Source organism: Muscardinus avellanarius (assembly GCF_963383645.1).
Source record: "Muscardinus avellanarius genome assembly, chromosome: X".
NCBI lineage: Eukaryota > Metazoa > Chordata > Mammalia > Rodentia > Gliridae > Muscardinus > Muscardinus avellanarius.
This window is the reverse complement of record NC_137792.1, coordinates 106521541-106809898: the sequence shown is the minus strand read 5'-3', so window position 1 is coordinate 106809898 and position 288358 is coordinate 106521541. Positions and strand designations below refer to the sequence as shown.

The 288358-nt window shown below is 37.4% G+C and overlaps 1 protein-coding gene across 1 annotated transcript; it reads right to left on the bottom strand.

The window, feature by feature from the left end:
• Positions 1-58919: 58919 nt before the first annotated feature.
• AR (androgen receptor) lies at positions 58920-250457 on the bottom strand (the record flags this gene model as incomplete). The annotated part of the gene is made up of 8 exons (XM_080719506.1): positions 58920-59075; positions 59838-59995; positions 60847-60977; positions 65727-65871; positions 73436-73723; positions 95360-95476; positions 139058-139209; positions 248944-250457. The coding sequence occupies 8 exons, from the start codon at positions 250455-250457 to the stop codon at positions 58920-58922; spliced, it is 2661 nt and encodes an 886-aa protein (XP_080575632.1).
• Positions 250458-288358: the final 37901 nt, after the last annotated feature.

The following is a 288358-nucleotide window of genomic DNA, read 5'->3' as shown; positions in this document are numbered from 1 at the left end:
TCTGAAAGTAGAATGGGAAGAGAGTGGAATGAAGGGTGAGAATAGAAGTAGGATAGACAAACCTGATCATTTCACAATACATGCTTGTATGTAAATATTTCAGTGAATCACCTTAATTTGTACAAGTAATATGTGTTAGCAAACAAAAACACAATAGAAAAGACATAAAAATGACTAACAAGTATAACCTATATGTTCATAAATATACATTACAATGAGTATAATTTAAAGAGTGAAATAACAGTTTCAGCTTTTATGTTAGTATGGCCAGAAATTTTATTAATACTTAAAGTTGGAATAAGATATGTACACAAGAGCAAAGTGTAGTTTATTAATAGTTTTCTTCTTTTTCCTTTTAACTTAAAAAGGCAAAATAAATGCCTATCAATAACTATAACTCTATAGCAATTCTGTGTGTGTGTGTGTGTGTGTGTGTGTGTGTGTGTGTGTGTGTGGTACTAGGGCTCAAACCCGGGGCATTCTACCTGCGAGCTACAACCCTAGGTTAATTTTTTATTCTTTATTTGGAAACAGAGTCTCAGTAAGTTGCAGAGGGTCTCACTAAGGAGCTGAGGCTGGCTGTGAAGTTGGATCCTCTTGTTTCAGCCTCCCAAGTACTGGGATTACAAGCTTATGCCACGATGCCCAACCTATAGCAATTCTTAATGAACAGAATTTTCTTGTGCATTTATGTCATTGTCAGCATGATTTAATTCATGATGTGAGACTATAATGTATGTATAAAAGCAGAAAAAGATTTTAGTATGTGACATAGCACAATTTTCTAATTTAGTTACTTCAAAAGCTGTAAACAATGGAGTAAACTTTCTCAGTAATGTGTGAAAGTAGAAATAATTTATTTTGATTTTCTACAAATATTGATTTTAAATAGACCAAACATGTTTAAATTAAATCATGAATAACAATTTTCAACTTTTGTTTCATTTTAGTAAACTTTGTATATGTCTATCATCAATATATGAGTGTTTATTCTACATAAATATTGTTTTAATTTATATGTGGAAATTATAGAAACATTCCTAGTCTATAAAACAAGTAAAATTCTATCACTTTGTTTTTCTTATCTTTATTAAATCATTGAATTTACATTTTTCAAAAGCAGAGTAGGGAACATCCTAGATTTTTTTCAGAGAATGCTTTCAAAAGACAAGGACATGGGAGGGAAGGTACAGCTTGTATCATATGCCCATATTTTATCAAGGGTTTCACTTTCCCTTGAAGGCTCTGGTTCTCACTGCCACCCCTTGTAAGGGAACAACCTTCCTGATTTAATGAGAACACAGAAATTCCCAGGTTTGGACAAAACAGAACTTAGGAAGAAAGGCCTGGCAGTTTACCTTTAAGAATCCTTTATTCTGCCGGGCGTGGTGGCGCACACTTGTAATCCCCGCGCTTGTGAAGCAGAGACAGGAGGATCGTGCAGGTTTGAAGCCAGCCACGCGCGCAGGCTTAGGAGACCCTGTTTCCAAATAAAAATATAAAAATAGGTCTGGGAGTGCAGCCCGGAGGTAGAAGGGCTTCCAGGAACCCCAGTACCACAAAAAAAGAATCCTTTATTCTTTTCCTTCCTTCCTTCCTTCCTTCCTTCCTTCCTTCCCTCCGCCCTTCCCTCTCTCTCTCCTTCCCTCCTTTCTGTTATTGGGTATTGAAACTAGGGGAATTCTAATTCAAAGCTCCATTACCAGCATTTTTAAATTTTTGTTTTAAAACAGTCTTGCTAGGCTGATGAGAGTCCCTGTCTTAGCTCCCAAGTACTGAGATTACAGAAGTGCATCACCACGCCCTTGCTCAGAACACCTTTTTTAAAAGAGACCCCTGGATCCACTCCATTTCAAGAATGTATGCTAACTAAGTTAATTTGGAATTCAGTCTGGCAACAAATAAAAAAGTAAAGAAACATACAAAGAAATCTAGAGGTTTAAGCACTTAACAAGTTTTCTTTTTCTCATAAGAAATCAAGAGTTAGAGTTTTTGGGACCATCGGCATCTAGGTTCTTATGCCTCTGTACTCTACTATTTCTACCTATGATCTTGTCCTATCGTTCAAGTAGTTATCTATGAGAACTCCTGAAGATTTAAGCATCGTTTTTTGTGTTGTAAAAAGAAAAAAAGGGACAGCCGGGTGTGGTGGCACAAGCTTGTAATCTCAGTGCTTGGAAGGCTGAGACAGGAGGATCTCACAGGTTCAAAGCCAGCCTTGGGCACTTAATGAGGCTTTCAGAAACGTAGTGAGACCCTGTTTCCAAATAAAGTATAAAATACATCTGGAAGTATAGTCCAGAGGTAGAAAAGCCCCTGAGCTCCACCCCCAGTACCACAAAAAAGGGGACAAAAAGGCAAAAGTGATTTTCCCACTGTGTCCACTTCTTAAAAAAAAAAAAAAACTTTTCTAGAATCTCCATATTGTGACCATTGTGACTTCTGTCTTTATCTAATTGGTCATAACCAGGTCATCTGGCCACTTCTCATAAGGAAAGTATGCTGAGAAGTGTAATTTTCCAATTGAGTGTATTCTTCCTTTAAAAAAAAAGAAGAATAAGTCGGTTGTGATGGTGCACACTCATAATCCCAGCATTTGGGAGGTTGAGACCTGAGGATCGTGGCTCACTGACGGCCTCAGCTACTTAGTGAGAACTTGTTTAAAAAAAAAAGAATAAAAAATAGGGCTGGGGGTGTAGCTCAGAGGTAGAATGCCCCTGGATTCTATTCCCAGTACCAGGAGAGAGAGAGAGAGAGAGAGAGAGAGAGAGAGAGAGAGAGAGAGAGAGAGAGAGAGGAAGAAGAAGAAGAAGAAGAAGAAGAAGAAGAAGAAGAAGAAGAAGAAGGAGGAGGAGGAGGAGGAGGAGGAGGAGGGTGGAGGAAGGAGGAGGAGGAGGAGGAGGAGGAAGAAGAAGAAGAAGAAGAAGAAGAAGAAGAAGAAGAAGAAGAAGAAGAAGAAGAAGAAGAAGAAGAAAGAAGAAGAAGAAGAAGAAGAAAAAGAAGAAGAAGAAGAAGAAGAAGAAGAAGAAGAAGAAGAAGAAGAAGGAGGAGGAGGAGGAGGAGGAGGAGGGTGGAGGAAGGAGGAGGAGGAGGAGGAGGAGGAGGAAGAAGAAGAAGAAGAAGAAGAAGAAGAAAGAAGAAGAAGAAGAAGAAGAAAAAGAAGAAGAAGAAGAAGAAGAAGAAGAAGGAGGAGGAGGAGGAGGGAGGAGGAGGAGGAAGGAGGAGGAGGAGGAGGAAGAAGAAGAAGAAGAAGAAGAAGAAGAAGAAGAAGAAGAAGAAGAAGAAGAAGAAGAAGAAGGAGAAGAAGAGAAGGGAAGAGAAGAGAAGAGAAGAGAAGGGAAGAGAAGAGAGAGAGAATGAATAGATATTGGGTAAGGACAGTCAGTGTGTTATGAACATTTTCTGCATCTTTTCAGCAGCTCTGAATGTGGCTACCACTTCACAAATAATTGTATTAATAGTAAAAAAGTGATAATGGAAATAATGAAAGGAAAATAAAACCTTAATGTGGTCAAATTTTTAAATACAGGTGTCCCAACTAGTACTATCTCTCAGAAAAACATCTCTGTCCTTCCAGTTTCCTTCCATATTGTAAAAACTCTCTTTGATTTCCTGATCCTTTTGTAAACCAAGGACAAAGTTAGGGCTTGTCTACGGTCCAATTTCCCCAGGTACAGTTTTTAGATTCTTCCATTCATGGCCCATTGTCTAGGATTGGATAGGAAGAATGTCATCATTGACTATGAGAAACTTGGGATTTAGAGGTCCTTCTGTCCTTTCTTTGGACACTTCATGGGCCTGTTGGATTCTGATGCCAACCTGCAAGGTGGCGATGATGGTTTACACAAAAGTTAACGAATAGAATATTCTATGTAGAGTTGCATTCATACCAGACAGTAACACCTAACACAAATGTCCTTCCAAATGCAATGGCTCCTCATTCTTTCTCTAAAGGGCTCTTTGATTGTGATCTCTACAGACTTTTTCTTCCTGTGCTCATCTTCTCCATATCTACTCCTTAAAACCCTACATAGAATTGAAGATGTTTCCCACTGACATTTGAAAAAGACAAGTACTAATACAGAGGCTAAAGTCCAGCTCTGGAGTCCAGTTTCCTAGGGACAAATACCGTCTCCCTTGTTTTCAAGTTAAGGTAGCCTTGGGTAAGTCATTCAACCTCTCTGTTCATCAGTTATCCACCTGCAAATGGGATAATGTTATGTATCTTATAGAGTTATTGTCACATTCACTGAATTAATGAACAAGGTACCTGATAAAAAGTGAGTTCACAAAAAACATTAGCTGTTAAAATTTAGCCATCGGCTTTTTTCTTTTGGTACTGGGGATTGAATCCAGGGGCCTTTCCCAGCCCTTTTTACTTTTATTTTGAAAAAGGTGTTTCTGAGGATCTTGCTAAGTGATGCTGGTCATAGACCTATGATTCTTTTGTCTCAGCCTCCTAAGTACTGGGATTACAGGCATGTGCCATCACACCCAATTTAATCATGGCTTTTGACATTACACTCCTATTTAGAACACCTTTACCCACCTCTTCTGACAAATTATCACTCAAACTCCCCAAATCAATCTAATTATCTCCTTTGCAAAATGCTACTTGAATCTCCTAAGCAAAATTAAGGATTCACTTAATTTTAGTCTAAACTTTGTATATAGTCCTTCTATAACACTGATCACTGTATATTCTAACATTCTATCTGTTGCTTCTACTAACTTGAAAACTCTTGAGGGCAAGGGTATATGCCTTATCTCTGCCCTAGACTTTCCCAGAACAGAGTTTATAAATACTTCCCCATACATATCATTGTTGCAGAATTTAATGTACTCTTCTTTCATGGTGCTATAAAATGTATCATCAGATACCCTGTATCACCTATGTATAATGGACTAAATGAAATAAAGGCTGATAGAGTGTTCGGGAAAACAGGACTTTGGGTGGACAAAGTCTAAGTAACCAAGATCTCCAGGCATGATACATCCTACTCCATTTTTTCCATGAAGCATACCATTAGAGATGTTTCTTTGGAAAGGTAGAAATTTCAGAATGTACAACAATTCTGATTGGAAAGAATGGAGCATCTGTACCTGGTTATAGAGAAAATGTTCAGGAACTCAGCCAGAGACATAATAAAGAGATAGCAGTGGCTAGTAATAGGTTCATGTTTTTAGAGGACCAAGGTACCAAGTAGAATATGTTGTGCTTGTCAAGTTCTTTGAACCAGAATGAAGAAAGGATGAGGACCCTTTCTGATAGTTTCCCTTGTCTCTAAAACTCAGTTCTCACATGAACCAAAATCCCTGACAAGGATGACTTACGCTAGAGAACTGGGTGGCAAAGGGTAATGGGTGAGATATGAAGAATTTTCAAATTCAAACTACAATGTGATTTTTTTCTCTTCCACAATATAGGAAGACTGAATTTGCTACAATCCCACCATATCACCTTTTACTTCTCTAGGCATCAATCTTCTCATCTCTGCAGCAAAGCAGCTAGAACCAATGATCACTGATAATCGCCATAGCTCGGCAAATTTTGGAACAAAAGTGGTATGATATATCCAAGTCTTTTTCAACCAGGAAATAATTCATGTGGCTGGATTGAAATAGGCTGCCCAGTGTGAGGGCAGGATACTATCTAGGATGATTTTCTTGAGAGCTCAATGATCCTTGAATATCTATGTCCCCCAGGAGGGCTGGGGCTAATTGTGAGTTCATTCCAATTCCCCCAGCCTTTGTATTTCTCAGAGTACCACCCTCAGGGAGATGCCCTAGCCTTGAAGAGTCTAGGAGATGCCCTGGTAAATGAAGGCATTTCTTCCCTGGAGAGATTGGAGTGCTTTTCTCAGCCTGAGAGAGTGATAATTTTCTCACTTAAATCACATTTATCATAAATTTAAGTGGGGTTTATTTGGAGAATAATTTATTTGCTCAAGACATCTGGGAAAAAGCTTATAAGCAGCAGGAGACTGCTTCAAGCAGCTGGCGTTTTTATAACTTATTGAAGGTAAAAGTGATGTGAACATGGCTCCCTACCTCTGTAGCAGGGCCTGGGAATCTTCATGTTTCTCTCTGAGAGTTAAGGAGGGGAAGTATATCCTTGAAATATATAGAAAAAATATAGAAGTCTAATAAAGATAAATGATAAAAGAAAAGGCTTAAGATCTAAGGGACAAATGATTGATTAAGATTATCTGGACTGCAGAAGTGTGTGATGATTGGATTTCTGGATTAGAATAATATCTTCACTTTAGAAGTGAGGAAATCAAATCCCTAGGGACAGAGACATGTCCAAGTTCATAGGCATGCATCCAATACTTACATTCCCAAACAAATTACTGTTATTGAATCATAGATATACAGTATCTCAGAAATTATACCTTGTAAGACATCTTATCCACTCCCCGTTAGGCTAGAAAATAAGGACCCGTGGGCCCATAGAGGATAAAAGATAAATACAAGGTCACACAGAGAGTTGTGCTGAGCTAGGGAATTGATATACAGAGCGGAGTGGGAGGTGTTTGAAAACTCCTTGGAACATTAAGTTGGAGGTGGAAGCTAAGGCTGAGGAGATCTGGCACCAGGGGCTTAGCAGGCAAACCACCCACAAAGCATGTGTTTACTCTTTCTAAGGCAACCCTTTCCTGGATCATGCTCTTCATGTCTAAAGATCACTATAGAAGGAAGGCTCTTATACTAGAGGCACATGGAGAAATTGCTCTAGCCTCTATCCTATGGATTTCATATTTTTCTCTTCTAATTCTTCTTCACTTCTCTGCTCTCCTCTCCTGGCGCCCTGAGTAATCTGTAATGCTCTCTCACCTAGTCTCATGCTTTAGAATCACTATCCCTAGGCCCCATGTTGGTTGTATAGCGTGTGAGAATTGCAGTGTTTGTCCTATAAAACTCTGCACAGCAATCTTTCTCTACCTCATCCACAACAAAATGCTTATTACCTTATCTCAGGCAGATACCTGGGAAGGAACACCTAGGATACAAAATAATGATTCTCGTCCCTCCAGTGTGAAGAATAGATAGAGGAGGCAATTTCTGGGGGAGAAGGAGGGAGTATAACTTCCCCTAAAATAACACTTTACACATTTATCATTAATGACCTAGAGAATTCTTTCAATGCAGCACTCATTACTAAGCACCTACTTTGTGCCAAGTTCTATGTTAGGTGTGGAAAGGGCATGGGAGTGAGAAGGGGCCGAGAAAAAATTACACAAGGAAGTTCACAGGGAGTGGGGCAGGTGATTGCTCAAGTAACTAATTATAACTCAATGCTGAAGAAAGTGTGAGCTAACCAGCTCCTCACAGGAGCAAAGAAAAAGGCATGATATCTTCTAGATGGGGAAGAGTGGAGGGAATCAGAGAAGGTTACACAGTACAAAGTAATTGTGTTCTGCCTAGAAAGTTGAAAATTATTTTGACCAAAATGGGAGAGAAAAGATAACAGAAGGCAGAGTAAGGGCCCATGGGCCAAAAAAATACAGAACATGCTTCAACCTTGTCATTAGAGGAACCCTAGGAGGACAGGGTAAATGTGGTTTTAAGGGTTCTAGTGAAACCGAAATGCCCTCACTGCCCAACTAAGGATTTGATCTTATCCTAGGAGCAATGGAGAGCCACCAAATAGCTTTAAGCAGAGGAATTCCCTGATTGGGTTTTGTTGATTATTTTGTTAGGTTTCTTTGGATCATAATCTTGGCAGCAGTATGGAGGACTGGCTGGAGGATTAGAGGCCTGGAAATAGGGAGAGCAGTTATAATATTTTAAAGGTCAGGACTGAGTTAGTGAATCATAAGATAGCTATTCTGCCAGTAGAATGAATAGAAGTAATATTGGATCAAGGGTATATCAATCAGCTATTCACACTAGGGCTAGATATCAATCTCAGAAGCTCAATCCCACATGATCATAAGTGTTAAATGCTCAAAGTTCAGCTGATTGCTCTGGTTTGAATATGGTTTGTTCCTACTGAAACTCATGTTCAGGTTTTGTACCCAACTTAATGGTGTTGAGAGGTGGTGGGAATTTTAAGAAGCAATTGAGAGCTAGATGTGGTGGCATATGCCTAGCCAGTACTTGGGAGGCTGATAGGAGGATTGCTGTTCAAGAACAGCCTCAGCAACTTACTGAGATTCTCAGCAAAATAGTGAAACCCTGTTTCAAAATAAAAAAAAAATAAAAAGGGCTGGGGCTGTAGCTCAGAGATAGAATGCCTCTGAGTTCAAACCCCAGTAGCCCCCAAAAGGAGGCAATTAGGTAATGGGGGTCTCCAGATTCATGAAGGGATTCATGGAATTCTCATGAGAGTGGGCTGGTTATCGAGAGAGTGGGTTGTTTTAAAGTAAGTCTGAAAACTTCCTCTCACTTTCTCATATTGTGCCTCTCTTTGCATACATCTGCTTGCCCTCCCACTTTTCTATATAAGACTCTTACCAGAATCTGAGCAGATGCTGGTGCTATGCTCTTGGACTTCTATAACCATGAATTAAATAAATCTCTTTAAGATAAATTATCTAGTATCAGTTATACTGTTATAGCACCAGCACATGTAGTAAAAAACTGATCTTCTGTTGGCTGAAAAAAATCACATAGCCAAGTCTAGAGCCAGACTAGAAGGACACTACAATTTACACATATCAACTGGTGTGGATAAGGGAAAGGATGAATAATTGAGACCATCAATTCAATCAATCTACCACAAGTTGAATCTGAAGGATGATGCAAAATAGGAGAGGTGGGAAACACTATCTGTTATATTTGAGAAACAAAACAAAAAGCCAATGTGTCTGGAACACAGAGAACAAAGGGGAAGAGTGGTATGATATAAAGCTGCTAGGAGTCAACCATACAGGTTTTTAAAGACCCAATTAAGGGTTTTATTTAGTCTTTATTCTGAGAGTAATAGCAAGACACTAAGAGTTTTGAGTAGAGGACTGACAATCCCCACATTTTAGCCTGAGAAGCTGGAAAGGTTATAATTAATTGACACAGGCAAACTTAGAAGACTTGAGGTCCTCTTTCCAGAGGACCATGGATAGGTATGTGGTAGATCTTGATAAGCCTAAGCCATATTTTCTCAACCTCCAACACTACTGACATATTGGGTAGAATTATTATTTGTTTGTTCTGTGCATTGTAGGATTTTAGTAGCATCCCTGGTATTTATCAGAGGCCAATAGTACTATTATTCCTTCCAAATTGTAATAATGTTTTCAGATGTTGATGCTAAATATCTCAGGGTGCCAAAATCATTTCTGGTAGAAAACCACTGGTGTAAATTAATCTTAGCAATTTAATTTCCCTTGCAAGTGATTGATTAGGAAGTAAAATGTCTTTCAGAACACTGGACATACCCCAAGTATACATTTTCACTTCTTTCATAGCAAGATAATGCCAATTATCTGGTTGGGCCCATTTCTATCATATTATCTTGCAGTGTAGCAATAACGCCAAGTACTGGCCAATCCTAATGAAAAGAGTGTTGTATGAGTTTGCTGGGAAGTTTTCATAAACCTGATAGTGCTTATCTTCTGTTTTGTTTCCTGTCTTTCTTCCTGAAGATGAACGTTATGACTGGAGCCAACATAGCCAACAGGTCACACACAATATGGGCAATTCGCGAAGAACTGTAGAAGGATCTCCTAGGTCTCTGACAACTTCCTGAATCTCCTATGCCTGAACTGCCTTTCTCTGGACTTCTATAAAGAAAAGATTATCATATTTAAGTCACCTGGTTTTTATGGCTGTGTTGCTACTGAATCTAATCCTCTGTACTAAAGCATAAAACATATGGTCAGCCATGTATAGTGGCACACACCTGCAATCCTAGTACTTGGGAGGCTGAGACAGGAGAATTACAGGTTCAAGACCAGCTTCAGTAATTTAGAAATATTCTCATCAACCTAGTGAGATCCTATTTCAAAATACAAAATAAAAAATAAAATAGGTTCGGGGTTGTGACCCAGAGGTAGAATGCCCCTGGATTCAATCCCTAGTACAACACAAACATTAAAAAAAAGCATAGGGTTAAATTCTTACTCGTGTTATATGAGGAGATCTCTTTCTGCTTTTGAATATTATTGTACAAAAATTTGATGCCTTGCACTGCTCTAGCCATCTATTTTTTTCTGCAAGAAGGAGAGAAGTACTGGCAAATGAATCCAGGGGCATTCTATCTCCAAGCTACATCCACAGACCTTTTTCTTTTATTTTGAATCAGGGTTTCAAAAAATTTCTTATGGCCTTGCTAAATTGCTGAGGCTGGCATTTAACCTACAATTCTCCTGTTTTAGCCTCCCCAATACTGAGATTAAAGGCATGTGCCACCATGCTTTCTTGTAGTATTTCTTTATTATAAGAGGAATGGCTAATATGCTGAGAATAATAGAGTAGACAAATTGAAAGAACTTGGATCTTCAAATATTTGGTATCATTGAGCTGCTAAATTGACTAACACTAGAATGATGTTTCCGGGGTGTTTTTAAAGACGACCTATTTTTATCATAATTTCATCCAAATTTTGGTACTAGGGATTAAACCCAGGGGCATTCTACCCCTGATTTACACCCCAAACATTTTTATATTTTATTTTACAATAGAGTCTCACTGTGTTGTTGAGATTGGCCTTGAACCTTCAATTCTCCTGTTGTAGCCTCTCAAGTACTGAAAATACAGGTGCACACCACTTTGCCTGACCATAATTTAATCCATTTTGATTAATTTTCCTATTTCTTGTACCTGAAGATTTCCAAAATCATACTAACAGATTAAGAAGAGAAAGTGATATTAGGATATGTTAAATTTGAAAAACTAAAGTGTGATCTGGGCGTAGTGGCGCAGGCTTGTAATCCCAGTGCTTGAGAGGATTGTGCAGGTTCGTGACCAGCCTCAGCTACTTAGTGAGACTTTCAACAACTTAGACCCTGTTTCCAAATAAAGTGTAAAATAGGTCTGGGAATATAGCCTAGAGGTAGAAAAGCCCCTGGGTTCCACTCCCAGTATCACAAAAACCCTAAAATATGGGACACCTATGTTTTGATGACCAATAGGCATTTGGCTATATAGATTTGTACCCCCCTGAAAAAACAAAGACATGAGATAGAACTCAGTATTAGAGGAAGAGGAGTCCTGATCCTGCTTACATCTAGATACATGTGACCATCCCCTGTTCCTTTGTCATAGCCAGTGCATAAGGAGGGTAAAAATAAGGAAGTTCGCCTTCAGGGATATGGGGAAATAATAATAAGGATTTGCTAAAGAGAGAGTGTGGACCTCACCGGAATCAATGATGATGATATCGAGGTTGAAAGTCAGTAATTTCTCAGGCTGACCTCAGAATGTGCTGGTAATGCATACTACCTCTTTCTCTCCTTCACTCTCCCACTCCACATCTGGAACTTATCTTATAGAAGTAGCTCTGGGGAAAATGCATGCACTTGGTGGGACTTTCTTTGGACGTGTTAAGAGCTGGTCTTTGTCCCTGTACTGCCATTAAAGCTCTGGTCCTCCAGCTAAGTTCCTGTACATGCTCACAGCCACCAGAGGACAGTGCAGTCTGAACAAGCCATACTAGCCAGAAAAACAAGCCAGTTTTCCATAAAGTATTTATTGCATGAACCAGTCGCCCAACTACCAATGTCTTTAATTTTAGGCTGGGAACCAAAAGGCCCTAGGATGGAACCTCAAAAAGGCTCTGGGTTTTGAAGGAAGCGCTAACACCTTGTTTTTATCTTCATTACTCAATGTCAGGTTTTGTGGAAGAGCAAAAACTGCCCATGGTCTCAGAGTTTTATAAATCAAAACCAAAAGCAGTTGGAAGCACAGGCCAAAAGATATATTTGGAAGGTGGATTCCTCCTCCTTTTCCTCCGGAAGGGGCAGGCAGACCTTGGCCTCATGCCCAGACCACAGAACCACAAACTCAGTGCTGAAGGATCCCTTTGATATCAGAAAGAAATTCTTAGCCTAGGAGTCCACTAGTTGCTTGAAATTACATGCAATATCATATTTCATATATTCAACAAAGTCTGAGATGCCACAAAAGGTTAAGGAGAATCAATGATAAATGATTAAGTTACTAGTTTGTTTATTTTCTATACTCTAATTTTATCATTATTTTAGAGTATACTCCTACTTATAAAATTGTTTACTGCAAGCCAGTACTTGGGAGACTGAGACAGGAGGATCACAGGTTCAACGACACTGTGCAGTAACTTAATGAGACCCCATTTCAAAGTAAATAGTAAGATAGGGCTGGGGGTATAGTTCAGTGGTAGAACTTTTCTGGGTTTAATCCTCAATATCAAATTTTAAAAGTTTACTGCAAAACAATATGTGTATTATGCCTGCATGGTAGACTCATACATCTTAGAGTATGCATGCCTCACTTGACAAAATATTAATGAGAGCGATAGTAAGCTTTCCATAGCTGTGGCAAAATATCTGAGTAAACATCTGATAAAAAGGAAAGTATATTTTGGCTTTTGGTTTTAGACCACATTGGATTGGTTCTGTTAGTTTTAGGGCCTGTAGTTAGGCAGTACATAATGATGGAAGCATCTGGCGAGAAAACCACATACATGGCAGCTGGGAAGCAAAGTAAATGAGAGGAAGGGATCAGGGTCTCCTTATTCCTTTCAAGGGCCATAGTACCAGTGATTTTACTCCCTTAAAATAGGCCTCACCTAATAAATGTTCCAGGTACGGTGATATTGGACTTGGTGCTTTATTGCATAATTTTCTCATTTCACATTGGCCATACTTCTGCAGAAAATATTAGCCCTTTTGACAGTTAAGGAAAAAGAACTTTAAGGTAGGAAGTAACCTTGTAGTTTATTAGCAACAGATCCAGGTCCATCTAATTTCTTTTTTTTTTATTGGTGCATTATATTCATACAACTTATTGGGGTAAAAAACTTGTTTGTACAAACAAGTACTCATCGCTGATTTAACCCCTACCCAATTCCCACCCAATTCCCACCCCATTCCCTCCCCGTCCCTCCCTCCCTTGCTTGGCTTAGTGATTGACTTTGATATATTTAAGTACATTATGTGTTTTAGAGATTTTCCTCTTCCCCCCCTCCTTTCTCCTCCTTTAGGTTGTCTTGTTTGCTCCTCTATAGGATTTCCTCTTTTAAGAGTTCCTCCTATGACCCATTTCTCCCTAACTCTCACATATTAGGGAAAGCATCTGATTTATTATTTTTTTGTGCCTGACTAATCTCACTTAGCATAATGAAACCTATATAGTCCTGATTGTCAGAAATTTTCAACTCTGGCTACATATGAGAAATATGATATGCTGCCTGGCGTGGTGGTGCACACTTGTAATCCCCGCACTTGGGAGGCGGATACAGGAGGATCACGCAGGTTCGAAGCCAGCCTCACTGGCTTAAGAGACCCAGTTTCCAAATAAAATATTAAAAATAGGCCTGGGAATATAGCCCGGAGGTAGAAGGGTTCATCCCCAGCATCACCAATAAATAAATAAATAAATAAATAAACCATAGAAATAAGTTTCTTGATTGTTTCAAGAGGCCATATTAAGTGATTGACTTGTACTATCTCGTTTTGTTAAGTACACTCTACAATGTTTGAATAATGACAAAATTGCTTAAGAAATACACTTCTTAGAATGTATTGTTGTCAAGTGAGGCATGCATGTACATGCTGCTTACATATTTCTATTGGCCAGTGACAAAATGTCATCACTTTATTTAAAAGAATGGCACTTATCGTTATCTATTCATTTCAGTGCTCAAACTAATAAGCGTCTACTCAAATTTAGAAGAGTAATAGTGACAGACAAAACATGTGTTTTATAATTACAAGGACCTCTTATGTACCAGTTATGTGGTCTTAAACAAATTACTCAACCTCTCCAAACGTTGGTTTTCTCATAAAAAACAGGTTCAAGGTTTTTAAAGACCGCAGATGTAGTTTATTGTTATATGTTATTGTCATTTTCTGTCACTTATACCAAGATGCCAGAGATAAATTGAGGTTCCAGGCCATGATCAGTTTACTGCATTGCTTTGGGCTTGTGATAAAGCAGTATACCATGGTGAGAACTTGTAGTACAGCAAAACTGCAACCTCATGGTCAGGAAGCAAAGAAGAGCAAGAAAGGGAATGAGGTGCCATAATCTTCTTTGAGGGTATACCCCAAAGACCTTTCACTAGATCCTATCTCCCCAAAGGCTCTATCACTTCCCAATAACAGTAATTTGAGGATGAAGCCTCTAACATATGGGCCTTAAGCTGGGTTTGGTGGTGCACACCTGTAACCTCAATAGTTAGCAGGCAGAAACATGGAGATAAAAAATTTGAGGACAACCTTAGTAAGTTAGAGAGACCCTCAGCAACTTACTGAGAACATGTTTTAAAATAAAAATTTAAATAGGGCTGAGGGTGTAGCTCATACAGCATTTTTGTATTCAATGCCCAGTACAAAACAAAACAAAATAAAACAAAACCAAAATAAAACAGGGTGGAATGTGGTGAGAGATATTTAGAATACAGACCATAGCGCCACATTTCATCAAATCTGATGTCAATTTTTGAATTCATACCATCATCTCATGTAACACTAAGGAAAACATTGTCAACTGAACTATAGCACACTGAGAAGATATCAGTTTTAAGAAGCCTTCCAAATTTAGAACTTTTAGAATGTGAAAAAATTATCATACTCAACTTTTTAATATCAATTTATAGGTAAATATTCGTTAAAAGAGTAAAAACCCATCTTACGTAATTGTGAGATAATCAAGAACAGAATCTAGATCTAAATCCTTTTCTATTCTTCGTACAAAATATGGGAAAATAGGCATTTTGTCTACTTAATTTGAATTAATTTGACTTTCCTTCTTCCATATTTGTTCTGTCCCAGGTGCTGAGGAGACAGAGCTGAATCAGGCACTAAGAACTCCAAGCTATGATTATATTCATATGTATGCATATTAATTTATTTTATTTAATAAATTCCTTTACTTTTAAGCTATTTGAGTATTTATATTTAAGGTAGGTAAGGTTTATTATATACCCAACCCATATAATTGGGTCTTGTCTTTTATCTTTATGCCTGTTTTTGTGTTTTATTTATTATGATTTTAATTTTATGATACTGTAGATTAAGCCCAGATTCATTCTATGGCTGAGCTATACCCTCAGCCCATTTTGTTTTTATTTTGAAATGGTGTCTCATCAAGTTATTGTGTGGTGACCTTGAACCTACAAGTCTCCCATCTTAGCCTCCCAAGTACTGGGATTACAGGTGTATGTCATTTAGAAAAAATTTCCCATTTAGAAAAAATATGCAACTCATTGCCACATTCAATTTTGCACAAACACGGTCTTTGAGGCAGAAGCAATTCTGACTGATTTATTGACTGCAGTGTTTTTTTCAGAACATATATAGTTGAAAACTTATGTACAAAAAGTTAAGCAGAAGTTTGATCCTTTGCAAAGTAGTTTAAATGTTTAATTGAAAAACAAAAATGCAAGAATTGTTGACAAAATATGGGCACCAAAGCAAAAGTAAAATCCTTTCACCAGTCATTATGTGCATGAGGTATAGTATAGCCAAAAGAGGCCTTGTTGGCCAAAACATTTTCAGCTCAGGGCTTCTGCATGTTTCCTTACAGTAACATTACTGCCAAAAAGATTTTCAGATTGTTATTTTGAGTGTCTTTCTGTTTATCCATTCATAAAAATTCTTTAGGACGGTTTTCTGCAAGTTATTTCAGGGCCGAGGGTGAGTTTTCCTGGGGCAAATGGGAAATGGGTTAAAGCGATAATTGGTACAGTTGAATATTTTTTAATTTCATAACTTTTCTATTTATTATGTCTTCTCTTTGTTTTCTTCTTTCCTCTTTATTATGACTCCTCTGGTTTTTTTACTTTAGAAAAAATTATTGGTGCATTGTAGTCATACATCTTAATAGAGCACAAGATGCTAGAGGCATACATGCACATATCACCCAATTAGTCCTTACCTAATTCCCACCCCATTCCCTCCCCCTCCTTCCTTCTCATATCTGGCTTAGCAATTGGCTTTGATATGTTTGTGAATGTACATCATGTACATTAACATTTTTAGAGGCATAAGAAGATATTTAAGAAACTAAGGATTACATAGTTACAGGGGCAAAGAGAGAGCTTGTAGGCTATCTTGGGAGTGAGAAGAACTCTATCTGGGAGGTTAATATCTATACAAGGACAGGAGCTAGGACCTTAGCTAGATATGGAATCATGCAATTTCCTGCCCGTTTTCCTAGCATTTATATATTGTCCTCTCAACTGCTACTTTCTATGTGCAAGGGCACAGGCAGAAGGACAGAGGTTGGCATATGTGCAGTGGATCACATTTGTAAATCCAGCATCTGGGAAGGATGAGGCAGGAGGATTATAAGTTCAAGGCCAGCTTCAGCAATGTAGCAAGAATCTCTCTCTCAGAAAAAGGAGAGATATAGCTCAGTGACAGAGTGCCTCAAAAAAGAGGACATGGATCAAGTTGCTCACAAGTTACTTGTTTTGCATTCCAGGTGTTCATGGGTGCTTCTTTTTTGGAATTCAGCATTCTTTATATCCTCAAGTCCAAGTCCTATCTCATCCACACAGATTTAAATCCCGTATTCTTAAGGTGTGGTAGAAAGAGGAAGGGCCTTCTTTCATATCTGATTTGAGCTAAAATGGGTTATTATTCCTAGCTATTCAGGGATCTAAAGTGTCTACCTTCCTGACCTAATGGAGACAGAATCCTGTCTCAGTTCCTGAAATCAGTTGTAATCCTTGCATTGTCACAATCCTTATATTATCATTATCTTAACCATGGAGCTGTTATAATTTTGAAGATAGACATTTTCCTAGGAGATCAGAATGTATAATAACAAAAGATTCTAGTAGTGTGAACAATCAAATGAGGTTAGACAAGTAAGGTTTAACAGTTTCCCATGTTGATATATCTCAATATTTGAATTTTTTCCAACAGCAGGTCTAACTCAGAATAAATTTATGATTTGTCAGTGTCTCTTGTGATAGTTATTAGTAGGCACTTATGCATAAGAACCCTCTCTCCAAAACCTCTCTGCTTTCCTTAGTTTTGATAAGGCTGACACAATGCACATCTCAGATGTGATGTCATTATGTTAACTGATCTTGAAATAGATTCAGGAAACAAAATATGAGAACCTTGTTCTTTTTACTCCTAAACAACATGTTATTTAGCAAGGGGACAAGGATTATCTTAAAAAATTAGTTATATTTCATCTAAAGGTCAACCTCATTTGGGGTAAAGTTCTGCTTATTGCCTCAATATTAGGATAGCCCCAAAAGTAGGCTAAAATTAAGCCATTTAAAGTCCTATTCAACAGGAAAAATTTTTATTGTATCTCAACACAGACATATAATGTAAAACTAAGTAAGGGGTTGGGTAAATTATAAAAGGTATTTAAAGGTTGTAAAAGGGGTTTAAGAAGAAATAGAACTTGTAAAATATTTTATGCATGATTTAGTTGACAAATCATTTATGGGTTTTTATAGAGTCTAAACAGATGTTTCTTGGTTCAGAATTATTGAACAAACTGGATATGTTTTTGCTCTTGTTAATTTTGTTTTGTATTTTCCTTGTAAAACTTTATAACTGTTGCCTGTTAGTATTTTGCAGAAGTACAACTTCTAACAGAATAACCTGAGTTAATTTGAAATAGTTAGCCAATGACTATAGGCCAGATAGGCTATGACACTGACTCCCAGTGCTAATACTGGCCCCAATTAAATAGAAAGGATAAGTCTAATCTTTTAAAAATTAAAATCCATTACTCTCACTTCGATACTGGTGAAATTGGCCTTCTGAGAGTTTAACCATGGAGACTTTGAGATAAAACCAAGGAATATGAAAGAGCTAAGGGGATAGTTAATGGGTTGGCCCTTGCCCTCCAAGGTCACAAAGGTCTCAGGCCATGATGGAAACTGTCCAAGGGGCCCAGGAATGAGTCACCTTACCTCCTGATCAGGGGGATTCTGAGGGCCATGGAGGGAAGGAAGCTAGCCAGTGTGCATTCCATGACGAGGATGGCCACTGGAGAGAGAAACGTCCCCAGTGCTTTCAAAAAAAGCCACATGTGATCAGCAAGACTCTGACCCATCTTAGCAGATGGCAAAACTGGTAGAAACTAAAGAAGCCACGGAGTTACTCACAAGTTCCTAAAAGTAATCCTCAAGGAATCTCAGCCAACCTTAAAAGCAAAAAGGAAAGAGGTTAATTTTTTAGCAACATAGGGCTCACGTAGTTGGTATTAAACACCCATCAAGAAAATATGATAAAAATGAATGATATTTTATATTGGTTGCTAATATAGGAGTAAAAGTAAAAAAAATGCATACACAAATATTTAAAGAGCAAAGGGAATTGTATTTTTACATGTAATTTAACAGCATTTTTTATGATTCTATTTTCTCTCATTAATTCTAGTGTTGACAATATAATTCTAAATTACTTGAGAGCATTTTTCTATCTTTTTTGGGGGAAGGGGTTACTGGGGATTGAACCCAGGGCCATTCTATCTCTGAGCTATACCCTTGGATTTTTAAAATTTTGAAATGGTGTCCCTAAATTGCTAAATGTCTCACTAAGTTGCTGAGGCTGGCATTGAACCTGTGATCCTTCTGTGTCAGCCTCCCAGGTACTGGAATTTCAGGCATGTGCATGGCACCATGCCCAACTTCTAAGTCCACTTTTAAATAACACTATATCAATTTCATGTATAGGATAAGTACCATAGTGTATTACCAATTTCTCCCTCCAGTCCCTTGTCATTTAACTTGTCAGAGTGTTTTAACACAATACATTGTTACTAATATAAGTTTATAAAAACAGCTTGTAATAAATTAAATATAAGAATAAATAATGCATTTTTTAAGTGCTGGAGATTGAACTCCTAGCCTCACCCATGTTAACTATGTACAATGTCATTGAGCTAAACCCACTGCCTCTCTCCATGAGGCTGTGGCATGCACACATAAGGGTGAATACAGAAAGTGAATCATAACAGGACAGGAAAAGAGTTATGGTGGTATGGAAGAAAATGATATCAATTCAGGAGAAAGAAGGAAATTTTATCAAAAGAGGTGGAAGTTATGTTGGTCTTAAATAATTCAATCATAAAAAAATCAAGACAGAAGGCTCAAACCATGGAATCAGGGGATGAAAATATTAAGACATTTACATTTCATTATATAAATGTCCCATGATTTCTAAGCTGGACATGGTGGTACATGCTTGCAAACCTGGTACTTGGGAAGCTGACATGGGAAGATCTCAGGTTTGAGGCCAGCATCAATAACTTAATGAGAACATACTTCAAATTATGAAGAAAAAACAAGCTAGGATCGTGGCTCAGTGGCAGAACCCCCTGGGTTCAATCCCCAAGTACCACATGCAAATAAAAAAAGAATAAAAGAAAGAACGGTAAGTCATATTTCAAATGTGTCATAGGGAGAGAACTAGAATCTGAGGCTCCTGATTTGAGGTCTGGAATCCTTCCTGCCAAATATTGTGGTAACACAAGGCTTATTCCAGAAGGCACAGTAAGCCTCATAGGTGAGAGCTGGTGTTAAGTACTCACCAGCATTTGGGGCCTATGAATGGGATGATGGACAAGACTTTAATCAGACTCCTGTTGGATTCTGTACAATTAGTCTATTTGACATGACTTGTCATCAGCAACCTATTCTGCTGCTGACAGCTCCTGTTGGCAAAACTAGTGTCCAGTTACATATTCATCTCAGCTAAGTAAGGGCGAGCAAGGAGAATGCAGTCCACATGTGTAGCTGTACCACAAGCCAGCTCTCTAGCTTGGGCAGGGAAAAAGTGGCTCACAGATTGATAGGAGCAGCTATAGAAAAAAGACACTCTGGCCTTACCTTATCAGACCCTCCCTGGATTTCTGCCTCTGCCTCTCTTCTCCAGGAATAACCAGGATGCCTAGACCTGACCAAAAAGCCCAATCTGCCTTGGACTGGGGTTTTAGCACTGGCTCCAAACAGGTATTACTTGGCTTGTTTGTTGTTTTGTTACTGCTCTGGTACCATCCTGGGAACCCAAACCTTTCATTTAGGTTTTGGCCTGCATGACCTATCTTGGTAGCTTCATAATCATTGACTCATCCCTAGGGTGCTGGAAACCCAAGGTAGGTCACCCAGGCCAAAACCCAAAGGACAGGTTTGGGTTCCTAGCAATGATTATGAAGTTTATCATATAGCAAATTTATAAGTTGTGGATACAGGAAATCAGACTTAATCTCTTGGGTTGCTATGAGGTCCTCTTACTCAGCCAAAAAGGTTGGTGGGGACAGAAAATAAACCACTAGGGGGCAGCAGAGCAGTCGCTCAACCAGGACCCATAAGGTGTGTGGTTTACAGGGAAATGGATGGAACTGAAGAACATTATGCTAAGTGAAATTAGTCACAAAAAATAAAAACTCGATGCTCTCCCTAATGTGTGAAGGCTAGGAAGAAAGTGGGCCATAGGAGGAACACTAGACAAAGAAGGGGATACTATAGATGAGCAAATAAGGTGACCTGAATGGATGGGAGGGGGAAAGAGGGAAATTCTCTAATGTTCATGATGTACATTAACAAACATATCAATCACTAAGCCAAACATGAGAAGGAGGGAGGGAGAGGGAATGGGGTGGGAATTGGTTAAGGGCTAATTGGGCAATGCGTGCATGTATGCCTCCACCATTTTGTACTCCAATAAGATGTATGACTACAATGCACCAATAAAAAGTTAAAAAATAAAAAAAGAACCATCTATATAATTTTAACTGTTTCATAGTTACCTCATGAAATCTTCTCCCTCATGAAGTTCCTCAAATATCAAAGTTAGTGGCCTTTGCATAAGAATTATAGAGATTCTAGAGAAATATTCCATATTTTTTAGCATAAGAAGTCTTGAGGCTCTGTTCTTCATATGAGAATCTGATTTCTTTATCTCCAGGAAGGTTAGACTAGCACCTGATGACTATCAGAGCCCAAATTGAAGGGTTGCACTATCTATGCCATATAAAACAAAGGTGCTCAGCTGAGAGAGCATGCAGAGGCTGGAAGGCAGACTCATATTGTTTGTCAACTGGCTATTCATAGTTTTGACCCTACTTGGAAAGGACACCTTTTGTATGTGTGCCTAAAGAGGGCATCTTTTTTTCTGATTCACACTGTATAAGCTGGGGCAGCATTGATGAGATTCTAAGAGGTCTTTTTTTTTATATTGATCTGTCCTTAATCCAGCTTTTCAGTCCTAATTTCACTCTTAAGCGCAGGACAGCCAGTAGTCAACCATCTACCTACCTTCTTCACCTACAGAATCCACAGGCACCTCAAACTCAGGGTACCTTCCAATTCCCCTCCCCTGCCAATATTCATCATCTGTGTTGGGAATTTTATACTTTCTCATCCAGGTCAGCTCTCCGTTTTATTTTGGATTGCTGTGTTCCCTTTTTATTTTACTGCCTTTCCTGATTCTTCTTTCTTTCTTTAATGTAGGTCAGAATGCATATTTTCTCTCTCTGAGCTCTCATTGCACTCAGGATCTGGGATGAGCAGGTTGTGTGTGTAAATATTAGTTCCTATCCCCTTTAACGGATAGAAAGTAATATCATGTTTATCTCTATTGTACCAATGTCTTTCAGAAGGTCGGCTTCATATCAATTAGTCAAATAATACAGAAATGAAACTGATTTTAGTATGGGATTTTTTGTTTGTTTGAATGTGTGCATATATCTATGTGCATGTGTATAATAAAAGTGGATCAGTGGAGAGTCAGTGTATTGGAGATCACAACAAAAGGAAAAGAAGCCCCCAAAGTGTTCTTAGATATCACATAATGTAAGTGAGGCACTTATATTGTTTCCACTGAAAATATTAGTGCTTGAGCTTCCTAGAGGCTAAAGGAAACAAAATCATAGTGGAGGGCTATATAATGTTTGCATTTGATAAAAGGAGTTCTTTAGAAGAAACTAAGATTTTCTTGGATAATACCATTTTATAGATGATGAGAATAATATTTATAGAGGCAAAGAAGCCTACTCAAGGTCAACAACTGGTACATGAGAGAGTCAAGATTTGACCAAGAGATAATCAATTTTATTCTAAAACATTTCAAAATATCATATTGCCTCCAAAAGTAACAGAAAATGATATAATGAAATTTTATTCCACTTATTACATGTATACATATTGAGTTTCTTCCATGTGACAAGTACTATTTTAGACACTGCATAGAACAAGACAGTTTCTTGTATTTATAGAACTTATGGTCTAGAGGCCTAGTAATCAATCGGGACACAGACAGTACTCAAGTTATTACTCAAATATGCTTTGTGAATATATTTTATGAAATATATTTTATGAACTATGAAAGTGTTAATAAAAGAAAATACAGGAGAGTTGACAGGTGTGATGTTGCATGTCTGTAATCTCAGTATTTGGGAGACTGAGAAAGGAGAATTGCAGGTTAGAGGCCAAATGTGGCAATTTAGCAAAACTTCAGAAACATAGCTAGACCCTATTTCAAAATAAAAAATTAAAAGAGCTGGGTGTGTATCTTGGAGGTAGAATGACCCTGAGTTCAATCTTCAGTATGAAGAAAAGAAAAAATACAGTGATATAAGAAGGTATAATTACAGAGGGAATCTGCTGTAGTCTGGGAGGTTTGAATTGAGATTTATATATGAAGGGAGGTGGGAAGAATAAAAAACATTCCAGGCTAGTGTAAAAGCTGTACAAATAGCCTATGGTATAAATACCTGAAAAAAGCCACTGAATCAGAAGCATAGAGAATGAAGAGAAGACTTATTGGTGAAGAGTTCTCTATAGGCCTAACTGAAGAGATTGAGGTTTTATTCTATAAATAAAGGAATCCCCTAGACAATTTTTTGTGGTACTGGGGTTCCTGGAAGCCCTTCTACCTCCGGGCTACACTCCCAGACCTATTTTTATATTTTTATTTGGAAACAGGGTCTCTTACGCCAGCAAGGCTGGCTTCAAACCTGTGCAATCCTCCTGTCTCTGCCTCCCAAGCGTAGGGATTACAAGCGTGCGCCACCACGCCCGGCATCCCCTAGATAATTTTAAGCAAAATAATGAAATGATATAATATGTACCAATATTTTACTCTTTTGAATGAAGTGTGGAAAACTTACTTTTTTTAGGTCCCTTTAACATCTTCATTAAACAATATAATTTTTAAAATTATTTTCTCTATATATTGAGTGTTACATTATATAGCTATATAGTTTTTGCTTTCATTGTCAAATATTAGTTTGAGCCGGGCGTGGTGGCGCACGCTTGTAATCCCCGCGCTTGGGAGGCGGAGACAGGAGGATCGCGCAGGTTCGAAGCCAGCCGCGCTGGCATAAGAGACCCTGTTTCAAAAATATAAAATAGGTCTGGGAGTGTAGCCCGGAGGTAGAAGGGCTTCCAGGAACCCCAGTACCACCAAAAAAAAATATATATTAGTTTGAGATACTCATAAGAAGAATGTTTATTATATTTACCCCTATTATTATGCATTCCAATGTTGTTTTTTCCTTTCCATAGTCCCAAGTCTTCTTCTGATACCATTTACTTTCTGTTTAGAAAATTTCTCTTAGGCATTTAGGATAGTGATACTGGCAAAAACAAACAAACAAACAAACAAAAACTTTAAAATCTTAATTTTGCTTCATTTAAGAATGTCTAATTTTTCTTTCACCCTAAAGCTTATTTTAGCTGAATATAGAATTCTGTGGTAACAGTTCTTCTCCTTTAGTAATTGTTTAGAATTTAAAACGATTACATCCTCCTGGTCTCCATTTCGTGAACTCCAGTGATTCAAATAGTTAATATTTTGTTGTTGTCCTATAGGTCCTCAATATTGGTGTTCTTTTTACAGTTTATCTGTGTTATTCAGATTGTGTGAATTCCATTGTGCTGTTCTGTTTCTTTTTTTATCCTGTCAATTCCACTCTACTATTCAGAGTAACTGGTAAAACCTTTATTTCCTGCTATTGTATTTTTCAATTCTATAATTTCCAATTAGTGGTTTTATGTAACTTCTTTTTCTTGCCAAGGTATTTAAATTTCTTTCATTTGATTAAAGAGAATTTGTAATTGCTTGTTGAAATATTTTCTGAGGGATGCTTTAAAATCTTTGATAATTACAATATCTGAGTTATCACATGTTTTTGTCATTTTTTCCTGTTCATGTTGTGGTTTTACTGGTTGGTATTATGTGTGATTTTACTGATTGGTATTATGTGTGATTTTTCTTGTATTCTAAATTATTTCGTACTTATGTTCTTCTGAGTCCTATTTATCTTTTTAAATTTTTATTTATTTTTAATTTTTTATTTTTATGTGGAACATATTGAAAATGGCATACATTCAGACTGTGCTTGGTGCATTCCCTGGCTTCCCTTCCCTCCCTTCCCAATAATGAGTGGCCAGGTTAAACATGCTACATTCATACTTTTACACATATTCAAATGTAGCTCCTCCATTAATTAACCTTAGTCTTCTTCGTCTCCTACCCTTCCATTTTAGCATTGCTGAGGTTTCCCCTCCATTATCTGGAGTCCCTCTGGTATTCCTAATACTCCTTAGTTTGGACGTATTGGAGAAAACATATGTCCCTTCTCTTTCTGTGCTTGGCTGATCTCACTTAACAATGTTCTCCATGTCTTTCCATCTTCTTGCGAATGACCTGATTTTTCTCTTCTTTATTGCTGAGTAGAATTCCATTGTGTGTATTTCCCATACTTTTGCAGTCCATTCATCTTTTGATGGAGATCTAGGTTGGTTCCATATTTTGACTATTACAAATTGTGCTTCTAAGAACATAGGTATGCATATGTTACCGTAGTTCTCTGATTTCAACTCCTTTGGTAAGATACCCAGGAGTGGTATAAGCTGGATCATATGACAGATCTATTCCCAGTTTTCTAAGGCATCTCCACAATGATCTCCATAGTGACTGAACTAGTTTTCATTCCCACTAAGAGTGTAAAAGAGTCCCTCTTTCTCCTTAAAGCAAGCAGCAAGCTACTGAGGTGTCTAAGAACCAGGTGGAGTTCAACTCCTCTTTAACTACTCTCAGTCATACTTTCACCTCCTCTCAGTCCTGTTGTAGTACTTCTGCAAAAATGGCAAACTAACTTATTACTTCAATATAGTGGGAAAGGAGAGTAAGTTTAGTTACCCCTCTACTCCTCTGACCTCTTCCCAGTGAGATCAAGGCCCTTTCTTGTTGCTTCTTCAACCCCTCACTGCTTCCACTGCCCTCAACTGGAGGGCTAAATAAAATTGCTTCATTGCTGCTGGATTAGAGGGAAATCACACATTGCATTAGAGCCAGCTGATTTAGAAGGCAGTGGGAGAAGAAGGAACGAGTGCCAATTGGCTCATGTGTTGCACTGTGTCTTACAGATTCATTGCTGCCAGCTGTCTCTGGAAGTTCAGCCTCAGCCTCACTGAAGATAGATAGTGTTGGAAGAGCCAGAAGTTTGTCTTTTCAATTAAAAAAAATATGCTTTTATAACTTCATGTACACCCATAAAATATAGTTATACTTTCTTTTTATAAGCTTGATATTAATGAATCATATAATGTACATTCTTTTGTTTCTTTAATATTAGTTATGAGATCAGTGGATATTTATCTCATATATATTGAAAAATAACCATAATTCCCTTTTCTATTATCATATACTATGCTACAATCTATTTATCTATTCCATTCTACCGAAAAATTAATTTGCTTTGAATTGGTGCAATGATGGACAATGCAGGTGGTCCTCATTTTGCTATGTTGTTATATCCAGATAAACTTACTGTAATTTAGAAATATGAAAAATTGAAAGAAAATTTATTTATTAATTATTTTTGAAAAAAGGAGGCTAAACACAGTGACATTCTTCCTTCAAACCATACCTCAGCACTATTTTTTTTATTTTGAAACAGTGTCTCACTAAGTTCTGCAGGTAATTTTGAGTTATTGAGGCTGGCCTTGAATCTATATCCTCATGTTTCAGCTTTCCAAGTATTGGGATTACAGTTGTGCATTACCATGCCCAGCTGAAAATGTACTTAATATACCTGCCCTACCAAACATGGGGTATTAACATAGCATACTGTAGAGTATCAGGTGTTTACTCTCATGATTCCATAGTTGACTGGAAGCTGTTGATTACTGCCCATCTTGGTCAACGCTCTCACTGTTATAAACAACTGACTGCAAACTTAGAGGAAGGGAAATTTGTTTACTTATAGTTTTGGATATTTCAAAGTTTGATCCATGTGAGGCCAGAGTCTGGTAGCTCAGGACATGGTGATAGGAAGCAGAGAGAGGAAGAGAACAAGGCTCTGCTCTGGTCTCACATTATGGAGGCTGGAAGCAAGAGGAAGCAAACAAGAAAGTGGATTCAAAGACAAAAGCACAGTCCCTAAAGCTACACTCCCAGGTATCCACTTTCTCCTGCCCCACTTTACTAGCCTAGGTTACCACCAAGTAAATCCATTATTGGACTTATCCACTGACAAAATTACCACCTTCATGACTTATTTACATGAACTGAGCATGAGTTCTTAAAAAGGAATTCTATATCTAACTATAACCCTACCACTGCCACGTGTCAGGAGAGAGTATTGTGTTGCACATTGTTTGCCAAGGAAAATACCGAAATTAGAAAATATTTCAACTGAATAAATACTACATTTATACCATCACAAAATAAAATCATTGTAAATTGAACCATGGTAAGTTATGAACCATCTATACTATCATGGCCAGTCTGGCATATGCATTATGGTGCACAGGTATGGTAGTTTTCAGATTATACAAATTGTTGTGGAATATCTAAGTTATAAGGTATATATATATATATATATATATATATATATATATAATTTTAATAGATAATGAAAAACATCTTTACAAAGGCTTGTACCAGTCCACATTGCTACTAATAATATACAAGAGCTCTAATTACATTCTCATCAACATTTGGGGTTTTCAGTTGTCTAAATGTTGTCTAATCTGATTGGTGTGTTAGAAGCCCATTTTTGAAAAAGATATCTCTAGCTATAATATAAAGAATGCCTCATAAGGGGAAAAAGTAACACATATTTTTAATAACAATTTCATGGATGATGGAGACATCATCCAGACCTCAGACTGCTATTACAGCAAAGACACATTGGGGAAATAGAATAAGGAAATATTATTTAAGCCAGTGAATGGAGAAGTATGTCAAAGAATGTCCAAGAATCTGCTGATCTAACCCTATGGTTCCCAGATTATGTGTTGAGGTTCACCAAAGCACTGCAGTAAACTTTCAGGGCATTGTGAGATATTTTAAATTTTTGAGGGAAATACAGCTATATTTAACATTGTTTAATATCTCATAAGCTACTAGCTTGAGGTAGTGCAGTTTCAACATTAGATTATACTACATTCCTTTTGATGGCTGCTGTGATAAAAAATCAAGTACTGTGTGAAAATCCACATAGAACAGGAAATGAGGGTGCTGGTGTCCAATCTGATTTCAGAATATAAAAAAGGTATTATGATCTGAAAAATGGCTAAGATAAAATAAAAACATTTTATTTACATTAATATATGTATTAATAACTTCCCCTCAATTTTCAACATTGTTTTCAGTGGCCACTAATTTATTATTTTATAAAAATTTACTTAAGTTTCTGAACTTAACTACATAATAAATGGAACTCTTAGATACTTATTTTTGCCTAGAGGAGCTATAGAAAAATTAATGATATTTTGGGAAGTTTAGATATTACCTAACAAACCAAGAAAAATGGATGGGGAAGAGGACCTAAATTCTTTCCCTCTCACTCATCTTCTTTGAGCTCCCTTCTATTTTTCCCTTCCCTGAACTGCTTGGGAAATGGGCAGTTGAGGGTAAAATTGAACAAGTATTTTCATTATTGCTCTTATTAATGAGGGTTGAATTTATGTCATTCTGCCTTCAAGCTACACTCACAGCACCCTTTTAATTTTTTAAATTTTTATGATTTTACTTTTTTATTGGTGCATTATACTCATACATCTTAATGGAGTACAAGATGGTAGAGGCATACATGTACACAACAATCATTTCGCCCTTTCCCAATTCCTTCCCCCAACCCTCCTTCTCATGTTTGGCTTACATATTAAAGTTAATCACTAAACCCCTTTATAATTTTTTAAAGATTTAATTTATTTTTTTAAATTTTTTATTGGTGAATTATATTCATACGTCTTATTGGGGTAAAAATCCTTGTGCGTACATACATGTACACATCACTGATTTAACCCCTACCCAGTTCCCACCCCACTCCCTTCCCAAGTACTTCCCAAGTACTTCCCTTGTTTCGCTTAGTAGTTGACTTCGATATGTTTAAGTACATTGTGTGTTTTAGAGACTTTTCTTCTTCCCTCCTCCTTTCTCCTCCTTTAGGTTGTCTTGTTTGTTCCTCTATAGGATTTCCTCTTTCATCTAGAGTTCCTCCTATGGTTTCTCTTCAGATCGTATAAATTTTTCGCCTTTTAAAGATTTTAAAGTGTGGGCTCGCTACGTTTCTGAGGCTGGCCTTGAGCCTTGATCCTCTTGTCTCAGGTTCCCAAGTACTGGGATTACATGTATGTGCCACCATGGCTGGCTGAACAAGCATTTTGATACCTGAGGTACCTGCAGAAATAGGAGTCTTTGGCAGTATTCTGCAAGTATCTCTTGTGGTTTCTGATTGTGAGGTGGAATGGATTCTTCATAGACCATAATGAAATAGCCTATTTACTCTGTATTAGTAATTTTTTCTCATTTGAAAGAAAGAGATGTTATTTGTTTGTTCCTGTTACCAAGACATGAAAGGAACTCCTTAATTTGCACTTTTAACTCATCTTAAAATAAAAAGGTCCATAAAAATGAGATTACAAGCCAGGTATGGTGAAACAAATTTGTAATCTCAGATTTAGGAGGCCAAGACAGGAGAATCACAGGTTCAAGGACAGCTTTAGCAACATCCTATCTCAAAAGGAAAAAATATATACAGGCCTGGGAATGTAGCTCAGATGTAGAACACTCCTGAGTTTGATATCCAGTACAAAACACATAAAAATAATGGAGATCATATTCAGGAGAGGAATTGGCACTTAGCTAATTGGTCTTATTTTCCATTGGCAAAGAAACTCTAATGCTCCAAATGTTAGGTAGGTAGGCAGGTAAATAGATAAGTAGACAGATGTGTAAGTAGGTGGATAAATAGAAGTAGAGATATATGTTCTATATAGATATACGTAGTAGATTTATTCACTGAGTAAAAAAGTAAATGTTCTTAGAAAGACAAGCAGGAGAGCCTGGCTTGGTATTGCATGTCTGCAATTCCAGTACTTGGGAGGCTAAGACAGAAGGATCAGAGGGTCAAGGGCAGCCTCAAAATTTTGTGAAAACTTTGGCAACTTAGGGTGACTCCAATTCAATTTAAAAAAATTAAAAATTAAAAAAAGGGTTGAGGTTGTAGTTTGTAGATAGAATGCCCCTGGGTTCAATCCCTAGTACCAAAACTCAAAAGATAGGCAGGAGAGAAAATTTAAGCATAATAATATCCAATAAACTTTCTAGAATATTAGAGTGAGAGGGAATCTATAGACCCACTGATCACACTATAGATGGAGACCCTAGAGACTACACCAGATTCCAATGAATGGAATATGGTTGGAGGGGATGGGGGCCACAGAAGAGCCTGAGTCCTTATTTTCTGATGGAGCCAGCACATAGCAGAACTTCAAGAATCACCTTCCATTCATCACATGGACTTGTTTTTACACTGCTACCACAGAGATCTCTTCATTAATGTATTGGCAAACAAAATATCAACATGTTATGTGTTTTATGCTGAGACAATGTGTTTGGTGGAGTATTTGCTATGTTTCTGGGGGAATACTGAGACCTAGAGAGAAAAAAAGACACTGAGTCAGGACTAAAACTTTTGCCTCCTACTTAGACTGCCAAAACTCTGTTCAGTCAATCCTAGAGTCTTGCTTCTGCCTGCTGGCAGTGTGAGTCAGAAAAGCTATAATCCAAACTGGTTTTCTGACTTTCTCTAGACTGGGAAACTCCTTCAGTTCAGGCAACTTGGTTCCTGAATCTGGTTTCAGGCTCAGTGCCAAGTTTGCAATGCTGGGAAACTTCCCAGACCAGTCTGAGGCTTCTTGGCTTCCCTACCTAAGATCTCAAGGGAAGAGGAGACTTGTAAATCCCTTGGGGTAGCTAGGGTTTGCAGTCCATCTGGGATGCCTATTGGAATGCTTGTTCTTAGCTGTCCCTGGAAGAAAATAAGGAAGAGAAGAAAGAAAAACAGGGAGAAGGGTGGCAGAAAGGCAAAGAAGCAAGGAATTGGTTCTTCTAGCTGTCCCTCCCAGAAGGCACTGGCCAGGACCATGATGCCCAGCTTTTGTGGCCTCAGGGAAGCAGAGATCTGAAGATTGCTTGCTTACTGGGTGTTCTCTCTCCCCATCCCTCCCCCTTTTTTTCCTCCTTCTCTCCTTGGGTTATGGTGACCCAAAACGTCTCTCACAGTGAGCTCTGAGGCAGCCGCGTCTGAGAATAGCTCACAGAGAGGCAGCAACAGTCTTCCCCAAACTCTGAAAAGACTGGCAGGGGGAGATCTTTGGTGTGTTGTTCTGTCTACCCATCACTAAGTGAGTTGGGGGCTGAGTAGGGGGTGGGGCGGGGAAGTCATGACCTTGTGTTCCTTGATGTTATTTGATGTTGGTTTTGGCTGAATTCAGGGACCTAAAAAGCACGTAAAAACGAAACTAATAAAACTGCAGGGCTAGAGAACGTGCCAGGCGAGGCACAGCCTGTGGAGTCCCGGAGCAGATGTGGATGAGCTCTGGAGCCTGGCTGCTTCAACAAGCCTCCAAGGTGCAGATTTGGGCCAGGTTGTGGTCAAGTAAATGAAATTAGCTGACTTTAGTGACCAACCTGATTTGAAACCTTGATTAGTTTTGTGTAGGGAAGACAATAAAGGTCACAGGAGGTGAAAACTTGTGCCATGTTGTGACATAAGTTGGTGCAGGACTAATATTGTTTTACTTCCAGGTAGTATTTACTCCAAACAGGCTATAAAGATCAGAGAGCTTCTGTTAATCTTCCCATCAGGAGACTCTGGCCAAAGAATAAGGGTGAGAGCCGGGCTTCTTGGTAGTTAATGGCATCAGAATGGGGATAAAGAAAATGAAGTCTGTTCCTCACCATCTAGTTCAGGATGTGGAAGACACTTAGTTCACTTAATTCAGGTAGATTCTGGAGGTCCTGAGAGACCTACACAGTGACAATGAGGATCAGAGTCATTAGTATCTGTTTCCTTCTTATCTAGGAGTGGACTTGACAATGAAGAGGATGCCCAACATGGATGTAAGTGAAGGGTCCCCTATAAAAGGCTTCTCATCTTTATCAGGGTTTTCAGTTAGCATTCTCACTGCTGTGACCTAAAATACCTTATGGTTACAACTTAGAGGAAGGATGTTTGATTTGCTTACAGTTATAGAGGTTTCAGATCACATTAGGTCAGGTGAAGTCTGCGGAGATCAGGGCATGGTGGTGGGAAGGAGAGAAGGAGAAAGGGGGGGGAGTCAGGAGTGGGGGTATTCTGATCTTGTGTTATTGAGGCTTGAAGCAGAGAGAGAAAGAGAGAGAGGGAGAGGAGGGAAATATAAATAGCCCCTAAGGCCATACCCTCAAGGACTTCTCCTCAGCAACCAAGCTCCACCTCCAAAATGGCTGCCTTGTCTGTCAGGTGAGTTCTGGGGGATATTCTCAGTCCAATACATATGAACCACACATGGTGGTCCATGTGTATACAAACTAGAAGGGGGGTCTTTTCAGATAGAGGTATAGGGCTAGGTTTTCCTAGATGGGCTACTAATTCCAAGAATATTTGCTCTGGAGACAGAACGCCATGATTCTGACTATGCTGCTTCTTACAGTGTTATTTTGTATAATTTTATTGTCACCTTCCTCTTAGCCTTAGTTTCCTCATATTTAAAATAGTTATAGGGTCTTGCCCTATTTAAATTAGAAAATGTAATGTGTTTGGTAATATGTCCAGCAACATGGTTAGCATATGCTTGATACTCAACAAATTCTAGTCCCCTCCCAGGATTGGATCAATGTGTTCTCTTCACCTTAGACATAAATGTTGATACAGAGAAGGAAATCTAGAGGCCTGACAAAGACCCATACACATTGATTCCCATAGCTTTCTGATGGGTGGGAGACCAAGTATTTTCTCATTTTTCTCCTGCTTTAGTAAATAGAGTCTTTTCTCCTAGGCTCACTCTTGAACTTTGCTGGTTGGTGCACTACTCTGAGCCCCTCCTGGATTTCCTATTTTTCTCCTTTCAACTCCTTTGGTTCCACATTTTGTATACTCCTCTACTTATCAATTTCTCTTCCTTCTTGTGCTTCCAGGTAGCATTTACACCATCTGGACTGGAATGACCAGGATGCTTCTGCTAGTCTGCTGACCTGGGGACTGTGGGCTAGAAATAAATTTCAGTATCACCATCATATTTGTAAGAATGCTTCTGTGTTTATACTGAATATACTAAAATATTAGACTTGCAGCCCCAAAACCACCTCTACCCTAGTTTATGTGATACAGAAAGATGATACTTGGCAAAACATCAAAGGTGAAGAGGAAACCCACTTCTACTTCCCTGGGACCCTCAAAAGAGAATAGCAGGGATATGGCCCTCCTGTGGCTGATTCTCAGATTATGGTGCAGGTGGGTGGGTGGTAATTATTTCAGTGAGAAGTGTGTGGAGAAATAATTATGATTCAAAATGAAATATTTGTATGACATTTTTTCTCCCATTTTCAATAAAATTAAGAGCTTTGAGGTCTAAATGCTATAACCTTCAAAAGATACAGTCTGAGCATGGCAGTGTTTGTCTATGCACCAGAATAAAGCTTATAAATTAGAATCTGTCAGTCAGAGTTCTCCATGGAAAGGTTATGCTGTACCTGAGAAACGTGTACTACCTAATTAATTCTAGTCTAGATTGTAGCTGCAGAAGTAAGATAATGTTATGGGGGAGGAGACAAGGCTCAGCCCTCCTTTTGAGATTAAACTCTGCTTTCTTTGTGACTCAGCTATAGGATTTCCAGGGTTTTCAAGACCTTAGTGGTATGGGTCCCATGGGAGAAAATAGCCCAAAGGAGGACTATTATGACTACAGTGATGAAGTCTGATAGATATAGGCAGCACAGGAAGGGCAGAACAAGGCTGGGGAGAATTGCAGGTCATTTTATCACTGGCATGAGCAGTGATATAACATCTGGAATGATTAACTGATGAAAAGAGAAGGAGAGACTGGACTGGAACCTGCTTTCAGTAGAGGTGGCTGTGAGCAGTGTTCTGAGCCCAGGCCCAGAGCTGTATGATGCAGAATAACCAGTTGACCGTGCTCATGCACTGAAAAAGCAGGATTCAGAATACTGAGTCTTGAGAACTGTACCAATGCTAGTTTCTTCCTCCTTGCCCTCCAGTTATCAAATTAAGTTAGCAGGAAAGAGGACTTGGGGAGTAGAAGGTATAGCAGAGTCACCAAAGTCTGAAGAATGTGACTTCTTTCCAGGCTACACTGAATAGTGAGACTACAAATTCTAAGCAGGGGTTGGCTAAACCTTAAAATCAATATCTGAGAGAGCTCAAAGTTAAGATTAAGAGGAAGGAGAAGCCAGTTGTGGTGGTGTAGGACTATACCCCAGTACTTGAGAGCCTGAGACAGGACAATCACATGTCTGAGGCCAGCCTTGAAAATTTATCAAGACTGTCTAAAAATAAAAAAAATAAAAATAAAAAAGGGCTGAAAGTGTATCTCAGAGGTAGAAGAGATCACAGAGATGAGAGAAAAAGAAAACTGAGATTGGAAAAAAGAGTGAAAAACATAGATGGAAGAAAGGGATAGGGAAGTAGAAATGTAAAAGAACAAGAACCTCAAGAGAAAACAACTGAGAGAGAAAAATATAAATGTAGAAAAATCTGGAAAGGAGAAGGAAGAACTAAGAGGGGAAAACAAAATAAAGAGCAACCAAAATAGAGTGAAATACAGAGATGAAAGTCAGAGACATAAAGAGAGAAAAAAGGGAGATATACATTGAATGAAAGCTTTGAATCAGTTAAATTAAGTTATCAAATGGGCATAGTATATCCTGATACCTGAGGCATAGTAGGTAGTAAAGTAACTCATAAAAGTGATTTTGAAAGAAAGTAGGTTGTAGAGTTTTTGTCTGCCTGATGGAATAAAGGGTTGGCAAGAAATCAACTCCCTTAAACCTTTACCTCTCCTCTAACGCCAGTCTAACTAGGAACCAAGTCTTGTGTGACAGGGCCTCCCATGATATTGGATGTTTCTTATAGTACTCTTTCTAAGGATCTTTTTCCTTCTAAGTTGTACTCTTAACGCTTCTCTCTTCCATATACCTAAAACCTCACTGTCTTCCTCTTTCCTGAATGGAAATCCAAGGCTCAACCTTTCTTCTTCCTGACCTCTCAAAAAAGAATTCCACATCTTCCCATCAGTGCCAATAAATCCCTTTAGAGTTAGGAGGGATGAGTTACAGCAGGCTTGGCACCAGGCCCAAATGCTGATGAGGGAGAAAATAGATGTTGATGTTTGCAGTGTGTCTCTTACTGATATTCAAAAAAAAATATCCCAGAGTCTTATTTTTTTTCTTTTCAGCTATAACCTGATATATTACCAGATCTTGAGCAGGGGAATCAAGGTAAGTAGGCCATGGAGTGAAGAGAACCTTTGGGTGGTTATCAGGGTGAGAGGCTGCTAGATTGCTTTGCAGAAATAGAGATAGTTCCCCTCTGTATTTCCTTGGAAACATGCAGGCTCTGTATCTTTAATTGCTTCTGATCTACTGAGCATTTTATCTTTCGTAGTAAGTACACCATCTACGGACTCCAGGCTGAAGGGCCCAGTGTGATATATCACTAAGATCTTCCTCCTTTTATCTCGGTGATTTTCTGCTTGCAAATTTTCTGGACAGCACTTTGTGTTCTCTCTGTCAGAGCCCTGACTACAATATACTGGTGTTGTACATTTACTATGAACTTCTTTTTTGCATGTAGTACTGAGGATTGAACCCAAGGGTGACCTACCTCTGAGCTACACTACAAGCCCTAATTTATTTCTTATTTTGAAACAGGATCTCTCTAAGTTTCTGCATGCTGGCCTAAAACCTGTGATTGAGCCTCCTGCCTCAGCCTCCCAAGTACTAGAAATACAGGTGTACATCATTGTGCCTGGTTTCTCAGTTGATTTTGATGAGATTTTCCTGACAGTATGAGTGAATAAATGAATGTTCTCATTTTGGCTGTATACTTAGATTAATGAAATAGCATGTAGGTGAACTGGGTAACATTTCAATTTTTGAAATAATAGCTAAGTTGAAGAATTATATAATACATACTTATCTTATTAATTTATCTATCTATTTGTTTATTTTATTTTTTGTGATACTTGGGATGGAACCCAGGGGCATTATACCTCCAAGCTATACTCCCAGACCTATTTTTATTCTTTATTTGGAAACAGGGTTTCACTGAGTTTGCAAAGGGCCTCAGTAAGTAGCTGAGGCTGTCCACGAACCCGGATCCTCTGGTCTCAGCCTCCGAAGTACTGGGATTACAAGTATGCACCAACACATTTGGCAATTTGTTTACTTTAAAATAAAGCATCTAGTACTGATGATAATAGATTCTATATATTACCTTAACCAAAGGATATGAAAAAGTCATACACATTTATTATACATAAAAACATATATATGTGTGTCAGTGTGAGTCTGTGTGTGTGTGTGTGTGTGTGTGTGTGTGTGTGTGTGTGTGTGTAAGCCTTGAGATTGAACCAAGGGGCATTTACTTCTGAGCTAACTCCCAGCACTTTTTTTTTCCCTTGAAACAAGGTCTGACTAGATTACTGAGTCTTGCTAAATTGCTGAGGCTAGACTTAAACCTGCCATCCTCCTGTCTCAGCCTTGCAAATACTGGGATTATAGGCATGTGTAACTATACTTGGTGACTCACTATAGATTAAATTTAATGAAGAAACATATCTGTAGGCACCAAACATAGCAAAAGCATCTAAATGCACCAAAGGAATTGTCTTATAACTTTAGCAATGGCATCTGAAAGCCAGAATCAATTGATATTCTTATTCCTTATCTTCAAGGAGGTGACAAATATCTGTTGAATGAGTACCTAAATTGATGAAGATATATTAACTTACCCTGTTCTTGGTACTAAACTAGATATTCTGAATTGGGTACAGAGCTGAGTGAGTGAGGATGATAAACCCGTGTTTATGAGCATAATGAATTAGATAGTCATAAACTTAGAAGCTGAAAATTTGAGTTTCAGTCTCCATTTGAAGTCTCCATTTGAAGCTAGTTACCAAATAAAATTTTCTTTTGTTGATAATCCAACTGTGCATCCCTCCTGAATGTCCTCCCATTCCTTTATCCCATGGAAAGTAATCATTTTCTTTAATATCCAAATTTTAAAAATAGAATGATTTCCTACATAAAAGGTCCCATTTAGTAATCAAATAGATTAAGAAAATTTCTCTTTATAGACGTATTATAGTTAGGAAATGAAGAATGATAGAATTAGAATATTACTCTCTTTCAACCCCTAATTAATTAGTGAGTCTAGGCAATGATTGTCAGTGGCTGCTGCCCTAGCAGGAAGATAAGCAGATATTTTGTGCCTTAATGTAAGCAAATCTATGAATCAATGTTGCCAAAAAATAAAATCACTAGTTCCAGCTAAAAATTTGCAGAAGATATAAAGGAAAGAGAAACCTGTTAAACTATACCCTGTAGAGGGAAACAACAAAAATCAAAATGATTTTACTTACAATAGTATCAAAAAGATCAATATACTTAGTAATAAATTTAACCAAGGAGTTTCAAGAAGTGTGAAGCAAAACATTGTTGAAAGAAATTAGAGAAGACCTAATAAATAGATATTGCATTGTCATAGATAGGAAAATAATGTTGTTAAGATAACAATACTTTCAAAATTGAGCTACAGATATAGGGAAATCCCTATCAAAATACTGGTTATCACTTGTTTTTGGTAGGTATTGAGGCCAGGGATATTTTATCTCTGGCCTATCATCCCCGGTTCCTTCATATTTTTTATTTATTTTGAAACAGGTTCTTGCTTAGTTGCTGAGGGTCTGAGTTGTTGAAACCCTTGTTGAGGCCGTCTTCAAACCTGAAATTCTCCTGTCTCAGCCTCCCAAGTAGTAAGATTACAGGTGTGTTCCACCATGCAAAGCGAAATAGACAGGCTGGTTCTAAAGTTCATATGAAATTGCAAGGGATCCCACGTAGCAAAAAATTGGAGGATTCACATCTCCTTCCCAATTTCAAAACTTACCTCAAAGCTACAGTAATCAAGAGTATGAAGTACTGGACAGAGAAGTAGAAAAATGGAATAGAACTGAGAATCCAGACATAAGCCCTTATATTTAATGGCAACTGATTTTTTACAAAAAAAAATCTAAGAAAATTCAATGGGAAGAAATAATAATCTTTCCAACACATGTTACTGAGACAAATGGCATCAACACAGAAAGGAATGAAGTTAGACCTCAATCTCACACAATATATAAAAATTAACTAAGCCAGGTGTGGTGATATGGACTTTCAATTCCAGTATCTGGGAAGTAGAAACAGAAGGATTTTGACCAGCCTTAGTAAGACACCATTTCAAAATAAAAACTAAAAAGGACTGGGGAAGTAGTTCAGAGGTAGAATGTCCCTGGGTTCAATTCCCAGTACCCCCCCCCAAAAAAAACCCAAACCAAACAAACATACAACACTAAGGTGAATCAAAAACTACATGTGATAGTTGAAACTGTAAATTTGTATGAAAAATATAGGAATAAATCGTTTTGGCCTTGGGTTAGTCAAGAGTTTATTAGATGTGACTCTAAAGGCAAAAGTGGCAAAATAGGTTAGTGGATATCATCAAAATGAAAAATATTTGCAGTTTGAGAAGACATCATCAAGAAAATGTAAAGACAACCCAGAGAATGAGGAAATTTATTTGCAAATCAACTAAGGGCCTTATTTCTAGAATATGTAAAGACATTAAAACTCAGTAATGAAAATATAAATTACCCAGTTTGGAATTGGGCAAATTATCTGAAAGAACATTTCTCCAAAGACGATATAACAATGACAAAAAAAAAAAAAAACCCATGGGAAAGATATTCAACGTCATCAGTAGCCATCAAGAAAATGCAAATCAAAACCACAATGAGATACCACTTAATACCCACTGAGATAACAACAAGCAAAACAGCAGATGATAAAATATGTTGGTGAGGATGTGGAAAAAATACAACTCTCATACATTGTTGGTGGGAATGTAAACAGTTTCAAGCACTGTGAAAGACAGGCTTGCAGATTATTTTCTTTTGATACTGGGGATTGAACCCAGGGGCATGCTACTTCTGACCTATACCTTATCCCTTTTCCCTTTTTATTTTGAAACAGGTTAGGGCCTCACTAAGTTGCTAATGGATTCACTAAGTTGTTAAGGTTGGCCTCTAATTTGTGATCCTACTGTATCAACTTTCCAAGTACTATGAAACTTGGGAAGGGCAACTCATACAGCTTGCGTTTCTTCTAATAACAGAGTTACTACATAATACAATAATTTTACTCCTACATATATACCCAAGAAAATTGAAAACAAATATTCACACAAAACACTGTACATGAATGTTTATAGTAGAATTATATTAATAATTGCCAAAACGTGGAAATAAATAAACTATAATGCACCAATAAATGTATAAAATTTAATCTAAAACGAATAAATAAAAATATATTAGATTCTAAATAAATATATCAACTGATGAGTAATCACGATGTAATATACTGAAGCTAGGGGAAGCTAGGGGTAGGGTATATAGATGAATTGGAGAGTGATAGCTAAAATGGAGGTGTTTCCTTTTGGGGGTAATAAAAATGTTCTATAATTGATTGTGGAAATGAATGCACAACTCAATGGGTATACTAAAAGTCACTCATTTACATACTCTGAGTGAAATATATAGTATGTGAAGTACATCTCAATAAAACAGTTAAAAGGAAAATGAAAAACAGGCAGCTGGCTGGATTTCTTCTAAGGGCTATAATTTTTCTGACCTCTAGCCTAGCAAATAGACTTTTCATATATGTCCTATGTGTTTTTGAGAATATATTTCTTTAGTGCTGTATCTTTTTTAACTTTTTATTTGTGCATTATAGTCATACTTCTTAATGGAGTACAAGATGGTGGAAGCATACATGCACACATCACCCAATTAGCCCTTACCTAATTCCCGCCCCATTCCCTCTTCCTCCCTCCTTCTCATGTTTGGCTTAGTTATTGACATTGATATGTTAGTTAATGTACATCATGAATACTAGAGAATTTCCCTCTTTCCCCCTCCCATCCCCTCAGGTTACCTTAATTGCTCATCTATAGTATCTCCTTTTTCATCTAGAGTTCTTCCTATGACCCATTTTCTCCCTAGCTTCTGCATATTAGGAAGAGCAACCAATTTCTTATTTTTTGTGACTGACTAATCTCACGTAGCATAATGTTCTCCAGTTCCATCTATTTCCCTGTAAATGATGTAATTTTTTTATGCTGAGTAAAATTCCATTGTGTACATATCCCATAGTTTTATAATCCATTCATCCGTCGATGGGCATCTTGGCTGGTTCCATAGTTTGGCAATTGTGAATCTAAACCTCTACCCACAACCAGAAAAATAAAATTTACCTGATTTTACTGTTTAAATATTTTGTTATATTCTTACTTTACTTATATTCCTACCAATATTTTTCATCTCTTTAATCTATTGGTTCCTGAGCAAATAATGTTAAAATCACTCCAGTATATTGAATTTAACTTTTTAAAATAATACCACAGTTTTCTTTATGTATTTTTGATGTTTTGTTATGAAATGCATATAGATTATCTTACTGATGAACTGATTTTATCATTATTATGAACTTATTCTGTTTATAATAATGTATTTATCATGTTTATTTGTTGTATCTGTCAGCATTTTTGCAGGTATAATTTAAAGATTGACCACATGACTTAGATGATTTATTTTCTTATGATTTCTGGTTCAGCCCACGTAAGGTCAGGGACTGTGGACCTCAGAGCATGGCGACAAGAAGAGGAGAAAGGGAAACCACACGGACTTTACTCACATCATGGAGGCTGGGAGAAAGAAAGTGAGCCAAGGAAAGAGAAACCATAATCTCCAAGGCCACAGCCCCAAGGACCATCTTCTTCAGCCACACCCTACCAGCCTACTGGGTACCATCCAGGTCCACTTCTGAGATTAAAATCCTCATGACTCAATTTTAACAATCCTGAATATAAAATAATCCCTAAAATAATCCCTAATATAAGTGCGCTCTTTAGGAATTATTTTATATCTAACTACAACAGTTATTAATATAAATATATGAACTTTGAAGTGGTTAGTATTTTCCTAGTTTGTTATTTGACCTCCAACCTTTCTGGTTATTTTAGCATTTTTAATGTGAATACTTAATACAGTCTAAAGTTAATGTGTTTTCAAAAATAGCTTTTTTGAGATCTTCACCATTTTTACATTTTTATTTTTATGGTACTGGCTGAGATACACCCCCACCCTATTTTTATTCTTTATTTCAAAACAGGGTCTCACTGCATTGTGGAGGTCCTCACTAAGTAGCTAAGTCTGGCCACAAACCACGATCCTCCTGTCTCAGCCTCTGGAATGCTGGGATTACAAGCATTCCCCACCACACCCAGCTTTTATTTTGATTTTATTTTTAAAACTTACTTTAACTGATACATAAATATATTAAAATGTACATATTAATATAATATTCAATAAATGTATATGGTGCACAGTGTTTGAATCAGAGCAAATATTTATTTTCATTTTTTTGGAACCTCCATACTGTTTTCCTTGATGATTGTACTAATTTATATTCTCACCCAAAGTGTGCAAGTGTTCCCATTTCTCATTATCCTCATTAGCACATTTTATCTTCAGTATTTTCATTAAGAAATATTCTTACTGGTATTTTTGATATAGACATTCTTCTCTCAAGAAATTAAAAATAGATCTACCATTTGATTCAGCAATTTCACTACCAAATATATATCCAAAGAAAATGAAATCAACATGTTGAAGAGATATCTGCAGCATTATCCACAATAATCAATAGAAAGAACCAAAGCGCCCATCATCAACTGATGTATAAAGAAAATGTGGTACATATATACGATGGAATACTATAAGTCCATGAAAAACAATGATGTCCTATTCTTTGTGGCAACATGGATGTTAAATGAGATCACTCTGTCAAGTGAAACAAGCCAGGTGGAGAATGACATGTACCACATAATCAAACTCATATGTGGATTCTAAAAAAGTTGATTTCATAGAAATTGAAAGTAGAATTGTGGCAACCAGAATTCTGGAAAGTAGGCTAGGGAGAAGGATAGGAAAAATACAACCAATGGTGCTATTATAGTTAGATAGAATCAAGAAGCTCTAATGTGCTACTGAAAAATAAGAGGAGTATAGGTAACAATAATGTACTGTACATTTCAAAAAGCTATGAAATTGATTTTGAAAGTTCTCACCATAAACCTTATTTAAACATACAATGTATACATGTATAAAAACATTACATGGTACCATAATAATATGTACAATTTGTTTGTGTTTATGTATCAGTTAAATAATTTAAATTAAAATACTAAGTCATTGAATATCTTTATGTTTGTCCTCAACAACTTAAGGACTTTAGAGCTTCTTAACTTTTACGATCTCAATCAATATCTAACTGAGGGGTATGGGAAGGAGGAAGAGTAAAATTCTCTAATGTATATCATGTATATTTACGAAATATTTCAAAGACAATCACTAAGCCAAACATAAGAAGGAGGGAGAAGAGAGGGAATAAGGTGAGAATTGGAGAAGGGCTGAGTAATGTGTATATATGCCTTTGCCATCTTGTATTCCATTAAGATATATGACTACAATGCAATGCACCAATAAAAAAGAAAACATTTAAAAAATAAGTTGTCACCAGGCGTGGTGGCACACAAAAATTGTAATCCCAGTGCTTGGGAGGCTGAGACAGGAGGATCACACAGGTTCAAACCCAGGCTCAGCTACTGAGTGAGGCTCTCAGCAACTTACTGAGATCCTGTTTCCGAATAAAGTATAAAATAGGTCTGAGAGTATAGCCCAGAGGTAGAAAAGCCCCTGGGTTCCACCCCCAGTACCACACACACAAAAATAAGTTGTCAAATTCTTTAATTTTTTTTCTATAGGTTAGACTTTACTTTTCTTTTTTTATATAGTTAATGAACGTTTGAATTTGCCCACAAGTTTAGCAATATATTTGCTCACTGTTACATCTTATATCTCAAATATTCCACCAAAGATCATTTTCCTTCCATGCACCATTTAAATTTTCCTTTAAATGTGGGATCTGATTTAAAAATGTGCTTATTTTAACTTTCTTAAAAGATAATTCTGTGGAATACATAATTCTTCCAGCACATTAAAGCTATTTTCCTCTTTTTTATGCTATTATCCTTATTAATCAGTTAAGCTTAGGCTAATAGCTATTTTTTGTACATGATCCATTTTGGTCTTTCCCCCTCTCTTTTCAGTAGTTGCTTTTATAACGTTTGTTTTTCTTTAGCATTTGGTAAAAGTACTATGATGTGCCTGGTGTGTATTTCTTTTTACTTGTCTGTGATAAGTCGGGTCTCTCCCCTCCCCCACATGATCTTGCAGTGGGAACAGGAGGCAGAACCTGGGAGGCGGAACCCCAGAAGCCAGAAGCAGAGATATCGTGAGATTTCAGGTGCCTTGAGACATACTTGAGATCGTGAGACTACAGATGTCACGAGAGAATCTGTATGCCTATATAGAGCATCAGTGCCTCTGTTCCTCCACATGACTCAGCCAGCCTATCAGGACTATGGGCAACTCTCCAGATGTGTGGCCTGTTGGACCCCCCCATGGCTGGCTGACTCCCTGGAGGGTGCTGGGTTGGGTCCAAATAAAGCAGCAGTCTCTGATAACCTGGTCAGTGTTTTTATTTCCCTCCTAAATTCTCTAACTCAAGTTTCAACCTTTCAATCTATTTTTCTGGATTCTAGATTTTAAGATGAAAGTCTTGCAACAATATTAAAAAAGTCTCAGCCATTTTGTCTTTAAATATTTCCTCCCTCTTACTCTATAGCTGTTCCATACTGCTAGTTAGGTGTATATTAGTTCTTTAGTCTCTATCATGTCTCTTAAATGCGTATATTTTCCATTTTAATGCCTTTCAATGTCACATTATGAATATTTTCATCTATCTTTAATTTTCCTAATTTTTTCTTCAGTTGTACATATTCTGTTCTTTACTAATATATTTTTGATTCTACAGTTCTTTTTTAGTTCTAGACACTGTATTTTTTCAAATATTATTGTTTGCCTATAATTTCTTGTCCCTTATATTTAAATTATTTATAAAATCTGAAGATTTTATAAATCAGACATGTACAATAAAATTAACTTTATATTCGGTGTATGGTGGTTCTACATTCTGGAGTCTGGAGATCTGATTCTGATGTTTCCAGTTTCTTGAGCTTTTACTCTTGATGTCTTGATTCTTCGTGTTTTATAACTCCTGAAGATGAGCTTCTCATTTTTTAAATTTTTTGGACCATTGGGATTTTTGAGGCTGAAAGATTCATTCTTCCCTAGAGGATTTTTTTTGTCAATTACCCATGGGAATTGCTGATTTGGGATTTCTGTTTTATTTTTCATATCTCATACATGTCTAAAATTAGGGCAACAAACCTGTGTAATACAGATATAATTCATATTTATCCTTGTCTGAGAGTATGACTCTTCTTTATTAAACCATATCCTATTGGACATGGTGGAACATGCTTGTAATCCCAGTTCTTGGGAGGCTAAGACAGGAGGATCACAGGTTTTTGGCCAGCCTCAGCTACTTAGTGAGGCCCTTCACAGCTTAGTGAGACTCTGTTTCAAAAAAAAAGAACGACAGGCTGGTTGTGGTGGTGCATGCTTGTAATTACAGCATTTGGGAGGCTGAGACTGGGGGATTGTGGTTCGCAGACAGCCTCAGCTACTTAGTGAGATCCTTTGCAATCAGTGAGACCCTGTTTCAAAAATTAAAAAGACTTAAAAATAGGGCTGGGGGTGTAGACCAGAGGTACAGTACCCCTGGGTTCAATCCCTAGTACTACAGGAAAAAAAAGTTGATGTATCCTATAAGACTACATTGTGGTCAAGTACTAATCTTTATCACCTATTTCTTTCATTTTTATAGTCATCAAAATAAAAGTCCAGAATTTCTTAGGATGTGGTAAAAATTTTTAGGACAAGATCTGACTTTCACATTGACCTTCAGAGTTCCCACTTTTATTTCACTTTTGGCCTCTCTGGAGTCCTTATTAATTAGTTACTAGTTCAGCAAAGAATTTTAAAATTTAAATTATTATTTTTCTATTTCACTAGACATTTTAATTAGGTTTTTTGAGACAGCCATTCAGCATATCTAGTAAAACATACTGATAGAAATAGAAATTTTCAGCCAACATCTAAAATAACAATGCTTCCTTACTGTTACATTACATATCTAACAGGGATATTAATAATTCCGGTCCTGTTTTCCTTATAGGTTTCTAGTGAGTCTTCAATGACATAGTGGCTACAAGCCACAAAGGGCTACAAGCTATAAATCATTACTTGGATGGGAGTGCTTTGCTATTATAACTAACTCCATATCCAACTAGTAGTTTGGGCATAGAAGAGGGAGATTCAAAGTTTGAAGAAGAGATAGTTCATTTTTAGTTGCAGAAATCAGGGAAAATATCCTGGGGCTGGCTTTTGAGCCATAATGGCCAGGGAGAATTGAACCAGCTTAAATGGAAGAGGACGTTTCATATGAAGAAAACCACATAAGCAAAGACTGGTAAAATGCTTTGCCCTATTCCCAAAAGGAAACCTTTGGTCTTGTCTCTTGACCTTTATGCTTGTCCAATAACACTGTCTATATTCTGATTCCTAAAGAGCCATACCTTCACAAACTCAGATATTCCCCAAGTATCTATAGTTGTCCACATTTATTTTGGAATGGAGATTTTTTTCTGGTAGAGCATTTGGCCCATATCAATACAGTCCAGGCACAGAATAGCCCAAAGAGCATTGGTAGAAATACATTTCTGCCAAGAGTGATACATGTGTGTGATTGACAGATTGACAGGCATAGTGGCATGCTATAGGGCACTAATTGCTATGGAACAATAAGCAATATATTACTGGGTGTGAAGTCAGAAGGCTGGTGCTAGAATCTTTGTAGAAGAGCAGACTCTATCATGGGTCTATTTTAGGACCCATAATTCTAAAATGTATGCATAAGATTATAGTAAGATAAAGTGGGTAATTCCTAGTTTAACAAAATCTTGGTTTTAAACCAGCAATTTAGTAGTTTCTAAGAAATCATGGTAATGATTAAATAAATAAGGTTACTTTTATTTCCTTTGCTCTACAGATGGGAAAATTAAAACCAAAAATAAAAAGAAGTAAATAAATTTCATAGACTCATTTAATATCCAATCAATTGCATTATCTCAGTTATATCTAACCAGATAGAAATGGAGGAGCGAGAACAAGAGCCTCTGTAGGATGCTTGGAAGATGGTAGATCTGGAGAGGATCATTCTTTCTCCTAGCAAGTGTCATCTAAAGTTTGGGAAGGAGGTTAATGTTAATATCACAAACATATATGTATCAGACATAACTTTCTTAGAGTGGGTATTGTGCATCTTTGGTGGTACTGTGGATTGAACCCCGGGGGTGTTCTATTTTTTAGCTATTCCCCAGCCCATTTTTATTTTAATTTGAAAGAGTCTTGCTAAATTACTGTGTGATAGCCTTGAGCCTGAAATCATCCTTCCTCAACCTTCTCAAATGCTGGGATTAGAGGTGGCTTTCACTACACCTGGCTTGTTCTTACTTTTAATGCTGCCTGCTTTTGAGTTTCTTGGGCCTTTGTAAAGACTCTGTGGAAATCACCCAGCCTTTCACAAAATATGTAGCAATCAAGATCATAGTCTTTGGCAATATACTTAAATGAATTTGAATTTAGGCTTTATTACTTAGAGGTAATCTTGGATTTATGCCAGAAATGATATTTGGTCAGAGCCTCAGTTTTCTTATTTATATAAGGAGGGCAGCTGTGCCTAATTCATAGGGATGATGTGAGCATTATATAACATACATGGTGTAAAGAGCTAAGCGTCATTTCCCGAGATAGAGTAAGTTCTTGATACAATTTTATTACTTTTGCTTTCATGGTCATGGTTGTTAATTTTGTCCATGAATATGTCACTGTTTCACCTTCTATTGTATTCTTACACTATATTTTAGTATATCTTCCATCTCCCAAGCTTACAGCTTTATTTAAAAATCCTTAGCTATCTCAACTGGTGGTTGATAATATTTTAAACATTAAAGTCCACGGGTAATTTTCTTAAAACACATAAGAGGTTCAATTTCTTTCTATCAATACTATCTGAACCACTTGTAATCATATTTGCTTTTTCTTTTTTTTGATCCTAGGGATTAAACCCAGGGGTACGCTAACTCTGAGCCACATCCCCAGCCCCCTTTTTTTTTATTTTGAAACAGTGTCTCATTAGGTTTCTAAAGCTGAACTCGAAACTGTAATCCTCCTGCTTCAACCTCCCAAGTACTGAAATAATTGGCATCTCCCACCATTCCCAGGAAGGGAGTTGGATGATACCTGTGTGTAAAAAAATGCCCACAGTCCTGGTGTCTCTCTTGAGATCATGTCACTTGTAAGACTATTCTCTTTCCTACCTGTCGTGACTAAGGATGTCTGGCCTAAAGAAGAAATTCAACTTTTCCACAGGACACGAGAGCCCTGGCCCACACTTATCTCTACTATCTCATCTCTTCCTCTTCACAAAGCTCTTATTTGCTTTGACTTTTTCAAAACAAAAGTCATACTCTTTCCTGCCTCTTGTTCTTCATATTCTCTCTGCTTGGTTGTCTGACCAGTTGCCTTCTTCTGTGACATTTCATCTTGTCATTGATGGACAGAGTCAGATTTCACTTTCTATTGGATGGAAGAATGCTGTTACTCTTCTCTATCATGTTCTCTGGTTTTGTGTGGATGAATAATGAAGCCATACAATCCAGGAAGCACCAATTTAGATGGATGTCCAAAGCTTCTACTGACCATTAGACAATGCTCCTTCACCTTTCTGTTGTTTCCTGCTTGATATTTGGGAGCCACATATCAGTAAGTGTTGCCTCAAGAAAGTAATTGGAAGTGCAGTAGTAGGCACTTCATAATATGGTCACAGAGACACTTGGAAATATTTCAAGAACTGTTATGGCAGGGCATGAGGTCTTTCATAGATTGGTGTAATGTTAAGGCTGAGACTCGAAATCAAGGGACTTGGGGCTTCTGGTATAGACTTAGGGCCATCAATTATTCATGAATAGCCTTTGGACATATCACCTCACCCTGATAATTCTAGGTTTTCCTCTCTGAAAGAGGGTTGATCATTGACCTGCCTTCCTCCACAGGATGTTATGAGACACAAGAAGAGATCTTGTGTCTAACAATATTCTGGGAATCAAAATGAAATACTGGAAATGGCTTATATGGTTCCCTTGACTCTTGGAATAAAGGTAAAACATTTAGCTGGCTCTGTTTGTGCCTCCTTTTCTACTCTCATCTCTCCCAGCCATATTCTTTTTCAAATTATCCTGGGTTTGGTTTCCCTTACAAGGCTTCTCCCTTTCACTTGATAAAGGATGTAGTTTGCTCTATCCCTCACCCCATCTTCATTTAGTGTGGATCACACCCTAGATTTCTCTAACAAGCTTTCCTTTTCTAGGAATGGTGGTGCATGTATGTAATCCCAGTACTTGAAAGGCTGAAGCAGGACCATCACAGGTTTGAGGCCAACCTCAGCAATTTAGGAAGACCTTGTTTCAAAATAATAAATCAAATAGGGCTGGAGGTGTGGCTTGGAGTTAGATTTCCCCTGGGTTGCGTTCAATCTCCAGACTTTCTTCTCTCTCTCTCTCTCTCTCTCTCTCTCTCTCTCTCTCTCTCTCTCTCACACACACACACACACACACACACACACACACACACACACACACAGCTTTCTTGCCCTTCCCACCAGCAGACTGGGCTAGGCATCCTTCCTCTGTGGGAATCATATAACCCTGATATTTCCTTGTCATAGAACCGTCTCTCCCATTCTATGATATTGCAATTGTCTGTCTCCTCCAGTAGATAAGGAACTTCATGAAAGTAAAGACTATGTCTGTCTTATTTCTGTACATTAAAGTGGCACAGAGTGATTGAAGAAATAAACAGTTGAAGTTGTTGAACTAATAAATGAACAAATAGATGGAGGGAATATTGGGTATTTTATCCCTATAAGAGGCCTCTGCAATCTTTCGAAGCAATAGGATTCTCCCACAAATTTAATCCAACCTTGATGTATGTTGCCCTTGGTACCATGTATGCACATCAAAGGATCTTGCTTCCTTTGGGGACAAGTGTTATTGCCCAGGTGATGGACAATAAGCCCATCACATCATCTGCCTCCTCTTAGGCCTTTTTTTTTTTTCTTTTTTGGCACTGGGGTTCCTGGAAGCCCTTCTACCTCCGGGCTACACTCCCAGACCTATTTTATATTTTATTTGGAAACAGGGTCTCTTAAGCCAGCAAGGCTTGCTCCAAACCAGCAAGATCCTCCTGTCTCCGCCTCCCAAGCGAGGGAATTACAAGAGTGCGCCACCACGCCCGGCTCCTTTTTTTCTGATATAAGACTTAAAGTACTTCAATGGAGGTGTGGGGAGAGCTATGTGCAGTGCCTGGATTAAAGCAGCCTCCATGTGGAGCCTTGCTGGATGGCATCTCAACCAAGTTCCCCAAATGGATTTTTCTCACTTAATGCCTCCCAGGAGAAGCAGAGGAAAGTGGAGAAGCTGTAGCCTCAAAGAATGGTGGCGGGATAATCTGAAGTTCTTAATCATCTACAACTTCCTGTTGACTCAGAAAGCCAACTTCTCATGATTCAGCACCTATTTATTTACTTTTGTGGTATTGGGGATTGTACCCACGGGTGCTCTACCATCAAGCTAAATCCTGGGCCATTTTTATTTTATTTTAAATTTTGAACGTTAGTCTTTCTAAGCAACCAGGCACTGGCCTTGAACCTGCAATTCTCCTGTCTCAGCCTTCCAAATACTGAGATGACAGGCATGTGCCACTATACTCAGCTCTCAGTGTTTTTTCAATGTCTGTCATTGCTTTTGCAGCACCTATTCCTGTGCCCCCAACACTTTTCTCCTTCCCTCACTAGTCCACAGTGACATGAATGAAACCTCTAGGGAAGGTGAACAGATACTGCGGGAATTACACAACAAGAGGTGGAGGCCCTCTCATCAAGACATACATTCTCAGGTGCCCACCACCAAGGCACACTTCATGAAGGGGCCATGAACTGGTTGTTCTAGGGCTCGGTCCATGACACAGGTAATTTTTTCAGCCCAGCATTCTCATGTGAAGTGGGTAGTTTTGGCTAGACAAAGTCTAAGGTCCTTTCTGGCTCTAATGGCAGCTATTCTCCATGGGAGGCTAGTCAAATTTCTTTGGAGGGAGGGCTGTGGGTGGTGGAATAGGTTGTAGTCTCAGGGTCTGGCCTAAGGCATTTAATAAACTATAAACTCACTGAAGGCACATCCAGTGCATGGACTGCAGTTAAGTCCTACTTATCTCGGCCATTTATGAGATAATCTCAATGGTAAACAAATTATTCCACATGTAAGCCCTTTCCCTGGTCATCAAGGGTTGATAGCATCTGCTACAAAAGACTCAATTGTTTTGACTCTCTGCCCACCATTTGTTCTATAAACGTTTGTTGAGTGCAAACATGGAAATTCTAGCTCCAAATTGTGTTCTGGAGTTAGTAAAAGTCCACTTCCTTTTAATGTTGTGGTTATAAAGGCATTGTCATTTGCAGTAATCATGGTTTCCACACTGGGAAGGACTTCCAAGTCCAGGTAGCATTTCTAGTATCTCCATATCTTACACCATATGTTTACATTTTGTTAGGAGGATTCCTGGGGATTGAATCCAGGGGCATTTTACCTCCAAACTATATGCCTAACCCTTTTTATTTAACAATTTTTAAATGGTCTCATTAAGTTGCTGAGGCTGGCCTCCAAACTGTGATCCTTTTGTCTCAGTTCTCCAAAGTACTGGTATTATAGGTATGTACCTTCATGCTTGATGTACATTCATTTTACAGGCAAGAAAACAGATGTCCAGAAAAAGGTAGAAGTAGCCTGGAGTTATATAGTAAATCAAAAGGCCAGAACCCTCACTGCACACTAGTTGCATGACCACAAGCAAAGTCATACACTTTTTAACCCACTAGATGTGCTGTGGCTTATACTGCAGTGCTTTTCTGATCCTTGGAAAATTTATGGTGGATATTAACCACCTTTTTAGGAGCTGAGTAGTGAGTGAAGCCAAATAGGGTGACTATTAGGTCAATTCTCTGCAGATGTAAGAGAAGACCACCACACCAGTGATAGTCAGGGAGCTTCTCTGGAGACAAGCTTTGACTTATATAATTCACAGCACATATACATTCTCTTTCTCTTACTTAGACATTCAGATACACAACACAATGCCCTGGGTTTTCTCTCCTCTCCATCACACACTGATGTCAGGAAAAAAAATGAAAATTTTATGCACTTTGAGGTGGTCAATGATAAACATGGTGCAATGTGGGATTTCTCTCAGGAGTTCTGGCATGTTAACAGGGAGCAGAGCCAGAGCAAATAGCCCACCAGCTCTATCTCATATATTCTCAGGAATCCCAAACCAGCCCAGGCCAGACATTGCAAGAACCACTTTCAGAGGTGTAGGCACTGAGGCATAGAACTCTCTTATTATTTCTTAAAACACTTGTCACATTTTATTGATGGCTTATATCTTAAGACAGAGATGTGATCTGGGATCTCATAAAACTTTCACACTGAGAGGTGATGGGAAGGGACCATGCTTGAACTGAAGAAGCGAAAAGGCAGCTGACTAGGATTTTTCCTGGGTGATAGAAGAAGGTATGGCTCCTGAAAAAAGGTGAGGATGTGAATATGCCCACTGTTTATGTGACACCTGGTCCAAACTGGGTAGTTGCACTCCCTCAAGGATTAGGATATGAGGGCAAGCAGCTGAGCTTTGCATGGCTTTTATCTGGCTGATGAGCTTGGGATTTTTCATGAAAGGTTGTAACAGTCTGCTGATATATGTTTGTGCTTTCTAGCCCAGATTCTTTGTTATTTTGGTGGTTTCACATTAACCTGCACTAAGTATGACACAGGGCAAATTTACAACCTCTGTGCAAAGATTTAAAAAATATATATGAAAATCAAAGTAGCATAAAAGGCCACTGGGCATGATACCAACTCTTGACTTCAATAAAGGCAGCCAATAAAAAGAGCTAATTAAAAGAACTCTGATGACATTCATCTGAAATTTTAGATTGTTTTATGTTTTAACAAATTAACAGTGGTGATAAGAGAACATTAGCAGCTTTTCTTGGGTCTCTTTGTTAACAATAACTTAAGCCTGCAGCCACAACAGGGTCTGGGGCCAAGTTTTAGCTGGCAGACCAGCAGGCCAGCATTTTACACAATGGATGACATTTCTGAAAACAGGCGCAGAGACAAACACAGAGTCACACATGTATTCCAACAAACAAGTTTCTGCCATTTTTAATTGTATTTAGAGCAACAAAAGATTTCAAGATTACAAAAAAAGAACAGAACACTAGCGCTTGGGGCTGGTCCTGCTGCCCAGTAGAGACCATGTGTTGCTGTGAGAACTGAAAGCCCACTGAAAGAAGTTTTAAGCAAATCAATTTGTGTCTTTAAAGTTTATTTTTTTAAAATGATGCTGTTTTTCTTCCCTCAACATCGAAAATTAATTCCTATCTCTGGTTACATAGTCTGCTCCCTCCTGCTGCCGAATTAATCTCAAGGACAACACAAGAATGTTATGTCCGAGGCACTCCCTAATCAACTTTTATTCTAGACAAAAGCAGAAAGGTAACACTGAGTTGTGAAAAGGGATGAGTAGTCTCTCTCTCTCTCTCTCTCTCTCTCTCTCTCTCTCTTTCTCTCCGTATGTGTGTATGTGTGTGTGTGTGTGTGTGTGTGTGTGTGTGTGTGTGTATATATATATATATATATATATATATATATATATATATATATATAGTATTGGGGTTTGAATCATGGTCATTCTACCTCCAAGCCACACTCCAGTCTTACTATATTTTTATTTTAATTTTAAAGAACAATCTATAAAAGTTGCTGAGGATGACCTCAAATTTGGATTCTCCTGCCTTAGCCTCTCAAGTACTGGAATTAAAGGTGTGTGTCACCATGCTAGGCTCTTTTTCTCTTTCACACACACACACACACACACACACACACACACACACACACACATATATTTTTTTTGCTTGAGTAGTTCTAATGGTGGCTGATCTCAACATCCAAATGCATTATAAAGAGGGCAACCCTATAGGCACTTTACTGTAAGACAAAACATAGTGCTAAGATTGTGACAGACTTCCCGCTTGGCCTGTCTACTATACTGAATACACTGTTCCAAACTCTGAGGCAGTGGCCAGGAGGGTACCACTGGAAGAGCCGCAGCATTTCAGAATTGTCCTTTTTTGGGCGGTATGTGTATATATATTTTCTCATCATTGATGGCTAGAGGAATCTGTGGCTACCTGATGGTCTTGCTGAGCAGTTTATGTAGGAACTATTTCAGGCCACAAGGGATGCCCACTTCATAGCTTCTCATTTAATGACATAAAGAGCTAAGAGATATGTGGAGGCAAGGAAAGGGACCAGAACCCTTTCTGTGCTTAATTGGGACTGGAAACGAATCAATGCATATTACCTTTCTGGTCAAAGTAAACGGAGTCAAATTAAAGCTGAGTCAATGGTTGTTTCCCACCCTGAAACTTTACCTTAAAAATTCAAATATCTACTATTTTGTGGGTGGGAGGCTCCAAATGGTTGGTTATCTTATGTGAAATGTCTGAAAAGAAATGACCAATGTGAGTTTTTCTGCCTTCACCTAGAAATTGTTGAGGGTTGGGAGGCTCTGGGCAGCAGACCCCAGTGTCAAAGTCTTAAATGAAGAACATCTCTACCATGGGCAGAGATGGACCTGTACCTACAGAGATACAATTTCTAGTACACTGACAAATTTTAACAGAGAAAAACACATTTTCCATTTTAAAAATTTTTACAAAACATATCCAAAACCAGAATCAGAGCACACAGACACCCAGTAGCAAAAGCACCTCAATTGCAGGGGAGCAAATCGATAAGAAAGATGGAGCGCTTGCTCCAGGTTCCTAAGTGCAGGCAGCTGCCCTTCTCTTGCAAGAATGGTGGAGACCAAGGAATCCTTTTCCAAATGGCTCACATCCCATTACAGGGCCACTGGCTAATCATTTGGGTGAGGCCTGAGTGGGATTTTGGCCCCATGTTTGGGTCTTTCATATGGTAAAATCCAGCCAGTTTCAACAAATCTTCACCACCCTTTCCACATTCATCTGTCTTAAGCAAGTAAAGTGCAATACATCATGTACCCTACCCTTTTCTACCCTTCACTCTTTCGTAGGGCCTGTGCACAAGTCCCAATAGAGGGAGAAATGTCTTAGTTATCTGATCACTCCAGGTGTCTTGTCCATTCTGAGAGAGCTTTCAACAATGTAACTGCAGCCCCTCTTACAAGTACATGGTGTCAGATATGACCTGGAACCAAATATAAAGGTGCAGAGAAAGGTAAAGCTATCCGAACACATTATATCTATCTTTATCTATCTATATATAGAGATAGATATAGATAGATATAGATAATTCGCTTTTGAAACATGGATACAAATACTCATTTACAATATATTTCAACCTTCCACCTTCAATTGCAGAGAACTTTTTGTGCCGACCAAGTTGGACAGAAGTGACTTTCTGCCCACTGTCCTTCTAGTGCAAAATCTAGTCCTTTAAATGCTCCCCTTCTCAGCAAGGGCTTCACATCTTCAAATAAGCTATCATGGGTGCCAGCGAACACAGGGGGCAAGACCAGCTCCATGTCCGACCATGCAATGATGGAGCTTCAAGAATTAGCTCAGCAACTATTAGAAAAAAAGAAAAGCTAGTTCTGCTTTGTACAATTACTTAGCAAAGGACCCAGAATCCCAGATATTTTTCAAATTATCCTCAAATATTCTAAATATATAGTTTGTGAGGGGAAAGAAATCCTGCAAAACATTCGTAAATAAGCCGCCAGCAAAATCTTTTGTCTGTCTTTGGATAGCTTACCAAAGAGGCACTAATGCTTGTTCCCACCCCTGCCCTTCAGAATTTTGGTATCTTAGCAGACACAATGTAATCTTTGGTTACATAACTTGACACTTTCATCTCTTTTCCTTTTATATAAAAAACCTGCTTTCAAAGATTCTCAAAGAGACCAGTGGTGAGAAATGATCTGCCCATAAAAACAGTAGGGGTATAAAAACTTCCTCTTCTAAGAAATTTCACATGCTAAACGGCTCCATTTGGACTTTTAAGTTTGGGATTTGATATGGTGCTTTAGCATTCCTGGTGACCCCTGAAAATGGATTAAGTATAAAAACCATGCCCTTCTCCTAGTGCCCTCTCACCTGGGCAACTGACACAAGATAATCAGTAGCCAGCCTCTTATTTTTGCAGGGATATGGAGGGTCATGCAGGAGTAGTCACTGGGCTATCTGGAGAGTTTCTTGAAGTGTGGTGCTGGCATAGCCTCAGAAGGGCTAAAAGGCGTGTGGCTTGGGTCTCTGTGCCCTGCTGGAAATCAAGGGAGAGAAGGGAGCAAGGCCACGTCTGTGCTGTGCCTAATGAAACAAACACTTAGAAGCTACTTGAAGCTCAAAGTCAGTTATTTGTTTAGTGTCAGTATCATGTAGATGGTGGCAAATTTTCTTTTAAAGTACTAGTCAAATACATCTGTTTATATATGCCTACATGTATTTATAAGTAGAATATGGACAGAGAGGGATGTGAGCATCAGCACATTATTTCTCAACTTGGACAACCTTAGCAACTACCCAAAGGACAGAGTGAAGCTCTTTTTTTATCATTTTTTTGTATTTTTCTTTTTTTCTAGTGCCAGTGAACATACATAAAAATATATGTATTACTGATTTTCTTTTTTCAAAGCTATATGACAGAATCCTTCAAAAACTTCCTTTCTCAGAGTAATGTAATTTAAAAAAATAATGAACTTTCCAAGAACAACAATATTGCCTGTGGCATAGAAAATGTATGGAACAAAGGATCCAAACTTCACGTCAGCTCAGAGGCCAGACCCAGTGAATCATCCAATGAATGAGAGCTGAAACTGCCACACGACTCTTCTGATTGCAGAGTTTGTGATCTTGGCAATTTTCTGCTGCCCAGCACAGATGGGGCCTTCTCCAAAATGCTCCCTCTTTTCTTCTTACTCTCTATTCCCAGCAAGCACTGCAAACCTCTTTGGAGATAGTGCCCCCTTTGACTTGTCCATTGAGTGATCTTGGTCTTCCAGCTCACCAGGTGAGTGGGTCTAGGTGGCCAGTCCTTCACGGGTGAGCAGTGTATCAACCACATAGACTCTGTGGAGCAGAGTTGCATGCAAAATGAGACCTCTGCCAGTCACACTGGCTGGAACATCAGTGGCAAAAAGATTAAAAAAAAATAAAACACAACAACCTTCTCCTTTCATCTAAGAAAGAACAGAGCCAAACTCCTCTGCTCACTAAAATCCCAGTGCAGAAACAGTAGGCCTAAAGCTTTGTTTAGGCTCTTTTTCCCTAGTTTTAACATTTGAAATTCAAAGTAATCCAGTTGTTGCTGTTGCTTTTAATTACACTTCAGTTCCACTGATTTTTGGCTTTTGTGAATAAAGAACAAACATATTTGTAAAGACAAGATTCAAGATTAGAAAATCCATAAAGATGAAATATTTGATAGAGAAATGGAAAGAAGATCCTCTAATATTTACAAGGAGAGGAGTTATTAGAATGATATAATCAAATCCATGTGCCACAAAAGATGAGAATCCTTTCAAAACAGATGTAAAGGAACTATTAAAATGTAACCTAGTTTAACTGAAAAGAGTGGTGAAAGTTTTTTTTTCCTATCTAAGACAGCTAAAAGTGATTCTGTACATAAGCCAGATGGAGTCATAACAAAGAAAACCAGAATCTGTCTATCCCACCCCAGAAAAAGAACACATCAGCTTGGGTTTTTGTCCAGCAGCCTGGGACTGGCATATCACCCATCTTAGATTCCCCTCTCCCTTGTTATTTAAAGAAACTGTTTTGCAAGTTCATTTGGCTATTAATATCCACAGAGAAATCAGGGAAGGAGTCCTGTGCGTATCATATCATGTCACTCAGAAACTACTCAACAAGCAGAGAAAATCAACTGAAACAGACAGCTTCTTGGCTGACCCTTAATTTCTCGAGTTTAACAGATAAAATTAAGATATAAGTGAGGACGCAGTGGCCAAGAGAAAATAGGTGGACATTTCCCCCTGCACTCTGGGCTGGGGAACAAAGTCCACAGAACAGAGTTATATTTAATGTCTATATGAAACCAGTGACCCAGGGACAGACCCTGAGTTGATGAGTGGCAGCCTCCTGGAGCCACACCAACCAGACCTTTTTAAAGGAAGCCAGGGTTCTGTGGGAGGTCTCAGTGGTCCAGCACCCCTCTGACTGCGAGGCAGCAACAGTAGTGAGAAATCTGAGTGACTACAGCCAATGTCAGAGCCCATAATCAGCAGAATAGGAGGAAGATGAGTAAACATGGGCCCATCTGGCATTAGGCTTTGCCTGTGTGGGCTTTATTGAATCGTCATCTTCGTTTCATCTCTCTTGGTTTCTGCTCTCTTCTTCATGTGACTTCTGCAGGTAGAAATGCTGGGTGGCAAAGGGCACTTCTGGATTTCTGGTTCTAGTATCTTCATTGTTCCAACCCTGATTACTGAATGTTCTCTTGCAACCCAATCTGGGGAGCCCCTTTAGCCACTTTGAAGAAGGAAGTACTCATTTCTCCCCTGGACCAGAGACAAGGGCAAGACTCCCAGTATGGCTGATCCCTTTGATGCCTTCTTTCCAGTTTTCCTAAGGGCTCCGGTGTGCTGACAGTTATTAAAAGACATTTGGTAGGAAGTCTGAGACAACTGGAGACAGATAACAGGGCTGCTGTCTTGCCAGTCTTCATAGTGTGTGTGTGTGTGTGTGGGAGGGAATCTCCGCAGAGAATCTGTGAACATGCCCAGAGAAGTGAACAAGCTTTACCATCATGGCTGAAGTGCCATGTGTCCCACAAAACACTTTAGAGAGTGTGAAGAGAGCTTGTGTCCATGTAGTCTGTAGGTCTTTAAAAGCTGGAAGAAGAAGTGGTAGTATTGGGGGATTAACTATTCAGTATCCTAAGCTGAATGGCCAAGCCATTACTTCCTTTTCTTGTGACTACAGCTGCAAGCTCCTTCCTGGATCCCACACAGGAAAGCAGAACTTGATCTGAATGGTACCTCCAAAAGAGTCAGATCTCTCTTCATCTTTTCACTGATCTGACTCTTTGGTGGAAGTGGTCAAGTTTTGGCTAAAGAGCATATTCAGTTAAAAGCTCTTAGAAAAGCTATTGAAAGCCAAACTGAGGATGGCAGCAGAGATTGAGAGAAAAAGGGTTTTGCGGGGAGGTGTTCACATGCAGACAAGTTTTCTAACACAAAGCACATTTTCAGTAAAATGAATTGTACCACAGTTGAGCAGCCTGTCTGGCCCTCAGGGACCAAGGCTGCAGCCAGGTAATAGTGATCCATCAGCCCTCCTTGTCTTCTCAATTCTCTGTACCACCTCCTGCCAGCTCAGCTCTAGGGTCACTCTGTTCTTTAATGGCAACAGCCACTGGCAAAAACTGAAGTCTTTCTGGGAGGGAGGGGATGAAGAGAAAGAGTGACTCCTCATGGGCCTTCTCATCACTGCTGGCTTCCTTGGGGATTTCTCTTTGTATGCTTTTGAGAAAAAAGCCCCAGCAAAGTTTTCAGCTGTGTTGTTGTTGTTGTTGTTGTTGTTGTTGTTGTTGTTGTTGTCATTTTCTATGTTTATTTGTTCAAACTTTCTTCTCTGGATACTTTTCGTTCTCTAAACTTCCCATGGCATAAGGTAAGTGAACATTTGTGCGGCTGGTACGCAGCACAGTGCTGTAAACAAGCACAACTTGACACCCGGCCACATGAGGATCATCTCAGATTTAAAGAAACACAACACCATTCAAAACATAGATAGGAGCCACAACGAAGAGCAGTCTGAAGGTGCCATGGAAGGGTGAGAGAGGGAGGGAAGTAGAAAAAAAGGATAAAAAGAGAAAAAAATAAAGCCCAGCAAATAGAACTTGGGAACGTGTTCACAACAGACTGTACATCAATAGAGGAAATTCCCCAAGGCACTGCAGAGAAGTAGTGCAGAGTTATAACAGGCAGAAGACACTTGAAAGGGTAAGTGGGGTGGGAGAGAGAGACAGGGGCTTCCGAAGCTTCACTGTGTGTGGAAATAGATGGGCTTGACTTTCCCAGAAAGGATCTTGGGCACTTGCACAGAGATGATCTCCGCCATCATTTCCGGAAAGTCCACGCTCACCATGTGGGACTTGATTAGCAGATCAAAAGTGAACTGATGCAGCTCTCTGGCAATCTGCAAGGGGCAATAAAAGAGACATTCAGTTGGCAAGGAGGTGGCTTCTGCCAGATGTTTCCCCCACCACCTCTGATTTCCAGGCCTTTTGGTGTTTGGTTCCTTTTTCTATGCTTGGACATACTCTATGATACTGAGGTGTAAGTGTGTGTGTGTGTGTGTGTGTGTGTGTGTGTGTGTGTGTGTGTAAACTGTCTCCAGGGCTCCCATGGGGATTCTTATACCATTGCAAGCACTCTGATTCAAGACTGAGCATTCTTCTTTCCTAGCGCGCGCGCGCGCACACACACACACACACACACATTTTCTTTCTTTCTCACACCTACATACATCCTCTCATATTCACTCTTTCACACACACTCTCTCATATGCATTCTTATACACACATATTCTCTCACACATGCACACTCTCACACACACCCTCACTCTCTCATACATAGAGGCCAACTCACATGTACATGACTGAAAAAAATGGGTAAAAACATCCAGGTCGGCTTTGTTTCTCTAGAGAATTCATGTGTTTTCAGCTCCTTCCCTGAGTTTCCACTGCTCTGTTCTCAAGTCCTCCACCCTTCTCACAGCATTCAGCTGGGACACTCTGACCTGTGTTCCTTTCTTCTCCATTGCATTTTCAACCCAGACCACACATTCAAAGCCAGAGGGGAATAGGAGCACCTCCCAACAGGTGGTGCCAGACTGTAGAGGGACCTATTATCCCTTGGCTCTATCAGGCCGCTCGCTCTCTTTCCCTCATTTGCTTACAGGCTGCACAGAGTCCAGGAGCTTGGTGAGTTGGTAGAAGCGCCTTGAGCAGGATGTGGGATTTTTTCTTTTGCATGCAATGATACGATCCAGTTCCTTGATGTAGTTCATTCGCAGTTCATCAAAGAATTTTTGATTTTTCAGCCCATCCACTGGAACTGATGTGGGATGAAGACAGAATGGGGAGGGAAAGCATGCCCATGAAGGAGGATTAGACAAAGTACCAAGTTTTCTGACCACAAACTTTACTCCCACCACCTAGAGAAGGGAACTATCTATGTGGCTTCCTGTCACTTGAAGTCTTTGTGCCTGGAGTCTTTGGTATGCCAGAGAGCTTTTAGGGAAAAGGATAGCTGGCACCAAGTGGAAGGGAATCAAATGAGTAAAATTTACTGAATCTTTTTCTTTTTTTAGTCTTCTTGTGTACTCATTTCTTAGGACCCAAGGTTCTATGCTGTTCACCATTCAGCTCTGATTTAGAGAATTAAAATATCTAGCTTCTCATTTCAAATTTTGACCCCTTTCTCCTGATGCTCTTTTTAGATGAGACAGTGAAGAAAGGTTACTTAGCTTCCAAACAATCCCTGGCTCAGTGGCTCACATAAACCTCCGACTGTCAGTAGAAGAGGAAATGCCTTTCAAAAGGCAATCCTTCCTGCTCTCCTGTTCTGCACTGTATATGGTGGAGTGTCTCATGCTTGTGCTATAGCTCAAGCTGTGGAAAAATTCCAAGAACTACTAAAACCAGCCAGAAATGCCTATTCCTGCAGAGAGACTGGGAGTAGGTAAGTATCTGATGGAGGCAGGAGCCTACCAAACAACTGGATCTCTAGCCATGAAAACGATTTTTGTTAGGAAAAATGATGCTGAGAGAGTTGAGGGAGGAAGGGTAAAGAAGTAGGGAAATGTCCAGGAACTGGATTCTTCATGATAACCTTTTAGTGGAGAAAGCAGCACCCTCTAGGCCTCTGTGCTCCCAGGGGGAGTTCCTGTACTCCCAGGCACTTACTAATGCTGAAGAGAAGCAGTGCTTTCATGCACAGGAATTCCTGTGGGGTGATTTGAAGCCATCCAAACTCTTGAGAGAGGTGCCTCATCCGGACACACTGGCTGTACATTCGGGACTTGTGCATGCGGTACCTGAGAAGGGGACATGGAAGAAGTAGAGGAATGATGCTAAGGGCAGACCCAGAGAAAATGGCTGAGGGCAGCCTTCCTTCCCATGTTTTCAAAGAAAATCATGATCTTTCTCTTTCTTGTGCTTTGGTGGCAAGGAACAAAAAGAAACAAAGCTGTTCTTCCATCTCCACCCCCAATACCGACATCCTGATAACTACTCATCATTCCTGGCCAGGATGTGGGTTAACACATGGAACTTCCAGGTCTCTGTGCCCTGTCTGTTTCCTGATTTAGGCACAGGAAAGCATAACCAAATGAAAACAATAGGGTAAGCACATGGTCTCCCTGACTACATATAGTTGTAGTATACCAGCTATAACGAGAGCCAAACCCTACCTCTGAACCAGGCCTAACTTGGAACATTTCTAGGAGGAAGAACCCTGCAATCAGCACTTCACATAAGAATATCAAGATTTGTAAGTGGCCACAGGCATTTATCCTGTCAACATGCCTGCCAGCCTGCCTCTTGGATCAAAATCCATTTCCCATAATACAGACTTAATTATTTATTTAAAAGCTCCCTAGCAAGCATGTTGACTCTCAGTACTTAGGAGGCTGGGGCAGGAGGATTGCAGGTTCCAGGCCAACTTCAGCAACTTAGTGAGATCCTCTGTAACTTATCCAGACCCTGTTTCAAAATAAAAACAAATTTTAAAAAAGGGCTGGGAATGTCACTTAGAGGTAAAATTCCCATGGGTTCAATTGCTGGTACCAAAAATAAACAACAACAACAACAACAACAACATCAAACTCCCAGTGATAGTGATTCCACATTGTTCTTTCAAAACGACTTTCAATGCTTCCAAACTACCAGAGTGCTTTTGAATGTCTAAACTAACTGTCCCCTGCTAATGGAGAGCCCACTCCCTCATGGACCAGTTGTTCCTTATCACAGTTTGGGAGTTGTAAACACATGTGAGCTGCTTTTATAATGGTGACCTGTGAACAGTTTGTCACATTATCACCTATAAATTTTATGGAGATATGGCTAAGGCTTGGACAGCTTCCAGGGGGGCATTTCTATTGCATGACTGGTCAGGGCATATCTCTAAGAGAAGATATAATATCTTCTCGCTAACAGGCCTTTCATTTTTTTGCACTTCAGAAATTGTGTGTGTATGTATGTGTGTGTAAGACCGTAATTGTATAATATGTGAAGCAAAGGGGAATTGCCTCCCACTTAAATGATGAGGACAAAGAGCTTTCAAATAGAGCCTCAAAAAGCTGTGGTTTGACATTTTGTTCCCTAAGCCACTAGCTTGGACCAGAGGCTGGGCAAGACTGGCATTACCTGGGTGGAAGCTCAGAGAACTATCTCAGAGAGCTCTTGAATTTCCTGGAGAAGGAAAGAAAAGGGTAAACAGTGTAGACTTTTTCAACTCAGGTTGAATTCTAACTTGAAAAGGCATGTGTTGAGATAGGATCACATGCCAACTGACCAGAGCAGTATTGTTCCAAGCTCTATCATCTGAGATACTTGTGGAATAAGATTCTGGAACATAGCCCTGCTATGATCTACACTGTACTTCCATACCTATGTCTATGGCAACACTGTAGTTCTTTTACCACTGAAATTATAGTTCTGGAATGGAGGAGTCCTAGAATATTTCCACAAGCTCCCAAAGACAGAGAAGGTAGGAAATTAAGGGGCAAGGAAAAAAGGGGAAGGACAGGAGTTAAGAACAGAAGGGAATAATAACAGGCCAAAATAACTGGGGGAAAATTAAAGGAAGGAAAGGAGAAGAGGGGAATACAGAAGAAGAGGGACAGAAATGGAATTCAGGATGACAGCAGAGGTAGGTCGGAGTAAAAAGAGTGGAGAAGAGGGGGAAATGAAGATTGGAAGCTACTGAGCACAGCTCCTGGCACATAGTAAGTATATGTGCTGCTGTGATACTATTCACCATTGTCCAAGTGAGATTTGAGGCTCAGTACTTTTCAGAACACCACATAGCTAAAATTCAAGCCCATTAGCCTTACACTATGTGTTGTATACAGAGAAGGAAGAAAATAAACAAACCGAGGCTATAGTACAAATTAGTATCACAGGAAACAGCACATAGGTTGACCCAGCTTGGATGAGTTCTCCTCTTTCTCTTTGGGCCTTAGTCCCCCCCCACACACACCGTTAGTATGTTGAAGAGTCTGGCAACAAGTAGTGGTCTCAACTGGGGCGTACTGCCTCCCTAGTAGATGTTAGAAATGTGTGCAGCAGTTTGAGCTGTCAGAGTGACTGGAATCCTGTTTAGTATTTAGTGAGCAGGTGCCAGGGATGTTAAACGTATTCTAATGTGCAAGATTATCTCACACAATAAAAATTCATTTTCCCAAAATATCAACAGCATCCATACTGAGAAACACAGCTCTAAATATTTGTAGAGATGATGGAAAGCTCTAGCAGAGTAGTTTTCTACAAGAGAAAAGAGTACTGTTTCAGGAGGCTTAAGACTTGGTGGCCCCTGTTCATATGGAGTGTCCCTGACACCTTTGGATGAGATGGGGTCCAACCAGAAAGATGAAGAGGGATGCAATATACTTACACAGAGATCAAGAGGCACATAAGGATATGGCAAGTAACCTATTATTACCTTTCAAAGCTCTAAAGGTCTCAGGGATCTGTAGAAGGTGGATCAAGTTCTCAGAGACTTAATTTAGATCAGTCAAGGGCAACAGGGGGCTTGGGAGTGGGAGATGGAATGCTAGGGGGCTTTTAAAAATTTTTTATTGGTGCATTGTAGTCGAACATATTACTGGGATTAAAAACTTGTGTAGACATACACGCACACATCACCCAATTAGCCCTTACCCAATCCCCGCCCCATTTAGGGGGCTTTTAAGTATCTTACCCAGAAGATGGCATCATAGGTAACTCTTTGGAGATCTGAAAACCACAGGGCAGGTCATGCCAAAAGCCCAGTGGTTATTCTTAGTTTTTGGCTACCAGGGTTGGCTGGATCAAGAGAGGGCGGCTAAGGACACTAACTCTTCCTCGTATAGCAATATTATGATACAGGGAACTATGAAAGAGAGGAAAGATCAATTCCTGCCCTGACTTGAAAGAATTCTGTTGTGAAATAAGCTCAAGGTCCTTTGGACGATTATTCTGGTCAGCTCCATTCACAATGCCATTGAGAGACCTCAGACAGCAGATGCAGAAAAAATTATCACCATTAGGGAACAGTGCAATCAGAAAGAGATTTTATTCTTTATTTCTTGGCTATCATGAGCCAAATACCTCATATCTATCAGTTCCTATTTAATTATAACCATTTAAGAAGCTTCTGTTATTATTAACAGATTAGGAAATAAAGTCAGGGAAGATAAGGGTCTCGTGCAAAAATGGTGATTTGAAAAATGGTAAAACTGAGAATTTCAAAACATGAGTCTTTGGACAAATTCATGAAGGATGATGGAAACTGATGGCAGGGAAGGTATTAGTTAAATATGTTTAAGAAAATAAAAATGATGTACAAATAAAAATTTTAAAATAAAATAAAAATAAAATAATAAAAAAAATATAAAAACAATGAAAAAAAGGCTGAAAGTGTAACTCTGAGGTGGAATGGCCATGGGTTCAGTTCCAGGTACCTAATATATGTGCACATATATACATATGTATACATATGTATGTATATATGTGCATATATGCATATAATGTATATTGTTATATACAATAATTCCAATGATATTATTAATATATTATCACTATTAATATATTAAATACTATATTATACAATTAATATATATAATCTACATAATTGCAGTAAAAACTTCAGCAATATTTAAAATTCTTTAAGAAAATGAAAAGAAAAATGGTAGGGCCAAAGTCACTTTAGTTTCTTCCATTCATTAAAATTAGGATAATTGAGCTGGGCGTGGTGGTGTATGCTTGTAATCCCCGCGCTTGAGAGGTGGAGACAGGAGGATCGCGCAGGCTTGAAACCAGCCACACTGGTTTAAGAGACCGTTTCCAATGAAAAGTATGAAATAGGTCTGGGAGTGTAGCTCAGAGGTAGAAGGGTTTCCAGGAACTCCAGTGCCACCAAAAAAAAAATAGGATAATTGATAACCTGGATACTCAGTATTGGGAGGAAAAAATGAGGAGGGTGGACAGGGTGTGGACAAGAGCACCAAGTACTATGTGAATATATGCTATTGTCAACATGATCTACATTATGATGTGAGACTATAATGCACCAATAAAATATATAATTTTTTAAAAAATTAGGATAATTGATGAAAAGGAAAGAGCAGGTTACCATGAGGACTCAGTGAGATAGGATTTAGAAAGTTCTAGCATAGTCCTGGCACAAAGGAGTTGCTCAACAAATGATGAGTCATAGTAGCCCTCTGTGGTAGCAAGTGTCAAAGGAAATTTAGCCTTCATAACCAGAGTCTTTTTGCCCCTTCTATAAGACAGGTAGGGCTCTTTATATGGCATTCTGAGATAAGTTACAAAGCAGGTCAAAAGCATGACTAAAATATCAGGATCAGGTCTTGGAAAGGAGATGGTTGTCCAAGTGACCAACCCCTTGGCCTTCCATCAGTTTGATTTCAGGCAAAACCAGCTCAGACTGAGCTGTTCGGCTGGTGCCTCCACTTGCATGTCAAAAAGAACTAACCTCCACTGTCAGTCCCATCATTATTGCCATCAAACAGGTTTAGCTGGGCTGCTGTGTTTAGGTGAGACCGGGTCACAGGAGCACTTACTCATTGAAAACCAGGTCAGGGGCAAAGTATAGCATCCTGGAGTTGACATTGGTAAAAGAGCGCCACCCCATAGCAAACACCATGAGTCCCATCCAGGAGTACTGAATGACTGCCATCTGGTCGTCCACGTGTAAGTTGCGGAAGCCTGGAGAAGAAGGAGCAGAAGTAGTGGTCAGTCAAAGCATTCAAGGTCTGAACAAAGTCTGGGCCTATACTGAGCTGAGAATTTCCAGCATTCAGTCAGGCCATGAGGAATCCAGAGACCATCAGTGCTGGCTGCCAGCAAGTGGGAGTAAAAGATGATGAGAATAATATTTGGGCCCTCCCTACTTCACTTACCTGTTCAAATGAGAACCTGACAGAGGCAAAAGTAGGGCACTGTCAGTTGGATGAGGAAAATAATCTAATACTGATTGCTTACAACAAACTATTTTCTACGTATGTGACATATTATCTCATTTAACCCTCACAGCAACAAATTAAGACAGGTTATCCTGTCTTAAGGTTATTCTGAGTTAGTGGCATGTCACTGGGAGATCAGTGAACATGTATGAGATCATATGGCTAATAATCAGCAGACCAAGTTCCAAAGTCCAGCAGTTAGACTCCAAATCTCATGCTTTTGACTGTTATAATTTTCTGAAGATCCAGTGCAATAGCTCATTCAGCCATGTGGACAACACTTCTCAGTTTACAAAGCTGTCTCCTAGCTCTAATCTAATGCAGCCCTTGTAACAGCCCTGGGAGAGGGTTATCACTCCATGTCAGCTTATGGGTGGGGAATACCTAGACAGTAACTGCCTCCTTCACACCACCTTCACACTCCTTATCTTCTCTCTGACCTTTTTGTCTTTACTTCCCCATTTTTTGCTACTTAACAGTTACCATACTACTTTCCTACCTTTCTACCATCCCTGGCCTATTGCCCCTACACACAAATGGATCATTTGTAATTTGCTTTCCTGACAAATTTATTGCCACTTGTCTGCTAACAACTTAGAGCCCAATCATTCTGAGAAATGTAAGGTTTGCTGAACGTTTTATGCCTTCTCAGGCCTCTCTGCAGCTCTGCTGTCTCTGAGAGGCAGTTGCTTTGTCTAGAATGCATTCCCCTACCCCAGGCCTTCCATCTGACAAATAATTCACTCATTTTTTAAGTCTTGACTTAAAAGGCAACTTCCTCTGTGAAGCTCGTCCCACCTTATCCAAGCAGATGTCTTCATGAGTCATCTCTGACTTTCTCATTGTACTTTGTGTAGCTCTTTCACAGCACTTAAACTGTAAATATGTCTGTCTCTCTCACAAGACTTAGCGCACATTTAAGATAGGGGCTATATCTTCTGAATCATCTTTGCCTTTGAGAAATATTAACTAAAGAAATGGACTAAGTGCCTTCATTTTTTTCATTTCCTAAAATGAGAGTTAAATGATCTCCAAATGACATCTCAAGTTCAGAAGACAGAGCATCCCAGATGCAACTCTCTGCAATAACACATAGGTAGAATTAGATATGGCTACTTTATCATGAAGTTTTATAAACAAATAATTGGATGCTTAAAGTTCACATATATATGGATATATATGAAAAAAAAATATATATATATATGCACATATACACACAAATAACCATGTAGTGAATATTGAGAGGTGTGTGGGATAGAATGCAGAGACTTTCACTGGGCGTGGTGGCACACATTTATAATCCCTGCGCTTGGGAGGAAGAGACAGGAGGATCACGCAGGTTCGAAGGCAGCTGCGCTGGCTTAAGAGACCCTGTTTCCAAATTAAAAAAAAGTATAAAAATAGGTCTGGGAGTGTAGCCCAGAGCTACAAGGGCTTCCAGGAACCCCAGTACCACACCAAAAAAAAAAAAAGAATTCTGAGACTTTCTATCTCTGAGCTATACCACCATCCTCTTATTTATTTATGTATTTATTTATGTATTTATTTATGTATTTATGTATTTATTTATTTATTTATTTATTTATTTATTTATTTATATTTTGTGGTACTAGGAATGAAACCCAAAGCCATTCTGCCTCTGAGCTATACCCTCAGACCTATTTATTTATTCTGTGATACTGGGAATTGAACCAATAGGCAATCTATCTCTAATCTACATCCCAGCCCTATTTATTTTTTAGTTTGAATCAGGGTCTTACTAAGTTACTACATATTGCTGGCCTCAAAACTGTGATCCTTTCTCAGCCTCTCCTGCACTGTGATTACAGGCATGTGCCACTGTGCCCTGCTGCTTAAATTTACAAAGGCATCACCTCACACCTCATTCCTAACAGCACCATCTTTCTCTCTTCCTTGATCAACTCAGAATGAACTGAAATATTGTTATGCTATACTTCCTTAAGAATGCCTTTTTGAATTTATATTGGACTTCTCACTTTCCTGTTGATGACCTCATTTAACCTCCCCATAATCCCAGAGAGTTGGTGATATGACATTAACTTTATCAACACAGAACCTGAGGGTCAGAGAAGTGAATTGACTTGTCCAAGATCATACAGTCTATCTGCAGCTGAACAAATAGGGTACCCAGTTGTTCTGATTTTCTTCTCCAATACATTTTTCACTCCAGTTCTGAAGGTATTAGCTCAGGAGATACCAAGTTCATTCACTTTCTTTCGACACAGTCTTAGGTCTGAAGTGTTTATTATCCAGACACATTGTTCTTCTTGGCTCATACCTTCTCACCTATACACTCCATTGCCCTTTCTTTTAGATCCCAAATCTTCCCGATATCAGGCATTTTAGAGTCTTTCATACCAACAACCTTGGCTGCAATCTCAGCTACCAGGTCCTGTGCCTCCCACTTTCACTATGAGCAAATGGCAATAAACTGGCTGGATGCTCAGACCCTAAACTATTTTCTGTCTGGAGCCTTTCTGCAATACAGAATGCCTGGGAATAATATTTCCTGGTAGGATACAATAATTAGGGTCCAAGCAGGTGGCATCCAAGCATCCACTGGGGAAAGGCTTAAGAGTTTGAACCCTCAACCTCTAGGATTTGTGGCAATAGAAAAAATGCTTTGTCTGATGAGCCCTGATCTTCTGGTAAAGTGTGTAAATGTGGATGTGTGTGGAGAGATGATGATAAAACAGTGCAGAGTGGGTGTGATAGTGCACACAGGTAATCCCAGGACTTGGGAAACTGACACAGGAAGATCACAGGTTCACTGTCAGCCTCAGCTACTTAGAGAGACCTTCAAAACTTAGCCAGACCTTGTTTGGTCTGGAGCATAGCTTGAAGGTAGAATTGCCTAGGTTCATTTCCTAATAACCCAAAAAAAGATTAAACAGTACAGGGATCAAAGAAACTGTCCATACAGATTCTTCTCCCACCCCACTTCAAGAATGCCAGCAAACTAACTAAATAGATGAGAGAAGAGGAAACTTATTTTGACTAATTAACAACCCTTACTGAGAACTGCTTAGCGCTATAACCAAATGACCATGTACACATCAGCAACGAATGCAGAGGCCTAATTTTCCTATAGGTTCCATATGATTGCAACACCTAACTCGGTTCTCTTAATGCCTGAATTTCAAAGTGATCTATTCAGATACTATGGTTAGCAAATGATGACTTGAGGAAATAGTGGCCTAAGCCCTACAGATTTCCTTAGGTCCACATTCACTCAACTCCTATTTGTCACTGTGCTGGGATGTGCTGGAAACATAGAGAGGAGTCATTCTCAAGTTGTAAAACATACTGAACAGATTAGGAAGCCGAAGCAGTTTGCTTTCTCATTAGAGTATTAGGAATATTAGAATCCACTTGATATGATTATTAACAATCAACAGTGGAAACACATAGTCTCATGTCTAGTCTTGGACAACAATCTCTAAGCAAGGCTGGTTTGTAAGTCTTTACTGTTATTGTGCACCTAACAGTCAAGGTCTTCAAAGACAATTCAACTTTGAAGTCTGTGCATGAGCTGCTAGGAAAGCTTGGTGGTAGATTCTATTGAGCTTATTGAAATCAGTGGGTTAGTAATCAAACCACACAATAATGAACAAAAATTTAGAGAACACCTATTATATTTTGTTTAGTGTACTAGATACGCTTGATATATAATCTCTTATGTTGATGACAGTTTTCATGGTAGCAATTGTTCTGCTATCTCTGCAAATGAGAAGCACAAAGAAGACATGTAATCTGCTTGTGGTAATACAACCACATTCCAAACCAGATACATCTGATTCTAAATATACTGTGTACATACAATCTACTTCTCTGACCTTAAATTACAGTTGTAATTTATTACAGTTATAATTTATTAATTTGACAGGTTCCTGAGTAGGCAATTTCTAGATATCACCACCACAGGAAAGTTATAATAAAATTTAAGTTATAAATAAAAGTCATGCCTTTTATAAAACAAGAACTCAATCTGTTAGATGAGCAATTTATTTGAACTTGAAGTAATACTCTTAATAGGAATAGCAGTCCTTATGAATGTGGTAATCAACTTTCTTTTGAAACTCATGTTTCTAAATGACTTAGAGTCAGAGATCACTCTAACAAGATAGATGGAACTGATTTCGTCTTACAGATTCATTAATGTAAGGATAGGGCGTCTTTCCTGGGGATTGTACCAAAAAAAGACAGTAATCTCCTGTCACACAAATTCTACCATAAAGATGTGTACTAGTTTATGATCAAGACCACCAAATTAGAAATCAGAGTGTCTGACCTCAAGTTCTGGTTCTGTTCGTTAAGGGACCAATGGAACAAGTTAACCTTTTTGAGCTGAGTCATATGAAATGGAAATAATAGGCCTTAAGATTCAAATGACTGTTTTGAAGATCATATATGTGAAAAGGCTCTGTACCCTATAAATAGAGATATGTTACTATCTCTATCTCCCCAAGCTGGAAACAGCTTGGGGAGATTAAACTTTGAATCTCTATCAAACACATGACATCAAGAACTCCAGCTAAATAAGTGATAAGAATTAAAGCAACGTTTTCATTCTTTCTGTGTGAACTCTGGTTTTTGGCACAGTGCATATCCACCCAGAGGCCTTGGGCCTCCTTCCCAGTGATCTTATTGGCTAGTCAACCTTCACTTCCCAAGATGAGAAAATGTTAGCCACGGTCTAATGGCTGCGACTGGGCCTTGTGAGATAGAAATACAAAATAGGGGTCTGATGGGCAACATGTAATATTTTCAGTAGTTTCAAGCCCACAATAGGACCCAATTGGTCTTCAATGAGGCTTTGGCCCCTAGCTGTAAAGCGCACAATAACAGAACTGCAGGAGGCTCTTGACTATATATAGAATGGAATGAGGACAGGATTTGGAATCAGAAAAGGACCAAGAATCAAGTTATGGCCCTGCTGCTTATTGGCTGTGTAGGCCAGTAACCTCTCTTCTCAGAACTTTGAGGTTCTTATAAAGTAGGGGAAAGAACCCCTACTTTTGAGGATTCTTATAAGAATTAGGGTCAGGTAATACATAGAAATCACATGAGGCAATACATAGGAAATGCTCTTTTCACCATAAATTTCCATTTCAATAGTAATTATTATTAGAAGGCAGGTTAATCTTTGACTCTACAGGAGGACATTTGGTTGTTGATATTTCAAAAGAATCTTTGAATCATGTAATCTCAGGATTAGAAGAACCTTTAAAGAGCATATGCTTCACTGATTTTCAAACTGTGTTCCCTGAAGCCAACAAGATTCTGCAAGAATGATTTGGGGCCTACCTGGTATGGTGATAAAGAGGCTGAGCTGGTGAGACACAGGTCCCAAACTGACTTTAAATCTACTAGTCTCATTTCTGGGTGAAAAAGGAGATCCTATAAAGGAGCAAATAAGGCAACCTAACTGAAGGGATGTGAAGGGGGAAGAAGGAAACTCTCTAAAGCACATGATGTACTTAAACAAACATATAGATGTCAACCACTAAGCCAAGCAAGGGAAGGAGGAATGGGAAGGGACTGGGGTGGAAATTGGGTAGGGGATAACTGGGTGATGTGTACATGTTTGTCTACACAAGTGTTTTATCCTATTATGATGTATGAATACAATGCACCAGTAAAAAATTAAAAATTAAAATTTAATTTTTAAATTTTCTATTTTTAATTTTTAAATATTAATTCATATTAATTGTACAAAACAAATTAGGCATCTTGGAGCATGCTTTTAATCTCAGCACTTGAGAGGCTGAGGCAGGAAGATCACAGGTTTGAGGCCAGCCTGAACAACTTAGTGAAACCCTGTCTCAAAATTAACAAAAATGGATGGAAGTATAGCTCAGTGATAGAGCAGCCCTGGGTTAAATCTCCAGTCCATGTAAAAGCTGATTGTATAAAACGAATTTTTATGCAGTGCTGGAGATAAAATCCAGGACTCTACATATGCTGATCAAGTGTTATACCACTGAGATACAGTCCAGCCATTTTTGTACAATGTTTTTGAGAAATAAAGCATTGTACAACTAAAGGAAAGTTCGTGAATCTTTGGATAGAGGATCTCTAAAGCTTCGCTAAGCTGTAATCAGACTTGTTTAAAAAACAGATGGCCTAGTAAGGAAGTAAGTTCTTCATCACTGGAGGTACCCAAACAGAAGTTAAATAAACACTTGATAATTCTTTCATTATCACCTATAATTTCCTACCACTATGATTTCTAATGAAGTTTAACTAACACTAAGGGTTCTTTTAAGAAATATTTAGAAACAAACTATCCTTTATAATATATATATATATATATATATATATATATACACATACATACATACATACATACATACATACATACACTGAGAAGAAGGGTTAGGAACTGCTTAATGAGTTATCAGAAGAGCTGAGATCAAAACCTAAGAATTCTGATTTCTAACCCCATGCTCTTTCTCCCCTTCTATAGGATTTCTTATGGTATAACATTTAAAAGTCAGTCAGGATCAAGATTATCTTTTGGGTGAAGACTATATATGCACATGTAGAAAAGCATCCTAAGGCATTTGTAGATATTTATCTATGTGATTCATGATTATAGTAACATTTGCTGACCACAACTGGGGTTAAATGAGAAAACCTGACTACTGTGCATCAACATGAGTCATGTGGGACATTCTATCATGCTGTCTATCTCCTTGCTTTATGACTCAATACCCATATGGTTTACTTAAATTTTTATTTTAGTACTGAGGACTTAAACCAGGGGCTTTATACCACTGACACACACTGACAGCCCTTTTTAATTTTTGAGACAGGATCTTGTTAAGTTGCTAAGGCTGGCCTCAGCCCTGTGATCCCCTGTCTCAGCCTCCCAAGTACTGGGTTTACCAGTGTGCACCACCATGCCCAACTCATTTTCTTCTTTCCTGTAGGTGTTTTTTCACTCATTTAGTACTGGTTGTGACTTGTGTGTAGGGGGGTGGGGATTAAACACAGAGGCATTCTACCTCTACACTCCACCCCCAGCAAGGTATTTTGCTAAGTCTCTCTAAATTGTCGAGGCTGTCCTAGAACCTGTGATCCTCCTCTCCTGTCTCCCAAGTACAGAGATTACAGGAGTGTGTCACTGAACCTAGCTCAATTCCCTTAAGTTGTGAGGATTATCCCAATCCATTGCCCATTATGACAGTGAAGACTTGATGGGTTAGGAAGAACCTGGCTCATAAAAGTACTCACTAAATATGATCATCTGTATTCCATGCCCTCATTGTTCTTTTCCTTACCAGGCAAAGCCTTGGCCCACTTGACGACATGCACAAGTTGTCTCTCTCCCAGTTCATTGAGGCTGGAGAGCAAGGCTGCAAAGGAGTCGGGCTGGTTGTTGTCATGTCCAGCGCATACCACGCCTGGTTCAATGGCTTCCAGGACATTCAGAAAGATGGGCTGACACTCATAGCCTTCGATGTGTGATACTGTCATCTTTGGCGATGGTTCCTCAGTGGGGCTGCTGGCGCCGGAAGGCTCTACTTCCTCCTGCAGTTTTAGATTGCCAAGTTTCTTCAGCTTACGAGCTAATGGTAAAAGAGAGAAATTTGAATTTATCATAGTGACCAAAAACACACAGTGAAACTACCATGTTAAGAAAACTTTCTGAGCTAAAAAAATAAAGATGTTCATTTTTCCTGGTCATGGATTCTAAACTATCTAAGAACAGGTGGCCATTCAATACTGATTTTAATAGATGATTCATCATCTCAGTGACTTCTAAGCCCTGATTTTCATACCTTGCTTTCTCCCCCAATCTTTGTGCCAGTCCAACTGAGAATACCCTTGGATTCGGCTCTGCCTAAATGCAGACTTCAGTAATTCATACCTGGACCTTCAGTTAACTCATTTACAAATATTTATGATTCATTCACCCATTTACTCATTAATTTATTCAATAGATATGTTATTAGACATTTGTTTCTGGGTGAGGAAAAGGACACAGGCCCTGCCCAAGTCTGACAGAAGGGATATAAATCCCCACAAAAGATTTTTAGAAATGTCAGACCAGTAAACACTAAAAGAAAAGCATAAAAGGTTCGAAGCCAGCCTCAGCTAGTTTAAGAGACCCTGTTTCCAAATAAAATATAAAATAGGTCTGGGAGTGTAGCCCAGAGGTAGAAGGGTCCTGGGTTCCATCCCCAGTACTACCAAAAAAAATAAAAATAAAAGTAAACAATAAACTTTTGGCATAGGTGGATTAGGAAATGCTTTACACTGAAAATGACATTTGGTCTAGACCTTGAAGCCTGATGAGGATTTCAGTGGGCAGGGATGGGTAGGAGGGACAAAACCACTGAGGAGTGTTTGGGAGAACAAGTAGGCATCAGTGTTTCTGAAATGTATATTGCATATACAGGGAGACTGCCAACTTATTAGGCTGAAGATAAAGATTGGGCTTGATTTACTTTTTGGATAGGGAATTGAATCCAGGAACATTCTACCTCTGATCTACACCCCAGCCCTTTAAAATTTTTATTTTGAAATAGGATCTTGCTAAGTCGTCAAGGGTTTTGCTAAGTTGCTGAGACTAGCCTCGAACCTGTGATCTTCTTTCCCAGCCTCCCAAGTACTGGGTTTATAGATGTATGCCACTGAGCCTGACTAACAGGGCCTGATTACAAAGAGGTATGAATATTTTGTGGAGATACTTGGGCATTATCTTATTGGCACTAGACAAATACTGAATACTGTAATTTAAGAGACTAATGTAAATGCTTATACATATAGAATATTTAGATGATTGCCAGAGGGAGAAACCAGAAAGGCAAATCTATTAGAAAAATACCTATCAAGTACCTATTTGAAAAGTATCTATTTGAAAGGATTTGTTCTCTGGTTTCCTAGGGGTGTCAGAAAGTATGACTACTAGGAATTTAGCCTTTTCCCATGCTCCACACACACATTTTGGTGGTTACATCTCTCTAAAGATGGAAATGCTGCAAAGCACTCAGGTCACTGTGGATTAGAGACTAGATGATCAGTCGTTAAAAATTTAAACATAAAATGGGAACAAGGTTCAAATATATCCTAGATGTTTCCTTATATTCTTAAATTGCCAAATTCTATCATCTCAATTTGGGTGTAATAAATGGGAATTTCATGGTGTGTTTCCCACTGAACACTATGATGTTAAAATTATGCTTAAACATGCAATGTAACAAATATGTTGATTTTTCTTGTTTAGGGGAAAAGGAGAAGTTGAAAGGTTGAAATATCTAACAGTATTAAAGAAATGACACAATGACTCTTCCTGTACCAATCTGACTACAATGGGAATCATGATAAGTCAGCCATTATAATGAATGATAGAAATAACATTATTTGTCCAAATTTCATAAACATATCAAAGCCAATCAATAACAAGAGAAGAGGGAGAGGGAGGGGATAGGATGGTAATTGGGGAAGGGCTGAATTAGTGATGTGTGCATGTATGCCTCTATCATCTTGTACCCCATTAAGATGTATGATTACAGTGCACAAATAAATTTGTTTGAAAGATTTACATGAAAAAATTCTAAACAAGAAATAAAATTATTTAAAACACAGTAATCCAAAACTCAAACTTCAAGAACCATCTTCTTTGTGAATGCTTGTGAACACACATGTGTTCACAAATATGTAATGCACACAAACACACACACACACACACGAACACACACACACACACACACACACACACACACACACACACACGCATTTAGAGGTTTTGGGGCATGCCAGTGTTTACTTTGTGCTATTTTCCTTAGCATTTTTATTACCAGAAGTATAAATAATTGAAGAGGTTATAACTCTGAGGTCTAGCATTAGCAGATGCATTGGGACTGGATCATAAACCGATGTTTCTATAATCCTTTGAAATAATAATAATAAATAAAAAGGCAGAAAACAAAGAGTAGTTCATTTCTCAGTTTAAATGGATAAATACAGAAAAAGCCTGCTGCTCATCTGTTTCTACCTTCTGTAGAAAAAGGTACATATCCAGAACTGGACTTTCAGCTCTACTTTGAAAAATAAGTTGTGCAGTACAGAGTACAATGATGGTTTTGCTCAGCAAATCTATGCAAGTATTGACCACATATATGCATCAACCACTAGGATAGAGAAGAGGAAAACGATGGAGTTGGTGGTACAAAAGGAGTACCGAGAAGTATTCGAAAAAATAATAAGGAAATCTAGAAAACTGACCCTGAGAGCAATATGGCTTTTTCCAACAATAATTTCTGCAGGAATTGGGCACAGTCAGTAATGAGATAGGCACACTCACTGCCGACTCTCACCTCCCACCAAAGGCACAGGCTATATGTGGTTTGGGCCAAGCTCATCTTCTCCAAGAGCTAGATGTTTAGCCTCCACAGTATATTGTCATCCAGTGAATCCACTGTTAACATGGAATTTTGGAAAAGGCTACACAGATTGGTGATGCCTATATTGTCTGTCTAACTGGTGCAGTTCCTGTAGACAGAGCCCACCCTCACTATCATTGGCACTTTCTGGCTTTGAGCTCAGTTGCCAGACTATGAGGTCCCCTTCTGGCATGGTAGAGGACAGAGGTGTAATTCGCCCTGTAGCTGAGCTAACTAAGCAAATGGAAATAAGCATTATTCTTTGGGGGGGGAGATCAATTTTATTAATTAATTAATTAATTAATTTAGTGAGTACTGTGTATTGAACTCAGGAGTGTTCTATCTCTGAGCTACATCTCTAGCCCTATGTTATTTTTTTATTTTGATACAAGGTCTCACTAAGTTGCTGAGGCTGGTCCAAAATCTTCAATCCTATCTCAGCCTCCCAAGTGCTGGTATTATAAGAATGTGCTACCAGACATGGCAAAAAGTAACTACTATTTTTTCATGTCTTTATATGTGCCTCAATTCATGAATGCCTTTTATCATTTAACTCCACATCATTTTTAGGGGTTAGGGATATTTCTTATCCCTGGTTTGCAGTTGAGTTAACTGAGGTAATCCAGTCATCAAGAAGAGCCAAATAATTAGCAACTGCTGCTGACTACAAAGCCCACATTCTCTCTACTGTGTCTTTCTGCTTCCCACCCCTAGAAGGTATTAAAAATATAAAACTTTTCCTGAAATCCATATGTTTTTGTTGTTTGTTTGGGGTATTGGGGTTTGAACTCTAAGCTGCTACACCCCTTGCTTGGTTGCTTATTTATTTGTTTAATTTGGTACTGGAGATTGAACTCAGGGGCATTCTACCTCTGAGCTGTACCCCCAACCCTTTTTATTTTTTATTTGAAACAGGTTCTCTCTAAGTTGCTGAGCTTGGACTCAAACCTGTGATCCTCCTGTTTCACTTTCTCAAGTACTGGAATTCAATCTGTAGCCACCATTTTGGGACTTCTGGTATTAGTTCAACTTTTCAAGTCCATAATGAAAAGGCTGAAGCCAGGGAAGGTGAGCTGACCTAGTGGCAGACTAGATAGAGTTCCTCCTCCTAATTTGTAATTATCTATGCTACATTGCCTCTGTGGTGTGTGTGTGTGTGTGTGTGTGTGTGTGTGCATGTGTGTGTGTGTTACTGTGGATTGAACCCAGGGACATTCTGAGCCTCAACACCAGCCCTATTTTATTATTTGTTTTGAAAAGGATATTGTTTTCTAAATTTTAATATTTTCAAATTTATTTATTAATTTTAAACAAATTTTATTGAATATAAATGGTATACATTTAAACTATATTTGGTGCCCTCTCCCCCTGCCCCCATTTTCCCCTCCCCCACCCCACCAATGGTTGTCCAGGGTAACCATGTCATATTCATAATTTTACACATATTTGGATGTAGACCCTCATTAATCAAGATCAGTCTTCCTCCTGTCCTATCTTTTGGAAAGGATATTGTAAGTTGCTGAGGGTTTCTCTAAGTTGCTGAGGCTCTGGCCTTGAACTTGTGATGCTCCCATCTAAGGTTCCCGAGTACTGGGATTATAGGCATGTGCTCCTGAATTTGGCTGTATTTTTTCTAACTTATTCCTGCTCTGTTTTAGATTTTACCTCCCTGAGCTCCTTCTAGATGAGCACTATCTACATCATGTGTGCCTATTTAAATGTAAGTTAATTACATTTAAATAAAATTAAAAAATATAATCCCTGAACACCACTGGGTATATTTCCAAGCATTTGAAAATCACCTGTAGCTAGCAGCTGATAAATTGGACCACACAGATATGAAACACTTTCATCATCTTAGAAAATTTTTATTGAATAGGGATGTGAATATAGATTGTCCTCTGGGGCAGCTGTTCCATTTGCCACTCTACTAAAGCTATTGATAAGGAAGAAAAGAATCCAAATGAATTAACAGAGATGAATCTATGGGCTTTTGGAAAAGGTGGAGCGACCCACGGAGCAACTGGTGCTTGTGCCATCAGTGAGATATAATCTGTCATCTTGACTATCCCACTGATGACTCAGATCTCAGTGGGGTAATGGCTTGTGGACCGAAACAAACTCATTACAAGTAAGATCAATATGTGTGAAAACTGTGGAGCATCCCTCAAGATGAAATAATTCCCTTCTCTCTGTAGTGCCAATGAGATCTGGCTGGCATTTTCACGTACTTTCCCCCTAAACCGATAAGACATCTGCTTGGGAAAGAGAAGCTGTATTCTCCCTTGCTTCCAGCACCCAGGTAATGTGCTGTCCCTGTGGCCATAGTGGCCCAAGCCGCACCAGGTGTTCTGGCCTCTCTGCTTGAAGAGGGTGACTGTATTGAACATAATTGAAATCGGATTCCATTCATTCTGCTGGGGGAATCCTCTGTTCTCTCTCCAAAGCCGACCCCAGCATGTCGCTAGATGACTTGGAATGCTGGACAATGGAGCTTGATAGTCTCAGCTGTTACTCAATGCCCAAGGCCTTGTTTTCTTCCATGAAGGCCGCCTGCACGCCCCACCCTTCGCCTGCACCTGAGCCCCAGAGTCAAATCTAATTCTTTCATGAGCAAAGGCTAGACAGACGCTGTGTCAAAGCAGAGACTCATTGGCTTACTTAAAGTAAGTGGTGAAGCAAGGGAAAGGGGGGCAGTAAACATGGAAAATTCTGATTGTGTGTAAGTCGCTTTGCATCTCTTCCCTGCTTTTCATTCTTAGATCAGAGCTGTGACAAGAAAAGATCATAACAAGGTTCTTCCCTGTCTTTAACTGCTCTTATTTTTGGTACTGGAGATTGAACCCAGGCATACTCCCAGCCCTTTCTATTCTTTATTTGAAACTGAGTCTTGCTAAGTTGTTGAACCTGGTCTCAAACCTCTGATCATTCTGTCTCAGCCTCCCAAGTACTCGGATTACAGCCGTGCATCACAGCATCCAACTTGTTTAACTTATTTATGTATTTTGGTACTGGGGATTGAATTCAAGGGCATTCTATCTCTGAGCGATACCAAGTTATTTATTTATTTATTTATTTATTTATTTATTTATTTATTTTTGCAGTACTGGGGATGGAACCCAGGGACATTCTACCTCTGAGCTAACACCCCAACACTATTTTATTCTTCATTTTAAAACAGGGTCTCGCTGAATTGCAAAGGGCCTCAGTAAATAGTTGAGGCTGTCTGTGAAACCAGATTCTCCCATCTCAGCCTCCGGAATGCTGGGATTACAAGCATGAGCCATCACACCTGGCTTCTATTTTATTTTTATGTTGAATTAGAGTCTTGCTAAGTTACTAAAACTGTCCTGGAACCTGCTACCCTCCAGTATCAGTCCCCAGGTTAAAGGCTTCTGCCACCATATCCAGCTTTGAACTTACTTTTCATAGGCCTAGAGTACCTGGCCTAATATAATTTGATCCTATGGAAATTAATTTTCAGCCCCAAGGCACTAGACTCTGGTGGGAGCTATCTCTAAAATACTAGAGAAAGGTTTTACAAATGTGCTTCCATAGTGTGTTTCTGAGGAGCAGAAGTGATTAACCTCTGACTTCTCTAACCTTTGTGACTTTAATGCACTGTATTCCTTCCCTCCTTGAGGTATATGCCTTCTACTTTAAGGGAGAAGTGAATATGTGGTGAAGTTTCCAAAGTCTTAAAAATATGATACCTCTACTCAATGTCAAGTATATTTCTCTTCCCTATATCTCAAAGAATTTAGAACATAACATAATCATCTTCTGTGGCAGGCTAACTTCTAATGAGGCCTTCAAATATACATACCTCCATCAACTTGTATATTCACAAAGTAATCTAGATGCTATTGTGAAAGGACCAGGCAGATGTAATTAAGGCTCTAATTTGGTTGAATTTTAAAGAGAGTTATCTTTGGTGGGCCTGACCTAATGAGGTGAGTCCTTAAAAGGTAGTAGGCATTACCTGGAAAATCATTCACTGAGTAAGAGGGATTCACCACAAGGAAGAGTCTCAATTGCTGAGTTTAAAGGTACTGGGTCCATATGGCAAGGAACAAAGGCAGTATTCAAGAGCTGAGTGTGGCCCTTGGCTGAGAACCAGAAATGAAATAAAATAGATACCTTAGTCCTGCAACCACAGAGAACTGAATCCTTCCGTAATCATGCCAGTTTGGCAGGGTACCCTGCAGCCTCACCACCACCTTGATTTCATCCCTGTGAGACCCTGAACTGAGCATCTAGTCATGCTGTGCTATACTTCTGATTTACAGAACCATAAGCTGCTTAATGGGTATTGTGTGAAGCAGCCAAGTTTGTGGTAGTGTTTGATATGGGGATAGAAATCTAATACACTTTCCTTACAGAAGGTGAAATAGGGAAAAGGAGTAAGTTTTGGTGTTAACCAGACTTGGGTTCAAATAATATTTCTGCCAATAAAGAACTTAACAACTCTAACACCTTTTGTTATCTCTTCTGAGATTGTTTCTTCATCTGTAAAAGATGGGTGCTGCAACCTATTTCTTATGTCACTTACGAGAACAGAATCAAAGAATGCCTGGCATAGACTGAGTCTTTCAAAATGGTTTCTTTACTTTCCATCCATTCCTAAAAAGTAAGGAGTGGAATGGTTTTCAGGTGACCTAACACAGGCTTGGAGAAGGGGAGAGAATAGGAATGACAGGGAATCAGATATAGCAGGGGAAAGAACCATAACACAGTATGAAATGAAAAGCAATAGCTGAGTTTCTTCAGCACATGAACACCTATAAAACTAAAATCAGATAGGAAATGTAATTTGAAATGCTAAGTAAACATAAGGACAGGCTTGGGGCAAGGCTAAAACTTATTTGTGAGAACAGACTAGGCTGTGCTTATGTGAATGCATGTAAATAAATTGTGTGTGCATGTAGTACTTGCAATTAAGCATTGTAATCAATACTTAAAAGCAAAGAAGGGTCATGAACCCAAATACTGTCACAAGTCAGGTGGAGAGATGAATGAGTTAAAATCCTGGCAAATGTAAACAGGAAAAGCTGGGGACAGTGACAGTGATTGATGCCCTGCCTAGGGGAAGTCTATGTCAATTTTCTAAACAAATACTACTCTGGACAAACAAAATTCTGCAGGTGAATTTTGGCTTGGGGAAAGCCAGTTTGTGGCTTCAGGCTTAAATAATGCCAGCTATCTCTCCATCCATGAAGATTAGAGTCAAGGGATCTCATTCTATGACTTGAAAGCTAGAGGTTCAGAGGAATACCAGATTAAGAGCTAAGAGAACTCCCGAGGAACTTTGGTAATGTCCCGTTCTCTCCCTGGTTTTAGTTTTATTATAAATGTAGATAGTAAGCTGGGCATGGTGGTGTATGCGTGTAATCCCTGCACTTGGGAGGCTGAGACTGGAGGGTCGCATAGGTTTGAAACCAGTCTCAGTTACTTAGTGAGGCTCTCAGCAACTTAGGGAGACCCTGTTTCCAAATAAAATATAAAATAGGTCTAGGGGTGTAGCCTGGAAGTACAAAGCCCTGGGTTCATCCTCAGTACTACAAAAAAATAAATGTAGATAGTAGTTAAGAACAAAGGTTCCATGCAGGCACAAAAGAGCACACCTGTAATCCCTGTGTTTAGGAATCCAAGGCAGGAGGATTACAGGTTTCAGGCAAGCCTCAGCAATTTAGTGAGACACTTGGCAACCTAGTGAGACCCTCTTTTGTTATGGGTCTGGGGTTGAAACCCAGGGCCATTGGACCTCGGAGCTATACCCCCTGTCCTACTTTTTATTCTTTATTTTGAAACCCGGTCTCACTGAGTTGCAGAGGGCCTCACTAAGTAGCTGAGGCTGTCCACAAACCGCGATCCTCCTGTCTCAGCCTCCCAAATGCTGGGATTACAAACGTGTGCCACAACACCTGGCTAGACCCTCTTTGAAAATTAAAAACATAAATAAATTAATTAGGGCTGGCAGTGAGTGTAGCTCAGAGATAGAGTGCCTCTTGGACCAATCACCAGGAGCAATAAAAGAAAAATATTTTGCAATCAGACTGTCTCATTTGTAATCCTGACTCTATCACTGAGTAGTTCTGTGGCTTTGGAAAAGACTCATCCTCTCTATATTTCAATTAACATATTTGTAAAATCGGAATATAATCAGTACCTGCGTCATATGTTTGTTTCTAGAAATAAAGGCACTGTGATGGTTTCTGAGAGTAGAAGGCAGATTCTATTCTCTTAAAAGGGATTTCCAAGACTGAACATGGTGAAAAATGCACTGAACTCCAGGAGGCAGAATGCATTAATGACATGGAAGTTCTAAAACTCTAATTCACAATAAAGAGCTAATTATGTTTGGTAATGGTATCAGAGTTATGGGATGTGTGACCTTGCACAACTCACTTTATTTCTCCCACACTTCAGTTTCCTTATCTATATAATGGTGAGGATCTAACTGACATGGCTACTGAATAAGACTATTTTTAGGAGTGAAGGAGATAAGCCCACTGAGCATGCTTTGAATCCTGTGAAATTGTACACCAATGCACAGGCTATGACTTTTTCTGAGAATGGATCTCTAGCTGGAAAATATCCAGAAAATATGCCTACAGTGGAAAACTGTTTGGAGTGAGGCTTTCCATGTTGGGTACCAAGCCTCAAGCCACGGACTGAGGGCCAAAACCAACAGGTTTCAGAATCCTAAGAGAAAAACAGGATCTACTTTACAGGATCACTGTGCTTTCCAAAAGAGAATGTGTGTAAAGTGCATGAGTAAATTCTGCAGGTAAATCAATGGTAGCTGTGACAATTGCTGCTCACTGAGCCCCATGGTGTTCCACCTTCATTGCCCTTTATCTCAAGTAGGTGAACTTCATGTTGCAAAAGCTAACTGAGGAAACAGACTTTCCACCATGACTGAAATCTAGTAGGAGAGAGAACCAGAGTTAGAAGGATCCTTAGGCATCAATTTCTTATAATAATAAAGCCCCAAGGGTTCTGTGAGTTTCTTGAAGGACCTCTGAGAAAAGACAAAGTAGCCTGTGTATGTGGTGCAAAGCACCCCCATTTCCTTTCAAATCAAAGCACCAGGGCTTTTTGTTATATCTACATTTGGGATTTCATGTCAGATTCCATTTGCAAAAAGGAGTTTGAAGGTCCCAGTCCTGTCTATCCTTTCCTGTCTCCTCTAGATCAATCCCTATTTTGTAGATGAGGAGACTGAAGTCCAAAGATATCACACAGTTAGGCGATGGCAGAACACAAGCTAGGACCAGGTATCCTGGATTCTATGGTGGGACTCTGCTTTTCATCTAGTTGAATAGCATGTTATTGGAGAGAGGGTAAGTGGTGGGAGTTAGAGTTGGGTGGGGAAGAACTAGGACAGGGACAAATGGCAGGGGGGCAGAGCCAGTCCTTGGCAGGAATGAAAGGGAAGGAGAGATTAACAGGGGTTGCAAACAGGCAAAAAGGCTCCTTGGTCCTTTCCTCCACGCCCCCAGTCTTTTCCTAGCCCAATTCTGGGACAGAGACATAGCCAGGGAAAATACTATCAAATTTTATCTTTCAAGGTTTATGTTGGACTATTTAGTCTAATGGTTTTTAGTTCATGGAGGAGTAAATGTAATTAATAATAGAATGATATACAATGCCGCATATCCTTGCCAAAGCACACGATCTGGCAGAAACGATTTCCAAGTCTCCTCTCTCTGATTACTGAGCCAGAAGAAAGAGGTTCAGTGTCCACATGCCATCCCGAGTGAGGGGCACAAGGTCATCACCAGAATCCTGCTCATGTGAAATTTCAGAGCCTGGAAATGCTTTTGCATACCAGGCTTTTCCACTGGAAAAAGTAACTACATGAATTTAGAGCATACATGCTTTTACAATTACATTTAAAATGACATTAAAAACAAATGTGAAACAGTCCATGCTGAACAGGTCAGCATGACCTGGAAAGCAAACGAGAGGGGGAAAAAGAAAAAAAAGAAAAGAGAAAAAGAAAGAAGGGTCCAATGTTAACAGCATTAATTCTGTCAGTCTGTTGTAAATAAGAAAATGCCATTGGTGTATTAATGGTTTTATTAAAGGAAAATTTCACTGGCAGAAATATGCAACATTCAAACAAATAGAAAGCAGTTAAAAAATAAACCACATTAGCCCTTTCAATTCACATTAGCAAACCTCTTGTTGGCCTGGAGATTAAAATTCTGCCCTGATGAGGGGGAAACTCCCCTCATGAAGTTCTTCCTTGGCTTTGCTCCAGAATGCTGCTGAGTCAGGAGAAAGAGAAAGATGTGTGTTTGTTTGTGTGTGTGTGTGTGTGTGTGTGTGTGTGTGTGTGTGTGTGTGTGTAGACAGAGACTGGAGAAGGAAGAATGTAGGAAAGGCAAGCCCCTGGAAAAGCAGGGAGCTTACTTATGTCTCTCATAGCTATTTACCCCTAGGAACACAGACCCAATCTCCACAAGAAGGAAGCTGGCTTTAGTACAGAGGTTCTGGGGCAAAGACAGAGTAAGACATTACAAACTCCAAGTAGCTCTTCTACATCACTGGTGCGCGCGCGCGCGCGCGCGCGTGTGTGTGTGTGTGTGTGTGTGTGTGTGTGTGTATGTGTGTGTGTGTTTATGGTGCTAAAGACTGAACCCAGGGGCATTGTCTCTGAGCTATACTCCCAGCCCCCACATATACCCTGTTTATTTTGAAGCAGAGTCTCGCTAAATTGCTGAGGCTGACCTCAAACCTGTAATCCTGTCTCAGCCTCCCTAATACTGGAATTACAGGTGCATGCCACCATCCCAGCCATTAATACATTGTTCAAGGCTGGCTTGGAAAGTGTTGCACCTATGGATAGTGGGGAGTGTGGGGCACAAAGGTTAGAATACAGAGGGAAAGTAAGATTTGCTTTCCTCCACCATGCAAACTTCAATAGGGAACACTAGAAGTAGCCATTGTTTTTCAGTCTTTGCCTTCTTTCTCCTTATGAAAGGTTCTCAAGTGTGTGAGCTCCTGAAAACAAAGTTGCCTTGACTTTGGGAAGAAGAGAACTGTCTGACTTTAGCTTCGTCTTGTTTTTAAGAGAGGAGATGGCTGGCATCTCCTCCAGAGAAACAGAAATCTGGTCCTTGTTTACCAAATGTCTGTGGGTCAGGCACTACTTTCAACTCAATGATGGAGCCTGGGGCTAAGAGCCAGGTCTTTGGCAGGGGTCCTGAAGAAGAGAAGTGAAGAGGAAACCCTACATATTGCCTAATAAACCATCATATTCATGTTTATTGCAGCACGACTCTCAATAGCCAGGTTATGTATCCATCCTATGTGCCTGTTGACAGATAAATAAAGAAAATGGGGTATATACATAAAACAGAGTTTTACCCAGCCATAAAGAACAACATTATGTCATTTTAAGGAAAATGGATGGAACTGGAGAACATCGTGCTATGTGAGATCACCCAGACTCAGAAAGTCAAGGGTCCTATATTTTTTCTCATATGTAGAAGCCAGAGTGAAAATAGAAAACAAAAGAAATTTCAGATAAATAGGAGAGAGGGATCATTAGGATGGTAGAAGGGGATTGAGGGGGAAGGGCAAGAATGAGGAAGAAAACAGTTTAAATAAAGCTAAGTCAATATATGAAAGTATCACTAACAGTCCCCCTACCATGTACAGGAAGGGAGGAGGGGGAAGCAGTGTGGGATCAGCAGGAAAACAAACACACCAAGTGCTGTGTACATGCATCTGTATCACTTTGGACCTCACTATGATGTACAATCGCAGTGCACCAATACAAGCATATTTTAAAGAGATTGTTATGGGATACTCAGACTGGCACAGTAGCTTCTGTTCCAAGGTTGCACCTTGAGTCTCATCAGCAAAGTTTCTTCCCAGCAGAACATGATGAAAAGAAAGTGACCCAGACAGAGCTTCATGGCATCCCAGAGGCAGAGCCTGGCTGCCATCACATTTGATCAAGAACCATCATTCTGCCAATGCCATGCTACTTTACAGAAAGCAACATTCATGATATGCACAGCTACATGAATGGATAACTATGTACAACTGTAGCTTCTAGGGCTAGTCCTCACAACATCCCTGTGAGGTAGGGAAAAACTATCCATCCCATGAAGGTAAGTCCACAACCAAGAGTGTAGCTCCCAGCATCAATGCCAGAGTGTGTATCCAGGACTCCAACTCTTAAGTTCCTATGCTTCAGACTGCAGGTTTTCCCAGGCTATTCACTAGAGCCCCCTAGAGCCCTCATTTTGAATGAGGCAGGCCAGCCTTTCTTCATTGTTTGGTCGCTCTGAGATGCTTGCATTTGCCAACTCGAAATTTTTCTGATATGAAAGAAAGATCTATTGAGTGTAGCAGTTTAATGACGAGCTTGCACCTAGCAGGCCCCATAACCAGTTGTCTGAGTCAGGCCCTCTGATGTTAGAGACAATATGCAAAATTTGGGTGAGAGGGTGGTTGTCATTTTGGAATGTGGGGGTCTCCAATCCTCTTTTCCTGACTATTTGCAAGACAGAGGTAAGATGGGGACATGGGGAATTGTTAATTTGGAAGTTTGTTCTTCTTTTCTACTTTATTGACACATATGATTATATATATACACATATACACACACACATTCACACATATTTAGGGGAGGAAAGGTGAGGGGAAAGATATGAAAGGTGGAATTTAATAATTTCATTAAAGCCGCTCAGAGACCAACAAAGATTCCTTATTAGGGGGTCACATGAGTTTCTTGCAGCAACCAAAATATTCTACAATACTGCCTAATCATTTTTACTTAGCACAGAAATGGAAATACTTTCAAATCAATGTCCATACGTCTAACATCTCATTAATCAAAATTTTCATGCCTTGTTTTCCATCCAAGGAAGAGACCTCAGTCTCTTGGTTTCATCGTGGTTAGCAGGACACCTTACTTCACAGGCTTAATCTGGTGACATTACATCGTGGTCAAATACAGATTTTCTTCTTGGTTCCAAATGCTGACCCAAGTTTTCTGAAGGTGCTGAGTGCTTACATGTTTTAAACTGCTGATGGCTAGAAGGCTGAAATGTTCCTTAATGATTAATTATCACTTCAGCCACAGAAGCATTGATCCAGTGGAGTATTAAGCTGGGGAAAAGCAAACACTTATATGCCTGGTTTAAGAGGTCTAAAAAGTTTAGCAGAGATTAACCAGGATAGGAAGAATGAAATTTGATCTCATGATCCAGGAGAGTGATGCCATTTCCAGTTTACTTTCTAGATACTGGTGGCTTTGTAGATATTGATAACAATAATCTGAGGGCTCAACTGGCTCTGTAATTTTCTCCTTAGTTCTACTTCTAAGTTGCATTATCTCCAAAGATGCCTAAATGTCTCTCAAGAGGCATCTTGTTCAAGTAAACTATCTTTGGATGAGTTCAGTATAATATGAAAATATTTTCAACTTTTGGGATCTAAGGAATAGATACTTCTATTTGTAACAACAGATGGTACTCTTCTTAAATCAAAAGTAAAATATTTTCAAACAAACAATTGTTATCAGCAGAAATAATTTTTGCTGAATTACTTTATTTGGAAAACACTTGCATTTGTGAGTGGGTGTTTATTGTGTGCTGTGCACTCTTAGTTTTCTACCTACTATCTTAAAAAATATTGCCTGTGACATCATTTTACTCTCTCAAGAGCAACTGAAAGATTTTTGAAGCACTCATAGCAAGAGTAAACAGCAATAAAAATTTTCCACTGCTATTACACTTTAAAACTCAAAAATTTTAAGTAGAATTTTATAAGTGATATAAGTATTAGATATGGGGTACCATCAATTTTGATGACTTAGAAAAAATGACTTACCTCTAACCACAGATCTCTAATAGCAAATACTTAGAGACAGAGTACAGCATGTATGTGCTGTCCCAGATAATTTGGTTTGAAATGAATTAGGAGTTAGTCACTGGTCTCCCTATACACAAGTTTTCTTAAGAACCACAGTTAAAAATATGTATACTTTTTTTCTTCCAAAGTGTCACCAAATATTTACATGGGCCAACTGAGTGATGACAACATAAGTCATTGGGAGAGTTCAAGGGGTGATTCAAAGGTGATTCAAAACCCAAAGAAACAAGGAACAAGAACCAAAAGCTTTCTTTAAATGATCTCTCTGTGTGATGCCAGAAATCATTATTTATCATTTTTTAAAATAGTGGTGCCTAGCAAGATGAAGACCAATTTTCATCCAAAAAAGGGAGTAGAGAGTATTTGTGTGTATGTATTATACACCAGTTTATTTACATATTTATAAAGACTTCTATAATAAAAACTTCATTCACATAGTGTAGTTGAGGAAACTGACACTCAGAGAAAAGCAGAACTCATCATTTGCCTAAAGTCATCAATATACTGGCAGATTCTGGACTAGAAACAAGAACTGCCTATATTTGAGTCATCATCTTATTTATGCTACATCATAAGACCTAGTTTTACTTTTATATTTTTGTGTATATGTTTACTTATTTTTATACTTTTATTAGTGTATTGTAATTACATATCATAGTGAGGTTCAAAGTGATAAAAAAAAACATATATGCACACAGCATTTGGTGTGCACAGGACACAGACCTGGTTTTAAAAACAGAATGGGCCCCAGAGGTGTTAAATGCTCAGATGTACATTGCGTATGTTGACACCAAAATTCATAGGGTAATTTTGATTCTCTTAGCGTACCTTAATTATGCAAATCTGTCAGAGCACTCAAGTATCTGAGAATGGTGTGTGGAAAACAATTCCCAGAAGCAGGACCTACAGATTGCATCTCCAGCCTAAACACCTTTAGGTCTTTAGTCTAAAGAGTCAAAGGAGAAGGGAAGGATTCCCATTAACTGAGTCCCACATTATTAATTATTTCTTATACTTTGCTTCTGGTCAAACATGAGGCAGAGTAAGATCCAATCATTGGGTGGTTTCTAGGTCTTCTGTTTTAGCAAAGAGATTATGTGTTAGCACCATGTTGAAGTTCTGGAAAGATGCTGGGATGTTTTCAGAAAGTGTAAAATAGGATTGTAAACTCCAGAGTAGGATAACTAGATACCCAAAATATTCAGTGACCTCTCTGTGTGATACCAGAAATCATTATTTTTTTAAAAAAATAATAACTTATCTAGAATACTGCTTGGGTTAGTTTTCAATACCTGCAGCCATTAGGTGTCTTAGCTAATATCGATATGTTGCCTGTACTACTTTTGCATCCTGTCCTTTGTGTATGACAACAGTGCTACAAACCTAACATGATGTACATTAGTGGATTTAGTAACCATTCATGAATATTCTTTAGATAGGCTGAAGAAGGTCTGTTCTTGATCATTAATGCATTCTTTACTATTTTTCCTAGCAATCAATGATACATATATCTGCAAAATGGATAACTTGAGCTAGGTGTATTGTCTACATACAGGGTATAGTCCTTATCTACTTCTAAGTTTTCTAATGTGTAATCCAGAGAACAGTGTTTGATAGGATGTTAACAGACATTATATGAAAGAAAAGTATCTCTAGTTGAATTAAATTTATGAATCCTGACCTAAAAAGCTCCACAGGTTATTTTACTGCAGTACTCGTTAAGACCTGTGAATGCTAACTTGCACTGTAAGCCTTCCCAAACCCATAACATGCTGATTTCCTGCATGTTTACTTATTAGAGTATGAAAATCACTGGTCATAGAGCATGTTATGAAAAGAGATTTTTTTTAGAAATCATACTAGTAAACAGTGGACTGGACCAGTGGCCTAGATCAACAACTTGCCTTGCCTTGATCTAGGTCAGTGTACACCATCAGTGTTTGCAGGTGTCAATTCAAGCAGAGGTAAGTAAACCTAGAAATGAATCTCTGGTATTTAGCAAAATTTGATACAAGAAATTTTTCTCTACATGGCCTACTGTCTCCTTTCTAAGTTTAAGTCTGCACTACTACAATATTTCTGCTGCCATCAATTCCCTTAAACCAAGCATGATAATGTATGTATGTACATACAGTGATTCAAATAAAGGTAATTAAATAATTAAATAAAATTTATCAATGAGCATTTAAGAATAAAAATATATGTGGTCATGCCTGCCCCATGGTTATAAATCTTAAACTTCTTGAAGTCAAAAATTCTGAACATCATAAATTCATTTCTGGTGCGGTTACAGCTTGTTGTCCCCATTTCCTAATCTCTTGCCAAATTAAACTAATAGTTGTTCCCCAAATCTTCAATGTGTTTTTTTCTTGCCTCTGCACTTTTTTTCCACATAATGCTCTTTGCCTAAATTTTTCTCATAATTTCCTATTTATCCTTTTATGAATAAGGTGTAATCATTATTACTGTCTCACCTTGTCTAACTTTTTATAGCCACGGACCATGTTTTTTATTTTCAGCTGTGGTTTCATCAGATGGTTAGCATAGTATCTCATTTATAGTTAATACACAATAAATACTTGTTAAACTGATACACAGATAAATATATGTGAATTTGAAAGCACTAGTTTCTTGGCTGGCTGGAAAGATGGATTGAGAGTTGGACAAATAAAAGGTATAAAGAGCCATATAATGAATGAGCATGGTAGTGTATGATTGTACACACAGTGATGGGAAGCTGAGGCAGTGATATTTGAAATCCCAATGCAACTTAGTAAGGCTCTGTTTGGCAACTTAGCAAGGCCCTGTCTCAAAATAAATACACACAAAAAGAAGTTGAGTAAGTATCTCAGTCACAGAGCCACCCTGGGTTCAATCCTCAGCATTGGAATCACTGTTTTGCATCCAGGATATGTAATTGAGAAGTAGCAATGCCAGGTTTCTCTTGAGCATGGAGAATCATGAGACAGCTGGTATCAGGACTGCTTTCAACACTGGTAACTGCAATGATGCTCATATCATCTGTGATGACAAAAACCATAGCCAGGGGCTCCCTGAGCCATCCTCCTAACTAGAGAATTCAAAGGGGTTGTTAAAACTGTGGTTATGTTATGTTTTCACTTTCAGATGAAGAATTTAGGTTCCTAGTAGAAAATAGACTTCTCAAATAACCTTTGAAGAAAATTCTGCCAACCTCTGATTCTCACATGCTCTCAAGCTCCATTTCTGGGGTTTGACTGCCACCTGAAATTCCCCCAAATCCTAGAAAATTCCATAATCCAAGAGAAGGAGTAAAAAGAGGCCAGTTATATTTCCTAAAATCAGAATTCAAAAGATTCAAAACACAAAAAGAAATCATTTTGGGGAAGGAATAATAAGGAAAGTGAAAAGGAAATGTCCTGAGAAGAGATAACAGTAATTCTTTCTCATTCCATCTTAGAAACTGGGAGCAGATCCTTGTGGAGTGCAGAGGAAAGTGAGAAATGGCTGGGAAATTATTCTGATTATAAGCTATGCAAAAGCCATATCTAGTTCACTGGAGGGAAGAGCCGTATCTGGACATTTGTATTTATAAGAATTTTCTTAGTAGAAAAGTAGGCAAGGGTTTAACTTCTTGGAGCAATTAACATTTTTTTCAAAAATAGCCAGAAATTAATCATATATAGAGAAAAGGCTGTAATAGATGGGCAGCTAAGAGCCTGCAGGTGGTCTTTAAGGGAAAGATGCTCTGAATCCACTGACTCACAGCATCATTTCAGAAACACCAAGAGCAGCTAAGCAAAAAAGCAAGGAACCAGTAGGTAGGTCTGGAAGTAGGATGGAAAAGGTATCTCTGAGTTGTTGATCTCCCATTACCAGTGAATGGAATGCTATAGATAAATACAGATTCGAGATCTTGAGACCTAGAGACCAAGCAACCATTAGCTCTTCAAATAAAGAAACAGCTCTTCTGCCCTACAGCTTGTTCATCAAGCTTACTTTCAGACACTTAATGTAACTGATGTAGGTGTGAATGGAGGTAGTAAAATTACTGTGCAAGTTAACACATTCAATTGTTTACTTTCTATACTTCTATTTTTTTGTGTGTGGAAATGCGAGTTGAGCCCAGGGACATTCTACCTCCATGCTACACCCCCAGAACTACTTTATTTTGAAACAGGGTCTTGTAAATTGCTGAGTATTCTGCTAATTTGCCGAGGCTGGCCTCAAACGTGGTATTCTACTGTCTCATCCTTCCAAGGACTGGGATTATAGGTATGTGACCCTATACCTGGCTCACTATCTATACTTCTGATAACAGGGGATAAGTAATCCAAGAAAGAGCTTATAAATTTACAGTCCTTTCTGTGTGGTTCTAGCTCTAGAATCACAAAATGTTACCACTACAAAGGTCGTTGGTGAAGCTCACTATCCCAGTTTTATGATGGGAAAATTAAACCTCAGAGGAAAGAAGGGGCTTGACCAAGGCCAAAATATTAGTTTGTATTTTGGAAAATATTATACAAATTCTAGATTAGAGATGAAAATGAAATAAAATTATATGAACTCTCCTTAAAGGTGATGAAAATGTTTATACTAAGCCAAAATCTCATGAAATGTTAGTGTTTTGCTTAAGTATTCACAAGAATTACTTTGTACCAATTCTTTTTATCCTCTTCTCTGTTGCCTAAGTAAAGGTGTAGTGTAGACTTAATTCTCAAGTTAACAATAAACTTAGAAGGAGATTGTGATAGGAAGACAGAGAATGTGGAGATAAGTTCAGTAACACGCAGAAGTTTGTTTTCTGAGGTAGAGAGTAAACATTTGGGTTTTTACTGACATGGTACTTGAACATACCATATAATTAACCTAATTACTAAACTAAGCTTCCAAACAGGATCCTTGTGGTACTTTTCAGTATGAGGTGATAGTGATTTCTTGTGATTCTATGCCTGATGGAGCTCTTATATAATAGGAGGTATGCTGAGTAACTCAGGGGAAAAGCCATTGGCGACCGCTATGAACATCTTCCCAGATAAATAATTACTAATGACCTCCCTGTCATAATCATTCCCACTTATTTCAAGCACTTTGTCATTTATCAAAAAGTTTTACATTTATGCCATCTGATCTTCATTGGAACTCTCTGGGAATGGTGTCTCTAAATTACAGATGAAGTGCCTGAGGCTTGGAGGAGCCACCAAGTAAATAATGAAGTTTGGTTTTTAACCTAGGTCTGTCTACCTCCAGAGGCAATGTAATTTAAATGACATCAAGAATTCATGTATCACATGGACATTGCTTGAAGCTTGTCATAAGACTGCTTTCTATAATAAAAAGATATTGGCTGAATACATAGAACTGTCTTTAGGTTTAGACCCGAATATAATTAAGACTATGGTTCAATCATTAAACTGTACTTGCATGAAAGTGTCTCACAATATTGTGAGAATGGAACTGAAAACCAACCACAGTACTTTTTCAGTTTGTCTTCTTTGTGCTGACCAAGTCTACTCAAATTTGAGCACTCTACCTAGTAAATTAATCTGCACAGGACCATATAGTGAGATTTCTTTGGAGCATACTAAGAAAATAAAAAACAAAGTTTATTTTATTTGAGTTTCATTTGATGTGGCAGCCTGGGAAGCCATTTACAGGGTATTTGCTGTTGAAAGTTGGGAGGATAACATTATTTGAGGTGCTTCTGTTGAAACTGTCTCAGATTGAGCCTGGGACAATTTGTTGAGTTACTCTGGTCTGCTTAAAGAATACTACTGGCCTGTGAGGAGGGATGTATATGCTTCTGCATATGGAGATCCACAAATGGTCCTTCTCCAGAGGTAGAAAACAAATTGGCATCTGTAAATGTTCACATAGGCAGACAAGATATTGAGCATCTCACAGAGAGCCAGAAATGGACAATTGCTCTAAATTAGCCTTAAGAGGAGGAGGAGACAGGGCTGGATTCCAGTCACTTGGGTTTTCCAGGCTGATAATGAATAATCAGATATGAGGCTATAGTTTCAGGCACTCAGAAATAGGCTTGTCTTTTTTCAAGTTCCATATCAAAATCAAAGTAAACTAATGAGCTTGCTTTTCTCATGAAAGGTGCATCTTTTTGGAAGTACTGGGCAGCAGAGAGGATGCTGGCACTGGGCAGATAGAGGCAAATATGTAGAGAGGAGTTTGGAGACAAAACTGTATTTACTGCTGTCAAGCCATTCTGGAATGGTGACAGTTTTCATGGTAAACACAGGTTCAAGGGACAGAAAGCCAAGGGTGATAGACGATCACCCTTGAGAGAGCTGTATCTTCCTTCCATCGAGCTACCATATTACTGAAATATGTTGCTGGAAGTGATCAATAGATTTGTAAAGAAAAGGAAATGATTAAAAGGCCCATTCATCCTGGGAGATATAGGACAGAAAATTGGCTCTTTGGCATCCTAGTCACAGGTTCTAAAGGAATGCAGCTTCTCAATCCAGGTGGCTGGCTCTGCATCATAGGCAGCAGTTAACCGAGGGATATTCCTGCGTGTTCACGGCCAGCCTGTGCCTGGGTCGTCTTGCACCTGTGACTGTTCTGGTTTCTTTATGTCCCTCATCCTATCTGTCATTGTACAATATCAAGCCAGCGCCATTATGTACCCTGGAGAGCCATGCCCAGTCAAGTCCACTCTTGCACACTCTCGATTGGCTCCTGTTAGCTTATTCACACCTCCAGCTTCTCTAAGCTAAACTCCAGAATGGTGAGTGACATGGTTAAGGGTAAAGAAAGTACCAAGTAGCTAGCTGATGGCCACATTGGATATGAGAAGGTCAGCCTGCATCTAGAGCATGTCTGGTTTCCTTGGAAGCATCAAAGAAGAAAATCTGGGTATAAAGAAAACTAGAGAAAAAAAGAGGTAGAGGTAGGAGAAAGAGGAAGAAAAATTCATACCTCCCAGAGTCATCCCTGCTTCATAGCACTTCCGGAGACGACAAGATGGACAATTTTTCCTTCGAAATTTGTCAATGGTACAATCATTTCTGCTGGCACACAGGTACTTCTGCTTTCCTAAGGAAACAAATATAAGAGTAGCAGAGAAGTTAAGGAAGCACATGCAAAGAATAATCATGAAGCTATATACTACCCAATGAGGAAAGCAGACAGACAATTGTAGTGAACAATTTGATAACCTGGAACCTAACTACTAAAGCAGGCTGGTTTAATTTTTTGCTATATTGTTTGGTTTTCACTGGCATTTCTTGCAGGGGTAAATAATTCAGGTCCTGCTGATAACCTCCATTATTAGGGGTGTTCACTGTTTTATTTTTTAATAAGACACTCCATCTTTACTAAAATCCAAGAATGCCCATGAGAAAATGATCTGTGGAAATGTTAACTCTTTTATCAAGGCACAGTAGAGATATTGGCTCAGCCAACGTATTTTTCCACTGACACCAGTAATCATGCATAGAGTCATACTTAAGCTGGTAAGACACTTGTTTTTCATAATATTGGTACAGGTAAAACTTCCATAAAATAGAACTCTAAAGGATTCCTATTTTTATTCCTCTAATCCTGCAGGTTATAAAAAGCAAAGAGAAATAAAGACCACTCTGTGTGGTGAATCACAGCTAGCAAAAAGAAGTTGTCTGAAGTCAGCAGAGAAATAAAGACTACCATTGTATACACCTGGAATCATCACAGGCACACACACACACACACACACACACACACACACACTCACACACCCATCCTCAAGGTAACAGCTACTCAAAAAAAGTGGAGGTTCACTCAAAAATGCCTACTTTAAAGTGGGGTGTGGTAGCACACAGCTGTACTCCTAGTACTCAGGAGGCTAAGAGCAGAGGATCACAGGTTTGAGGCCAGACTCTCACTCAACAACTTACAGCTTAGCGAGACCCTGTTTCAAACACACACACACACACACACACACACACACACACGCGCGCGCACGCACTTATTTGCCTTCATACTTTGTTCCTTTTTTCCCAGTACAATTTTGGCACACAGTGGGCCCTTGATAAGAACGGATGGACTTATTGTATACACATATGAAACACAGAAACATAAAAAAAATAAACCTAATTCAAAGTTCTTGCTTGAGGAGGAAATACCAGTGTTTCAGAGAATAAGGGTAGAGTTAAGGGCTGAAGTGAGAAGTTCTGCATGTTTTAGAGCAACTGAAGTTATATTTTAGCCTACTGGTACCCTTGTTAACTTTGAATCTTTATTTTTGAAGGAGGGGTGTTAAGGATTTAATCCAGGGGTGTGCTCTCTCTAAACTACACCCCCAGAATCTATTTTTATTTTAAACAGAGTCTTGATAAGTTGCCATGGGTCTCACTATGTTGCTGAGGCTGGCCTCAAACTCGCAAACCTCATGCAAACCTCATGCCAACTTGCAAACCTCTCAGCCTCCCAGGTACTGGGATTACAGATGTGTACCATCACATGCAGCTGAAATTACTTTTACTACATAAAAAAGATTCCTTTTCTTTTTCTTTTTTTCTCTTCCTTTCTTCTTTGCCCCCCTTTTTTTCTTTCTCTCTTTCCTCTCTTTGTCAAAAGTTACCATATGATCTATCAATGCCATTTCTGGATATCTATCAAAAAAGAATGAAAACCAAACTGCCAAACTAATGCATGTGTATCTATGTTCATAGCTGCACAATTCACCATAGCCAAACTATGGAACCAGCCAAGATGTCCATCAACAGATGAACGGATTATAAAACTATGGGATATGTGCACAATGGAATTCTACTCAGCCATAAAGAAAAACACAATTACACATTTACCTATTTTAGACCCTATTTTAAAATAAAAACCCCACAATTTACAGGGAAGTGGATGGAATTAGAGAACATTATGCTGTGAGATTAATCAGTCACAAAAAAAAAAAAAGAAATCGGATGCTCTCCCTAATATGTGAAACCTAGGGAGAAAATGGGTCATAGGAGGAACTCTAGATGAAGGAGATCCTATAAATGGGCAAATAAGGCAACTTTAGGGGATGGGAGGGGGAAAGAGAAAAATTCTCTAATGTTCATGATGTACATTAACAAGCATAACACTAAGCCAAACATGAGAAGAAAGAAGGGGTGGGAATGGGGCAGGAATTGGGTAAGGGCTAAATGGGTGATGTGTGCATGTATGCCTCCACCATTTTGTACTCCATTAAGAAGTATGACTACAATGCACCAATAAAAAGTTTTTAAAAGTCTCTAAAAGACAGAACTTGAGGGAACTATGGAAAACCACACCAGTGCAGACTTTCAATTCTGAGGATGAGTTCTGGGGAAAAGACTAGTGTAGAGAATTACACTGATTAATAGAATGCTAAAAGAAGAAAACTGTCAAATATTGGGTACTTATTATGAGCTAGACCCATGTGAAGACTTTTACATATGCTATTTAAATGGATAATTTCAGTAAGGCTTTGAGGTAGGTATTATTATCAACTTCATTTATACAGGTGAGAAAACCAAGGTATCTCTTATGCCAAAGACATTTCATTTGTTTAAGTAGATCACATAATTTTCTAATAGCTTTTTTTCTCCTGAAAACTGAGGTCTGCTGGAATATGTGCACAGACAGGATGGTGCTATGAGCATCATTCAGTCTTTAGAGATCGGCTCCTAGAAAGCAAGCCTTACATATAATTGCAGCACATTTAGTTCCACTGTTGTGGATCTTCTACAATTGAGATATTCCCACAGTACTGGTGTTGCTACATTCCTCCAAACTAGCTCATCACACTAATTACTGAAATAAGCCCATGTTAGAAGCATTGGACTTCTTTGAGAAATTTCATCATTCACAGGAAAATACTAATTCTGGACTCCAGTTTATCAAAAGCATGGAATAAGACTCCAAGAGTTCTAGATTACACTTCTGGAAGATTACCACATAAGTGACTGAGGTTAAAATGGTGGTGGTGCATGAAATTGTTTATTCAATCTGGAATTCATATCATTTCTCTTTTCTTTTCTTTTCTCTTCTTTTCTTTTCTTTCTTTTCTTTATGGAACTAGGCATTGAACTCAGAGTTGTTTTATCTTTGAGCTACACCCTCAGGCCATTTATATCATTTTATTTTGAGATAAATAAAATGCTAAGTTGTTGAGACTAGTCTCAAACCTGTTATCCTCCTGTCTCATCCTCCCAACTACTAGAATTATAGGCATGCAATATATTGTGCATGATTTGGAACTTGGATAATTTCTTTAGCCATAGTTCATAATTTTTTCCAGAGTGTCTCTTGTCTTAATGAGGTCACCTAAAATGCAGATGCCCCATATGATATTTCTAGGAATTGTACAAAGCCTGGTATAATCAATATCATTTCATATTAATTTAATATTTACTGAACATTATTATATACCAGGCATAGTATTAGATACTGAAGTTACAAAATAAAATATCTGTTGGACAATGATATTCAAGTCCTAAATAAAAGTGCTTGGTTGGGAATCGTAAAATCTGGATCTTTGATAAATTGAATAACTAATCATTAAATGATACTGGAAAAGTTCTTTTTTCTCTTTGGAAACCATAGATAATATGAAATGGGTTGGACTAGAAATCATTAAAATATTTTCCAACTCTACAAATCTTGAGGGACATCTGGATTTCATTTGTGATATATTTGAAGATTCTTTCTTCTAAAGGGCTTAAATACTATTTGTATGCAATAATTTATCCAAAATAATGATCTCTTCCCTTTACTATGTCTTTGTAGGCTATTAACTGTCACATTCTATCTCACAACTTAGTCATTTGGTTTCTACTCTGTTTTCTAAAGCCCTTCAAAAAATCCAAGTGTCTTAGAAAAGCACTGACATCTCAAGCCATAAGCAACATAGTTATGGACATCATGCTTATGTACAAATGTGTGTTCACACATGTGTTATGTTTCTTAATTATCTGTACATATATTTATACATGTTTGATCATATAAAGAATATAGCATATTCAATGATGCAAATACACACAACATGTGACATATGTTTATTTTGAAGAAGAATTATCCATTTAATATTTGAAATATTAATAGTGACAAAAGTGGTTGAGGATTCCAAAGATGGATACGAAAGGAATCTCTTATCTGGAAGTCCTAAAATAAGATCATGACTTACCTGCATTATTTGGATAAGGACAGAGACAAGATGTGGAACTCTCTCCCAGGGTTCCTTCCAATCCACTTGTCCTATATGAATTACCACTTTAAGAAATGATGGCAAAACCAATGCAAAATACATGAGTTTATATTTTTCCTTTTTATTCTATTTTTCTATGTATATGGCTGTATTTTCAGGGTTCTTAGTAGTAACAATTCTTCCCCTATGATTTGTTGGCAGAACTTAGTAGTTTTGGTGCAAAATATTACATGATTATCATATATCTCATTATGTAATAAAGAAAATGAAGTTCACTAAGATGAAATTGATTTGGACTTCTGGTATTATGCTGAATACAAATCTTTAATCCTAATACTTGGAAGGGTGAGATAGGAGGATTGCCAGGCTCAGAAACTTAGAGAGATTCTCAGTAACTTAGTGAGACATTGTTTCAAAAAAAAAAAAATGTTGGGCTGGACATGGTGGCACACCCATGTAATCCCAGTACTTGGGAGGTTGAGACTGGAGGATCTTTCCTGTATCTAATTTTTGACAGTTTTATTATGAAAGATGTTACATTTTGTCAAATGTGTTTTGTGTCTCTACTGTGATTATCATATTGTTTTTGTCCTTCATTCTCTTTATTGATTTCCACATGTTGAATCATTCCTGCATCCCAGGAATAAGTCAAATTTGACCAGGGTGAGTAGTACTTTTATTTTTTATTCTTATGCTTTTTATTGGTGCATTAGAATACTACATCATGGAGAGGTTCAACATCATACAAACAAACATGCACACAGGTCTTGATGTGTTTTCCTTTACGTTCTGCTCCTCCCTGTATGTAATAGTGAGACTGGTAGTAACATCTTCTTTTCTCCTCTCCAGTTGCCTATTCCAATCCCCTTCTACTATTCTACTAGTCTGTCTCCTCAATTATCCAGTCTCCTTTATTTCCTATTTTCTTTAGCTTCACTTATAAGAAAAAAACATTCAACTTTTGGCTGAGACTGGCTGGCTAATCTCACTTGGTGTAATATTCTTTACTTCCATCCATTTTCCTGTGAATGACATAATTTTTGTTTTTCATGGCTGAGTAAACTTCCATTGTGTATATATGCCACATTTTTGTTATGTGTTTATCTGTTGGCGGACTCCTAGGTTGGTCTCACAATTTGGCTATCATAAATTTTGCTTCTGTATACATGGATATTCATGTATGATTATAGTGTTATGATTTTAATTCTTTTGGAAAGAATCTGAGGAGTGTTATAGTTAGGTCAAATGATGGTTCCATTCCTAGTCTTTTGAAGAAACTCCATAATGGTCTTCAGAGTAGTTGTACTAATTGCATTCCCAACAGCAGTTCCTATTTCCCTAAATCCTTTCCAAAATTTAATGTTGTTTGTATTTTTTAATTTTTTATTGGTGCATTATATTCATACATCATATTGGGGTAAAAACTTGTGTGTACATACATGTACACATCACTGAATTAGCACCTACCCAATTCCCACCCCATTCCCTCCCCATCTGTCCTTGATATTGTTACTTTAACTGGACTTAGATGGAATGTCAGTGTAGTTTTGATTTGTGCTTCTCTGATTGCTAATAATGTTTAACACTTTTCTGATATATTTATTGGCTATTTGTACTTCTTAAACTTGAAAAATATCTACTCAATTCAATTAGTAGATATTAGTTCTATTAGTAGATATTAGTTCTATTAGCAGATATTAGTTCTCTATCAGAGAAGTAGCTGGCAAAATTTTCTCCCATTTTGTAGTCTCTTTCTTGAGACTCTTGATAATTTCTTTTGCTATACAAAAACTTATTCCATTTGTTGATTTTCTGTTCAATGTATTGAGCTTTCAGGTATCTTATTGAGAAAATCTCTACCAGTATCTCTATGTTAAAGAGTTGTTCCTGTGCCCTCTTCTAGTAATTGCAATATCTTTGGTCTAATTTCTAGATATTTGATACATATTGAGCTTACTCCTGTGCATCGTGAAAGATTATAATCTAATTTAATTCTTCTACATACAGATACCCTGTTTTCACAGCACCATTTGTTCAAAATTCTGTCTTTTCTCCAAAGATGTTTTAACTCCTTTGTCAAAATTCAACTGGCTGAAAATGTGAGGATTTGTTTCTGTGTCTTCTATTTCACCGGTCTATGTGTCTGTTTTTTGCATCAATACCATGCTGTTTTTGTTACTATAGCTCTGTGGCATAACTTGAAATAATGTATGGTGATGCTTCCAGCATGGTTTTGATTGCTGAGAATTGCTTTGGCTATTCTGGTTCTTTTGTTTTTACATATAAATTTTAGGACTGTTCTTTTCTAGTTTTGTGAAGAATTATATTGATATTTTGATAGAGAATACATTGAATCTATAGATATCTTTTGGTAGTATGAATATTTTGATGATATTTTATTCTGCCCATCCAAAAACATAGGTCTTTTAATCTTCCAAGGTATTTTTCAGTTAATTTCTTTAGTATTCTATACTTTTCATGTAGAGGTATTTTAATTTCTTGATCAGATTTATTCCTAAGTATTTTCTATGTTGAATTTGTTTGATAGTATTTTGCTAAGTATTTTTAGTTTTATTATTTATTTTTTATTTTTTTAGTGGTACTGGGGTTCCTGGAAGCCCTTCTACCTCCGGGCTACATTCCCAGACCTATTTTATATTTTTGAAACAGGGTCTCTTACGCCAGCACGGCTGGCTTCAAACCTGCGCGATCCTCCTGTCTCTGCCTCCCAAGCGCGAGGATTACAAACATGCGCCACTATGCCCGGCGTGCTAAGTATTTTTAAATCTCTGTTCATCAAGCATATTGACCAGCCTAAAATCACATCCTTGGTATTCTCCCAATCACAATCCATAAGGCCACTACTGGGGCCTCCGAGGCTGGGATCTGAGCCTGTCGAGGGGTTTGGCCGGTGCAGGGACCAGCAGCCAGCATCGGAGCCTTCCGTGAGGCAAGGCTGCTACTGAGGCCTCTGAGGCTGGACTGGAGCCTGCTGAGGGCTTAGACCGGTGCTGGGGCCAGTGAGGCCATCATCGGAGCCTGCCGTGAGGCAAGGCCGGTGCTGGGGCCTCCGAGGCAGGGATCGGAGCCTGCTGAGGGGTTAGGCCGGTGCTGGGGCCAGCAAGGCCGGGATCGGAGCTCACCATGAGGCAAGGCCGGTGCTGGGGCCTCCGAGGCCGGGATCAGAGCCTGCTGAGGGGTTAGGCCAATGCTGGGGCCAACAGCCTGCATTGGAGCCTGACAGGAGGCAATGCCGGTACTGGGGCCTCCGAGGTTGGGATTGGAGCCTACCGAGGGGTTAGGCCGGTGCTGGGGCCAGCGAGGCCAGGATCGGAGCCTGCCGTGGGATTAGGCCGGTGCTAGGGCCTCCGAGGCCAGGATTGGAGCCAGCTGAGGGGTTAGGCTGGTGGCGGGGCCAGCGAGACCAGAGTCGGGGCCTCCCATGAGGCAAGACAGTTGCTTGAGCCAGCGAGGTCTGAATCAGTCCACCGGGTAGCCAGGCTACTATTGGGGCCATCAAGAGTGGGATCGGTACTTGCAACGCGGCATGCACAGAGAAATATCGCAGAAAATAAAAATCAGATGCTTCCCCTAATCAGCAAAAACTAGGAGGAAAGGGGCAACAGGAAGAGATCGAGCTATAGAAAGGGCCCTATAGTGAAGCAACTAAGGTGACCAATAAGAGGGTATGGAATAGGGGAGGATGGAGCCTCTTTAAAACACAGGAGGTACATAAACAAATGTATCAAAGTTAATCACCAAACAAGCATGGGATCGAGGGAGGGGGAGGGAATGGAATGGGGCCTGGATGAGGGCTAATTGGATGATGTGTGCTTGTATATCCTCTCAAGTCTTGTACTCCAATGTGATATATGATTACAATGCACCAATTAAAAAATTAAAAAATAAAAAAAGTTTGGGAAAAAAAATTTAAAGACTTGTCACCTCACACCCACTCCTCCACACCAGGCTTGAATCCTGTCTGTAGCATCCTTGCAAAGTGGCTGCTTCACACTTTCATGAATTCTGTCTCAGCACATTATATCTCTGGACTCTGTTACAAAAATCTTCCTTCCAGGAAACTCATTATTGTTCTCTTTGTAGCTCTGATCACTGGGCATAGTTAGAAACTCAGAATATATGAGCTATAAAATAAATTTAGAAATTTTCTAATGAAATTCCCAAATGTGATACTTTATTCCTCAATTATGAAATTGAGCATGAATTATTACAATGCAACAAGCCACAGCAAGTTTTTGGTAGTGCCAGCACAAAATCTGCAAATTTTATCCGATGGAGACAGAGTTAGTTGTAGACTGAAGACAAAACATTTTGAGCATATCGTGCATTTTATTCTTTGTCTAATAAGTGTATGGCCCTGTGGGTGCTTTCTCTATAGTCAACAGACAGAGAAGTGTGTAAGTGGGATCTATACCTGCTGTAGTGGTTTTGGAAGATCCTATATTTTCGTGATGCAGTCCATGTGACTGAATAATTAACAGAGAGAATACAAATTCCGATCAAGCTCTTTGTCATCAGATACTAACAGCATTAAACTCGGCCCTTTGGCACTCTTGCTTTCATAGCAAATTTATACCTACAATCCATATTCAAGGTCCCACAAAAAGTCATCGTGAGATGGCAAGCAAAATATAAAAATCTTCTCATGTTGAAGCAGGTAAGAGCTGGAAACAGAAAACTTATTCAAATGCTTTATAACTGCTTTATAATAAAAGCCAAGCCCTAAAATTCTGTGACAGGTCATCAAGAGGAATTCCGCATGTCAGCTGGCTCTAAGATTCTTGATTACCTGATAGTATTCTGCTTCTTCATTCATGATAATATTTTTCCATTATAAACTTTAAGTATGATTCAAAGCTCCAGCAGAAACAAAGGCTGTGAAACAGCCTTCAGACTGTTTGCTCTATATACTTCCTATTTTTGTTGGTATGAGTTAAGTCCTATGCCATATGAGTTAAGTCCAGGGTCTGATTAGGCTTTCTACAATTTGTACATTCTAAGAAAACATCATTTGTAGTAAATTGGTAAATTAGGGAGTTATCCACTTGGAATTGAGCCTAGAGGTATCCTACTACTGAGCTACATTCCAGTCTGTGTGTGTGTGTGTGTGTGTGTGTGTGTGTGTGTGTGTGTTACTGGGGATTAGACCCAGGGTCATTCTAATTCTGAGCTACACTCCTAGCCCTATTTTTATTCTTTATTTCTAGACAGTCTCACTAAGTCTAATTAAGTTGCAAAGGGCCTCACTAAGTAGCTGAGGTTGGCTGCAAACCTGAGATTCTCTGGTCTAACCTCCTATGTACTGAGATGACAGGCATGCACCACCATGCCTGGCTGTTTTTTTTTTTTTTTTCTATTTTGAAACAAGGTTATGCTAAGGTGCTCAGGGTCTTCAAAGTTTCTGAGGCTGTCCTTAAATCTGTGATCCTCTTGTGTCTCAGTCTCCCAAGTAATAGGATTATAGGAATTCACCATTGCAACTGGCTATCTAAACAGTATCTTGAGAAAATAACCCCAATATTACTTTTTTTGGTGATACTGGGGTTCCTGGAAGCCCTTCTACATCCGGGCTATATTCCCAGACCTATTTTATGCTTTTTTTCTTTGGAAACAGGGTCTCTTAAAGCCAGCACTGCTGGCTTCGAACCTGCGTGATCCTCCTGTCTCCGCCTCACAAGCGTGGGGATTACAAGTGTGCACCACCATGCCAAGCCCCAATGTTACTATGAATAATAATATGTGTGATTAATGCAAAAATACTTTGGGAAAAGTAGAGCCAGGCGTGGTAGCACATGCCTGTAATCCCAACATTTGGGATGCTGAGACAGGAGGATCATGGTTCAGACAGCCTCAGTTACCTAGTGAGGTTCTTTGCAACACAAGTGAGACCCTGTTTCAAAATAAAGACTACAAAATAGGGCTGGGGATGTTGCTTGGAGGTAGAATGCCCCTGGGTTCCATCCCTAGTACCGCAAAAAGAAAAGTAGAGTAATATTTTTCCTAGTAGTTATTTAAAGTATTATTAAATGGTAACAATTACAATAGTTTAATATTCGCTCCAATTTAAGTCAGTAGAATCCAGAAACGTCACATACCGACAAAATATATGTAATAATACATCATTGCAGTTCATTGAAGAAAGGATAAATTATTTGCTTAATGGTGCCAAAGCAATTGGCAAATCATTTGGAAAAATGGATAAAATTGATTTACTTAAAATAAAAAAGTTCTGATGGATTAATTATGTCAATGGAGAAAGCAAGAGGAAATCAATGAACTCCTGCAGGAAATATCAGTGAAGCAATATGTGGTGGTACATGCCTGCAATCCCAGTACTTGGGAGGCTGAGACAAAAGGATCAAATATTCAAGGCCAGCCTTAGCAACTTAGTAATATTTAAAGAGAAACCACAAACTAGGAAAAGTTATTGGCATCAAGCATATAAAACCAATAATCATTATCTTTCATACATGAACATAAATATCACATTAAAAATAGGCCATAGATACAAATAGGCTATTAAGTACAAATGATATATGAAAATATGTCAATTTTCACAGAAGTCATAAAAATAAAATTAAATATAATTTTTACAAGTCATATTGTTAGAGATGTAATAGTAAGTGTTTCTGGAGTGGTACTGCTGATAGGAGTATACATTTTCTAGAGAAAAATTTTGTTATGTATTTTTAAATTCTAAAATGTTCATGGCCTTTTACTTTTTATTCTACTTTTAGGAGTATTTTATAAGAAAATAATTAGATAAGTGCAAAATCATTGTAGCATTAAAAAGAGAAAATTTGAGACATTTAAATGTCTACCATTAGCAGAATGATTAAATAAATTATTCCATATTCATGCAAGGGAACACTGCGCTTTTATTAATGATGATTTCAATGTCTTTTGTAACTTGGAAATATATTCACAACATACTGGTTTATTAAAACAAGAAAATTAAGTTATTCAATATATTTAGTGGAATTTCATTTTAATAACTAATGCTTAGAGCTTACCTAGTTAGGTTTTGAAAAATAGTTAAATAATTCTATATTCATGAAGCATGATATGATGTTTTGACATATGTGTTTACATTATAAAACAGTTAAATAAAGTTCATTAACATATCTATCACCTCACCTAACTTTTTTTGGTGGTAAGCTTTCAAAATCAAATTTTAACTATTTCAAAACATACAATGAATGCCTTAATTTTAACTATGGATAACCATGTCATAGGTTATTAAAGCCTATTATTCCTCACTGAAATTTTGTAGTCTTTGACCAATATCATTCCTTTAAACATCAATTGCCCCCCAGCTATGAGTTTGGCTTATTTTCAGCATTATTTGCAATAACTATGATAAGGAAACAATCTAAGTGTCCATTGTTGGATGGATGGATAAAGAAATGTATTATATAGACACAATTGAATACTATATAGCCTTAAAAAAAGAAAGTTTTGTCATTTGTTGTATCACAAATCAACATACAAGATGTTATGCTAAATTGAATAGACCAGGCATTGTAAAATAAATGCTGCATGATCTCACTGGTATAAGGGAATCTACAAATAAGAAGAACTAATCAAAGCTTCTTACTTTTGTGGTAAACTCTATTTTATAAATGAAACATTATGTAGAAGCTCCATATAGAGAAAATATAAAAAATAAAACCTAAATACTTGAAGCAGACACAGGAAACTTAAAATTCTTTGTGCCAAGTCACTCCTTTCACTCTTCATAGATTTGTGACATGGCTTAGAGAAATTCCGTAGGAATTCCCAGGGCTTTATGATACAGCTTAGAGACTTACTAAATTAGTGTAATCTTCATAACCCTTATTTTACAGATGGAAAAACTGAAATTTAGAGAATGGAAGAAACTTGCTTAAGCCCACACAATGATAAAATAGGGCCAAAACTCAGTTGTCCATATTCCCAATCCAGCAGTCTGGTACTAACCTCATGTAAGAAAATAGATGCTAGGGAAACTGAGACAGAAGAATCGTAGGTTCGTGGCTAGCCTCAGCTAATTAGTGTGGCCCTCTGCAAATTAGTGAGACCAGGTTTCAAAATAAAGAATAAAAATAGGGCTGGGGGTGTAGTTCAGAGTTAGAATGTCTCTGGATTCAATCCCCAGTACTGAAAAAAAAGAAAATATATGTAAGTAACTTATACAATATAAACATCATACAGATCTTATTATTTAACCATTAATATCCTTGTCTTTCAGAATACTCAATGACTTCTACAGAAACCATCTAGTCTGACATTCTCATTTAACAGACAGAGAAACCGATATTCAGGGAGCAGTATAGACTCCACAATGAGTCAATCACAGTGATAAAACTAATACCCTCACCTCCTGCACATTGGATTTACTATTCTGAAATAACCTTCATATTCATTGTCTCACTAAGTTTTGTTCAAAGTAGAAAAGATACCTATCACTATCCTCAATTCATATATCAGGAAGCCTGAGATACAGAGTTCTGATACCAAAGAGTAGAGTTCAGTTTCAATCCAGGCTGCCAGATGTTCTCTACTTAACCAGTTTAACTGAGCAAATATTTTACTTGTCTTTCCTGACTTATCTACCCTATTGTGATATAAATATACCTGCTTCTCCTTCAAAGTGACAAAGATCAGAGACTTGACTTGCCTGAGGAGAGGGAATGAAGAGAGAAGAACCTGCTGTGTTTTTATTGCTATTCATTGACAAGACTAAGAAGATGTTACCTTATTTTGTTTCATTACATTTTTAGCTTGTTAATTGATTTTCAAATTCTTGATACTTTTATTGTAATTCTGCATGATAGTGAGGTTCAAAGTGATACAAACACATATGCACATAACACTTGACATTGGTTTCCTCCACATCCAACCCTTCTCCCGTCTCCCTGTACATGTTAGTGAGATTCATAGTGAGACCTTCATATATGGACATAAGATTGTTTGGTCTGTTTCATCAGTTCTCCTTTATCCATTGGAGATTGAACCCAGGGACATTCTACCTCTGAGCTACACCCTAAGCCATCTTTATTTATTTTGTTTTGTTTTGAAACAAGGCCTTGCTAAGTTGCTGAGGCTGGACTAGAATCTGCAATCCTTCTGTCTCAGATTCCCAAGTACTGAGACTACAGGCATCTGCTACCACTTCCAGGTGTCCTCGTTTCTTCTCACCTATGGTTATCTTTAGTGAGAAGGAACATGAATCAAACTCAAACATCTTAGTTTTAGCACCTTCCACAATATGGACCAAAGCCTGTACATTTAAATGTAAAGAGCATTAGAGTGGCAGTAAAACGTGTGGGTGTCTAATCTCAACTCCACTGTTTATATTTAATTAAAATCTGGACCCTGCTTCATCCTCTAAAAAAATGGGGCAAAATAATGGCTCACTTCACAAAATTGTACAACATAAACAATGCAGGATTAATGTGATAGTGATCTGGAAAGGGGAATATATTAGGTATATCAAAATGCTTATATGTGAAGTTATTGTGTCTATTCTGTATTTTATTTCATTCATCTCTATCAGAGACCCTCTTCAAATCATACTACTCTTCATGGTTACAAACATTCTGTTCTTTTCCCCCTGCTATCACCACACACACACACACACACACACACACACACACACACACACACACTTCCATTTACGACTGCAAATAAGAATCATGGACTTGGGAGAGACATTTATAAATACTAATGCCAGGTCTCACTCCAGGTGACTCTCATTTAATTGCTCCTAGTCATCAACTAGAGGAGAGAACTTCTGGTGTTGAATCTTACAGGTAAGTCAACTGTTAATGGGAGTTTTGCACCTGACACTAGATTAGTAACAGGATGGATAACACTGAAACTACACCTGACAGTTCACAAAATTCCATTCTTTTCTTTTGTTCTCCTCTGGAGACCAGTGAGTTCTAGGTCATTTAGGGAAGTAGTATGTGGAACACCCAATTAATTAAGTTCTTCAGCTAGGACCTGGAGTGATGATGCAGATGTGAAAGAAGTAGAGAATCAATGTCACCAAGAAAAATGCTACGAGTGATAGCCCAGGTAACTTTTGCCAAGATAATCTAGCATTAGGCCACACATGAGTTTTGTGTTTTCAAGCCACCTTCCCTGAGGTTCTGTCTGAGCTGGCCTGAAAGCAACTTGGAAAAATAGACTTTAAACATATCTTCTAAAATTCCTATGAAACATCACATTCATAGTTTGAAATTGGCCATAGTATAAATAACTGTATCATGGAAATTAGCAATCATTACAAACCAGTCTACTTCACCCCATCACCCTTGCAGAAAGTCAGTTTATGTTTTCTGCCTTTCTGGTAGTTTTACTTTCTTCTAACTGGGTGTAATCCTCTTATTCTTTTCTCACTACTCTTTCATCCAAACATACCTCTGGGGTTTGGTAATATGTTTGGAATCACAATCTGCAGAGACTCAATTGGATTTTAGAAACATATTTTCATCTTTGCATTTGGTCTCACACAGATGTGTTTCTGAACAGCAGTATATAAATCGCCTTTTTTAAAATTGAATTCTCATTAAAGTACAGTGGGGATTGATCACTTAAAGAACCTCTATGTTCACCACTTCTGCAAGGCCAAGATAGTAATATTTATGCAAAATGAACAGTGACTCTCATTTACCAATTTCTGTCATATCTAAATTTTACATGACAATCTTACAAACATTGTACAGGGTAACTGGGCAAAGCTTTAAAAATCATGTTTTCACACATATAATATGACATATATGCAAGGATATTCACTGTAACACTGATTAAAATAGCAAGAAGACTAGAAATACCCTAAATACCCATTAACAAAAATCTTACTAAATAAATAAAAATGTAGTCATACAATGCAACCATTAAAAACAAGATTTATACTTGTTTTAATTATACTATATATACTTATATGGAACAATCACCATTATTTTTTTTAAAGTACATTTTTTTGTGGTACTGGGGGTGGAACCCAGGGACATTCTACCTCTGAGCTTCACCACCAGCCCTAGTTTTTATTCTTTATTTTGAAACAGTGTCTCACTGAGTTGCAAAGGGCCTCATTATGTAGTTGAGGCTGTCCGTGAATCTTCAATCTTTCTATCTCAGCCTTACAAGTGTGCGCCAACATGCCCGGCAAAAAAAAAAAAAAGTATATATATATATATATATATATATATATATATAAATCTAAGATAGATACAATACAGAATATCAGTTTTGTAAAAAATGATATTTTTATATATGCTTATGTTTGTAAATATATATACAAGGTACATACATTTCTACAAGGATACACAAACCCTAATAAATAATGGTAACCTGTGAGAAAGATATGTGGGATAAGGAAATATTTTTATTACTTAGCTTTTCATAATTTTAAGATTTTTGTACCATCTACATGTATTGCCTACTCTAAAGTAAGTTTAGATAACCTCAGCTATGTTGTAAATGTCCCTGTGATCTTGGGACAATTCTTTCCCCTCTGTGGGCTTTAGTATTTCCATCTACACACAAAAAAAGGTTAGATTTTCTAATATAACAGAAAGCAAACCAAGAAAGGCTGTGACCTGTGTAATTAAGGAAGCTGATCTTTTTAACAGGGCCAGAAAGGTTGTCTGTTATTGCCAAAAATACCAGTCAGTCAAACAAATGCCTAGTAAAAACCCAATTGTCTATTCCTTGTGCCAAAGTATGTGGGGGAGAAAGAGAAATTATAGCTCCTAGCTTTTAGGAGGTTTTACTCTAATGTGAGATAGCATCAACACACATGAAGCTGCCATGATACAAAATATTAGATAGATGAGAATTCCAGAATTAGGCAACTAGGTCTAGGCCATGGTTTATCTCCCCTGGCTCATTGGAAGGCCTTGACAAAGTCACTAATTTCCTTTCAGTTTATATTTATTTCATACAAACTGAGGCGATTGGGTGATGAGACAAATTTAATACTCAGTAGATTAATACCCAGCCCCAAGAGCAAGTTCTTATTCTTATGTTCATATTTTTTATTTTCTCAAATTTATTTTTAAATTGAGATATAAATTTGTATGTACTTGTCATGTACAACATAATGTTTTGAAATATATATTGTGGGATGGTTGATAGGTTTCTATGCCCTTCTCGATTGTCCTTGGATCTGCATGATTGAAAAAAATCATTTAAAACCACTTCAGTGATGGACACGGTCATCACCATTAAGTATATGCGGTAAAATTTATTAGCTGTCTTGACTACTCTTTCACTAGCAAAGTAGTATGGTCTGGTGGCAGAAGCACAGATTTAGGAGTCAGAGGGCTGGTTTATAGATTTCAGTAAATATTGCTTACTGGTACCGAATAGAAAAAACTTACCTGATATTTTTTCCTTTATGAAATGGGGAATCTAGCTGAGCATGGTAACACTTGCCCATAATCCTAGTACTTGGGAGACTAAGTAGTAGGTTTTCAGGTTCAAGGCCAGCCTCAGCAATTTAGTGAGATCCTATTTCCAAATATAAATAAATAAATAAATAAATAAATAAATAAATAAATAAAGAGGGCTGGGAGTGTGTGACTCAGAGGCAGAAAACACTTAGATTTAATCCTCAGTTCCACTAAAAATAAAATAAAGTAGAGAATATAATCTTCACCTTTGCAGAGCTGTGATGATTAAAATAATGTCACATCAAGCATCTGGCAAATTTTAGGTATCTGATGAAGCAGAGCTCTTAGAATGGTGAGCTGAAGTGCCTGATGAAATCGTTATTTTGCAGCACTCAAGGACTGTTCTTAATGTAGTTTACTTATCAAGTGCTTCACAATAAAGAACTTTAATCAAATTATTCAGATTTTCATCCTATACAGTGCTAAAGTATGAAGTTACCCGAGATAAGATTTGAAACCAGACATCTAGTCTGCAGCTCAGACACACACCTGCATTGTGCTCTGCTTCTGGGTTTTGTTCTGATTTGGTTTGCTTAAAATTCAAAAGCTGCTATTAAGGGGATTACAGTGTGCTCTTTACAAAACACTTATATGCTACTTGACAATATTAAAGGATGGAGGAGAGAGGGGGGAAGAGGAGGAGGAAGAGAGGGGGAAGAGGAGTACTAATGAGGAAGAAGAAGGAAAGGAAAGGTTGGGGAGGGGAGAGAAAGGAATAAGGCAGAAAGAGGAAGGAGAAGAGAAATGTTTAGAAAGAAAAAGCCCAAGTCTGGGTCCCATTAAGGAAAAACTGAGCTGTGTGACAGCTTTAAGTAAGGCTACTGCAGCTATTTCCTCCTTCTTAAGCATTTCCTTAATAGGCTCAGCATGGTCTCTAGTGACTGCCACCTCTACTGAAGGTGGAAACACTACTAATTGGGGGAGGGGTTGTGAACTTTCCCCAGTTTTTTCATAGTCATCTTCTTTTTTTCTTTCCAAAGGCCTGTTCCAGTAACTATTCCTTAGGAAATATCACTGTGATAGACCTAGAACACTAAGAAGCTAATAAATCTTACTTTTCTCTCCCTCCCTTCCTTCTCATTTTGAGAGGCTGGGGATTGAACACAGGAACATTCTACATCCGAGCTACATCTCCCAATGTCTTTTTAATTTTTTTATGTGGAAACAAAGTCTTACTAAGTTGTTGAGGCTGGCCTGGAAACTGTCTCATCCTCCCATTCCTTGGGATTACAGGTATGTGCCACCACGTGGGGCTATTTTTTTTTTTCTTTAGAAGCCCTAAATTTCTTTTTTATTCTAGGAAGGACTCATGATGTTATGCAAAGAGGAATTAGTTAAACTACAGAAAACCAAAGGTGCCAGTGTAGAATAGTGGGGGCAAAATGGCAAATAGGAAATATTAGATTACAAATTTGTATTCTTTAGCCTATCTCTTACTAGCTTAATGTACGTTACTTGACTTCTCTGAACTTCAGTTTAGCTTGCAATAAAAATGGAAATTATGATACAGATTTGGTGAAATATTGAAATATAATGGTGAATGTTAAACAATTAATACAATGTCTGGTACATATAGGCATACACTAAATATTGAGGGAGAAATATAAATGTGGATGTGGATAAATGAGTTTTAAAATATAAGATCTAATAGAAGATGTACAATGAACTAGAGAAGAGAGTAGCAGTTGTTGTAAAATGCCATCAGAACACAAACAAGATGATAACGATCAGAACAAAAAATGCTAACAGCTAACAAATACTAAACTCCTGAAATGAAAGATGAGTTCGAAGTGCATTTCACAGAAGGCGTAATCTTGATGGAAACACAGAATTTTGCCAAGTAAACAAAGCACTGTTAAGGCATTCCAGGAAGAGAGGATGATGTATTTGAAAAGGCATGGAGGTTAGAAAGAGCCAAAATTGACACATGAAACACGTTGTAAAATTGGAGATTTGTTAGTCATCAAAATCTCCAAACTATTCAATCAGCATTTATCAAACACATTCTTTCCTTTCTACTAAAAACAAAGATTTACTTTTTACTACTACCTTAAGACAGCCAAACAGGTTTGACTGTTCTTTTCTTTAACTGCACTTCGATGATTATAACCTGTTAGACCAGTTGTAAGAATTGACCAATAGGTGTGACCAAAAGAATGCCATCTGAAAATCAGTGGAGAACTGTTGGTAGTTAAAGAATGCCTAGGCTTTTTTGTCCAATCTTCAGAGTATAAGGAGATAGAGAGACTGCATCCATGAAGTCCACTTAGATCATTCACTTGGCCATAAAGATGATGTATTTTCCTGACACATATTTGAGTTCCTTGAAAAACTTCCATGGGATGAATTAGTTCTGGTTTTAGCTTTCTTATTTTGTATTTTTGTGGAAATGGATATTGAATCCCAGGATATTCTACTTCTGAGATACAACCTCAGCCTTTTTAAAAATATTTTTAAACAGGTTCTTGTCAAGTTACAGTGCACTGGCCTAGAATATGTGTTCCTCCTCTCCCAGTCTCCCATGAACTGGGATTACAGGCATACAACATGTCTGGCTAGTTTTGATTTTATATAGCACAGTAGAGTAATTACTGACTATAGTAACCTATGATATATTTCAAAATAAGCCCTTTTCTCTGTGTTGAGGATTGAACTCAGGACATTCTACCTCTGTATTATACCCACAGCCCTATTTTTATTATTTTGTAACTGGGTCTCACTAAGTTGCAGAGTGACTCACCAAGTAGCTGAAACTAGCTGCAAACCTGTGATCCTCCGGCCTCAGCATCCCAAATACTGGGATTACATGTGTGCACCACCACCCTGAGCTAAAATAAGCCCTTTTCTACTTAGAATATGGATGTCTCCAATTGACAGGATGATGAATATGCAAGGGGTTATTAATGCTTCTTATCCTAATTTGATCATAACACATAGAGTTATCATACCTTTTCCCACAACATGTACAAATATGTTCCCATAAAAATAAAATTAAAACCAGGCATGGTGGTTCACACCTGTAGTCCCTATACTTGAGCAACCAAGATAGGATTGCAGATTTGAGCCCAGCCTCAGCAACTTAATGAGGCCCTCAGAACTTATGAGGCACTTGGAAACTTAGTGAAAGTGTTTCAAATTTTTAGAAAAGGGCTGGAGTATAGATCAGAGATAGAATGCCCTGGGGTTAAATTCTTAGTATCAAATAAAATTTGATAAAAATATTTAAGACAATGTGCAATATGTTATTCATTTCCATTTGTGATTTAGCAGGTCAGGAGACCTCAAAGGTCCATGCTACTAGGCTTTCCTTGATGAAAAGCAAAAGTCAAAAAATAACCCCCAAAATCACACCGGTACCATCTTGGTTAACATCAGCTGACAAGCTGTTCTGACTTCATCTGTTATTTTTTTCACTGTCATAAAAGTCTCTAGGTATCAGAGGGCTTTAGTATTCTGGAGAATATTTTCAGCAACAAAAGCACCAGAGGTTTTCCTGGAAGACAGAAGATTCATCCTTGCCTACAAAACATCAAGGACTTGTGAAGCTCCAATTTAAATAAGACTAACCCTCCAATATGAGGAATGAAAAATTATATTCAGTGTTATTCTAGCTCAGTCACTCTCATGTTGACTGGGCCCCTTCACTATTCCTTCAACACCTACACAAAAGAAACTTTTTCCCCAAATCAAATATATTTATATCATTTTCATTTGTAGAAAACTTTGCAGCTTACAGATAGTGCTCTTATGAATTATCTTCTTTAAAACTCACTTTAATATATGAGCTATTCAGGAGAGTTATAATTATCATTGTACCTATGATTGAAACTAAGGCTCAGGATGGTTAACAGAATTGCCCATCCTCACAGGGTTAAATAAGAGATGAAATCATTACTAGAGCCAAGTATTTTGATTCTTATTCCTATCCCTTTTTCATAACTTTTAAAATATGGATGGAAATGTTAAATTGCAGTCACACTACTGTGCACTGGAAGCCATAGAAAGCAATTTGCCTATTCCATTAAGAGATATGTAAAACTGTTAAATCCTAGACATTTTGGAGAACATTTATCTTGGAAAATTCATTTAGGTGGTACATTTGATCTACCTAACAATAATGAAAACATAAAATATCGAAAATGGGGCAGAGTATTCATTATGCCACTCAATAAAAAGTTACTAAACACCTACCAAATATCAGAACCTATGAAACACTGATTTATATGCCTATACAACAAATAAAACACTTTAAAAAAATTTAAGCCAGGAACAGTGGCACATACCTGTATAAACCTAGTACTTGGGAGGCTAAGACAGGAAGATCATAGGTTCTATGCCAGTCTCAGCCACTTTTGAGACTTCAGCAATGTAGCATGATCCTGTTTTAAAATAAAAAATTAAAGAACTGGGGTGTCTCTAAGTGGCATCCAGAGTAGCTAACATCTGTGCTCATTCTTCAGTACCAAACAAAAAAGAAAAAAATAATTCCAGGAAGAATTAAGAAAGTATTTCACTTATGCAAGTATGCTATGCATGCATTCGTATATATGTTTATTATATAAATGCTTATTAAATACCTACTCTGTTCCAAGCAATGTTCTAGGGGTTTGTGATATATATTATCAGTGGACAAAGGACCAAAGATCTCTATCTTGAGGAAAATCCATCTAATGTCATTAAGGAGGAGGGAGGTTATAGGAGGGAAAAACAGGCAAAAAACAATAAGCAGAATAAATCAGGAAATTCCATAGTATAATATGTGGGAGTGCTCTGTGCATATACGAGTCTCACTATGATACATAATTACACTGCGTCAGTAAAAGTATAAAAAGTTTTAAAGTAGCATGCTGAAAAGCAACAAGTATTATGTACAGAAAAACATGGTAAAGAGGATTTGGCGTACTCCAGAAGAGCAATTCTAAATTGAATGGGGATTGGAGACATTATTGTGCCAATATTTGGGCAAAAACTTGAAGGAAGTAGGAGATTGAGCCACACAAAAACTCAAGGAAGAGCATTTCAGCCACAGGGAAAAACTGGCGCAAGGCCCTGATATACAAGTGGACCTGCAACTTTCAAAGTTAGCAAAGATGCCAGTGCAGAAACAGCAAGGGGAGGAAAGGTCTAAGATATGGTCTGATATGTAAGAGTAGTACAGATCATTCATTAGTTTATAGATAAAAATCTTTGATTCTGAGCGAGACAGGGAGACTACTTGTCTTACCATATTTCTTGGACATTCAGCAGTCCCTTAGAACTGGGCACTGTAGGTTAGCAGATCAGGAAATTAATTTTTAGGTCAGGATTAAGTTTTAAAAAAGGTCAGGTTTTTAAAAGTTGAGGAGTATTAGGGATTGCAATTCCAGAACTTGGGAGGCTGAGACAGGAGAATCAAAGGTTCAAGGCTAGCCTTCACAACATAGGGGAGCTTTCAGCAACTTAGTAACACCATTTCAGTGTAAAAATAAATAAATAAATAAATTAATTAATTAATAAACAAACAAATAAAAGGGCTTGGTGTAGTTCAGAGGTATAATGGCCGCCTGGATACCAAAATATTAATAATTAAGGAGTGCTAACCAAAAATATTAGATTGGAGTTATGTCAGTTAAAATGGTGGAGTGACAAACTTTTTCTCCTCTTTGAAAGTAAAAAGAAAACTGGCAAAAATAAGAGAGTCATTTTCAAAACTCTAGAAGTAAGTTAAAGACTGTCAGTAATCTGGGAGTATTTATTAAAGAAAAATTGCAAAATCGTGACTAGCACAGCAAGAGGTGTGACATTTTAAGTTCCCCTATATTGCCCAGCTCCACAGTAGCTATGGAAATCATTAGCTTGCAATGATGGTGAAAATCAGAAACTTGCATTCCACAATGAGGCACAAATGGGTTGGTATGTTTGTGTGTGTGCGTGCGTGCATGTGTGTGCGTGTGTGTGTGTGTGTGTGTGTGTTACTGTGCACTGAAACTAGGAGCATTCTACCTTTGAGCTATACCCCCAACTCTATTTTATTTTCAGTCAGAGTCTTGCTTAATTGTTGAGGCTGGCCTCGAATATGCAATTCTCCTGTCTCAGTCTCCCAAGTGTTGGGATTATATGCATACACCACTATGCCCAGCTGGGCGGTGCTTTTAAAGGTCCCTTTCTCGGGAAATTTTCATTATTTGACCTGTTTAGTGATTCCCTGGAAGACTCTATTCTGAAAGATGTGTTTAACTTGATTCAGATCTTGTCCAGTGAGAAAGCTTTTGCCCTGAGGGAGTTTGTAGGAAAGAATCAAAGGCAAAATGTTGAATACAGAGGCTGGCTGAGTTGGTGGGTGACAACTAGGGCAAAATAATCTAATGAAAAAGCTAAAAGGAAAATCTAGGGATGAAGTATCTACAAAGGCCTTTGGAAAGCTCTATCACATTCACAGGAATCTAGAATTCTTTTTTTTTTTCTTCTTTTTTTCTTTGCAGTACTGGGGATAACACTCAGGGCCATTCTACCTCTGAGCTACACCTCTGGCCCTACTTTTTATTCTTTATTATGAAACAGGGTCTCACTGAGTTGCCAAGGGCCTTGCTAAGTAGCTGAGGTTGTCTACAAACTGCCATCCTCCTGTCTCAGTTTCTGAAATGCTGCGGTTGCAAGCATGCACCACCACACAGGCTTAGAATTAAAATTTTAGAATCACTAATCAAACCAGGTGTGGTGGCACACACTTGTAATCCCAGGACTTGGGAGGCTGAGACAGGAGGATCGCACAGATTCAAAGCCAGCCTCAGCCACTTACTGAGGCTCTCAGCAACTTAGTGAGACGCTGTTTCCAAACAAAGAGTATAAAATAGGTCTGGGAGTATAGCCCGGAGGTAGAAAAGCCCCTGGATTCCACCCCACCGTACCACAAAAATGTAAATAAAATCACTAATCAAGTAAACAATGCATACAACAATAAACAGCAGCAAGTACAAATCATGATGTTTGGCAGGTGCAAATCCTAACATCAATAGTTACATTAAAAGAGATCTGCAGGATTAATAACTAGCATGGTGCAACTATAAGTCGTTTATGGGAAACACTTTAAAATAAAAGAAAAATATATTTAAAATAAACTTATGAGGTAATATTTCATGCAAACAGTAATCTAAGAAGAACTGGAATAGTTATATTAATATCAGATCACATAGCTATAACACCAAAGCAAAAACATTAAGAGAAAAAAATAGATAAATTGGATTTCATCTAGACTAAAGATTTTGTTCTTCAGTGGATACTCAAAGTGAAAGACACCTTAGAGAAAATGTGAGCAAATCACATATCTGATAAAAGGCTTATCTTCATAAGTCATAATAAACAAATATAATTAAAACATAGGGAATGAATATGAATACTTACTTCTGCATAGAAGATAGACACAAATTGTCAAAAAACCTGAAATGATGCATGTGCTTACCAACTAACAAAATTATAATCAACGCCACAATGATATACTACTACTTTATAATCACAAGAATGGAAAAAATAATAAGAAATAATATGTGTTGGCAAGGATATAGATAAACAAGAACCCTGATACAGTGCTGATGATAAATGCAAAATGGTACAGTGACTGAAGAAAACAATTTGGCATTTCTTTAAATATTTAAAGATAGATTCACCATATAATCTAGCTATTCACTCCTATTATATACACAAGAGAATGAAAACATGGGTGCATGTAGAAACTTGAAAAGAAATATTCATAGAAGCATTGTTCTTAATAGGTAAGGAGGGAAAAAACCCAATGATGGAAAGATAAATAAAATGTGGTATATTCTTATGGTGAAATATTACTTGGCCAGAAAAATGGAGTACTGGTACATGCTTAAGACATGGATAAACCTTTGAAATATTATGGTAAGCGAAAGGATCCAGAAACAAAAGGCCACATATTATAGTTTCATATATATAAATTTTTAGAGTTTACAAATCAGGTGATAGTAGATTAAAAGTTGCCATGGGCTGAGAAAAGCAGGAAATTGGGAGTAAGTGCTAATGAATACAGAATTTTCTTTTGAGGTATTAGATCTAGCATTAGATAGTGATGATGGTTGCATTACTTTTTGAACATACAGAGACCCACAGAACTGCATCATTGATTTTGTTTTACTTTCATTTTATGATAGTAAAGATTAAATCCAAGGGCAGTCTAGTTATGATATGAGATATATCCCCAGACCTATTACTCTTATTTTTTTGGAAACAGGGTCTTGTTAAGTTACCAAGCATTGGAATTCACTCTGCAATCTTCCTAACTCAGTCTCCAAGAATTGGAATTAAGTGCCACCATGCTTGGCTGATTTTATTTTTTTTTATTTTGTCAAATTGGGAACCAAATTGGGAACCAAATTTTGTCAAATTGGGAACCTTGTACATGCAAGGCAAGTGTACCACCACTGAGATATATTCTGATTCCCAAACTATAAACTTTAAAAAGGCAAATAATGTGGCATGTAAATTATATCTCTAAAAAAATCCTACAGTGCCTTTCTGATGGGATAATACTTAGTCTCTGGGAAAGAAGGTCTTTAAGGATAGTCCAGTCATTGATGAGTGAAAGTCTACTTTTGTAAGATCCTACTGGCAATCTCATACATTTAAAAGACATGTTTCCATTGGCAAATTTATTCCCATGCATCATCTCACAACATACCTTTAAAGTAGAAAGGAAAATTACAAGTATTATCTTTGCAGATGTAGAAGCATTAAGTTCAAAGAGCCTCAGTGACTTGCCTAGAGTAATGTGGCTAGTCTAATTTTTATTTTTATTTTTGGTAGTGGTGGTACTGAGGATTGAACCTAGGGGAATCTAACTCTTAACTACATCCCAGCCCTAGATTTTACTTTGTTTTGAAATATGATCTTGTTAAGTTGCCAGGACACGTTATAAAACTTGTAATTCTCCTACCTCAGCCTCCTAAGTGCTGGGAATACAGTTGTGGACCACCATATCCAGGCTAAGCAGCCTTCTTTTGTATGGTGGTAACTTTACCATGGTTCATAAAATAGACTAAAAGAAAACAAACTCTAACATGTCCCAATTTCTATTCTCATTCATTTTACTCTATTATGTCCCATTCTGTCACCTCCAATAACTGAGAGATTCTATTATCTGCAGTGGATTTCAAAATAGTCTTTTGAAACTGTAATCCCAGCATGTCAAAATGGAGTCTTGAGAGGAGCTATATAGACATTCGATCCTTCTTCCCTTGGCCTCTGACCACTTTGCAGTCATGCCCTTGTGTCATTACTATGTAAAGATACCCAGAAATGTACAAAATGTTATAGGTTACTGCAATTTGAAAATGTGTCTTTTTATATCATTAGACTGGGAAGAAGACAAGCATAACATATATTCCTTTTTGTCATCACACTTTGCAGCACACTGAAAATTCTCAATATATAATATTTTAATCAATGACTGATGGATGTTTTAATATGTTGCTAGCCAAGAGGGCATTGAAATAGTTTTTGTGTGTGGAAGTGAGGATTGATATTAGGAGCATTCTACCTCTAAACTATACCCAAAGTCCCCCCCTACCTTGTTATTTTATTGAGCATTGAACTCTCAGTGGTATCTTATCTCTGAGCTATATTCCTTAACCCATTTTATTTTGAATCAGAGTTTCACTAAGTTGTTGGGAGCCTTACTAAGTTGCCCATAATAGCTTAGAACTTGGGTTTTCCCCATCTCACCCTCCCAAGTACAGGGATTATATGTAAATACCACCACACATGGGAGTTTAATATTTTATGAAAGAAATGTAGTATCATTCCAGAGTGAAAATCATCGAGAGAGAGAGAGAGAGAGAGAGAGAGAGAGAGAACTCTAGTTTTACAAACTTCCCTATATAATGGCTGTTTGAAATTCTGCCATTTAGGTTTAGAGTTTGGTGAGGCCATTGGGTGGAGTGCTGGCTTAAGTTCCTTGGGTGGTGAATTTAACAAGTGAAGGACAGCCAAAGGGCAAAAATCATTTTCTGTCACCTCATTATCAACCTATCACAGTCACTACTGCTCCCTGCAGCTTGGGCATCAAAAGAAAACAAAGAAAATGATATTGAAAAAAATATTCACAAGATCAACATGTCAGCCAGGCAGGGATATTCATCCATGAACTCAAAACAGGCACATCAAAGTCAAATAGAACACCCTCATTGGAGAATATAGATAACATTCTAAAGGTCACAGTACTAAAAAAGCACACACATAATTATAATTTACCAAAAATAAATTCATTCTAATGAGTTAATCAGTCTTCCCCAAACCATATACAGTAACTTATGAAGCTACCATGCTGCCAAATGCCCAATAAAAATCATGTCTACTGGGGATTAAATACACCAGACAATGAAATAAAGGGTTGCTTGTAGAGATAGTGTTGCTTCTGCTATAAACCCTGTAAGTTATCTACACAGGCTTATATCTTACAACTAATATCCAAAGCTGAGCTACAATGGGAAATCACTCCCCATGGTTTCTTGGTCATTTTTCTGACCACAACACACATACAGGAAGACATTAATTCCATAATACAATCATGCATCTGTTTATTCCTTCATTACATAAAAGTAGTTGGGCATGTTGCCATTGCACTTGGAGGTTACCTTTGCAATAGACTATTTTTGGGATACAAACAAAATTCATTTAGAAGATCCTGGGAGGTACTTCAAAGAAATAATTAAGTGGATTAAGTGCAGATTGGAGGATATGTTCCATATATCTATTTATAAGCTGTATAAGAAAAAACAACAGTGTTTGCAAGGAAACCCACTTTTTCAAGGGCAACTCTTATAAAGGATTTAAGGGTAGTCAGAAGCAAGTTATTTACTCAAAAATAGACATGATGGTGCTATACAATGATGAGGTGACATCACAGAAATACTCAAAGGACACTGTAATTTATCCAGTATTTTCACTTCTAATCTTTTCAGCTACTATTTTATTTCACAAATGAAAAAATTGATGCTGAGAAATCAACTGAATTTGCTGAGATGAAAAACTACCCATGGGTAGTTTTTTTTTTTTTTAACTCTGAGTACATTTTCCTTCTAGCACATCTTCACTGCATAAAAATCTCTGAAATTAGTAAAAGGAAGGCTAATCTTCAATAATTAGTCTCTGTATGTATTCCCTGTTGAGTGTGCAAATTTTGGAGTAAGAATTGCTAGAACAGGGAGAGCCTCCCTGAAGCTGAAGCAGTATAATCAATAACATTCTGTTGCAAGGAAAGGTCAAGTAACTCACTGGTGTTACTAGCAACATGGTGTCAAATGCTCACAGTATTATAAAAGGGCTTGTAATTAGAAAGTGATCTTCCTTTACTGGTTATGTGTATTTATTATTGGTATTTCCCTAGGACCTCACAGGAAAATAGTGGATAGGTTAAAAACAAAGTAAAGAAGATTGTTACCAAGTAAAGTTTGGATCATGTTGACATGACTCAAAGAGCTAAAGTTGTTAGAAGCATCCAATGTACAGATAATTATTATTCTGTCTAAGAATAAGAAGATTATTAGAATCCTATTTTTTATTTTCCACACTGGATTCCAGTTTGCTCTTCTTTTGTATATACTAATAGAGATTTTCTTTTTGCGGATCTGGGGGTGGAACCCAGGGGCATTCTACCTCCGAGCTACACCCCTGCTGTATTTTTTATTCTTTATTTTGAAATCGGGTCTCACTGAGTTGCAGAGGGTCTCACTAAGTAGCTGAGGCTGTCTATAAACTGCGATCCTCTGGTCTTGGCCTCTCCAGTGCTGGGATTAAAAGTGTATGCCACCATGCCCGGCTACTAATGGAGATTTTTAAAACTCTTTTTTATGGTAGTAGGAATAGAACCCAGGGACATTCTACCTCTGAGCTACACCCTTAAACCTGTTTTATTTTTTGTTTTGAATCAGGTTCTCAAGAAGGTGCTGAGGGTCTTGCCAAGTTGCTGAGACTGGATTTGAACCTACAATCTTCCTGTTTCTACTAATGGCAATTTTCATGAGTTATAGCTCATTTACATTTCATTTTTGGAATCCAAAGAATGTGATTCATACTTATGGTCTGCATGAAGGGGGAGAAGAATGTAAGTGGTAGCACCAGGAACAAAAATAATAAAAATTAAGTCTCACTGGAGACAAGAAACCCTAGAAATGCTATAAAACTTCTTGCACAGCCCTCTGTGGACTCCAAGGACTCCATTCTCTATTCTAACATAGTATATCTGTTACTCCCTATAAAATTTTAGGCTCTGTAGTAGATCTCCTGGTCTCCACCCAGTTAAGAAAAACTGACTATCTAGAAGCAATAATCACCTTACAATGTCAGGGATGTCAACCAATTGATGAATGTAGTCATCTGCCTCCCTTTAATTCTCCTCATATACCTACCATTCCTAAAAGTCTGTGTAGTATACAGCAAGAATAGCAAACTTCTACCTCATGTGGATAGACATAACCCTGCCTGATAACTGGTGTGAATCTACTTGTGTGTTCTGAGTCTATCAAACTACCTTCATTTTTTTCCGCACCTACCTGTTTCCTAATAATCAAACCTCTCATGCTTTTCTGATTTCCAAAGAAAATGACTTAATCCAGGATGTCCCTTCAGGCTTTGATACCTGAGAGTCTACCTACAGCCAACTATGAGCTGCCCAGAATTCACACATCTCTCCTTCATTTTAAGTGATCTCGGAGCTGCCCAGAATTCACACATCTCTCCTTCATTTTAAGTGATCTCGGAGCTGCCCAGAATTCACACATCTCTCCTTCATTTTAAGTGATCTCGGTGCTTCTGTTGTATCCACAAAGCAAACACAATTCCTCTGCTTACCTTTTCCATTTCTTTTATTTCATATTATAATTAAAATATTCCTTGAGGTGTCGTTTGGAGATAAAAATGCACTTGAATTTAATCCCTAGTTCGAAAATCAAAAATCAATGAGAGGGAGAGGAGAGAGAAGGAAAGAAAGAGACTCTGACCATCCTCTGGAGTCCTGCTAAAGGATATACTAAAAATTTAATTCCCAATACTATTTTCTAAGAATTGCTCAATGTGTCTTAGGCAAAGCCTTCCAAAAACAATTACACATACTATGAGAGTTTCAGAAACTGTGACACATGACGGTTATTAGGATACTTTCAAGTAGAGAGGCTTTTCATAAGTCATATAATATGACTATACACTTTCACCTCCTACCTCTGCCTTTAAAGTTTTTATTGACACATGACTCAGTATTTCCACTGTTGGAAATGGGATCCTAAGGAAATTTTAAAAATAGTATATATTAATATAACCCAAGTACGCGGAAACTATCTAAATCTCCAACAATAGAAGACCCAGAAAAACAAAACAAAACAAAACAATGACTGTATAAATTATGCACACATAAGGTCCAGACCTAAAGGAAATGAAGACTGCTTCAATCAGTTGTGTTACAATGGTGGACTTCTTCAGACAGACGATGTAATTTCACAGGTTTAAGAGAGAAATGTGAATCCCACCAAGCAAAATGAATTCTAAAATATATTTTCATTATTTAAAATAAGATTTCAACAAAATGAACCTTCAACTGGAGATCAGACTAGTGGATAAAGTATCGGTGTGTACGTTATTAAAATATAAAGCAGGAAGTGGTAAAGAACCACAAAGGGCCACTCATGAAATGCTGGTGGAGTCCAAGTGAGGGTGATATGTCTTTCTATGGGGCTTCATGGAGGGGTAGTCATTTGAGTGGAGCCTAGAAAAAAGGTAGGATTTAAGGATATGGAGATGTGGGGGGGCACTTGCAACAGACGAGGCAGCCTGAGTAAAGGAGGGGAAGAGGGAAAAGATGGACATGCATTGGGGTAAAGGAATTATTTAACTTTCATATAGTATGGTCCCTTGCATTATTCTGGTAAACTTGGGGAAAACAAACTGCTAGCAATCATTAGAAAAAAAATAGAAAACCACCACAAACCAAACTGAAAAAAGTTACAAAACATATTCTCTTTGAAATTTGGTGTAAATTTGCTTTTTTAATTTTCATTATATTTACTACTGGGGATTGAACCCAGACACATTTGACCTCTGAGCTACACCTCCAACCCAAAGCCATATTTGATACTTTGTTTTGAAATATGTTCTCATTGGGTTGCTGAGTCGCTCTAAGTTGCTGAGTCTGGCCTTAAACCTGTGTTCCTCCTCTTTCAGCCTCCCAAGTACTGGGATTACATGTGTCTCCACCATGCCCAGCTGGGCTTTGATTTAGACTAATCAGTTGCTGCATTATCTCTTTCCAATTCTGCACTTATCTCTTATGACACTGATGACAGTGGCATGTAATATTTGCTTCCACATCTATATATAGCATTAAAAATTGAGATCTTTGAAGAAGGGCTGTGTCTCACTTATCATTGAGTTCTCAGCATCGAGCAGTTGCTCCTACTGGACCAAGACTATACTAACTTCTCTCTCCCCATCACCCAGTATGGGGCCTGCCATTTAACAGATGCATGGATCTTGTTTAAATGAGGGGCAATGCATGTCTTCCTATTTCCTTAGTCCTCTGTGCATCATTTTCCTCATTGATAAAAAACAGAAATAGTTATCTTGGGGGGATTGTTGCATGGATTAAGTAACCACTTAGTACAGTAGCTAAACAATAAGAAAATGCAAAGGAACATTGGCTTCTATAATTATCAACGTTATCATTTCTTATTGTTGTTGTTAAGGGTTCCGGACTTGCTGATGGGCACAGCCCCTTTGAATTGTGTTATCTTTGTTGGAGTTGTCCTTTGGCCTGGAGGAGTAAGACTGTCTATAGATTTTTTTCTCTTCCATGACCAATTACATTGTCTCTGTTGTATTTAAGATGCTTAGTGCAATACTGAAGCTGAAGCTGACTTTGGAGGGCATGCCTGCCAGACTGAAATCTCCCTGAAGACTGGGCTAGCTTATCTATAAGCTCACACAGGGGCTAGTATCATGAAGTTTGTTCAGAGAATGAATGGATGAGAGTTACTGGACTCTGGCCCCTCTTCCCTGCCACTATGAGAATACAAATGTCTACAATATGGAGTTCCCTGTACCTAAGACCCAGGAAGCTCTATGCAGCCTATTGTGTCATTACTTTAGCCAGCCTTCCTTAGTTTTTAGTACTTCAGTGTAGACTCATTTGTAAGGCTGCAGAACTATCAATCTTGAAAATACTTATCATATTATCCATTTAAGTAGAAACCGGTGAATTAGTTAATTCATACTAACATTATTACAGTGGCAGCATTGGAGCCCTTGGAAACACACTGTTGGATGGAGGACTGATTTCTCATTTGTTCACTACAAGGCATTTGGCACCATTTGTTTCATTTGTTTTTTAAAGTCTAATCTGGGCATGGTGATGCACCCCTGTAAGTCCAGTACTTGGGAGTCTGAGGCAGGAAGATCACATGTTCCAGACCAGTTTCAGTAACTTAGCCAGACTCTCAGCAACTTAGCAAGACCCTGTTCCAAATACTGGAATCCCAGTATTTGGGAGGCTAAAACAGGAGGATCACAGGTTCAAGGCTAGCTGGCACAAATTAGTGAAACCCTCCTGAACTTAGCAAGATTCTGTTTCAAAATAAAAATAAAATAGGACAGGAATGTAGCTCAGAGGCAGAATACCATTGTGTTCAATCCTCAGTACCACATACACACACAAGTAAATAAAAGGGGCTGCTTCTGTGGAATCATTAATCACTCCTAAATTTGCTGGCTATTTCTCATTAAATTTCAAAGTCAAAACCTTTTCAAGTGGATTTATAGAGAAGTTTCTGGGGAAGCAAGAAGCTATGGCGCAGGTTGTGTGGCAGAAGGGTTATACAGGAGAGTGGGAAGTGAGAGGATTTTAATCCTAAATAACACAAAGGAACGACCAAAACCATCTGTATTCTGAAGTTGTGCAGAGTCAATGGACCTAGAGAACTGGATACTAGATTATCAACTGCACTTTAGGAGAGTGCTAACCTCCTGTTCTCAAAAGGTTTGGGACAATGTTTGAATGTGATTCAAGTAGGAGTCAGAGATAAGAAAAATGTACTACCTGGTTTTGGTTAGCTGCTTTTTTGTTATTAGGGATTGAACTCATGAATATGTACCTTTGACCTAGCCTTCCTAGACATTTTCCTATTGTGCTAAGTTGCTGAGAGTCTCACTAAGTTGAGGAACCTGGCCTGGAATCTGAGATCTTCCTGTTTCAGTCTCCCAAATACTAGAATGGCAGGCACACATCACATTGTTTGGCTAATTTTTTAAAGTATCGAAATTGGAGGAGCAGGCTATGGAGAGATATGAAGCCAGTCTGTAGGAAGCAGAATGGACTCTACCACTAAGAGTTTCATTTTAAATACAGAAGAGTCATAGGCCACACCAAGGCATGACTATGTTTTTAAAGAAATGACCCTAACCATAAAGCCAACAAAAAATATTACTACAGCCAAACCACATTCCTCTAAGATGTCCAGAGTTGTAAGAATGTAGGAGATGGTATTCTAGATAAAAGATGAACTGGCTTTGAAAAATACCCATCCGGCTGCAGGAAAAGAAGACTTAAAATTATTTACACAGGTGCTGGCTCAGGTTTCTATTGAATATGGCCTAAGGCATACTTTAAGACACTCCTCTGGCTGGACAAGAGAAACCAATGGCTGAAGAACATGGTGGTTAATTCATGAGCTTTGTTAGCTTTTCTTCTGGTTTGTAGCTTAAGACTGGTATTTGCTGGGGAGGCTAGAACTATTTTGTTGGGGTCAGTGATACAGAGGGATTTCTTATACCTTCAAGTCCAAAGCTTAGAATCCAGGAAAGGCAATGAACATGTGCTGGCTGGCTGGCTGGCTGAAGACTATAACTCACAGTGTCCTGAGAGGCAAAGAGAGGAAGAGACTGACCTTTGTTTTCTTCTTGTACAAATGCCTTTGGCCTTTATGGTTACTAGATAAGTAACACAGAAGTGTTTGACTAGACATCTTACAGTAATCTATGGTCTCCTTTACTCTGTGGACTACCAGAGATACTATCTCCCACCTTTGTTTTGTGTCTGCTCCAGGGACATCATAAGTGTATGATGTGTCAATGACCAAGACTTCATTCCAGGATAAGGAACCACTTACTGGGCCCCTGGAGCTATATTATACATTATTCAGTTTTTACAATAGCCCTTTGAGATACTGTTTTCCTTAAAGAAATACAGAGATGTTAAATGATTGTGTTTTTTTTTTGAGGGAGTTGAAAATTGAACTCAACTCTGCCTGTTTCCTAATTACCATGAATACAAAGTTAACCAGTGGCCAATGGGCAAATCTATAAAATTTAGAGACATAGCATTAAGAACTATAGTTAAAGCCAGGCATAGTGGTAGATTCCTACAATCCCAGTAGTTGGAGGGCAGAGACAGAAATAACAGGCTTGAGGCCAGCCTCTGCAAATTGTGGAGACCCTTAGAAACTTACTAAGGCCCTGTTTCAAAATAAAAAAATAAAAGGATTAGGGCTATAGCTCAGAGGAAGACTGCCCCTGGGTTCAATCCCCACTACTACACACCAGAAAATTATGGCTGAAGAATTTAAATTGTTATATATTTTTGTTAAAACATTCAAAGTTATTTAGTTAAACCATTTTATTTGTCAGATGGAAGTTTTAATGTGCAAAGAGGGAACGAGTCATGCCTAAGGCCACATGTAAGTTGCTGATAGAGCCAGAGCCCCATCTGGTGCTCTTACACTGCATCTTATTCTACTACCTGAATAGAATTCTGCTTCCAAAAGCCCAGAGGCAAGACTAGGGCAGTTATGGATATCTCAGCTTGGGAAGAAATCCAGGCACAAAAGTCCAACTGAAAGTATGTTAAGGGGCTTGTTGCATCTGACAAGATTACCCAGTATGACCTCAATACCATCATGTTCTTTGCTCAGTTTTCCCTCTTCCTGAAGTTCTTGTCCAACATGTTTCTATCTGGAAATCTCTTATGTATCCTCAAAGATCTACATCAATCTTTAATTATTCTGTGTTGCCTTCCCAAACTTTCCAGGTAAAATGTCTCTTTCTCTAATTTTGTCTGCTCAGAAATTTTTGTATCTACTTCTAGTAGGGCACCAATCTTAACCCATTATGTTGATAACTGTGTCACATTTATCTCTTTCTTATGAATTGAATGACTATGGGCAAATCATATAACTCTTCTGTGCCTCAGTTTTTGCATTCGAGAGGGTCAATAATAGTACCAATGCTTTAGATATATTGTGAGGATTGAATGAGAAAATAAATGCCTGTAGAGGATTTAATATATATTGAGTGCTGAACAGGTTTTGTAATCTTGTATTTCTTATACAAGAGGCTGATATAGGTCCAGTATACACAATAACCTCTGATTGTCAAATATATGTATGCTCTGGGGAGAAAATGCCAGGCATTGGATAACAATGTTAAGTATCACTGTAGTCAGGATTCTCCCTTGTGAGTCTATAAAGTTCTTACCCAAAACGAGATCAATCTGGGTTATGCTACTGCATACCTGTAGTCTCCGTACTCATGAGGATGAGACAGGAGGATTGAAGGCTTGATATCACCCTTGGTTACTTAGTGAGAGTCTCAGCACCTTAGTGAGAACTTGTTTCAAAATAAAGAATAAAATAGGGCTGTTATAGCTCAGAGGTAGAATGCCCTGGGATCAAACCCTAGAAACACAAACACCCCCACACACTATTCATACATAACATACATGCAAAACAACCTTGTAAGAATCCTCATACCCAGTACTTTGGAGGCTAAGACAGAAGGATCACAGGTTCAAGGCCAGGCTCAGCACTTTACCATGGCTCTCAGAAACTTAGTGAGAGCCTATTTCCAAACTAAAAAAAAATATAGCTGGTGATATAGCTTGGAGTTAAAATTGCAGGTGGAGCTCTGCAATTCCGGAGGGAACCAGGCCTCCCGGTCCGGAAGAAGAAGAGGGTGCAGAGTTCAGAGAGGAGCCCGAGAGGGAGGGACACACGCTCTCCCCCGCCACTGGCCCCCGCGGCCACGCGGGGGCTGGAGGCCGATCTCCCACGAATAAAGATATCCGTAAGACCGATTATAGATCTCGGCATGTCTCTATGCGACTGGGGGACACATACGCTCATACAATCTTACACCTACCTCCTACTTTGGGTCAGTATATTTATGCATCTTAAGGGCCTCCATAGTCTAGCACAGTGAATGCTACCTTTGCTGAAGATTGAACCCAGGGGCATCTTGCATCCTGCCTCCAAGCTACACTCCTAGTCCCCTTACATTTTTTTTTATTTTGAAATGGGGTCTCACTAGGTTGCTGAGAGTCTCACTGTATTTCTAAGGTTGGTCTTAAATTTGCAATCCTCCTGTCTTAGCCTCTCAAGTACTGAGATTACAGGCATGTGCTACCATGCCCTGCTTCTTTTTCCATTCTTATGAAGTGCTCTGTAGAGATAGGCACTTGTGTAGCCAGGAAATGTAGTGATTTCACTGGCATGATTCAGTAATCACAGCAAAGGCTGGAAGCAGAGACTGAGAATTATAACTTTTATTTCCTTAATGGAACCATCATATGACCTAGCTATACCACCCTTCATTATTTTTCCAAAAGAATTAAAGTCAGAATACTATAGTGACACGTGCATATCTATGTTTATAGCAGTACAATTCACAGTAATCAAATAAATTATGAAACAAGTATCTGTCAACAGATGAATGGATAAAGTATGATATATACATCTAGTGGAATTCTACTTAATCATAAATAACAAAATAATGTCATTTGAAGGAAAATGGGTGGAACTGTGCTAAGTGAGATAAGCCAGACTCAGAAAATCAAGGATCATATCTTTCTCTCATATGTGGATGTTAGAAAGAAAAAGGGAAAGAAATGAAATAGAGAACTAGAAAAAGACAGATGAGGTATAGATTTGGGATTAGAAAAAGGAAGGGAGAAAAGGGGGAAGTACAGGGAAAGAAACAGATCAAATGGTCTTGTGTGCATATGTGAATTGTACTTCCACGAATTTCATTATTATGTTCAAGTATAATGCACCAATTAGAAAAAAAAGTCATTTGCCTCCCAATCTCAGCTCGCTCTCTCTCTCTCTCTCTCTCTCTCTCTCTCTCTCTCTCTCTCTCCAGATTCGCAGTTACAAAGCTCATTTGCATCCTTGGAAGCCTAAGATAAATTACATAGTTATGAGGGTTAAAGAAGGAACATGAAAAACTAGATAACAGTTTCCCAAAGCATGCATACATGGATATTATAATGCAGAGACTGCTTTTTACATGAAAATCTTTTATAGACTTCAGTCACCTTGAGCGACAGTATGTTTCTTGAGGAACTACAGCTCAAAGAAGTAAGTCATAATTCCTATCTCTGAAAAGAAATTGTGTCTAGCACTTACTCTTACAATAACAGCCAACTGCAAAAATGAACTACCTATAGTTTGACAATCACCAAAACATTCTAATGAGAGACTGAAGAGGCTTTCTGGCTGTAAAATATGCACAACCCCACCCCCCAAAAAAGAGGCTGGAAAACTAAGAAGACATGATGGCAGGAAGAGATCTTGCAAGTGATAAAGACCATTTAAATGTTTTTACATAATGGTTTGAATAGTGTGGCATCCTCTGGTTAATCACTACTTAACAAAATGCATGCACTATTAATAAGTAGGCACTGGGCATAATAGAGCATCAGTGGCAAATTATTGGCATGACTCCCAAACTGGGCAGATACTTGCCTAGGCACCAATTGCAATGAGATACAGGCCTCAATTATTTATTCTGCTAGCCTGTGGTCTAGTCTTGTTATGTGGAAGCCTGGAATTATGCCAGCTTATTTGTGAATACAGACAATCACGGAGTAATGTATGGCACCTCTACAACTCAGATGGCCACCTGGATTTTACTTTCTAAAGAGACAGAGTTTTATCTACAACATTTGGTATCAGATAGTCCCCAACGCCTTCCTCCTTACCCCCTGGAGTATAAATGGCAACCAGTAAATTTCATGCCTATACTTCATAGTAATCCACACAAAGGGAATCCATACAAAGGTTTAGAAAATGTGTGAGAGGTTTCTAATTTCTCCTTGGGGTACTGTAAGGAGAAATGATCTTCTAGCTCATGATAAAACAAAAATATTTGCTTCTAGGATCCTTAGATTTATTTTAGTCTTTTGTTTAGTTTTAAAAAGGGCTCATGATTCAGAGGCTATACCATTCTAGCCATTCTGTGAAAACTTTGCCCAATTGAGAAGAATTTTAAAATTTAGATGATCTAGAGAGTTATGAAGGTGTTAGGAGGATGGATATAGTAAAATTCATTATGCATATTGGCAAGCACAAAAGCAACCATGTAGAGCAAGGTTCAACCAACCAAAGCTGTTAATAATTTTCACAGATTTTTGTGTGTGGTACTGGAGATTGAACCCAGGGGCATTCTGCCTCTGAGTTGAACCCCTAGACTTATTTTATTTTTATTTGAAACAGTCTCTTACTAGGTTGATGAGAGTCTCACTACTTGCTGAGGCTGTCCTTGAACCTGTGAGTCTCCTGTCTCAGCCTTCCAAGTACTGGAATTACAATGATGTGGCACCACGCCCAACTCCCACATTTTTTAATGGTGAAAAAAGGTCAAAAGAAAAATATTATTTAATAGTCTGAAAATTAAATAAAATTCAAATTTCAGTGTCCATGAGCTTTTATTGGAGCACAGGTACAACATTAATTTTCATATTATCTATTTCTCCTTTCACATTACAAAGGCAGAGTTGAGAAGTTAAGAGGGAGACCTTGGACCTGCAAAGCCTGCAATATTTACTACCTTGTCCTTTACAGAAAAAAAATTATCAATCTCTGATCTAAAGCCTGGCAGTGACATTTAAGAAAATGAGAGACAGAAAGATAAGAGGACCTTTGTAAAAAGATTTCTAAGAGTTGCAAAGTCCTGATTAGTCAGTTCCTTGGCTAAACACACCCCAGATCTAGTCTCTGTTGAAGCTGCTGCACACAGATCCTCCCAGCAGTTAATTTGCCCCTGGGAAATGTTACTCAAAAAGTCATGAAGTGAAAAGGACATTGGTGTGTACCAAAAACTTCCTGCAAGATTCCAATAAAGAGGTGACATTAAATTCCACATGAGTAGAGGTGGTAAAGAGCAGATATAAAGGACAGAAAGAGTTCAGTAAGGGTTCACTTACATTTCTTCCCTCACAAAAACCTGGGGCAAGAGAGAGAATCAAAGCCATACTTACATAAAATTTGCCAAGGAAACTAAATTGGGACCTATTGTAAACACCAGTTAGGATGGTGTAATTCTTTGAGCTCAGAATGTAAACTACAGTTTCAATTTTATGATGTGTACCAAACAGCGCTCCATGTGTACAAAACAAATGGATGTACAATCTCCAACGTTTTACTAGAAAATGTCTAAAAAATAATAAATTCTTGAGCACATGATGAATTAATTAACCCTCTTTGAAACCTGATGAAGGAAAGATGGGGATACATATCATGATTTTCCAGTTGAGAAAATGGAAAAGAAAAAAGTTACCCAGACATGGTCACTAAGGAGAATCTCAGAGTGCTTTATTTTAACCCTGACCATCCACAGCTAGTTCTAACACAATATGAAGGTATGTGTGTGTGTGTGTGTGTGTGTGTGTGTGTGTGTGTGTTACTGGGATTTGAACCCAAACATGTTCTGCCTTTTAGCTATACTCCCCGTCCTTTTCAAAATTTTTTTACTTTGAAATTAAGTATTGCTAAATTGTTCTGACTGACCTCGAACCTGTGATCATTCTGTCTTAGGCTCCAAAGTACTGGGATTAGAGCCTTATATCACCACATTTAACTTGAGTTTTCTTAATTGACTAGAATGTAGAATTTTGGGAAGGCAAAATTTAAAAGTACATACAGATATAAATATATGTGTGTTTGCTGAAATAATGGTTACAGTGCTTGTGATTTCTAGAAATATTCCAAAATCCTAATCTGAAATGGTATTTTGAAAACTAGTTTAGCATAATGTCTTCCAGTTCCATCCATTTTCCTGTTTATGACATAATTGTGTTTTCTTATGCTAAGTGAGATAAGTCAGTCAGAAAAAATAAGAAATCAGGTGTTTTCCCTAATATGTGGAAGTTAGGGAGAAAACGGGTCATAGGATGAACTCTAGATGAAGGAGATGAGCAAATAAGGTGACCTAACTGAGGGAATGGGAGGGAGGAAGAGTAAAATTCTCTAATGCGCATGATGTTCTTTCACAAACATATTAATGTCAATCAATAAGTCAAACATGAGAAGGAGAGAGGGAGAGGGAATTGGGGGAGGGACTGGGTAAGGGCTAATTGGGTGCTATGTGCATGTATGTCTCCATCATCGCAATGTATGACTATAGTGAAACAATACAAAATTTAAAATAATTCTTGTGAACAAAAAAATCTAGTTTAGCTCCCTTATTTTACAAAGAGAAAATTGAAGTCAAATGTAGGAAATTTCTTATCTAAGGCTACCCAACTAAAAACATGTCCAAGAACCTGTGTAATGCTTTACTTTCCTTTGACGTCTTGGCCTCTTAGAGTATTCAAATGCTATACCTTTCCCCATATGACTTACTATACCTACCCCACAAATAAGTTTTCCTCCTCATTCTTGTTTTTTACTATACACAGCATCCCCTCAAACTGTATCTCCACACAAACCAACACTCTTTCTCTAAGTTTCCCTCAACTAGGTTTTAATGATTTTATTACTTCCATATCTTAACACTGTTTTTTCTTTTCTCAAAATATGCAGTTCCTTTTCTGCCCAACCTCACTCTCATCCCAACACTCCAGGATTATTAAATATGAGAAAATGTGGGACTCTCCCCTTTTGCTTCCCCATCAGGAAATCCTGGCTAGATTACAATAGATTATGTGCAGAGTGCTCTACCAGTGACAGCATTAAAGCTTCATGCTTTATGAACCACCATTGCTAGAAATGAATTTCTCTCTGACATGCCAAGCTTTTAAGTCTTGTATTTGTGCCCAGTCCAGAGATTTCTGAGAACTATGAATAAAGTGGCAGTCAACACTCAGAATATTCAGTCTGAGCTAACTGACAACAACAAACAAATGATAAAGAGAAAGATCTGTGCTGCTACTCTCTCCAAGACAGGTTGAATTCCAAGTTTCAACAAGGCAAATTGAGAACTACCTTTAGAAAGGCCATGTGGGCAATAAAGATAGATTGTGAAAATGAGAGAAAACAAATCAATAAATGTTCTCTTTGGGTAATAAGACAACCCTCTGCCTTCAAATAGAAATAATGACAACAGTAAACTTAGGTTGCCAAGCTTTACAGATGGAGAAATATTTTTTTTGCTTCTTGTGTGTGTGTTGTGTGTGTGTGTGTGTTACTGAGTGTGAGTTACATCTGAGCTATATCTCAGACCTTTTATTTATTTATATCTCAGACCTTTTATTTATTTTTCAAAATAAGGTGTCACTAAGTTGCTGAAGGTCTTGCTAAGTTTCCAAAGCTGGCCTAGAAGCTGTGCTCCCTTCTGTCTCAGCAACTCCAGTACTGGGGTTGCAGGAATGCACCACTACACACAGCCTTGTGTGATTTTCTTAAACTTCCCTTCTCCTATCTCTCAAAACGCTCAGAATCTGGAGTCCATATTCCAAAGTAACCAAGAAACTCAGAAGGTTTCTTCATGACTTTGCAAGTAATACAGTGGTGATTTTTGTCCCATGAAATCACAGAGGACCCTTTTCTCAACAAAAGTATTACTGAATTTCTCTGACTTAAAGGACCCTAGGGTATGAAGCATCTGAGATTTCACTGGATTTCCAAATGTTCTGTTTTCTGTGTGAGTTTGTCTGCCCCACTACCTCATTACTTCTCTTCGTTGTTCTCAAGTAGCCCAGGATCAGGATCATAGCCTTGCCAGCTACCTTCTGCCTACCTCCTTCCTTCAGCTCTTACCTCTGCAGATATTTCCCCTGTGAGATATACAATGTAACAGCAAAATATTCTCCTTCAAGATGTGGTTTATAACTTTCCCTATTTTCCAAAATACATTTTGATGATCCAGATTGATATAACCCAGAGACAGCCTCAAGTGTTATCTTATCTACCTATTTAATTTGCATGCTACATGCACCCTCAAACATGTCTTAATACAGTGGTGCTAGCCATGCTGACAAGTTAGCTTTGAATGGCTGCTCAAGTTCTAGAGATGCAGCCCATAGACTGAGGGGTTATGGGGAAGTAACAGCCATCCTTTAATATGTACGGTTAAGAAATAGGGCTCTTTTGAAATTGTCTAGATCTAGCACTTGGGTCCCACTCCCACATACAGTAGCAATAGGTCCCTGAGGGGTATAGGAAGAACATGGGGCATGTTTTAGTAATGCTAAATGCTAGTTGTCTCTTTATGTCTTTGGAGGATGAAAGAAAACAAAATGACAATGTTCCCTTTTTTTCCCCCTGGGGATTGAACCCAGGGCATTCTACATCTGAATTCTACTCTCAGCCCTATTTTAATTTTTTTATTTTGAAACAAGGAACAAGATTACTTACATATAGTTGCTAAGTGCCTTGCTAAATTGCTGAGGCTGGCTTTGAACCTGTAATCCTCTTGTCTCAGCCTCCCAAGTACTGGGATTACAGGTATACACCACATCCAGCATTCTATTTTAGATGTATTCCTACTAACCAGCCAATGTTATGAAACCTCAAACATCACTATAATTGATAATCAGCAAGGATGACACCCAATTTATACCTTTTCTCCTGATGCCAAGAACTTACCGTTGCATTTGCTGTCATCTGGTGGATATCAACATGGTCCTGGTGAATGATGTGACCTACATACCCATCTTTTAAAACCATTATTGGGGATTATAGCCCATATATAAGAAAAAAATTCCTGTTTGGGATATGAATTAGAATTGAGCTGTTCCAGACCAGAGAGAGAAAAGGACCTTGTCAGGAAGTACCTCCTTTGTGGGAAGTGGGGATAGGCGTGCATATTAGTGTTTAAAATTGGATCTGGTCTCACAGCAGAACATCTCTGTCTAGGATCTGATCACCAGTGTACCTTTAAGAAGTAAGGTCTTGGTACAAAGAGAAGGGTGTGGTTGATGAATAGGAGGCCCAATTTCAGGGTAAATAGGGAAGAATGGATCACTAGAATATATGAGGCCTGGAAATATGAATTCTTGTAACACTATATAGGCTGAGCATCTCTGGAGGCTGAACATACAGGAGTTGTTATAAGATAAATAGGACTAAGGAGCCAGGTCTTCAGCCCTTATAGCCAGATATAAAATGATACTCACTTTGGGATTTAGGATCAATGGGCAGGCCCTGATGTCAGGTGGCCAGCGAAGAGAACAAAAGTGTTTCTTCACTCTGCTTTCTTATCTACCTAGAAGCTATTAATGTAAATACAGGTCCAAGGAGGCAACAGCAGGAGGGAGCAGGTGCAGAGACTGATAGTCTGCTGAAAGGCAAGAACACTTCCTTTCTGGGGCTGAGCCCAGGAAGATTTTTGCTGAGGAACAGTTTCAAATTCACTGCTGAGAACAGGCTGGGGACTCAGTTGGGGTTTCTCCACTTCTAACTTCTCTAATAAGGACACATTTTCCCCTCACCAGGAAGCAGGGTGTAAAACAAGCAGGAAGGAAATTAAATTTTTTTCCAACCATTAATCTTTCTTTCATTTCTGGGACCCACCAAAGACCAAGCACCAGCTGGGACTATCTTCATTGCCTGTACAATCATGGAACCAGATCCAGGAGACCAACAAGTATGAAAATTTGCTTCTTTAGGCTCACAGATTCTGTGAGAGGGTGCTGCTAGATGACTACTGGGGCCCTGGAATTTCTGTCTGTCTGTCTCTCTGTCTCTGTCTCTGTCTCTCTCTGGAAGGTAAAGGAAAAAGGGAAATAAACGTGAGTATGTAAAACCTTTTTACCTTCAGCAGCTCTTTTGAAGAAGACCTTGCAGCTGCCACAAGTGAGAGCTCCGTAGTGACAGCCAGAAGCTTCATCCCCACAAATTAGGCAGGTCTTCTGGGGTGGAAAGTAGTAGTCGATGGGCAAACCATGGTCTCTGGCACTCTCCAGTCTGGAAGTACACACAGAACACAATGTAACACATGTCAGCTGGTGGGGGGGGGCAGAAATAGAAAAGCAGAATTATAAGATTTTCTGTAATGAAATCTGAATGCAGAGTTGTTCACCACACAACTGAGTCAGTGTGAAGCTGAATTTTCCTGAAACTTTACATAAGAAGAGCATATTTGTACAGTTTGGAGTGATGTGGACATAACATTTTGGATCCCACCAAGGGAACAGAGAACTTCTCTGGGATTAGCCAATTTCATAGGTTCTGCCCATATGAGGCAAGGATGCAGGAAGGAAACCTGAGGCTAAGGTATGTAATATAAAGTGGTGGTCAGGCAACATGTTCAGAGTAATTAAATGGTTCCCATTATGATCTGACCTTATCCAAAGGGAGATCTATGACCAAATCAGGCCAAATAGTAAAACAGTTTGTGATGCTTTCCTTTAGCTCACCAACCTTTGACTCTTATTGGTAGAATAGAGATAACATCACCCATCTTTCTCAGTTGCTACTGTAGTGACAGTATAAATCAGACAGTGGAAAAAAAGCCTTTTGAGGTGAATTTACAAGTGAAGGATAACAATCAGTATTATCAGGCCAGTTTTAAATATTTTTTGCATTCTTTAGGAGTTTTTACAGATCATATGGATATACCTCCCTATCCTTGTCCTATTACACCAAACAACAGAATCCCTGTGCCTTTTAGAAAATGATACACAGTAATGTGGGACATCTCTTGGGCTACCATCAAATAATTCACTATTATCAAGAATCATAGATTCCTTTAACAAGGATTGGCTTTCAGAAGTCACCTGGTCACTGTCCAGATCTATGACAAAATTCTTCCAAGTGGATGTGAATGAGAGGAATCAGAAAGCCAATCCTGAAACCTCCATGAAATAGTAATCTCCAATAGTTATTAACCCAAATGTGAACAAATGGAACATGGATCTTACTAGCCAAAGGCCAAATTTTGCTTTCCGATGTCCTATGCTTAATTATAAGCCAAACTCCAATAACATTATGGCTTAATCTCCTTTAGATAAATGACAAATGCTTACATTCTCATCCACAAGAATGCCTCTCATATATTTTATGAGTGCTTCTTCTTTACAAGGAAGGAAGAAAAATAAGTCTTGATAGGAACCTATTTGCTATTTTGTACCATTTCAGCACTTCACAACAAAATCACTAGGACAGGTTCATTTTCTCATCAGTATACCGCTGCACAGATGAATAAAGTAAGACTCAAAGAGGACATGCTAGAGATTGATACCAAGCTCAGGATTATTTGACTCCAAGTCCAACACAGTTTTCTTTATTACATACTTTTCCCACTATTCATCTTCACATTCTACCAATGGCACTTTTGTTGTCAATCTCAAGACAAGCATCAGAATCCAGATACACATCAAAAATTATCCTTCCTTTGACCCCAAGTGAGGAGCCCTCGTGGGGGAAAGCAAGGAAAGTTTTTACTTAGACTACTCTTTACAAACTACCTCTAAGACACAAATAACAGACTTTATTAAAATCCTAGGTACAACAACAAATAGTCAACACATTCAGTTGATAGGTGGGCTATCTTCTTTCCCCACAAGTCTTGCCTTTCCTGCCCTAAATAGAAAGCCAGCAGGAGTCTGTCCACCAGGTCAAGGCTAGCAGGGTTATACCTTTCTTAAGAAAGGAGCTCACTTCCAATACAAAAATAAGCCAAGTGCAAAGAAAGTCGTCCTTTTTTGGCTAAAATGTCATTTCCTTGGAAAAAAATCTGTGTCCAATCCTCAGTACTAAAATAAAAAGAAATAGAAGTTTTTCACAAGTTTCTTCCCCCTCTTTCTATTTTCCTGAATTTTATAACTAACAATAACAGTTAAAATAAAATCAGAAGGGCATGCATTTGAGTAGCCCAGATGCCAGGCCATTTTATAATCATCTTATCTAGTTTCACAACAACTCTTCTAGGTAACTCTGTATCATCACTACATAGTAGAAGAGGAAACTGGTGCTCAGAACAATTCATTAACTTGTCTAATATCACACTTCTAGTAAATGGCAGTGCAGGCTTCCATTCTAAAGAAGTATAGATTCTTAACCAGTTACAGACCATGAGTAATTTTTTTTTTTTGTGGTACCACGGGTGGGAAACCATAGGCTTTCTACCTCTGGGCTATACTCCCAGACCTATTTTTTATTTTTATTTGGAAACAGGGTCTCAGTAAGTTGCTGAGAGCCTCACTAAGTGGCTGAGGCTGGCTTTGAACCTGCGCGATCCTCCTGTATCAGCCTCCCAAGCACAGGGATTACAAGCGTGCACCACCACGCCCGGCACAGATCATGAGATTTGGTAGACACATTTGGCTCAACTGTAAACACTGGCCCTTTGGATGAGACACAAGCTTAGGTTTTTTGAGGTATACTGGTGATTGAAATATTTTCTTTTTCCTCAACAATTCATCATCTAGAAGAGAAGAGAGGCCAGGAAAAACATTAGTAAAACAACATAGTAGAAGAGATACTAAAGCATATTGAAGACTGCTAGCCATGAGGAAGCACATTAAAGGCAGGATTATTTTTGAAAGGCATAAAGGCATGTATGGGTAAATGAGATGATGATAAGAATGGTAATTATAATGTGGTTGCAAAATAGATATGAGATAAGCAAAATGGAAGCATGTAGGAAGAAAATAAGCAGTATTTTAAGGGCCCGTTAAAAAAATAGAAATAAGAGCCATGCATGATGACACATGCCTGTAATCCTAGTACTTGGAAGCCTGAGACAGAAGGCTCACAGGTTCAAGGCCAGCCTCAGCAATTTTGTGAGACCATGTTTAAAAATAAAGAAAATAGTAGCTCAGAGGTGTACTTTTCCTGCTTTCAATCCTCAGTACCAAAAAGAAAAGGGAAGTAAAGAAATAGAAATGGTAAATTCAATGGGTATAAAGTTTTCTATGCAAGATGAGTAAGTACTAGATATCTTCTGTGATTTTTATTTTTGCAGTACTGGTGATGGAACCCAGGGGCATTCCACCTTCAAGCTACACCCTCAGCCCTATTTTTTATTCTTTATTTTGAAACAGGGTCTCATTGAGTTGCAAAGGGCCTCAGTAAGTAGCTGAGGCTGTCCATGAACTGTGATTCTTCTGTCTCAGCCTCCCAACTGCTGGGATTACATGAGAGCTCCAACACACTCGGCTCTTCCATACAAATTTTGCCTATGTTAAAAATACAATTTTGTTCACTTAAATTTTGTTATGATGGTAGACCTCATATTTATGTTATTACTCAAATAGTTTTAAAGAAATATACATTTTATCCATCAAATTTAATATAAAGTTAAATTATTTTAAAATGCCTAATAAAATTTACAGTAGATGGAAGACTAAAATAATAAGCTAAGTGCTATGTCACAGGTCTATAATAACAGTAATTGGGACACTGAGACAGAAGGATCAATGTCTCAAACTGAGGTTTGAGACCAGCCTCAGAAACTTGCAAGACCATGTTTAAAAAATAAAGCAATGTGCCAGGTATCGTGGTACACACCTTTAATCCCAGCATTTCGGATGCTGAGACAGGAGGATTGTAGTGAGGCCCTCTGCAACTTACTGAGACCCTGTTTAAAAATGAAATACAACATAGGGCAGGGGGTGTAGCTCAGAGGTCAAATGCCCCTGGGTTCCATCCACAGACCCACAAAAAATAAAACAATGAGCTGCATATAGTAGAGCTTGCTTGTCATCCCAGCATTCGGGAGGCTGAGACAGGAGGATCGTGGTTCACAGACAACCTCAGCTACTTAGCGAGGCCTTCTGCAACTTAGTGAGACTCTGTTTCAAAATAAGGAATAAAAAATAGGTCTGGGTGTGTAGCTCAGAAGTAGCATGCCACTGAATTCCATCCCCAGTACTGCAAATAAATGAATAAATAAATAAAACAATGAAAATGGCTGGGAGTGTACCTCAGAGGTAAAATGGCCCGGGATTCAATCACAGGTACAAAAAAGTAACAATCTTTTCTTGGATATGATTTTAATAAAATGCACATTGCACAAAAACAACTATAAAGAAGGAAGAAGGCTGGACATGGTGGCACACGCTTGTAATTCCCATGCTTGGGAGGCGGAGACAGGAGGATCACACAGGTTTGAAGCCAGTCGCGCTGGCTTAAGAGACCCTGTTTCCAAATAAAAAATATAAAAATAGGTCTGGGAGTGTAAACAGGAGGTAGAAGGGTTTCCAGGAACCCCAGTACCATCAATAAAAAAGAGGATAACTACTAAAAGAGATTTCAGAATCTGGACTTATACTAATTATAGCTTACTCTGACAAGTAGCCTGAGATAGTTCTTGGCCTAACAAGTCAGTCAGTCTCTCTCTCTCTCTCTCTCTCTCTCTCTCTCTCTCTCTCTCTCTCTCTCTCTCTTTCTCTCTCTCTCTCTCAAAATATTTTGGACAGCACTTCCAATGACCCTGACTTAGTGTGGACAAAGGGCACACTGCAGATCTGACTCATGGGCTAACCTTTGGGAGATGGAAATGAAAATTCCAGCTGCAGTCCCTTTCCCAAATTTATATCCTACAGATACACATGCACAAATAGAAATGCTCAGAACAGTTTTTTTCTATAAAAGCAGAAATGGTAAATGTCCACTGATGACAAACATGATAAAATAAATTATTGCATACTCATTCAATAACACAATTCAGCAAAAACAAGGAACTGGGTATAAAATCTTTTTTTTTAGAAGGAGTACTAAGGATTGAACTAAGAAGCATTCTACCTTGGATTCACACCACCAGCCCTTATTATTTATTTTTAAGATTTGAAACATGGTCTCACTAAATTGTTGAGGGTTTCACTAAGCTATTGAGTTTAGCTTCAAATTTTTCATCCTCTTCTTAGCCTTCCAAGTACTAGGTTTACTGGTGTGTACCAGCACATCCTGCTGGGTAAATATTTACATAGGTGAATCTCAGTTGGTAATGTTATATAACATACCTAGCCCACAGTAACATACATGCAACTTTATTACATAAAGTTCAGAAAGAAGCAAAAGCAAACAATATGTTATTGAGGAATGTATAAGTCTAAAAATCATCAAAATGCAAAGGAGGGAATACAAACTCCAAATATAGGGTAGTGGTTACATCTGAGGGAGGCTGGGATAATCTGAAGCAGATTTATGCATTCATTTAAAATATTTATTAAACTCCTTCTACATACCAGGAACTATTTTAGGTCCTAATGATACATCATCGAACAAAACAGACACAAGTCCTTGTATTATCATAGAGCTTGCTTTATAGTATGGTTGATGCAATGATGTTTCTAACATTGTTTTCTAATTTTTTTAATGAGGGCTCATGAGTGTTCATTTTATTTTTATGGTCTTTGACTTATAGGTTACATGAATTATTTTGTATGTCTAAGAAAAAAGTCTCAGAAGTTTTGAATATCTTCCTAAATAATGCCTGAATTGCCAGCACATCAGCAGAGGTGTGCTTGAAGAACAAGTGCAAAATTTGCATGTGGCATTGTGTTTCTTCCTGCCTCCCTGGATTTAATACTCACCTATCACCCCAAGGTATGACATTCAGTTTTATGAGCCTGAAGTGAAAGCATTGCCATACAGAATTGAAGATTTTTGAACCAGAGTACCACTTGGTAGTCAGTAAAAGATACACAACTAATTAAGGAAAAGTTGATTTCTAAAAGCTGTCACCCTGCAAATGGCAGATCAACTGTGAGAAGTTGGGCTTGGGAACCCTCAAGAACCCAGCTGGGTTCTACAGTCTACCTCTCTTTTTCTCTGTCCTTTTCTTTTTACTCTCTCCTTCTACCAATTCTTTCAAAGGAGGACACAGGGATGCTTTGACAAGTGTGACTCATTTGAGCAAGACCTCCAATGAGCATGGAACCCTTGCAAATGTCACAGACTAGTTTTCCTTGTTTGGGGGAGGAATGTCAATTCAGAAGGGTTCTGAAACCAGCCAAACCTGGTTGGAATCCTGCTCCCAACCCTGAATTGGGGCAAAGTCACTCAAGGCTTGCCGAGCTCCAATGGCCTCCTCTGGAGAGTTGGGGATATTTTCAATTCTAGAGAGTTTCGTGAAAATGACATTAATGTAAGTGATCCCTCTGTGAAAGCTATATGGAAGATGCATTTTATCTTGACCTTTTGTCATAAAAAAAGAATTGTCTAATATGATAAGCATTAAAGAAGAACAATCCTCTTGGCTACACAAGAACTTTGTAGGAAAGTAAATACATGGGGGAAAGAGTGAGGGAGACTGATTTTCATCAACTCAAAAAAAGACTCTATACTCATTAGTAGCCATTCCCTACTAAACTCTTCTCTTCAAGCCTGGCAACACTAATTTCCTCTCTGTGTCTTTTTTATTGTAATTAAACATGCACAGGATCATATAGCATGTGTTTATTGTGACTTGTTTCTTTCACTTAGCATAATGTTCCCAAGGTTCATCCACATAGTAGCATGTATTATTATTTCATTTCTTGCTCTTGTCAGATAAGATCCCTTTTTTTTTTTTTTTTTTTTTTTTTGCTGTACCAGGAATGGAACCCAGGGGCATTCTACCTCTGAGCTACAACCCCAGCCCTATTTTTTAAATTTTTATTTTGAAACATGGTCTCACTGAGTTACAAATGGCCTCACTCAGTAGCTGAGGCTGTCTGCGAACTGCAATCCTCCTGTCTCAGCCTCTCAAATGCTGGATTACAAGAGTGTGCGACCACGCTTGGTAATATTGCATTTAATTGATGCACTATAATTTGTCCTTCCATTGATCAGGAGTTGAATATTTTGACTTATTTTCCTCTTCAGCTATTATGAATTGTGCTTCAATTAACAATTATGTACAAGTTGTTGAATGAATACGTTAGTTCAAACAGTAACATTATAAGAAACTTCTGAACTATTTTCCAAAGTGGCTTTACCATTTTACATTTTTACCAACGATTTATAAGGGTTCCATTTTTTCCATATTCAAACCAATGCTTGCTATTTTTCTTTCTTTTTTACTGTAGCCATCCTAATATAACTATATAAAGTGATATCTCAACTTGGTCTTCATATGTTGAGAAGCCTCTGCCTTTAATTATTTAGTGGTGTCATCAATATATTACGCATTTATTGCCTTTAACAGATATATCATTTGCAAATAAATTATCTCCTTCTATGTATTACATTTTTAATTTTTTCTTGTTACCATTTACAGTACAAATGTTGTCAAATTTAATGAAATCAAATTGACCTTTTTTTCTTTTTTACTGTGATTTTGGTGTTATATTTCAGAAACTACTGCCTAAGCCATCCACAGTGGTGTACACCTGTAATCCCAGTACTTAGGAGACTGAGAAAGGAAGATTGCTTGTTCAAGGCCAGCATGAGGTAACTCAATGACACCCCCATCGTAGCAAGGAAGTGGGGAGGGTATGGGAGGAAAAGGGAGAATTAATGAAGGAAACACTATTTACATTATATACATATGTGAGAATATCAATGTCAATCTTTTTATCATATACGGGGAAGGGAGGAGTGGGGAAGGAGCCAGGGGAAAAGCTTATCAATTGCTGTGTACATTATGCCCCTATCACTTTGAAGTACATTATCATGTGAGACTATTGTATATCAATAAAAGTATTTTAAAAATAGGGCTGGAGGTTTAGTTCAAAGGCCAAATGTCCCTGGGTTCAATCCCCAATACTATATACATACTCCAAAAGAAAGAAACAATTGCATAAGCCAAGGTCATGGGTGATATACATCAGCTTAGGAAAGTTTCATCCTATGCTTAGTTTTTTGAGTGTCTTAATCATGAATTGGCATTGGATTTTTGACAAATGTCTATATCCTATATCTAATAAAGTGGTCATAGTGCTGTAATTCTAAATGTTAATGTACTGCATTATTTTAGCTGATATTTAGATGTCAAATTAGCCATTAATTTCTGAGATAAATCCCACTTGGACTAATTTTATAGCTTTTAGATAAATATAAATCCCTCTTGGTCATTGTTTATAATACTTTTTATTTGTTATATTTAGTTTGTTAGATTTTGTTGTGTATTTTTGTCCAATTCAAAGGTGGTATTGGTTTGTAGTTTTCTTTTTGTGTGATGTCTTTGGTTTTGATATCAAGTTAATACCTCACAAAATTAGTTAGGAAGTTTTCATGCCATTTATATTTTGAGAGAAACTATTGGAAGATTAGTATTAAATCTTCTTAAAATGTTTGGTACTGTTTTCAAATAAACACATCTAGATGTGGTCTTTTGTTTTTGGAAATTCTCTTAGTTATAAATTCACTGTCTTAACTTGATATAGAATATTCAGATTTTCTTTTTTTGTAAGTTTAAATAGTTTGGTTTTTTAATTTGTTTAATTCATCTAAGTTATCTAATTTTGGCATTTAATTATTCATAATATTACTTTTTAATCATTTTTAACATTTTTCTAGGGTAGGTAGTAAAGTACCCATTTTACTTCTTAGTTTAATTGTTTTAATCTTCTCTTCTTTTACTAGTCAATCTGACTAAAGGTTTGTTAATTGTGTTGATCTTTACAAAATAACCAACTTTTAATTTTACCAATTATATTATTTTTCTACTTTCTATTGCATTTATTTCCACTCTAGTTTTTATTAATTTTCCTTCTTCCTGTTTTCTTTTTTTCTTAGTTTGCTCTTCTTTTTTTAGTTTTTTTTTTTAGAAGGTTAGGTTACTGGTTTGAGATCATATGTCTTTGTTAGTATAAGCATTTGCAGCTATAAATTTCCTTTCAAGCACTGTGATAGCTGTAGCCAGTAAGTTTTGCTATAATGTGTTTTCATTTTCATTTGTCTCCCAAGTGTCAGTTTCCTTGACTCTGTGTTTATTAAGGAGTGTGTTCTTTAATTCCACGCATTTGTGAATTTTCCAAATTGCCTTTTGTTACTGATTTCTAATTATTCCTATTACAATTAGATAACTTACAGTCACTTTATAGAATGAATGATTCTCATATTATTGCAGGCCTTTGTTTCCTTTCTAGAACTCTGAAATAGTTGATATTTTACAAATTTTGGATATATAGAAGGCCCCTCTCCTTCTTTCTGGAAGTCTAACCTTCCAAGTGAGGTTATATTTTGTGTGACTAAAAAAATCATCCTTCTGTAAACGTAAACTAATACTCATTGTAAAGGCAGAGAGGTTGCTTATACCCTTCAATTATTTATTCATTCATCTATTAATTTCTCCATTCAGTACTTAACATGTCATAGAAAGGGCAACTCTGCTGAATGGTAAGTATGCAAATATAAGAAAGACAGCCACATTCTCAAGAATCTTTTATGAATTCAATTAGAACTAAAGCCAGTACACAAATAGTTAATGCAAAGTATGAAAAGAGAAATATTATAAAAGTGCCCAAGTTGATGATTGCTCTTGGAAGAGAAAAATCTTTTTGCATGTGGGTTTTAAGTAATAATGTCCACCATGTATGTACCAAGACCTATTACAATCAAGATAGATACTTTATATGATTTTCAGATATTTAGTCTGGAGTCTATTTAGTGATGAGAGGGTGTTGTCTATGGCTTTCATGCATACTAAAGCCTCAATTCTGATATGCAGTGACTACTTTGTACCATATACAAGAATGAACAGAAAAATTGCTTGCCATTATGGATCATCCAGTTATAGTCTTCCTAGAGATTTTCATTTCTCTGAATCTTAACATCATTGACAAACATGACAAAACAGCTAAAAGGGTCATAACAGGACTTTTTTTTATCAATGCACCTCACCACCATGACAAATGTGTCCTTTTCTTTGGGTATCATTATTAGAAATGGAGCTGAACAGATGAGTTTTTATTATAGTCACGTCCTTGCACTTCCTAAACCACATCTGTTATCTTCTGTGAGTCAGTTTTTCTCCTAATCGCTTCCTATCCACCACAGCCAATCAGCCATGGAAAAATTAGCCAGATTGTCTTATGCAGTATTGCCAAATCTTAGGGCTGTGACCTGTTTCCATATTTTTTGTTTCTAGAATCCACTGCCAAGGAGATGGGGAATGATAAAGCAACCTGGTTTCATGTACATGTTGAATCTTACTAAACCAAAATTTTCCTCACATCTTCTCTTTGAACTTTTGATAACAAAATCATTATTTCCTGAGGGCTTACTACATGCTAGGCACTGGTGAAGGCTTAATCCCCACAATTATTACTTCAGGGTACAGTATATCTCCATTTTAGTAAGGAAGGGCCAGGGGTACCCAGGCATTTAGCAACTTCTTTACGATGAAAGAAGAACAAAATTACATTATTTGTAGTGAAATGGGTGGAACTAATGAGATTAGCAAGTCTCACAAAATGAAGGGCCATATGTTTTCACTAGACGGTGGAAGCTAGAAAGAAAATGGAAAACAAAATAAGAAGGGGATTAGGAAGAAGGTAGAGGTGAAAAAGGAGACTTAATTAAGCAAAAAGTTCAAACAATATTATATTTTTACATGAAGTTATCAATACCATGCCAGGCTTCCAGTTTCAAGATTATGTAAGAATATGGGAAGGGGAGGGGAGCAGGGTGGGATCTAGAAGAAAACACACCAAGTGCTATGTGCATGTACGTTTCTATCATTCTGAACCTCATTATAATGTATAATTACAATGCTCTAATTTAAAAAGATCACATAATTAGTAAGTAGCATAGCCCAGATTGGAATGCTAACTCCAAAGTTTATTCTTTCTTCACCAAGTTATATGGCATTACCTCTTAGAGAGTCAGAGCTGAAAGGGCCCTAAAGACCCTCTACTTCAGTCCTTTTAAACCTTGGGTACACATTAAACTCACAGTGATCTTTATCAAAATACTAATGCTCCTCCCCACATTCCCTGTTCTGATTTAATTGGAACTTTAGTGAGGTCCAGGAATGCATTTTTTCAAAGTTCTTCAAAAGATTTAATATTCTGTAAGGGCTGAAACTCACTGACCTAGCACAACTCTTTCATTATTAAGAGCAAAATTTCATGACCAGAGAGGAACAGAGAATTGACCTAAGGAAATAGTTCTTGAGAAGTAAAACTGACACTAGAACCCAAGTATTATAATTTTTATAACAAAATTCTGTTGTAAAATAACATTTCTTGTCTCAATCAGTACATCAATTTCTCCCAGGACCCAGAATGAAAAACAAGCAACCTGTGAAAAATCTATGTAATACTCATTATCAAACTCATTCAACTGTATTGCAAAATCCTTTAAAGAGAATGTGAAAGCATTAAACAGTACAACAGTCACCAAAATGTGTGTCAGAAGAGATCATCAAATATTTTCAGTGCCCTACTACTTTCCAGGTACTGTGAGAGACACTTAGAGTATATCAGAAGAATAGCCGGGTGTGGTGGCGCACGCTTGTAATCCCCGCATATGGGAGGCAAAGAGGAGGATTGCGCAGGTTCGAAGCCAGCCTCCCTGGCTTAAGAGATCCTGTTTCCAAATAAAAAGAAGTATAAAATAGGTCTGGGAGTATAGCCTGGAGGTAGAAGGGTTCCATCCCCAGTATCACCAATATATATATATATATATATATATATATATATATATATATATATATATATATATATATCACACACACACATACATACCAGAAGAATTAAAAAAATAAAAAAGAATGAAAAACATATTTGTCCTCTGTGTCTGAACTGAAGAGATCACTCAGAGGAAGTGTTATAGAGTTTCACAGCTGAGACAAGTACGGCTCAGAGTTAACACATTTTCTAGAAATCTGTGACATCATAAGAAATACTTCAGACACAAAGGCTTAGGTACAGAGAGACTTGAGTTAAAAATTCCACTACTACTTATCATTAATCATATAACTGAACACAGATGAACCCATCCTTTTGTCTATCCATTTTCTTAACTACAAAATGGGGAGAATAACATTACATATTCAAAAGGATAATGTGGCAAGAGCACCAAGTAATACATGTGGAAGGGCTTGGCACACTCAAAAGAAATGTAAATAATTTACCCCATTTTTCTCCACCCAACTCTTAACTTCCCTTGAATTAGATGCTAGGGTATCTGACACTCAATCCAGGGAGCTCTGCAAGCATCACACTGCTGTCTGCATCAGCAATTTCTGTCTAAGGCATAAAAGTAGCAGCCACCACAATCCACTTATCCAAAAGTTACAGCATTAGAAAATAACTATCTTTATAAAGTCCTCTGTGACTTTGTCTGAAACAGGCACAACATAGACAATATAGCTGAAGAATTATGAAAACTGTTCAAGTGTTTAAAGGCTACAAACACTCAAAGAAGGAAGACAGTACCCTGGGAACAGACAAAACTTGGGTAGAAATGAAATGCTGATAAGATTCCAAGCTCAGTCCACAACGAGGAAGTCAGACATTTCATGCTGGCCTAGTGAACCTACAGGAGACAGAAAAATAGCCCCACTGAAGAAGAAAACTTGTTATTGGAGAGACTTACCAACCACAGGGCTTACCCTGATCTCTTAAGCCTATGTACAGTGAAGCCTGATCTACTGAAAACAAGACCAGGTGTTAACTAGACACTTGAAAAAGTGCCTTGGTCCCCAAAAGTACAGAGTGATTTTGATGGGGATAGGAGTGATTGGCAGAGATTAAATTCCCCATCTCCACTTCAGTCCAGTATGTACCACAACACATAGCACAATGACAGCTGACATTTACTGAGTGCTTATATGCCACAACTCCTAAACAACACTCTATATATTGTCCATCCTTTACAACAAACAAATGACATTATGTTTCCTTATCCTCGTTTTAAACAAGAAAACATAAGGGTCCAGAAACCTTAAACATTCTATCCAAGATCCACAGGTAAAAAATGATATTCTCTAAGATTTGAACTCAGGTCTTTCTGGCTCCAAGGCTAACTATGAGACTTTAGCTCCTTATACTGGATGGCAATCCCTAATGACTCAATGGAGAAAACTTGAGTCATCCTAAACTTAATGTAATTTGGTTCCTGAATGCACCCCACCTACTACCACTATTATCCAATCCAATCAATCAGTGACTAACATCTGTTAATTTCAGTGCCTAAATAGTTTACACACACACACACACACACACACACACACACACACACACAGTCTTGCCTTCCAAATAATTTCCAGTTGTTTTATTCAAGTCTTCCTGTTTTCTATCTGATCTTTACACAGGAACTCAGAAGAATCATATCAAAAAACATCTGCTTCTCTAACTCCAGTGCTTCTTCCTAGCAGATCTCAATTATTCATCACAGCTTAGAGCAGTGGTTCTAACTCACTGATGTAGTAGAATTATCTGAAGAGCTAAACAGCGATAAAGGGATCTCTTACCATCCCTACTTAGCCCAGGCTCTTGTGAATTTGAAGATACAGGTCATTTGTGAGTATCTGTAATTTTATTATGTGACCAAGCAAAAACCACTTGACCTACAGGATACGAATCAAAGTATGAGCATTACATTCAAGGCTCATTTCTAGCTAATTTAAACTCCTCCACATTCTTCTCCATATGATCTTTTAGGGACACCACTCTGTTGTACTTCCCCAGTATAATCCTGGTATTTTAATCCCCCCGTATCTTTATTTACACTGCCACTTCTAATTTGAACAACTTTACCCTACCCAAAACCATCTGCCTCCTTTACTACATCATTTCAAAAGTCAGGTCTCAGCTTAAAAGTCTAAATATCTATTCCATAAAGCCATTCCTGCCTCTGTATACTCAAGCCAGAAAATAATCACATCCTCATTTATCCTGTTTCAAATCACCTACAATATCTTCTATCACAAATAATCCATACATGAGTCTGTTTTCCACCCACAATGTGGCTTTCATGGATAAATTTCTGATGCCTAGCTACATACTTCTGTTCAACTCTTCTCGTTTTTTCCTCCTCTCCTCAGTCTCAAGCCACGGAACAGAGTTTAAAAACTAAGGTAGACACTGAGCAACTTTTGAGCCCTAAATTAGGACACTGCTAGATTTTACCAAATAAATAAAACCCTCTCTTGCCTCAAAAGTACCAAAAATTTCACAATATATATTTGATCTCAGTACCTCTTATTTCTTGGCCATGGAATTCTTCCTCATATCTAGCCCAAATACCTATGATAGTTTTTTTTCCTGTACTTGGTATACATGAAGAAACAGTTGCTATACTTCCACCTCTCTTTCTACTTTACAAATAAACACAGAAGTGAACAAAATGTAATCAAAGAAAAAATCCAAGATGGAATATGTGTCATGCTTGGCATCTTTGTGAACTAGGTAAAGGTGAAGTGCTACAAAGCTGGTGCAACTGTCATTGTTAAATAAATATAGACAAATATTTGAACTTGATGAACAAGCTCTTTCTATTCTGCAAAAAAAAAATCATGTGGTCTCTGGTACTGTACCTTCCTATTTCCTTTCTGCCAGTATGATAATGAGACAAATGGCAGCCAGACAGGGCCTGCTTTTCCTTATCCCTTATCAGCGCCTATGCTCCTGTACAGTTTTTGCTCTAGAATCTGCTTTAGTAGACTGCATTGCAAGTTGGAAGCCTGGGATTCGATTACAAACACTGACACTAAGCCACTGCGTGACCTTGGGCCAGTCACCTTGTCTCTTGATTCTCAATTTTCTCATCTTATAAAACTCACATTTATAGAGCACACAAAGCACATTCACAAAAATTTATCTCTTGGAATCTGCACAAGTGCTCTGTGAGGCAGATGAGACAAAAGAAGCTCAGGGTAGTTAAATAGTCCACCCATAGTGGAACAGCTAGAAAGAAGCAGGGATGCCATTTAACCTCTTTCTAATTTACCAAGTTGCATTTTGGTGTCGATACAAGAGTGTTTGTTGACTTAGAGGTCCTTAAATCTAACAACTTTAATAAAAACAATGGGTATGACAAAGGGAACTTTATTCACTTGTACATTTGTTTGTTATGTGGTACTGATGATTGAATCCAGTGACATGCTATTTTCAAGCTACACCCTTTTTAAATTTTTTGTTACTTTGAAACAGAATCTCGCTAGGTTGCTAAAGGGCTGGATAAACTGCTGAGGTTGTCCTCAAATTCCAATCAACCTGGCTCAGCTTTCCAAGTATTGGAATTACATTTGTGCTCTGCCACACCTAGCTAGTGTCTTTAGATAAATGTGGAGAGAGACCAGTAAAATAGTGGAAGGGGATTGTAGGCAGGATGTGAGGAGAGGAAAATGGACAACTGATGAAGGAAACAGTTCAAATATAAAGGTATCAATAACAACCTAACTAATATGTATGGGGACAGGGGAAACAGAGTGGGATCTGAAGGGGAACCCACCAAGTGCTGTTGCACTTGTCTTGGGTTTAACCTCACTATGATGTATAACTATAATGAGTCAGCAAAATTATTAAATATTTTCCGACATCAAAATTATCATCCACCGACAATGAAAATATATATAATACTTAACCAGAAAATGCCAGGAAGCATTAGACTGAGGATACAGTGACAGACTACTCAGATAAAGTCACCAACTGTCTTAAGAGAACTTCGATTTGAGGGTGGTGGTACAATGAAACAAACATACACAGAAAGAATAATTTCTAAGACTGCTAAGTAGATTGAAAAGTATAATTTCTGAGACTGCTAAGTATTGCAGGGCAAAGGAATACCTAAGTGATTGAGCAGTATCCCATTTTATCCTTCCAACATCCATGCCATGTATAGATTTTCATGAATCCCATTTCCAGGAAAGAAAAATAAAGCTAGAGAAGTTAAGTGACTTAGCCAGTCAATTAGCAGCAGTGATGGGCCTAGATATCACCATTACTGATTCATGCTCATTCTTGGGCTAGATATCACCATTACTGATTCATGCTCATTCTTCTCTGCTACCTAGTTCCTGGCACTGGTTTTCTAGGATTCCATTATTTATTCCCCATTTAACTGACTTTTAAAATATTTGGTTCTCAAAGGCCTTGTCTCTGAAGGAGGATTGGACTTAGGCTAAATGTCTTGTGATCATGCCTTCCAAAGAGGACAAGGGTGTTTTCTGGTCCCTTGTCAAAATAGGCAGGATTTATTTTATTAACTGTTCAATTTCCAGTGTCTAGCATAGGGCTTGGCCCCTAATTTGTGTTTGTTTAGTATTTATTAACTCTATTAATGCGTAAACCAAAAAGACAGCAAATTAACATGATTTGCAAAAAAACTGGGTTGGTGTGTTTCAGGGAAAAGGAGCTAACTCCCCTCGGCTACCCCACCACACTTCCAAAGCTTCAGATACTTTCTCTTGGGAACAAACAGGCATGACAAAGAGATAGATGGGAGCTGGCAGCAAAGGGGGAGGAGAAAACACATTATCATACAAAAACCTAAAACAGGCCAACTGAAAATTCACTCCTCTAAGACAAAGTAAAGAGAGGATTGTGACTGTGCTCTCTCTCTCGCTCTCTTTCGCTCTCGCTCTCGCTCTCTCTCTTCTCTCTTCTCTCTTCTCTCTTCTCTCTTCTCTCTCTCTCTCTCTCTCTCTCTCTCTCTCTCTCTCTCTCTCTCTCCCTTCCCCCCTCTCCCTTTCTCCTCTCTCTCTCTCTCTCTCCTTGCCCTGGAAAACTATAGCTTGTACTCTGCACTTCTTAGACAACGAGGAAATAAGGGATCTTAAATGTGGTGGTTCTTGCTTCTGTACAATTTAGAAGCAGAAGAGGAAAAAGGTTGGAGTGGTCTGGAGACTTTTCTTAATGCTGGACTGCCTGGGGCTTTCCATTCCATTTTCATTAAATGTCCTAATTATAGTTTGTGCTGTACACATATTAAAAACAGAATGAGTACAACTGACTTTAAATAGAGAGAGCAAAAATACTCTTGAATAGAATGAAAGTTAATATTTCATAAATCTTACCACATATCATTACCACAGTACCTATAGACACACCTATTGAGCAACTAGAACTCTTCATCTCTGAAATGAAATATTCACCACATCTTTTATGTGAATATACCACATTTAACTTTTCATTGGATGATGAGAATTTGAGATCTTTCTATTTTGCTAATATTAATAATGCTGTTATAAACATTCAAATTCAATTTTTATGTGACTGTTGTTCTTATTTTTCATGGATAAGATAGGCCTGATGCCAAACAGTTTTAATCCCAATACTTGAGAGGGTGGGACAGAAGGATCACAGCTTCAAAGCCAGCCTCAGCAAGTAGCAAGATCCTGTTTCAAAATAAAAGTGATAAAGGCTTGGTGATATAGCTTAGAAGTAGAGTATTCCTGGAGCTTAGAGGTACTGGGTAGTACCAAAAATAAAATAAAATAATATTCTCATGGGTATACATAAGAATGAAATTGTTAATAGCTATAATACCTAGGGGTGAGTTGTCATAGGGTACCTTTGTTTATCCTTTTGAGGACCTCCCAAAATACTTTTCTAAATTAGTTGTACCATTTCATATTTCAACCAGAGTTTATGGGGGCTTGAATTTACCAACATATGTTATTTTCCCTCTTATTATTATTTTATCATTATTTTTGGTATTTGGAACTAAACCCAGGAGCATTTCATGTATGAGCTGCACCACCAGCTTATTTATTTTATTTTATTTTATTTTTATTTGAAACAAGGTATTCCTAAATTGCTGAGTATCTCACTAAGTCGCTGAGGCTGTCCTCAAACCTGCAATCCTTCTGTCTCAGACTCCCTATTACTGGGATTACAAACTCGGTTTATTATTATAGTGATTCTAGTGGGTGTGAAGTCAAAACTCACTGTGGTCTTGATTTTAATTTTGCAACGACTATGATTTTATCATTTGTGCAAATAATATATATTTTCTTTGTATATATATAAATTCAAATATTTAAATTATTATAATTGAGTTGTCTTCTAATATTAGGTTGTACGTTTTTTTTTTTTTTTCAGCAGCACTGCGAATGGAACCCAGGGTAATTCTACCTCCAAGAGACACCTAAACCCTGAGTTGCAAAGGGCATTACTGAGTAGCTGAGGCTTTCCTTGACCTGCAATCCTCCTGTCTCAGCCTCCCAAATGTTGGGATTAGAAGCGTGCACCACCATGGCAGATGTAAGTTCTTTTTTATTAGTTCCTGTTAATTACATAGACTAGAAGGTTTCATTGATATATATATATATATTTATATATATATTAAATATATATATATATATATTTATATATATATATAAAATAAGATATATATATATATCTTATTTTGATTATATATCTTGCATACAAGTCCCTCATACTCTATAAGATAAAATTTCACTTTTTGATTGTATAATTTGCAACACAAAACACTTGATTTTTGGCCAATTTTATGGTTTAGTGTGGAGAATGTCTCATGTTCACTTGAGAAGGCTTTGTGTTTTGCTATTGTTGGGTGGAGTACTTGGAACATATCTATTAGGTCTAGCTGCTTTTTTATGTCTTACATTTCCTTGCTGATCTTCTGTCTAGTTATTCTACAAATTTTTGAAACTAAGGTATAAGTATTAAACTATCCAAATATCATTATCCAACTATTTTTATATTTTACTTATTTTAGTACAATGAAAGGCATATTTTATCTTCTTGATAGACTGACGCTTTATTATTAAAAATGCAATTCTTCATCTTTAGTATTAAGTTTTGTCTTAAAGTTTGTTTTGTCTGTTACTGAGAGTCACTCCAATCTCTCTTTTTTGAGAGATAAGAGAAAAATCTATAAATAGGCCTCTTACTTACACAGGTCCCTTTATATGAACTTTTGGCTTTTCACAAACATTCAAATTATTGTTTAATGTCAGATTTTAAGTTATTTTTTGCAAAACATGTCATTTAAAAGCCATTTTTTCCAGCTTTTGTTTCCCTGGGAAGTCTTTATATCACCTTTACTTCTAAAAGATAGGTTTGCTGAATGTAGGTTTCATGGTTAACAGTTTTATTCTTTTAGTATTTAGATTAGTTCTCCCCCTGTCTTCTGCACTCTATTATTTTAAAGTCAAATATTAATATTATTATGATTTCCTTGTCACTTTTTCTTACTGGTTTCAAGATTTTCTCTTTATATGTGGCTCCAATATTTGGACTACAAGGTATCTGTCAATCCTGGCATTTTTCTAGACTGAAGTTTTCTTTAACTTTGTTGACCCCAAAATTAACAAGTCTCATTAAATTTCTGAAGATATTAGCCATTATTTCTTCAAATATACTTTTTCTTCTTTCCTTCTGATATTCCCATAGGTACATGTTGATATGCCACGAATATGTTCCAGTATTTCTCTGAGGCATTTATTATTTTCATGCTTATTTTCTTTCTATACTATAGCATGTATAATCATTAGTGACCTGGGCTGAAATGCAATATGTACCTCATATATATATATATATATATATATATATATATATATATATATATGTGTGTGTGTGTGTGTGTGTGTGTGTGTATGTGTGTGTGTGTGCATTAGTTATATCTTTGTACAAGTTATATTTTTAAACATTACATATATTATAAAATAGATAACAAAATAGAAATTTAAAGAGCAAAATAAAAAATTTCAAGTTCAATTATTTATTTCTGTGTTCTAATGGATTGTACTGTAAATATTTTCTTTTTTGTTGACATTCCATATTTGGTAAGAAATTGTTCTTATACTTTCCTTTAGTATTTTGTTTTATTTGTGGCATTGGATATTGAACCCAGGCATGTTCTACATCTGAGCTATATCCCCAACTCACCTTTACAATTTTTTTTCTTTTTTTGCAGTACTGGGAGGGAATCCAGGGTCATTCTACCTCCAAACTGCACCCCTAGCCCTATTTTGCAAAGGGCCTCACTAAGTAGCTGAGGCTGTCGTTGAACCATGATTCTCCTGTCTCAGCCTCCCAAATACTGGGATTACAAGTGTGCACCACCACTCCCGGTTTTCCCCTTTTTAATTTTGAAACAGAGTCTCCCTAAAGTTTTTGTTTGTTTGTTTGTTTGTTTTTTTGTTGTTGTTGTTGTTTTTTTGTCATGGCAAGGAACCTGAGATCTTCTGGTCTCAGCTTTCCAAAGTATCATTTAGTATTTTGCACGTGTTTTTTTTAGTTATTTATATATATTTAAGTGGTTTATTTAAAGCATTCATCTAGTAAGTTCAACATCTGAGTCTTGTCATGCATAGCTCTTATTGACTTTTAAAATTTGTCCCGTGTGTGGACCATATTTCTCTTTTCATATCTCATAATTTTCAGTTGAAAAGTGGATATTTTATATATTAGAATAACTTTGTATACTGATCCCACTTTCTGGGACTTGTTTTTATTTTCTGCTGAGTCATTTATTTGCTAAGTGATTTGGCTGATTTAATTATATGAAGTCTATTTCCCCTGTCATTTTTAAACCTTCTGTGCTTCTGCTCACATGATTCCTTGTTTTTTATCTAGTAAACTTGCTTCCCACTGGTCAACTCTGGATTTACATAAATCACTTGAAACATGAATCAGTCTCAAGTCATTAAGATTTTGATCCCTTACCAGTTTTTTTGTTTATGTGGTCTTGGCAACTAAAGTTTCACAGTTCAAGGATTTTAGGATTTTGCTCTACATTCAGCAAGGGACAGGTAGTTCAGTAGCTCTCCCTCTAGTTGCTTTTCAGAGGGCATCATATTCTATTTCACTGGAGACAAATGTGATGTTGTTTTTAAGTCTTGCAATGCAGGAGTTGCCTTTGGGTCAAAATACAGTTCAGGTGATACTTGGGCAGATTAAGTGTTTAAGACTTTTCATCGTTAAGCCATCTGTATTTTACTCATGGATCCTTATGTAGCTTGAGGATTACTCTAGAGCCTGGCTCACTTCCTGCTGAAATTTCTCTTCAGTGTGTACAATCTGGCCCACATGCATAGCTTTCTGCACACTAATAATAGTGTGGTCCCATGAAGGCTTATCTTAAATGTCCTTTTTTTCTAGATTTCTGAAAGCTCCTGGTTGCTCCTCTCTTTTGCTTTTTTCTACTAGTATTGTGGAGCTACCAAACAACTATTCATTGCTTACAACCAAGACATCCATCATTTTTAGTAATGTCTTCAGGCATGATCTTCTTCATGTTCTGTTCCAAGCTCTCTATCCTAATGGTCTGCTTCCACCCAACTGCCAGTAGAATCTCTTTATCACTGTAGTGCACTTCATGTCAGGGAAAGTGGCCTGCTTCTCAGAGAGTGAAACTCACCTACTCTACAGGTAGACTCTGAACTACACCACCATTCCTAGATTTATTCTTTATTTTGAAACAGGGTCTCACTAAGTTGCAGAAGACCTCACTAAGTAGCTGACACTAGCCATAAATCTGTGATTCTCACATTTCAAATATCATTTTTTCTTGCTCTTCTTAACGAAATTTAACATATTTACCTGAATAAATGTTTCACTCTTTGCTATATAGCTTTAGGATACTTATTGGAGATTTATATGTCTTTTATCATTTTAACCAGTTAAATGACTATTTTTCTGGGTAGAAGGATCACCAAAATTCTTGATCTACCATCTCACAAATCCTGATTACAGGAACACCTTAGTCTTGAAGATGAATAATTGAAAAACACTCCATAGAAGCTACAAACTTAAGATTTATTTAAGTTGATTCCTTAGGCAGACATATTTGAAAGAAGAATGTTGCCCCACAAAGAGAAACAGCCCATGTGAATAGAAGTGTAAATAAGGCTAGAAGATTCTGCATTAGTGCTAAAGATCTAGTGACTGCAATGAGTAAGCTAGGCTAAGGAAGTTGGACCTCATCTTATAAACACCAAGGAACCATGAGAAAGTGCTAAGAATGGGGAATTATCTGGGCAGTTCCATATTAAAGGCAGGTCATGCTGACTAAGGTCCTAAACAACTTAAAAGGAATTAGATTTAATCCCAGACTTTGCCAACGTAGGGAAAGAAAGGCGAGGAGGGTGAGAATGAAGTTAACAGCCAAACCAATGTTCTTCTGTTCTCATTTATCAAATAAAAATATATACGTAATTACTGTTAAGATAAATTCACACTTACATTCATAACTAAATAAGTTAAAAATTGATATGCTCCTTTGTTTGGAAGATCTGTACATTTTTTCAACTACATACTCAAAACATATGTGTCATTTCTGTTAAAACAATACACATGCTAATGATCCTCAAAGTAAAAATTAATGAAAACTAAAAATAAATTTTTGTAAATGAACCCCATCTCTGAGTTTCTTAAGTATCTATTTTTGAATAAGAAACTTTTGTTTTAAAACTGGAATAGACATCAAGATCTGGGAATTCAGTCAAAACTTGTGTCATTGACTTACTGTGGAACCTTTAGAATACATTTCCTTCTTTGAGACTGTTTGCTTTCTGAAAATAAAAATTAAAATATATGAAGACAGAAAGATTTAATTAAGTAAACTATAATGTCAATTATAGCTCTCATATCATTTTTATTTTTTTATTTATTTTATTGGTGCATTGTAGTCATACATCTTAATGGAGTACAAGATGGTACAGGCACACATACACACATCATTAACTTAGCCCTTCTCCAATTCCCCCTATTCCCTATCCCCTCCTTTAGTGATTGACTTTGATATGTTTGTGAATGTATATCATGTACAGTAGAAAATTTGTTATTCCCTATTCTCCTTATTAGTCCATTTATGATTTCTCCTTCTTTGTCTAGAGTTCCCCCTATGACCCTTTCCTTCTTAGCTACCACATATTAGGGAAAGCATCCAATTTCTTACTTTTTGTGACTGACTAATCTCATTAGCACAATGTTCTCTCATATCCTTATTAATGTCATTTTGGTAAAAATATTTCCAAAATATTTTAATAAACTCACCTAGAAAGATCTTTGGAATATGACCTCCAAACTCTGAAGACATAAAAGATGGAATACATGAAAGAAAATGATGTATTTAAACATAGTACATAATTTAAGAAGAATAGAAATAATAATATAAACAAAGCTGAGAGAAAAAGAGGCAACAGTATTTATTACACATATTAGAAAGAGCCAAGTTCCTTGTATACAAAGAGCTGCACACATTAATAAAAAACAGATGAAGAGCAAAAGAATAATAACAAAAATACTAAAGGCTAAGAACAGACAGTTCAAGTGGAAATAAACATAAATTGTCAATACATGTGAAAAAATACTCATTTCCACTTATAATTGAAGAGAGGAAATTTAAAATCATTATATCCTATTTTGCCTATCAGATTTATAGATTAAAAGGCTCAATAACATCAAATTATTTATAGTTTTTGCAGAGAAAGAGTTAATATAACCAGCATTAAAATATATATTCTTCTACTCAACAATTTAAAATTTAAGAATTTATTTGATGTACAAAATATGCTAATTAAACTATACAATTGTAATACCTCACAGTTACATAGTGCTTACTATACTCTTAATGTATAGATACCTAGATTGTTTTAATGAATGCATATTGATTATACAAATACTGGGCTTCAATATTTAAGTTTTTAATGTACATTAGTAAGCCATCAAAGCCTCATACCAGCCTTGTGTTATAGAGAACATTGCTATCTATATTCCCCGTATGTGGACATTGAGTCAAGGAGAAATTAAGTAATTCACCCAAGGCCATATAGCAAGGAAGTGGTGGCACCAATATATGAAACAAAGTAGTTTGGCTCCACAGCCATTACTCTTAAATACTATGTATACTGCCTTTTAAGACTATTAATTGTGGCACCACTATTAATATCACAAAGGTTAAAAAAATGCATTATCTACTAATATGGAGAAGGCCACAATAAATTACAATTCATACATTAATTAGAAAGTTGTGTAGCCTTTAACCAACACACACACACACACACACACACACACACACACACACACACACCAAAACAGAAAGATACATGAGATCTATTAATTAAAGGAAGAAATCAAATTATAGAAAACTATTTTGTGATATTATTTGTGAAAAAGCATATACATACATTTAACTATATAAGCATTCTTTTAAATGCACAGAATATCTCTGGAATCATATGTAAGAAATTGGTTACTTGGTTAACTCTGAGACATACAAATTATGCATGGTGTCATGAGTAGAACTTTTATAATTTCATTTTCTTTTGTTCAGCTTGATTGTTTTACCATTACAGCATAATTTTTGGTTAAAAACAAATAACACACAAAGTACTATGTGAATATATGCCACTGTCAACATTATCTGCATTATGATGTGAAACTATAGTGCAACAATAGAAATATAAAAATTAATAAAAACAAATAATAATTTAAAGATACCAAACTAACTTTAAACACCTTACCTAAGAGTTCCCATTTGTGGCTTTTTCATTACAGATAAAAGAGAGAGGGAGGGAGAAAGGGAGGGAGGAAGACAGAGAGAAAGAAAAAGAGGGGGGATTCGCTAAAATTCATAAGGAGGACACTAAAAAATCAAAATATAAATGGGCAAAATTGTAAACATACAATTCCATGCAATAAAAAATGAAATAGAGTAACCACATCATCACCAATGATAAAAGAAAATGTAAAGTAAGTCAAATATCAGCTTTCTTTAAAAAAATCAGGATACAATAAAAACTTACAATTAATAAAGTTTGGTATTTTGAGATTACAGCAAAACTAGCACAATTATATGTTGCTAAAAGAACTTAAAAGATGATATAAACTTTTTGGAAACAGCAATGGCAATACTCTACAGGTTCCAAAGAGTCTGTTTATATATAACCTAATAACTCCACTTTTGAAATGAATTCTATTAATTAGCCAAAACAAACTACTATGTTTGTTTCATCTGTTATGTTTCATAAGAACATTAAATATCAGGTTATCTATAATATCTAAAAGTTAAAAATAACTTAGATATTTAACAGTACAAAAATGCTTTATCACACTGTATATTCAATTATTGCAGTATTTCCAAAAGTGGTCAGTATCAGCTCTGTTCAAAACAGTAGTCACTCGACATCTGTGGCTATTGAATACCTAAACTAGGGCAATAGGAATGAGAGACTAAATTTTAAATTGTCCTTGATTTTAATTAATTTAAATTTAAATCTAATTAGTCACTTATTTTTGGACAGTGTACCTCTATAGTATACCAAGAGGAAATAAAAAAATTAAACTACAGTGTAATATGTCAAAAGAAACCCGGCAAAATATAAAAGAAATAAGCCATACTATAAAGCCATGTTTCATATAAAGATATGACAACATCAGGACATGGATAAATACAAAAAATAAAAATTATTAAATCTTCAAACAAGAACATTTTAGGTAACTAGTGATATATTTTATTTGCTATTCTTTTTTATTGTTTTTTTCAACTTCAAAGCCTCTTAAAAAGTTACATTGCAGATCTTAATTAAAGTTTCAGGGTACAGAATTCTCAAATAGTCATTAGATTCACTACTGTGAGTTCATCAAATCAACCAATATAGCATTTCTTGAGATTATTCTAAACTTCACTTCTTTGCCAGGAGCAAAGAGATGAGGAACTAGGCTCTGTCTAACCTGTTAGTAAAATAAGTTTTGAACATGACATAGTCTGTGGGAGCATAAAGCCAGAGTATCATAATCTGTCTCTAGTAAAATTAAAAAAAAAGAGAATGATGATAGAATGAGTATGTAGGAACATGCTTCTGTTAATAAACAATGTGATAGACAGTTATTCAAGGCCTCTTTATCTTGGAATTTTGAGGGTAGGAGTAGGAACTGCTCTATTTTCTCACCTCTATCTATCATCTCACAGATACGAAATGCTAACTTTCCATGTGGTTATTAATACCACTGAAAACAGCAAACTGTAGTGGGAATTTGCCTCCTGCTAGGGTATTTCCATTGACCATAAGCAGTATGAAACGGGATTTACAGACCATGTCTGGATGATTGTTGCCCTGTGAAAATCCCGTGGCCCTTCTAAACATTAAACTTGAAGATGGAAATCTCTGGCCAATTTAAAAAAAAATCTGGGGTTCCTATCAGATCTGGGAGCCTGGGTGCAAATTCATTATGCACAAGGAGAGCAGAGCTAGGTTTGAGGGCAGGCATAGTGCAAATTTGCAGCGCATGCAAATTGGGGTCCTATAAGTTCTAGAGCCAAAATCTGAGGGGAGAAGCCCATGCACAGAATCTTTTGGTCCCATTTGATTCTGTTACATGTGGAACTCTAGTCTGCAAGAAATAAGTGGAGGTTCATCTGCACAGTCTGAATGAGTACATGAGTCATAATGGAGGCATAACATCTGGATGAAGAATGGATTGTTCTCTTTTATTATTTTTACTAATTCCTAACATTTGAATCACACTTTAACATTAGCAAAATACTTTCAAATCCATTATCCCATTTGATGCTAACAACAACCCTGTGAGGTAGGCACAACACTCAGTCCATTAGCAACAGCTGCTTCAAGAACCAGTATTTGCAGAGCACATTGTTTTTCACGTGTATTATCTCACTTGCTTCTCAGAACTCAAGAAGCTAGAAAGTCTCAATTTCCCATTTTATTTATTTTTCTGGATTGAATTTCATGATGAAACAAATTTATTTCTTTTTTATTGTCGCCATGTAGTCATACATCTAAATGGAGTATAAGATAAGGCATACATGCATACATTTCTCATTTAACCCTTCCTCAATCCCCACCCCATCCAATCCTCTCCCACTTCCTCCTTCTCATTTTTGGCTCAGTGATTGACTTTGATATATTTGTGAATGTACATCCTGTGCATTAGGGAATTTCCCTCTTTCGCTCTTCCATTCCCCTCAGTTAGGTTGCCTTATTTGCTCATCTATGGCTTCTCATTCTTTGTCTAGAATTCCTCCTATGACCCTTTTCTCCAAGAAAATCAAACCTAGGAGAAGAGCAATAATATTCCTATAAATTCACAACTGGTTATGAAGTAGTGGCAGGACCTGAACCCTAGTGTTCTAACCTTTCTTTCCTTTTTAAAATACTATATAATCTCTCTGTATTTTTGCAGGCTAATGATATGCACAAGGAGCCAATATAGGCCTTAGATATTTTCACTAAATTTCCATGCATTTCTAATCCTGGAACCATCCAACACACAACATGTCCATTTTTTTTTCTACCCAACTATGGCTCAGCTTATTAAAAAGCTTCGTGAAGCCAGGCGTGTTGGCGCATGCTTGTAATCCCCGCGCTTGGGAGGCGGAGACAGGAGGATCGCTCTGGTTCGGAGGCAGCCTCGCTGGCTTAAGAGACCCTGTTTCTGAATAAAAATATAAAATAGGTCTGGGAGTGTAGCCCGGAGGTAGAAGGGCTTCCAGTACCACCAAAAAAAAAAAAAAAAAACAAAAAAAAAACGCTTCCTGAATGCTCTATCACACTAGAACATACCTCTGCTTAAAATCCTTCTATGGGAATACAAACAAATAATTGCCAAGCCTCAGTGAGGGAAGCTAATATTGGAAAAAGGTAACACCTATTTCATACATTGTGAGTATAAGAAGCACTCAGTAAATTGCAAAATATTTTTAAATCGTTCTTAGATTATTCACAGGGCAAGGCTCAAAATCACCAAAAAGCCAGGTATGGTGGCACATGCCTGTAATCCCAGTACTTGGGAGACTGAGATAAAAGGATCACAGTTTGAAGAACAGTCTCAGCAACTTATTGAGGCCCTAAGCAATATCTAGTGACACGTTGTTTCAAAATTTAAAACAAGGCTGTGGGTGTAGATCCAAGGTAGAGTGTCCCTGGATTCAATCTCCAGTACAAAAAAAAAAAAAAAATATCCACAGTACTAAGTTTCACTTCAACAGGAAGAGGAAGTTTTTGTTGTTATTCTGAGAGACTTGGAGATTTATTTACAAAAGCAAAAATTCACATTCAAGGGAAAATGTAGGTCACCTCAAAAGTGAGAGAGGTGCCAAGAGTAAATTGTTAAGATCTTCTGTGCAGCATGAGGATTACAGTAATCAATAATGTATATTTCAAAATTGCTAAGAATAAATGAAAAATGTTCTCACTGCATACAAAGGTATGGGAGGTGAGGAATATTTAAAGTACCTCTATTTAATCACTTTAAAATATATACATATAATATCACATTGTACCCCATATGTATATACAATTTTAATTTCTCAATGGAAAATTCAAAATAAGTCCAGACATGTTGGAACATGCCTATACTCCTTGAACTTGGAGGCTGAGAGAGCAGGATCACAGTTTTAAGGTTAGTGTCAGGAACTTAGCAAGACCCTATTTCAAAATTAAAAAAAAAAGGCTGGGAATGTAGCTCAGAGAGAGTATACTCCTAATTTTAATTCCTAGGATCACAAAAAATTATAAGTTTTTAAAACCTCTAGGATGACATCCAAGACTAGCTGTAAACTAACAGAACATTGCCAACTACCAGTATTCTGTTGGAGCATACTGGGTTCTGTGACAACAACCTGTGTATTAAAATCCCTCTGGCTCAGGTGCCTTTCTTCCCTCTATTTGACCTTTGCTTATCATTCTTTTCTCTCAGAACTTGTCACATATTTAGCACCTCATACTCATATGAACTATATTATTTCTTTATATTTCCTTTGATAAAGAAAACTCCTAAAATGTGTCTTATCTTTACTAACAAAATGCATAGCACAGTGCTGGGCACATATTGGACATTTAAATCATGTTTATCTATATGCTACCAAAAAACAATAGTACATGTCCAAGTTGTGGCAAATACAAACTGGTTGACCTCATATTTGATGAATGATCATAAGTTTAGTCCCTCATCTGCTTCTGAATAGACAGATGGAAAGACATTACATGCCTTCTCAGAGTTATCCCTTCTGCCCATTTGGCAGTCATGAAGACAAGGAAAACTACTTTCCTCAGACAGATTAAGAGGCCAGATGACCATTTCATAGCCTGCAGAGAGGCTGTAAAACAAAATGGCAAAACACTCAACAAATGCTCTCTCATAAAGAATGCTCCAGTGTGGAATGAATACACACGTGCATGCCAAGCTGGTCCTCTGGAGAGTTTATTCACAATGAAAGTGGAACCATCCAAGCAAAAAAGCGTGAGTCATCTCATAACCATGTACACATCTTCACTCACAACTCAGAGGCAATTCCACATGTGTCTTCTGTAACACAGGCCACACTGAGAGAATCATTTGGGATTGCCCGAGGCTGAGACCTTGGTGCTCTCCAACGCATGGAGATTTGTACCAAACTCATTCCCATGGAAGGAAACGCCTTCCTAATTATTTTTGGACTTCACTCAACTGAGTCCAGACCACAAAATCCCCTTTCTCACACTGGTCCCTGAGGAAATAAAATGAAGACTATTCCAAAGATGACATTGCAATCAACCTTGAAAAGAAGTTTAAAAAACACTCCCCAGTTATGAGTGTGTCGAGCCCCCTCCTCCAGAGGCACATAAAGGTGGCCTGCACTGAAAACTGCTCTACTCTGAGCATCAAAAGCTTTGTAGAAGATAAGAGAAACATAAAGAATTTCTCCAGTTCTCTAGATTTACTTAGCCAGTGATTGAAGATGCTGATATTAATGTTTATGTGGTATGATCTTGTTATAGTCCCACACATAATATTGAGTTAAGAGAAAAAAAATTTCAACATCAGTATAGAGCTCTATTCACATTCTTTAGGTAAACTGTCTATATATACTTGTAATTATCAAACAAGAAGCATGCAGGAAAATATATTTTAAAATATATGGGCAAAGATGTCATTCAGAATAATGTATTCCGTACTACAGTTGTTTTGATAATCTGGAGAAAAGACTAATTTATTTGGAGATTTCAAACACTGAAAATGAGCATGGGAATTTCAGGTTCATTGAAAAAAATCTATGCTCTTTATAAATGTCTATAAACATTCCTAAGTCTTTGCAATAGTGAAGCGGGGCTCAAAAATCTGTATCTAGAACAAGTGCTCCACCACAAAAAGGGAAATGTATATAGGGGAATCTATATGGGCAGTACTGGGATCACATGCTACAAATCCTGCCATCCTGGTAAATGTTATGCATTTCCTAATGAACCTGTCAGTATATTCTAGGAGTTAGAGCGCATGACTAGCAGAAAGTTGGAAAATCTTTAGAAAACACTCAGAACAAAGGTAGACTTCCAAATTAACCTTCAGGCAGAGTGAAATGTAGTCATCCTAGCTTATTCTCTGAGGACAATGAGTTTGTAGGTGGTGGTGCTGGTATAACTGATCCATGCCCTTAAGGCATCTCCTTGTAGACTCCACTAAGGTGGACTTACCTAATCTGCTTCCCATCTTCATTCTTTATTTCCAGGAGTACTGCATGCATGCTCACACAAACATACACACACGTGCACTATTTTACATACGTACTTCCGCAATGTATGGATGCATTTGTCAAAGAGCAGTTACAGGGTTGAATAGGACCATTGTTCCCATACCATCATGAATAATAAGTCTGTTTTCCTGACTATTGTTGTTCACCCTTTCACGATTAAGCCATGGTTCTTAAGCATGAGTCCCAGAGCCAAGCTGTCTGGGTACTAATCCTGATTCTGCCCCTTTCCTAGCTCTGTAATTTTGGTCTATCTAATAACTTTATTTTTTGTGGTGCTGGGGATTAAACCTAGGGGTGATCTACCTCCAAGCTATGCCCCCGGCCTAATTTTTTATTTTTTATTTTGATAGAGTGCCTCACTAAATTATGGAGGGACTCACTAAGTAGCTGAGACTGGCCATGAATCTGCCATCCTCCTGTCTAAGCCTCCCAAGTACTGGGATTACAAATGTGTGTGACCACACCTGGCTAACTAATAACTTTATAAAGCCCTTGGGTTTCACTTTCATTTTATCTCTGTGACACTCCTAAAACCCTTTTCTCATTTCCTCAAACTTCCTTCCTTAATTCATGTTTATGACAATATTTACAGTTCTAATTTGGAAATCAAAGTCTTCTATGACTGGCTACAGTCTGTAAATTTTCTTCTTAATTTTTTGGAAGGTGGTACTGGGGATCAAACTCAAGGGTGATCTACCTCTGAGAAATACCCCAAACCTTTTTTTTTAATTGAAGCTGAGTCTCACTAGCTTACCATGTGCTGGCCTCAAACCTATGATCCTCTGTCTCAGCCTCCCCCAAACTGAGATTCTAGGTGTGTGCCACCATGCCCAGCTCAGTCTGTACTTTCAAACTCCTTTCCTATGACACTTATTTTTATGCTGCACTACTTATCATAAGCCCATATGACCTACAAGCCTATCTAAACCTTTATTTGTGTTCTTCCATCTAGTTGGAATTTTTTTATTATGGGTTGAAAATAAAATGACCCTTAGACCTCAGGTTCTGAGGTGGATTCCTGGGGATTTGGCCTCTGAAGGCAGATATTACTATTACTGAAGATGAATCCCTGGGCGTGTGGCCTTGGAAGAAATATATGGCCCTCACTCCCTCCCACTTGCTCTCTCTGTTTCTCATCATTATGACTAAAGACCTGTAGCTCCAGCTCCTGCATGGCAGCCAGTGTAAATGGACTATATATTGGATTAAAATCTCCATACCCATAAGTAAATAAAACTTTCTTCCTCTAAGTTTTATATGTCAGGTGTTGGATCACAAGGATAAGAATGCTGGCTAAAATACCTTTTTCTTTTTTTCTTTTCTTTTGTGGGTTTGGGGATGGAACCCAGATGCATTTGACCTCCGAGCTATGCCTTCTGCCCAATTTTTTATTTTTTATTTTGAAACAGGGTCTTATTGAGTTGCGGAGGGCCTCAGTAAGTAGCTGAGGCTGTCCACGAACTGAGATCCTCCTGTCTCAGTCTCACAACATCTTTTTCTTCATCTACTGCTATAAAAATTTCAGTGATTCTTGAAGACCCAGTTCACAGATAGCCTCATCTGAAATCTTACTCAACTTTATTTGTGCATCTACAGGTATTAAGTACTTTCTATCTTGGAGTACAGTTATTGTGAACCACACTGGTTCTCTTTTGCTTCACCAAGATACATAAGTACAGACACTATTCTGCGGCATCTATAGAGTCTAATACAATATCAGGAATAGAGTGAACTATTAATATATATGTGATACAAATGAACATTTTCCAAAGCTTCATATTTTGTCTGTTATAGTGCAATAGCAGGCATATAACCTGGGTATTTATGAGCAAATTGAAGGAAAGTCTACCAAGGGTCAATTTATATTATTTCCTATTCAAATGTCTAATAGATTCTATAATTCTTGAAAAATAAGAATCATTATTATTAATGCCACCCAAAATAATAATAAAGTCAACTATTAATTTGAATGTCACATTTCACAAGTACAAATTCATAGTAATACAAATTTATATCAGACAAAAATAAATGTAACAACCTCTATCAAAATGCCAATGTTATTCTTCACAGAACTAGAAAAATCAGTCATAAATTTCATATGAAGAAAAAACGACCCAGAAGAGTCAAAGGAATTCGTAGCAATAAGAACCATGTAGGAGGCATCATACTTCCTTATTTCAAATTATACTACAGAGCTATAGTAATTTAAAAACAAAACCATGCTATTGGCACAACAGCAGACACACAGGCCAATGGAACAGAATAGAAGATACAGAAACAAATCCATACACTTATAATGAATTGATTTTTTACAAAGTTACCAGAAAAATATGCTGGAGAAAAGACAGCCTTTTTTATTGATGTATTGTTATACATCTTAATGGAGTACAAGATGGTGGAGGACTGCCTTTTCAACAAATGGTGTTGAGAAAACTGGGTATCCATTTATAGAAAAATGGAACTAAATCCTTACCTCTAACCTTGCACAGGAGTCAACTCCAGATAGATAAAAGCCCTGGAAGTTACACCAGGCACTTTGAAATTACTAGAGGAGGGCATAGGTACAACACTCTAAAATATAAGCACAGGTAGAAATTTCCTCTACAAGACCCCCAGTATTCAGAAAATTAAAACAAGAATTAATAAATGGGTTTATGCTCATCAAAGGAAACCATCAAGAGTCTAAATAGAAAGTCTACAGAAAAGGAGAAGATTTTTGTCAGTTATCCCTTTGATAGAGAACTAATATTTTCAGCATAATTTATATTATGATGTGAGACAATAACACACCAAAAAAAGCATATTGAAGAGAGAGTATATCTATGTGAAGGACAAGAGGACAAATAGCTTACCATCATGAGTATATTTTTATTACTACATAAATTGTTTTCACAAAATTAGCAGCTTTAAACAAAACCTATTTGTTATTTCACAATTTTATAGTTGAGAAGTTCTGGCAGATTCAGTTGGAATCTGTGCTAAAGGTCTCACAAGACCGAAATCATCTTCAACATAGTATTGGCACATCAAATCCTGCCAAGCTTCAAATATCTGGCTTTCTTTTATTTTACCCGACAAAGAAACTCTGCTTCTACAAGGTTTGGAGATTACTCTTTTTTTAAAAAAATTAAGTCAACTGTACCATGTAGCATAACCTAATCATGGAGTGATATTATAATCACAATTTGTTACCCACATTCAAAAAGAAGAGATTCATACAAGGACAAAATCTTTGAAATCATTTTAGAGTTCTTTCCACCATGGTAAGGTATTAATAAAGCTAAGGTTTTAGCTAGGTGGGTCAGAAAAATAAAGTCTGAAGAAATAAAAATTCATTCTAGGTAAAACAGTTTTGTATTAAAACTGACAAGGTAGAGAAAATTTGTTTTTGTAAAATGAAACAATAAACATGAAATAAGGATTATCCATTATATTTTTATAATATTTATAGTCATCTATACTTTACAGAAAAACTGCATCCCATTTAATTTATTATCACATTTTTTCAGGACAAATTACTATGGTCAAACCATAACTTCTGATGGGGTTTTACACTGGTGTGGCTATCAGCACAGGAATCTCACAAAAATGAAAGGCAAGGGGCCAAATTAGGAACACCTATGACCTACTGAGTTTGAGAAAATCCTTTTCCCTCTGTGGGCTGAGGTTTCCACATTTGTACAATGAGTGGATTGGACTGAATTATTTATAAGCACCTATGTATTTGAAGCAGTTCGTGATTCTACTTAATATGCATCCTTCTACCTATATTTTTCTCCCAGGTAAAGAAAAAAATTTTTTTGCAGGTCTGGGGATGGAACCCAGGTACATCTGACCTCTGTGCTACACCCTCTGCCCTATTTTTTATTATTCTTTATTTTGAAACCGGGTCTCACTAAGAAGCTGAGGCTGTCCGCAAACCGCAATCCTCCAGTTTCAGCCTCCCGAACGCTGGGATTACAAGTTTGTGCCACCACGCCTGGCTTTAAAGGAAAATCTTACAGGGATCTTTATTTCCTTGGCTAAGGGTATAGTTAAGTGGTAGAGTAGTTGCTTAACATTTGCAAGGTCCTGGGTTCAACTCCCAGCACAGCAAAAACAAACCCAAGAATCTATGTCCTGATGGGAAATGGAAAAACAAAAAGAAACCAATGCTTTGAGATTAGGGGCAAGACCAACTGTCCTCAGGAAGTGGGGGTATCATAGTTGAGGACTAAAGATGTCAGGATGGAGGGCAACAGATATGAAGGTTTGCTCTGCCCCTCTCCCAGAAAAGAATTTTGTAATTTGATTGCCCTTCCCTAACCCTGGGGGACATCCAATAACTATCTGCAGTTATATAGAGGGACTATATGTCTGGCATGGCCTGCATTCCAAACTAACTCCTTCAGGTTTAAAACCCAGTTGAGAAGAATGGCAAATGAGCTGCAGCATGGACCCACTCCCGCCGGATACATAGAAGGTAGCTCTAATAAGAGAACCAGGGGGTGAAAAACTCTTACGGATCTCACTGCCTTCTGGGCCCACAACCTAAGAAAACTAGAAGAAAAAGTATAAATGAGAATAGCCTGAGATTATCTTCCCTCTCTTGCATTTTCAAAAATGTTGAGTAGGTTGAATCTTTTTTTTTTTTTGCTATTTATACATTTTATTCCTATTTTATCTTTTTTGTCTTTTTAATCACTTACTTTCCCCATTTTCTTTATTTTAAAAACCTGTTCTTTTATGTTTTACATTTAATTTTTTTTTCCTTTCAGTAGTTGGAATCAAGTCAGGGTCATAAGCATATTAAGTAGATGCTCTGCCTTTGTGCTATAGTCCCAGCCCAGTTGAGAGAAACTGTCAGTTTCTAAGTCCTGCTCAAATCTTGGTGGGCATTTCTACTTAAAGAATAGGTGAAGTGATAGGGATGTAGCTCAGTGGTAGTACACTCACCCAGCATGTATGGGGCCTTAGGTTCAATTCCCAGCACTGCAATATATATTGTGATTAATTAGTATTAATTAAAAGAAATTAATAGGAAGAAAATAAGCTCCCAGAAACTGATCCATCCCCAGATAAGCACATCCAGGGGATATTTGAGTTCCTCCTTCTATGTAGATATCTACATAGCAGCAACAGAGGAAAAACAATGGTTGCTGACACCACAACAACATGGGTTTGCTACATTTATCACAGCTGCAAGCTGCATAAAGATAATGGAGTGGAGCCCTACAAAGGGAGAGCTGTGACTCTGGACCTTATCTCTTTCTGTTAAGCACCCATCTACTCCGATGTAAAATCAAATCAAAGAGCTTCAGATGCCTCAACATAACTGGTGATACCAGACAGTATCAGAATCAATTTAAATTAATAGAGCTAACATCAATAGACCCTGGGAAAAAGCCATCGCATGATAGGGGCTACCTCTTTCATTGCAGGAGTAACCATAAAGAATCTACCCCACCCCATATATTTGGCTTCCTACATAACATCTGCCGGAAATGTCAGAATTTCCCAACTCTTGCAAAATCTGTAGAGATGGTGGGTCCCTCCAAATCTGATATAGTACTGTTCATGCCCACATCGATGATTTGCAACAAGAGAAGCTACAGAAAAAGTACACTATGGTATCCAGTTGGAAATATTACACAAATATTGATACCCCAAAATATATCAGCATGAGAAAGATGCTTACCAAACGGCCATTGCATAAAAGCTAAGGATATATTCATCCCAAAAGATACACAGATTTCAACATAGAAATACAAAATATATTTTAAAACTGGGCAATATGGAACATTATAAAGCTTCTACCTCCTCTTGTAATAGGTTACAAAGATGTTAAAGTGAATGAAAGGCCAGATAAGGAATTCAAGAGAATGATTTTCAAAGAGCTCAAAAAAATACAAAATAATACAGACTAACATTTGAATGAACTAAAGAAGAAGAAGTAAAATATGAATGGAAAATTCAGTAAAGAGATACTGAAAAGAACCAAACGAATCTTGGAAAAGCAAAACACAGTAAGTCAGCTAAAATTCAGTTGAAAAATGCAGTGATAGACTAGTTCAAGTGGAAGAAAGGCTATGAGAGATTGTAGACAAGTCTGTCAAAAATTTACATTAAGATTGAAATTAAAAGAAGAATGAAGAGGATATTCAAATTCTCTGAGATAGCATTAAAAGATCAAACATCTGGCCTATCAGCATACCTAAGGGAGAAAACTGAAAAGGTTAAGGCACAGAAAACTTATTCAACAAAATAACATAAAGTTTCCCAAATTTAGAGAAAAAAATAGATATCCTCATACAGGAAGGAATTAGAACCCTAAATATATACTACCAGAAAAAATCCAACAACATAATTAAATTGACAAAAGTTAACAAATAAATAATAGTAAAATCTGTAACAGCCAAGCTTCATTTTTAACAGCAAATCTTGCAACAGAAAACCTAAAGGCTAGAAGAATGAGCAATAATATATTTCAAGTCCTAAAAGAAAATAACTGCCAATGTAAATTAATATACCTAGCAAGGACATTCTCTGAAATAATAGAAGAAATAAAGACCTTCCGTGCATAAACTAAAAGAATTCATGGCCACTATATCAGCATTACAAAAGATGTTTAAGAGAATTCTAAATCCAGAAGAAGAAAGACAATTCCCATTGCTTTTATGCTCTTTGCCTAAGATCAAGTATAGAAAGACAAACCCCATCCAGAGAACTTATGAAAGAAAAATTCTCACTTAAGAGTAGAGCAAAACAGAAATAGGAAAGAATTAAACATTATCAATATTGTTGTAAATCATCAAACTTCAAAGACGAAAGAGAAATAAATGAACAAATTATTTTTAAATAACTAAATGAAAATCAACCAAGTGAAAGGACGTCCGTACCTTTCAAGAATAACCCTGAAGATAGTCTTAATTATACAATTAAAATACATAAGCCTGATTAATAGATTAAAAACCAACACCTACCTATGTCCTGTCTATAAGAAACTGGCCTTACTTGCAAAGACATAGAGAGACAAAAAGTTAAAAGGACAGAAAATTATATTCCAAGCAAATAGAATTTGAAAAAAAATAGCATGAGTAGATATACATATTCAACAAAATAGACATTCAGACAAAATCAGAAGAGACAAACAAGGTTATTATATGTTATTAAAAGAACAATTTGTCAAGATATGACAACTATAAGATTATATTGCTAAATGTTAGAACACCCAGTTTTTTAAAACAGAAAAGAAACACTGCTAGACATAAAGGATAAATAAGCACTAGTTTGTGTAACAGTAGAAGACTAAAGTCCACTCTACTCCCACCTCCATTACACGCCAAACAACCTATATAACATCCAAACCAAAAAAAAAAAAAAGAAAAGAAAAGAAAGAAGAAAAAGAAAAAAGAAACAGAGTTAAACTTCACAATAGGTCAAATGGACTTAACAGACTTTTGTAAAGTATTTCATCCAACAGCTGCAGAATGCACACTCTTTTCATCAGTACATGGAACTTTTTCCCAGAATAAACTATTAGGCCACAAAACAAGACTTAAATTTTGAAAAAAAAATTAATGGAACAATACTCTGCATATTCTCTGATCACAGTGGAATGAAACTAGAAAGTAAAAAAACAACAGCAAGAAAAACTTCAGAAATTATATAAAAACATAGAGATTGAAAATACAGTTTTTAATCAGGAAAAAATGAAAAAATAACACACCAAAACCTATAGGACATAGCAAAATCAATATTAGGAGAGAAGTTTATAGTAATAAGTGTGTACATGAAAAGATTTCTCAAATAAATAATCTAATGATGCCTACCAATGTCTTAATAAAGTTAAGAACAAACAAAACACAAAGCAGTAAAAGAAATAATGGCTATCAGATGAGAAATAGTGAAATGGACACTAAAAATACAAAGTATCAATTAAACAAAGATTTTGTTCTTTGAATATATAGAAAAATGAAAAACTTTACATAGAATAACAAAAAGAAAGAAGAAAAATAACTATAACCAGAGATAAATATTCAGACATTATAATTGATATCAGGAAAATTCAAAGGACCACTAGGGAATATTTTGAAAAATTATTTGCCAATACATGGTAATATTTAGAAGAAATGGACAAATTTCTATACATCTACAACCTATCAAAATTGATAAGGAAAATATCAAAAGTAAAGTGGGCCAGTAAGAAAGTTTCCCCAAAATGAAAAGCCCATGATTATATGACTTCACTCATGAAACTTAGCAAATATTTAGAGGAAAAACTAACAAAAGTCTTCCTCAAACTACTGCATAAAATAGGAAAGAAATCTTTCAAAATTCATTTTATGAAGCCAGGACTACCCTGATATAAAAACCTGACAAAGACACAACAAAGTAGAAAACTATAGGTCAATATCACTAGGAAAGCAAAAGAAAGAAAAAGCATGCAAATAGGAAACGAAGAAATCGTATTTGTAAATAATATGATTCCATACACAGAAAATCCTAAAGATTCCACCAAAAGTCTTTTAAAGCTAATAAATTCAGTAAGCAATAGTATACAAAATCAGCATACAAAACGCAGTAGCATAATGAATATGCTAATAAAAAATCAGGGATATAATACTATTTATAATAGCCACAAAAGTGAAAACATGCAGGAATAAATGTAAGATGGGGAAAATGCTTAATAAAGAAATTGAAGAAGACACTAAAAGGTTTAAAGTCTTCCTTTCTTTGTGGATTGGCAAAATACTGTTAATGTGGTTATACTCCCCAAAGTGATCTACAGATTCCATGCAATCCTGATCAAAATATCATATTCTGCAGAACTAGAAAAAACAATCGAAAAATTAATATGGAAGCACAAAACACCCTGAACAGCTAGAGAAATTCTTAGCACACAAGCAAAGCAGGAAGGTGTCTCAATACCTGACTTCAAAACATATTGCAAAACTGGGCGTGGTGGTACACACTTCTATTCCTAGTACTTGAGGAGCTGAGACAGGATGACCCAGGTTCTCAGCCAGCCTCAGCTACTTAGTGAGGCCCTCTGCAACTTAGTGAGACCCTGTTTCAAAATAAAGAATAAAAATGGGGCTGGAGGTGTAACTTGGAGGTAGAATACCCCTGGGTTCAATTCCCAGAATCATAAAAATAAAAATAAAAAACATATTGCAGAGTTAGTTATAGCATCAAAAACAACACGGAATAGAAGACCCATACCTAAATCCATTTTATCTTCAGCCAACCAATTTTCAAAAAAAGTGCCAAAACATTCATAGATTAAGGCCAACCACTCTTTTGTGGTAATGGGGAGTAAGCCCAGGGGCATTTCACTACTAAGCTACAGCCCAGCCCTATTTTATTTTTATTTTGAAATAGATTCTCAAGTTACTGATCACTGGCTTTGCACTTGTGATCCTCCTCTCTCAGTCTCACAAGTACTGTGATAGGCATGCTTCACTGTACTGTTCTAAGGTCAGTCACTTTAACAAACTGTGCTGGGAAAACAGGATATCCACACATAGCAGACTGACACAAAACCTATCCTTCACTCTGTGTAAAAATCAACTCAAAATGGATTAAGGACCTTAATGTAAGACCTGAGCTCTAAAACAACTATAGGAAAACAGTTCAAGATATTGGCACAGGCAATGATTTCCTAGATAGGACTCTAAAAGCATAAGAAACAAATGAAAGAATTGATAAATGGCATTAGATAAAATTAAAAGCTTCTTCTTCATCTCAAGGAAATAATCAACAGAGTTAAATGACACCTGTAGAATGTTTATTCACTTATTTTGTGGCAATGGGGATTGAATCCAGGGACCTCCTACCTCTGAAATATACCCCCAGCCCTATCTTATTCTATTTTAAAACAGAGTCTCATTAGGTGGCTGAAGGTCTCACTAAGTTGCTGAGGCTAGCCACAAACCTGCAATCCTCCTGTCTCAGCTTCCCAAATATTGGGATTACAGGTGTTTTCCAGTATTCTCGGCAGAGAATTTATATTCAGATTACATAAAGAACTCAGCAACAAAATAATTCAATAAAAGATAGGCAGCTTATCTGAATAGACAATTCTCAAAAGAATAAATACAAAGGGCCACTAAATAAACTCAGGAATATTCAAATCAAAACTACAATGACATCAAATATCATCTCATTTAAAATGGCCCCCAAGTATTTCTTTTATAGGTAAAAAATATGCTGTGGAATGGAAAAAAAAGTTTTTGTCCCCTTTGGTTACTATGTCCCACTGCAAATTAATATATTTGCATTATATTAACACAAAAATAATAAAATAAAAAATGTTAGAGTGGTTTTAGAGAAAACTCTTGTACACTGTTTGTGGAAATGTAAATTAGTATCATAATGGAAAACAGCATGGCAGTTTCTCAAAAATCTTCAAAATACGTATGATTCAGCTATGCCAATCCTGAGTATTTATCTGAAGAATACAAATTCATCTTTATTATGGTACTATTCACAATAGTCAAGATATGGAACAAGCCTAGGTATCTGTCAACAGATTAACAGATAAAGAAAACATATAACAGACTATTATTATAATATATACAATTGTGAATTATTCAGCCAAAAAAGGACAATGATATTATGTCATTTTCAGAAAAATGTGTGGAACCTGAGACCATTATTTCAAGTGAAATAAGCCACACAAAGAAAAACAAGTTTTGAACGTTTTCTCCCATTTCTGGAATTTTTTTCAAAAAAGATGATCTGAAAGCAGAATAGGAACTTTTAAGTACTAGGAAGGAGGTAGAGGAGGAGTTAAGAGGGAAAGAATAAAGGTGCATGGACATGACCAATGCATGACATATATGCATGTATGGACACATCACAGTGAATCACATTACATTGTGCAATTAATATGTGTTAATTATAATCAAAAGATGAAATCAGTGAAGGGGTCAATTGCATAAATAACTTGAAACTGGAAAATAATTTTTACAGTTTCCTACAGGTCTCCTAAGAATAAAATAATAAATATAAAAGTACCTACTACTGGATTAAAAATTCTGAATAATTTAGTAACTACATTATTGAATGTCTACTCGGTACTTAGTATCTTCCACTGCTAGAGGATTTCAAGAATCCCAAGATAAATTGTTGTCAGTACAGTATGTAGATGGCATATAAATTTATCTCAATCTTGAATTCCAAAGATATTTGGGAAATAAATTGATAAAAAATGTGTTTTTCTTTCTGAGTTTATGAATAACAGGAAAAAGGTATAGATTTTTAGCTGTCCCACAACTCATTACTCATTTGTTTTCATAATGATCTGGATAAAAATGTGCATCAAATGTACTTTAAAAACACATACAATTTAAACTTGAAATTTACCTAAAATATAATAATGTATGTTTTTACAAAAAAAAAAAAAAACCACAAGTCGGGTGCGGTGGTGCATGCTTGTAATCCCTGCATTCGGGACGCTGAGACTGGAGGATCACAGTTTTGTGGACAGCCTCAGCTACTCAGTGAGTCCCTTCTCATCTCAATGAGACTCTGTTTCAAAATAAAGACTAAAAAATAGGGCTGAGGGTGTATCTCCAAGGTAGAATGCCCCTGCGTTTCATCCCCAGTATTGCACACAAAAAAATCACATATGCTGTTTGCCAGAAAAATTTATATGATAAGCAGAGTTTGTTGAAGAATTTTATTTTCCATATGACTACTGGCAAACTAATAACACAAAAATATTTCCAAAATAGACAATTTAATTGGAGACGGGTTTCATCCAAATTATTTTGTGTTGTTTAAAACTTGCAGTTAATTGCTCTATTTTATTACCAGAGTTTAAAAATACTCTAAAAAACTAAAAATAATTTATAATGACTTTTAAAAATCAATAGTACAAGGGAGTATAAGACAAAAATGTCAGGTTTTACCCAACTCCTTTTAATCTCTCTTTCTAGGGGAATCCACTTTTAACAACTTGAGATATATCCCATGACAGATTTTCTGTGTACAAGGGAACATAAAAATATAGAGATTTTCCTTTTATAAAAGTCAAACAATACTACAAAAGTAAAACAATAATAATAAGCATAGTGATTTGAAACTGGGTTTCTCATTTAACTATAATATATTTTATTAGTATATATATTATATATAGTATATATATAAAGTATATATATATTTATTAGTATATATATATATTTATTAGTATATATATATTTATTAGTATATATATATATATATATATTTGTCTGATTTTAGGACTGTACAAGACTCCACATTGTGAACTTATCATTTATTTAACAATATCCACAGGCAATAGCATGTACAAGTCATAAGTCTATACTTAAAAACAAAATAAATGTAAACCATTTATTCAGATCTTTGATTTAGTTTCAAACTTATTTTTAAATAAGTGAATCAATGCTGCAACATCTCTAAAAAGAAAATATACTTGTAGTTCTAAATAGTAAAATTGATTTTTAAATTTAATTCACTTTTCAAATGGCATTATGAATTAGTAAGACCCTCTCTTTGTGTTTCCCTCTCTCTTTCTCTCAGAGTTACATACTGGTAACTGAAAGACAAGTGTAGGCTTTTGACATTCAAAATACCTGTTTTAATATTCAAAACACAGTAATTGTCTCAGTGGCTTTTAATCTTAAATGGCCTGAATCCAGCCTTTTAATCTAGCCATTGAAATAGTGAGCTCACTATGCCTTGAATCTGTCTACTAAGCATATTGTGCTTTCTATGCATTAAAAAGGCCAAATTATTCTTACTGTCTTGGATTCTTATGAAAAATAGCCCTTTAGTTTACATTGCTAAAACACAATGCATAGCAACATTACTTACATAACTTAGAGTTAAGAATATTCTCACCAAAGCCACAGCTAGGTTAAAAGCAGAGTGTATGGGAATAAGTAATGCCATACATATCATCCTGATCTCATTTATAAATAAGCCCCCTTTCTAATAAACACCTGTTTCTGGCTTATTTGGGTACCTTACTCTGGCTAGTCCCCTCTACTATAAATAAATATATTGATGTATAAGTATATATAAATATTCCATTCTCACCCTTACATTTGCAGTTGAACTAGTGACATATGAAGTGTTCCACTGCTACTCAGGATTATTGGCTATATATTGAACAACATGGATCTATAATAAGCTCTTAACACATCAATAATTCTACTCCATCATACAGGCATAGAGAAAGTATTCAGTGAACAAGTCACCATCATGCTTGCCCTTTAATCACAAGAAAATACTATTTGTCTCAAATTTTTCCCTGAGTAGATAAAAGTGGGGAACAATGGAATAAAGGCAGGATAGAGAATGGTTAAAAATAGGGTTGATGCTTTAGCAGTAGAGAAATAACTTTATTACTAAAATGATACTTGAACTGATATTTGAAACATGAACAGGTACCTATATTATGTATAAAGTTAGCAAAGGCCAAACAAATCCAAAGATTATTTTTCTTATCAGAATAAAAACTCATTGCCACCACGTATTGTGAAAGAAGTAAGATGTACTTATTTAGACAGATTTTTTTCCAGCACTGTTTGTACTGTAGCTTCAATGACACACTCATCACGATTCTTTCCTCATCTTCATATGGAACAGTGGTGGGCACTAAAGTACGTTCACATTCATTATTTCCTTTAGTACTTGGCATGATTCAAATAGGTAATTATGATTACATCCCTATTTTGAAGATAAATACCCTGAGGCTTAGAGGGAAAGTTACTTGCCCAAGTACAAAAACACTGTGGTTAACTTAATAGTAAAGGCAGACCAGACTTCAAAAATCTTATCCAAGTGTTCTATCCCTACAATAGGCTGCTTTTCAACAAAATTATATTTGTTGTGCTAAAATTATTTTTATAACCAAAGAATTCATGTTCAATTATAAAATGGCAGTTGGATAAGTCTATTTTACCTTTTCCAGCTAGCCCTGCTCAAACACATCTAACCTAAAATCAACGGTTACTTAAAATTTCTAGGCTATGAGTAGCAAAATGCTCTGTATATGAGGGATGGGGCACCAGCTTCCCTGCAAAAGAGTTACTAGGACAGAGAATAGGCCAAAATGAGCCAACTATTCTCCATTTGATATGATACAACTCTCTGGAAAGTCTGCATGTCTGCCTCTCCAGGGGCAAATCAGAATAGAGCAGAAACTGTGCTAAAAAGGTTTGAGAAGTTAATTTCTGATAACCTAAGGAGCCAAGGATGATAAGTGTTCTTACTATAGGTAGCTAATACAACTTTGAACTTAGCTAGTCTCTCAGAGGGTAAAAATGGAGACACATGGAGATATCAAGCTGGGTCATGTGACCTTCAAGAATGTTTAGGAGCTGGGTCTTCAAATTATAGTCTGCAAGCCAAATCCCCACCCACTGTCCATTCTGTAAGGTTTGATTGGAACACAGCCATGCCAATTTATTTCATTATTGTATATAGCTGCTTTTCTGCTACGACAAAATAGAGCAGATGTGATAGAACACATGGCCCACACAGTGAATTTCGGCCACTGCAAAAATAAAAAAAGAAAGAAAAAAGAAGTTTGTTGACTCCCATTGAAGAGAAGTGTCAGAAGCTTTTCCTACATTGCAATGAAATGGCTTTCTAAACAAGTTACCACACTGAGAAAAACACTTTCTAGTTGTGTAATTTGGGGCAAATCACTTACCTATTTCCATCCTTGTGAAATGGATGTGATATAGTCCATAAGGCACACTATAAAAACTACCTACTGTTTCAGTGCATAGAACAATGTTTGGCATGTGGTTCCTAGAGAGACATAGAGAACTAAAACCGCTCCCCTTTACTTTTCAGTGCAAATTAGGGACCATTTTATGGCTTGAACTACCTGAAAAATTGGCACCACATATGATGTTTCAAATGAGTCCTACAGCCATGATACAGCCAGTGTCTCTAGAAAAATAGCCTGTAATGTGTGGTACTCACTAATCTATGAATGCTTAAAAGGAGTGTACTAAAATAATTTGGTATGACAATCCAATTATCCATCTGACTAGTTTCGTATAGTCTGAGAGAACTGAATACCCATAACACAAAAACTGAGGAAGGTAGAATTCTAAAAGCATACAGTATACTTAAGAACATATTTGAGTGATGTGTGCATGTATGTCTCTATCATCTTGTACCCCATTAAGATGTATGATCACCATGCACCAGTAGAAAATTTAGAAAATCAAAAGGAAAAAAAAAAAAGAATGTATGAATGTATTTCTTGTGGAGGCTTCCAAGGTAGATTTTTTTTTTGGTGGTACTGGGGTTCCTGGAAACCCTTCTACCTCTGGGCTACACTCCCGGACCTATTTTTTTATATTTTTATTTGGAAGCAGGGTCTTTTAAGCCAGCAAGGCTGGCTTCGAACCTGTGTGATCCTCCTGTCTCTGCCTCCCAAGCATGGAGATTACAAGCATGCGCCACCACGCCTGGCTACCAAGGTAGATGTCAAAATTGTTTTAAAAATAAGATATTCAAAATAATCTAATTTGAGACTTCTCATCTCACTGCTTTGTGTAAAATAGATTTTTAAATGCTTCTCACTTATGTTTTAGCTTATTATTAAACTAAACAGTAGTTGAAAACAAAGTAAATAAATATATCACCTAACAGGATATACAAACAAAAGAAGCGGTGTCATGAAGGAAGCCATCTTTTTGAAAGGTATGAGACTACCATGGTATATCATGATTTTATAAGCTTGTTCTATAGGATCATGGAACGCAAGCCATCATTTTGCAAAATCAAGAAATTAAGGCTCACAGGCTAATATATTAAATGACTTTGTGGTAACTGGTAGAGTGGAGTCTTGATTCTTGTTTTTCTAAACACTGCTATACCTGGGTTTCTCAATCTTTACACTGCCAGCATTTGAGGCCAGATTATTCTTTGTTGTAGGACTTGTACTGTGAAATTTAGAATGTTTAGCAGCATCCTTGACCTCTACCCATATGAGGCACTGTCTCTACTCCATACCCCAGATCTTGACAGAAATTTTTTCAAACACACAGCTGAATGTTCCAGAAGTAGGGAGACAAAATTAAATCCTGTTAAAGAACGCTGAGCAAGGCATTGAGATATGTATGCCTGTAATCCCAAAACTTGAAAGACTGAGACTAGAAAAATGTAGGTTTGAGGGCAGCTTTAGCAATTTAGCAAGGTCCTCAGTAACTAAGAAAATAAGACTGGGGTGTAGCTCAGAGGTAGAAGTCCTCTAGGTTCAATCCCTAATACTGGAAAAAAACACTGAGCTACACTATTCTAGTAGTAATTTAATAGTGTATTTGAGTCTCCTTCTTTAATTTTTTTTGACTCAGACAGAAAAATAATCTAGGGTACCCAGATCAAAACAAGGAAGAGTATAGGTTTTCCAGTTCCCTACGATTGGCACATAACAAGAACAAGTAAGATTTTTATCTACATTAATTAGAATAAATACCAAAGGCTATTTTTCTGCTTGTAACTAACTGACAGAACTATCATTTCTGTAAAATTCATTGGCAAATAAGAATTTCAACACCTGTAGAAGTTGAAGATCTTTCCTAATGATTTTTGTGATTTCTTTAGGAAAAAGCAATAAAAAACAAAGAAAAGAGATCATTGAGATTTACAATGATTTCATTTAATTTGGAATAAATAAAAATGATAATTTTATAAAAACTAAAGTTATATATTTTAATACATGGTACATAAAGATAATATAGTATCATAATCTTTCTAAATTTGGGGAAGGGGGTATTTGGGATTGAACTCATGGGAGTTCTACCTCTGAGTTATGCCTTTAGTCCTTTTTATTTTTTTTTATTTTGAAAGAAGCTCTAGCTAAATTGCTAATGTTGACCTTGAATACACAATTCTTCTCTGTTAGACTTTCAAGTACTGGAACAACAAGCACGTGTCACCATGCCTCTGGCTTCTAAAAAAACTTTTTAAAAACATGCAGTGATTTTTTTCAAACTGGTTTTGTTGGTAAATGTGTCAATACTCATCATGAGCATTTTCTAAACCTTTAATTACTAAAGATGAGTTAACTATAACACAGCACCCATCAACAACTCTACAGTGTTCTCTTAAGTGCTCAAGCTAAGACTTTCCAAGTAATCTGTTTACTCAGAATGATTTAGAGGCAAGTTCAAGCATTGGTGAGGCCCACTTTAATTGAACACATATTGTGGTTTAAATCAAAGTCACATTTTCTGTAGTTTTGAAATTGCAACTGTCTTCCTTTGAAATCTATTGCATTCTCTACTGGAAAACTACTTAGGAATTGAAAAGGAAAGGGAATTTTTCTTTTTCTAGTTGCAAGAAAATAGAAAAATAAAACTGAAGAAAGAGTTTGTTCCATAAGCCATTTTATTTTAGTTTTTCATATGAAATAGGGTGAAAATTTATGTATGAGGTTATTGTTATAACTATTTAAAAATGACTACAATAGTATTGTTTAGGTTGGATTGGTTTGTTATTGTTAATCCACAGATACTTATCTTGTTAAAACATGTTTGTAATGTTCAAGATAAAGATTAACCTTTTTATTTTAAATTAAAATGTTAAAATACATGTTTCTTTGGGTAGAGACTGTATTTTATCAAATATATTGTTGTAAAAATTGCCCCAAATATCTTTAATGTCTCCCATACATTGGAAATGATTTTTCCCAAACATTGACAAAGATCTGAAATAAACAAATCAGTCACTTTTCTGCAAAAAAATCATAAAAATTAATTAACCATTTCCTTAATGTCCATTAACAGATGAATGGATTACAAAACTATGGGACATGTACAAAACAGAATTTTACTCAGCCATAAAGAAGAACAAAATTCTCCATTTTCAGGAAAATAGATGGAATTGGAGTACATTATGCTAAGTGAGATTAGTCAGTAACAAAAAGTAAATCATCAGGTGTTCTCCCTATTATGCAGAAGTTAGGGAGAAAACGGGTCATAGGAGGAACTCTAGACAAAGAAGGAAAAGTCATAGGAGAGCAAATAAGGCAATCTAATTGAGAGGGATGGGAGGGGGAAGAGGGAAATACTCTAATGTACATGATATGCATTCACAAATATATCAAAGTTAATCATTAAGCCAAACATGAGAAGGAAAGATGGGGAAGGGAATGGGGTAGGAAATGAGGAAGGGCTAAATGAGTGATGTGTGCATGTATGCATCTACCATCTTATACCCCATTAGGATTTATAACTACAATGCATCAATTAAAATATTATGTGCCTTCTAAAAATAAAATAACACCTATCCATGCCGGGCGTGGTGGCGCACGCTTGTAATCCCTGTGCTTGGGAGGCTGAGACAGGAGGATTGTACAAGTTCGAAGCCAGCCTCAGCTGGCATAAGAGACCATGTTTCCAAATTAAAAATATCAAATAGGTCTGGGAGTGTAGCCCGGAGGTAGAAGGCCTCTGGTTTCCATCCCCAGTACTACCACCAAAAAACAACAAACAAACAAAAAACACCTATCCATGAGCTGCAAATACATGTTCAGTCTTACAAAGACATCAGTTTACTCTGAAGGGAAATATCTATAACTAAGAAGAAATCAATGTATACTTGTCATAGTTTAAATAAATATTTTAATATTTTATTACTTGTCTAATGAAAATGTGGATCTTTTAAAAAAATCCCTAAGAAATCACTTTAAAAAAATCTTTTTTATTTTAGAAAATTCAAAGTAACCAGTGTAATAAGCTCAGAAATTCAAGTAGGGAAAAATCCTAGAAACGAAGCTAAAATTAAAGATCTATTTCAAATAATATCATTTGGGCTTCAATGGAAAGTAAAAAGTTTCAAAAGAAATCAAATGTGAAGGACACTAAAAGAATTTAAAACACTGTGCTTTTTAATAACTAAAGTAAGAAGTAAAACAATAGTGTTAACAGTGATGAAACATTGGAACTCTTATTCGTAAATCAGCAGTATGGGAATAGACTGAAGTAGATAGGGTTGGAAAAACATTATCAATGTAACACAGTTACACTGTAGACTTTCTGGATAGTTAGATTATATTCTTTTTCCTTGACACTATTTTACTTAGTTTTCAAAAATAAAAATGCTAGAGTGGCATTCCCTTGGAATTTCTTAGTTTTGCTCTTCTGAAACATATTTACTTATTTACTATTATGTTGTGTTGTGTTGCATTGTGATATGCTATGCTATGCTATACTATGCTATGAAGCCAAAAGGCATCAAAATCATTTAGTATCAATGAGTTTGACACAGTTTGTAAAGGTGCTTAACCATTCCCCCTTTGGGATATGGTCAACATTCTATGTATACAAATAATACAAACACAAATATCTTGTTTATTAGTAGTTGATATTGGTATGTTAGTTTAATATTCAGTTTCCCCTATATCACCTATTAAATAAAATTATTTTCAATAAGAATATTGTTAAAACATTAGGATAAAATAATAGGTGAAATTTAATGCACTCATTTTGCAATCTCTCAATAATTACAAATGTATAAAGAAGAACATAACTTTGGCTCTCAGTTCCAGAATTGTGTGATTTTTATATGACATGGATATGCTTTGAAAGCTAAGTTTACTTTAAATGCATATAAATCAAGTTGTATTTGGATGTATTCAGAGAATACCAATGAAAATAGACCTCATTCAAAATATTTTCAGGAGGTAAAGATGAGAATTGTTTCCAAATTAGCCTAGTGTAAGTCTAGATTATCCTATGTTATGTTTGCTTATAGCATATAGCATATCTGCATATACATTTATACCTATTCATTAGCCAGGATCTCTACCAGTTCCAACTTGTAGCACAAGCTGCATTTGGTGGATGATCCTTACTTCCCCACTTAAACCAAAAGTGACTGATTTCAATGACAGTGCTTAATACATGTTGTGCACATGTATGTTTGTATGACTTTGAACCTCACTATGACATATGCTTACAAAGTACCAATAAAAGTATATAAAACCTGGGCATGCCAGCACAAGCTTGTAATCCCAGCACTTCAGAAGCTGCGACAGAAATAGAGCAGGTTCCTGGCTAGCCTCAGTAAGTTGTGAAGCTCTCTGCAAAGTTTTGAGACCTTGTTTCAAAATAAAGAGTAAAATAAGGCTGGAATTGTAGCTTAGAAGTAGAGTATCCTTTGGTTCAATCCCCAGTATCACATAAAGTATATAAAAATATTCTAGTCCGTCAAACCAAAGAGTAAAGTGGGATTTGCAAAAGCAAAGCATCACTCCTGAACACATCACATTCAGAATTGGATAATTGGATATAATATCTTTTAACTTCAGCACACACACACACACACACACACACACACACACACACGTTCTACTAACTTGGCTATTTATGTCTCTTTACACATCTTATACCCACCTTTGTAAATAACATCACCACTTAAGCAAAAAATAGCTACTTCCATTGAGGTTTCTTTTATATATCTTCTTTGGTAATTTAGAGAAGTATACGTATGTCTTGCATATGTAAGGGAAGATCTAATTTCACAGTGATATATCAACTGTGTTGACAAAGGAGAAGGCGATGACATCTTAGAGGGAAACAAAAACTAGAGAATGACACCGATATAATGCTATATTTCCAGCCTTGGGTTTTCATTTCATGGCTCCTTCTAGGAATCATACCAGGCCCTTTCAAATACTTTATATTTGGCTAGTTAATCCTAAGAAATATTTTTCTTGCCTGCCTCCACTTAATATAAATATATCTTCAGAAGCTTGTGTCCTTGGAAAGCTCTATGAGGCCTCTTTGGAGCTTTAGAGGAGTCATGGTAGTAACCAAGGGGCACAATTTACCCAATCAAACCAACCTTAAGAATTGGACCTTCATTTGTTTTAGAGTGGGATAAGGGAACTGAGCCTTTTGCATTTGGAGTTGAAAGAAATGACATTTTACTCAATAATAACGAAAAACAAAATTATGTCATTTGCAGGAAAATGACTAAAACTAGAGGATATTATGCTAAGTGAGATCAGCCAGTTTTACACAGTCAAGGGTCGAATGTTTTCTCTCATATGTGGAAGCTAGAGAAAAAATAGGACACTAAAAGGACTTTAGATAATTGAGGATACTCAGCAGTAGAATAGTGGAAGGGGATAAAGTGAGGGAGATGGAAAGGAACGAAGGGAGAACTGATGAGAAAAACAAATGAAATTATACTATTCCTGAGTATGAGTATATCACTACCAACCTCACTGTTTACAAGAGAAGGGACAAGTGGTAGTGTGGGACCTGAAGTGTGGGACTCCAAGACCTGTGTGCACGTTTAACTATATGACTTTAAACCTCATTATGATATATAATTATAATAAAAGTATAAAAATGTACACAGTAGTAAAAATTTCCAATTTATTTCTCACACTTCAAGACATGATATCCTGTTTACCTCTAAACAAAATTTTGTTTTCTTTCACTTTCTTTTATCTCAGAAACATACATATCACTTTCTTTTCCCTCACAAACATATATTTTATATCTATCCACTCCATCTGTCAACAAGGTTTTACACCAATCCATTCTACACTTATCAGTGTTCAGTATAACAAGTTAGTAGGCCACTTTCTTCCAGGACCAGAGTTGTGATTCCAAATTCTGTTCTCAGTCTCATGCTTGCTTCTTGCCCACAGATCTGACATTTCCTCCCTCAGGCATATTTTTTCATGCCTACAGCTCATTCACATACCCATGGCTGATTTCAAGATTTGAGGTTTAATTTGATACCTGGAAGAAACCATAATATAAACTGCAGAAGTAGGAGGAAAACCCTGAGACAAGTGTGAAGCTGCATAAACAGAATCAAAGGTCACGATGACCACAACAGGTTTCTTGTTACCCCAAGTAAAACAGAGATACAGAACAGCCAGTTTCTTTTCACTTGCGTTTTACTATTTATTTGAACAATGGTCAGACACCAGCACTAATAGATGTGTACTGTTTCTAATTACATTTGAAGAGACCTTATCCAACTCATGGGTTCTAGATTTCTACTCTGTCTCATGAACTGATGTTCCTACTTGTGATAGTTTGGAAGGGGCTAAAACATATTTTACAAACTCTTAATCTGGAAGAGACCTTAAGAAGGCATCCAGTGCATTTTTTAATTAAAAGTCACATCTAAATCTTCCATGCTGTACAAAAAAAGAAAATGGAAGTTTTGGAGAACAGAGAGTGAAAATAAAAGAGTAAATGCTTTTAAAACTATATTTTATTATTTACATAATATTTCTCCATCTCTTATCTGACTTAATTCTCTCCATAATGAGATGGTTATTTTCATCGGCCCCCATGGCCTGAAAGTAGTAATTATTGTCATAATTTTCATTTTACATATGAAAAAAACCAAAGCTTATGAAGGTTAAAATTCATGCCTTGAGATCATTAAATGGTGTAGCAGGGTCCTGACCACAAATATTAAGTTTGCAGGGCCCGAACAATTACTATTACATCAAAAATAATTAGCCTTTGTAAGTGATTATATATATATATATATATATATATATATATATATATATATATTCAAGGCTTTGATTGTAAGAGCTAATTTTTTTCTGCTCAACCTTGAAAAAAAATCCCTCATCTCCCCCACCTCAGACTAGTCTTTGAGCTCTCACAATATTTATGCCCTAAATCAAATTTCTTACTCAAAGGTTCCAGAGCTGAGAAATGATGAGACTCTTAATGATCATTAAACACATAGGAAGGTGGAGGAAACAAAACCAGAAAGAAAAATAAAATAATAAGAATTTAAATAGTTTGCATTTTGTAGCTTAAAGAGAAAAACAAATTTCAGCTACAGAGGAAAGGAAAATAGGTTTCTTCAAGCCCCATATTTCTCTTTTAAAAATAGCAAACTTTGCCAGGGGTGGTAGTACACTCCTCTAATCCCAGTACTTAGGAGGGTGACACAGGAAAATTGCTGGTTCAAGACCAGCCTTGGCAGCATAATGAAACCCCCAATTTAGTGAGACCTTTATTCAAAATTTAAAAAAATCAGAGAATGTCTAAAAATATGAATAAATATATTAACAAGGAAATCGATGTCTTGAACAGAAATCAAAATGAAACTCTGAAGGAAAAGAAGAATGCAATAAATGAGATAAAAACATCAATACAAAATATCAATGGCAGACTAGACCACTAGGAAAACAGAGTCTTATTCCTAGAATATGGCTTTAACAAAAATGAACTCATGGTCTGTAACACAGAAAAAATAATTGGACAGCACAACCTAAACATCCAAGAGATTTGGAATAGCTTTAAAAGGGCAAACCTAAGAATAATAAATATATAAACAGTTCTAGAAGCTGAAACCAAAGGAATAAAAAAATGTCTTCATAGAAATACCAGAGAATTTCCCAAACACAGAAAATGAGGTAGATATACAGGTACAGGAAACATAAAACCCCAATTAGATATGATAAGATAAAAGGTTCACAACACCACATAATAACCAAATTTACTAACATAGAGGACAAGAAAAGAATCATAAATGGAAGTAGAATAAAAGACTGAATAAAAGTTGTAAAAGAGTAAGAATCACTCCATATTTTTCAAAACAAGTCATGAAAGCCACATGGGTCTAGAGTGACATATCCCAAACACTAAAAATAAAATAAAATAAAATAAAATAACTTCCAAACAAGACTCCTCTAAACAGTAAAGGTGTCTTTCAAAACCAACATAAAAATAAAAATCTTCTATGAAAATCAGAAGCTGAAATGATTTATGACTATGAAACCAGAACTAGAGAAAACATTCAAAGAAATAAATTACAAATAAAAAATAAAGCCAGAACCAGAGAAAGAATCATTTTCATCAGATGAAAGAAAAGAATAAATGCTATTTAAAACAGAAAATACAACTGAAAATGGTATGAATTAAAAATAATCTCTCCGTAATTACACTGAATATCAATGGCATCAACTCTCCAGATAAAAGACATAAAGTGGCAAAATGGTTTAAATAACAAAATAATAAATGCAACTTACATGTAAAGGTATCCAAAGACTAAAGGATAAGGGATGAAATAAGATGATCTATGCAAATAAATCTCAAAGACAAGCAGAGGTAGCAACTCTAATTATCAGACAATATGGACTTCAAGTTTAAACTTAACAGAAGAGACAAAGGAGGTCTTTATTTTTACTGGTTAAAGGAAAAATTCTGCAAGAATATATTATAATAAACACTTATGCCCCAAATGTGGGCACACCCAGTTTTATAAATCAAAATCTTTGTGACATTAAGTCTTAGATAGACACCAGTAATATAATATTGGGAGACTTCAGTACTCCTTTCACACCACTAGAATGACCTTCCAGGCAAGAGATCAGGCAAAATGCTTCAGACCTAAAGAGCACCATAAACCAAACAGAACTTCTATATAATATATGACACAACTATACAATTCCTGAGTACCTACCCAAAGGAACTGTTACTAGATTACCATAGTAATGCATGCATATCTGTGTTTATAACAGTACAATTCGTAACAGTCAAATTATGGAACCAGCCTAGATGTCCATCAATATATTAATGGATTACAAAATTATGGGGTATATTCACAAAAAAATAGAAAGAGTAAATTTATGTCATTTGCAGGGAAATGAATGGAACTTAATTCTATTTTGCTAAGTGAGATTAGTCTGTTATAGAAAGTGAAAGTTCAGATATTTTCCCTCATATGTGGAAGCTAGTGAGAAATTGGGACACAGGAGACATTCTAGACAAAGGAGTAAAAACCCTTATGAACTGATGGAGGGGATCTAAGGGAAGGAGACAGGAGGAGGGGAAACTCTAGGAGAACACAACAATTGACATGTACACAAACAAATTTATCATTGTCAATGACAATAGAATGTACAAGGTGAGGGGGTGAAATGGGAGCTGGAGGAGGGCTCACCAAGTACTATGTGCATGTATGACTCTATCACTCTGAACTTCATCCTAATGTATAATTGAAATGCAACAAAATAAATAAATAAATAAATTTGAAGTTGCTGAAGAATAACTAAAATTTTTTTGAGCATTAGCTTGGAGATAAAGTACCCCTGGTGTTCAATTCCCACTACCTCATACAAACAAACAAACTTCAAATGACAGTGGCAACCTAAAAATGTTCTGTTTCTTTCCTGGAATATAAGTCACTCAGCAAAATCCAGAAACCACCAGGCTTCCTGAGCATATAGCTCCTCCTCCAGAGGCTGAACTACATCCTTGTGAGCAAGTAAGGAAAAAAAGGAGAAACTGGCTGCCTGTAAACCTCCCACCTGCACACCAAAAACACAGCTGCCATATCTAATTTTAGGCCTATCATTCTCTTTTTAGCAGGATGCCTCTGAGAGGCAGATAGCAGGAAGTCACTTTTCAGCATAATGCCTCTGAAAGGCAGATAGCAGGTTGAGTCTACCCTCAAAATGTATAATGATATTAAATTTACCCCTGTGAAACCTCTGTGGGACATAGCACTGAATACAACAGGAAAAGTGGGCTCTACTGCCAGTCAGGATCAATCAGAAGGTCTGGAGAAGGGGAGTTAATTTCATTTAAATAGACATACTTTTTGCAACGCCTTGAGCTAAAGTTATCGCTGGGAATATGGAAATAGAAACAAAGAAGCCTACAAAGATATCATGTCAACTGCTTTTACAAGTAAGGCAAGAGATAAACTAGTAGTAGTTATTAAATACTAATGAATTATAGTTAACAGACATCTTTTGAGGACACTCTATATGTGGAAGGGAAAGAAAGCAAGACAGATGTGGCCCTTGCCTACATCAGTCTAAGTAGAATAAAAAAGACAAGTTTAAACCTGCAGGTACAAGTGTGCCAAGTGGTACTTATTGGAAATTAAGTCCAGGGTAATAAACTGTAGTTTCATTTAAAATTTCCCTTGATATAAAAACAATGGTATGATGGTGAAAAACAGAGAAGTAGAAAGAAGGATCATCCTACAAAAACACGCTTCCACTCCTTGGCTGATATCTACCTGAGAACAAACTTGGAATACAGAAGGGAAAAGAAGAAGAAACAAAGCTGGAAAGAGAACATAAGGTGTGAAAGGGAGTGGAGAATAAAAACCAATTGGTGAGGGAAAGCCCATTCAGGCAATACTCAGGAATAACACCCTAGCATCAGCATCATACCATCAAATTCTGGTTTTTGATAGTGGAAATTTTGCCTGAGCTGGTTATACAGGCAAGATTTGAAGAGCCAAGGCGCTTTCATAAACGGTACATGGGGAAACTGCCAAATACTATTCCCTCCCTCTCTTGCTCTTCCAATAAAAACAGGCTTGATGATCCTAGGCTAGGCATGACTAATTGTAAAGTGTTGGGTGGCGGCTGCTGCACTGGCCTATGTGGCCTCACTGCTTGTCACACTGCCTTGCAAAAGGGCTTTGGGATACCTTGAGAACATAAGGCCTCACCAATCTCTCTGATTCTAATCTATACAAAGCCCGAAGTGTTTAAAGCACTTCCTTTTAATGAAATGGTATAAGAACAAGGGAAATGTATCCCCTGGACAAGTCTGAGCCTGACCTTATTTTTTTTTTTGTGCTGCAGATTGAAAGCAGGGACATTTTACCTCTGAGCTAATACTCAGCCCTTTGTATATTTTTATTTTGAAACACATTCTCACTAACTTGCTGAGGGTCTTACTAAATTGTCCAGTGTGTTCTCAAACATGTGATTTTCCTCCCTAATCTATTTTATCCTTGAAATGAATTTGAGTACAAGAAACAGTGCAATGCATGACACATGTCTGGGCTTCATGATCTGGATTGTGCCTTCATATGGAGCATGTGCAAAGAGCAATTGGGACTAGTAGCCAAGAGATTGAGTAACAGCCTCTGATGCTCCACAGTACATCCTGTACTTGCCCACTTTGGGAGCCCCCAGCATTTGGAGGGAGGGGTGGAAAACAGGGGGCTTTGAAAGGAAGAAAAATAAGCAGTCCTTGCAGGAACTATGAATCTCAGCATGCAACAGCAGGCAGACTTTTGCAACTAGCTATGTGAGAGGACTATGGTGGGAAGAAGGAGAGAATATTTTCTGAGTAGCTTTTATGTGTCATGTGCTGAATCTTATTTTCATCTTCACAACAATCAGACAGAATGGCATTCTAAAACTCTACTTCAAAGATTAATAAAGTGAAGTTCACGGAAGTTAAATAATGTGCCCAAGATACAACCAGTTTCAAATTCCATTACATATTTTCTGTCATATATGAAGCATCCTTCTGGTAGAAATTCCCTAATGTGTCAAATGGGGTGACTATGATCAAGGAATATGTTTAAAGCAGAAAATATTCTGATATCTAAAAATGATTTTCAGTGATTCTTTGGAAAATATCCATTTATGTGGCTGAAGTAATAAAGAAACTCTAAGCCGGGCGTGATGGCACATGCTTGTTATCCCCACACTTGAGAGGGCAGAGACAGGAGGATCATGCAGGTTCGAAGTCAGCTTCACTGGCTTAAGAGACCCTGTTTCCAAATAAAAGATATAAAATAGGTCTGGGAGTGTAGCCTGGAGGTAGAAGGGCTTCCAGGAACCCCAATACCACCAAAAAGAAAAAAGAAAAAAAGAAACTCTATACTATAGCCATCTTCTGTCAGAAAGAAATGTGTTTTTCAAACAGGCAACCCAGCTTCAAAGGAAAGCACACCCAAACTTAATGGCTGTTTGTCTGAACTTGCCCCAGCTTGCCTTCCCCTGGAAAGCATATGAGTAGCCAAATAAATGAAAGAAACTTTACTTGATACTTATCCAGCATAAATGCTGGATGGCTTTCACCAAGAATATACACATTTAAGCAAGGATCACACATGTTAGCCTATCCCCCAGGGATCTTACTGTCTACTCACCTATCTAGTGTGCTCCAGTAGATAAGAACAATGATTTAGGAAGTAGGAAGTCTCATGTTCAACTCTTGCCTCCCCTCCTTTCTATATATATACTGGGGTTCCTAGAAACCCTTCTACCTCAGGGCTACACTCCCAGACCCATTTTTTATATTTTTTATTTGGAAACAGGGTCTCTTAAGCCAGCGCGTCTGGCTTTGAACCTGTGCGATCCTCCTGTCTCTGCGTCCCAAGCGCGGGAATTACAAGCCTGCACCACCATGCCCGGCTTCTAACCATATTTTTTTAAACATGTAACTTCAATAGTTGAGCCTTAGTTCATTCGTCTGTAAAATGAAAATGATTATTTTGTAGTCCTGTCCTGAGTATTAAATATGATGAGGGGAAGGAGGACCATGTAACAGAGCTCCAGGAAAGTGCACCATTGCTAGTATTGTAGCTGGGCAAGCCAAAGAAATTTTAAAAATGAGCTGAAATTGATAGTCACAATGTTTCACCCTTTAACCCAAGGCATATAATAGGAAATTATCATTTATTAACCCAGTATTAAAAAGCCAATAAAGTTAGAGTCAATTACAGAACAATTTGGTCTGGAGTGTGCTATAACTATTTTTGGGACCACTTTTACACTGAACTCAAAACCTAAGAACTTTGTACCACTTTAATGCCTCAATAATCTCTGCACATACCTATGACACATTTAAATGTATCTTCCAAAATTGGGATATTTTTCATTCAGCTTTGTTTTACAGGAGGAAGACTGCAAGCCTAAAAGTTAAGTGACATTCAATCATTTCCTCAACCTTCAAACATTTACAGAGTACCTTACTATTTTCCAGAAAACATAAAGAGAAGAACATGCAATGCCAGAGAAAAGTGAAAAGAAATTGAAGTCCCATGTGGATGAACCACAAGGTGTGTGTGTGTGTGTGTGTGTGTGTGTGTGTGTGTGTGTGTGTGTTTGGGGTGAAGGAGAAGGGAGAAATAGATGCCTTTTATGGAGGTAAAAGAAACTATCTTGTCTAGCAATTATTTGAGGGGTATACGGGAGATTATCCTGCCACAGAACATCTACTCCTCACACATCTAGTAATTCTTTCTAAGTAATTAATTCGTTTGGCTTTTGAAGGCTTTCTCTCTCTTTCAGGAGTCTTCTACCATCATATAACACATAATGATATCTTTCTTTAACACTAGACAGCATATAAAATGGTTATTATATAAGATTATATAATCTAGTGACATCCTAGCCATTTTAGTTTGTGGCAGTGCATTCTATGATTGCACAATGACAAAATTGCCTAACAACATGCTTCCCAGAATGCCTCCCCATCATTAAGCAATGTATGACTGTAGTAGAATACAAGTATCCGTGGGAAAGTCATCAGAAGACACAGTAAAAAATAGTGAATGGCCAAGTGAGAGCAAAGAGGAATTGAAAGAAGGGGAAAAGCCAGGCTTGGTGGTTCACAAATACTTGGGAGATTAAGGCAGGTGTATCACAAGTCTGAGGTAAACCTTGGCAACTTAGCGAGACCATGTTCAAAAATAAAAAGGGCTGGGGGTGTAGCCATACTCGGTGGCACATTTTTTCAATCCCAGCACTTGGGAGGCTGATATAGGAAGATCAAAGGTTTGAGGCCAGGTGTATCACAAGTCTGAGGTAAACCTTGGCAACTTAGTGAGACCCTGTTTCAACAAAAAAGATGAGGCTGGGGTGTAACTTAGAATTGGAATGACCCTGAGTTCAATTGGAGTGAAGGAAGAAAGGAAGGAAGGAAGGAAGGAAGGATGGAAAGAAGGAAGGAAGTGCATGAAAAAATCTGAAGATGATACAGATACATATGCATATATCAAAGATGTCCTTCCTTAATTTTACTATTTTTTCACAGAAGAAAAATGCTGATGCAGAATTATGAAGAACACTTTGTTATCAGTAGGGTACAGGTGGTGATTTTTTTCCAAATTTTATTTATAAGTGGAACATATTGAAAGTGGTGTACATTTAGATTATGCTTCATGCCCTCTCCCCCCATTTCCCTTTTCCCCTCCCAATAAAGAGTGTCTAGGTTAACCATGTTATATTTATACTATTACACATATTCGGATGTAGGTCCTCCATTGAACAACCTCAGCTTTCTTCCCCTCACTATCCTTCCATTCTAACTTTCCTGAGATTTCCCCTCCATCATCTGGAGTCCCTCTGGTATTACCACTACTCCCTAGTTTGGGCATGTTAGAGAAAACATATGTCCCTTCTCTTTCTGTGCTTGACTAATCTCACTTAACATAATGTTCAAAGGGGTTGAAATCAGAGAACTACATTAACTTATGCATACCCATGTTGGTAGCAGTACAGTTTGTAATAGCCAAAATATGGAACCAACCTAGATCTCCATCAACAGATGAATGGATTGCAAAATTATGGGAAATACACACAATGGAATTCTATTCAGCTATAAAGAAGAATAAAATAGTAGCATTTTCAAGAAGATGGAAGGAACTGGAGAACATTGTGTTAAGTGAGATTAGTCAAGCACAGGTGGTGATTTATATGCTTTTGGTACAACGAAGCTCACTAGCTATGCTGTGTGCTGATAACTGATTTGGAAAGCTGCCTTTTGGTGGCTAGGGTAGGCTATGATCATGGCACAAAAAGGAAGTGAGGTGCCTCAGGTATAACTCAAAGCTGTGAAACGTCCTGACTTCATTAACTACTATAGTGCCACCTCAGTGCTAAGTAAACTAAGACTTCTCATTCCAGAGATAGCCTGACATGGATAATGAACAGAATAAGCCAGTATTTTGAGTTATATTAATGTTCAACATGAATAGGCAAGTTACTGACAGAGCTTAAATAATTGATAATGTTTATAAAAGAAGCCAAATATCAAGCTATATCACTTCATTATCCACTTCTTTCTTTTACTTCATAGAAACTCCATCTATATTGTTTATGGTTATGCTTAATAAGGCTGGAAGTGAGTGATAGAGTATTCTCATTTTAGGACCAAGGATTGAAATTAGGGGTATTCTGCTTCCAAACTACATCCCCCTCCCCCAGCCCTTTTATTTTATTAGTTTTTGAAATAGAGTGTTGCTAAGTTACTGAGGGTCTCACTAAGTTGCTAAGACTGTACTTGAATCTGCAATCCTCCTGCCTCATCCTCCCAAGTACTGGAATTACAGGTGTACACCATCTCACTAGGCATAAATGATAAAGGATACCAAGGTCCATGATATAGTTATTTTGCTAAATCATATTTTTGAAAGAAGAAAAATCAATTTTCACTTCTAAACTTATTACAAAGAGCTACAGTGAGTAAAGTTAGCTGATCATTTAGAAAATAATGACACAGTGCACGGTGCAACTCCAGGAGGATATAGCCAAAGAAAGAATACCTTATCCGCTCCAAAAGAGTTAGATGTGCCAGTTTTGCAATCACAGAAGGCTGGAAAAATTGGAATATTACATGAAGGCAAAAAGGAATATGGCTCTCTATTTTTTTTTAGTTTTCTTCTAGTCTTCTTCCTAACTTTTGTAAACAAAAGTCACCAGTGCTTCTCAGGTTGTCCAATGAAGGAAGATCATTCAGCAATGGAAAAGTAGGACATTTGATTTTCTTAGATTTAGCATTTACTGAGTACATGGCTCCATAAAACATTATTTAAAAAAGAAAACCCTTACCCAAGTTCTTATGAATGGCAAAACAGGAGTTGAATGCAGATGTATCTGAAATCTATGTCAAATATGCTTTCAATAGTCAGCACATTTAGTTATTCCCTCTGGATCAAGATTAAAACCTACATTTTAGCTTAATTTCAGAAGTACTTACTCAACACCTCCTCCTGAGCCTACCTAATTCACTTTACTCTGCAAAGAACATGGTCAGTCTTGTCTCCGGATATTCTTTCACACATCTTGCCAACTCCAACATTTAAGATCCAGCTCAAGTTTTCTCTTATTCATGAACTGTCCATTGGTTCAATAAATGTGGAGAGTGGTGATGATGAGGAACTTCTGGTTGGAGAGAAACTGGACATGCACCATACATATACACTGGTAAACTAACAAAACAGCCAACAAATATTCATGGAGTGACTGTTCTTTCCAATTGACCCTCTTTCCATTTGTTTTATATCTGTTAGCTCATTTTACCTTGATCCTGAAGCCAAATTAGCCCCATGTCTTACATTGGCTCTACAAATAAGCTCAACATATCAGTACTCTGTGTTTCCTAAATTTAAGACAAAAATAACACTAGAAAAACTCCAAGGATTACCTAGAGGTCAAGTATTACCTCAAAATTTACAGCTCACAATTGTCTTCATATTTTTTGCAGGTCTGGGAATGGATCCCAGGGGCATTCGACCTCCAAGCTACACTCCCTGCCCGGTTTTTTATTCTATATTTTGAAACAGGCTCTTACTAAGTTGCAGAGGGCCTTACTAAGTCGTAACTGAGGCTGTCCGCGAACTGTGATCCTCCAGTCTCAGCCTCCCAAATGCTGGGATTGCAAGCATGCACTTTTAAAATAAATTTTACCTGCCAAATACAGGATGCAATTACTAAACAGTGTGATCTTTCTCAGGCTTCTTTAACATGGGAAATTATATACATCCATTGAGTACACTTTGACACACTACTTGAACCCTAATAGTTTTCTCTGTGGTCATGCAATGTGTTTAATGTGCAGTACATTTATGCCATGAAATACAAAAAGATTTGCAGCTAAAGGAAAACCCGAGTGGGTTACTAGAATGAACACTAGCAACCAACACTACAAACCAACCTTGTGATGCACAATGGACACCAACCTCTCATATAATTGCATCAGCCCTAACACAGACTAATCATAACAAGCAAAATATTAAGTGCTCACATAGTCCTGCATACCCACGACAATGTCATAGCCATGAAAATATAAAAGAGCTATCATAGCTAGTACTACTTTCCTTCTACACTTGCTGGACTTATGAAGCAGAAATGACGATTTCATCACTTGAGGAGCCTGGAAATTTTTACATGAATCAAAATTAAATGGAAAAGAATGTGGTTCTCCTGGAGTTATTTGCAGTAAAAAACTCCTTCAAGGCCTCCAGTTAAGAACAAAATTTCACAGTAGCCAATGGTTCATAAAAATCACTTTTATATCACCTTCATAGTTAAGACTTTTTAAATAAACACATAGATGTATCAATTTTTCTTTTAATATATATTAAAAGTTGATAAGCACTACATCTTTAATTTTACCCATACATAGGCACTGCTATTTGTAATGACCAAATATGAGGCTGCCACTTCTCTCCTTGGGAAAAACAAAATCCAAGTTCTAACTGCCGTCATATTTTCTCGTTTTCTTCTGAATTTCCTCCATGTGGAATGTTACCATTTTCTATTCATGAGTCTGTGTCTATGTTTGTGTGTGTTACTAGGGATTGAACTCAGAGCTTTGTGCCTACTGATCACACAATCTACCACTGAGCTACATCCAAAGTCCTTTTGAATTTTTAATTAAAATTTATTTTAATATTCGAATCTTATCTGCTCTTTAAGGCCAAACTCAAATTCCATCTTTGGGGACTACTGCAAAGGATGGAGGAGTGAACAAGTTCAGTAGCAAGTTTTCAATTTTAGCTGTATATCAAAATCACTTCAGTAAAATTTTAAAATATAGAATCATGGCCTGTAATTTCAAATAACCATAATTTCAGGCATAAATATTGGTATTATAGCATCAATATTATTTTTATGTTTCTGGAGATTGAACTCAGGGGCCTTCTATCTCTGAGCTACACATACAGACCTTTTAATTTTTTTACTCTGAAGTAAGGTCTCACTAAGTTGTTCAAGACCTCATAAGTTTCTGAAGCTAGCCTCAAACCTGCGATCTTCTTGTATCAGTCTCCCAGGTACTGGGATTATAGGCATGTACCAGCACAAATGTCTTAATATCAATAATTATAATTATTACTATGGTGCTTGTGATGAAGCCCAAAATCTTATGCATGCTAGGCAAGTACTCTATCACCTGAGAGCTACACCCCTAGATCTGGTATAATTATTTTTTATTTCCTAGGAATTTTTATTATGCTTAATTGGTGCATATTAATTGTTCAGATGAATGGACTTCATTTTGGCATTTCCATACATTCATATGCCCTGTTTGACCACATCCATCCTCCTTTTCACTCTTTTTTCCACACTTCCTCTAGTTTTTTTCTCCTTCCTTAATAGGCCTCCTTCTCGTTTCATGACATTTTTAAATTTTATTATTTTTCTAGATTCCACATATGTTAGAAAACTTGTGATATTCCTCTTTCTGTTTAGCTTATTTGATTATAAAAGATGTTCTGCAGCTTTATCCATTCTCCAAATGATACAATTATTTTATGGCTGAAGAATAATCCATTGTTTTATATATATATATATATATATATATATATATATATATATAGTCTGAGAGATAACACACACACTATATATATATATATATATATATATATATATAGAGAGAGAGAGAGAGAGAGAGAGAGAGATTAATTTTGATTTTCTTTTTCTATTCATCTGTTGATGGGCATCAAAGCTGATTCCTTGACTTGGCTATTGTAAATAGTGCCATGATAAACACTATATGCAAGTATATCCTTTGTTTGAATTTGATTTCTTTGGGTATATACCAAGGAGTACTATAGCTAAATCATACATGATAGTTGTATTTTAGTTTTCTAAGAAGCCCTGGTACTGTTTTCCTAGAGGCTCTATTTATTTACATTGCCACCAATTGTACATAAAGGTTATTTTTCTATGCATCCACACCAACATTTTCATTTATTTAATTAATTATTTGATAGTAGCCATTCTGACTGGAATGAGATGGAATCTCACTGTAGTTTTTATTTATATTGCCCTGATGGCTAAATATACTGAGCATTTTCCATTTATTTATGGGCTATTTGTAGTTCTTCTTTAATGGTCTGTCCAGCTAATTTGCTCATCTATTGATTGGATTACTTGTTCTTTTGGTGATTTATTTTTGCTTTTTAAATATGTTCTTGAGATTAATTCTGTCAGATAAATAGATGGCAAAAATTTTCTCCCATTGTACAGGATCTCTCTTTGCTCTGTTGATTACTTCTTTGGCTACGCAGAAGCTTTAAATTCATAGTTGAGGTTTAGCACCTTCTGTTTTGTGTAAAAACCACGAAGTAGATGGAAAGGATTAAATTGTCAGTCTCCTCAAGAATAGCTAGAATTGAGACAGGCAAGGTAGTGCACACTTGTTGTTCCAGTACTTGGGAGGCTGAGACAGGAGTATTGTAGGTTTGCAGCCAGCCTCAGCAATTTTGTAAGACCCTCAAACAGTTTAGTGAAATCCTGTTTCCAAATAAAAAATTAAAAAAGGACAAATGGTGTAGATCAGAGGTTTTAATGCTCCTGGGCTCAATCTTCAGTACAGAAAGCGAGAGAGGAAAGAAGGAAGGGATAAAGGGAAGAAGAAAGGAAGATCTGCATGGTGGTTCACTCTTGTAATCTCAACACTGCCTAGGCTGAGGATTGCAGGTTCACAGACAATATCAGCTACATAGTGAGGTCCTCTACAACTTAGTGAGATCCTGTTTTAAAATAAAGATTAAAAATAAGTCTTGGAATGGGGGAGGAGGAGGAGGAGGAGAGAAGGGAAGGGAAGGGAAGGGACATAGACAGGACTCAGGCATGAACAGTGAAACAGATGAAGTCAAAGGCCATTCTGTCCTCTTATACTTGAGTCCACAAGATTTCTGTTGCCATAGCTGACACATAGTACTCGCCCTCTTCCTGTTAATGTCACCTGATCCTTCCTGGTAACCAACAGAGAAGTGGCTATAAGAGGGCACTAAAGATGCCAAGTCTCCTAATCAATGTGATGCAATGATAATTAGAACAAGAGTGGTGTATGCTGCTGCTCCAGTTATCAGCCAAAAGGAACAGAGACAAAGACAAAAAAATTAGACCTTGGACTGATAGTATATTAAATAGTTCTTCCAAAGGCCCATCATATTTCCACAGCCAAGAACCATCACAGACTAGGAAAATATGTCATATGTGTAAGTGTACATATATTTATCATTTGAATTTTACAAAAAAAGTGACTCTAATGTGTTAAGGAAAGTAAGTTTTAAATTAATCTGATCATGGGAGGTTGTGACAGGAGAACAATAAGTTGGACGCCAGCCTTGGCAACTTAGCAAGCCTCTGTCTCAAAATTAAAAATGGTCTGTTGGTTGAGCATAGAAGTAAAATCCCTTGAATTAAATCCCCAGTACCACCTAAAATTAATGAATTAATTAATCTGTTCTCACTACTGATTTAAATCAGAAAATAAGAACTGCATTCATATATTACTGGTAGGATATATAAAACAAATGAGATAAAGACTTGGAATAGCAAAGAAGTTAGGAATTGTAGTTTTAAATCCACCAGCAACCAGTTCCTGGTACTCTGGCACTTAATCCTGGAGCTGGGAACTTTACTAACCTTTAACACGCTCACTTCCTGGAGTTTTGTAAAATTGCATATCTACCAATCATTACTATCTCTTCTGTTGTAGGTTTTTTCTCATCCCACCGCTATACAAATCTTGACCTAGTCCCTTATTAACTATGTAAACTATAGCCACAGAGATCAGTTTCTTCATTTGCAAAATGAGGATAGTATTAACGATCTTGAAAGTTAATCATAATAATTATGCCTAAATGTCTAGCACAGTGGTTGGCATATAGGAAATGCTCAACAAATACAGCTGGTATCATTATTATGCATTATTTTATTTTTAAATTATTTAATGTTTTATTGATGCATTGTAGTTATACATCTTAATGGAGTACAAGATGGTAGAGGCATATATACACACCTTACTCATTTAGCCCTTCCCCAACTCCTACCCCATTCTCTCCCCCCTCCCTCCTTCTCATGTTTGGCTTAGTGATTGACTTTGATATGTTTTTGAATGTACATAATGTACATTAGGGAATTTATCTCTTCTCCCCTTACTTCTCCCTCACTTAGGTCATCTTATTTGCTCATCTGTAGTTTTTCCTTCTTTGTCTAGAGTTCCTCCTATGACCCATTTTCTCTCTAGCTTCTGCATATTAGGGAGAGCATCTGATTTCTTATTTTTTTGACTGACTAATCTCACTTAGCATAATGTTCTCCTGTTCCATACATTTCCCTATAAATGACGTAATTTTTCTCTTCTTTATGGCTGAGTAAAATTCCATTGTGTACATATCCCATAGTTTTGTAATCCATTCTCCTGTTGATGGACATCTTGGCTGGTTCTATAGTTTGGTAATTGTGAATTGTGTGTCTATGCACATATGAAAAATGTTCAACATAATTAGCAATCAGAGGGATGCAAATCAAAACTACCCTGAGATTTCACTTAATTAAGACTAGAATACCAATCATTCAAAACACAAACATCAATACATTCTGGTAAGGATGTGGAGTACTTAGGAGGAACTCTAATACATTGTTGTTGGGATTGCAAATCAGTTAAACCACTTTGGAAAAGAGTATAGAGGATCCTCAGAATAATGGGAAGCAACCTACCATATGATCTAGGAATACTATTTCTGGGTATCTACTCAAAAGAATGGGAACCAAACTACCAAACAAATGTATGCATATTTATGTGTTATTTTAAATGAATAATAGTAGCAATAGTCTGTCTTTAAAAAGAGGACAATTCCAGGACTGAGAGCTGTATGCTGAAAGCAAGATTTGAATATGACATAATTTCCTAAGTTTGGTCATAATACAAAATTTTATATTTACAACTTTGAAATGATGACTTTTATAATGATTTTATAATATAAAATGTATCTTTGAAACTCACACTCTATGAGGTCTCTGAAAAATTTATGGAAACATTTTGGCTTATTTTTCATGATAAACTCTAGAAATTCCATTGTGACATAAAGGTGTGTTGTTGAACCATACTAATTTCATAATTACAAGAAAGGGGAGAGGAGAAGAAATGGAAGGCAAGGGGAGGAGAGGAAAGGGAAGGGAGTAGAAGGATAGTCACTATGGTTGACTAACTAATAATCAGTGATTGCCTGTTATGTGCCTAGTGTCTTGGTAGACATTGGACCCATGTAAACAACACTGTGAGTAACTCGTTTCAAATTTACAAGTGAGAAAATTGGAAGCAGAAAGAAATGAAGTTACTTGAAAGCTGATATTAACTGCTTAAGCAGCGGTTCTTAATCCTAGTTATATATTAAAATTATTTATAGTTCTTTTAAAAATATACATGCTGAAAATTAGACCTTTAGATTATGAATGAGTATCTTAGGATAGACTTAGAATTGTTTTAAGCCTCCATTAGTGAGTCTCATATGCAACCAAGATTTAGAAATCCAGATGTAGACTTATTCAACTCAGAGTAAAAATACAAAGTCTTTCTTTGAATTATTCATTCAACAACATTGAAGTTATAGATCAATAACTATAAAATAAGTCTCCATTCTTTGGTCAGAATAAAAGTAACATGTTTTAAAGGCAATTTTTTAAATGTCCATGTTATGAGGCATAATAATTGTAAAATAATGCTGTTAGCTTTTCTTAAACTATAGCTAAATTAAATCATAAATAAATTCAAAAATCTCTGGGTCCCAAGTCAGTGTGTGTGTGTCTGTGTGTGTGTGTGTGTGCGCGCGCGCGCAAGTGTGTGTGTGTGTGTGTGTGTGTGTGTGTGTGTGTGTAGCTGTCTGTTTGCCTGTTTTGTTTCTGTTTTTTCAGTACTGGAAATCAAACTCAGGACCTTGTGCATATTGTTAAGCACTTTAACCACTGGGCTACATTCTCAGCCCCAAAGTTAATAGAACTACAGTTTTTTTCTCTTCCTCTCTCTCTTCCTTTTTGCTCTCTTTCCCTTTCTCCTTCTGTCTCTCTTTTTTTTTCTTCCAGTGTTTGAAATTGAACCCAGGGCACTCCTTCTATCACTGCTCTACATCCCCATCATTTTCATGTTTATTTTGGAATAGGGTCTCTCTAAATCAAGGTAGGATGGTTTTGAATTTGCGATCTTTCTGCGTCATTCTACTAAGTTATAAAGATTTCAGCTTTGTGCCACCACACCTGGCCAAGCTGTGTGTGTGTGTGTGTGTGTGTGTGTGTGTGTGTGTGTGTACTGGGAATGGAACCCAGGGGCTTTCTACATCTGAGCTACACCCCTCCAGCCCTATTTTTTAGTTTATTATTATTATTATTATTATTATTATTAATTTATTATTATTATTGGTGGTGGTACTGGGGTTCCTGGAAACCCTTCTACCTCCAGGCTACACTCCCAGACCTATTTTTATACGTTTTTATTTGGAAACACTGTCTCTTAAGCCAGTGTGGCTGGCTTCAAACCTGCGCAATCCTCCTGTCTCCACCTCCCAAGCATGGGGATTACAAGCGTGTGCCACTATGCCCAGCTTATATTTATTTATTTATTTATTTATTTATTTATTTATTTATTTATTTTTGGTGCTACTAGGGGTGGAACCCAGAGGCTTTCTACCTCTGGGCTATACTCCCAGACCCATTTATATTTTATTTTGGAAACTGGGTCTCACTGTGTTGCTGAGAGCCTCACTAAGTAGCTGAGGCTGGCTTTGAACCTGTGCGATCCTCCTGTCTCAGCCTCCCAAGCACCAGGATTACAAGCGTGCGCCACCACGCCCGGCTCTTATTCTTTATTTTTGAAACAAGGAGTCACTGAATTAGAAAGGGCCTCACTAAACAATATCTGAGGCTGGCCTTGAACCAGTATCCTCCTGTCTCAGCCTCCCAAATGCTGGGATTATAAGCATGAACCATCATGCCTGAATAGCTCTGTATACTTTTGACAAAGACATTACTATTTCTTTAAGTCATTGCTGTGAGCGATATAATATTTATTATTTTGTTATAACACCATTATAAATATGATAGAAGAAAAATCAAGTTAATTTTTCTTGGTTAGTGTTTGGGAAGAAATTTGTCAGGGCCGTGAGGCACTAAATTTCTCCTGGAGATGCCTTTTCTTTGGCAATCTTTAGGAAAAGCCATCTGTTTAAAATGAATTAAGGACTCCTATGGAGTTAGATAAGTAGGCTCTAATAAATATGTGCGAGAGACCAGTAAACAAAAACTGAGCAGGACATTGTGGTGCATGCTTGTAATTTCAGTATTTGGGAAGCTGAGACAGGACAATCACAGGTTAACAGACAGACTCGCAACTTATCAAGGCCATTCACAACTTAGTGAGCCCTGTTTCAAATTTTTAAAATATAGCCTGGTGTGGTGGCACACAGACTTATAGTCCCAGCATTTGGGAGGCTGAGACAGGAGGATGGTGGTTCACAGACAGCCTCAGGTTTTTATTGAAGTTCTTTGCAACTCAGTGAGACCCTATTTCAAAATAAAGAATAAAAAATAGGGTTGGAGATGTCGCTCAGAGGTAGAATGCCCCTGGGTTCCATCCCTAGTACTGCAATAAATATATAAATAAATGAAATTAAATAAAAATGAAATAGGTCTGGGGGTATTGCTCAGAAGTAGAATGGCCCTGGGTCCAACTCCCATTAGCACGAACACACACACACACACACACACACACACACACACACACACATATACACACAGAGCATACAAAAAAAAAGCAGAGAAAAAATGGCCACAGCATTAAGTGATTGGGTGTCAGAGGCATGTGCCAACTGGAGACAGAGGAGCAAATTCACAACCTATATCACCACTCATCACAGGAAATAGTTTAACTCTTTCAACCAACTCGGTGCTGCCATTTAGTTTTGCAAGGAGCTAAACTAACAGATAAAAAATTACAAATGTTTGCAATGATGACTACTGAAGGAAAACACACCTAATTAGTGCTTTCAAAAACAAAAAAAGAAAGATAATTTAGGAGGTGTGAGGGAAGGCAAAATGAGAGTCAAATAGAAGCAGCTTAAATGTGCTTTAATAAATGCATAGAAACCTGAAGCTTTTTTTTTCTTCAGGTGCCTAAGACAGAGAATTACAGATTTATGAGCTTCATGTTAGAAATCTATTACAGTATCTTTAACATTATACAATGCTTATTGAAATAATACCTCATGGGCTGCTTTCTTGACACCGATGAAAATAATGCAGGACAATCATCTCCCACATTTTTTACCCATGCTTTACAATCCTTACCTCATTCAAAGTGCCTACTTTGACCTCACACAACAGTCTTCTCAAGTAGTGCTTTTAGATAATACAAAGTAGCTTTGCAAATAGCTTCAATAAAAAGTCAACCAGCCCCGAAAAAGATTATTAACTGCCTTCTCAATTTTCTCCAGTTCCTTCACAGTTTTCAGGGTCTTTCTAAGGCAAAGCTGTTACCAGGACCACCAAGATTATTAACACATTCCATGACAATGCTATAGATACACTAACAGACATGGAATCATAAAAAGTTTGCCTAAAAAAAGTAAAAAAAAATCTTTTAAGATAAAAGGCTGGTGAAAGAATATATTCGCACTATTCATGACATAATAAGGGGGAAAAATATCTTCACTAGGAAATAAGGCCTGCACTCTCATTTAGATTCTCTCACTGAACTACCTTGTGAATTTAGATAAGTCACTAAATGTCTTTGGACCCCAACTGTCTCATCTGAAAAAACAGAATTGGTGCTGACTACGTATCTCTTTCAGAGGACATTTATGAATAGACAGTGATGTAAAGGGTATTAAGTCCTTCTACAGGCATAAAACGGCATATAAGTGTAAGAGATTATTATTATTATTATTATTATAAGAAATTTCTCTTGGGTAATAGTCTCTTCAAAAATTAGATAATCAAGAGAAGAAATTATTGATAATTACCAAGCACTTATCCTTAGATAAAGCGAAAATTAATGCTGATAACCCTTTCATTTTCTCAGCCTATTCTGTCTGTGGGCTCTCTAATATCATTCCAAATGTAGCTGTATCTTCAATGTACAGTTTCATAAACCCACTTGTCCCTGTCCACAAATGCAAGATAGTGACTATCTTATTGAACATTAATTATATGCCAGGTACTTTGTATTAATTATTTTACTTTGTCCTCACAACAACTTGGAAAGTAGTATTTTATAATAATAATAATAATAATAATAATAATAATAATAATATTCAGAGAAGCAAAATAAAGTACAAAAAGACAAAACTAAGAAAGAGCAAAACAAGTATTTAAAACTGAGGTCTGTAAAATTATAAAACCTCTCCTTGTTTTCTGACATAGGGTTCAATGATTTCCCAATTTCATTTTTTTCAATTTTAAGTCATCAACCTAAAGCCGGACATGGTGGCATACCTTTATAATCCCAGCATTTAGGAGGTTGAGACCAGAGGATCAAGGTTCACGGACAGCCTCAGCTACTTAGTGAGGTCCTCCCCAACTCAGTGAGACCCTGTCTCAAACTAAAGAATAACAAATAGGGCTGGGGGTGTAGCTCAGAGGTAAAATGCCCCTTGGGTTCCATGCCCGGTATCTCAAAAAATCAACATAATTTGCTTAAAACATAAAAGGGAGGTAGAAGTGACTAATATTCATTTTCCTTGCTTCACTCACAAGCTCACAAGTACATAGAGTCCAAATATGAAGTAAATACATGTTGAGTAAAACTTTTGTACACTATGAAGTATTTCAGTACTGAAAATGGAAGATTTCTTCAGTCAGTTGACTTGTCACAAAGATTAACTTGAATCTACTGATTTGTATAAAACTTGCTCTCATTTTTCTATTGCAATTTCATATCAGTCTCCTTCCCTGACCCTACTTAAGCCTGCATAAGGCAAAATGAATATTTTCAAAAGCCAACTAAGCTGAAGTTAAAAATAAAATAAAAACATAGACTTTTAAATATGAATTCTCTTTTCCCCAGATAAGGGTGGGTGTGGGGGCTTAAATGATAAATTTCTGATACATTGCTGATAAATTTCTGTGTCTGGGCAGCATTCTTAGCAGAGATGCCAAGGTCACTCAGACTCTACTGGCATTCCTATCCAACAAAGTGGCTAATGCTGCTAAAATATTTATACCAGTAGAACAACATAAATGCTTGCTAGAAAACATATTCAAAATATATTTAAAATATTCCAACTTGATAATGAAAAGAGAATTCAATTTGGAAATGACCAAAAGATCAAAGACAGTATACAAACAGCCAATAAGCCCTTGAACCAATGATAAACACACCACTGGTCAGGAAAATGCAAATCAAAAGCACAGGATCCTACTTAATATTTATTATAGTTATTATTAAGACAAATTAAAAAGGACATAGCAAATATAGAGAAGGTAAAGAAACTGAAACTCTCATATATATTGTTGGAGATAGTATAAAATGATTCAGCTGATGTGGAAAAATCCGGCAGTTTCTGAAAAGGTAAAACATTAAATTACTTTTGACTAAGTATTCCTCTTCTAGACATATATCCAAGAGAAAGAGAAATTAAAGGAATGTCCACACAAAAATTTACACAAGAATGTTCACAGCAGCCTTACTCATAATACCAAAAAAGCGAAAATAACCCAAAAGTCCGCAATGAACTGAAAATCAAATGTGATGCATTCATATAATAGAATATATTCATTCATGAAGAGGAATGAAGTACTGACACTTACCACAGTGTGCATGAACCTTGAAAGCATTATGCTAAATAAAAGAAGCCAGATGCAAATGTCCACATACCGCATTATTTTATTTGCATGAAATGTTCAGACTAGGCATACATACAAAGATAGCAAGTAGATTCATGGTTGTCTAGGGCTGGAGAGGATGGGCAGAAATTGGGAATATCTACTCATAGGTATAAGATTTTTCATTGATGTAATAAAATGTTCTAAAATTAGTTTTGGTGATGGCGGCACAACTTTATGAATATAAAACAACACACACTTGTACACTTTAAATGGGTATGCTTTATGTAAATTCTGTATCAATAAAGCTCTAAAAAGACAATATGCTTTATAAGAAAATACATCATCAATGTTTTCCCAGAGAAGAAAAAGAAACAGAAATGAAAATGAGAGTGATGCAGACAGAATTTGTAAGAAGGAGAGATACAGAGGAGGAACACTGCCATCTCCTTGAGCAGCCATCCTCTTCTGACATATTCACATCAGTAGAATCATCTCTATAAGGGCTCATCACACCAGCTCCAAAGACAAAGTTCAGAAAAATAAAATCCCTGTTGCTGGCCATTTGGCTGAAAACACGCCCTCATAGTCTGAGATCAAAGTATTCTTTTTTTTGGGGGGATAGGGTGTGTACTAGGGATTATACCCAAGAACACTCTACCACAGAGATATACCCCCAGTTTTCTTTATGTTTTATTCTGAAACAGGGTCCTATTAAGTTGCTGAGGACCTCGCTAAGTTGCTGAGGCTAAGCTCAAACCCATGATCCTCCTATTTCAGCCTCCCAAGGACTAGGGTTACAGGCATGTGTTGTCATGCCCAGCTGGGGTCAAGGCAACATAACTTGTATAGGTGCATAAGGAGGAGGGTACTTGCCAGCATATCTTTCTTCCTCCGTGTGGTTTTCTTTCTGATGATAAATTTTATTTATTTTATTTTATTTTGTGGATCTGGAGATGGAACCCAGGGCATTCTACTTCCGAGCTACACTCCCTGTCCTATTTTTATTCTTTATTTTGAAACAGGGTCTCAGTGAGTTACAAAGGGCCTAAGTAGCTGAGACTGTCTGCGAACCACGATCCTACCCTCTCGGCAAATATTTAAACTGTACCTCTCAAGGTACCAGCTCATAATTTAATTCATGAACACAATTCTCCAGCCTATTTGTCTATATAAGTATTCAATATGGCAGCTCTTCCTCAAGCACATAAGATAGATGTAGTGGCAAAAAAGTTAGGCAATAATTAACAATGAATTCTATTTGTCTACTATACAGTGGAACTGCAGCGGCCATTGTTGCATTCACCAATACCAGTACTGTACCAGTACCACAAGAGGAAAAGGAAAACCTAGATGAGCATTGATAAGAGCATGACATAAAAGCTAGATCTAACTGGAGATTTCCCATGTTGCAGCTCTCTATGAGAACTTCATTTCTGCAGTCATATTGCAGGCATGGGAGCACAGCCAGTTCTCTTTCTGAAGAAAGAATACTTTCTGTCATACATATCTCCCGGGGTTCTATGGTTTGGCAATCAGATGACAGAAAATCTATGATAATATATATAAATCCCCAGGTTTCCTGAAAATTCAAATATGATTCTTTGATGCTTTTTTCATCACTCTCTTTCTGACAAGGCAGTTTTCTATTCCTTTGCAATTTTCAAGTAAAAAACTAATAAAACTTTATTGAAAATTGAGGTGCTACTTACCAAAATAAAATACAAATCAGTTTCCTCTGCAAATAAAAGTAAAACATATAAACAGTATGGATAGTAGCACAGACTACCCCAAAGTGACACCTCAAATATAAGAGGTAAAGGAAATAGCATCTGAAGTTATGGGCAAGCTATGATGTTGGCAATTATGACTCTGACATCTTGGTCATATTTACAAAGAGAGGAATGATGGATTGATCTTCTATATTGGTATTCTCATATCCATCACCCCTTCTGGTATCTCAGTACAGTACTTAAGGTTTGAGTTTTACAAACCTGGCCACAAATATTTCATTTATTCTTCTTGAATAATCATTATTGGGAGATTGGGGCTGGAGCTCAGTGATAGAGCACTTACCTAGTGTATAGAAGGCCCTGAATTTGATTCCAGTACTGCAAAAAAACACTATTTATTTTAATGCTATTCCATTTTGATAGTCCATGCAATGTTTGGTGCATCTTCATATCAGATAACTCTGAACACAGCCAGAGCTAAGCTACCTACAATTATTTCTATACCCCCTCAATAATTTGTAATAGGAAAGAAAATAATGTGACCTCTGCAACTGTCAGGGGAGAATTAAACACAGAAACACTTACCACTTTTAACAACTCAAGAATTTTTAGAGATTTTGGACCTCTCTTAAGGTTTCATTTCAATGGATGGATGGTACAGCATCTCCCTTTTTCCTTTTGTTTTATAACTAAACTTAAATTATTCACTATCCCCACCCTGTCCACTCCATTTCCCAATAAGTTTATTTACAAATCTCTGAAAATGTATTTATTTTTGGCCTCTCACACCCTCAACACACCGGTTTACCTCCTCTTCATATACTCAGTGCATTTAAAGGTAGGCCCAGGTCACTTGTGGTGGCAGCACTTGGGAGGGTGAAACAGAAGGATGGCAGGTTTGAGGAGGACGCATGGGGTAATGTAGAGAAACGCTCTTTAAAAATTAAATAAAATAGGGATGGTGGTGTGGCTTATAAGTAGAATATTACTGGGTTCAGTTTCTAGTAAAAAAAAGAAAGAAGGAAGGAAGGAAGGAAAGAAGGAAAGAAGGAAAAAAGGAAGGAAGGAAAAGAGAGAGGGGGGAAAAAGGAGGTTAGAAGTATACCTTGGAGGTAGAATACCACTTGGTTCAGCCCCAAGAATGAATGAATGAATGAATGAATGAGTAATAGGGTTGTATGTATAGCTCAGAGATAGAATGCCTCTGGGCTAATCTCCAGAAATAAATAAATAAATAAATACATAAATACATAAATACATAAATACATAAATAAATACATAAATAAATAAATAATAGACTTGTTGTATCCATAGCACAGAGGTAGAATTCCTTTGGTTCAGTCTCCAGTATACCAAAAGCAAAAACATAGCCCCAGATACGATAAAAACTCTGTAAGTAAAATCCAATGTGCTATACATATTTAAATCACTAAGCCAAATATGAAAAGGAGAGAGAAGGGAATTGGGGAAGGGCTAAATGACTGATGTGTACATGTATGCCTCTACCATCTTTTTTTTTTAATTTAATTTATTTTTTATTGGTGCACTGTATTCATACATCATAATGGGATAAAAAAAAAACTTTTGTAGACATACATGCACACATCACCCAATTAGCCCCTTCCCGATCCCCACCCCATTCCCTCCCCATCCCTCCTTCCCATGCTTGGCTTAATGGTTGACATCTAGTATTATAGCAATTTATCCAAAATTAACAATGATAATCTCACAGAACAATTTCATTTGTCTGATACCAAGCTTTTGATGACTTAAAGATAACATTTCAATATTTCTTTTTACTTTCTTTCTTACCAGAGAATATTTTTTCTCTTTTTTTTGGTGAAACTATCATACATTTATTTATTTATTTTTCAGAAAAAAATCTATCATAATGTGGAATATTGACTCTAGGTACACAAAACGATCTCAAAAAAGAGCAGAGCTGGAAGATGTATATTTTCTGATTTCAAACCATATAAAGCTACAATAATTGAAACAGTGTAGTACTGTTATAAAGCAGATATATAAACCATTGGAGTTAAATAAAAGCCTAGAGATAAATTCTTCCATATATTGTCAAGTTATTTTTGACAAGGTTTCCACAAACATTTGGTGGAGGAAATAATAATCTTTTAACTAAATATTGTTGAAAAATAATAATTACATGGAAAAGAATAAATAAAATTGGAGGCTTACCTAACACTATATACAAATATTAACTCAAAATCGATAAAAGACCTAAATATAAATCTTAAGACTATGAAATTTTAGAAGAAAATCTGGGTCATTAAAACTCATAACATTGAAATTGGCAGTGATTTCTTGGATACGATTTCAATGGCACAGGCAACAGAAGGGTAAACAAACTCCTTAAAAATTAAAAAATTATTGTATATCCAGAAACAATGTAAACAGAGTTAAAAGTTACTGATAGAATGGGATAAAATATTTCCAAATGCTATATCTGAAGGTATATTATTATTCCAACTAGAAATCCTAAAAATTAGCAACAATAAAAGCAAACAATACAATTTAGAGATAGGTAAAAGATTAACTTAAATAATGAATCTCCACAGATAACCAATCTTAGTTGTCTGTTGGATGGAAAATCTTGTTTCTCTGGTTCTCCATGTATTACCTATTTCTACTTTGTATTTAATCTCCTTGAGTATTTCTCTAGCGCTGGTTTTGAAGACATAAATTCCTTCAGTTTCTGTTTGTCATGGAAGCTTCTTACTTCCCCATCTAATTTGATAGAAAGTTTTTCTGGGTAGGAGATTTTTGGCTGGAAGTTGTTTTCTTTCAGAGTTTGGAATATGTTACTCCAAGCCCTTCTGGCTCTCATGACTTGGTTTGGGAAGTCTGGAGTGATTCTAATTGGTTTGCCTCTGAATGTCACTTGGCCCTTTGTTTTTGTTGCCTTTAAGATTCTCTGCTTGGCTTCCACATTGGTCATTTTGACAATTATGTGGCTTGGGGATTCTCTTTTACGATCCTGTCTAAAGGGGGTTCTATAAGTTTCCTGGACCTGTGTATCGACCTCTTGCTCTATGTTTGGAAAATTTTCTGCTATTACTTCCTTGAAGAGATTGTTGATCCTTTTGGTTTCACTTTCTTTTCCCTCCTCTATTCCAATTATTCTTAGGTTAGCTCTCTTAAAATGGGCCCATATTTCTTCAATGTCAGAATCCTGCTGTTGGCTTTTTTTTTCTAATTTAGAAACTATGCGTTCATTTTTGGAGTGATCATCTTCTAAGAGCGAGATTCTCTTCTCCATGTGGTCTAATTGGTTGTTTGTACTTTGAATTGAGGACTTTACTTCATTAATTGCATCCTTTATCTCTTTTTGGCTCTCCCTGAGTTCTTTTCGAAGCACCTCTATTATTTCTACAGTTATTTTCCTGATTTGATCTTCTAGAAATCTCTGAATTTCTGTTTTATTGGGTTCTGATGTTGTGGGGTTGTGGGCATTCATTGCTCTATTGTTATTCCTCTTTCCCATGATTTCGGAAGTTTGTGCCTTCTCTGGGTTCTTCCCTTGGGTCACTAAGACTTCACTTAAGGTGCTCTGGATTTTGAATCTGTGGTATCTCAGTCCCCACTACTCCTTTACTAGGTTGTATCACAGTCTCAGACCCAGGGAGTCAATTGAGGCTGCTTAAGACCATGGGGGGGGTGTCAGGTTGGGCGTTCTCCTATGGTGTGATATCTCTGCCACTCCCCCTCTGGGTCAAGTCCCTGGGAGTGCTGTACTGGGATTTCTTCTCTAGGGGCCGCAATTTGACTCACAGTTGTTGAGTGCGCTGATGAAGCTGTAGTGGACTCGGTGAATTTGCTGCTGCTGCCTCTGGTGGCAATATGGCCCCACTGCCACGCCCTCGGCCGTGAGGTTGGCGTATTTCTTCTCTGGTTTTGCGCTCTGCTCTGAGTCCCTGCAGGGTGTGCTGAGCCCAGCCACCGGGAGCTTTAGATGCTCCCTGCGCCAAAAAATCTGCCGTATCCCACCCGGCTGTTCCACAGCTGCTCACCTCGGCTCGCTGTCTGCGGCTCCTCTCTGGAGCCTGGTGGGCTGTTGAGTGTGTCCGTCTGGAGCCGTCCAGTGAACTCGCCGCTGCCGCCGGCAGTAAGGCGCTGCTGCCATGTCCTCAGGCGTGAGGTCGATGTATCTCCTCTGTGGCTCTGAGCTCCATTCTGAGTCCCCCTCCTCTTTGGGGCCTGGTGCTGCAAGGAAATATGGCGTCCACCGCTCCAGCCGCAGCACTGTGATCTGGTTTCCTTCTGTGTCTCGTTTTTCCAGCCCTGTTTTTCTCTGTCCCTTGTAATTACATTTCTTGTTTCTCTGCTGATGGTGTTTTCTGACTATGAAAGGCGCTGATTTTGTAGTAATAAAGATTGGTTGTTAGCGGGGCTCGTAAGCCCCACTTTTTTCCATCGCCATCTTCCCAGAAGTATCTGCCTCTACCATCTTGTACTCCAGTAACATGTATGACTACAATGCACCAATAAAAAATTTAAAAATGATAAAGTTATAGGGCAGACTTCCTCTATAAATATTCCTCATCTTTTCTATTGTCACTAGTTATAAGTTGTCACACGTATATGAAGAAAAACAGCCCCACTGAACATATTTTATTTTGCTTTCATTAAGTATAGCAATCTCTTTAGAATTTCTCTTCTAAATGCTAAAAAGCAACTGGAAGAAATTTAGAAAATACTACATTATATTTGAGTTGTCTTTAATTCAACAATACTGTCAAGTTTCTACAAATAGACTAGATTTCTGCTACAAAACTAGTCAATGAAAGCTGAGAGACAACAGTGAAAGATATAACACCAGTCATTTCCCAGGTTCCATGGCGGGGGGGGGGTGTGAAAATCCTCAACAAGTTAGGAAGTGGGCCTAAGCCCAAATGGAGATAATAAGACATGTACATGTTCAAACTAGCCCAATAGTTCATTAAGACACTTGAGTAAGCTGGGCGTGGTGGCACACGTTTGTAATCCCAGCATTCGGGAGGCTGATACTGGAGGATCACGGTTCATGGACAGTGTCGACTACTTAGTCAGGACCTCTGCAACTCAGTGATACCCGGTTTCAAATAAAAAGAATAAAGCCGGGCGTGGTGGCGCACACTTGTAATCTCTGCACTTGGGAGGCTGAGACAGGAGGATCGCGCAGGTTCAAAGCCAGCCTCAGATACTTACTGAGGTTTCTGCTTTGTACAATGGTTCATCTCAGAAAGTAAAGGTTATGGTTGGTCAGCAGACATTCATATAACCATAAAATGTATACCTATAGGGAGGTTATTATTTGAAAAATTCAAATCCTCACTCAACCACATTCCAGTGCTAGGATCCTAGCTAAGTTAATTTATGTCTCCAAGATTCATTTCTTCTTTTATAAAATGAAGTTTAAGATTTTTACCCCCGTCACTGGGATGTTGTGAGGATTTTATATGTACACAACAGCTTTTATTTTATATATGTCATGGGTACATTGTAGTCTCATGTCATAATATAGTTCAGGTTGATAATAATATACATGCACACAGTAGCTAGTTCCTCTGGTTCCCTACTCACTCCCTCCCATTCCTCATACAGAATTTTGAAATTGGCATAAATAACTTTACATATGTACATAATATGCAATGAAAGTGTTTCCTTTATTAATTCTCCCTCCCCTAGACTGCCTCTCTCACTCCACTGGGAAAATAGGAACTCTTCTACACTGTTGGTGAGATTGCAAATTAGTACAGCCATTGTAGATATCAGTGTAGAGATTCCTCAGAAAACTGGGAATGGATCCACCATATGATCCCTCTCCCCTAGACTGCCTCTTTCACTCCTCTATTATCTAAAGTCTTTCTCATATTCCAACTATTCCCTACCTTCCATATATTAGAGAAAACGTAAGACCTTTCATTCTCTGTGACTGACTAATCTCACTTAACATAATGTTTTCCAGGTCCACCCATTTTCCAGAAAATTACATAATTTTGTTCCTTTTTGTTGTTGAGTATAATTCCATTGTGTGAATATCCCATAATTTTGTAATCCATTCATCCATTGATGTACACTTAGGTTGCTTCCATAATTTGGCTACTGTGAATTGTGCTGCTATAAACATGGATATGCATACATTTGTATAGTAGTCTGATTTCAGTCCCTTTTGAAAGTTACCCATGAGTGGTAAACTGAATCATATGGTGGATCCTTTCCCAATTTTCTGATGAATATCCACGCTGATATCCAAAATGGCTGCACTAATTTGCAATCTCACCAACAGTGTTGAAGAGTCCCTATTTTCCCACATTCATAACAGGATTTATTGTTGTTTGACTTCTTGATGATTGCTATTCTGATTGAAGTTAGATAGACTCTCAGTGTAGTTTTGATTTGCACCTCCCACATAACATGTTTTCAATAAAGAAGCTAGGGTGGTCCAAGAAAGAAAAGTAGCAAAGTTCAAGAATTTTGATTTGGATATTAAAATATTTTTTCCAGTAAAGATGTATTTTTTATTTTTTGGAACAGTTTCAATCCCCAAGTGGTTGAATTCACAGTTGCAAATCTTAGAGATATATGAAAGGCCAATTATATATGCTGTCTATATGAGTCCCTTACAATATGATTATGATGAGAGACTACAATGCACCAAAAATATATATAAAAATTTTTAAAAGACAGAAGTTTGAATATAAAGCATGAAAAATGTACACATGATAAGGATATTATAAAATTATATTGCCTTCATGTATAATGAATTTATATAAACACTCAATTAACATCAGAAAAATTAAATTCCAGAGTAAAGCACTTTGCCACAGATGCAAAAAGACATTTGATCATAATAAAGTGTTCAATTTTCTTTTTCTTTATACTTGTATTGGTGCAATGTAACTATACATCATAGATTCAATGTGTTCAAATGTTCAAGTCTCCAAATTTCATAGAAGGCATAACAATCCTAAATGTTCATATATTTAATAAAATCTACATTAGACTTAAAATTTATATTTCATAAGTTTTGAACATTTATTTATATAAATGATGTACATTTATTCTTATATATTTATTGGGGTATTATAATTATGTATGATAGTGAGGTTCCAAGTCATACAAACATGCATGCAGGCCTTGGTATGCTTCCCTTCATAAGCACCCTACTACTGACCCCTCCCCATAGATAACAGTGATTTTGGTAAGTTTTCTCTCATATGTGAAAGCTAGAGAGAAAACAGGAAACAGAAGGGACTTTAGATAATTGAGAAGACCAGTAAGAGTAGTGGAAGGGGATGGGGAGAGAGGTCGAGAGGGGAAAAGGAATAACAGATGAAAGAAATGTTTAAAATTAAGCTATGCTCATATATGAAAATATTTATTTTTGACTAGGAAATTGAACTAAGAAAATAAATGGTAGAGTTTACCAGAACAGTGATGTATTTGATACATATTGTTTGGATTATTTTCATTCTTCAAGACTCAAATTACTTACCTTATAGTTTAATGATCTACAGACAACTCAAAGTCCATCTTCTATCACACCAGAAAAACAGAAAAAAATTTAATTGATGTTTCATAAAATAATCACAATGAACTCCATGAAGTTGTCTTTTCTCTAATATATCAGGATTTAAAACTCTAATATTCTATCAATAAATAGGTCAGCATCTAGAACTTCTGTTCAGATAATTTTTAAAATGTCTTTGTAATCATATTTGTTTCAGTGAGATTTTAACTGATGTGCTGCTGATTTATAATTATTTTCTTTACAATTTATTTAAAAGAAAATAAAGAAGTCAGCAGGACATGGTCACACATACCTGTAATCCTAATATTTGGGAAGCTGAGAAAAGAGGATTGCACCTTCAAGGCCAGCCTCAATAACTTAGCAAGACAGTGTTTCAAAATTTAAAAAAATAGCTTGTTGGTATAGTTCAGAGGTAGAATACTTCTGGGTTTAATCCCCAATACCACAAAAGAAAGAAAAGAAGGATGTCACACCTGCCACTTACATATTTGTTGACTAACACAATTGAATTGTATTTTTAACTATGGATATATCATCTCACAAAAGTAATGACACCACTTAACCCAATACTATGCTTTCCCAGAAAAGGAAGAATAAGACCATATAAACACCTTTCAAAACAAAACAAAATGGTCAGAGTTTACTGCAAAAGACAATTTCATATTAATGCTATAAATGAATAAATTTTGCTTTCAGAAAAATGTACCCTATTGCCCTATTTTCTTATTTGATACCTAAATAAGTGAGAAATTTTTCATATGCAATCATTTGGTAGCCACTATGACAGAGTTTATTACCATTTTATGGGTGAGAAAATTGAGGTTTAAAGTTTTCAAGGCTGATCAGAATGTAGAACCAACAGACAAACTTTCATCTTCTATCTGGAATCCAGTAGCAGATTCCTCTGTATGTAAATCAATATATCAAAATTGAAACTCAGCTCATAAGATATATTTCACATCCCTATATCCTTTTGATTGTTATTTTCATTTTCTTATATTCAATAACTTAAACTAAACTAATAGTACCTACTATTATATAAAACAGATAAAATGATTTCATTATCATGTCAATTGTTTATAAGTAGTATGTCTTGACTATGTGCAAATTTTTAAATATTTCAAGTAATTTAAATATTCCTCTTTTAATCTTATAGGAGGATCAGGTTAGAATACTCATGGAGCATCTGTATTCTCATTATTGAACATAAAGCAATTGACTTTAGATATATCTTCCCTTAGCTGATTATTAAATGAATTTCCGAAACCTAGATAACTTAGATATTTCCATTGAGCCTCATCTTCTATCGTGGACCACTTTTAATCAGGTACTTCCATATTTGTGAAGGATCTGCACTCTTGAGATTTCTATCTATACACTAGACAGCTGAACATAGGCTGTTATCAGAAACATCATGACTGCCTCTAGTAAACACCACAGGTACCCTATAAAGAGTGCTGAGCTGGCATAAAGGGTTCCTTCCCACACCAGTAGATCAGCTTGCAGATGATTGCAGTAAGATTTTACAATCTGTCTTTAATACCTTGCTAAGAAACAAGTATAATAAATGAGTGAGCCACATTTGGGGATTTCCTTCTTGCCATGGCAGAACAAGAATATAAAAGAATCCGATCAAGCAAAGAAAGAGAAACCAAAAGAACCAAAAATTTAAATGAAGACAACCTTTAACCAGGGAGAAAAAAGAAGAGCTGGCTTCGTCCATATTCTTGTTCCTCCACTCCAATAAGATGGGTCTCTGCAAAGTTTCTCCCCATTATCATCATCTCTCCATTTTCTGTGAGCTTCATTTTGGGCCCTATCAGACTCCATACAATAAGGAACATATCCATATTTTGTTTGTCTTTTATGAATATACTCTATATTGTAAGGGATATGGATCTTATGATTGCATATGAAATCTTAATATTCCTTAAGATTCCATCTGTGGTAACTTTTAAAGAATGAATAGCCAAACAAAACTAGAAAAGTATCACCTAAGCTAGTAATAAATAACAAACAGATTTTGTTAATAAATAATAAGTAATAAATAAACAACAAATTAGAAATAATAATAAATAATAAAAATAATAATAAAATAATAAGTAATAAATAAATAACAAATTAGACTTCACAGTATAGAAAAATTCTTTCTCTACCAATGATAGTTTAATAAATTCTATAAGGACATACAGACTCTAAAACAACCCATTACTTTCAAAGTTAATTCACTAACATGGCAAACATAACATGAAAGGATTTATAATCTACATACTGCTCATTTCCCAATAATTATCCACATAAAATAGTCTTGTTAATAAAGATATTATATAGGACAGGTGCGGTGGCATTATAGTTACATATAGAATATCCCCTGAAGAGCTCATAAATTGGTTTTGGAGTTGATATAATTGAGGCAGGAGGGTTGTAATCTCATCAGTATAAATCCAATGATTTATCGGGGTGGTATCATAGGCTGGTGGGGTGTGGCTGGAGAAGGGTGGGTACTTGGCACGTGGCCTTAGGGATTATGTTTGTATAGACACAGTGACACACGGACCTGCACTGATAAATGCCCACATAGACTGTCACATCTCCAAACTCAAAGGAAAAAAAATTACATGGACGCTGTGACACACACCTGTAAACCCAGTACTTGGGAGGCTGAGACAGGAGGATCACAGGTTTGAGGCTAGCCTAGGAAACTTACTGAGACCCTCAGCAACTTAGCAAGACCTGTTTCAAAAATAAAAAGTAAAATACTGGGCTGGTAATATATCTCAGAGATAGAATGTCCCTGGGTTCAATCCACAGTACAAACAAAGGAGGAGTATAAGAAATTATAGAGATTCATAAGAAAGCACAAATATTCAAGGACAGAAAAACTGGTAAAAGGGCAAAGGCACATTGACTTAGCACCACACATGATTAATCAGGGCCACAGGTAAAAGTAGAGACAGAGACATGATACCACTAGCAAAGCATCCATATTGTTGCTAGGTCTCTGTCTTAATTGCTCAATAATGGATTCGTGGTAACATTCATAACAGGCATACATGTTCTGGTACACAATCACATGCTGACGTCAAGTCAAAATACATGTGTAAAAACCATAGCACAAGGACTGGGAACTGGAGGACACTAGTTCCGTTGCTTGTCTCTAGGCATCCTCCAGGTAGGCCAATGTGTGAAAAGGCAGACTTGGAGTAGGAGATGAAGGGGACTGTGTGCAGGGGTGGGCACTGAGGATTGATCCTAGGGGCACTGTGTCTTCAAAGTACATCCCCATTTTTTATTTTGAAACAGTGCCTTACTAAATTGCTGAGGCAGGCTGCGAACTTGTGAAACTCCTGTCCTAGCCTCCCATATACTTGCATTACAAGTATGTGCCACCATGCCCAGCTGAAGTGATTTTTTTTTACTTTTTTCTCATGGTAGCAATAATAAATTGCTCAATGTCCCCCAAACACTATTCTCTATTCACACTGTTGTCTGGCCTATATTATTACAAAATGAAATAGGTTACCAAGCCAGCTGGTCTAGATGTCTAGTAGATAATGCCATGACTGCATCTTACAGGTCATAGTGCAAACCTTATATCACTCACTATTGTAGAAACTGAGTTCGAAATTTTCAATTGAAAATCTTCTATATCCAAGGCCAGAATCTTGTAGGGATAAGTGACAGGGGAAGTTAGGAGTGCACTGCATTCATTTCCCTTTTGCCTTGTAACAAATTTCTGCATAAAGGCAGCCTTTAGCAGCTTGTGGCAGGCTTTAGCATAAGCAGGAAGATAGAATAAATAACTTATGAAGAACAGCCCTCTGCTCTCAGCTCCTAGAGGAAAAAGAGCAGTAAAGGAGAGCTGATAAAACTTTTTCTATGCATAGTAAAGTGGGGGCAGAGAAAGGGACATATAAATAAATACACCCTCTCCATGCTAATCACTGATTTTCATTGCCAGGATTCAAGGTGTAAATTTTAATCAGGATAGTGGGGTTAAAGTGCTATATGTCGAAGCTGCACCCCCTCTAACTACAGGCCCCTTGACAGGGCATATATTCTCACTTTAGTCAAAGTTGAGATTTCTAATCCCATTGCCCCCAGTGTAGAGTAGAAAAATCCAAATTGTTGAGGTACGAAAACATCTGAGCTAGAAAGGGCATCTAGTACTGACCAAGGAACAGAAATCCTAGATTTCTAATCTGAATTTGCAAGTGATATCCTTTGTGAATTTGGTGTCATCCCCTTTCCTGCCTGAGTGTTAGTTGTCCAGTCTATAAACAAGGGACTGACCTTTGGAGTACCTTCTAGATTTTGACCATCTCTCTGATTCTTTGATCTAAGTTTGCCTCCTTTTAACTTACTATTTTGAACTCATGTCTAGAGCAGGGACACAATTAGTCCCAGGAGGAAAGAAGAATAATGCATTTCTCTAAGTCAACAAATGTCTGTTGTATACAAAGAAGGGGGAAAGACCCGATTCAGACATGCCTCCTTGAAATGAGTTTCAAATGTTGTCTGAATAAGTAAGAGGTGATTTAGGGGGTGAAGGGGAATATGAAAGGGCTATTCTGCCTGTCATCTCCCCATCCCTAGATGCATAGCCATCATTTCACATTTGCTCGAATGGATAAGCAGCACCTTACCCTCAACCCTTAGTCCCTATGATTATAAGGTGATTAATACAGGGTAAGACCCACCCCTTAAACAACACAGGCTCAAACTTCTAGAAAAAACAGATAAGATTTTATCGTTTAAGTACAGAATTAATGTGAAATAATTAAAATAGCTATGCTTTAAATCTGCAAGTCCTTCTAGGGTTTACAAATTATTTTTGTGTTTAAAGTTTCATCTATAAAATGAGAGTTTGTGTTCTAATCTTATAGATAAGGAGCATGTATAGAAATCCACAAGGTGTTGTATTTTAAGCACAGGTCAACTGCCCTTTCAAGGATCCCAGTCTTGTTTTTTAATCCTGATTCTGTTGTTTTCTTCTAATTCTCTTGGTTGCCATTTAACGTCTTTTTCTCCTTTACTTCAGGTAAAAGCAAAGAAAGTCCTGCAATGATCTTAACGCTGAAGGGAACTCACATCTACCTCACATATCCATCTCTGCACAGAGAATAGGGAAGCAGGAGGAGATGTAGCACTTGGCTGTAGAACTCTTGGAAAGGAAAGAGAAGGAAGCATTTCTCCATCATCTCCATTATTCTTAGTCCTCAGGGAACATTGTGGGTAAGTTTATGAAGCTAAGGAAATAAAAATGAGATGACAAGTTGCCCAGGAAATTCACATCCCAAACTCATTTTTCCTGAATTAGCTGTGACTTTGATTTTCCATTTTACAGTTAACCAAGGCACTTAAGAGACTGGATTAAGACTCTGAGCCACAGTACCCAGGAAGGCTGTAAAACCTTTTTGGAGGATTATTAAGAACATGCTAGAGAAGAGTTATGTTTAAGGGAGGCAAGAGGTTTTGGCTAATGGAGGGCAGATTTAATGACCTCTATGAAAAATAAAGCTAAAGTGATTTGGAATAGTGAAAACAGCAGTGAGACGAGAGAATAAAAAATTGAAAAATCAAAATTCAAATCCCATATCCACCAAGGTACTCACTGTATAACTCTAAATAAGTCATTGACCTTTGTGAAGTTCAGTTTTTCATAAAATGGAATTAATAACTACTTATAATCAGAGTACATATTAAACAAGAAATAAAATAATCTAACAGCACCTATAGCATTGAAAGGTAATATCTGACCAAAATCAGTTTACCCCAGTGGATAAAAGCCTTGAATATCAAGTTTTCAAGCAAGTATAATGATGAAGCTTCAAGTCAGCTGAACATTTACTTGGAAAAAAATCTAAATCAAGTTCTGTACAACAATCTCTGTCACCCTCGTTCTCTCTTGTAAAATATATACACAGAGAGTTTGAACTCATCATGACTACCTGTCACCCATAGATCCTATTGAGCAATTTATCAGTTCTCATCCACAATCATGCAAGAACCCCCTCCACACACAGAAAGATAAGAAAGAGGCTGAATCATCTCAGTCCTTTTCTTTGGAATACAAAATTATATTTAAATACAGTTATTCATAAGGTTTAATCGTCAACTACTCAAAAAAAAAAAAAAGACATGCTAGGCATGGTGGCACATACCTATAATCCTAGTACTCGGGGAGTCTGAAGCAGGAAGATCACAAGTTGGAGGTTAGTTTTAACATATTAGTGAGACTCTGTTTCAAAATAATAAAATAGGGCTCGGCATGTGGCTCAGAGTTAGAATGGCCCTGGGCTCAGTCCTTAGTACCAATAAAGCAACTACTCACATGTTTACTACTGAAATGTCCCTAGTCTGTGACATCCTTGAGGCCTAAGATGACCTTTTCTCTTTTTTGTATCCTTACAATCCATCACAGGATTTGGTACAATGCTGGTATTCAAGAGACCAAATAGTGGAATGAGATTGGGGAAGGAGGAGGGGGATGACTTTGGAAGTAAACAGTTCAAATAATGCAATAGCAATATTTTTTAATTTTTTTAAACTTTTTATTGGTGCATTATATTTATACATCATATTGGGGTAAAAAACGTGTGTGTACATACATGTACACATCACTGATTTAACCCTTACCCAATTCCCACCCCATTCCCTCCCCATCCCTCCTTCCCTTGCTTGGCTTAGTGGTTGACTTCGATATGTTTAAGTACATTGTGTGTTTTAGAGATTTTTCTTCTTCCCCCTCCTTTCTCTTCCTTTAGGTTGTCTTGCTTGCTTCTCTATAGGATTTCCATCTTCATCTAGAGTTCCTCCTATGACCCATTTCTCCCTATCTGCCAATCTCACTGACATGATAGGGAAGGAGAAGAGGAAACAGGGTGTGATGGGGAAGGAAATATACCAAATGCTATGTGCATATATATTTATATTATTTTGTATCTCACTATAGTATAAATTTTAATGTGCTAATAAAACTTAAAGTATTGATGAATAAAATAATTACTTAATCACTAAATAAAGTATTCACTTAACCAGAATGACATTGCTGAGAACGTAAACCAAAATGTTCCATGAGGAATGGAGCAACTCTTTAACCCAAAGTTAGAAGAATGTTCTCCAATCACATATGTACTTGTTCTCCCATTTATTCAGTATTGAATTGGTAAGGCTGGTGGTAGAGCTCTTGCCTAGCATGTGCAAGGCCCACAGTTCCATTCACAGCACTAGAAAAGAAAAACAAATCTGTGCAGTGAACTTGAAAAGACTAGACCTACAATAAAAAGAAATTATGTTCCAAATCTTAATTTTTCCACTTATTGTCTGAGTTACTTTGAACTGTTTCTCAATTGTTGTAGTCTCAGTTTCTTTATATGTGAACTAGAGATGTTGATCACTGCTATGCCAACCTTCCAGTTAGTTTTGAAAAGTAAAAGAGATAATGTGCCTGAAAGTACTTAGTGGACTTTCAGGCAAATTTTACTTCCCAAGGATTGTAATGATTTAGTCTTGAACACATCCAATGGCTCCACTCCCATTTTCCAATATTCTCCTATCAACTGGCTGCAACAAAACCACCCACTTGGGCTTCTGAAATCCATCTAAAAACTAAGTGCAAAAGGGAAATGAAGGCAGGAAAGTAGGTCTCCTGACAGCTCCAAGCAACTTTTAGCTTACCTGATTTCATCTCGGCCCTGGGTATGGCTGCCTGAATAAGTCACTATTACTACTGATAGAGATCTTAATAAAAACTTTCAAAATTCATTCCAAGAATCATAGTTTTGGGTCAATCTGAATCCTCTAAGTTGAGGTGGTCTGAGCAAAAGAAGGGGACATGAAGAAGGTTTCGATGACAAGGAAATAGTATGGTGAGAGTGGAGTCGAAACTGTGTTGGGTAAGGCAGACAGACTGAGAAAATAGAAATGGGAAAAAAGATGAAGCAACACAGAGTGGGAAGACAAAGAGGAGTTTGAGGCCTGGGGAACATGGTTCAAAGAGAAAAGGACCAGAGAGAAGCCCTGGATTTTATTAAATTTCGGAACTTCGGGTTCCCAGAATAAAAACCAGGGGTATAACTGGCTCTAAGAATACACCAGTGTGCACCTACAATGAACACTTGCTAGCTGATCTCTACATATTAAGTGCTGTTGATAATAAAGTAAAATGAATCAAACACACACACACACACACACACACACACACACACACACACACACACTTATCATCACTTTCTAGCAACTGGCGTGCACCATGGTAACAAGGCAAGTGACCAGAAACTGAAAAGAGGGAAATGAAAACATGATGTTGACACTTTCAAGTCATTCTTAGCTACCAATAGGGGCTTTTACAATTCCAGTCATACAAGTTCTCCCTCTTCTTCTCGGTTAATAAACTGAGAAAGAACCCAAATATGATAGAATGAGAAATCCTAATAGATGATCTCTAGAGTCCTGGTAGCTAGAAGTGGGTTTATCCTCATGGAAAAAAAAGCCAATTACATTTCGCCTCTCAACTTACTCCTTCACAGACTGGGGTATAGTCCTTGCCTCTAGCAATCTCGCAAGCTGTACTTCAATGACTCAGCAGATCTTTAAATATATCCAGGCAAGGAGCTGCTCTGAGACACAGCTTGCCATTAAAAAATAATGTTTAAATCTGTTTGAGATGTTGAGATATGGTCAGGAAGGTCCTTTGTCAACATGAGGTTTCCAAGCAAATTCAGCATTGCTCTGAGGCTTGCTCTCTATGCTAAAAGGCTTGTTTTAGTTTTGCTCTCTGCCCTTTGCCAGCTGTATGGATCACAAGGAGGGAAAGGGAGATGATTCCAGGCCACAGAAAGAGTCAAGGAATTTTCTACCCTGTGATCTATGGGGGAAGCGGACCAGTGTATGCAATAGAATGGCTGGTTGAAACACAGGGGACCCAAACTTACCAAGGGCCCAGACTTTGCACTGGGTCATTCCGTTCCCTGTGAAGGACCATGACCTCTGGCTGAGAAAAGGGATCTTCTCATTCTCCCTCCCTTCTCAGACCAGCTCAGTCTTGTATTCTGAAGCAAGCATCAACTAGTAAAATATTTCAGCTGAGCTGAGGGAAGTAACTTAATAACTTATATTACCAGAGCAAATCAGGCTCCCTGTTATCTGCAATGACCTCACGCTTATGTTCCAGCCAAAGCATTTTGGAAAGTGGGCACTTTGTGTAACTGAGGGCTGGGCAGCAGTGGCCAGAGAAAAGTCAATGTGCTTTAGCTGAAGTTGCTTTCCCAAACTCTGCTTGTCTTGTCTAATAATAATAAGAGTAATAATTATGATGGTGATGGTGATAGGTATAATTTATCAAGCTTTTACTATGAACTAAGAACTGGGCTATATGTTTTATTTTGTGTGTGTGCATTACTGGGGATTGAATTCAGAGGCATTCTACCTCTTAGCTACAGCCGCAACCTATTTTAATTTTCATTTTCAAACAAAGTCACACTAAATTATCATTTATCGTCCTCAAAGAATCCGAGGTCCTCCTGTCTCAGCCTCCCAAGAACCGGGATACAGGTGTGCTCCACAATCCCTGGCTTGCTTTACATTTTTTATTTCACTTGTCCTCATAAAAATCTAAAAAGGAAAGAATTAGTATCTTCATTTAAGAAATTAGGAAATAAACTAAGAGATTAGAAGTGGCCCAGAATTCACTGTAGTAAGAGGCAGAGCCAGGATTTAACTCAAAAGCCATTAAATACCAAAGCCCTACATCTGAACGTCAGTAAACACATTTATATTAGCCTAGAACTTAGCTTCTTTCCGAAGGGCCCTAAAGAATGTTTATTACTTATTAAAAATTCCTAACTATACAAGATATGCTTAAAATCACCCAGATGGGCATTTTGGAGCCATTTAGAAGCTTTTAAGTTGTTAGGAAGTGACCACAGAAATCATCTACTTTGAGTCCAAACCTCTGCCCTACATATGGTTCCCAATAGGTCCAGTTAGTCTCTTTTTGAATACCTTCAGTGAGGGTGAATTTATTACTTATGCTATGCTGCCAATAAACAGATACAGTGAGATGGATAAGAAAAAGGAAACTAATATTTCAGCATCTATTAAAGTGTCATGATCTTCAGTTATGGTGCTTTAATTTAGTCCTCACAATAAAAGGCATTTTTCACAGGAGGCAGAACAGAGGAGGATCAGAGAGGTTATTATTCACCTGAGGTCGGACGCTGGAAAATGGCTGTGCCAGAATTAAAAGCCAAGTTGGATTTCATCTCAGTGTCCTTTTTACTTTTCTGTAGCTCCTCCTACATAAGGAACAAAAGCTCTTGGAGTCAGGAAGGCTCTCAAGATCTGCCCAGGTTCCTGATTTGCCAGGCATATCAAATTCAAATTTGGTAACTTAAGGTAACTTAAATGAATAAAGCCAATTGCTGGTGCTTAGGAACATTGAAAAGCACATGCTCCACCTAGAGGATCAGCTGCTTTTCACCCCTAGTTGGTCACTGTCTGATAGGAAGGTGGAGTATTGCCAGATTTTCATTGCCAGAGATGGAAATCTAAATTTGAATGTGAAGTGTTAGCAAGTGATTCAACACACACACACACACACACACACACACACACACACACACACACACACACACAGAGCCACATTGCATAGGCTCTAACCAAGCTCATCTGGTCCTATATGACAACTTTTAATTAGGGTGAAACTACTCTGAACATATTTCCCTTTACTAAACTGCAAGCTGTTCTCATTGGTTTTACCCTGTGTGATATTACAGCAAAACATCTAACTATGTTTCAAGACAAATTTTCAGATATGTTGAGACAACAGTGGTTTCCCTACATCCCTTAGCATATTTAACTCATCATGCCAGCTCCTCCGTGCTTTACAAGAGGCCATGTCCCATGCATACTAAGGTTGAGTACTGCATTACAAATATTAACTGCAGCAGAACAAGACAATCAGCTCTTTTATTCTGAATCTCATATTTCTATTAATGGAACTTAAGATTTATCACTTGTTTTTGACAGCCACTCAATACTATTGATTTGTAATGACTTGGTAAAGAATGACTTAGTAAATGATTTGTACATACTTATGAAACACCTAATATGTGCCCCACTCTGATCTATGTGATTTTTGTTTGTTTGTTAGGGTACTTGGGACTGAGACCAGGAACATTCTACTTCTGAGCTACACCCCAAAACATTTTGATTATTTTTTGAAACAGGGTCTCATTAAATTGCCAAAGATCTCTATAAGTCTCCAGGCTGGCCGCCAATCTATGATCCTTCTGTTTCAGCCAACCAAGTACTGGGATTACAGGCATATGCCATTGCACCCAGTTTGAGTCACTGCACAAAGATCCAAAAAATAATCTTTGCCCCAAAAAGAAGGTTGTTTAGAAGGATATATCAGAGATGCATACAAATACTTATAATTTTAGGGAGTAAGTACCAGATAGATGAAGAAAGAATAAAGGGACAAACCTAAAAGGTATTACTAAGCATTGATTCTTTTTTTGTGTGTAGTACTGGGGATTAAACCCAGGGGCATTCTACCTCCGAGCTACACACCCGCCCTATGTTTCATTCTTTATTTTTTTTAATTTTTTATTGGTGCATTATATTCATACATCATATTGTGATAAAAAATCATGTGTGTACATACATGTACACATCACTGATTTAACTCCTACTCAGTTCCCACCCCATTCCCTCCCCATCCCTATCTCCCTTGCTTGGCTTAGTGCTTGACTTCAAAATGTTTAAGTTAATTGTGTGTTTTAGAGAATTTCCTTCTTCCTCCCTCCCATCCCCTAATTTATGTTGTCTTGTTTGCTCCTCCATAGGATTTCCTTTTTCATCTAGAGTTCCTCTTAGGACCCATTTCTCCTTAGCTTTCATGTATTAGGGAAAGCATCTGTTTTCTTATTTTTTGTGACTGACTAATCTCACTTAGCATAATGTCCTCCAGTTCCATCCATTTCCCTGAAAATGATGTAATTGAGTTTTTTTTTAATGGCTGAGTAGAATTCCATTGTGTACATATCCCACAGTTTTGTAATCTATTCATCTGTTGATGGACATCTTGGCTGGTTCCATAGTTTGGCTATGGTGAATTTAGCACAGTAGGCAGCATGTCAGTTTCATAATCTGAAGGTTCATTCTTTATTTTGAAATATGGTCTCACAAAATTGTATAGGGCCTCACCAAGTAGCTGAGGCTGGCCTTGAACCAGCAATCCTCCTGCCCCAGCCTCCCAAATATTGGGATTACAAGTGTACACCACCGCACCTGGATAGCCTTGGTTCCTGACTCAAATCTAACATCCATTATCTCATTTTATCCTCTCCTGTCAAACTCCTATAAGCTAAAGATTTCTAGCTCTTGTTTACAGATAAGAAAATTGAAGCCAACATTCTTTCAACCATATCATGCCATAGAGATAAATTCTTCTTGAGTTTAGGAATAAGAAGATTCATTTTGTAGGAGGTTTACTTTTAGCTAAGCTTAGAAGAACAGACATTATTGAAATTAGGATAACTCTCAAGGCCAAAGGATAATAGGAAAAATAACAAATTCAGGGAACAAAGGAGTTAGGATGGCTTAAAGTGCCAAGTGACTACATCCATTTGGCTATACTGTAAAAATTTTATAAAGGAATTGTAAGAATTCAAGCTGTAAAAATAAGCCAGATCATGAAGAGACTGGAACACCAGACTTAATAAATTTGTACTTTAGCCTATAAGCAAATAAAAAGATGATTTTGTTCTTTCTGTGATGCTGGGGCTCTTGTCCAGGGCCTCACACATGCTAAGTGTCTACCACTGAGCTACACTCCCAGCCCAAGGAGCTGAAAATTTAATGATGCATTACATAACTGCTCTGCAAGGATTCCTCTGTGCCAAACACTAAGAATAAGTACATAGATCAGACAGAGCCCCAACCCTTAAGGAATTTATATACTAATGCATGTGTAAAGCAAGATGCAGGCAAGATTGGGGATAAATTTTGGGAAGATCTGGTGACATAAATACAACATCAATTAGATAGTGGGCGAGAAAGCTGGGGCAAGAAGACATAAGATCACTGTACACATCCAGGTAGAAAGTGATGAAGATCTGAACTCAAGTAGAGGGAATAACTTAAAAACAGTTTTGGAGACAATACATCCCTTAACCACCCTATTTGGCAAAGCTTCTGGCTTGATTACTCCCAGACACTTCAAGGTCATCTCTGAGCCTGGAAATGTAGAGATATCTTTAGAGAAAAGTCCACTCTGTTCAGTTCCACATCTGACCTGGCATATTTTGAGTCAATCCAGCACCTCAGCAAGGTCTAGCAAGTGTCCAAAGTAAACAACATACCATCCAAAAATACAAGCGTGGTTAAGATTTTTTGGTCTATTATTAGATAGCTTAAATATCTCAGTATAACTTGGTCTTTTTATTTAAAAACTTGATCTAACAAATTTCAAAGGAACAATTGGAAACTACCACAAACTGCATACTTGCTAACCTTGGTTTTTAAACAAGGATGAAAGAGAAGGAGGGCTAGGTAGAGTACACAGACATAAAACATATTTTAGAATCCAGTTTGCCCCCAGACATCAAATGTTTCCATCTTTACTCCCAAGTCTTAGTTTATGTGTTCTCTTCATTTAATTTGAGGTAAGATGATGCTTCAGAGCAGTGGCCCAATATAACAGATTTAGAAAGATCCTTTTTGTCAGGCACTGGCAATTTTCACAAGAAATACCTAAGTAGTTATCATTTATGTCAGCGGCAAGATTGCACCTCTTTCAAAGGAAAACTGGAGAGGGGTAGACTTTCACAGTGGCTTGTTTCCATTTCCACAGTAACTAAAATATTATCTATTATAACTTCCTATGGGGTCCTAAACAACCCACTTGGGCCTAAAAGGACAGAGGTAGGATTTTTCTGGCTCTAAGAAGTTTCCCTTCTTACTTCCCACAAATCCCACATGCTGATCTTCTTTCCATACATTTATTTTTACCTTTTCCAACCTCTGGAAGGTGATGGATTCTGCTTGTTCTCCCAAATTTATGTCCAATTTTGATGATGGTGATAGCTCAATTTTTTCCAGGGAAGAGGCAGGGCAATACATAAGGGGGAATGGAGTTAGACAAGTCACTGTGACAGTCTAGATAGCTTGATGGAGTGGAAGGAGGTCTGGCCTTCTGGAGTTCCCAGTTCAACCTCTGGTTTACTACTTACCATGTGACCTTGGATAGTATCTTTCTGAGAGGACATAAAAGAAGTTGACATATGTTAAGTTTGAGAGGTGCTCAAATTTGAAGTTCAAGCACAATGCTTTTACATTTAAAAAACTTTCTGTGGTATGAGTAGTACCCATTCCCTAAATGTAGTGGAAAAAAAACTTAAGTTGTGGAGCTAGATGGCCTGGATTCTAATACAGGCTCTTCCACTTACTTGTTCCATAAATTTGGGCATGGTTTTTAATTGCACTGTACCTGTTTCTTCATCCGGGACAGAGGAATGATAATATTACCTACTTAATGGAGTTATTTGTAAGATCAAATAAATTAACATATGTAAAGCATATAAAACAGTAACTTATTTCAAAAAATGAGCTATTTCTTCTTCTTACCTTGATAATTTCCTATTGGGGGAAATTGGAGAATTAACTCGGGCATTCTATCTCTGAGCTACACCTCCGGCCCTATTTTAAGTTTTTTATTTTGAAACAGGGTCTCTCTAAGTTGCTAAGGCTGGCCTTGAACTTGCTATCCTCCTGCCTTGGCCTCACAAGAAGTGGGATTACAGGTGTGTGCCACCACCTCCAGCTGACAGTTCACCTATTTAAGCAGGCAGAAAATTGCCCATGTTTGTTACAAGCTTTGACATTTCAACCACCTTAGGGTACCTAAGCCTTTTTCAATAATCTCTATGGTACAATTTTCTAGCCCCTATCATAAATTATCTACATCTCATCATCTCTTTCTGTCCCTCAACCCTCAGTTCTACTCAGGTCCTTAGTGAGGAGCATTGGAGTATAATAGGGATAGGACATAATGAATTAACCTCAATCACCAGTCTTTGGAGATGGCAAAGGTGAATATCTGGGTAATACAAGAAGCTGCTGGTATAGAACAATGGTTAAAAATTGGTGGTTAGAAGCCAGACTTCCTAGGGATGCCTACAAGTTTTGCTACTTCCTACCTGTGTGGTACTTGGACAAGTTATTTAACCTCCCTAGGCCTACTTCTCAAATGTGATATGAAAATTAAATTAATTAGCCCATGCTTTATGCCAGAGTTAGGCATGCAACAAACCTCTGAGAAGTGTTACTATTATTGCTATTATAATTATTTGTTTTGACTTTGGAAGCACTTTCTGATACAGACTTTCCTGGGGAAGTAACATACAGTTAACCTTCAGAAAAGGTTCTGACTTGGCTCATGCATTAACTATGCTGTGTGACCTTGTCTACATCCCCTTCCTTCTCTGTGCCTCAAGAACTTCATCCATAAAATAAACTTCCTGGACAAGTAGTTCTCCCAGATTCTATGATCTCTGATATTCTATGGTGCCAGGCTATTTCTGTTCGGCTTCCGTAGGGGTTCTAGCATTAATCAAAGCTTAGCTTTTGATTTTGCTATGCAGTTCAGTAAAAATATGGTAATAATATTTTGTGTTATTGTGGCTGGCAGCCAATTTGTGTGGTTTTCCAGTTTTGGATTCCTGAGGTCTCAGAACAACACTGAGAAAAGAATCACTGAGCTAGAATCCAAGAGAACAGTGTTTGTGCCCTAGTTCTATTACCAACCTTGTTGTTTCACCTGGGATATGTCCCTATCCTTCTCTAAGACTCTATAAAATAAAAAGAGGACAAGAAGAGAGGGTGCCAACGACAAGATCGTTTTCTAAGATCTTTTTCAATCTCCTTGAAGAACAGGAAAGTTGAGAGCACGCATGAACCCTAACTCAGAAGAAGCCACCAGGTTGTTCACCAGATAATTCTAACTCTAAGTATGTCTTAAATTAAATATTCTTGACTCACTCCATGTACCTGCTATGCACGATCCCACAAATAACAAGTTCATTTTTCTAGTTGCTCAGACCCCAAATTTCTCAATCCTTTCCTTTTCAAAATGAATATCCAATCTGTTAGTAAATGCTGTTGGCTCTATCATCAAAACACATCCAAAATCCAGCTGCTTCTTACATCCTCTATTTCCTCAGCCAAGCCACCATCATCTCCCACTGGATCACTGCAGTAGCTGCCTCTCCCTGTTTCCTCTCTGTTCCTACAATCTTTTTCTACACAGACAGTAAGTAAAAATATTTATGCCACAGAATAATAGATATTACAAAGAATAAGGATCCTATTACAGTATGTCAAATAATGTTACTATGCTCAAATTTTGAGTAAAATTAAGCCAGGTGTAGTGGTATACACATATAATCTTAGTACTTATGAGGCTGAGACAGGAGGATCATGGGTTCACAGCCAGCCTCAGCTACTTGGTGAGGCTGTCTGCAACTTAGTGAGACCCTGTTTCAAAACAAAAAATAAAACAATCAGGCTGGTGGTGTAGCTCAGAGGTAGAAGTTCCCTGGACTTAATTTCCATTGCCAATACTTTTTTAATCTGAGTAAAATCCAAAGTCCTAAACAATACATACAATGTACCCCTTAAATCTGATGCTATGTTCTATCACTCCTCACTGACTGTAACCAGCCATATGGTCCTCCTCAGTGTCCTCTATCACAAGTCTGCTTCTGATTCAGGGGCTTTGTGCCTGATATTCAACTCAAGATAGCCACATATCTCACCTCATTTCCTTCAGGTCTCTGCTCAAATATCACCTTCTCAGAAAGGACTTCCTGACCAAGAAAATGTAAAATACTCCTCCTACCACAAGTCTCTGCCTCCCACACTCTATTTAGTTATACATCATGACACTTGTCACTCTCTCATATATTATTCTACATGTCTCTCCTTACTAAACTGTTAACTCCAGTGATAAATTCTTGTTTGACTTTCCATTGCTATACCCTTACTGTCTAGGTTAGAATTTAGCATATAATAGATACTCAAAGAATATTTGTCGAGTAAATGCAGTCTGTAAAGTAGAACAGCAAGGTAATTGGCATCCAGAACTCCCACACAACCCAATCTATCCATCTGATGGGTGGGTAAAAGATCTGGAAGCCTTAAGAGCTTTGCCAGTTTCTATTATTAAAACCAGTTTTGTTCCTTTTCCTCTCTGAATCCCATCTTTCCTATCTATGAAGTAAAAAAGAAAATGTTGTGGTATAAATGCAAGAACACATGACTTCAGGATGAAAGGGTGAGACTGAAATCCCACCTCTGCCACTCCACTTGGAAGTCATTTGACTGAAGACATGCTACCTAACCTCTCTGAACATGTTTATGATAGGAATAAAAATACTATAATAGTATGACTAATATTATAATGCTATAAACCCTGGCCGCGTGTACTGGGCAGAAATGAGAATGAAATGCAATAAAGGAATATGAAACCGCTCTGTAAAGTAAAAAAAGCTGCTGAAATACAGCCAATGCTACTGTTCTCTGATCCACATGTAGAAAAAGGTATCAAGGGTCAAATATAGTTACCAAAAATATTTGGCACTATGGAAAAGAACAGCCAGGATGAAAGAATAAGTATGACAGTGGGTTGTTTACTGTCTGGTGCTAGGTGGTTCTGGTTCAAATTATCCCGTGATGGCGCCTTGGCTCTGTGTTGAAATCATCTAAAGAGGCAGACCACTCCCAAATAAATCCTGCCACAGGATACTTGCGGTCCCCCTAGTGGCCAGAAAGGGAGACCACACTTCCCTGAGCCAGGAACTTAACCTGCAGAGAACAGAGCTCATCATTTGGAGTGGGTCATATAAAGACTACATTATCTAATTCAGCAAGCACTTAAGAAATGATTGCCATGTGTCGCTTATTCCCAAATTTGTTTGATTTGTTCTTATGGCTTACTTCCCTCCAACATCCTGAAAACCTATTTGTTTAGAAGCTCACATCAGAACACCATAATCAGTGAAAACCTTAGGAGAAAAATAACTCTTCCTTTGACCATCACATTGGGCATCTTCACTGGCTCCCGAAACAAACTTAGACTAATTAAACATCCTCAACTTTAATTCATTACTCATATTGTCACAGATTTGTCCAGCCAAAACATCAAAACATATTCCCAACAAGTATAATGATATAGCCAAAGAAATTAGGAGGAAACCAGTGATTAACTTGATTGTGGTGGTAGTGTTGAATAAGCAGAAATAGATTTGAAGTTCACTCTCCATTATCTTTCCATAGGTCCCATGTCCTATTGCTTAAAATATCCATTAAGACCTATATTGCCCGAGTTCAGTCATGTTCCCACCTAATTCCTTCAAGAATTAAAAACAGTTACAGATGATACATATCACTTATCACTTCCTTGATCCACTTCCTTTTTGAACACCTACATCTTAAAACCCATTACAATAAATATATATATAAACTTTTCATACTGGCATCTGCTCTTCTCTATTCTCTCCACCTCACTCATTCCCTAGTATACAAGCTCCTGGAAATCAATGACCTCAAGATTCTTTCTCAATTGTGTCCCTGCCCCCTAATTCTGTTGAAGAATATAGAAGGTGCTTAATGAAAAGTGGTTGATTTATAAGATTTTTCTTTAAAAATCATTTTATTAAGGTAATCTCTACAGCTAGAAATTAGGATAAATAGGAACTTTTGATGTGTGCCTTGCAGTTCATTTACCATTAACAGGGACAACAGCTGTAGCTCTGCAGCTGAATATCTATGACCCTTAATATAGAGTATTAATAAGGCCAAAGTTTAGTCCCTGTTTATATGAGTTTTATCTTTATTTCATGGCTATAAATTGCATTCCTGAAAAGAATTATAGGACAGTAGATGAACCATTTTTCTCTCTAGAATTTTATACCACAAGGAGAAAGACAACTTATCTTAATAAAGTTATAACTTCTGCTGAGTACACAAATCTAAACATAAGCCAAATATAACAAGTGATTTCTGTGGCCTAGTTTACCTTTGTTACCTCTTCCTGTTAGTTTTCTTCATAGAAATCACAATTATTTCTCAGTCCCTTGTTAACAGCTCTCAAATCCAAAATTTAAATAGACTATTAACTGCATAAACCTAATTAGCCTTCTTTCTGGCTATTTTTCCAAAGAGCTAAATATACATAAATATTCTCTATTTCATTCAGGAAGAAGATGACTTTACCAATTCCAATTCACAGCTTAATAAAACAGAACACTGTCCTGTACAGCCTTCAAAAAGGATGAAGTGAAGTATACTCTCTCAAGGCTGTAAGAAAACCCTTTGCCCCTTAAGTCTGAGAAGTATTCACAGTTCAGATACTTTCAAAGAGGTTGCATGATGCAAGATTGATTATTTTAAAATCATCTATATTTCTGTACAATGGCAATGAACAATCTGGAAAGAAAATCAAGAAAACATTTCCATTCCCACCTGTATAGAAATTCTTAGGGATAAATAAAACTTGTGTGTTAAAAACTATAAAATATTATTGAAGAAGGTGAGGACCTAAGTAAGTGGAAAGACATCCTATATTCATGCAACAAAAAACTTAACATTTTAAAAATATCAATACTCTCCAAAATGGTCTACAGACTCAACATAATACCTGTTAACATCCCAACTGGCTTCTTTGCAGAAATGAACAATCTGATTCAAAGCCATATGAAAATTAAAGGGGCCTACAAAGCCAAAACAATCTTGAAAAAGAACAAAATAAAAAGACTCACATTTCCTCATTTCTAAACTTAGTAAAAGCTTACAGTAATCAAGGAACTATAGCACTAGCGTGAGGATAGATAATGTAAATCAATGAGATATAGTTGAAAGTCCAGGAAAAACCTCTTACATTTATGGTTAACTGATTTTTATACAAAGCATGCCGAGGTGGTGAAATGGAGAAAGATTCAAAAACTAATGCCACCATGTCTCAGTATTAGTATGCCAAATAATAAAGCTGTATCCTACTTCACATAACATATGAATATTAAATAAGAATTAATCAAGGACCTAAACATAAACAATTAAAATTATAAAGCTCAGAAGAGAACTTAGATGCAAATCCTTGTGACTTTAGACTAGGCAAATATTTCTTAAATATGATACCAAAATCAATGGCCAAAAATAAAAAGAAATAGATAAACCAAAATCAAACTTAAAAACTTTTAAAATCAATGAATACCATCAAGAAAATAAAATACAATCCACAGGGTATAAGAAAATATTTACAAACCATAATCTGTTAGAATATATGTATCCAGAATGTATACTCTTACAGCTTGATAATAGGAAAGACAAGTTATACAAGTAAAAATGGGCAAAATATGTAAAACAGATATTTTGCAAAAAAGATATATATTCAATAAATACATGAAAAGATCTCAAATATTATTCGTTATTAGAAAAATGCAAAGCAAAACCACACTAACATACTACTTCACACCCACTAGTGTAGCTGTGGTGAAGAGATAATGGCAAGTGTTGGTAAAATATGGAGAAAATTGAACCCTTACATATTACTGGTAGATTTCTAAAATGGCACAGCCATTTTTTAAAACAGTTTCATAGATTCTCAATGAGTTAAACACTGAGGTACCATTAAACCTAGAAATTACACTCTTCCATATAGCCCCTAAAGAATTAAAAAAATGTTCACACAAAAACTTAGACATCATTTCTCATAACAGTATTATTAATAATATCCACAAATGGAAACAACCCTAATGTCTATCAGGTAATGGATATATAAAATGCAATGTATTTATGCAATGGAACAATACTGAACTATAAAAAATGAAGTATTAGCCGGGTGTGGTGGCGCAGGCTTGTAATCCCCGCGCTTGGAAGGCGGAGACAGGAGGATCGCACAGGTTCCAAAGCCAGCCGTGCTGGCTTAAGAGACTCTGTTTCCAAATAAAAAACTATAAAAGTAGGTCTGGGGGTGTAGCCCGGAAGTAGAAGGATTTCCAGGAAACTCAGTATCACCACCAAAAAAAATGAAGTATTGTCATGTGCTTCAATATGAATGAACATTAAAAATATTATTTTTTGTGGAAGAAATTCATCATAAAAGACCTGATACTGTATGATTCCATCTGTATGAAATGTTAGAATAAACAGATCCACAACCAGAAAGTAAAGTACTGATAGCTCAGGGTTGGGAAGGAGTAGAAGGGCATCTGCTAAGGAGCACAGAGTTTCTTTCTGGGATGGATAAATGCTCTAAAATCAATTGCTGTAATGGACCCCTAACTCAGAGTATACTAAAAGCCATTGAACTCTGTATTTCATGTGAGTGAATTTTATGGATTGCAAATTACATCTCAATAAAGCTGTTATTAACAAAATAAAACTCAGATACTACATGAACTTAATTGATAGTACTTTCCAGTGTCCAGCAAGTTACTGCTACAAATTTACCTAAATGATCCAGCTTCAACCCTGACCTGGCCTACAGACTGACATCAAAAATTGGATTGAGAAAGATGGGTACAAGTAATAATTTGAGGACTATCATCTCTCTGAAGCAACCAATGATTACTGAGCAACAATCTAAAGCATTACAGTCAAATGGGAAGCTTTCAGAAGGAAAAGCTTTAAGTTCTACTCTAGAGATGTTTCTTTCCCCAGATGATAAACAGCACAGAAAATGCAACTATTTCTGTTCCCTTATTAGTAGAAGGGTAATCCCTAAGCACCCTTATGGTTTACTCAAATTTTTATAAGTGGTGGTGAATAAACCAAAAGATGCTGGGTCTTTCCTTTGAAAAGGGTGCTATGTAACTCTAAGATTTCATAATTCTCCTCCCTGTGCTGTAAGGCAACCAATGCTAGCTACTGTATAGAACTTGAAGAACAATTTAAAAAAGTCAGCTCTGTGTTTAGGATGAGGCTGACTTGCTCTAAATTACTATCCCAAAACTTGGTGAAATGCTGGCAGAGGAAAAGTCTGAGATAGATTAATTCTTTTAATATATCTCTTTGTTTTAAAGTGATTAATTTACAAGCAGATTAGCCCGGATGGACACTTCCAGTGAGCACCCTCACATGCAGATTAGGTGCTGCTTGAAACAGCATTGCTTAACTCTGACCCAGACAATGCTGTCTGGAAAGGGAAAGGGTCCAGTTATTCTCTGAGTCTGAGAAAAGGTTATCAATAGGGCCAGAAAACTGAAAAGGACAAAGATTAAGAAAGAGGCAGAGATAGAAGCGGGCAAAAGACTTCATTAAATCTCCAAGTCCTGAAGCTATCTAGTTTAGCTCCCTCGGCAACTGTTGAATCAGGCTCTAACCTCAAGGTAAAAAAGCCAAGCCATTCATTTTGCAATCGGCTCATGTCATCTGGTCTTAAGAGAGAGGTTCTGGGGTTGATCTGATCTTTTACTCTTTATTTTTTTTAAAAAAGAAATTCTTTAGGAGCATGCCACAGGTGTAATGAGAAAAATATCCTAAGAAATTGGAAGAAGAGTGTATTTCAATGTCAAAAGCATGAAAGAAGTGGAATAAAATAAAATCAAGAGTAGGAAGCACTTGAGGAAGCTGCAGACAAAGAGAAAATGGTGGAGATGGGAGGGGATTGGAGAAAGATTTCCTTTTCCCTCTCTGACCAATCTCATGAAACTTGATTTTTGATTTACTTTTTATTTTTCAGAATCATGATTTAAGGTTTAGCTGTAAAATATGCGGCTTACTTTGCTACATCCAGTCTGCATTCTGCTCCCTGCTTGAACAGAATTCCGAATGAAACTAGTAGTATTGATATTACCTTAAGTAATAACAATAATAAAAGTGTCTCTGTCCAACTCCCAGGAACCCACTGAGAGCAGCCACGGTATATATACAAGTAAGGAGACCCAAAAATTCTTTGTTTTAAATATGTATATGTACACAAGATGAGAAAATTACTATGACAAAGAAAAATACTTAACAAAGAAAATTAAATGTACCCGCAAATTCAAGAGATTATTTCAAAGTTTACAGCTCAAAGAATGAAAGTCTGATAAGGTAAAATTAGCACTAACAGGAAAGCACCCCAAAGTGACCTAAAGCAATTGGAAAGCTGTGAAAATATACCACACCTTTGGTTGATCTGAGAGAGAAGAGACAGTCAGTTGACAAGCAAAAAGGCCTTTACATGCCTACATCAGACAGATACTAACAAAGGGAGTGCAGTTGGTGTGGCTATTTGATTCTCATGTTTTGATTACTGAGGTCCAGATAGGGCTCAAGCTATTGGTTGACAAAGAGAATATACTGACCAATATATTGACCCTCAAAGCCCATGCTACAGGGAGTGTTATTCTATCTTGATCTCAAAGAAAATTTTTGTTTTAGAAACAGAACTTCTCCGTGTAAAATAGTTGTGAAAAGCTGCTTGATAACTAGGGAGGAAAGCGAAGATGAAAGGGAGGATTAATAAAATGTCATATTTTGAAAAAAAAAAGCCAAATGTGGGACCTGCCCATCTCAAAGCATTACTAAAATACGGCCTATTATGGAGCCCAAAACACACTATTAAAATAAAAATTAAATATTTATTTTGCATTTAGATTACCTTCTCTGAACCTCAGCCCTACATGGGTACTCTTGGCCTCAACTCCCAAGAATAAATGTTTACCATATTACTGTACTTGTTGCTGAAAAATAAGGGGCTCTACTTCTGTTGAGTGGGGCAGTGGTCAGTTAACAATGTCATAATCTTGTTTGAACTCTGAAAAAAGATAAAACCATAAAATATCAGAGTTGCGAGCAAGTCCCATCACTTTTTACTATTCCTTCATTTCACAAAACATATTCTAAATTAAGTAAAAATAGGACCACCATTAGCATCTGTCCTCTGGACAGAAACATTGTTGATATATAGGAGCACAGAGTGATTGCAGAAGTTACTACAGTTTAAAAAAAATCTTCACTCAACCAACTAATGTCCATGAGCACACACACACAATTGAAATAGGAAGGAATCCAACAGGTTATTGAAAGCTTCTATAGAATTTTGACAGTTTTAACTCAGAGCATACAACACAGAGGGAGGAAGCTCTAACATTGGCTTTAAAAAATTTCCTTGCCTTTTCAATAACTTTTGCCCCCAAAAATGAGGAAAGAAAGAGAAAGTAAAAAAAAATTTCTACTTTGAAAGTGGGATTGATTAAATGAATTAAATCTTTAATAAGCCAACTTAAAGTTTTCTGTATCCTAAAAAATGGAAATTGTCAATCCACAAGACAGGAACATCAGTTTTTCCTTTTACTGAATTCCTTATAAGCAAAGCAACAATTACAAACCAGGAAAGATTAAATAAACTTTTATTTGGGTGGGGCTCTGTTAATTTCTGACTAGTTGAGCTCATTAATTTGAACAGTTTCAAGGAGGCATCAAGATATGATGGTCTTTCATAATAAAGGTTTTCCATTAAGACTTGGAGAAAAAAGTCACCAAGCTTTCTGTATACCTGGTAGGAAGAATTATTTTGCTCTCTATAGCCACTCGCTGAAAATTTGTTTTATTTTCAAAGGCCTATATCCCTAAACAAATATATGGAGCTATTAATTTCCTCTATGTTTAGTCATAAGTTGTGAGGAGAGGCATATAGAATATAGAAGTTTCCAGTGCCTGGATTTAGAATCAAGGTAGGTCAAGAAATCTTAGACATCCTCCCCCCACCCCCCCCGAGAAGTTTATAATAGAAGAGGGACTCTGCTCTCTAGTGACAACCCTAGAAAAAAATTAACTCTACCAAGTAAATCTGTTCTCAGAAAAATGAAGAACATTTATCCCCAGAATAACCGATCACAAAAATAAATACTCTAAATTGGCTAGAAAAAAAAATTTGGTGTTTTTGAAAGGATTCTGAAAAATCTTATAAGCCAAACCTTAAAAATCTAATAGGACATAAAAGATGATAAGTTATTTCTTCAACCATATTTTAAAATATTTCATATTTTATGAAATCATATCATCCTCTTTCTTTTTTGACACTGCGCTATCAATCTTCCAAAAACAGAGGTATTAACGAAAGGAAACAAATTGCTATATTTAAATCACCAATTAGCAATTAAATTTGCAATTGTTATAAATAAAAGAAAATAGCAATAAAAACATTCAATAAGACTCCAGCACCTGAAGGATCTGGGGAATTAATTCCGCAGTCAATACTTCCTCTTCACTAGACAAATAACTTGCTAGGAAAAATTCTTCAACATTATCTCCAAAAAGCTAAAACATTACAATGAGAAATCATTTTTAGGAAGCAAGATGACCTGCCACTTTTCTGGTGTCCTAATTAAAACTCTGGAGCAAGATTATGGCTCATAGGTCATTTAACAGCTCTTACTCAATTTGTTAGCAGTAACAGCTCATTTTAAAACACAAGCATGTCCTTAAAATGAAGGACTATAATGAAAAGCCTCATTTTTCCCTCCCCAGCACAGATTTTGAGCACACTGGAATAGAGGGAAATTCTTTACCAGAATTTTTTTTTCCAACACTTTTTTAAAAGTAAGACTCAAACCTTGTTAAGTTGTTCATTAAAAGAACATTCTCCTCTTTATAGATCTGATGCAAGCCTGAAGTTTGGGGGCTCTGTATCTGTTATAATCCAGGAAGAATAAACACTTTACAATAACAACAACAACAACAACAACAACAACAACAACAACAACAAACACTAAAGAATCATCAACTTTCAACATGGTCAACCAATGCTGAAAAATGGTGAGGGCAAATCTTGTCCAGTCTTCACCAAGTTATCCCTCTACATGCATTAAACATTCCTGGTTGGATTTTTCTCAGCTGGCCTCCAGCCTTGGAGCATGTCCAGTTGCTTCCAGGAAAGGAACCTCACTCCTTCACACAGGAGACCTCACAGTACTCAGACCACTTTCTTTCCCTAACAGAATTTCATTTTACTTTTTTGGAGGAGGCGGGCTGAGAAGCACTTGATCAGTCCTTTTAACTCTCTTTTACGGAGACTGGCCACAAACAGACTGGAAGGTGAACAATAACAGCCCCAAAGAGGAGAAATTGTATTTCAGATCCTGGTTTTGGACTTTGAGGTGGGGAGGTACAGGAGATTGGAGGGCTTAGGAATTTTATATCTGAATGTGGCGCGTTTAATCGGATATAAAATTTTGACTCCAAAGTAACTTGAGTCCCAGAAGGTAGTGAGGATTTGAGGCAGCAGGGGAAGTTGTCCAGAGATGTGTACGTTCAAGAACCTGAACCCAGGGCGCACAGTAGGGATTGGTTTCAAGACACTAATGTAGAACCTCTAGCAGGCCAAGATTCCCGGGAGGACTCCAGATTTAGAGTAGCCCTTCCTAAGAAATCGGCTGAGCTCTGCTGAAGTTAGTGGGAATGTTCTTGCGGAGAGGAATGGTTAGATACCTTAGAACTAGGAGCGACTTTGTGCCATGGACCAAAAGCTGACATTATGGGGAGGAGAAACTTACCGTATATCCGTGTAAGGTCCAGGGTAGCCCTCCATCCAGGGTCCCATCTCGCTTTTGACACAACTGGGACTGGGATAAGGCACTCTGCTCACCACTCCGCCAGGGTACCATACATCGGGTGCCTGGAAGTCGCCTTCCTGGCCCGCCAGCCCCTGAGGTGGCCTAACATAGCCATAGGGGGCTACAGTCCCTGCCTCGCCTGCGCTGGCGCCACTGCCGCCACTGCCCCCACTACAGGGGCCGTACAACTGGCCTTCTTCGGCAGTGAAGAGAGTGTGCCAGGAAGAGGACGCTGCTGTTGAGGGAGATCCCGAGCTGGGTCCCGAGGCACCCGGGCCGTGCAAGCTTGCCAGGTCCCCATAGCGGCATTGTGCCGCGGCGGCCGCCCAGGCGCTGCCATAGTCCAAGGGGTTCTCCAGCTTGATGCGGGCGTGTGGATGGGGAGGTGGCGGCGGCGGAGGCGGCCCGGCCAGAGCCAGCGGAAAGTTGAAGTAGTCTCTACTCTGGTACGCTGCTGCCTCGTCTAGTGCTCCGGACTTGTAGAGAGAAAGGGTGGATGGCAGCTCAAGTGTCCCAGAGCTCCCTGTTTCGCTACTTCCAGAGCACCCTAGGCTCTCGCCGTCCAGACCTTTGGCGTAACCTCCCTTGAAAGAGGAATACTCAGCAGTTTCTTCAGTGCCCTTTCCTGGGACATCGTCCAGCAAGGAACCTTTGCATTCGGCCAGCGGGGCAGAGGGAGCGGGACACACAGCGGGCGGACCTCCTAGGAGCGGCGCATACATGCAGTCTCCCCGAAGCTGTTCCCCTGGACTCATATGGTCCAAGGACTCAACACCCAAGCCCATGGACACCGACACTGCCTTACACAACTCCTTGGCGCTGTCAGATATGGTCGAATTGCCCCCTAGGTAACTGTCCTTGGAGGAGGTGGGAGCCCCAGCGGCCTCCCTCACTCTCCCGCTGCTGCTGCCTTCGGATACCACCTCCTGCTGCTGCTGAAGGAGTTGCATGGTGCCAGCCTCACTTAGGATGTCTTTAAGGTCGGCGGAGCAGCTGCTTAAGCCCGGAAAAGTGGGGCCCAGCAAGGACAGCGTGGATGGGGCAGCTGAGTCATCCTCGTCCGGAGGTACTGGCGGCTGCTGCGGCAGCCCCTTGCCGGCGGCCAAGGCGGTTCCAGGCTCTGGGAGGCAGCCGCTCTCCGGGTGGCCCTCGGGGGCTGTCTGCTGTTGTGAGGGCTGCTGTTCTTCCTCCAGGGCCAGGTAGCCGGTGGGGCCTCTGATGTGGGCTTGGGGAGAGCCATCATCACCCTGCTGGTGCTGCCGCTGGGGGCTGATCTCCTGCTGCTGCTGCTGCAAACGGGCACCGGGAGGTGCTGCGCTCGCGGCCTCAGGGTGTCTGGGGCCGGGGTTCTGGATCACTTCGCGCACGCTCTGGAACAGATTCTGAAAAGCTCCTCGATAGGTCTTGGACGGCGGCCGGGGGTAGACCCTCCCCAGCCCCAACTGCACCTCCATCCTTGAGCTTAGCTGAATCTTCCACCTATGTCCCTTAGTCCCTTATCCTTCCTCTCCTTCCTTTGCTCAGAAGAGTCCTACACACTGTGATGATGCGTAGTCGCTGCAGCTAGTTGCTCACCTGAGGGAAGGTCCAGGGAAGAAAACTTGCAGGAGCAAAACAGCAAAAAGCGCTCTGACAACCTGAAAGTCTGGTGTTGAAGAAGACACGCACTGGGCACTATCTGCCCTGCTAGTCTCACAGTCTGTTCGTAACTACTTAAATGGTAGATTTTAAAGATGCTCAAATATTGGGGGAGTGGGGGAGGAAAGTCCTCTGCCTTCCAAATCCAATGTCCAGTGAAACAGGTGCAAATAAGAATCAGATTTTTTTTCTTTTTGTTTTGTTTTGGCTTTGTTTTGTTTTGATTTTTTTTTAACTACTGAAGCCCTGTTTTTTCATCTTTTGATCTCTGGTTCTGCACTCCAAGTGGGAGAGAAGGGGAGCTGGAGGCGGTGGAGGAGTGTAGGAAATCCGGGGGCCCTCCCTGTAGGCAGCCTAACAAGCCAGGTCCTGGCGGCAGTGCTGTAGCGCTCCCCAGTCGCCCGGCTCCTAAGAGCCTTCTTTGCAACGTGCAGCTAGCTCGCCCGCTCGCAGCCGCCAAAGGGAGTTACCTCTCTGCAAACTGGCTGGCAAAGCCCGGCGGACTTGGGTGAAAGGGAGAGGGTGTGGGGGGGGAGGGTGAGGAAGAGGAGGCAGCTGCGGGAGAGGAGACCAGGGGGGAAGGAGGCAGGGTGGAGGGGAGGAGGACAAAGGCAGCCGTCAGTCCTACCAGGCACTTTCCTCGCTTCCTCTGAGTCTCTCAAGCAGCTTTTCGAAACTTCACCGAAGAGGAAAGGGCAGCTCCGGGGCAGCGGCTTCGAAGCCGCCGAGCTGCAACAGGCGTTGGCTGCCGCCCGAGCCCGGCTGGGGCTAGCTTGGTGGGAACCTTCTGCTTCTGTGTGGCACTGAAGCAGCTAGCTCGGTCTTTTTCCCTCCGTCGCCTCCTCTGCCTCCAGGCTTGCTCGGGACCCTCCGGCTCTACTAGCAGGCTGACTCCCCGGGATCTCGAAGGGGGCGCTAAGAGGTGGAGAGCGAATGCAACAGTTTGCGAGTCGGTCCCGCCCCCGCCAGGCCGGCCTCCTTGCCTTCCCACCTCCTTTCTCCCTCTCCTCCCCTTTCCTTTTCTCCCCTCCCCTCACCGCAAGCTAGCGCCTGAGTGGCTTCGGAGAAACAAGTGCTGGCGCAGCGTGGGTGAGGGCAGGAGAGGCTCCCTCTAGCCCGAGAGGACCCCCTGCTCCCTGAATATCTTCTGCTTTCCTGTACCAGGATTCAGAAGCCAGGGCAGAATCTTTAACCTGGAGCTTTATTTTGAGGACAGGGCTACTGGATCTCCCGAAGGCTAGCACTCACCAGATTTGATTCCGAAGCCCAGTGCCAAAACTGACGAGGAGGGGGAGGGGGGAGAAAAGGGGCAATAGGAGTAGCGGCTACTAATGGCTGCCAGGGGTTCTTTTCAGAGCCAATAGGGACACTTAGAAGGGAGAGTCTCCTACAAATTAAGGAGCAAGCTAGAGGCAAGCCAGTCTGTGTAGATTGGGCCTTATGGCACCATGCCATCTGCTCTGGGAACCCTTGGCCCAGGGATCCAGAGGTCATTTCCATCCACTTCTCTGCCCTTCTTTCTGCCTGGAATCACCTCTGGAAAGCACTTCTCACCTATCCAAACCTGCAAAGGCAAGATCACCCAGACGTGCAGGCAAATGCACAAACACCAGAAACAGAAATGCTTGCTCTGTGCATGTGGCTAAAGCTTTGCAAACGTTTGCTTGTATACAAGCTTTTGAGTTTCCAGGTTGTCTTTGCATATTGTAAGCTTTCAAACTGCACTATCTATATAGGCAGACCTATATAGGCTGCTTTTCTTCCTCTTGATGGGCAGCAAGAAATGGAGGGTGACAAGGGTACTGCAACTGCTCCTTTGTAGAGGAGTTCCACAGGCCATGAGTAAAACTGAGAGGTAGGAGAGAATGGAAAAGTAGAGGAAATGGGAGAGTGCAACTATCTATAAGGAAAAAAAGTTTCCCTTTTAGCAAAGCCTCAGCTTTCCCTGGCCGCATTTAAATTTCTTTGTCCTCTGGACCTGAGCAGGGTTTCTCTGTCACAGAAGGCTCAGGCAGGTTTTCATCTGAGACTTTCCACATTTTTACCAGGTTTTTACAGAGAAAAGAGGTACTGTAAGTAGCTTTGTCTCATGCACAGAGAAACATCATGAGGATTTACTTCTCTTGACCAAAAGAGGCAACTTAAACCTAAAGGCAAAAAAAGAGAGGGCATGATCATCTCTATTTCACAGATGAACAGGCTGAAGCAAAGACATAATTTGTTCTATGTTTCACATTAGTAAAACCTAAACCACTCTTCCATTCCATTGCTATTTTAGCTAGACTCATCAATCTCATGGACGCTTGAGAATGGCTATAAATGAACTTTCCAGAACACAGAGGACTGAGGACCCTTTCATCTGAGGAGGTGAAAAATTATCCTCTGAGATGTTAATGGCTGCATTTCTGCCTTAGAATATCCCAATCATATTACTTCCTTCTTATTTTTATTTCTTTATTTTTTGGTGAAAAAATCTCATTTACTCTTTGTGGTAAAGAAAAAGTCTTAAGATGCTAAGTCTTATTTATATTTGAATAATCATCAAAACCTCAAACTCAGCAATTCAGTCTATTGTTCTTCCTTCCTCTCTCTCTCTCTCTCTCTCTCTCTCTCTCTCTCTCTCTCTCTCTCTCTCTCTCTCTCGTCTTTCTGTCTTTATTTTTTTTCTTTCTTTTCATGCTGGGGATTGAATCCAAGGACATACTACATCTGAGATGCATCCCTAGCCCCACTTTTTTATTTTGCAACACAGTTGCTGAAGTTCTTGCTAAGTTGCTGAGGGTCTTACTAACTGGCTGAGGCTGGCCTCAAACCTATGATCCTTCTGTCTCAGTCTCTCAAAGTACTAGAATTAAAGGCTTGCACCACTGTGCCTGGATCCCATCAAAGCTTTTAACTAGTTTTAAGGAGGGCTGCTCAGAGGAAATAGAGTCGACTTGCAGGTTGATAGAATGAACATAAGTATTAAAGTCTGAAGAACTATTTGTCTGCAGACTGACAATGAATCAAGGTGTTAATGGCAGTAAGAACAACAGCAAGAAGGAGGAGGGAAGTTAGAAGAGGTATGAAAAAAAATTGAGGTGAAAAAAAAATTCTCCTAAGCTACGCTTTGAATAAACAGCAGCCCAACAGGCATGTAAAACAAGGACTGGAGGATCCCAAAGTTTATGTTACTTCCACAGTACCAAAATTGTCTTCACAGTTTCCTCATCAGAAAATTGTAGCTAATAATACTTACCCTAAGAAGGCCAATGTGGCAATTAAAATAGATCATGTATATGGAACAAATTTGTAAATAGAAAAGCATTCTGAAAATCTGAAGGATCACTTTATTTTTTTAAGTGGAGCAATCTATTAGCAGTTATTTCATTTTTGGGATAATTAACTACTTTGATCATATTAGGGGTATGTACATACTTCATCTGAATTTTAAAATCTGATCTCCTTTCTCAAATATTATTTTTTATCCATTGCTTTTAAGATTGAGAGGCAAGCATTAAATAATATATAAACTCAGTAACTATAATAATTTTTGCTTTCTCCTCATACTTCTCTTTATGATTATTTTAGTAATCAAATAGAATCAGTGGTGCCCACTCAGGTTAGTCTACTTGACTATAAATTCTGCTGAGGGCTCCTTTTGCAACTTCGGGTAGGCCTTGGTAATGGAATCCTCCCTAGATCCTTACTCTGGAAAACCAGAAAAAACTGACCTTTGGAAAATGGTGGGCATTTGTCAAGTTTTATAAGATTTATTTCCCAAACATCTCACAAATCTGTTTACTTCTTTTTCTCTCTACTGTACTGCCTTTTCCCACTTTGATTACCATCAATGGTTTCCCTCCCACTTTTACACAACCGCAAGTGGTTCTGCAGGGAAAAGGTAGAAGGATTTTTTTTTAGATAAACAGCCTTATTGAGCTATAATTGACATGTGATAAATTATATATATTTAAAGTCACATATATTGATATTTTTGGAAATTATTAATATCATATCCATAAACTAATGAAATCATTGCCCATTCAAGACAGTGAGCATATCTATTATTAGAAAAGTTTCTTTTTATGTTTCTCTTCTTCTCTAACCCCTGGCAACCAATAATCTACTTTCTGTCAGTATGCATTAGTTTTTATTTTCCAGGATTGTATAGCAATGGAATTATACAATATATACTCTTGGTCTTATAATTCTCAGGAAATATAATGCCTTTGATCACAATTCGAGAGGTTATATGTATCACTACACTGTTATTTTGTTAATAAATAGTATTCCATTGTGTTGCTATAACACAGTTTTGTTTATTCATTCATACGAAAACATTCATTTTAAAGTTGTCATATGGATATATGCTTCCACTCACCCTGAGAAAATAAATAGTCAGTAGTGGAATGGATAAATCACAGGGTAGATGCGTATTTACCTTTTTAAGAAGTTCCAAGCTGTTATGAAATGATTATACCATTTTACATTTCCATCATCATATGAGAATTTCTACTCATCCACATCTTCACCAATTCATGGTATGTTCAAACATTTTAATTTTAACATTCTAATTTAGATGGATATATGTTTCTCATTTAATTTGCCCAATGAATCATGATGTAGAACATTTTTATGTGCTTATCTTTATTTTATATATTTTTTTAGAGAAAGACTCTCCTTAGCCAGCGTGGTGGTGCACGCTTGTAATCCCCGCGCTTGGGAGGCAGAGACAGGAGGATCGCACTGGTTCGGAGCCAGCCTTGCTGCCTTAAGAGACCCTGTTTCCAAATAAAAAATATAAAATAGGTCTGGGAGTGTAACCGGAGAAGGGTTTCCAGGAACCCCAGTACCACACACAAAAAAAGACTCTCCTAACATTTTTGCCTATTTTTTATTTGGCTCTTGTATTTTATTATGAAATTTTAGATATTTATATGCTCAGAAAAGAAGGCTCGTATCAAAAATAAGATTTGACAATATTTTTCGCTGTCTAGATTTTTCATTTTCTTCCCAGTGTCTCCTGAATGGCAGACATTTATAATTTTGATGAAGCCCAGTTTATCAATTTGTTCACTTATGGATTATGCTTTTGTTAATAGAACAAAGAAATATTTTACTAATATAAGATCACAAAGCTTCCCATCTGTGTTTTCCTTTGGAGTTGTATAAGTTTCAGTTTTATAACTAGGTCTATGATCCATTTTGAGTTTATGTTTGTATATATATTTTCAGTTTTCTATATAGAAAGTTTTACTTTCACTACCATTTGTCAAAAGACTACACTTTTCTCCACATAACTGCCTTTGGCCCTTTGTTAATTATCAATGTCAATATATGTTTGTATACAGGATTCTTTTAGAAAACTGAATCTGATTCTGTTCTTCCCTTACTTAAATCCTGTCACTGGCCTTCTGTTGCTCTTAGTATAAACGTCCAAATTTTTAACCACACCCTACATAATCTGGCCTCTCTCCTCTCTTACCTCATCTCATGCTACTTTTTGTCCTGCCTTCTGAGCTTCACTCACATTGGCTTTCTGGGTCTTTCTTTCTTTTTTCTTTCTTTCTTTCCTTCTTCCTTCTTTTTGTATGATAGGATTTGAACTCAGGGACAGTCCACTTCTGAACTACATCTCCAGCTCTATTTTTTTTTGTAATTTTGAAATACGATTTCAATAAGTTGCTGAGGGCCTCTCCTAGCTAACTTCCTGAGACTGGCTTCAAACCTGCAATCCTATTATCTCAGCCTACCAAGTACGAGGATTACTGATGTATATCACCATGACCAACTTACTCTAGCTTTCTGAGTTCAAATATCCCATGATCCTTCTTGCTTTTGCATATGTTATTCATTCTGCCTGAAATGGCTTATTGTTCTCCATAATCTTTGAGTCAAGACTCATACATACTGGTATTTTCTGGACCTCCTAAGCTAGCTCAAGTCCTTTCACCAACCTTTTAGTGTGTTTCAACAATATGCATTATTTCTCCTACAGAGGGCTACTCAAAACATTTTCTCCTCAGTGGACTGAAGTTTCCTCAGAGCAGGGATGATATTGGTTTTTGCTCATCGTTGAATCCTGGAATCTCAGCCAATGTGGTACATGTTCATTGCTTAATAAATGACTATTGAATAAATTAATGGATTTTATTCCCACAGAATTAACATTTTATGTTTATATTGGGAGTTTGGCTGTGGAAGTTTGCAAAAAAAAATCTTGTAGTTTCAGCATGTTTAGGAATGTAAAAAACTTTTTTATTTATTTATTTATTTTTTTAACAATTTTTTATTGAACATAAGTAGTATACATTTATACTATATTTGGTGCCCTCTCCCCCCTCCCCCTCCCCCCCCCACCAATGGTTGTCCAGGTTAACCATGTCTTATTCATAATTTTACACATGTTCAGGTGTAGACCCTCATTAATCCAGATCGGCCTTTCTCCTCTCCTATCTTTCCATTAAAACTTAGCTAGTATTTCCCCTCTAATATCTGGGGTCCTACCGGTATCCTTTGTGTTTTCTAGTTTGGGCAACTTTTAATCATCTTGTAAACAAAGTAGAGAATTCCTTTAATCCATGCCTGAATAAGTATTGATTTAAACATACAGCACTTTCCAGGCTCTGTGCTAGGCACTTGGGATACATTGATGGACAGAACACTGTGGACCCTGCCTTTGAGGAGCTCATTCATGATCCAGGAAGGAAAGTAAAAAGGCATTTAAATAATTACATTTGAGCTAAGCCAGAGATGAAGATCAGGCTTAGAAGAGTTTCACCCTCTTCTGATGTGTGGACATTTGCATTTCCTCCACTTAATGGGTTATACATGAGTAATTTCTCTCCTATTTTCTTCCTGACCCTTACTTTTGAAGCTCATATCTCATCTCCTCCTTATCCAGGGCTCCAGCCTTAATTTTTCTCCTAGCTGTCCTCTGCTACACTATCTTCAACAGAATTAAAATAAGAAAGTTGTTTTCAAAATGACAATCTGATAACATCCTTCCTTTCTTAAATAATCTTCAGTTGTCTACACCAAGACTTTCAAACCCAAGTGGTTCCTATGTAACAAAAACAGAGTGAAGAAAGCCTGGCATTAGAGTCACAAAAGGGTGTGGTAGAGGCTCTGGCCAAGTAGAGAGCAGATGCCCCATCAAAAAGGAGCAGTCACCACTCAGCTCTGTTTGTTGCCAGGCAGGAATGTAGCCTCAGTGTTCCAGATGTTCCATTATATTCAAGAACAACAGCATTCCAAATTTTAATGTGAAATCTCCTTATTTTTAAAAATGTTGGCTACTAATTTAGATGATTTAAAAACATCATGCAGGCCAACCTTCTGCAAGCCAAACAAAACATGTCTGTGGACAAGAATCAGTTTGTGAACTGCCAATCTGTAGACCTCTGGCCTGTAGGTTCAAGTCCAAGTTCTGTAGCCTAATGTTCGAAGTAAGGTCACAATTTATCCTTGAAGCCATTTTCCCAATCTCTTTCTCTTGCCCACCCCCCACTTCTTCAGGCATACCAGACTTCTTGAGTTCCCTCTGACTACCTTTGGGCCATGCTGTTCTCTTTTACTGAAATCTTATTCCTCTCATCCTTCATGACCAAATATAATTTATTTTTCTAAATGCAGGTCAAATGTCAAATTCTCTGAGAATTTTTCTAAATTTATTAATCATAGTTACTTTATATAACACTTGATTCTTACCTCTTTTAAAATCAGTATCATAATCATCTATGCTTCCTAATTTTATAGATATTGATACAGATCTTCCTTCTCCGCCAGGTGGTATACCCAACTTTATTCAATGTCATGCATTCAATTTAATGTTTGTCCAATGAGTGTGTGGAACTCCTGCTATATGCCAGGCACTTGGCTAGGCACTGGGACTAAGAAATCTAAATGTTCCGTTTAATAAAATATAGATATAACATGTAAATGGAAGCATATTACTCAATTGGTATAAGAAGAGAAGTATATCTACATCTCTGGTATTTGCATACTATTAATAATTCACTAGAAATCCACTTTAATATTCTGGCCTCACAGTATATTCTTTTGCATATGAAACCAGATAAGAAAAGATTATTGCACACACACACCCTTTTGATACTGGGGATTGAACCTAGGGAATTCAACCACTAAACTAAATCTCCAGACATTTTTTATCTTTTATTTTGAAACAGTTTTGCTAAACTGCTGAGGCTGGCCTCAAATTCATAATCCTCCTGCCTCAGCCTCAGATTAGATTATATATATGTTCCGCCATGCCTGGAAAATTTTCTTCTTATGAATGGGGAAATTGAAGCTTGGGACTATTAATTAATTTGCCTAATGCCGACCAATTTATAGGAGGCAGGACCAGTACTGTTAACTTAGATATCATATTAAAAATCAGCTGATCTAAGCTGGGTGTGGTGGCTCACACTTGTAATCCCAGCATTTAGGAGGCTGAGACAGGACGATCATGGTTCGCTGACAACCTCAGCTACTTAGTGAGGCCCTTTGCCACTCAGTGAGACACTATTTCAAAATAAAGAATAAAATCAGGGCTGGGGGTGTAGCACGGAGGTAGAATGCCCCTGGGTTCCATTCCCAGTACTGGGAATAAAACCAGCTGATCTCTTATCACTATACCACAGCTGCCTCTCTGAAGCCATGCCAATGTGCCTTACCCATCCATGATACAGAGTTCAGATATTAGGTATTATAGTTGAATTTAAATCGTGTCTCAAGACTTCAGGTGTGGCCAAAGCACCTTGGTTTAAAGCTAGGGCATCACTGAAAGTGAGATACTGGGTTTGCGGAGGATGGTCTTGGGAACTGTCTCTGTCTCTCACTCCCTCCTCTTGTTCTCTACTTCCTGGCCACCATAAGGTGAGTAGGGTTTTTTTCTCTTCTGTCATGCCCTGAGATGCACCTCTGTGGTTCCTGCCTTGGAATCAGCTGATAATGGACTGACCTGTAAAGTAGTGAGCTCAAAATACATTCTTCTACCTCTAAGTTGTGCTTGTATTTTGGTCACAGTGGTAGAAAAGCTGACTAAAATATTAAGTGAGCTGGGAAATTATTGAATCTTAGCCATTGGATGTTATTTTGTAAAGAATTTTGTAGTTTGGTTGGTGAAAAATAAATCTACTACTTTATACTGTTTTGTTTTTTTGACACTGGGGTTTGTTTGGTTCAGGAGTGCTCTATACCTAAGCTATTTCCCCAGCCCTTTTAATTAATTAGTTAAGTAATTAATTATTTAGACATAAGATCTTGCTAAATTTCTGAGGCTAGCCTGGAACTTCTGATCCTTTTACCACAGCATACTGGGTAATAAGGATTACAAGCCTGTGCATCCATTCCTATTAATAAGTCTTGTAAGCAGGGCCTGGTGGCAATTCTTGTAATTCAAGTACTTGGGAGACTGAAACAGGAGGATCGTAGGTTTGCCCTCAGCCTCAGCAACTTAGTGAGATTCTGTTTCAAAATTAAAAAAAAAATAGGGCTGGGATTGTAGCTCTAGAGGTAGAATGCCCCTGGCTTTAAACTCCAGTACCAAAAATAAGTCATGTAATCTATGGCATAATCTTTTAATCACTTTGTACCCTATTTTACTTTTTTGCAAAATGGAAATAATAATGATTTGCTGTGAGAAATCAAATGACATAATGAATGTAAAGGGAATGTGCAATAAGAATTATTGAAATTATTTGAAACAATTGTTATAAATAAAATTAACTGTAATGAAATGATGTGTTTTATTATAAATAAAATAATTATATGACAATATGTGTATTATTAATAAGTATTACAACAGTTCTTTAAGGGAAATATCATTGCTATAATTCCCATCTCAAAGAAGACAATACCGAAGCTAGAGTGTGGGGCTTGGTCTATTTGACATAAAATAGAATGTCATATTGCCTTGCAGGAATTAGGCAACAGTTAATTACTGGTATCATCTGTATAGCGTCATTTACTTTCCAAAATGCCTAAGGGCATTTGATCCTAAGTTCAGATGTCAGGGACAACACTGGTATTCAAAATTTAAACTTCACTATTTAAAATATTTCAAAAGATATGAAACATAGGTCAAGAGTTGGAAACATTTTACAAAATTTCTCTGTCTCCACTGACAGCTCACCCATCCCCCAGCCAAAAGACTGTACTCCATTCTACTCTAGAAATGTCCTTGGCAGCATTCTGTGCCACAAAACACACGTTTTCAGATGGCAGTGGATCTTGGCCCATATCCTTTTTGGCTCCACCAGGTATTGAGGAGCAATTCAAGTGCTGCCAAAAGAAAAGAAAAAAAAAAAGATCATCGATCAGACAACATATGTTATCTATGGGCCCTTAAGAATGGAGTATTCTGCAGAAATCAGATTAGACCAAAATATGCAATTCATATCACTGCTATCCTTCACAGTAGCAGAACTTCCCTGTAGAGTTCAAAGCTAGAAGAGGTGAATCACTAAATGATTGAGTTTACATCAGTATTATTTGGATTAAAAAATTCACTCTGTGTCTGCACCTTCATTATCTTACAGTAAGTAATAGCACCCAAATTCTATATAAAACAATGGAATTTACAAAGAATATTTGTATACAATACCATATTCAGTTTTTAAAGTGGTGTTTATTTTGTGTATACTTTTATTGGTGCAATGTAATTATACATCATAATCAGGTTCAGAGTGATAGAAACATGTGCACAGAGCTTGTTTTGATAGCAATTTATGGAGTTAAGTAGAACATGCACTTTTATCTCTGTTGCACAGAAGTGAACCTGAGTATCTGAAAGCTGAAGTAAGTTTCCCAAGATCATCTAACTTACTCAGATGCAGAGAAGTATGGGGTCATTATTTTCCTTGCTCAGAATTCTTTATCCAACATCAGACTTTTCAGTGCTTAGTTCTTCTCCACAAGTGCTCTCCTATTTTTAGAGGCAGAATTATTTGCAGCCAAATGGAATTTTTGGTTACTGTTGTACTAGCTCTATCGTGAAATTGGCACATTTTCCCTGTAGTCCTGTTTCCTCCCAGATGCTTCTAGGAATTAATGACAGGGAAGTCACATTGAGGAGACACTGAAGAGAAGTTACAGGTAGAGTACTGCTATCCCTTGATTCTGCCTTCCTATAATTCTACCCCCAAAGAGAAGTATGATACATCTCAGAATCTTCTGAGAAATTACCCCTATTTTGAGTCCTGCTATGAGGTGGGGGTAGATAACCACTTAGAATACAACAAACCAAACAGTGAACATCAAAACTTGCTTTAATTTTTGGCTAAGTTGAAACATAAATTAATGAATGAAGAGGGCTTCATGCTCTCACACCTTGGAAAGAAGAGAGTTATTAGTAGGTATTCTGAAACTTTGCCTAACGAAACACAAACAGTGCCTTGATATTTGTCAGTTAAAAATCTATTACTAGGTTTAGTTAGATGGTTCAAGCTTGTGTGTACTGGAATTATGAATTATTATCATCAAAACCATTAAGAAAAAGCAAACAGTATTTTCCAACAGGCTAAAACTGATTATATTATCACAGAATTCCATAGGATACAAATTCTGGCTATTTTGCTTCCTAAATAACTTTAAATCTGAGATTAAGTTAGATTCAAATACAACACTTAAATATGAGCTTGTCAGCAGTAGCCCCTTTGTCTTCCATCCAACATTATCACTCTTTAGTCACCTGATTTCCAACACTGGCCAAAATGCAATCTCTGTGCTATGGCAGTGCCCAGCAAACTTGTCTGCAAAGCTGTTAGAAGCAGCCCTTTTCACAGAGAGCAAACCAGGACAGGGATATGGAGACAAAAGTGAAACCGTTTTGGAAGAGCAATTGGATTGTGTAATCAGATATAAGTAAAAAGGCTCCATCAAGAAATATCTAGGTTGTAGTTCTATTATCTAAGTTAAATGAGACAGTCTACAATAGCAGCTAACATTTATTACATACTTTTTGTGAGATAGCTATCCCTCTAAGAGCCTTAAATTAACTCATTTACTAGGAATAGTGCTTATTCTGTGCTCAGCCATTCTTCTGTTTTAGGTGAATAAACTAATTTAATGCTCACAACAATGCAGTGAGAAAGGTACTATTATTATTATTATTTATAGATGAGGAAAGAGAAGCTCAGAGCATACAGTAACTTATTCCATATCATATAGTCAGGATTCTAATACCTGAAACCAGGCTCTAGAGCTTTTATTATTCTGACTAAGGAATGATATTTGTGTGTCATCTCTCTGGACTTTTTCCCATTTGTCAAAATGTGCAGAAACTCTCAATGAATTTATTCCATTTTCACAGAACCTACTATGTGCTAGGCATTTTCTCATGAAGTTCATGCTACAAAATAAGCTGAGCTTATCATTTTCAGTGTTAGTAAAATAGATTTTTATTTAATACAAGAATCAGAACAATTAGGACATGTTAAGCATTTTAGAGTTTTTTTTAACACTTTGCTTCATATAATTTTAATATACTACATGACTTTTAGCTGGGGAGGGTTTTGTTCTCCCAATCTTCTGGTTTTATTTTGGCTAATTTTTTCTCCTTCTTTCTTCTTTCCTTCCATCTCCTTCTACTAATAGACATGTTTACAGTGAAAGGAATACCATAGTACCCCTTTAGCCCAGCCCCTGTTGTACAAATAGGATATGTATTAAAACCAGTACAGAATTGAGAGAAGAAACTGTTTTAGTCGGTCCAAACACAGTAGTGGGCTCATGGGAACACTTTGGTTTGCTTTCCTCTAATAGAGACTCATCTAACTCCAGAGAATTTTTCATTGACTCTTTATCAAAGATGTTACACAAATAACCTTCATTAGTAAGAATAACATAAATTCTAGAGCCAGGTTTTGAGGTGACTCATCACTTAATACCTGTATGACCTTGAACAAGTTGCTATAGTCTCTGCACTTCTCTTACCTCATCTATAAAATAAGAGTACCTTTCTCATTGGATTGCTGCAGGGATTATATGAATTCATTCACAGAAAGCAGTTAGAAGAATGTCTTAGCACACTGTTTATAAAAAATACTTGGGATGGCCAGTAAAATTTTTGGAGTATGGCAACACAACTCACTGAGCCAGCATGACTATAGCACTTACAATGTCATATCACAGTCCACATTGCCAACATAGATGGACTGTGTAATACCTTTATTTTTTCCCTAATTCATATAATTATTGGGACAACAATGACTGGAAGTGAACATATATTTATTTGTTTCCCTACATTGTCAAGTGGGCCCTCTAGCTTCTCAGCTTCTTCCTATTTTTCCCTAACTTCAGGGCTTCCATATCTGAGTTCTCAGTGATGATACCTTCCAGGTTACTCTCTACCAGCCTTGTTTCATTTTCCTCCCTCTCCTCCTGGCTTCCAGAGGGTTCCCAATTGGCAGTGTAAAATAACCATTCTTCACAAACATATCAAAGTCAATCACTAAGCCAAACATGAGAAAGAGGGAAGAAGGAGGGAATGGGGTAGGAATTGGGGAAGGGCTAAATGAGTGATGTGTGCATGTATGCCTCCATCGTCTTGTACTCCATTAAGATGTATGACTACAACGTACCAATAAAAAATGTAAAATATGACCATTCTGCTTTAGAGGAAAAAAGAAAATAGTTTATTCCGAGGCAAATATGAGTGGCCATGACCTAGAAACATGGAATCAAGTTACTGTAAATGACATGTTCTGCTCTGGGAGAGGTTACATGAACTTTTATACCCACAAAACTAAGAAATCACAAATCAGTATATTCCATACATATATTGGTAGGGGCATGAAATAGGTAGGCTATAGAAAACAGGGGAAGACTTTTCTATAGGTTTCAGATGCTATAGGATTCTTGGCTTTAAGGTTGGTGGAGGCTAGAGATCTTCTAAGCCTAGTGATATGTTTAAGAATTTTCCCTAATAATTACAAGAATATTAAGCAAGCTTACAGAGGCTGAAAGCAAATAACTATTAACGAGATATTAAGATGACTAAAACAGCCTAAGATAATTTTGGCTCTAGATTTACAACAGTCCATGTCATCAGGATGGTCTAGCCAGCCAAGGTAAAACAATTTGTATGATCCTTAACACAGAAGTTGCTTCTTCAAAGAACTTCAGTTCATACAAGCCATACCTAGGGTCTGGATCCCCAAAAAGAGTGTGGTAGAATGGTGCCTCTTCCATCTTAGGCTTTTGGAATCTAGTAGCAGCTCCTCCTCGGCTTAAATTCCTCAGACTCTAGACTATTCAGGTATTATCATTTCTACCACCTAAGCACCTTCACAGTCTCCCCCATGAGTGAGGTCGCAATATAGTGCTGTCATCCAAGCCAACACAGCCCAAATTTCTGGTAAGCGTAGCTTCTTCTGCTGCCCTTTGAAGGTATTTTTATTCTCTTTTCAAACAGATAAAGAAACAGTCTCAAAGATTTTAAAGTACTTGTTCGAAATCACATAAGTTAAAAATGATGGAGATAATATTCAGATGTCTTTTCATTCCAAAGCAGGTGCTCTCAACTACTATATACCATGCTACATGAAATGGATATTGTAATTACCTTAGACTACGGACAGTTATGTACAAGCAGTAGCCTTGGGCCTACAGGTTCTATCAATAAGTTGCTTAGAATTGGGTGATATGGCCGGGCGTGGTGGCGCACGCTTGTAATCCCCGCGCTTGGGAGGCAGAGACAGGAGGATCGCGCAGTTTCGAAGCCAGCCGCGCGCGCTGGCTTAGGAGACCCTGTTTCCAAATAAAAATGTAAAAATAGGTCTGGGAGTGTAGTCCGGAGATAGAAGGGCTTCCAGGAACCCCAGTACCACCAAAAAAAAAAAAGAATTGGGTGATATGTGCATGTAAGTCTCCACCATCTTGTACCCCATTAAGACGTATGACTACAATGCACCAATAAAAATTTAAAAAAAGTTGGTTAGAGGAATCATTTTGCTTCTTTAACCTGCCATCTATAACACTGAGGATCAAGAGTACAAATTCAAGACCTTCCAACTTGGACAGAGACAACAAAATTCACAAATGACTCCAAGTCATAATACCTTGATATGTGCTCTATTTTGATATTTTGATCTTTATTAAGTCTCCGCACTACTGTGTACTTCAGTTTTGACAGGTTTCTTAACCATGTAAACATCTCTTGGCCTACAAATTCTGTCATTTTAAAATTATGTGTCATGTAATAATATAAATAAAAGAAATAAAATATTAGGAATGTGTGGATATAAAGCTCACTGGTGACTTACCATGGATTTTGGTTAAGTATAAGGTTTTATTAGGTTGGGAGGTTTGTTTTTTTATTCTGGGGACTGAACCCATGACATATTTTCTCAGAGTTAAACTCCAAGCCAATTTTATTTAGAAACAGGGTCTCACTAATTTTCTGAGACTGGTCTTAAACATGTGATCCTCCTGTCTCACTTTCTAAAGTCCTGGGATTAGAGATGTGCACCATCACACTCAAATTAGCTGGGAGTCTTGGCTGCAAGTAGTAGAAACCCTGTTGAACTTACTCAAGAAAGTTTAATAAGAGCCTATGAAGCAATAATAAGAGCCTAGGAAGGCTAAGAGATATCTTACAGTACCAGAACTCTACTGGGCCTTGAAAACAATTAGAACAAGGGACTCAGTGCTGCTAGAAATTTATTTCCCCCCTGTTGTCTCTGCTTCTCTTGGCATATATGCTCCTTCTCTTCTATCTACAGAAGGCTTTATCCATTCCCCAGTTCCTTTTACTGAGCCTGATATTTAGTATAAATTCAATAATAACTTATTGAATGCATGCCTAGATTGCCTTTGCTTAAGCCCATATCTTCTCGGATTCTCAAATTTATGCTGTATGTGTCAGGGCAACAAACAAAATTTATATTTAAGAATCAACCCAGGACCTATATATGCATATTTTGTTTAATCCTCATGAGATTTCTGCAAAATAGTAGGGATTATTTTTTTCTGTCTGAGGTCCAGAGAGGTGTTAAATTCTCACAGTCAGAAGTCACAGAGCTAGTACTTGAACCCAGGTATCTTAGTTACATAGCCCTCAACACTGCCAGCATATTGAATTGCAATATAATTTTTTATCATTTCTCTGAGTGAGAGTGAGAGGAAAATTGGTTCATGAGAGTTACCAAAGGAATAAAAATGTTCTCCAAAATGTGAGATGATTATTAATGTTGCTGGTTCATTCTGTCAGATATTATTTATTTTTCTTGATAAGTATTCATAGTCCCCAAATCAATTTCCTCTAAGATGCTTCCTTAAGAGGGAAGGACTAACAGTACCTGAAGAAAACCCTTGCTTAGCTGGGCCCCTCTGAACTTGCAATAAACTCATATGAATGTGGAATGAAAGAAAGTTTTTCTTTGTTTTCCTTTTTTATTTTATTTTTGAATTTGTGGGAAAATATTTTTAAATTTTTTTATTGGTGCATTCTATTTATACATCATAATGGGGTAAAAAACTTGTATAGACATATATGCACACATCACCCAGTTAGCCCTCAACCAAGTCCCCACCCAACTGCCTCCCTATCACTCCCTCCCATGCTTGCTTTAGTGGTTAACTTCGTTATGAATAAGTACATCATGTGCTTTGAAGAGTTACCTCTCCCCCTCCCATCCCCACAGTTAGGTTGCCTTATTTGCTCCTTATAGGATTTCCTTTTTAACCTGGAATTCCTCCTATGACCCATTTCACCTGAGCTTTCACATATTAGGGAAAGCATCCGATTCCCTACTTTTTGTGACTGACTAATCTCGCTTAGCATAATGTCCTCCAGTTCCATCCATTTCCCTGTAAATGCTGCAATTGTGTTTTTATGGCTTAGTAAAATTCCATTGTGTACATATCCCACAGTTTTGTAATCCATTCATCTGTTGATGGACATCTTGGCTGGTTCCAAAGTTTGGTTATGGTGAATTGTGCAGCTATGAACATAGATACACATGCATTAGTTCAGTAGTTTGGATTCCTTTCTTTTGGGTAGATACCCAGAAGTGGTATTGCTGGATCAAATGGTAGATTTGTTTCCATTCTTCTGAGGATTCTCCATACTGTTTTCCAAAGTGGTTGCACTAATTTGCAATCCCACCAACAATGTTTTAGAGTTCCCACTTCTCCATATCCTTGCCAACATTTGTTGTTCTTTGTGTTTTGAATGGTTACCATTCTAGCTGGGGTAAGGTGAAATCTCAGGGTAGTTTTGATTTGCATCTCTCCAATTTTCAATGATATTGAACATTTTATTCATGCATTTAGTGGCCATTTGAATTTCTTTCATGAAGTGTCTAGTTAGTTCACTTGCCCATTTTGATATTAAATGCTTTGTTTTCTTAGTGTTGTGTTTCTTGAGTTCTCTGTATATTCTAGATATTAGTCCTCTATTGGAGGAGTAGGTGGTAAAAATATTCTCCCATTCTGTTGGCTTTTGACTGAGGATCTTGACAGTTTCCTTTACTGAGCAGAAGCTCTTCAGTTTCATGCAATCCAACGTATTGATTCAACTTTTAGTTTGTTGTGCCTTTGGGGTCTTGTTGAAAAAGTTTTATTTGTGCCTATGTATTGCAGTGTTGTACCTATGCCCTCTTCAAGGAGCCTCAAGGTCTCTGGTCTAATTTCCAAGTCTTTGATGCATCTTGAATTGACTCTTGTGCAGGGTGAGAAGGTGGGATTCATTTGCAGTTTTCTGCATATGGTTAAACAGTTTTTGCCAACACCATTTGTTGAAGAGGATATCTTTTTTTCCAGTGTTTGTTTTTGGCCACTTTTTCAAAAATCAATTGACTGTAAGTGTGTGGACTTTTTTCTGCGTCTTCTATTCTGCTCCATTGGTCTATGTATCTGTTTTTGTGCCAGTATCATGCTGTTTTTATTACAATAGCTTTGTAGTATTGTTTGAAGTCAAGTATTGTGATTCTTCCTGCATGCTTTTCCTGCATGCTTTTTGTTGCTGAGAACTACTTTGGCTATTCTGGGCTTTGTGTTGTTCCAAATAAATTTAAGGACTGATTTTTCTATGCCTGTGAGGAATGATCATGATAATTTAATGGGCATTGTATTGAATCTATAGAACACTTTTGGAAGAATGGCCATTTTAATGATATTTATTCTGCCTATCCATGAACATGGCAGATCTTTCCATCTTCTAAGATCTTCTTCGATTTCTTTTTTCAGTGTTTTATAATTTTCTTTGTAGAGATCTTTTTCCTCCTTGGTTATGTTTATTCCTAAGTATTTTATTTTTTGTGGGAGATCCTGAGTGGAAGTGTTTTTTGAATTTCTTTTCAGTGGATTTATGTTTGGTGTACAGAAATGCTTCTGAATTTTTTTTAAGATTGAGTTTGTATCCAGACACTTTACTGAATTTGTTGATCAGTTCTATATGCTTTTTAATTCAGTTTGTTGGGTTTTCTAAATATCCTAACATTTCATCTGCAAATAGTGAACATTTGAGTTCTTCTTTCCCTATTTGTACTCCTTTGATTTCCTTTTCTTGCCTAATTGCTCTGGCTAGAGTCTCAAGTACTATATTGAAAAGAAGTGATAATGGACACTAATATATTAAAGAGAAGTGGTGATAATAGACGCCCTTGTCTTGTACCTCTTTTTAGGGGGAATTCTTGAAGTTTTTCCCCACTTAATATGATGTTGGCTGCGGGCTTATTGTAGATTGCCTTTAATGATGTTGAGATATGTTCTTTCTATTCCAATTCTCTGCAGTGCTTTTATCATAAATGGATGTTGGATTTTATCAAATGCTCTTTCAGCATCTACTGAAATGATCATGTGATGAATTACATGAATTGATTTTCACACGTTGAACCAGCCTTGCATCCCTGGGATGAACCCTACGTGGTCATAATGTATGATTTTCTTTATGTGATTTGGAATGCATGTTGCTAGTATTTTGTTTAGCAGTTTTACATCCAAATTCATCAAAGATATGGGCCTGTAGTTATCCTTCCTTGAACTCTTTTTATTTTTGTGTAAATGTGATATTGGCTTCACAAAATGTATTTGGGAGAGACCCATTTTTTCTATTTCACAAAATAGATTGAGGAGTCTTGATATTAGTTCTTCTATAAAGGTTTATAGAATTAACTTGGGAAATCATCTGGTCCTGGGCTTTTCTTTGGTGGTAGGCTCTTTATTGCTGTTGAAATCTCTTTGGTTGTTACTGATTGATTTACATTTCTATATCTTCTTGACTCAGCTTAGGAAGGTTGTATTTATCTAGAAAGTTGTCTATTTCCTCCAGATTTCCATTTTGGTGGAGTATAGTTTTTCAAAATAGTTTCTGATAATCTTCTTGATTTCTACATTGTCAGTAGTAATAACTCCTTTTTCATCTATTATCTTCATAATGTGGGTTTATTTTCTCTTTTTTTAGTTAAGTTGGCTAGTGGTTTATCTATCTTGTTAATTTTTTTGAAAAACCAGCTTTTGGTTTTGTTGATTTTCTGTATGATTTTTTATTTCCTACTTCATTAATTTCTGCTCTTATTTTAATAATTTCCTGTCTTCTACTGGTTTTGGGGTTAGATTGTTCCTGTTTTTCAGGGGCTTTGAGGTGTGTCATTAGGTTACTTATTTGGTGATTTTCTATTTTTATGTGAGCATTCAGTGCTAAAAATTTTCCACTTAATGCTGCCTTCAAAGTATCACAGAGATTTTGATATGTTGTATCTTTATTTTTGTTTACTTCTATAAATTTATTGATTTCACCTCTTATGTCTTCTATGACCCATTCTTCTTTCAGAAGTGTGGTTTTCAGTCTCCACATGTTTATGTGATTTCTCTGGGTTTTCTTATAGTTGATTACTAATTTCATTCCATTATGGTATAGAAGACACAGGGAAGTATGTCACAGTTTTTGAATTTGCTAGTGCTCACTTTCTGGCCCAAGATGTGATCTATTTTGGAGAAGTTTCCATGAGAAGCTGAGAAAAATGTGAACTCTGCTGTAGTTGGATGAAATATTCTTTATGTGTCCAACAAGTTCATTGTTTAATGGTATTCTTTAGTTCTGAGGCATCTTTACTGACCTTTTGTCTAGAAGATCCATCTAATGGTGTGAGAGGGGTGTTGATGTCTCCCAGTATTATTGTATTGTAATTTATGTGTGACAGTGTCACAGAGAGTTTGTTTTATGAAAGTAGCTGCATCTATGTTTGGGGCATAAATATTGATTATTTTTATTTCCTCTTGCTGTAGTGTTCATTTTACCAGTAAAAATGACCTTCTTTGTCTCTTCTTATGAGCTTGGGCTTGAAGTCTAACATGTCTGATATCATATTTATTTGCTACTCCTGTTTTCCTTTGAGTTCTGTTAGCATGGATTACTTTATTCCAGCCCTTTACCTTAAGTTTGTTAATATCTTTATTGTATGGTGTGTTTCTTGCAAGAAGCAGATAGATGGGTTCTGTTTTTTAATCCATATTGCCACTTTATGTCTTTTTATTTGGAGATTGAGGCCATTTACATTCAGTTTGATTATTGAGAGATGATTTTTAATTCTGAACATGTTAAGAATTTATTTCAGTTTGAAATACTGTTTGTTCTCCTTTTCTTAGTTGTATGCTGGATGGAAATTCTTGTTTATCTGGCTCTGGCATGTATTACTAATTTATTCTTTGCAGTTAATCTCTTTGAGTATTTTCTCTAGTCCTGGTTTTGAAGACATAAATTCCTTCAGCTTCTGTTTGTCATTGAAGCTTCTTATTTCCCTATCTAATTTAAAAGATAGTTTTGCTTGGTAGGAAATTTTTAGCTGGGAGGTTTTTTTTGTTTTGTTTTTGTTTTTTTCTTCAGAGTTTGGAATATGTTACTCAGGCCTGTCTGGCTTTCATGACTTGGTTTGGGAAGTCTGGAGTGATTCTATTTGGTTTGCCTATGAATAGAACTTGGTCTTTTGTTTTTGTTGCCTTTAAGATTCTCTCCTTGGCTTCTACATTGGCCATTTTGACTATTATGTGGCATAGGGAACCTTTTCTCTGATCTTGTCTAAAGAGAGTTCTATAAGTTTCCTGAACCTGTGTATCGACCTCTTGCTCTATGTTTGGAAAATTTTCTCTTTTCTTTGAAGAGATTGTTGATCCCTTTGGTTTCACTTTCTTTTCCCTACTCTATTCCGATTATTCTTAGGTTAGCTCTCTAAAGATGGGCCCATATTTCTTCAATGTCTGATTCCTGTTGTTGAATTGTTTTTTCTAAGTTATAAACTATGTGTTCGCTTTTGGAGTGATCATCTTGTAGGAGCGAGATTCTATTCTCCATGTAGTATAATTGATTGTTTATAGTTTCAATGGATGCCTTTACTTCAATGATTGCATCCTTTATTCCTTTCAGACTGTCTCTAAATTCTTTTTTAAAATCCTGTATTATTTCTACAGTTACATTCCTGTTTTGATCTTCTGGAAATCTCTGCATTTCTGTGTTATCAGGTTCTGTTTTTGTGGGGTTGTGAGAGATCATTGCTCCATTGTTGTTCCTCCTTTCCATGATTTCTGAAGTTTGTACCTGTTGCTTTTAGTGGATTTTTCTCAGTCTCTAGTTGTCAGCTGTTATATTCAAGGGCAGGTTGCATTCAACAGTGAAGGGTGAGTAAGAAGGAAAGTGAAAAAGTAAATAGAAGAATATGGTAAGGTCTCAGATAGGGTTGAATAGTATTAGTATATGAGTTTGGTAAGGTAGTATGTACTAAAGATTAGAGATAGTACAAAGCTAGTAATATTCTAGTAAACAAGTTAGAGTTTCTGGTATAGTGACATGAATTGGATTTAATACAAGACAAGGGAGTGATAAAAAGAAGAGAAAAGGTAGAAAAGGGATAGAGAGGTGAGAGTAAGTATGTACAAGGGAAGAAATTTGGGAGGGGATTTTGGAAGAGAGTTAAAAAAACAAAACAAAATAAAACAAAACAAAACACAAAAAACCCACAAACCCCCCAAAATAAAGAAAAAAGGTATACACAAATAGTATAAAAACCCCCAAACAATTGCAATAACAAATTAATGAAATTCTACAAATAAATGACTTTTCAGCAGTTTCTCTGTGTGTAGATATTGAGTACCTCTGGCAACTTTCCCTATGTGAGTATGGTTCTCTGAGTCTTCTCAGTCTATGCAGATGGTTGATATCAATTGTTCTGGATATAATATTGAGTGTAGGGTACCCTCCACAGTTTCCACTGATTTGAAGTCTAGGTCTCTTCCTGCTTCTGTTGGTAGTATATGCCTCTGAGACCCAATTCAATGTAGGAGTCTCTGTTCTCCACAGCTAGGGCTGAGCTAGTCTGACTTCTTCCTGTTCACCACAATTGGGATGTCTGTGTCCTACTCATTGGATTTAGTGTTAAGTGTAATACTCCCCCCACTCTTTCCACTGATAAGAGCCTGAGTTTGTCTGAGCTTCTGATATGATCAACAGCAGATCCAACTCCCACCTTCTCTGAGTTCTTCTCCGGATCACCACGACTTCACTTATTGTGCTCTGGATCTCTGGAGGGTGTGGTAATCTCAGCTGCCACCACTCCTTCCCTGGGTTGTATCACAAAGTCTCAGACCCAGGGAGTTAGTCGTAGCTACGCATGACCCTGTGGGTGCCAGGGGGGCGTTATCCCTAGGGAAACTGCGACTAGGGTGTGGTTATATCTGCCACCAGTACTCCTTCACTGGGTAGATCTCAGCCCAGGGAATTTATCAAAGCTGCGTGGGTCCCGGAGGGTGCATCATTGGGATTTCTTCTGTAGGGTCCACTATTTCACTTACGATTGTGGTGTGCACTAGCCTGGAGCTCTCGCTGGCAAGGTGAACTCACCTCCACTCCTTGCAATATTGTGTCGATGCCACGCCCTCGGCCGTGAATTTGGTGGATTTATTTTCTGGTTTTGAGCTCTGCTTTGAATCCCTGGAGAGCATGATGGTCTGGCCACTGGGAATTCTAGCCAGTCTTTGCACTGAAAGAATTGCTGAATTACAGCCAATTGGACTACAACTGGTCACTTCAGCTCCTTACTTTCATCACTGGAATCTGATTCCGTGAGGCAAGTTGGTGCCAGCATGGTGGCCTCGGCCACACACATAGTGTACAAGTTTCTTTTCTGCTCTCTGGTTGTTCTTCTAGTCTTCCTTTTCTCTGTCCCTTGTATTTATAGATTTTATTTCTCTATTGATAGTGTTTTCTGGCTCTGTAAGGCGTTATTTTTGAGTGTCATCAGTATTCATAGGCACTGCTTTACTTGGTCGCCATCTTCCTGAAAGAAAATTTTTAATTGTATATTTTATTTGAAAAGACTTTATGGGCAATAAGTATGTCTTTGATTGCCATATAGAGATAATCACCACTCAGTGATGAAATTCAGTGATTAAGTCACACTACTTTTTGGTAAAATAACAATAAAAATAATTATATTTTAAATTACTACTACTTATTGTGCTTTACAGTTTATAAAGTGCTGTCATTTCCAGTAACTCATTTTAGGCCTTGGTTTCCCACTTGTATACTTTTTGACACCTTCTTTAAATCCTCAAAACCAATCATGTTTTCACTTATCACATTTTTTCAAAAGTTCACATTTACTGTTGATTCAAACAAATGATGCCTGCTCTGATTTTTTCAGTACCCTGGGAGGCTTTAGTTTATAAAACTAAAATGTCATTTCTCATTTCTCTGCTCTTTTTATCAAAATCTCTCCTGTCTCTTTTGGTGGGTGGTACTGGGGATTGAACCCAGTGGCATTTTACCTTTGAGCTATACCCCCAACATTATTTTATAGTTTTTAAATTTTGAAACAGGGTCTTTCTAAGTTGCTGAGGGTCTTGCTAAATTGCTAAAGCTGTCCTAGAAACTATAAATCCTCCTGTTTCAGCCTCCCAAGTACTGGGATTATAGGTGTCCACCAACATCCTCGGCTCTTAACAGTTTTCTAAGACTCCCCTCCAAATTCAGCTTTTCTGTGAAACTTCTCATGTCCATTCTAGGTAACAAAACTCTTGTATTTCTCAGAAGGCTTGGGACCTGGGACACTTCTTCTGCTCACTTGACACTTGGCAGAATATGCTTAATATTAGCTTTTTATATACACCTTTCATATCTAGATAACAATTGTTTTCCAATTGATAGTTGTTAATCACATTGCTAATGATCTCAACATACAATAAATTTCCCCAGATATATAGAAATGAAATATATTATATTTAGTTAAGAAGTGTTAAATTCTTACTGTTGGAAAAATATGGCATGTAGTAGAGAGAATTTGGATGTAAAATGTAGGCCTGAGTTGGATTGCTAGATCTGTGTGATCTCAAGTAAATGCCATTATCTTACAATATTTTTAGTTTTCTCCTTTGTAAATGAGTTTGGAAATAACTTATATTTGTAGTGTCTGACAGGTAGAAGATTTTCAATATATATTCTGTGTAATTGAGAATCTATATTTATTTTACAGGCTAGGTGATATGGCTTGAATATTTTGTTCACTTCCTCAATTCATTTTGAAACCTGATTTCCAATACAATATTGGGCAGTATGGCATTTGGGAAGAGATTAGATCATGAAGGGTCAACTTTCATGAATGGGATAAAATACCTTTATAAAAGTTCTTGACAAATGAAGCCTCCCTCTCCTCCTCCTCCTCCTCCTCCTCCTCCTCCTCCTCCTCCTCCTCCTCTTCTGTCCTTCCATCATATTATGACATAGTGTTTCTCCCCTCCCGAGCATATAATGTGCCATCATTGAAATAGAGACAATTTTCAACAGACGACACATGTACTGAAGGCTTTGTCTAGGACTCTCCATCCTCCACAACTGATTAAAAAATTGTTGTCATTATAAGTCACCTAGTTGATGGTATTTTACTATAGTAGCACAAAATATACTAAGACAGTGGATGCAGCACTTGAGTGGAATTTTGTATTGAGGAGTGATTCATAAACTACTGTAAGAAAAATCATTAATGACCAAGATTAAATAAAAATGGCATGTTATGAGGGAACCCTAATCAAGGACCTAACAAACTCCTCCAGAGAAAAGAAATTGGTATAGAAAATATAAAGACTAGAAGCCGAGCGTGGTGGCAAAGGCTTGTAATCCCAGCATTTGGGAGTCTGTGACAGGAGAATCCAGGTTCGCAGACATCCTCAGCTACTTAGTGAGGCCATTTGCAACTCAATGAGAACCTGTTTCAAAATAATAAAAATTAGGTCTGGGGATGTTGTCTCAGAGGTAGAATGCTATATATATATATATATATATATATATATATATATATATTTATATATACTTGAAAAATTCAACACACATGTCAGAGTAGTATAAAAAGACTTCATGGAGTGCTGGGAGATGAGCAGGAATGGGAGGAAAGCCTCAATATAGGAAGGTTTAGAGGGATACTAAAGATGGTGTTGATATGATACAGAATGCTGAAGGCACTGTGTCAGAAGTGGGTGTGCAGCGGACAGCTGAAAGAAAATGTGGCTGAATAACACAGGGATAGATTATAGAGGGTTATATAGTATTTTGGGAAGAATGATGTAGAAGTGATATGAGAAAAAATGGCATCTATTGTACACGTTTAAGTTGTGGAGTGATATGATGCAAGAGGTCATATAGAAATATATGTTAGATAAGAACTATAAGCCATGGGAAAACTGAAGACAATGAAACGGTTTATACATATAATGGTTTCTTTCAGAGTTAAGATCTCGTGCTTCTACCAAATATGTATTCTGAGTGATGATTTTATGGCTTCATAGAAAATAGTCTTAACTTGTCAAGAATTTGAAATATTGGGCTTGGTCTTGAAATAAGTAACTCAAGAAACAGATAAGGAGCATTTTCACCCACCTACTTCTCTCAACACCCATCACTAGCTTTCTATTTCTAAATTTACTACTAATTATGAGCTGATAGTCCCAGCATTAGCTGCCAGAAGCCTGAGGTCATCATACCTGTTCCTATAGGAAATATTAAACTAGGTGTCTATGTTTCTGGAATCCTATGGTTTCCTCATTTGGAGGATCACAACTTTTCTACCATGATAGCACCAAAAGCAAAAAAAGATGCTCCTGTTCTTCTCAAAGCCAAAGCAAAGGGTTTGAAGTTCAAAACAGCAATACTGAAAGGAATTACAGCACTATTCTCAAGAAGACTCACATGTCATCCACCTCCTGGTGACATCAGACACTGGTGCTCCAGAGGTAGCCCAATTATTTTCAGAAGAGCTCCACGAGGAGAAACAAAAGTGACCACTATGCCATAACTGAATCCCCCTGACCACCAAGTCTACTCTGAAGAAGATGGGAAACATTAATACTCTTTGTTTATTGGGAATTTCAAGGCCAACAAGTTTGAGACCAAACAGCATATCAAGAAGCTCTGTGACACTGATGTGGGCAATGTAAACACTCTTATTAGGCCTGATGGCAAAAAGAAAGCATGTTCAACCAGCTCTTGTTTATGATGCTTTATATATCATCAACAAAATTAGGATACTTTAACTGAGTCAAGTTTGCCAATTCTAAATATATATTATTTTTATTTATTTTAGTACTTTTATTGGTGGGATTTCAACTGGCTCCCTCTTCATTCCCACCCTTCCCCATACAGGATATTGAGATTTACATTGGTATTCTCACATATGTACATAATGTCAAGGAAAGGGATCCCTTCCTTCATTCTTCCTCTTCCTCAACTCCAACCTTTCCCTAAACCACCTCCCTGACTTCACTGGAGTTTATCCTCCATTATCTGAACTCCCTCTCTTATCTGGATTAACTCCCTCATGGGTTCCATTCTCAGTACCACCAAAGTACTTGAAAATGAATAGTTTATCTTGGCAAGCTCCCTTGAAGAATCTTTTGCATAGTGTATCTTGTTCCATTGAGATTAAGCAAAGTCAAGCCAATGCAACCAGAAGTGCTCTTGAGGTCCCCCTCATTTGGATACTGAAATCTGAGAGAAAGATTTCATATAGTACAACACACACACAGACAGAGGAGAGAGAGAGAGAGAGAGAGAGAGAGAGAGAGAGAGAGAGAGAGAGAAGAGGAGAGGAGAGGAGAGAGAGAGAGAGAGAGAGAGAGAGAGAGAGAGAGAGAGAGATCTGTGTTTTCATTCTGGGTGAGTAGATCTGAGTTTTTGAGTTTTCTCTTGGGATATTTAATAGTATTTATAGATAATAGGAACTTGGAATTTCTTTTTTAGACCTAAGTGATTTTACATATCTTCTGGACATAGCCTCTGTTAACTTCTAGAAACAAAGAATGTGAATTGAATAATTGATATAATCCTAGATAATTGGGTCTGTGATGGGAGAAGGACTAATGATCTTTTATATCAGTTGGGCTGATACATAGCTTGTGACATTGAAGTCTAGAGTCAGAAAGAATGACTTGCAGTAACTCAACAGCAGGACATAGATTGGAATCCTAGGTGCTATTTCACCTCCCAGTCCCTACTCCCAATTAGTGCTTATTCTGTTACACAATACAAGATGACAATTAAATTTTTCCATTGCCAAAATGACACTGGTGGCTTGTTTTCAACCTTCTACTGCAGTCACTTTATACTTAGATTCTTTCAAACCAACATTTATTGAGTGCTGACTCTGTATAGTGCTAGGAATACAACAATAAATAAGTCATCATTTTATTTTATTTTATTTTTTGTGTGATACTGGGGATTGATCCCAGGGGCATTCTACCTCAGAGCTACACCCCCAGTCCTATTTTTATTTTTTTTTTGCGGGTCTGGGGATGAAGCCCAGGGTCATTCAACCTCCAAGCTACACCCCTGCCCCATTTTTTATTTTTTATTTTGAAACAGGGCCTCACTAAGTTGCGGAGGGCCTCAACAAGTAGCTGCGGCTCTCAGCTCTCAGCCTCTCAAATGCTGGGATTACAAGTGTGCACCACCATACCCAGCCTAATTTTTTATTTTAAAACAGGGTCTCACTAAGTTATATAGTTCCTCACTAAGTAGGTGAAGCTGTCTGCAAATCTGTGATCCTCCTCTTTCAGCTTCCCAAGAACTGGGATTATAAGTGCATGCTACCACACTGGGCTTTTTTTTTTTTTTTTGTATTTCAATCAACTCAAGCCAAGTGGGGAAGATTGGGAAAATAGACAGTGCAACACTTCAGTAATAATAGCTATAAAGCATGAACAGGCTGCTATGGAAATATAGAAGAAAAATGGAATGTCTTAAGTTCAGGGATGGGTTCTTAAAGAAAATTATAATAATTTTTCTCCCAAAGAATAATTGTGTTCACCAAAGAAAGGAAGGAGATAGGAATCAATTGGAAATAAGAAACAGCATGGTACTTAAATGAGTGAACAGTGAGTTTTGTGGGGCTACAGAACAGATAAGAGTTGAGAAAAATTTTTGGTTAGAGCAGTTTGTAAAGAACCAAACCAATGAATTCTACCTTTTCTTCAACTGACTTCTGGGAAAACCACTACATGTTTTTTAACTTAAAGTTGTGACACAAATTTGTTTGTTCATACACTTACTGCACTCCAAGAGGTTTTTATCTAACATAAAAATAAATTGACATATAATAACTTGTACATACTTATGGAAAAAATTGTGCTACTTTGCTACATGTATATATTATACAATTATTATAATTGTGAATCAGGCTAATCAGTATATTATCATATCAAATATACATTATTTCTCTGTGATGAAACCATTCAAAATCCCATCCTCTAGGTATTTTAATATATATTATTATTATTAATTATGGTTATCCTACTGCATAATATATCATTATAACTTATTTTTTTGCCTAATAGTTACTTTGTACTCATTAACTAACCTCTCCTTATCCTATTTTTCTTCATCCCCTTCTCAGTCTCTGGTAACCACCAGTCTGCTGTCAACTTCTACAAGATCAGTTTTTTCAGATTCCACATATCAATGAGATCATGTGATAGTTGTCTTTCTGTGCCTGAATTATTTCAATAACATGATTTTACATTCCACTGATATTGTTCCAAATGACAAAATTTTACTTTTTATGGATGAATACTATTCTATTATGTTTATTTACCACATTTTCTATAACCTCCATTTATGGATGGATGAATTCCTATTCATTTATGGACATGTTGTTTCCATTTATTGGCTATTGTGAAGAGTGCTGTATTGTAAATATGAGAGTGCAGTTATTTCTTTGACATTTCATTTCATTTTCTTTGTGTATGTACCTAGTAGTAAGACTGTATGTACCTAGTAGTAAGACTGCTAGATAATATGATAGTTCTGTTTTTGTTTTTGTTTTTTTAGAAAATTCTATACTGTTCTACACAATGGCTATACTAATTTATACTTCTACCAACAGTGTGCAAGGTTTTACTTCTCTTTATGTACTTACCAGCAGTTATCTTTTGTCATTTTGATAATACCCATTCTAACAGGTTTGAAGTGATATCTCCCTGTGATTTTGATTTGCATTTCCATGATGTTTAAGGATGTTGAACATTTTTTCATACACATGTTGGCCATATGTCTTTTTTGAAATACTTATTAAGGTGTTTTTACCAATTTTAAATTGGATTTTTGTTATTGAGTAGTTGAGTACCTTATTTATTCTGGGTATTAACCCCTTTTGAGTTTGCAAAGAATTTCTAACACTCTGCAAGTAGCCTTATCTCTATTGATTATTTCCTTTGCTGTATAAAATATTTTTATTTAATTCTGCACTTAAGAATATTACCTGGCCCTACATTCCCTTTAAAACATAATCTAAGTTCCTTACAGCAGCACCTAAAACTTCAATGACAAGTCTCCATCCATCTCACCCTCTATCCTAATTTCCCACTACTGCAGATATTGAGCTCTTCAGTTCAATATCCTGACTCATAGTTCTTTGAGCAGAGATTACTTTTAGATACACCCTGTCTTATTTCTAGATATTCCTTCTTTAGCATTTCTCACTGTTTCCCCCCACCCCGACTGATATGAACTCAACCTGGTGATCCCTCTTACAGGAAGTCTTCTCTTATGTCCATAGGCTAGGTTGGGTGCTCCTCTCAGTGAGTTCAAGCCATGAAGATATCATATCTATCTCTCATTAATCATCTGATTATGTCTTTGGCTTGGTAAACACACTGGGACATCCTGTAAGGCAAGGATAGGGCCTCATTGCACTTATATCCCAGTTCTGAGTATTGGCCTGATACAGAGTAATTGGTTCAGTAACTGCCTGTTGAATTGGACTGACAGTTGGACAATTTGAAGCCTTTTGTGGCCTACCTGGGTTCCTATGACTCTTTGGAATTAATTTACGTTTCCAATGCCAGCGAGCTAAGGGCCAAAGTCAATATAGGACCTCAAGCCATGCCTGAGGAGCTTCTGAAATCAGATCATTTTAAAAGAATCAACTGCTTATGATTAAAGTCAGGCTGACAGCTGACATTTAACAGTAGGTTTGCAGGCAACTGGACACAGCAAAAGGCCAGGAGCTGAAAAACCTCTTTTTCATCCTTGTACTTTGCTTCTTGTCACAAATACTGATGTAGCTTGGTTTAAGGCATGCCTAGAGCCTTCCCACAAGCCATTTCAAGAGGGAAGGTCCAACCGTGGAGTCAAATGAAAATGTTGCCAGTCCCAGAATTTGGCTGAGACTAAAGCCCCAAGCCAAGCCCAAGCTGGCTTGCACTGCTGAAATTTTCTGCTCTCAAGATGCTCCTGAAATGAAAGGCATACCTTCTCAGCAGGCTATTTTTATTTTGCAAGTAATTAGAAACATAAGACTCATTTTTACTCCTTATCAGGGGAGAAGGTGAAGTATCCTCTTAGAAGTTCTCAAGAAAAATATGCTTACAACTAGCTTCTTTTCCCACAATCTCCACCCTCACAGTACCAGAATAACAGAATATATATATATATATATATATATATATATATATATATAATATATAATATATATAATATATATTATATATATAATATATATTATATATATTATATATTGTGTGTGTCTATATACATACATACACACACACACACACACACATATATATATATATATATATATATATATATATATATATATATATATATTGAAACAGTGTCTTATTAAGTTGCTGAGGATGTACTCAAACCTGAGATACTCCTGTCTCAGCCTCTCAAGTACTAAGATTACAGGCATGCATCTTTGCGTCCCATAAAATTGCAACGGTTTTTAATTTTGTTTTTATGTTACTACAGATTAAACCCAGGGACATTTTACCTCTGAATTACATCCCAACCCACTTTTTTATTTTGAAACAGGGTTTTGATAAGTCACCAAGGCTGGATTCAGATATGTGATTCTCCTTTTTAGCCTCTTTAGTAATGGAATACCATGCATGTTCTACCACACTCAGAAAATCTATCATGATTCTTTAACTTTTTATCTCTGTGTTTATATTCTTTTCTGGATTTCGGTGAGACAGATTTTATGTGTGAAGACAAAGTCAAAATGCTAGCTTTAGTCAGAGAACTATGGGATGTGCTTCCTTTAATCACATAAACTTCTTTCTTTGAATATTGTCTCCAAAGAATGGTGTGGAGATACTGAGAGCCAGACAAAGTAGGCAGCACCTCTCCTCTAAGGTAATCCAGACATTTAGTACAGGAAATGGGCAAAATAGCCAACTGATATTTTAGCCTCTTTTTTGGCTTTTGATTTTTCACCAAAAGGCAAGTGCAGCCTCTGAACTACCAAAAAGATTGCATGGTACGGTGGTGACAGTTCTGGGATGAGCCCTCAACCACCCAATTCTTTGTTTTATTGTTGTCCAGTGTTTTATTTCTTTCTATAAAAGATTTAATTTTTTTTTGCAGTACTGGGGATGGACCCAGGGGCATTGTACCTCCCAGCTATACCTTCGGCCCTATTTTTAGTCTATTTTTTTTTTTTTTAGTTTTTGAAACAGGATCTCACTGAGTTATGAAGGGCCTCGCTAAGTAGCTGAGGCTGTCCATGAACCACAATCCTCTTGTCTCCACCTCCCAAATGCTGGGATTATAAGCGTGTACCACCATGCCCAGCTGAAATATTTAATCTTGAATGTATTTTTATAAACCTTAAATAGCATAAGGCTCTGGCCTAACTATGTGGGTTGAAAGCAGAAATCATACAGTGATTTAGTGAATAAATGCAGAGGAGTAAGAGGTCAAGATGAATTGTCAGTTTTTCCAATGAGAGGTATGTTGCAGGTCTCAGTTCCTATGCAGCTTGGAATCAAAGCAGTGAGGAAACAGCTCATTGGAGAGGTGAGTGACAGAGGGAAAACAGTGAACACAATATTGGACTCTTAGATACCTGGAGAGACTCAGATATTCTGATTACTAGAACAAAAAACAGGAAGGAATCTGTCAACCCTGAACCATCATCTGAAGGATCAGTGCAGGTCTACTGGGAGGGATAGCAAATGGAAAAATAGGGAAAGGCAAAGCTGACAAGCTTACTTCAGAGAGAGTAGTAGGAGAGAAAGTCAGACTGAGTTAAGCTGGGGCAGGAATTGCAAAGCCACATGGCAAGGGAGAAGTGCTCCATTTTTCTAAATTTTCTGGTGAGAAAGTGTGGCTGTTAGCCATTTCACAGAGACCACACCTACGTTTGGAGCTTTGGAAAGCATTAAATCTCTAAAACTAAACAAAATATTGAGGAAGAGAATAGTTCAAATAAGGTTATGTCTATATATGAGTGGTTCATTACTAACCTCACTAACAGGGAGGAGAAAGGAGGAATGGCGAGGAAGAGTATACCAAAAGAAATATACCAAGTGATGGGTTCATGTATTCAGCGATTCACTTTGAATTTTATTGTGATATATAATTATTGCACTAATTGAAGCATAAAATTTCATCTCTATAGCTTCACCTCACCTAGAAGTACAATAAATACTATCATATGGAATGCTTTTGAAATGGCCTATCTGTGTAACATTTGTAGTGGGTTAGCTCTGAGCTGAAGGCTACAATCCCCATAAGAACACATATACATATTCCTCCACTGATCACAGGAATGGGGTAGAAGAAAGTGCACAATATAATTAGGGAATGTAGTGCTTAGAAACTGGAACATGCCTCTTTTGTAGGATGATGTTCACCTCTGTCAAGGGCCAAATCCCTCAAGCTACCCTGAAATCTAAATAGGTAAGCTCAACTTCTTTTGATAGCTCTGGGCTTATCCAGTCTACAAATGGGCACATAAGGCTTCAATGCTAACCAGGGAAATATCTGGCTGCTAGGTCACTAACAATCAGAGGTCATCTCCTCTAGCCCTTAACAAAGTTATTAGGTGTCTTTATAGACCAAGTAATAGTGAAAGCCACTTAAATTCATGCCAGAGGTAAGCAGAACAAGGTCTGGGCAGATAGGTGCCAATATCGGAGTTCTGCATGGTTTTTAAGGCATAAAGCTGAACCATAGTAGTAAGTGGATAAATACACAGCTCTACATTGCTGGCTGGTACGATTGCTACCTCCATACCTAGAACATTTTAGAGAAAAAACTAAGGAGTCTGTTAACAGTAACTATCTTTCAAAACCTGACAGAATCCAAACTAAAAGGGCCAGCAAAAAATATTTCCATCTCTAATAGTTCATCAGAAAGTAACTTCAAATTCTTTAATGTTAGTTTTTGGTTTGACTAGTATTGGTTACTCCCATTATTTGATGCTGCACATTTAATCAAATTTATGTGTTTTTAATATATTTTATTGGTGCATTGTAATTATTTTAAATTTTTAGCTAATCAAAACTTTAGTTTTATAATTTATTGGTGAATTTTAACTTTTAATGTGTCAGTGTCATTTATTATTTTTCTTCTTACTCGTGTGTGTGTGTGTGTGTGTGTGTGTGTGTGTGTGTGTATGTGTGTGTGGCATAGGGGATAAACCCAGTTCTTTCTCATTTATAAATTCTCTCCTTTGGAATTGTCTTTCTCTTCCTGAATTAATTATCTACTCCTGTCTCTTTCCTTCAATTTTTATTCCTCTTATTTTATTTCTTTTTATGCCCTATATAGTTTAACAGTAATTTTACTTTCTTTAATACCTAGTTTTCAGCCTTTCCCAGAATATTACTCCCCCTATCCACTTTGGACTAGTGGAACTGTCGAGAATATTTCATTAAGTTTTTATGCTTTATTACTATATGATTTGCTCTGGAGTGCTTGCAGTTACTGATGTTTATTATCTTCTCTCAAAGTGATGAGAGAAATTGATCATAACACTGAGATCATGTTGAGTGGGTGTTTTGACACTGACATACAACTCCAGCCTAGAACACATAGTAAAGAAAACGTGGCTCACTAAATAGACCCTCGTGTAACAGTGGAAGAGATATTTATCCTAGAAGGTGCACAAATATTAATTTAGAAATACAAGAAATATGAGTAAACAAGGCAATAATATGCATGAAAATGTTGAAGAAAATCCAATAATTAGTCCCATAAATATCAAAGTGAGGGAAACAAATAATTTTTAAAATTGATTGTTAAAATGATCAGTGAAGATTAAAAGAATATTTAAGGGAGAAAATGCAAATATGAAAGAACATTATAATAAAAGAGAGAGACTCTGAAAAATAATCAAGTGGAAAGTAAACACTCAATTAACTAAAAATATCAGTGAAGTCTTACCAAGAGACTAGGTTATACAGAAGAAAGAATATCAGGGCATAAAAACAAGGTAGAGGAGTACAATACTCAGATAATAATAAGGAAAAGCACCACTAAGAACAGAATATATAAGAGCTCTGGGAAAACAGTAAAAGGCTAAATATAGGAATTTAAGTTTTGCCAGATGTGGTCACACATGCCTGTAATCCCAGTACTTGGGAGGCTAAAACAGGGGGATTGCAGGTTCATACCTATACTCAGTAATTTAATAAAACCTCCAGAAATTTAGTGAGACTCTATTTCAAAATTTAAAAAATAAGGCTGAGGCTGGGCTTGGTGGCTCATGCTTGTAATCCCAGGATTTGGGAGTCTGAGACCAGAGGATAGCGGTTCGCAGACAGCTTCAGCTACTTTATGAGGCCCTCTGCAACTTAGTGAGACCATGTTTCAAAATAAAGAATACAAAATATGGCAGGGGGTGTAGCTCGGAGGTCAAATTCCCCTGAGTTCCATTCTCTCTCTCTCTCTCTCCTCTCTCTCTCTCTCTCTCTCTCTCTCTCTCTCTCTCTCTCTCTCTCTCTCTCACACACACACACACACACACACAGTTGTTATAAATCTTGAAGTAGGAAAGAAGATACACACCAATGATATAGAAGGCTTACTTTGTACAATGAAAGCAGAATGTTTTCCAAATCTTGGAACATAAAGGCACTGATGGTATTTAAAACTCTGAATAGAGAGAACCAGAAAAGATACTCTCCATAACATATCAGAGTTAACATGCAAAAAATTCAAAATTAAGAAAGAATTTTAGAAGCTGCAAGAGAGAACCTCCAGTTCAATTATAAAGGCAAAACAATTTAAACAACAGTGGATTTCTCAGTAGAAACTCTAAAATTCAGGAGGGAGTGGGCGTGTTGGCTCATGCTTGTAATCCCAGTATTCGGGAGGCTGATACCAGAGGATCACAGTTTGTGGACAGCCTCAGCTACTTAGTGAGGCCCTTTGCAACTTAATGAGACCCTGTTTCAAAATAAAGAGCAAAAAATTAGGGCAGAGGGTGTAGCTTGGGGGTCTAATTCCCCTGAGTTCCATCCCCAGACCTGCCAAAAATGAAAGAAAGAAAGAAAAGGAAAGAAAGAAAGAAAGAAAGAAAGAGAGAAAGAAAGAAAGAAAGAAAAAGAAAATTTAGGAGGGCATATTTAAAACCTCCAAAGTAAACAACTATCAAACTAGATGACTATATACAACAAATATAGCCTTCAAAATTGAAGAAGAATAGAAAACCTTCCAAGATAAGCATAAACTAAAAGAATGCATGACCACTAAGCCAGCATTGTCAAAAATACTTAAAAAAAAACCCTACCTACAGAAGAGGAAGATAAAAATAACCAAGAAAGAATAGAAAAGAATAGTGTTAGAACAAAACAATCAAATAACAACTAGAAAGAAATTCAAACAATAGAAATTAAGCAAAATGAAGGGAAGTAACATAAAGTTCTCTATAATAACACGAATGTAAATGGTCTTTTTATTTTCTTCTTTTTATTTTTATGTGGATTTTTTGAAAATGGCATACAATCAGACTGTGCTTGGTGCCCTCTCCCCCTCCACTTCACCTTCCCCCTCCCAACAATGAGTGTCCAGGTTAATCATGCTACATTCATACTTTTAAACATATTCAGTTAAAGCTCTTCCATTAATCAACCTCAGCCTTCTTTGTCTCCTACTCTTCCATTTCAGCTTTGCAGAGGTTCCCTCTCCATTATCTGGAGTTACTATGGTATTCTTAATACTCCCTAGTTTGGGCATATTAGAGATGGTCTTAATTATACAATTAAAAAAACATTGCAGATGGGATTAAAAGAGAAGAATCAGTTGTATAATGTCGCCAACAAATACACCAGCAAAGATACTGATGGACTTGAAGTGAAAGAATAGAAAGTGCTATTTCATGCAAATGGGATCTAACAAACAGAAGTAGCCACTCTCAGATAAAGCAGACTTCATTACAAAATTAGTCAGAAGATATAAAGGTCATTATATATTAGTAAATGGAAAAATTCAACAAGAAAATGATGTTGGCAAAACTGGTTAACCAATATGCAGAAAACTGCAAAAGAATCCCACCTTTTCACCCTGCAAAAGAGTCAATTCAAAATGGATCAAAGACTTGGAAATCAAACCAGAGGCCTTGAAGCTCATTGAAGAGGGCATAGGTCCAACACTGCAACACATAGGCACAGATAAAAACTTTTTCAATAAGATCCCAAAGGCAGAACAAATTAAAAGGCGAATCAATGTGTGGGATTGCATGGAACTGAAAAGCTTCTATTCAGCAAAGGAAACTGTCAAGAACCTAAACCGAGAGCCAATAAAATGGGAGAAGATTTTTGCCACCTACACCTCCAACAGATGACTAATATCTAGAATATACAGAGAACTCAAGAAACTCAACACTAAAAAAACAAATAATCCAATCAAATAATGGACAAGCGACCTAAATAGGCACTTCAAGAAAAAAGAAATTCAAATGGCCAATAAATGCATGAAAAAATGTTCAACATCATTGGCAATCAGAGAGATGCAAATCAAAACTACCCTGAGATTTCACCTAACTCCAACTAGAATGGCAATCATTCAAAACACAAACAACAACAGATGCTGGCGAGGATGTCGAGAAGTGGGAACTCTAAAACACTGTTGGTGGGATTGCAAATTAGTGCAAACACTATGGAAAACAGTATGAAAAATCCTCAGAAGAATGGGAACAAATATACCATTTGATCCAGCAATACCACTTCTGGGTACCTACCCAAAAGAAAGTAAACCAAACTACCAAACTAATGCATGTGTATCTATGTTCATAGCTACACAATTCACCATAGCCAAACTATGGAACCAGCCAAGATGTTCATCAACAGATGAATGGATTACAAAACTGTTGTATATGTACACAATGGAATTTACTCAGCCATTTAAAAAACTCAATTACATCATTTTCAAGGAAATGGATGGGACTGGAGGACATTATGCTAAGTGAGATTAGTCAGTCACAAAAAATAAGAAATCGGATGCTTTCCCTAATATGTG